The 288,358-nt window shown below is 46.2% G+C and overlaps 1 protein-coding gene across 6 annotated transcripts; it reads right to left on the minus strand.

Moving 5' to 3' along the window:
- Positions 1–14,363: 14,363 nt before the first annotated feature.
- Positions 14,364–190,840, minus strand: LOC138265897 (tumor necrosis factor receptor superfamily member 10B-like). Of its 6 annotated transcripts, none has more exons than XM_069214065.1 (11): positions 185,722–186,097; positions 151,967–152,090; positions 149,220–149,351; positions 146,827–146,941; positions 142,620–142,717; positions 140,870–140,962; positions 137,211–137,251; positions 130,504–130,647; positions 120,515–120,557; positions 25,762–25,821; positions 14,371–15,720 (listed from the first exon to the last, which is right to left on the minus strand). In XM_069214065.1, the coding sequence occupies exons 1-11, from the start codon at positions 185,788–185,790 to the stop codon at positions 15,551–15,553; spliced, it is 1,089 nt and encodes a 362-aa protein (XP_069070166.1). In that variant the 5' UTR covers positions 185,791–186,097; the 3' UTR covers positions 14,371–15,550. The 6 variants fall into 6 exon arrangements, with proteins under 6 accessions (XP_069070169.1, XP_069070166.1, XP_069070168.1 ...); XM_069214067.1 differs by lacking the exons at positions 14,371–15,720; positions 25,762–25,821; positions 185,722–186,097 and adding exons at positions 109,637–117,700; positions 163,260–163,285; positions 190,317–190,840; XM_069214068.1 differs by lacking the exon at positions 130,504–130,647 and having other exon boundaries at positions 14,364–15,720; positions 185,722–186,107.
- Between the last annotated feature and the right edge of the window lie 97,518 nt (positions 190,841–288,358).

Consider the following 288,358-nt stretch of genomic DNA (forward strand, 5'->3'; position numbering starts at 1 on the left):
TGTCATCACCGCTAACTCTGGGTGAGGAAGGAAGGGTGACCTGCTGCTGGTCAGGTTGGCATCCACCAGACTTATCAATAAATCTTGCACCATACCCTTTGAGTTATGATTAGAGTCAGAGAGGCAACCCTTTTGCTGGGCCCATTGGTACTGGAGGTTTCACTTGATTGTCTGCATGTGCCACCTGGCATTTGGAGTGAGAAGGACAAGGCCAGGAGACTAAAATGCCTCAGAGCAACCCTCACCACTGCTCAAGGCTGACCCCTAATCTTCTGGATCATGTCCTGTACTCATTGTGGCAGAGGGAAGTTCCTTAGCCTTAACTCCACTGCGTCTAAAATCACTCAAAATAATGGAAGCCTCTGCATGGAACTTAGGTGGGATTTCAGTTCACAGATGGTAAAATCCAATGAAGTCAGGAGCTTAGCTGTTGTCAACTTAGCTAAACAAGCCCACCTTTAGCAGTCAACATTGAGGTAGGGGAATATATTTAAACCTGACATCTGAAGATGGGCAGCATCCCCCACCATCACTTTGTGAACACCTGGGGGGCTGAGGTAAGACAAGACAGAACAGAGGGAATTGAAACTGTTCTCTGCCACCTTGAGCTGCGATGATACTGTGGGACTGCAGTACTGGTATCTTGAAATATGCATCTTGCAAGTCTAAGGAGGCAATCCAGTCTCCAAGGCCTACAGCTGGCAGGGTCAGAACTAGAGTGAGCATTTTAAACCTACCCTTCCTTAGATATTCAGGAGGCAGAGGTCCAAAACTTGTCATAGTTATCTGTACTTCATAAAGATGAAGTATAGTGAATAGGGTCCTTTTCCCTTCTCTGAGTCCAGTAACCACTCAATGGCATTTTTGTGCAACAGAAGGTTGACTTTATGCATCAGAATTGTGGAGTCATTCGCTGCTAAACGCACCAAAGTGGGAGTGATACTGGGCGGGGAGATGAATGGTAGGGCATAGCCCCTTTGAACAATTTATAAGACCCACCTTTCTGAATTGATGGATCTACATCTGTCCAGTTGAAGGGGAAATTCTATATTCTGCCTCATACCAGGCAGCATGAGGCTGCAAGGGTAAAACCTAAGCTGACTGGTAGCTGCTACATCACAAGAAGAGGAATTGAGGGAATGCTGTCTTTGATGGTTGGAACAGTGTATACCCCTGCCACCTCCACATTTGCAGCCTCGAAGGATTGGGCTGGTTGTTGTAGTACAAGCAGTGAGGGCTCAAGTTGTCTGTTAGCTAGTCCACTGGAATAGCCTCTCAATTTCCTATATTGATAGGGACCTTGCTTACCTAGTGTCAATAGCCACAAAACTGGTCCTGGGGCTTGACTATCCATAAATCATTTTATTGCTGCATCCAGGTTCTCCGATGGTGTGGGACTTCCACCTCCAGTCTGCAGTGCTGCCTTTCGGTTGCTGGCCAGTTTCTCCTTAGTCCTGCACTGGCAATCGTGCCAGCGCTTCTTGCAATCAGTGGTAGTCCTCTTCATTTCTGCCATGCTGTTGACTTTGTCTACTATTGCCTGCCAAATTAAGTCTCTCCTACCTACTGGCAATTTGGAGGTGACAAAGAGCTGGTGTTGGTGCTCTGTCACCAGACAACCTCAGGGCGGCACTACCCCAAACTATACAGGTTGGTCAGGATGCAGCGAAGCCTGTGCTCTGAGATGGCCTATAAACTGGCTTGTGTTAACTACTGGACTCAGGAGGCATGCTTGGATGTGCTTAACTGGGTTTTCTGTGCAAGCATCCTTAATGGACATGCCTTTCGATGGCTTCAAGCTACTTGGAGAGGAGCTGCAAAAATGCCTGTGTTGGTGCAGGGAGAACAAATCTGTGCAGGTGCAGGGGAAATAGCAGGGATGTACCGTATTCTAGTAAACATGGCACATTGATGCATTTCTAAACTGGTGCAGTGTCGTGCAACACTTATTGCTGCTGCACTGAGCTGTGCCATTTGAGAAACAATCTGCCCTAAAGTGTGCAACCTGTGGAACACACCCACACAGGGTGAACCCACAACAACTGATACACAACTCTATTCACCATATGGGAATGGCCACAAAATAAAACACATACAACACATGGTGCATGCCTGTGAAAATCATGTGTGCAGCTGTATTAGTAGCTGCAATCTTACTATCTGACAAGATACAGTGTCTTGTGTGAAAGGTTGGTCTACTGTTTATTGACACATTCAATATGCATGATAACTGGCACAAGTGGCATCGGTGTAACACTACCGGCACAATGTCACTAGTCTGTATTGCAACTGTATTATCATTCAAATAATAGCCCATGTGGAACCACGCTGCTCATTTCGCTAGTACCACAACTACTAAGTCACAAAATGCATACAATGATCCACATTCAACATCCTTACACCAACACATGCCTGTTGCTGATATTTTGCAAGGAAATGTTACAAATATAGGGAGGGACATTCTAATGTGGCAGACAATCCATAATGGTTGCACTGTCACCTCCAATTAGCACTTGTGTGGGGCCTGCTACAGGCAGTAAAGAATATAACCAAAACATTGTATGCAATGGACCTACCTGTGCTATGCTGCGCTAGTCTCATCATTCATGTTGTCAATGCATCATTGCACCAAAAGAGTGACAGCACACTATTGTGACAATGTCCACCATGGTGAATAGGAAGGCTATTAATAATAGGAATATTTGTAATAAGAAATGATGGTGTTCACTGCTACCCCAAATGTGGCAATGTTCTGCACCGTCATTTTCAAAATGTACTGATGGCCAGTATTCACTAGAATATGGGGCACCCCTGTGTCACTCCCTGTGCCGGGGCTAAATTAGCTGACCTGGGCATGTGCAGCAAGTCTTGCACCATAGTGCAAGGATGGCTGCGTTGAAGGGAGATTGTTTTTTGTGCAGGAAGGAACAACTTGCTGCACGAAAACATCCTTAAAAGGCCATTAGCTCTGTACATGTGTGTTGCTAAATGCAGCACACTTAGAACACGTTCAAAATGAGGAGAAAATATGTCATTTTACAACATTGCACCATGCCAATGTCACCCCTGGGGTGGTATGTGGTATGTTGGCAAGGACTCTGGTTTACAAAAACTTGTAAATCTGAGGCACTGCCACAAAACAATGAGTGTTGCTGTAGCATGCCCACGCCAACACCTATTGCACGTCCCTACCACACAAAGTGCTGCATGTGAAGGGGCCCTCTTACAAGATGGCCATAAGCAACAATAAGTCACTTAGCTCCACCTTGCAAAACGGTCACAGGGCATTGCGCCACTCAAGCGTCACTACTGACACAGCCCTGGACTCTGAGGACCCAGAGATTACCTTTCAGAGGATAGTGGTAGGAGTCCAGTGGGAGCTGGCCAAGCAGGTACGGGAGGGGATGGAGACCATGGCAGGCAGCCTAGAGGGAGTGCAGAGGTGCCTCAGTCCAATTAAGGATAACTCAGCTGCAATCAGAGGCACCCACTTCCTGCTATGTGGACTCCAGCAGTCCCTGGCCAACATAGCTGCTGTCATGAAGAAGAGACTTCAACAATTGCCCTCCAACACTGCCAGCAGCATGACACACAACAGGCTGGGGGCTAGGCAGAATACCCCGGAGACAATACAGCGGGAAGTGGCCTCCCTCAGGGAAAACATGGCTGCCTACCAATGTGATGTTGCTGCAGTGTTGAAAAATCAGCAGTTCCTCCTTGCTTCAGTGATGCCTTCTGTGTTTCCACAAATTGCAGCTGCTGGGACCTTTGATTCCACATCTCTATCCCCTTATGTGTGTGTGGTCCCCTCAACAACAGCACCAGCCATGGCGCAGGAGGCACCACACACATCAGAGGATGAAGATGTGGATAGAATAACATTCACAAGGAAAACCATCCAGTAGCACCAGCCTTTGCCACATGGACAGTATCTCCTTTGTTCTGGGCTTAAGATCATGCTAGTGTTGTGACAGCAGGAAATGTGCCCTTTTCACTCAACCACTGTTGACTTGTCTGCTATATACTGTCATTGTCTCCATTCTTACCTATTGGCAATTTGAAACCTCCTCACTAACGCACACTTCTCAAAACCATGTCTCACAACATGTCCCTCACCCCTGGACTCTGATTGTGCTACAAATGGCTTAGGTTCATTCATGGGGTCTGTGAACTGGACATTGTATAGCATTTGAAAATACACTTGCACCTGTAAATAAAGCACCTTGTTTACATGTAACATTTCTACATTTACTGTGATCTATCTACTCAGCTAAATGATTGCATTGTGTAAATCCATGTCAATGAGTAGAGAACATTATTACAGAATGCATTACTGTCAGACACAAAGCCAAACCCTAGGATCCTAACATGAGAAAGGTGAATTATGGTGTTGTTGGCTACAACCAACCTACTGAGTATTCTATAAAAATATTGAATAGATATCCTTGGAAGTTGACATACGCCATGTATGGGTCAGAACCAAGTCAATGGTAATTTACTCAGATGGGAGTACCAGTACAACTAATTTGTGTGGTACCGAAGAGGCTAACCTTATCAGTGATGGACACCTGTCAGTGTTGCAGGATACAGTTCAAAATGTGCCTGTTGTCATAAGTGCCACACTTGCCAACAATGAAACTGAAAGACCCCACCAATGACAGTTGAAGTTCCATTGTTACCTGTTCAAGATAAAGGGGGTCATTCTGACCTCGGCGGTAAAAGGCGCTTACCGCCGGTCAGAAGACCGCCATAACACCGCCGCGGTCACGGTAAACCGCCACGGTCATTCTGACCCGCTACCTGAAAACCTCCAAAAACCCGACAACCACAAAAGTCCGCCACAGCAAAGGTCAGCGAAAAAATGGCGATGACCAAACCTCCACCGCCACGCCAACAGAAATACGCCCATGCCATTACGACCCACGAATCCACGCGGCGGTCTTACAACTGCGGTATTCCATTGGCGGTACACACCGCCGCGGTCAAAATACACACACCCTTCCAAAACACAACCACATTGGACAATTTGAAATACACACACCTGAGACACATATACACACCACTCCCACACACCCAATACAATATAAAACACACACCCACATCACACACAAACACCTACGACCACGATTGCGAATCAAGGACAGAGAGAGACAGCACTGCTTAGAGTAGACCATCACACAGAGGCAAATCACAACATCACCCACACAATTACCACGCACAAAACACCACACACCACCACACACATCACACTCCACAACACATACAACTTCCCTCACCTCATCCACACCACCCCATGGCACTCCAGACACCCCAGTTTCTCTGACGCAGAACTCAGGGTCATGGTGGAGGAAATAGTACGTGTAGAGCCCCAGCTATTCGGGGCACAGGTGCAGCACACCACAATTGCTAGGAAGATGGAGCTATGGCAAAGGATAGTCGACAGGGTCAACGCGGTGGGACAGCATCCACGCAACCGGGAGGACATCAGGAAGCGGTGGAACGACCTACGGGGGAAGGTGCGTTCCATGGTATCAAGGCACAACATTGCGGTGCAGAAGACTGGCGGCGGACCCCCACCTACTCCCCCAGAATTTACAGCATGGGAGGAGGAAGTCTTGCACATCCTGCATCCTGAGGGCCTCGCAGGAGTATCTGGAGGAATGGACTCTGGTAAGTCAATTTTAACTACTACTTCCCACCCCCACCCCACCTGCATGCCAGCACATACCCCCACCCTCACCCCCACCCCCATCACACCAACTCCTTGCAAATGTCCCACCATCACAACCCACCCATCCCAACACCAAGCCCTGCATGCGACCACAAAGCATGGACACCCATCACCAAAGCATGCCCACTGCACACACACATCACCCCCACAAGCCACCCTCACAAAAGCCACCACAAGGGAATGCCTGCACTTGGGTACACGGACACCCACCCATCACACGAAATGCCACACACAGAAGCAATAACCATACCCTTATACCCCTGCAGGACCCGAACGCCACCACACCGCCACGGAGGGTACAGAGATGTCCATCCCACCCCCAGAAGAGACCCCCAGCGATGACAGCAGCTCTGTCTCCCTGGACCCAGATGACCAGCCCGGCCCATCGGGGACCTCTGGATAGTCGGTTCCCCACACACAGCCACAGGCTACAGCAGACCTAACCCCCTCTGGGAACACCAGCACAGCTCCCACCCAGTGGGCCCATGCCTCTGTCTTCAGGACACGTCAATCAGCGGTGTGTCCGCCACTACAGGGCACCCAGGTTGACCCACCACCCCAACAACAACAGGGACCTGGGGGCAGTGGTAGTGGGCACACCGTCCAGGGGACGGAGGCCCAGGGAAACAGGGGAACTGGGAGGGCTGCTGTGCAACAGGGGGGGGACAGGCCCAGGGAACCCACTCTCCAAGAGGCCCTCACCACCATCATGGGAGCATACCACCACTCCCAGGAGACGATGGCGACTGTACTGGCCAGGTTCCAGGAGATCCAGGCACAGCAGAAGGAACGGTACATGGGGTTCAGAGAGGAACTGAGGAACATTGGTTCCGCAATGGGGACCATAGTCCTGGCCCTTAACCAGATAGTCACCACATTGCGGGACCATGTGGCACCCCAAAGGGCCCCTGTCACTAGCCTGGACCAGGAACAGCCTACCACGTCCGCCGGCGCTAGTGGACAGGAGGCCCCCACACAACGACAGGCCACCAGAACCCCACCTCCTGCTGAAGAACAACCACCCCGCAAGCGGAACCTGAGATCTCACAAGAAGACAGAGTAGGATTGCAAGACCCCCGCCAGCATAAGATACCCCCTGATGTCATCCCACTGTCCCACATTGTCACCTTGTCCAACCTTAAACTGCCCCTGCCCCATCCTTCCACAGGCATATGGACAATGCACCTGTGAAACTGAGAACTGGACTCTGCCATGGACATTACTCCACCCCCACCCATCACCGTTTTACTATGATGTACCTATATGAAGTACTTGAAATAAATCACTTATTGCACTTACAATAACAGGAGTCTGCTTGTATTTTTCACAAATGTATTACCCATAACGGAGCAATAATGTCCAGTTACATTGTGATGACAACATACCAATGTCAATAAGCTTTAGTACATGGGCAAACAAAGCAGAAGTCACGCAGTGGGTCATACAGCTCTGAAAAGGGAAGGGAAAGTCACAAATCAGTTAAAAGGAACTGGGGGGAAACACAGACAGTAGAGACGCAGGAGGCCTTAAGTAAATGTGAAATGGCGTGGGTGATTCATACCTGTGTGCTACTGAAAATATTGTTGTATGACTGTATCCCTGTTGTCCGTGTCGTCCCCGTCGTCTTCCTCCTCTTCACTCTCCACAGGCTCCACAGCTGCTACAACACCACCATCTGGACCATCCTCCTGCAGGAAAGGCACCTGGCGTCGCAAAGCAAGATTGTGAAGCATACAGCAGGCCACGATGATATGGCACACCTTCTTTGGTGAGTACATTAGGGATCCACCTGTCATATGCAGGCACCTAAACCTGGCCTTCAAGAGGCCGAAGGTCCGCTCAATCACCCTCCTAGTACGCCCATGGGCCTCATTGTACCGTTCCTCTGCCCTGGTCCTGGGATTCCTCACTGGAGTCAATAGCCAGGAGAGGTTGGGGTAACCAGAGTCACCTAATAACCACACACTGTGTCTCTGTAGCTGTTCCATCACATAAGGGATGCTGCTATTTCGCATAACATACGCGTCATGCACTGACCCAGGGAACTTGGCATTTACATGGGAGATGTACTGGTCAGCCAAACAGACCACCTGGACATTCATCGAATGAAAACTTTTTCTGTTTCTGTACACCTGCTCACTTCCTTTGGGGGGAACCAAAGGCACATGGGTCCCATCAATGGCACCAATGATGTTGGGGATATGTCCAAGGGCATAGAAATCACCCTTCACTGTAGCCAATTCGCCCACCTCAGGGAAAATAATGTAGCTCCGCATGTATTTCATCAGGGCAGACAACACTCTGGCCAAAACCTTAGAAAACATAGGCTGAGACATCCCTGATGACATGGCCACTGTTGTCTGAAAAGACCCACTTGCCAAAAAATGGAGTACTGACAGAACCTGCACCAGAGGGGAATCCCTGTGGGTTGGCGGATGGGGGACATCAGGTCTGGCTCCAGCTGGGCACACAGTTCATGTCTAGTGGCTCGGTCAAGCCTGTATCTAAGTATAATATGTCGTTCTTCCATTGTCGACAGGTCCACCAGCGGTCGGTACACAGGAGGATTAATCCTTCTCCTCGCAAGTCCCAGCGGACGGTGCCTAGGAAGGACAACATGGAGCACAGAGTCAAGCAAACCACAGGTTTGTTCACACAGCTTGCACAGTAAAAGATTTGCAATGCATAGAAAAGCTTGTATGAGTGGCAATGCACGGACTAGGCCTGTGTGACGCAGTTGAAATTATGCCATGTGGGCCCTTGAAATGGCGGCTGCCTGACCGGCGAAGTGTGACAGTGGGATGTGAGGTCAATGCGCTGGCGTGGCACACCGTGGCGGTAGGCGGTCGAAGACCGCAGTGCTAAGCCGCATTGGTTAACATTGAACCCTATGGGTTTCAGGAGCCAATGACGATGTGCGCTGGCGGTCGCGGTACGCACCGTCGCGGTACGCACCGCCGCGGTACGCACCGCCGCAGGCGTGACCGCCATTTTCTATCAGCTTAATCACTCGAGACCGGATCGTCCACAGGAGAGGACCTATACTGCAAGTGCTGCTGTGACCTCGGTCTGGGAGATACAATGGCTGCTGCGACTGGGGAAAGGGCCCCTGCCTTCACATCTGAGGAATTGGAGAAACTTGTTGATGGGGTCCTCCCCCTGTATGCGCTACTCTACGGTCCTCCAGACCAACAGGTAAGTACACTGGGAGCACGTAGTATGGGCTATGCCTGTGTTGAGTGGGGTGGATGTAAGGTGGTGGGGAGTGCAGCGAATGAGGAGTGCAACGCACGACAGTTGAGAGCATGTGCCACATGGCAAGGTTGGGGAGGGGGGGCCACTCACATCTACCATGCAGAAAAGTGATGATATTTCCTTTCCCTCCTTGTACATGTCACATAGGTCAGTGCCCATCAGAAGATCGAGATTTGGCGTGCCATCACCAAGGACGTCCGGGCCCTGGGGGTCCACAACAGACGGGGCACCCACTGCCGAAAGAGGTGGGAGGACATCCGCCGCGGGACCAGAAAGACCGCCGAGTCTCTGCTGGGGATGGCCTCCCAACGTAGGAGGGGTGCCAGCCGCCAATTGACCCCCTGATGTCCCGGATCCTGGCGGTGGCCTACCCCGATTTGGATGGGCGCGTGAGGACATCACAGCAGACACAAGGGGGTGAGTATCTGCACATTCTGCTATCTTTGCGCGCAGTGGAGGTGTCTGGGTTGGGGAGGAGGGCTGTGGGTAACTCTAGGCCAGGGCGCTTTCTGTAGGCTAGTCCCCTCCGTTAGGCATGGCCCTGTGCCCCCGCCCCCCACCTCTGTAGGGTGCCAAGTACAGCTATCCATGGTCCTGCATCACCCATGTGTGCATTTGTCGTCCATAGACCTGTAGGCCTAGTCACAACAACTGAGTAGTGTACCCCGATTGCGCAGCGTAGTGCGGGGGCTTCTGTGTCTGTCCTCTCCGACAACGGTGTTGCCAATGCATGCACTCAAACTGTCTTTATTTCTCCACCCCCCCATTTTCTTTGTCTTCCTGTGCATGTGTGCATTAGCATCATCAGGCGGAGGAGAAGTGGCATCGGCGCACGAGGGAGCTGCATCTCACATGGCCCCGGAGGGCCATGCAACCGACTCTGAGTTCACCAGTGAGACGGAGGGCGAGGGGAGCTCCACAACGGGGACCCGTGGAGACGACAGCGACACCGACACGTCCTCGGAAGGGAGCTCCCTTGCGGTGGTGGCAACATCCGTGCCCACTGCCACAACAGGTACAGCCGCCACCCAGCGCACCAGCCCCGCCCTCCCAGCAGCCCCTCAGCCTTCGCTCAGTGCCCGCTCGCCCAGGAAGGCGGGCATCTCCTTCACCCCAGGCACCTCAGGCCCTGCCCCAGTTACCCCTGCTGCCTTCAGTGAGGAGGTCATTGACCTCCTGAGGACCATCATTGTTGGGCAGTCTACCCTTTTGAATGCCATCCAGGGTGTAGAAAGGGAGGTGCATCGGAACGATGCATACCTGGAGGGCATTCATTCGGGTCAGGCTGCCCATCAGCGATCGTTTAACCTCTGGCCTCAGCACTGACGGCAGCCATTGTCCCTGTCTCCAGCCTCCCTCTTCTAACTCCCTCCACCCAGTCCCAGTCTCCTGTACCTCTGCCTATCCCATCCACACCATCAGACCAGCCTGCACACACCTCAACACCCAAGGGCAGCTCATCCAGACATAAGCACCACAGATCCCACAAGCATTCACCCAAGCAACATCCAGATGCAGACATGGCAACAGTCACTACCACCTCTGTGTCCCCCTCCTCCTCGTCTCCCTCCTCCCTCCCTGTGACGTCTCCACTCACACCTGCATGCACACCACCATCAGCCAGTACTTCCATCACCAGCACACCCTCCAGTACAGTCCGCACACGTGCAGTCACCACCCCCACTGCCATTTACACGTCCCCTGTGTCCTCTCCCACTGTGTCTGTCACCCCCTCTTCCAAACCACACAAACGCAGGCAGCCACCCACCCAACAGCCATCCACCTCACGACAGGCTCAGTCACAAGCACCTGCACCCAAAGACAGCACACTTGACTCTCCTACAACCACATCCTCTTCCTCCACTCCCATACCCACTACACCTACCCGTCCCTGTCTTTCTAAATTGCTTTTCCTTTCCAACCTTGACCTCTTTCCAACCACTGACCCACCCCCTCCATCTGGTAAGAGTCCAAAGAGCACCTCAGCCACCACCAGCCCTGCATCTAGTATGACCATAGTGCAGGGCTTTTGGAGTCCACCAGCTCCTAGGGCAGGGACATCGCCCAGCAGCAAGGGGACAGCCAGCCCACCCCCTGGGAAGAGGACCAAAAAAAATAAGGGCCGGCGCGAGAAGCCTGAGACGGCTGCCACCAAGGAGAGTGGCCTTGCCCCGTCACCTGCCACATCATCTAAGGGAGGCAAGGGCCAGAGAGCTGCAGCGAAGGAGGGCAAGGGCAGCAGGGCGGAGGAGACATGCAGCAGGCGAGCGCACCAGGAGGGCCCCACCAGCCCCATACCGGGTGTGACGGACGACACCCACGGGCCCAAGACTCCATCACAGGAGGGCCCCGCAACCGCAAGGACGGAGGGCAACTAAGCGGGGAGTCTTGGCCAGGTCTGGCTCCCTTGAAAGACAGGACAAGCACCGCTGAACAGGGCCCGCCAAGACAGGCACCGCTGAACAGGGCCCCGCCGTGAAGAGCACCGCTGAACAGGGTCCCGCCGTGAAGAGCACCGCTGAACAGGGCCCTGCAGTGAAGAGCACCGCTGAACAGGGCCCCGCCGTGAAGAGCACCGCTGAACAGGGCCCCGCCAAGACAGGCACCGCTGAACAGGGCCCCGCCAAGACAGGCACCGCTGAACAGGGCCCCGCCGTGAAGAGCACCGCTGAACAGGGCCCCGCCGTGAAGAGCACCGCTGAACAGGGCCCCGCCAAGACAGGCAACGCTAAACAGGGCGCGCCAAGACAGGCACCGCTGAACAGGGCCCCGCCGTGAAGAGCACCGCTGAACAGGGCCCCGCCGTGAAGAGCACCGCTGAACAGGGCCCCGCCAAGTCAGGCACCGCTGAACAGGGCCCCGCCAAGACAGGCACCGCTGAACAGGGCCCCGCCGTCTCAAGCACCGCTCCGCTGGGCCCGTCCTGTCAAGCACCGCTCTGCTGGGCACCGCCGTCTCAAGCACCGCTCCGCTGGGCCCTTCCTGTCAAGCACCGCTCCGCTGGGCCCTTCCTGTCAAGCACCGCTCCGCTGGGCAACGCCGTCTCAAGCACCGCTCTGCTGGGCCCTTCCTGTCAAGCACCGCTCCGCTGGGCACCGCCGTCTCAAGCACTGCTCCGCTGGGCCCTTCCTGTCAAGCACCGCTCCGCTGGGCCCTTCCTGTCAAGCACCGCTCCGCTGGGCCCTTCCTGTCAAGCACCGCTCCGCTGGGCACCGCCGTCTCAAGCACCGCTCCGCTGGGCCCTTCCTGTCAAGCACCGCTCCGCTGGGCAACGCCGTCTCAAGCACCGCTCCGCTGGGCCCTTCCTGTCAAGCACCGCTCCGCTGGGCCCTTCCTGTCAAGCACCGCTCCGCTGGGCCCTTCCTGTCAAGCACCGCTCCGCTGGGCACCGCCGTCTCAAGCACCGCTCCGCTGGGCCCTTCCTGTCAAGCACCGCTCCGCTGGGCCCTTCCTGTCAAGCACCGCTCCGCTGGGCCCTTCATCTCAAGCACCGCTCCGCTGGGCCCTTCCTGTCAAGCACCGCTCCGCTGGGCCCTTCCTGTCAAGCACCGCTCCGCTGGGCCCTTCCTGTCAAGCACCGCTCCGCTGGGCACCGCCGTCTCAAGCACCGTTGGTCCATTGACAGTGCTGGTTCTGTGTCGAGCAGGTGTTCACGAAGCACTCTGGGCACCATGCCTCCTCCAATACCAGTGGAGTCGGTTATCCATCTGATGGACTGTGGCTTTGCACTCCCCAGGATGGCACAGTGGCCAACCCTCCCACTGTAGAGACTTGAGAGACTGTGGCTTTGCACTCCCCAGGATGGCACAGTGGGCAAACCTCCCACTGTAGAGACTTGAGAGACTGTGGCTTTGCACTCCCCAGGATGGCACAGTGGGCAACCCTTCCACTGTAGAGACTTGAGAGACTGTGGCTTTGCACTCCCCAGGATGGCACAGTGGGCATGGAGGCCCCTCGTGGATCTGGCGTCGTGGACTCATGTGGCTGAGGTGCCCCCCTTTCCCTCCCCCCTGAGGTGCCTGTAGTTTTATCATCTGATGCCCCTGCAGTGTTCTCTCCAATGGTATCCGGTCTCCTGTGTGGGCTTTGCCCATGTGTTTGTACACATTGGCCCACGGACTATGGATATTTAACGGACTGTGCAGGACTTATTGACTATGTTTATACTTTGCACTATGTTCATTATTTCTTTTGTATATTTCATACAGCATATTTACCATGACTTCAATGCACCTATTTTATACATAAATTTTATAGTTCTTTTTAATGATGTCTTTGCATTCTTCTGGGGGGTTTGGGGGGTGTCACTCTGACTTGTTGCTCTGCATTGGTGTGTAGATAGTTGGGGGGTGGGTGGGGGGGTGGGTGTGTCGCGTATGTGTGTGGCCGTAAACTTTTCTCGTCGCCCCCCCCCCCTGTGTCGTAGGTGCAGTACTCTGTTGTCGTCTGCGCCGGCGTTCGTACTCGTGGTAGATGAGCAGGTAGACAATAGCTGGTAGGATGTTTAATTCGGGTTCCATGCTGTCCAGATTCCTCGTGGCGTGCATAGAGGTGAGCGTTTTCCCGTTCGTAGTCTGTTGCCGCCGTGTTTTTATCGGCGGGCCTCCCGCCCCGGAAAAGGTGGCGGATTGGTGAGTTGTGATAGGGTGGGCGGTACATTGTCTGCCGCCTGCCTGTTGGCGGTGACCGCCACGCTGTTTGTCTGTCCCGCCGTGGCGGTCGGAGTGTTAAAGTGGCGGGCTGTGTTGCCGGTTACCGCCAGGGTCAGAATACCATTTTTTTGACCGCCTGCCTGTTGGCGGGTTGGCCTCCGCTTTAGCACCGACCGCCAGGGTTGGAATGACCCCCAAAGTATACATACACTGTGAATGGCTGGAACAGTGGATAGCAAATGTATGGACTAGCTGATGTTATTTAGCAGCCAATCTAATAGCTCCTTGGTCATAGGGGATGCACATGGTAATCCATGGAAATCAAGACAGTAAGCATACGCTAGGCTAGTCCTCCAACTTGGCCAGTGCACACATGTGAACCCCCAGACACTCAATCAACATGGCAAAATAATAGTCTCATACAAACAGGATTTATTTTAAATGATTTAAAACTACATACCTAAAACTATCATAAAAACTATCCTACACTAAACTAACTTAACTTACAACTACACCTATCTAACCTGTTCTAAACTAATCTGAAACATAAAATGCCACACTCTAAACATTGTCACTGCACCCCCTTAAGAGACAAGATACAAGTACAACAACATAAGCTATGACTACACATGTACTAACTTAACCTAAGGCCTAAACAAATACATTTTTGTTTTGTATTTTGTTTAATTTTTTATTATTTTATTATTTTTTTACACATATGCTCCAACATGACCCCCCACCCAGCTCCCTAAATAAAAAAAATTTAAAACCCACCCCCAAGTATACTTAATCTAACCTATGCCTACCCTACACTACCATTAAACAAAAGGAGGGACTGGGAGAATAATGGTCCAGTGTACGTTCTCCCTAAGCATAGACCAATAAATGAAAAGAGTACACTGTTCCAGGAAAATGTGTCAAGAAAGGACGCCAAGTATCGGTATTGTGATAGGAGTGCCCTCATGCGTCAATGAAGACGCTAAGCATCATCATTGGGCTAACTCCACGTCAGACCGGCACTGCAATATCTGACGGGTCACCACTCATATGGTGGTGGCACTAAACCGAAAGTGATAATGCAGATTCATTGATATCTGCAGTACATGCTGACAGTAGAGAGGAAGGAGAGTAAAAAGTGAGTTAAAATTGGCTCTGTACACCCGGTATTTAAAGTTAATTACTCAAAGAAGCGGTCAGGCCAAGATTAAAAACATTAGAGGAGTACTTGGAGGGAATAATGGCCACCGATACTCCTACTTAAAGGGAAGGAAGAGGTATACTCTATCCTAACACTAAGGAGTCGACATGTTTCGCGCCCGTGCGGTCAATAAATGATCCAATGGCGCTTCATCAGGACCGTGTTTAGTAACTTCTCCTATGCAAAGGTGTAGTGAGTGCTATAAAGTCACTTACTATACGTAGACTAGTCGTCAAGGTCAGTCACACAGTAGGTCGCCCATCCCAGGTGGAAATCAGGCATCTTAGGGACGCGTAACCCTCAGACCAAAGGAGAATGCATTGATGTCTTCCTCAAGTCCTGCACTTCAACCTACCCGGGGTCGCGTGCCTGGAAAGTACCCTACCCTACTTCACATGCCTAACACTACCCATCTAAAAAACAATCTAAAATTATTAACAACAGTAAAAGGGAGAGGAAAGGAACTGGGAGGTTGTGCCTGTGCCACATCACAATTTTTCCAACTATCTTTTGCAGTACTTCAATATTTTTCTATTTTTTGCACTCTCCTGTCCAATCCGGCCATCCTGGCGGCCCTGTCCCATCTCATGTCACTTTCAAAGTTCGGGTTCAATACTGCAGCAGGTGGCTGCATGGGTGGTTGGCTTGTTACAGGTGCAGCAGAAGTGGATGGGGTCGGAGCCACAGAGGCCCCCTGGACCCCTGATGTTTTCCCTAATGTTGCCTGCTTTTTGGTGGCTGCTGCGGAGGTCTCTCATGTGCGAAAGCACGCCATGCCCCTGTGGCCTTTTTCTTCAGGTACCTGGCATTGACATCCAAAATGTGACGGTACTTGTCTCCCCTTTTGTGGAAAGCATGATGTTCGTCAGGTGTCATATTGGCAACTGAAAAATGAGGAGAATCAAGCATTAAATACAGCATTGGGTGAAGGTAGAACAGATATATAGGTGGTCATTCCAACCTCGGCGGTAAAAGGCGCTTACCGCCGTGCAGAAGACCGCCATAACACCGCCGCGGCCGCGGTAAACCGCCACGGCCATTCTGACCCACAACAGGCAAACCGCCAAAATACAGACATCCACAAAAGTCCGCCACACCAAAGGCCAGCGAGAAACTGGCGATGACCAAACCTCCACCGTCACGCCAACAGAAATACGCCCACACTATCACGACACACGAATCTTTCAACCGCGGTATTCCATTGGCGGTACACACCGCCGCGCTCAAAATACACACACACTTACAAAACACAGCCACATTGGACAATTCGAATTACACACACCTGATACACATACAAACAACACTCCCACACACCCAACACAATATAAAACACACACCCACATCACACACAAACCCCCACTCCTAGAGATTCGTGAACACGCACAGAGGAAAGAGACCCGAGCACCCAGCCGCGCAATTCACTGTCACCCAGCAATATTACCACGCACTTCAAACTACACACAAATACACATCACCACACTTAGCACCACACAATCCACCCCACACATCACCCACACCACCCCATGGCACCACAAAGACACCCCAGGTTTTCTGAGGCTGACCTCAGGGTCATGGTGGAGGAAATTGTACGGGTAGAGCCACAGCTCTTCGGGACACAGGTGCAGCACACCACCATTGCCAGGAAGATGGAGCTATGGAGAAGAATAGTGGACAGGGTCAATGCTGTGGGACAGCACCCACAAAATAGGGACGACATCAGGAAGCAGTGGAACGACCTACGGGGGAAGGTGCGTTCAATGGTATCCAGGCACAACATCGCGGTGCAGCGGGCTGGCGGCGGACCCTCACCTCCTCCCCCAGAATTTACAACATGGGAGGAGCAGGTCTTGGCGATCCTGCATCCTGAGGGCCTCGCAGGAGTATCTGGAGGAATGGACTCTGGTAAGTCAAATCTTAACTACTTCATCCCCCCCACACCACCAGCATGCCAACTCATACCCCCACCCTCACCCCCACCCTCATCACACCTACTCCTTGCAAATGTCTCACCATCACAACCCACCCATCCCAACACCAAGCCCTGCATGCGACCACAAAGCATGGACACCCATCACCTAAGCATGCCCACTGCACATACCCATCCCCCCCCCAAACCACCGTCACAAAAGCCCCCACACAGGAATGCAAGCACAGGGGTACATGGGCACCCACCCATTGCACGCTATGGCACACACAGAAGCAATAACCATACTTTTATACCCCTGCAGGACCCGAACGCCACGTCACCGCGCAGGAGGGTCCACAAATGTCCACTCCACCCCCAGAAGAGGCCCACAGTGATGACAGCAGCTCTGTCTCCCTGAATCTAGATGACCAGCCCGGCCCATCGGGGACCTCGGGACAGTCGGTTCCCCACACCCAGTCACAGGCCACAGCAGACCTTCCCCCCTCTGGGAACACCAGCAAAGCACCCACCCAGCGGGCCCATATCTCTGTCCCCAGGACACGTCAATCAGCGGTGTGTCCACCACTACAGGGCACCCAGGTTAACCCACCACCCCAACAACAACAGGGACCTGGGGGCAGTGGTAGTGGGCACACGGTCCAGGGGACAGAGGCCCAGGAACACAGGGGAACTCGGAGGGCTGCTGTGCAACAGGGGGGGGACAGGCCCAGGGAACCCACTCTCCACGAGGCCCTCTCCTCCATCATGGGAGCATACCACCACTCCCAGGAGACGATGGCGACCGTCCTGGCCAGGTTTCAGGAGATCCAGCTTCTGCAGGAGCAACAGTATATGGGGTTCAGGGAAGAACTAAGAAACATCAGTTCCGCCATGGGCACCATCGTAGTGGCTCTGAATCAGGTAGTCACCACATTGCGGGACACTGTGGCACCACAAAGGGACCCTGTCACTAGCATGGACCAAGAACTGCCTACCACCTCCGCCGGCGCTAGTGGACAGGAGGCCCCGACACAAGACCAACAGGCCACCAGAACCCCACCCCCTGCAGAAGGAGAACCACCCCGCAAGCGGGCCCTTAGATCCAGGAAGAAGACAGAGTAAGATGCCAAGACCCCAGCCAGGAAAGGATACCTCCCTGATTGTCATCCCACTGTCCCACATTGACACCCTGTCCAACCTTAAACTGCCCCTGCTCATCTTTCCACAGGCATCTGGACAATGCACTTGTGATACTGATAGTCTGGACTCTGCCATGGACAATCCTCCACCATCACCCCTCTACGATTTGCAACCACCCACCAATTTAGAGCACTGTAATAAACACACTTATTGCATAAAACAATCTGGAGTCTGGCTGTGATTTTGTACAAATGTATTAGACATTACCGTGCCAAATGGCATATTCACATTGTGATGCCAACATACCACTGTCACACAGCTGTAGTCCATGGGGAAACAAAGCAGATGTCACGCAGTGGGGCCCACATCTCTGAAATCGGAAGGGAAAGTCACAACTCAGTTACCATACACTGGGGGAAAAGGTCAGACAGTAGAGAGGTAGTAGGGGTTAAGTATATGTAATATGCCGGTGTGGATTCTTACCTATGTGTCATTGGAAATACTGCTGTATTACTGTGTTCCTGTTCTCTATGTCGTCTTCTTCGCCTTCCTCCTCTTCACTCTCCACAGGCTCCACAGCTTCTACAACACCACCATCTGGACCATCCTCCTGCAGAAAAGGCACCTGGCGTCGCAAAGCCAGGTTGTGAAGCATACAGCAGGCCACGATGATCTGGCACACCTTCTTTGGTGAGTACATTAGGGATCCACCAGTCATATGGAGGCACCTAAACCTGGCCTTCAGGAGGCCGAAGGTCCGCTCGATCACCCTCCTAGTACGGCCATGGGCCTCATTGTACCGTTCCTCTGCCCTTGTCCTGGGATTCCTCACTGGGGTCAGTAGCCATGACAGGTTGGGGTAACCAGAGTCACCAATTAGCCACACACGGTGCCTCTGGAGTTGACCCATCACGTAAGGGATGCTGCTATTCCGCATGATGTACATGTCATGCACTGACCCAGGGAACTTGCATTAACATGGGAGATGTACTGGTCAGCCAAACAGACCATCTGGACATTCATGGAATGATAACTCTTCCTGTTCCTGTACACCTGTTCACTCCTGCTGGGGGGGACCAAAGCAACATGTGTCCCATCAATGTCACCAATGATGTTGGGTATATGTTCAAGGGCATAGAAATCACCCTTCACTGTAGCCAAATCCCCCACCTCAGGGAAGACAATGTAGCTCCGCATGTGTTTGAGCAGGGCAGACAACACTCTGGACAACACCTTGGAAAACATGGGCTGGGACATCCCTGATGATATGGCCACTGTTGTTTGAAATGACCCACTTGCTAGGAAATGGAGTACTGACAGCACCTGCACTAGAGGGGGGAATCCCTGTGGGTTGGCGGATTGGTGACATCAGGTCTGGCTCCAGCTGGGCACACAGTTCCTGTATAGTGGCTCGGTCAAGCCTGTATGTCAGTATGACATGTCTTTCCTCCATTGTCGACAGGTCCACCAGCTGTCTGTACACGGGAAGATTTCTCCATCTCCTCGCATGTCCCAGCGGACGGTGCCTATGGAGGACTACAGCGAGCACAGAGTCAATCAACCCACAGGTACGTTCCCACAGCTTGCACATAACACGATTCCCAATGCATTGTATGGCTTGTATGAGTGTCGATGCAAGGCCTAGGTATGTGTGACGCAGTAGAAATGAAGCCATGTGGGCACTTGAAATGGCGGCTGCCTGACCTGTGAAGTGTGACAATGGGATGTGAGGTCAATGCGCTGGCGTGGCACACCGTGGCGGTAGGCGGTCGAAGACCGCGGCGCAAAGCAGCATTGGTTAACATTGAACCCTATGGGTCTCAGGAGCCAATGACGATGTGCGCCGGCGGGCGCGGTACGCACTGTCGCGGTACGCACCGCCGCGGGCGTGACCGCCATTTTCTATCTGCTTAATAACTCGATACCTGATCTTCGACAGGAGAGAACCTACACTGCAAGTGCTGCTGTGACCTCGGTCTGGAAGAGACAATGGCTCATGCAACTGGGGAAAGGGCCCCTGCCTTCACTGCTCAGGAATTGGAGAAACTCGTGGATGGGGTCCTCCCCCAGTATGCGCTACTCTACGGTCCTCTAGACCAACAGGTAAGTACACTGGGACCATGCTTTGTGGCCAATGCCTGTGTTGAGTCGGGTGGATGAAAGATGGTGGGGAGGGGAGCGAATGAGGCATGCATAAAACGACGGATGACAGGATGTGCCACATGGCAAGGGTAGGGATGGGGGGCCACTCACATTGAGGGTGCAGATGGTGATGACTTTTTTTCTCCCCCTGTACATTTCACATAGGTCAGCACCCACCAGAAGATAGACATTTGGCGTGCCATCGCCAAGGATGTCCGGGCCCTGGGGGTCCACCACAGACGGGGCACTCACTGCCGGAAGAGATGGGAGGACATCCGACGCTGGAGCAGGAAGACGGCGGAGGCTCAGCTGGGGATGGCCTCCCAACGTGGGAGGGGTGCCAGTCGGACTTTGACCCCCTGATGTCCCGGATCCTGGCGGTGGCCTACCCCGATTTGGATGGGCACGTGAGGACTTCACAGCAGACACAAAGGGGTGAGTACACTCAAATCCTGGTGACTTTGCGCGCAGTGGAGGTGTCTGGGTGGGGAGGAGGGCTGTGGGTATCCCTATCTGTAGGCTAGGTCCCTCCGTAAGGCATGGCCCTGTGCCCCCCACCTCTGTAGGGTGCCAAGTACAGCTATTCATTGCCCTGTGTCATGTATGTGTGCAGATGTCGCCCATAGGCTTGTAGGCCATGTCCCACGGATTGCGTAGTCGACCCCAAGTGCGCGGCGTAGTGCAGGGGGCTTCTGTGTCTGTCCTGTCCGCCAACGGTGTCGCCAATGCATGCACTCAACATTTCTTTATTTTTCCACACCCCCCTTTTTTGTTGTCTTCCTGTTCATTTGTGCATTAGCATCATCAGGCGGAGGAGAAGTGGCATCGGAGCACGAGGGAGCGGCATCTCACATGGCCATGGCGGGCCATGCAACGGAATCGGAATTCACCAGTGAGACGGAGGGCGAGGGGAGCTCCACAGCGGGGACTCGTGCTGATGTCAGTGACAGCGACTCGTCCTCTGAAGGAAGCTCCCTTGTCGTGGCGGCAACATCTGTACCTCCCGCAACAACAGGTACAGCCGCCACCCAGCGCACCAGCACCGCCCTCCCAGCAGCCCTTCAGCGTTTGCCCCGGGCCCGCTCACCCAGGAAGGTGGGCATCTCCTTCGCCCCAGGCACCTCAGGCCCTGCCCCTGTCACCCCTGCTGCCCTCAGTGAGGAGGTCATTGACCTCCTGAGGACGCTCATTGTTGGGCAGTCTACCCTTTTGAATGCCATCCAGGGTGTAGAAAGGGAGGCGCACCAGAGTAATGCATACCTGGAGGGCATTCATTCTGGTCAGGCTGCCCATCAGCGATCGTTCAACACTCTGGCCTCAGCACTGATGGCAGCTATTGTCCCTTGTCTCTAGCCTCCCCCCTCCAACTTCCTCCACCCATACCCAATCCCCTGTACCTCTGCCTATCCCAGACACACCATCAGACCAGCCTGCACACACCTCAACACCCAAGGAAAGCTCATCCAGACATAAGCGCCACACATCACATAAGCATTCACACAAGCAACATCCACATGCAAATATACCAACATCCACTGCCTCCACTGTGTCCCCCTCCTCCTCGTCTCCCTCCTCCCTCCCTGTGACGTCTCCACTCACACCTGCATGCACAACATCTTCAGCCACTACGTCCATCACCAGCACACCCACCAGAACCCTCCGCACACATGCAGTCACCACCCCCACTACCATTCACACGTCCCCTGTGTCCTCTCCCAGTGTGTCTGTCACCCCCTCTTCCAAGCTACACAAACGCAGGCAGCCACCCACCCAACAGCCATTCACCTCACGACAGCCTCCAGCCCAAGCACCTGCACCCAAAGACACCAGACTTAAGACTCCTACAACCACAACCTCTTCCTCCACTCCCATAGCCACTGCACCTACCCGTCCCTCTCTTCCTAAAATTCTTTTCCTATCAAAACTTGACCTCTTTCCTACAACTCCCCCACCCCGTCCATCTCATAGGACTCCAGTAAGCACCTCAGCCACCACAAAAGCGGGCCCTGTGAAGACAGTCTGCCATGGACTGTGGAGTCCCCCACCCTCAAGGGCAGCCAGTTCAGTAGGGAGCCAAGGCACGGCCAGCCCACCCCCGCAAAAACATGCGAAGATTGTCAGTGGCTGGCGCGAGAGGCCTAAAACACCAGGGACCAAAATCCCTACCATGGCTCTGGCAGGGAGTGTGGTGCCAGCTGGCACACCGCCAAAGGTGGGGAAGGGCCACAGGCGAACAGGGAAGGCTGGGAAGGGCAGCACGCCCAACAAGACCGCCAGCAGCCCAGCTGTTCAGGACCGCCCCGCAAGCCCCATCCCAGGTGGGCAGGAGGACACCAACAGGCCCGGTACTGCAGCCCAGGAGGGCCCCACCAGCCCCATCCCAGGTGGGCAGGAAGGCGCAGCCAGCCACAGGTCAGGTGGCGAATGACCTCCACGCCATGGGCGGATCCGCTGAACTGGTAACTCATCCGAAGCACCGCTGAACAGGGCACCGCCGTCTCAAGCACCGCTGAACTGGGCCCTTCATCTCAAGCACCGCTGAACACGGCACCGCCGCCTCAAGCACCACTGAACAGGGCACCGGCGTCTCAAGCACCGCTGAACAGGGCACCGCCGTCTCAAGCACCGCTGAACTGTGCCCTTCATCTCAAGCACCGCTGACAGGGCACCGCCGTCTCAAGCACCGCTGAACAGGGCACCGCCGTCTCAAGCACCGCTGAACTGGGCCCTTCATCTCAAGCACCGCTGAACAGGGCACCGCCGTCTCAAGCACCGCTGAACTGTGCCCTTCATCTCAAGCAACGCTGAACAGGGCACCGCCGTCTCAAACACCGCTGAACAGGGCACCGCCGTCTCAAGCACCGCTGAACTGGGCCCTTCATCTCAAGCACCGCTGAACAGGGCACCGCCGTCTCAAGCACCGCTGAACAGGGCACCGCCGTCTCAAGCACCGCTGAACTGGGCCCTTCATCTCAAACACCGCTGAACAGGGCACCGCCGTCTCAAGCACCGGTGAACTGTGCCCTTCATCTCAAGCACCGCTGAACAGGGCACCGCCGTCTCAAGCACCGCTGAACAGGGCACTGCCGTCTCAAGCACCGCTGAACTGTGCCCTTCATCTCAAGCACCGCTGAACAGGGCACCGCTGTCTCAAGCACCGCTGAACAGGGCACCGCCGTCTCAAGCACCGCTGAACTGGGCCCTTCATCTCAAGCACCGCTGGCCCATTGGCGGAAGGGGCAGGCCCGCATCTGTGTGGGGCAGGGCTGCACGAAGCACTCTGGGCACCAGTCCCCCTCCAGTACCAGTGGAGACTGTTATCCACTTGTGAGACTGTGGCTTTGCACTCCCCAGGATGGTGCAGTGGGCAACCCACCCACTGTAGAGACTTGAGAGACTGTGGCTTTGCACTCCCCAGGATGTAACAGTGGGCAAGCCACCCACTGTAGAGACTTGAGAGACTGTGGCTTTGCACTCCCCAGGATTGAACAGTGGCCATGGAGGCCCCTCGTGGATCTGGCGTTGTGGACTCATCTGGCTGAGGTGCCCCCCATTCCCTTCCCCCTGAGGTGCCTGTAGTTTTGCTATCTGATGCCCCTGCAGTGTTCTCTCCGTTGGAGTCAGGTATCCTGTGTGGGCTTTGCCCATGTGATTTGGGCCCAGTGGTCCACGGACAATGCCTGATACAAATATCGGACTAGACAATTTATGTATATAAAAGTTTGTGATGTGTGATATATTTTAAAGCAAGTAATACAATATATTCCAATGTTTATAATCATTTCCTTTTGTCTTTGCATTCTTCCAGGGGGTTTGGGGGGGTAACTGTGATGTATTGCTATGCATTGATGTGTGTGTTGTTGTGGGTGAGGGTGGGTGTGTCGCGTATGTGTGTCCCCGTAATTTTTTGCCTCCCCCCTCCCCTGTGTCGTAGGTGCAGTACTCACCGTTGCCTTCTGCGCCGGCGTTCGTGCTCCTGGTAGAGGAGCAGGAAGACAATCGCTGGGAGGATGTGGAGTTCGGGTTCCATGCTGTCCAAATTCCTCGTGGGGTGTATGGAGGTGAGCGTTTTCCGTTTGAAATGGCTGTTTCCGCCGTGTTTTTATCGGCGGGGCTACCGCCCCGGAAAAGGTGGCGGATTGGTGGGTTGTGATAGGGTGGGCGGTACATTGACTCCCGCCTGTCTGTTGGCGGTGACCGCCGCGCTGTTTGTTTGTGCCGCCGTGGCGGGCGGTGTGTTGAAGTGGCGGTCTCTGTTGGCGGTTTCCGCCAGGGTCGGAATTCCATTTATTTTACAGCTAGCCTGTTAGCGGTTTTGCTGCCGCTTTAACACCGACCGCCAGGGTTGGAATGACCCCCATAATGTACACTGAATCCGCAGATGACACATGCAGTCCACCACACATTCCTCACAATGACTTACTCCTAATCTATGACTATTTCCTACCAGCCATCTATGGTATTATGTACATGTCACTGGGATGATGGCTATCCATTTTTCACCATCAGGCCCCAGAGGTGAGTGGACCAATGCGTCCTTGCTCAACATATGTGTTAACAAACTTGTGAGGATCACATGTCCTAACAAGGCTAGATTTCCTGTGTCCTTGTCAATATGGGGTGCTTTGTACGCAATCCACCACTTTGGCACGCCTTGGTGCTACATCAAGGCTTCCTCAGGCATCATGGATTCAAGGTGAGGCTCATCAGATATGGGTGCTGGAAGCTTACTACCGGCTATTCTAAGGTTTTGTAAAGTTTCATTTATGTGTCCTGATTTAAGACCTGGTCTGAGCATACGTTACAAGGGTGCACACCATTGCTCATGATGTGCCCACATGTACACATAATGCTATGTCCCCATAAAGTTTGGCCAAAGCATGACCAACACATCAAAGTTGTCTACAGATTGAGTAACTAATGCCCCCTACCCTGTGCTATGTTGTGCTAAATGTGTAAAGCGGCACACACATGGTGGCTGTATGGGTGATCTTAGGGCCACAGTGAGTAGGCACTGCACTGGTTGTTGCTAGAGTATTCTTATATATTGAATATCATGTGCATATGCATGTCAGACATCACAAAGTACCAGGTATGCACTCAGCATTCACATCATATGCACATGTGATGTGACCAAGATCACTCACAAATATCATAATGGCAGGACCATGTTGGTAATTCTGCTGAGATCTAGCTTGGGACAATCCATAGACATTTCCCACAAACATCTGGAGCTGAGTTGTCTACTAATTGTGTACTCTACTGACTGTTGTCCAGCACAATATGGCTCCTTGCACTACTGTGGCCTCAATTTATATCTGAAGGGTACAAAGACACCAGTGGTGCAAGTGTCTCCTACATAAGCCCCCTGGAGGCATCTATACATTTCCTTCATACGTACCATTTGTGAGTAAGTGTAAGCTATATGTCGCACACAGTGCTGTCAAAAGTGCTGTGACAAAGTTGTTGTCAACAGGCATCCTAATTACATGAACAGCTGCTCATTCATGATAGACATCAATGTATAGGTGGCCATGCATTCCATTTCCTAACACCCACAATTCCATACTAGCACACGTTGCCACTTGTGCAACAAACAAGCCATGATGTCAGCATCCTAACTCCAATGATATCATAGCATTGGTCACGCAAAACTTTTATTCAGTGCATTGCACACATCAGACTGACTCACACCAAGCCCTGGATTTTCACACATGACGCACAAGGTGACACTTACTGGCAGCACTGGGGTCTTCTAATCTGGTGCCCTCTCCAACGGTGTAGGGTGGATGACCACCTGCAAAACATGAAAGGAAAACATAGCTTTGTGATATTTGGACATTTCTGTGAATGTACAACAGTGTTTCAAATCAACTTGTTAAGCTGAGTGATGAAGTCAACCTAGTGGTAAATCAGACCAACTGTCAAACATCTATGATTAGTCAATCACACATAGTCTCAGATAATGGGGACCCTTGAACCTACAAACCATCACTTTTCCAGAGTCTCCTGTGGTGCCTTTCACTGCACCATATGTACATGGCATTGTCATGCAGGTGTTTTTAGCTTTACACCTCCATGACCATATGGGACTGCTTGTCAAGGTATATTGCACCTGAGGGGCATGCGATGATTGTTGCAGTGGCTGTCCTATTGTGACACCCATAGCTTTTGAGCCTGCCCCATATTTTTAAGACATCTACCTCATTGTCACTGTTAACTGACAAACAACTGCCCAGAGGTTGTGTGAGTATTGTATGAGTATTCCAAAGTGTTGAGGAATGCTTTGATACATCCTTGTTTCTAGTTATTAATATGTGTGTGCCATTACAAGGCACACACACTTGAGCAATAATACCATGGGAGTTTAATTATGTTCATTTAGTTGTACCTACCTGCACACTAACTGATTAAAATTACAGATGTCTTGCCAATACTGTGTGGCCAGCCATTGTTGGCATGATGTTCCATTATTTGTCCAGGAAGGGATAAGAACATGTGCATAGACATATGCCTCAACACAGTCACACTTGCTCTGTGGTCCAAGGATGCATGTGTTGGTGCAGGTTTCCGAGTAATCTGCCAGTGATGGTGCAGATGCAGGGCAGCCCCATACTGTCAGTAAGATGCGGCAGGCCTGTGGTACTGAATCAGCACATGTGTGTGTGGGGTAATAGATAAAGTTTGTGGTGTATGTGATATACAATGTACACAAAGAGGAAAGTGCTAGTAGTCTGGACCCAGTGCATAGTCAAGCTCACTTAGATGGCCTTGGCCAATGACACAAAGGGGCAGATTGAAGGAAAGTGGGCTGCACCAAGTGCATCACTACAGTCATTGTGGCCATTATTGCACCCTTTTCCCCCACCATGTGTGTGCCTAATGCGAAATAAGGCACAGTATGGTGCAGGTGTGGTCCAACTGCATCTATTTATATGGAGGTAAATGATGTACTCAGCAGAAGTAGCAACAGAACAGATCATCACGACTTCTGCTGAGTACATAGGGACCCATGAAATACAGTTATATGCCCCATTATAACACCTGCTCTCAGCAGCCATTCAAAGTGCAGGAAACTTGGCATTAAGTAATTTCTCATATTTCCAGGAGGCATGTACTTTTGTCACCCAAACAGGTATTGAGCCTTCCTCCCATACATGATGCCTGGCGCAGGCCTCATGTTGTGCTAGTCCAACCAGAGTGGTGCTATGCATGCATCACAACACATTGTTATGATTGTTCAGGGAAGATGGCAGTTCTACCCTGCCTCTGCTTCATAATTGTATATTACAATGGCAGCCCTAAGGTGGTGCTGGGGCTCTTAATACAGGCGGCATACTGCATGTCCACATCCTCAGACAAAACATGCTGCATTCAACGATACCAGCGCCTGTCATGCACATGCAAATAATCGTGTTGCTATGGAAATGGGATATTTACCAACTGCTCCACCAATGGTGGTCATTGTGTCTGGTGCCAAATACTCAAGTCAGGTGGCGGAGCCCCTTGCCCCACAACAGCTTCCTGGCCTCTGTGAAGTAGCCCTGGATTACATGACCACCCAGTACAAGCATTATATGGAGGTAATGCTCCACAAACCAAATGAAGGCCCCTAGCTCTTTTGCCAACATCTTGGCCATCCTCCCTTTCTCTCATATCAAGCAGTTGCAGGAAAAAAATAAAATGTAAAACTACCCCAACTACCCAACAAACTATCCTACCCCTAGACAAACACCCCACAATAGAATGACAGACACAGTACAAAATACGCTACAAAAGACTGATTAAAAGACAAAAAAGACACAACAGCTACAGGACAAAGCACAAAAACACTCCAAAAACACCAATCCACCAACAACACTAACTCCAGACACCCTCACACAGTCACATACAATAAGACTGTGAAGTGAAAGTGAACTCACTGTACCACGTGTGCAGGATGTCCTGTTTCATCACTTCCTGGGCCTGTGCATCACGTTTTCAGTTATGAGTTGTTGTTTATTACGCATGACGGTTATGCGTCGATTTGGTACCATTGTGGGTGAGAAGGCCTGTGGACTTGCAATAGACGCTCAGGGTCCGGGCGCCTTTTTGTTTCATAGAGATGTATGGTTTAGGCATTTGTGTATACATTTTGGACCATGCCGGTCATGCGTCAGATTTGTTGCATTGTGCATGAAAAAGGCCTGTGGACGTGCGATAGACGCTCATGGCCAGGTGTCTTTTTGCTCCAAAGAAAAGTATGACGTTTAGGCGTTTGCCTCTACATTTTTGAAGCATGACGGTCATGCGTCGATTTTGTCCCATTGTGAGTGAAAAAGACTTGTGATAGACGCTCAGGGGCCAGGCATAATTTTTCTGGCGTTCCGGGGTATGAAATTGAGCTGTTTGTGTCATACATTTTAGACGCATGACGGGAATGTGTGGACATTTGCTATGGAGGCCTAGAGTGCACCCAGATTCACATACCATGTCACATGGGCTGTGCAATAATGTTGTCATTATGGAATGGCTACATGTGTGCGCCTATCCATTCATATCTTGACAGTGACATTGGTATGTTCAACCTATATGCTTGTTTATGTGTTTGATGCATGCAATGACTTATACCTTCTGCATATGTGCATGTGTAGCTACATACATGTTAGCACATGCGTACTATGAGTGTACATATGTGTTCGAACACTTATTTGTGGGTGTACCACATTGTTATGTCTGATATATGAATGTACAATTACCAACAACACAATAGATATGATGACCTATGTCCAATACATGGCAAGGCATGTGACAGCCATGACAATTTCATGTTACCCCTGGCAATTTGTGTGTGCATGTGTGTGCTCTCTGTGGTGTGTTGTTGGTTTAGCCTTCATGATGCTCTGCTACACGTGTGACATATAGTTCCCCATGTATCTTAGTTGCAGGAGATGGTAGAAACACATGTGTCAGTGAAGGCTACCATATGCTGTGTGTGTAAAGATATGTGTAGTGTAATTTCAGTAACATATGACCACAGTGATGTATTCATGGGTTATGAAACCTCACATTTCTATCTTCTTGCATTGACACATGTTGGACTTTGATAAATGCCTGTGTAGTCATATCACTGCCATCTATGTTTTCGTATGTCAGAACACATGTGAAGGTAACTTATTTATGTCAATGATCTTGTGATGCATATGCAATTACATTTGAGGTAAGTTGCCTTTTGTTCAGACTCCAAAAGACATTACCATGCCTGAGACCTTTAACCCCTTAGCTGCTGGGCCTTTTCCCCCCCAGTGCTGAGCCCTTTTTTTGGCTATTTGGGGTAGTTCGCGCTTAGGGCTTCATAACTTTTTGTCCACATAAGCTAACCACGCCAAATTTGCGTCCTTTTTTTCCAACATCCTAGGGATTCTAATGGTACCCAGAGTTGGTGGTTTCCCCTGGAGGAGACCAAGAAAATAGCCAAAATACAGTGAAAATTTTGTTTTTTCCAAAAAAATGGGAAAAAAGGGCTGCCGAAGAAGGCTTGTGGTTTTTTCCCTGAAAATGCCATCAACAAAGGGTTTCTGGTGCTGAAATCACTATCTTCCCACCTTTCAGGAACGGGCAGACTTGAATCAGAAAACCAAATTTTTCAACACAAATTTGGCATTTTACTGGGACATACCCCATTTCTACTATATTTGGTGCTTTCAGCCTCCTTCCAGTTAGTGACAGGAATGGGTGTGAAACCAATGCTGGATCCCGGAATGCTAAACATTTCTGAAAACTAGACAAAATTCTGAATTCAGCAAGGGGTCATTTGTGTAGATCCTACAAGGTTTTCCTACAGAAAATAACAGCTGAAATAAAAAAATATTGAAATTGAGCTGAAAACAACAGCCATTTTTCTTTATGTTTTACTCTGTAACTTTTTCCTGCGATGTCAGATTTCTGAAAGCAATATACCGTTTTGTCTGCTGGACTCTTCTGGTTGCGGGGATATAAAGGGCTTGTAGGTTCATCAAGAACCCTAGGTACCCAGAGCCAATAAATGAGCTGCACCCTGCAGTTGGTTTTCATTCTATACTGGGTATACAGCAATTCATTTGCTGAAATATGAAGAGCGAAAAAGAGGTATCAAGAAAACCTTTGCATTTCCAAAATGGGATCAAGATAAGGTTTTGAGGAGCAGTGGTTATTTGCACATCGCTGAATTCCGAGGTGCCCATACTAGCATGTGAATTGCAGGGCATTTCTCAAACAGACGTCTTTTTTACACACTCTCTTATATTTGGAAGGAAAGAATTTAGAGAAAGATAAGGGGCAATAACACTTGTTTTGCTATTCTATGTTCCCCCAAGTCTCCCGATAAAAATGATACCTCACTTGTGTGGGTAGGCCTAGTGCCCGCGACAGGAAATGCCCCAAAACACAACATGGACACATCCTATTTTTTTGATAGAAAACACAGCTGTTTTTTCCAAAGTGCCTACCTGTAGATTTTGGCCTCTAGCTCAGCCGGCACATAGGGAAACCTACCAAACCTGTGCATTTCTGAAAACTAGAGACCTAGGGGAATCCAAGGAGGAGTGACTTGCGGGGCTCGGACCAGGTTCTGTTACCCAGAATCCTTTGCAAACCTCAAAAAGTGGCTAAAAAAACAAGTTTTCCTAACATTTCGGTGACAGAAAGTTCTGGAATCTGAGAGGATCCTCAAATTTCCTTCCACCCAGCGTTCCCCCAAGTCTCCCGATAAAAATGATACCTCACTTGTGTGGGTAGGCCCAGCGCCCGCAACAGGAAACGCACCAAAGCACAACGTTGACACATCCAAATTTTTTGAAGAAAACAGAGGTGTTTTTTGCGAAGTGCCTACCTGTAGATTTTGGCCTCTAGCTCAGCCGGCACCTAGGGAAACCTACCAAACCTGTGCATTTCTGAAAACTAGAGACCTAGGGGAATCCAAGGAGGGGTGACTTGCGGGGCTCGGACCAGGTTCTGTTACCCAGAATCATTTGCAAACCTCAAAAAGTGGCTAAAAAAACAAGTTTTCCTCACATTTCGGTGACAGAAAGTTCTGGAATCTGAGAGGATCCTCAAATTTCCTTCCACCCAGCGTTCCCCCAAGTCTCCCGATAAAACTGATACCTCACTTGTGTGGGTAGGCCTAGCGCCTGCAACAGGAAACGCCCCAAAACACAACATGGACACATCCTATTTTTTTTATAGAAAACACAGCTGTTTTTTCCAAAGTGCCTACCTGTAGATTTTGGCCTCTAGCTCAGCCGGCACATAGGGAAACCTACCAAACCTGTGCATCTCTGAAAACTAGAGACCTAGGGGAATCCAAGGAGGAGTGACTTGCGGGGCTCGGACCAGGTTCTGTTACCCAGAATCCTTTGCAAACCTCAAAAAGTGGCTAAAAAGACAAGTTTCCTAACATTTCGGTGACAGAAAGTTCTGGAATCTGAGAGGATCCTCAAATTTCCTTCCACCCAGCGTTCCCCCAAGTCTCCCGATAAAAATGATACCTCACTTGTGTGGGTAGGCCCAGCGCCCGCGACAGGAAACGCACCAAAGCGCAACGTTGACACATCCAAATTTTTTGAAGAAAACAGAGGCGTTTTTTGCTAAGTGCCTACCTGTAGATTTTGGCCTCTAGCTCAGCCGGCACCTAGGGAAACCTACCAAACCTGTGCATTTCTGAAAACTAGAGACCTAGGGGAATCCAAGGAGGGGTGACTTGCGGGGCTCGGACCAGGTTCTGTTACCCAGAATCCTTTGCAAACCTCAAAAAGTGGCTAAAAAAACAAGTTTTCCTCACATTTCGGTGACAGAAAGTTCTGGAATCTGAGAGGATCCTCAAATTTCCTTCCACCCAGCGTTCCCCCAAGTCTCCCGATAAAAATGATACCTCACTTGTGTGGGTAGGCCTAGCGCCCGCGACAGGAAACGCCCCAAAGCGCAATGTTGACACATCCAAATTTTTTGAAGAAAACAGAGGTGTTTTTTGCGAAGTGCCTACCTGTAGATTTTGGCCTCTAGCTCAGCCGGCACCTAGGGAAACCTACCAAACCTGTACATTTCTGAAAACTAGAGACCTAGGGGAATCCAAGGAGGGGTGACTTGCGGGGCTCGGACCAGGTTCTTTTACCCAGAATCCTTTGCAAACCTCAAAAAGTGGCTAAAAAAACAAGTTTTCCTCACATTTCGGTGACAGAAAGTTCTGGAATCTGAGAGGATCCTCAAATTTCCTTCCACCCAGCGTTCCCCCAAGTCTCCCGATAAAAATGATACCTCACTTGTGTGGGTAGGCCTAGCGCCTGCAACAGGAAACGCCCCAAAGCGCAACGTGGACACATCCAAATGTTTGGAAGAAAACAGAGGTGTTTTTTGAGAAGTGCCTACCTGTAGATTTTGCCCTCTAGCTCAGCCGGCACCTAGGGAAACCTACCAAACCTGTGCATTTCTGAAAACTAGAGACCTAGGGGAATCCAAGGAGGGGTGACTTGCGGGGCTCGGACAAGGTTCTGTTACCCAGAATCCTTTGCAAACCTCAAAAAGTGGCTAAAAAAACAAGTTTTCCTCACATTTCGGTGACAGAAAGTTCTGGAATCTGAGAGGATCCTCAAATTTCCTTCCACCCAGCGTTCCCCCAAGTCTCCCGATAAAAATTATACCTCACTTGTGTGGGTAGGCCTAGCGCCTGCGACAGGAAACGCCCCAAAGCGCAACGTGGACACATCCAAATTTTTGGAAGAAAACAGAGGTGTTTTTTGCGAAGTGCCTACCTGTAGATTCTGGCCTCTAGCTCAGCCGGCACCTAGGGAAACCTACCAAACCTGTGCATTTCTGAAAACTAGAGACCTAGGGGAATCCAAGGAGGGGTGACTTGCGGGGCTCGGACAAGGTTCTGTTACCCAGAATCCTTTGCAAACCTCAAAAAGTGGCTAAAAAAACAAGTTTTCCTCACATTTCGGTGACAGAAAGTTCTGGAATCTCAGAGGATCCTCAAATTTCCTTCCACCCAGCGTTCCCCCAAGTCTCCCGATAAAAATGATACCTCACTTGTGTGGGTAGGCCTAGCGCCTGCAACAGGAAACGCCCCAAAGCGCAACGTGGACACATCCAAATTTTTGGAAGAAAACAGAGGTGTTTTTTGAGAAGTGCCTACCTGTAGATTTTGCCCTCTAGCTCAGCCGGCACCTAGGGAAACCTACCAAACCTGTGCATTTCTGAAAACTAGAGACCTAGGGGAATCCAAGGAGGGGTGACTTGCGGGGCTCGGACCAGGTTCTGTTACCCAGAATCCTTTGCAAACCTCAAAAAGTGGCTAAAAAAACAAGTTTTCCTCACATTTCGGTGACAGAAAGTTCTGGAATCTGAGAGGATCCTCAAATTTCCTTCCACCCAGCGTTCCCCCAAGTCTCCCGATAAAAATGATACCTCACTTGTGTGGGTAGGCCCAGCGCCCGCGACAGGAAACGCACCAAAGCGCAACGTTGACACATCCAAATTTTTTGAAGAAAACAGAGCCGTTTTTTGCGAAGTGCCTACCTGTAGATTTTGGCCTCTAGCTCAGCCGGCACCTAGGGAAACCTACCAAACCTGTGCATTTCTGAAAACTAGAGACCTAGGGGAATCCAAGGAGGGGTGACTTGCGGGGCTCGGACCAGGTTCTGTTACCCAGAATCCTTTGCAAACCTCAAAAAGTGGCTAAAAAAACAAGTTTTACTCACATTTCGGTGACAGAAAGTTCTGGAATCTGAGAGGATCCTCAAATTTCCTTCCACCCAGCGTTCCCCCAAGTCTCCCGATAAAAATGATACCTCACTTGTGTGGGTAGGCCTAGCGCCCGCGACAGGAAACGCCCCAAAGCGCAATGTTGACACATCCAAATTTTTTGAAGAAAACAGAGGTGTTTTTTGCGAAGTGCCTACCTGTAGATTTTGGCCTCTAGCTCAGCCGGCACCTAGGGAAACCTACCAAACCTGTACATTTCTGAAAACTAGAGACCTAGGGGAATCCAAGGAGGGGTGACTTGCGGGGCTCGGACCAGGTTCTTTTACCCAGAATCCTTTGCAAACCTCAAAAAGTGGCTAAAAAAACAAGTTTTCCTCACATTTCGGTGACAGAAAGTTCTGGAATCAGAGAGGATCCTCAAATTTCCTTCCACCCAGCGTTCCCCCAAGTCTCCCGATAAAAATGATACCTCACTTGTGTGGGTAGGCCTAGCGCCTGCGACAGGAAACGCCCCAAAGCGCAACGTGGACTCATCCAAATTTTTGGAAGAAAACAGAGGTGTTTTTTGCGAAGTGCCTACCTGTAGATTTTGGCCTCTAGCTCAGCCGGCACCTAGGGAAACCTACCAAACCTGTGCATTTCTGAAAACTAGAGACCTAGGGGAATCCAAGGAGGGGTGACTTGCGGGGCTCGGACAAGGTTCTGTTACCCAGAATCCTTTGCAAACCTCAAAAAGTGGCTAAAAAAACAAGTTTTCCTCACATTTCGGTGACAGAAAGTTCTGGAATCTCAGAGGATCCTCAAATTTCCTTCCACCCATCGTTCCCCCAAGTCTCCCGATAAAAATGATACCTCACTTGTGTGGGTAGGCCTAGCGCCTGCAACAGGAAACGCCCCAAAGCGCAACGTGGACACATCCAAATTTTTGGAAGAAAACAGAGGTGTTTTTTGAGAAGTGCCTACCTGTAGATTTTGCCCTCTAGCTCAGCCGGCACCTAGGGAAACCTACCAAACCTGTGCATTTCTGAAAACTAGAGACCTAGGGGAATCCAAGGAGGGGTGACTTGCGGGGCTCGGACCAGGTTCTGTTACCCAGAATCATTTGCAAACCTCAAAAAGTGGCTAAAAAAACAAGTTTTCCTCACATTTCGGTGACAGAAAGTTCTGGAATCTCAGAGGATCCTCAAATTTCCTTCCACCCAGCGTTCCCCCAAGTCTCCCGATAAAAATGATACCTCACTTGTGTGGGTAGGCCTAGCGCCTGCAACAGGAAACGCCCCAAAGCGCAACGTGGACACATCCAAATTTTTGGAAGAAAACAGAGGTGTTTTTTGAGAAGTGCCTACCTGTAGATTTTGCCCTCTAGCTCAGCCGGCACCTAGGGAAACCTACCAAACATGTGCATTTCTGAAAACTAGAGACCTAGGGGAATCCAAGGAGGGGTGACTTGCGGGGCTCGGACCAGGTTCTGTTACCCAGAATCCTTTGCAAACCTCAAAAAGTGGCTAAAAAAACAAGTTTTCCTCACATTTCGGTGACAGAAAGTTCTGGAATCTGAGAGGATCCTCAAATTTCCTTCCACCCAGCGTTCCCCCAAGTCTCCCGATAAAAATGATACCTCACTTGTGTGGGTAGGCCCAGCGCCCGCGACAGGAAACGCACCAAAGCGCAACGTTGACACATCCAAATTTTTTGAAGAAAACAGAGGCGTTTTTTGCGAAGTGCCTACCTGTAGATTTTGGCCTCTAGCTCAGCCGGCACCTAGGGAAACCTACCAAACCTGTGCATTTCTGAAAACTAGAGACCTAGGGGAATCCAAGGAGGGGTGACTTGCGGGGCTCGGACCAGGTTCTGTTACCCAGAATCCTTTGCAAACCTCAAAAAGTGGCTAAAAAAACAAGTTTTCCTCACATTTCGGTGACAGAAAGTTCTGGAATCTGAGAGGATCCTCAAATTTCCTTCCACCCAGCGTTCCCCCAAGTCTCCCGATAAAAATGATACCTCACTTGTGTGGGTAGGCCTAGCGCCCGCGACAGGAAACGCCCCAAAGCGCAATGTTGACACATCCAAATTTTTTGAAGAAAACAGAGGTGTTTTTTGCGAAGTGCCTACCTGTAGATTTTGGCCTCTAGCTCAGCCGGCACCTAGGGAAACCTACCAAACCTGTACATTTCTGAAAACTAGAGACCTAGGGGAATCCAAGGAGGGGTGACTTGCGGGGCTCGGACCAGGTTCTTTTACCCAGAATCCTTTGCAAACCTCAAAAAGTGGCTAAAAAAACAAGTTTTCCTCACATTTCGGTGACAGAAAGTTCTGGAATCTGAGAGGATCCTCAAATTTCCTTCCACCCAGCGTTCCCCCAAGTCTCCCGATAAAAATGATACCTCACTTGTGTGGGTAGGCCTAGCGCCTGCGACAGGAAACGCCCCAAAGCGCAACGTGGACACATCCAAATTTTTGGAAGAAAACAGAGGTGTTTTTTGCGAAGTGCCTACCTGTAGATTTTGGCCTCTAGCTCAGCCGGCACCTAGGGAAACCTACCAAACCTGTGCATTTCTGAAAACTAGAGACCTAGGGGAATCCAAGGAGGGGTGACTTGCGGGGCTCGGACAAGGTTCTGTTACCCAGAATCCTTTGCAAACCTCAAAAAGTGGCTAAAAAAACAAGTTTTCCTCACATTTCGGTGACAGAAAGTTCTGGAATCTCAGAGGATCCTCAAATTTCCTTCCACCCATCGTTCCCCCAAGTCTCCCGATAAAAATGATACCTCACTTGTGTGGGTAGGCCTAGCGCCTGCAACAGGAAACGCCCCAAAGCGCAACGTGGACACATCCAAATTTTTGGAAGAAAACAGAGGTGTTTTTTGAGAAGTGCCTACCTGTAGATTTTGCCCTCTAGCTCAGCCGGCACCTAGGGAAACCTACCAAACCTGTGCATTTCTGAAAACTAGAGACCTAGGGGAATCCAAGGAGGGGTGACTTGCGGGGCTCGGACCAGGTTCTGTTACCCAGAATCCTTTGCAAACCTCAAAAAGTGGCTAAAAAAACAAGTTTTCCTCACATTTCGGTGACAGAAAGTTCTGGAATCTGAGAGGATCCTCAAATTTCCTTCCACCCAGCGTTCCCCCAAGTCTCCCGATAAAAATGATACCTCACTTGTGTGGGTAGGCCTAGCGCCTGCAACAGGAAACGCCCCAAAGCGCAACGTGGACACATCCAAATTTTTGGAAGAAAACAGAGGTGTTTTTTGAGAAGTGCCTACCTGTAGATTTTGCCCTCTAGCTCAGCCGGCACCTAGGGAAACCTACCAAACCTGTGCATTTCTGAAAACTAGAGACCTAGGGGAATCCAAGGAGGGGTGACTTGCGGGGCGCGGACAAGGTTCTGTTACCCAGAATCCTTTGCAAACCTCAAAAAGGGGCTAAAAAAACAAGTTTTCCTCACATTTCGGTGACAGAAAGTTCTGGAATCTGAGAGGATCCTCAATTTCCTTCCACTCAGCGTTCCCCCAAGTCTCCCGATAAAAATGATACCTCACTTGTGTGGGTAGGCCTAGTGCCTGCAACAGGAAACGCCCCAAAGCGCAACGTGGACACATCCAAATTTTTGGAAGAAAACAGAGGTGTTTTTTGAGAAGTGCCTACCTGTAGATTTTGCCCTCTAGCTCAGCCGGCACCTAGGGAAACCTACCAAACCTGTGCATTTCTGAAAACTAGAGACCTAGGGGAATCCAAGGAGGGGTGACTTGCTGGGCTCGGACCAGGTTCTGTTACCCAGAATCCTTTGCAAACCTCAAAAAGTGGCTAAAAAGACAAGTTTTCCTAACATTTCGGTGACAGAAAGTTCTGGAATCTGGGAGGATCCTCAAATTTCCTTCCACCCAGCGTTCCCCCAAGTCTCCCGATAAAAATGATACCTCACTTGTGTGGGTAGGCCCAGCGCCCGCGACAGGAAACGCACCAAAGCGCAACGTTGACACATCCAAATTTTTTGAAGAAAACAGAGGCGTTTTTTGCGAAGTGCCTACCTGTAGATTTTGGCCTCTAGCTCAGCCGGCACCTAGGGAAACCTACCAAACCTGTGCATTTCTGAAAACTAGAGACCTAGGGGAATCCAAGGAGGGGTGACTTGCGGGGCTCGGACCAGGTTCTGTTACCCAGAATCCTTTGCAAACCTCAAAAAGTGGCTAAAAAAACAAGTTTTCCTCACATTTCGGTGACAGAAAGTTCTGGAATCTGAGAGGATCCTCAAATTTCCTTCCACCCAGCGTTCCCCCAAGTCTCCCGATAAAAATGATACCTCACTTGTGTGGGTAGGCCTAGCGCCCGCGACAGGAAACGCCCCAAAGCGCAATGTTTACACATCCAAATTTTTTGAAGAAAACAGAGGTGTTTTTTGCGAAGTGCCTACCTGTAGATTTTGGCCTCTAGCTCAGCCGGCACCTAGGGAAACCTACCAAACCTGTACATTTCTGAAAACTAGAGACCTAGGGGAATCCAAGGAGGGGTGACTTGCGGGGCTCGGACCAGGTTCTTTTACCCAGAATCCTTTGCAAACCTCAAAAAGTGGCTAAAAAAACAAGTTTTCCTCACATTTCGGTGACAGAAAGTTCTGGAATCTGAGAGGATCCTCAAATTTCCTTCCACCCAGCGTTCCCCCAAGTCTCCCGATAAAAATGATACCTCACTTGTGTGGGTAGGCCTAGCGCCTGCAACAGGAAACGCCCCAAAGCGCAACGTGGACACATCCAAATGTTTGGAAGAAAACAGAGGTGTTTTTTGAGAAGTGCCTACCTGTAGATTTTGCCCTCTAGCTCAGCCGGCACCTAGGGAAACCTACCAAACCTGTGCATTTCTGAAAACTAGAGACCTAGGGGAATCCAAGGAGGGGTGACTTGCGGGGCTCGGACAAGGTTCTGTTACCCAGAATCCTTTGCAAACCTCAAAAAGTGGCTAAAAAAACAAGTTTTCCTCACATTTCGGTGACAGAAAGTTCTGGAATCTCAGAGGATCCTCAAATTTCCTTCCACCCAGCGTTCCCCCAAGTCTCCCGATAAAAATGATACCTCACTTGTGTGGGTAGGCCTAGCGCCTGCAACAGGAAACGCCCCAAAGCGCAACGTGGACACATCCAAATTTTTGGAAGAAAACAGAGGTGTTTTTTGAGAAGTGCCTACCTGTAGATTTTGCCCTCTAGCTCAGCCGGCACCTAGGGAAACCTACCAAACCTGTGCATTTCTGAAAACTAGAGACCTAGGGGAATCCAAGGAGGGGTGACTTGCTGGGCTCGGACCAGGTTCTGTTACCCAGAATCCTTTGCAAACCTCAAAAAGTGGCTAAAAAAACAAGTTTTCCTCACATTTCGGTGACAGAAAGTTCTGGAATCTGAGAGGATCCTCAAATTTCCTTCCACCCAGCGTTCCCCCAAGTCTCCCGATAAAAATGATACCTCACTTGTGTGGGTAGGCCTAGCGCCTGCAACAGGAAACGCCCCAAAGCGCAACGTGGACACATCCAAATGTTTGGAAGAAAACAGAGGTGTTTTTTGAGAAGTGCCTACCTGTAGATTTTGCCCTCTAGCTCAGCCGGCACCTAGGGAAACCTACCAAACCTGTGCACTTCTGAAAACTAGAGACCTAGGGGAATCCAAGGAGGGGTGACTTGCGGGGCTCGGACAAGGTTCTGTTACCCAGAATCCTTTGCAAACCTCAAAAAGTGGCTAAAAAAACAAGTTTTCCTCACATTTCGGTGACAGAAAGTTCTGGAATCTGAGAGGATCCTCAAATTTCCTTCCACCCAGCGTTCCCCCAAGTCTCCCGATAAAAATGATACCTCACTTGTGTGGGTAGGCCTAGCGCCTGCGACAGGAAACGCCCCAAAGCGCAACGTGGACACATCCAAATTTTTGGAAGAAAACAGAGGTGTTTTTTGCGAAGTGCCTACCTGTAGATTTTGGCCTCTAGCTCAGCCGGCACCTAGGGAAACCTACCAAACCTGTGCATTTCTGAAAACTAGAGACCTAGGGGAATCCAAGGAGGGGTGACTTGCGGGGCTCGGACAAGGTTCTGTTACCCAGAATCCTTTGCAAACCTCAAAAAGTGGCTAAAAAAACAAGTTTTCCTCACATTTCGGTGACAGAAAGTTCTGGAATCTGAGAGGATCCTCAAATTTCCTTCCACCCAGCGTTCCCCCAAGTCTCCCGATAAAAATGATACCTCACTTGTGTGGGTAGGCCTAGCGCCTGCAACAGGAAACGCCCCAAAGCGCAACGTGGACACATCCAAATTTTTGGAAGAAAACAGAGGTGTTTTTTGAGAAGTGCCTACCTGTAGATTTTGCCCTCTAGCTCAGCCGGCACCTAGGGAAACCTACCAAACCTGTGCATTTCTGAAAACTAGAGACCTAGGGGAATCCAAGGAGGGGTGACTTGCGGGGCTCGGACCAGGTTCTGTTACCCAGAATCCTTTGCAAACCTCAAAAAGTGGCTAAAAGAACAAGTTTTCCTCACATTTCGGTGACAGAAAGTTCTGGAATCTGAGAGGATCCTCAAATTTCCTTCCACCCAGCGTTCCCCCAAGTCTCCCGATAAAAATGATACCTCACTTGTGTGGGTAGGCCTAGCGCCTGCAACAGGAAACGCCCCAAAGCGCAACGTGGACACATCCAAATTTTTGGAAGAAAACAGAGGTGTTTTTTGAGAAGTGCCTACCTGTAGATTTTGCCCTCTAGCTCAGCCGGCCCCTAGGGAAACCTACCAAACCTGTGCATTTCTGAAAACTAGAGACCTAGGGGAATCCAAGGAGGGGTGACTTGCGGGGCTCGGACCAGGTTCTGTTACCCAGAATCCTTTGCAAACCTCAAAAAGTGGCTAAAAGAACAAGTTTTCCTCACATTTCGGTGACAGAAAGTTCTGGAATCTGAGAGGATCCTCAAATTTCCTTCCACCCAGCGTTCCCCCAAGTCTCCCGATAAAAATGATACCTCACTTGTGTGGGTAGGCCTAGCGCCTGCAACAGGAAACGCCCCAAAGCGCAACGTGGACACATCCAAATTTTTGGAAGAAAACAGAGGTGTTTTTTGAGAAGTGCCTACCTGTAGATTTTGCCCTCTAGCTCAGCCGGCCCCTAGGGAAACCTACCAAACCTGTGCATTTCTGAAAACTAGAGACCTAGGGGAATCCAAGGAGGGGTGACTTGCGGGGCTCGGACCAGGTTCTGTTACCCAGAATCCTTTGCAAACCTCAAAAAGTGGCTAAAAAAACAAGTTTTCCTCACATTTCGGTGACAGAAAGTTCTGGAATCTGAGAGGATCCTCAAATTTCCTTCCACCCAGCGTTCCCCCAAGTCTCCCGATAAAAATGATACCTCACTTGTGTGGGTAGGCCTAGCGCCTGCAACAGGAAACGCCCCAAAACACAACATGGACACATCCTATTTTTTTTATAGAAAACACAGCTGTTTTTTCCAAAGTGCCTACCTGTAGATTTTGGCCTCTAGCTCAGCCGGCACATAGGGAAACCTACCAAACCTGTGCATCTCTGAAAACTAGAGACCTAGGGGAATCCAAGGAGGAGTGACTTGCGGGGCTCGGACCAGGTTCTGTTACCCAGAATCCTTTGCAAACCTCAAAAAGTGGCTAAAAAGACAAGTTTTCCTCACATTTCGGTGACAGAAAGTTCTGGAATCTGAGAGGATCCTCAAATTTCCTTCCACCCAGCGTTCCCCCAAGTCTCCCGATAAAAATGATACCTCACTTGTGTGGGTAGGCCTAGCGCCCGCGACAGGAAACGCCCCAAAGCGCAATGTTCACACATCCAAATTTTTTGAAGAAAACAGAGGTGTTTTTTGCGAAGTGCCTACCTGTAGATTTAGGCCTCTAGCTCAGCCGGCACCTAGGGAAACCTACCAAACCTGTACATTTCTGAAAACTAGAGACCTAGGGGAATCCAAGGAGGGGTGACTTGCGGGGCTCGGACCAGGTTCTTTTACCCAGAATCCTTTGCAAACCTCAAAAAGTGGCTAAAAAAACAAGTTTTCCTCACATTTCGGTGACAGAAAGTTCTGGAATCTGAGAGGATCCTCAAATTTCCTTCCACCCAGCGTTCCCCCAAGTCTCCCGATAAAAATGATACCTCACTTGTGTGGGTAGGCCTAGCGCCTGCAACAGGAAACGCCCCAAAGCGCAACGTGGACACATCCAAATGTTTGGAAGAAAACAGAGGTGTTTTTTGAGAAGTGCCTACCTGTAGATTTTGCCCTCTAGCTCAGCCGGCACCTAGGGAAACCTACCAAACCTGTGCACTTCTGAAAACTAGAGACCTAGGGGAATCCAAGGAGGGGTGACTTGCGGGGCTCGGACAAGGTTCTGTTACCCAGAATCCTTTGCAAACCTCAAAAAGTGGCTAAAAAAACAAGTTTTCCTCACATTTCGGTGACAGAAAGTTCTGGAATCTGAGAGGATCCTCAAATTTCCTTCCACCCAGCGTTCCCCCAAGTCTCCCGATAAAAATGATACCTCACTTGTGTGGGTAGGCCTAGCGCCTGCGACAGGAAACGCCCCAAAGCGCAACGTGGACACATCCAAATTTTTGGAAGAAAACAGAGGTGTTTTTTGCGAAGTGCCTACCTGTAGATTTTGGCCTCTAGCTCAGCCGGCACCTAGGGAAACCTACCAAACCTGTGCATTTCTGAAAACTAGAGACCTAGGGGAATCCAAGGAGGGGTGACTTGCGGGGCTCGGACAAGGTTCTGTTACCCAGAATCCTTTGCAAACCTCAAAAAGTGGCTAAAAAACAAGTTTTCCTCACATTTCGGTGACAGAAAGTTCTGGAATCTGAGAGGATCCTCAAATTTCCTTCCACCCAGCGTTCCCCCAAGTCTCCCGATAAAAATGATACCTCACTTGTGTGGGTAGGCCTAGCGCCTGCAACAGGAAACGCCCCAAAGCGCAACGTGGACACATCCAAATTTTTGGAAGAAAACAGAGGTGTTTTTTGAGAAGTGCCTACCTGTAGATTTTGCCCTCTAGCTCAGCCGGCACCTAGGGAAACCTACCAAACCTGTGCATTTCTGAAAACTAGAGACCTAGGGGAATCCAAGGAGGGGTGACTTGCGGGGCTCGGACCAGGTTCTGTTACCCAGAATCCTTTGCAAACCTCAAAAAGTGGCTAAAAAAACAAGTTTTCCTCACATTTCGGTGACAGAAAGTTCTGGAATCTGAGAGGATCCTCAAATTTCCTTCCACCCAGCGTTCCCCCAAGTCTCCCGATAAAAATGATACCTCACTTGTGTGGGTAGGCCTAGCGCCTGCAACAGGAAACGCCCCAAAGCGCAACGTGGACACATCCAAATTTTTGGAAGAAAACAGAGGTGTTTTTTGAGAAGTGCCTACCTGTAGATTTTGCCCTCTAGCTCAGCCGGCACCTAGGGAAACCTACCAAACCTGTGCATTTCTGAAAACTAGAGACCTAGGGGAATCCAAGGAGGGGTGACTTGCGGGGCTCGGACAAGGTTCTGTTACCCAGAATCCTTTGCAAACCTCAAAAAGTGGCTAAAAAAACAAGTTTTCCTCACATTTCGGTGACAGAAAGTTCTGGAATCTGAGAGGATCCTCAAATTTCCTTCCACTCAGCGTTCCCCCAAGTCTCCCGATAAAAATGATACCTCACTTGTGTGGGTAGGCCTAGCGCCTGCAACAGGAAACGCCCCAAAGCGCAACGTGGACACATCCAAATTTTTGGAAGAAAACAGAGGTGTTTTTTGAGAAGTGCCTACCTGTAGATTTTGCCCTCTAGCTCAGCCGGCACCTAGGGAAACCTACCAAACCTGTGCATTTCTGAAAACTAGAGACCTAGGGGAATCCAAGAAGGGGTGACATACGTGGGGGTCGGACCAGGTTCTGTTACCCAGAATCCTTTGCAAACCTCAAAAAGTGGCTAAAAAAACAAGTTTTCCTCACATTTCGGTGACAGAAAGTTCTGTAATCCGAGAGGATCCTCAAATTTCCTTCCACCCAGAGTTCCCCCAAGTCTCCCGATAAAAATGATACCTCACTTGTGTGGGTAGGCCTAGCGCCTGCAACAGGAAACGCCCCAAAACACAACATGGACACATCCTATTTTTTTTATAAAAAACACAGCTGTTTTTTCCAAAGTGCCTACCTGTAGATTTTGGCCTCTAGCTCAGCCGGCACATAGGGAAACCTACCAAACCTGTGCATTTCTGAAAACTAGAGACCTAGGGGAATCCAAGGAGGAGTGACTTGCGGGGCTCGGACCAGGTTCTGTTACCCAGAATCCTTTGCAAACCTCAAAAAGTGGCTAAAAAGACAAGTTTTCCTAACATTTCGGTGACAGAAAGTTCTGGAATCTCAGAGGATCCTCAAATTTCCTTCCACCCAGCGTTCCCCCAAGTCTCCCGATAAAAATGATACCTCACTTGTGTGGGTAGGCCCAGCGCCCGCGACAGGAAAGCACCAAAGCGCAACGTTGACACATCCACATTTTTTGAAGAAAACAGAGGCGTTTTTTGCGAAGTGCCTACCTGTAGATTTTGGCCTCTAGCTCAGCCGGCACCTAGGGAAACCTACCAAACCTGTGTATTTCTGAAAACTAGAGACCTAGAGGAATCCAAGGAGGGGGGACTTGCGGGGCTCGGACCAGGTTCTGTTACCCAGAATCCTTTGCAAACCTCAAAAAGTGGCTAAAAAAACAAGTTTTCCTCACATTTCGGTGACAGAAAGTTCTGGAATCTGAGAGGATCCTCAAATTTCCTTCCACCCAGCGTTCCCCCAAGTCTCCCGATAAAAATGATACCTCACTTGTGTGGGTAGGCCTAGCGCCCGCGACAGGAAACGCCCCAAAGCGCAATGTTGACACATCCAAATTTTTTGAAGAAAACAGAGGTGTTTTTTGCGAAGTGCCTACCTGTAGATTTTGGCCTCTAGCTCAGCCGGCACCTAGGGAAACCTACCAAACCTGTACATTTCTGAAAACTAGAGACCTAGGGGAATCCAAGGAGGGGTGACTTGCGGGGCTCGGACCAGGTTCTTTTACCCAGAATCCTTTGCAAACCTCAAAAAGTGGCTAAAAAAACAAGTTTTCCTCACATTTCGGTGACAGAAAGTTCTGGAATCTGAGAGGATCCTCAAATTTCCTTCCACCCAGCGTTCCCCCAAGTCTCCCGATAAAAATGATACCTCACTTGTGTGGGTAGGCCTAGCGCCTGCAACAGGAAACGCCCCAAAGCCCAACGTGGACACATCCAAATGTTTGGAAGAAAACAGAGGTGTTTTTTGAGAAGTGCCTACCTGTAGATTTTGCCCTCTAGCTCAGCCGGCACCTAGGGAAACCTACCAAACCTGTGCATTTCTGAAAACTAGAGACCTAGGGGAATCCAAGGAGGGGTGACTTGCGGGGCTCGGACAAGGTTCTGTTATCCAGAATCCTTTGCAAACCTCAAAAAGTGGCTAAAAAAACAAGTTTTCCTCACATTTCGGTGACAGAAAGTTCTGGAATCTGAGAGGATCCTCAAATTTCCTTCCACCCAGCGTTCCCCCAAGTCTCCCGATAAAAATGATACCTCACTTGTGTGGGTAGGCCTAGCGCCTGCGACAGGAAACGCCCCAAAGCGCAACGTGGACACATCCAAATTTTTGGAAGAAAACAGAGGTGTTTTTTGCGAAGTGCCTACCTGTAGATTTTGGCCTCTAGCTCAGCCGGCACCTAGGGAAACCTACCAAACCTGTGCATTTCTGAAAACTAGAGACCTAGGGGAATCCAAGGAGGGGTGACTTGCGGGGCTCGGACAAGGTTCTGTTACCCAGAATCCTTTGCAAACCTCAAAAAGTGGCTAAAAAAACAAGTTTTCCTCACATTTCGGTGACAGAAAGTTCTGGAATCTCAGAGGATCCTCAAATTTCCTTCCACCCAGCGTTCCCCCAAGTCTCCCGATAAAAATGATACCTCACTTGTGTGGGTAGGCCTAGCGCCTGCAACAGGAAACGCCCCAAAGCGCAACGTGGACACATCCAAATTTTTGGAAGAAAACAGAGGTGTTTTTTGAGAAGTGCCTACCTGTAGATTTTGCCCTCTAGCTCAGCCGGTACCTAGGGAAACCTACCAAACCTGTGCATTTCTGAAAACTAGAGACCTAGGGGAATCCAAGGAGGGGTGACTTGCGGGGCTCGGACCAGGTTCTGTTACCCAGAATCCTTTGCAAACCTCAAAAAGTGGCTAAAAAAACAAGTTTTCCTCACATTTCGGTGACAGAAAGTTCTGGAATCTGAGAGGATCCTCAAATTTCCTTCCACCCAGCGTTCCCCCAAGTCTCCCGATAAAAATGATACCTCACTTGTGTGGGTAGGCCTAGCGCCTGCAACAGGAAACGCCCCAAAGCGCAACGTGGACACATCCAAATGTTTGGAAGAAAACAGAGGTGTTTTTTGAGAAGTGCCTACCTGTAGATTTTGCCCTCTAGCTCAGCCGGCACCTAGGGAAACCTACCAAACCTGTGCACTTCTGAAAACTAGAGACCTAGGGGAATCCAAGGAGGGGTGACTTGCGGGGCTCGGACAAGGTTCTGTTACCCAGAATCCTTTGCAAACCTCAAAAAGTGGCTAAAAAAACAAGTTTTCCTCACATTTCGGTGACAGAAAGTTCTGGAATCTGAGAGGATCCTCAAATTTCCTTCCACCCAGCGTTCCCCCAAGTCTCCCGATAAAAATGATACCTCACTTGTGTGGGTAGGCCTAGCGCCTGCGACAGGAAACGCCCCAAAGCGCAACGTGGACATATCCAAATATTTGGAAGAAAACAGAGGTGTTTTTTGCGAAGTGCCTACCTGTAGATTTTGGCCTCTAGCTCAGCCGGCACCTAGGGAAACCTACCACACCTGTGCATTTCTGAAAACTAGAGACCTAGGGGAATCCAAGGAGGGGTGACTTGCGGGGCTCGGACAAGGTTCTGTTACCCAGAATCCTTTGCAAACCTCAAAAAGTGGCTAAAAAAACAAGTTTTCCTCACATTTCAGTGACAGAAAGTTCTGGAATCTGAGAGGATCCTCAAATTTCCTTCCACCCAGCGTTCCCCCAAGTCTCCCGATAAAAATGATACCTCACTTGTGTGGGTAGGCCTAGCGCCTGCAACAGGAAACGCCCCAAAGCGCAACGTGGACACATCCAAATTTTTGGAAGAAAACAGAGGTGTTTTTTGAGAAGTGCCTACCTGTAGATTTTGCCCTCTAGCTCAGCCGGCACCTAGGGAAACCTACCAAACCTGTGCCTTTCTGAAAACTAGAGACCTAGGGGAATCCAAGGAGGGGTGACTTGCGGGGCTCGGACCAGGTTCTGTTACCCAGAATCCTTTGCAAACCTCAAAAAGTGGCTAAAAAAACAAGTTTTCCTCACATTTCGGTGACAGAAAGTTCTGGAATCTGAGAGGATCCTCAATTTCCTTCCACCCAGCGTTCCCCCAAGTCTCCCGATAAAAATGATACCTCACTTGTGTGGGTAGGCCTAGCGCCTGCAACAGGAAACGCCCCAAAGCGCAACGTGGACACATCCAAATGTTTGGAAGAAAACAGAGGTGTTTTTTGAGAAGTGCCTACCTGTAGATTTTGGCCTCTAGCTCAGCCGGCACCTAGGGAAACCTACCAAACCTGTGCATTTCTGAAAACTAGAGACCTAGGGGAATCCAAGGAGGGGTGACTTGCGGGGCTCGGACCAGGTTCTGTTACCCAGAATCCTTTGCAAACCTCAAAAAGTGGCTAAAAAAAAAAGTTTTCCTCACATTTCGGTGACAGAAAGTTCTGGAATCTGAGAGGAGCCACAAATTTCCTTCCACCCGGCGTTCCCCCAAGTCTCCCGATAAAAATGATACCTCAGTTGTGTGGGTAGGCCTAGCGCCTGCGACAGGAAACGCCCCAAAGAGCAACGTGGACACATCCAAATTTTTGGAAGAAAACAGAGGTGTTTTTTGAGAAGTGCCTACCTGTAGATTTTGGCCTCTAGCTCAGCCGGCACCTAGGGAAACCTACCAAACCTGTGCATTTCTGAAAACTAGAGACCTAGGGGAATCCAAGGAGGGGTGACTTGCGGGGCTCGGACCAGGTTCTGTTACCCAGAATCCTTTGCAAACCTCAAAAAGTGGCTAAAAAAACAAGTTTTCCTCACATTTCGGTGACAGAAAGTTCTGGAATCTGAGAGGAGCCACAAATTTCCTTCCACCCTGAGTTCCCCCAAGTCTCCCGATAAAAATGATACCTCACTTGTGTGGGTAGGCCTAGCGCCTGCGACAGGAAACGCCCCAAAGCGCAACGTGGACACATCCAAATTTTTGGAAGAAAACAGAGGTGTTTTTTGAGAAGTGCCTACCTGTAGATTTTGGCCTCTAGCTCAGCCGGCACGCAGGGAAACCTACCAAACCTGTGCATTTCTGAAAACTAGAGACCTAGGGGAATCCAAGGAGGGGTGACTTTCGGGGCTCGGACCAGGTTCTGTTACCCAGAATCCTTTGCAAACCTGAAAAAGTGGCTAAAAAAACAAGTTTTCCTCACATTTCGGTGACAGAAAGTTCTGGAATCTGAGAGGAGCCACAAATTTCCTTCCACCCGGCGTTCCCCCAAGTCTCCCGATAAAAATGATACCTCACTTGTGTGGGTAAGCCTAGCGCCCGCGACAGGAAATGCCCCAAAACAGAACGTGGACACATCACATTTTTTCATAGAAAACAGTGCCTACCTGTGGATTTTGGCCTCTAGCTCAGCCGGCACCTGTGGAAACCTAGCAAACCAGCACATTTTTGAAAAGTAGAAACCCAGGGGAATCCAAGATGAGGTGACTTGTGGGGCTCGGACCAGGTTCTGTTACCCAGAATCCTTTGGAAACCTCAAAATGTGGCTAAAATAACACGTTTTCCTCACATTTCGGTGACAGAAAGTTCTGGAATCTGAGAGGAGCCACAAATTTCCTTCCACCCAGCGTTCCCCCAAGTCTCCCGATAAATATGATACCTCACTTGTGTGGTTAGGCCTGGTGCCTGCGAGAGGAATAGATCACACAACGGTCAATGTTGGTCCTTACGTGAGGCAGCTGTTGACCCTGGGGTGATCCATTCCTGACACAGGCACTAGGTGTAGGCACTCAAGTGGGGTAGTGTTTTTATCAGGACAGGTGAGGAGTCACTGGGTGGTAGGAATGTTGTGGATCCCAGCATATTCCTGTAGTTAGTGTGACAGAAATGCGAGAAAAATAGAGTTTTTTTTCAACATTTGAGCTTTGCAGGGTATTCTGGGTAAGAAAACTTTGGGGAATCCACACAAGTCACACCTCTGTGGACTCCCCCGAATGTCTAGTTTCCAGAAATGTTTGGGTTTAGTGTGTTTCTCTATATGGCCGCCGAATCCAGGACCAAAAACACAGGTGCCTGCCTTACAAAACCAGTTTGTTTTGCCATAGACAATTTTGATGTCTCCACAATATGATTTGGGTGGTGGAATTTGGGGCTGAACTAAATTGGTGAGCTCCCAAGAGAGCACTCTCTCTCTGCTTGCCGCCGCATTCACCTGCTCTCTGGGTTGGCCTAACCCACTATTACCCAGTTGCACGAACAGCTTGCGAAGGGACAGCAGGACTGTCCTCATCACCTCCCTCATAATGTACTGGAAGAGGAGTTTTCGAATGGGACTCCTCTGACTGAAAAATCACTCCCAGAGTCTGCGCCATTATCCTATCCCTCAGATGATGTCTCAGTGTCTGATGTCTCAGTCTCTGATCCTATGTCATAGCGGTCCTCTATAACCCGAGTGCAGGCAGCAGTCATCCATCAAGATGCCATCTCTGCTATTGGCTAAACTGTTGCTCTAAAACACTAGCCTACGTAGACAGTCACAAAATCGATGGTGTGTGTGAGATACGTGCAACAGTAGAGGCCACCTTACCTGCGCTTCTTCCCTCAATCAGCACGTACTTTCAAGACACTCAAAAAACACCTTGTCACATACCATTCGTCACAGTCTTTAGCACCTCCTGCGCCCAGTCCAACAATCATTATTGGTGCTCCCACTCCCTCCTCCTCGGATTCCCTCATTACCACCCAGCAAAAGTGCCCTTCATCTCTGCATAGACTTTACTAATGTACTCAGCTATTTACATAAAATACAGATGTGCTCTTTGCAGTAGGCATATAAACCTTCTGCGCTTCTTTATGGCACTAAAACTGCCACTAGACAAGTCGGACCCTTTTACCCCCAGGGAAACCACACACATATTGACAAAAGTGATATATATATGACAGCCAACCACCTGAAACTCAACTCAAGCAAAACCGAAATAATCCTCTTTGGCCCACACAAAAACACCTGGGACCCCCCATGGTGTCCCACCACGCTAGGCCCTGCACCCACCCCCGCCAACCACGCACGCAACCTCAGCATCATCCTAGACTCCTCCCTCTCGATGACCCAACAAATCAACGCTCTTACCTCCTCATGCTTCAACAAACTCCGTATACTGAAAAACATTCAAATGGATCCCCACAGAGACCAGAAAAACTGTCACTCACCAGCAGCAGGCTTGATTACGGAAACGCCCTCTACGCCGGCACCACTCTAAAACTCAAGCGCAAACTACACGCATCCAGAACTCAGCAGCACGACTCATCCTCGACCTCCGCCGACACAAACACATCTCTCCACACCTCAAATCCCTCCACTGGCTCCCCATTGACAAAAGGATCACCTTCAAGATCCTCATCCTCGCACACAAATCACTCCACAACACAGGCCCTGCCTACCTCAATGAGAGTCACCTTCCACACCCCCACACGAAACGTCCGCTCAGCTGACCTCTCTCTCGCCTCTGTCCCCCGCATCAAACACACCACCACATGGGGCAGATCCTTCTCCTACCTTGCACCCAAAACCTGGAACGCACTCACAACCCACCTTCGCAAGACCCAAAACCTACTTCTTTTCAGGAAGGGCCTCAAAACCTGGCTTTTTGAACAGTGAACCTCCCAGCCCCTTTCCCTCCCCCCGCCCCCCACCCCCCCCCAGCGCCTTGAGACCCTCACAGGTGAGTAGCGCGCTTTATAAATCTCTTTGATACAGATCTACCTCTCTCTCTCTCTCTCTCTATATATATATATATATATATATATATATATATATATATATATCTACATAGATATATCTATAGATATATCCATGTACCTAGATATATCTATCTACATAGATATATATAGATATATACATATATTTTTTTTTAGTTGTTGTATGGTTTCCTTGGGGGCCAAAATGGCCCCCAGGGGAACCCTACAACATCTAAAAAAAAAAATGCCCCCACAGGGGGTCACCCTGCCCACGGGCGACCCCCTGTCATTTCATTTTTTTTAAAATTATTATTATTTATTTATTTTTTTTAAACCCCTGGGGGGGGCGCGATTGCGCCCCCCCCCCCCCCCCCAGGGGGCCCCTACCTTTTTTTTCAAAAAAAAATATGCCGGGGGGGGGGCCCGTTTTCCGGGGGGGGCCGCCCCCCAAAAGTGAAATCCCTGGTGTCTAGTGGGGTTTCCTGGCCCCCGATCGCAGCTGTGCTGCGATCGGGGGCCAGGAAACCGTTTCAGAAGGCCTCGTAAGAAAGGGGAGAGTCTCCCCTTTCTTACGAGGCCTTTTCAAAGTGTTTCCTGGCCCCCCCGATCGCAGCTGTGCTGCGATCGGGGGGGCCAGGAAACCTGAAAGTGTTTCCTCGCCCCCGATCGCAGCACAGCTGCGATTGGGGGCCAGGAAACACTTTCAGGAAGGCCTCGTAAGAAAGGGGAGACTCTCCCCTTTCTTACGAGGCCTTCCCGAACGTGTAAAAGGCCGTTTTCCCCCATCAAAGCAGGAAGCGGCCGCAAGGCTGCTTCCTGCTTTGATGGGGAAAACACCTTTGCGACGTCACAAAGGGGCGGGTGGGGGGCGGGGGGAGACACAGTAGCTTCCGTGTCTCCCCAGGGAAGTAAAAAAAAAAAAAAGAAATCCTCGGGTGCAACGCACCCGAGGATTTATTAATGTCCTTCCTGGTGTCAGCCACTGGTCGTGACCCGCACCAGGGAGGGTGGCCGACGCCCGCACCAAAGCGGTTAAGTGGTACATGTGTGCGGAGATATCTGGTATATGTGTACATGCCACCAACTAGGCACTCACATTCATCCACATCATGTTTGTTATGACTGTCACATACAATGGCATACCACTGTGTAACAGTGTTGCAGTTTGGCAAAGATGGCAGCCTACTCTTCATCACTACTGTGGGAGTTTATATGCCAACACAAACCCATGGTTGCATGTGAAGGGGCAAGTTTGTGGAGCTCAAGATTCCTCAGTCCACTGTGCACTTGCATCGGTCCACTGACAATGTCAAAAGTTTATGTAGCCAGAGCCGTGGTGTTAGGTGTTTTGAGCGGGGATCTAGCCTCTTCATGTTTGCTAATCAGCAGAGCAATGCCCTGTCCCCTGTAGACAGACACATGCACAATTGTGATCAAAAAGACTGGGATATAACTTTTTACTCTGGGGTACTTGATGTCATCCTTCCCCTATCATGTACTGAAGACTGGCTATTTGCACATGTTGGACATGCCTCATCATTCAATGTCCTTATTAGTTTCCATGGGCAGCTTGGTTAGGGGTTTTATCTCTGTTGTGAATTCTATTTTGGGAACGTGCCAGGGGACAGATGGAGTTATCTGTCACTGTCTCCTGTCATGTTGTCATATGATGTGCAACTACCAAGTTATAGTAGTGGCAAACATGACTGGGTTACGTACTGTCCTAGCCACCATCTCTGTACATATGTTTGGGTGATCACATGTAGACATTGATATGTTGCACAGTCATTATTGGTCTATGTGTGAGCCTTCTCCACGTTTCACCGCATTACTTGTAAGGAATATTTTGTGTCCTACATTGCTGCCATTCCTTAGACTGCTTACACCTTGTACACATTTTCTACAGCAACATTGCCTGGTCATACATGGACAGGATGCAATGTGTGACTTGTGTAAATTGTAGATGAACACATCTACTACTGGCTACATGATAGTTACTGTCCCTTTGCTGGTATTTGTGAGATTTAATGAATGCCACACACATATGACATTACACCTGCCACAGCACTTGTGTTGTCTCCAAGTGACCTACCATGTTGTATTTCCAAATATCTGTGGGTATTTCTCAGCTGTCCATCCACATCATCCATTGAACTTGGGTATGCATTTATTCCTGCATTACACAACCTTTGTAACTCTTACCATGACTGTATGATGTTTATGTGTGAAATTTTCTTCGTGCTGCTTTTTTCATTAGCCAAATGTGACATATATGTCTACTTTTACTCCCATTCATTTTTTGAATGGGTCTCTGACATGTTTGTTGGACAAAGCTAGACATAGTTTTACACCCCACACCTGATTGCCATGTTGGAGACCAAAACATATTTGGGATAATGTGTAACTGTTGGTACCTTGCTCTTGGTCTGGCATGTGAGTGACAAAGAGTGGTGTGTATTGCTATGTACTGTTTGATGATGTTGTACAGAGCATACTAAATAACCATGCTGACACAGGTCAACCATTGTTGGTACTTGCAAACCCTTTGCTACCTAGGACATACACTTGTACATTAGCCTTCACATGTATATCTGGAATTGCTGTAGGTATGTGTCAAGGCAGCAGAATTGTGTGACAAGTGTGTATCTAATGTACATAAGGAGTGGAACACACTCTGCCTACATTCCACCCAGACAATAATTTGGTGGTGCATTGTCCCGTTTTATTCTTAGATCCTGACAATGGGTCAAAGGTTTGGATAGTGATTCAGCACTCACTGCTGCTCCATTTGTCTGACAACCCATAGCACACTCCACAGCCAACGCATATGTGCCATAAGTGAGGTACAACCCACCATGTGTCAGGGTTCTGCCCAATGGCAGTGCCAGGACATAATCCCATGGATACACAGTGCAAGGTCTGCTTCTAAAATTGGTTAGAAACTCTGTACGGTTACTGAAGGTCCATAGTTACCAATGATGTCTCCCCCTTTGTCACAGATGCAGAGTGCAGGTGAAGCAGCAATCCCCCTGAGATGTGACACTGTTCAGTTCCTACATTACCTAAACACTATTTGATAGCACCCCTACCTTATGTATGCCTCCCTTGCATTCATCCTAGAAAGCGTGGTGATGATGTGGGGAAAGGGCTAGGAATTAGCACACTGCCCACTTGACGGCACATTTTAGGTTGTGGTGCATGGATCTAGGCCTTCAAGAGTCACATGCCCGTGAGTTATGTGTCACTGATATGTGACAAAGAGGCACTAGACCCTCTTACATCACAAACTATGTTGCTACCATACTTGTAACTATTCTGTTTCTTTCCTGCTCTCAGAGGTTTGAGTTACATTCCAATGGTATTTGTAGCGGAGAATGAGTAAACAAAAGAGATTCAGGTGCAAAGTATTTTATTGGTGCTATTTGCAAAGTGATAATGATTGTACTGTCACTATGTGTATACATTCTGTACAATTTGTAGTCTCCTGTGAACTCCTGCAGCAGTGTTATATAGTGCCCCCTCCAAATGTGCTGCAACATTGTCATCCTCCTACTAGTTGGGAACATCTACCTGTTCATCCCAGGGAACATTTGTCATATATACTTATATTATGCGAGATTGCATAAACCGATATGATCTTAAATACCAGTGGTGGAACATACAACAGGCTTCCTCCTGTAAGGGCCAGGCAAATGAACCTTGATTTCAGAGGCCCAAATGCCCTCTCCACCATATTGCGTGTTCTTCTGTGCCCTTCATTATATGCACGCTCTTCCACCATTGTGATATTGGCAAATGGAATCATGACCCATGGCTGTACGCCATAACCTTGATCGGCTGCAAAGGAATGAGAGAAGATGTGTTGGTAAAGCTTGATAGTGGTTTGGTATTTACCATGGCAGTTGTTAGTTTTAGGTGGAGTGGTGACTCTGACTTGCTTCTGGTATAGTGTATGTTCATGTTTTTGTGAAATGGTGTAATAAGTCCATTTCGATAGACATGACAATCTTGGGTTGTGGCTCAGGGACCTAGGGATTGTCAAATTAAATCCAAACTGATGGTTCAACCATTGAAAGTATGTGTTGTGTTGTCTATATTTGAGGCAGTGTCCTATTGTTGGTGGAACCTACCACCTCCTTGCACCACAGTGGTGTGATACATAGAGACACCATGGTAGCCCTACAAAGCCAAACTCAGGCCTCCATGTTACCATGTGACACTATACATGCAGTGCGACACTTAGGTGGTCATTACAACCCTGGCGGACGGTGTTAAAGGTGCGGTAATACCGCAAACAGGCCGGCGGACAAAAAAAGGGAATTATGACCCTGGCGGAAACCGCCAACAAAGACAGCCACTTTAACACACCGCCCGCCACAGCGGTACAGACAAGCAGCGCGGCGGTCACCGCCAACAGACAGGCGGAAGACAATGTACCGCCCAAAGTATCACAACCCGCCAATCCGCCACCTTTTCCGGGGCGGATTCACCGTGGATAAAAACACGGCGGAAACAGCTTTTGCAATGGGAAAACGCTCACCTGAACACATCCCACGAGGAACGAGGACTCCATGGAGCCCGAACTCCAAATACTCCCTGCACTTGTCTTTCTGCTCCTCCAAGACCACCATCTACGTAGGCGCCGAAGACAACGGTGAGTACTGCACCTACGACATAGGGGAGGAGGGAGGCAAAAGTTAGGGGGACACCTACCAAACACCCCCACCATCGCATATCACAACTTACACACCAATGCATCCACAAAAATCACAGTAACAACCCACAATCCCCCCGGAAGAATGAAAAGACAAAGCGAAATCCATTTAAACATTGTAATGTTGCAATATACATGTCTTGCAATAATATACAGATATAATCGAAATTCAGGCAGAAATATATACATGACGAGAAGTAGTGCAGATATGTACATAACAATGTCCGTGCACCAACACTCCAAAAATGCATAGGCAAGGCCCACCAAATATACCTGACCACAATCGGAGAGAACACTGCTGGGGCATCAGATAGAAATACTACAGGCACCTCAGGGGGAAGGGAAGGGGGGGCACCTCAGCCGGAGGAGTGCAAAGCCAGATCCACGACGGGGCTCCATGCCCACTGTGCCATCCTGACGAGTGCTAAGCCACAGTCTCCCAAGTCTCTAGAGTGGGTGGCTTGCCCACTGTGCCATCCTGGGGAGTGCAAAGCCACAGTCTCTCAAGTCTATACAGCGGGTGGGTTGCCCACTGTTCAATCCTGGGGAGTGCAAAGCCACAGTCTCTCAAGTCTCTACAGTGGGTGGCTTGCCCACTGCCATATCCTGGGGAGTGCAAAGCCACAGTCTCTCAAGTCGATAACATTCTCCACTGGTTCTGGAGGGGGACTCGTGCCCAGACTGGATTAGTCTCCCCGTAAAGGTTCCTGTCCTGTCACTGTCTCAGCTGCACATGGGATAACAATGCTTGATGTGGCGGTCTATTCATGCAAACCCAGTGCATGCCCTGTTCAGCGGTGCTTTGCCATGGCGGTTCTGGCCTGTTCAGCGGTGCTTTGCCATGGCGGTCTTTGCCCTGTTCAGCGGTGCTTTGCCATGGCGGTCTTTGCCCTGTTCAGCGGTGCTTTGCCATGGCGGTTCTGGCCTGTTCAGCGGTGCTTTGCCATGGCGGTCTTTGCCCTGTTCAGTGGTGCTTTGCCATGGCAGTCTTTGCCCTGTTCAGCGGTGCTTTGCCATGGCGGTTCTGGTACTGACATTGGTGTGTGGCATGACGTTCCCTACACTGGGCATTGGTGTGTGGCATGATGTTCCCTAGACTGGGCATTGGTGTGTGGCATGACGTTCCCTCATAGCCCACCTGGGCTGTGGCAGCCGGGGCCCTCCTGGGCTGTGACTCCGGCAGTGGCGGTGGTCTCCTGACCAGTGACGATACTTGGGCCCTCCTGGGCTGTGACTCTGGCGGTGGTCTCCTGACCAGTGACGATACTTGGGCCCTCCTGGGCTGTGACTCCGGCGGTGGCGGTGGTCTCCTGACCAGTGACGATACTTGGGCCCTCCTGGGCTGTGACTCTGGCGGTGGTCTCCTGACCAGTGACGATACTTGGGCCCTCCTGGGCTGTGACTCCGGCGGTGGTCTCCTGACCAGTGACGATACTTGGGCCCTCCTGGGCTGTGACTCCGGCGGTGGTCTCCTTACCAGTGACGATACTTGGGCCCTCCTGGGCTGTGACTCCGACGGTGGTCTCCTGACCAGTGACGATACTTGGGCCCTCCTGGGCTGTGACTCCGGCGGTGGTCTCCTGACCAGTGACGATACTTGGGCCCTCCTGGGCTATGACTCTGGCGGTGGTCTCCTGACCAGTGACGAGGGTGCTGGCGGTTGTGTCTCGCCCGCCGGGAATGATGCCGCCCTTCTCCACCGTGACACTCACAACAGGCTGGGCAGACTTCCTCTGGCCCTTCCCCACTTTTGGTGAAGTCACAGCTGACTCTCCAATCTCTTTGGAACCCATGTCAGTTGTTTTCCACCAGGAGTCTTCACACAGTCCCGTCGTCCACTCTCCAATTTCAGAGCCTTGACAGGGGGTGGGCTGCCAGTGCCTTGGCTCCGGGTCACACTGCGTGCCCTGGTGGCCGGTGCACTCCAGAAACCTTGAACAGGCACCACTGGTATTGGAGGCTTTTTGGCTGAGGCGCTACAACGGGACTGATGAATTGGAGGGGGAGGTGGGGGCAAAAAGGTCAACTTTACAGAGGGACAGTTTCTGACGAACACTGGGATGGGTAGTTGGAGGGGGTCTGGGAGTGGAGGAAAAGGAGGTGGTTGTAGGAGGTGTCACTTTAGGTGTTTTGGGTGCAGGTGCAGGTACTGGAGGCTGTCGTGAGGTGGATGGATGTTGGGTGAGTGATTGCCTGAGTTTGTGTACTTTGGGAGGGGGCGTCACAGACTCACTGGGAGAGGACACAGGGGACGTGTAAATGGCAGTGGAGGTGGTGAGTGCAGGTGAGCGGCTTGGGGTGCTGGGTGACCTTGTGTGATTCATGGTGCCTGTAGATGTGGTGCATGCAGGTGTGTGTGTAGACGAGACTGGGAGGGAGGAGGGAGAAGAGGAGGAGGGGGACACGGTGGAGGCAGTGGATGTTGCTGTGTCTGTACGTGGGTGAGGCTTGCGTGAGTGCCTGTGGTGTGTGTGGTGCCTATGTTTGCTTGTGCGTATTTGTGTGTTTTGACTTGTGGTCTGTAGGTGTGCTTGGGAAGGGTTGGGGTACAGGGGATTGGGTCTGGGTGGAGGTGGTTAGAGGGGGGAGGCTAGACACAGGGAAGGACAGCCTGACCAGAATGAATGCCCTCCAGGAATGCATTACCGTGTTGCAACTCTCGTTCTACACACTGGATGGCATTCACAATGGTAGACTGCCCAACAGTGAGTGACCTGAGGAGGTCAATGGCCTCCTCACTGAGGGCAGCAGGGGTGACTGGGGCAGGGCCTGAGGTGCCTGGGGCGAAGGTGATGCCCACCCTCCAGGGTGAGCAGGCACGGGGCGAACGCTGAGGGGCTGCTGGGAGGGCGGTGCTGGTAGGGGAGGTGGCGGCTGTACCTGTAAAAGTGGGGCGCACAGATGGTGCCGCTACCACAAGGGAGCCCCCATCGCGTACGAGTCTGTGTCGCTGCTTGGTGATCCGGTGGCCGACGTGAAGCTCCCCTCACCCTCCGTCCCACTGGTGTATTTAGAGTCTGTGGTGTGGCCCTCCATGGCCATGTGGGATGTAGCTCCCTCGTGCTCCGGTGCCACTGTACCTCCGCCTGATGATGCTGATGTACAAAAGAACAGGGAGAGCACAAAAAGGGGGGGGGGGGGAGACAGAAGAAGAACAGGTTGAGTGCATGGCATATGGCTACAGTTGGCGGACAAGACAGACACAGCAGCCCCCTGCATTACGCCATGCTCCTGCCCTCTGCAGATGCAATTTCTGGGATATGGCCTACATGGCAATGGTGGACATCTGCACACATGGATGGCACAGGGGCAACTATACCTTGACTTGGCACTCTACTGAGGTGGGGTAGAGTGCCACATGGGCTGCATTACAGAGGGGCCTAGTCTTCGTGTTACTGGCTGGCCTAGGTACATCTACAGGCCTCCTCCCCCACCCAGACCCCTCTACTGCGCGCAAAGTCCGCAGAATGAGGTTGTACTCACCCCCTTGTGGCTGCTGTGATGCCCTCAAGCGCCCATCCAACTCCGGGTAGGCCACCGCCAGGATCCGGAACATCAGGGGGGTCATGGTGCGAGGCACCCCTCCCACGTTGGGAGGCCATCCCCAGCTGAGCCTCCGCCATCTTCTTGCTGCAGCGGCGAATGTCCTCCCATCTTTTCCGGCAGTGGGTGCCCCGTCTCTGGTGGGCCCCCAGGGTCTGGACCTCCTTGGCGATGGCACGCCAGATGTCCCTCTTCTGGTGGGCGCTGATCTACATGACATGCACAAGGGAAGAGGAACAGTCATTACCCACTGCACCGTCCATGTGAGTGGCCCCCTCCCTACTCTGGCCATGTGGCCCATTCATTCACATGCATTAATGTTTTATGAACTCTGCCCCCTTCCCTCTTCCAACCAGCCCTCTCCACCCAGGCCTAGCCCATACAACGTGCTCCCTCTGTACTAACCTGTTGGTTTGGAGGACCGTAGAGTAGCGTTTACTGGGGGAGGACCCCATCTACCAGTTTCTCCAACTCCTGAGCAGTGAAGGCAGGGGCCCTTTTCCCAGACGCAGCAACCATCGTCGCTTCCAGACCGAGGTCACAGCAGCACTTGCAGTGTAGGTCCTCTCCTGTCGAAGGTCAGGTATCTAGTGATGGAACAGATAGAAAATGGTGGTAACGTCCGCGGCGGTGACGTGTGCGGCGGTGCGCATCATCACCGCCGGCGCACCTGTTCATTGGCTCCCTGGACCCATAGGGTCCAATGTTAACCAATGCAGCATTGCGCAGTGGTCTACGACCGCCTACCGCGACGGTGTGCAACGCCAGCGCAGTTACCCCACAATCCCATAGTCCCAGTTTAGAGGTCAGGCAGCCGCCATTTCAGGGGTCCACATGGCTATATTTACCTCTGCGACACACATAGCTAGGCCTACACTCAACACACATACAGGAAGGGTTTTGTGAGTGGTGTAGTCTTGTGTGTAAGTGTGGGTACATACCTGGATGAGAAACGACTGATTCTTCGCTGTTGTCCTTCGTAGGCACCATCAGCTGGGACATGTGAGAAGATGGCGGAATCCTCCGGTGTACCGACCGCTGGTGGACCTGTTGACAATGGAAGAGCGACATGTCATCGTCACCTACAGGTTTGACCGTGCCACAATCCAGGAACTATGTACCAAGTTGGAGCCAAACCTGATGTCACCAATCCGCCATCCGACTGGAATCCCCCCTGACGTGCAGGTGCTGTCAGTGCTCCATTTCCTTGCTAGTGGGTCTTTTCAGACAACAGTGGCCATGGCATCAGGGATGTCCCAGCCTATGTTTTCCAACGTTTTGTCCAGAGTGTTGTCTGCCCTGCTGAAACACGTAAGGAGATACATCATTTTCCCTGAGGTGGAAGATTTGCCTACAGTTAAAGGTGACTTCTATGCCCTTGGACATATCCCCAACGTCATAGGTGCCATTGATGGGACCCATGTGGCTTTGGTCCCCCCCCACAGGAGTGAACAGGTGTACAGGAACAGGAAGAGTTATCATTCTATGAATGTTCAGATGGTCTGTTTGGCAGACCAGTACATCTCCCAGGTTAATGCTATGTTCCCTGGCTCAGTGCATGACGCCTACATCCTGCGGAATAGCAGCATCCCTGATATGATGGCTCATCTCCAAAGGCACCGTGTATGGCTATTGGGGGACTCTGGTTACCCCAACCTTTCCTGGCTATTGACCCCAGTGAGGAATCCCAGGACCAGGGCAGAGGAACGGTACAATGAGGCCCATGGGCGGACTAGGAGGGTGATCGAACGCACCTTCGGCCTCCTGAAGACCAGGTTCAGGTGCCTCCATATGACAGGTGGTTCCCTATTCTACTCACCAAAGAAGGTGTGCGAGATCATCATCGCCTGCTCGATGCTTCACAATCTTGCTTTGCGATGCCAGGTGCCTTTTCTGCAGGAGGATGGTCCAGATGACGGTGTTGTGGCAGCTGTGGAGCCTGTGGACAGTGATGAGGAGGAAGCTGAGGAAGAAGACAACGACAACAGGGAGTCAGTCATACAGCAATATTTCCAGTGTGACACAGGTGAGAACATTTACATTTTTACCATTACATTAACTTTCACACGTCTACCTCTATCCTGTCTGTTGATTTCAACCAGTATTTGGTAACCATTACGGTTTCACAGGTGTGGTTACCAATGTATCATCTGCTTGCATCCTTAAAGGACTTGTGATGTGTGACATAGGTATGTTGGCTTTACAATAGGAAACCCATTATGACACTGTCATTGATAATACATATTTACAAAATCACAGACTGACTCCAGATTGTTTTGTGTTTCAAGGGGGTTGTAAAATGAGGATGGGTGATGGCGGAGGAATGTCCATGGCAGAGTCCAGTCTATTAGTCTCACAGGTGCACTGCCCATCTGGGCATAGGAAGTGGAGCTGGTGCAGTTCAAGTATGGACAGGGTAACAAAGTAGGACAGTGGGGGGACAATCAGGGTGGTCTCATTTCCTGGCGGGGGTCTTGCCATCTTGCTCTGTCCTGTTCCTGGCTCTCAGGGACCGCTTGCGTGGTGGTTGTCCGTCTGCAGGGGGTGGGGTGCTGGTGTGGTGGTCCTGTGGCGTGGCGTCCTGTCCACTAGCGCCGGCGGAGGTGGTGGGCTGTTCATCGTCCTGGCTAGTGTCAGGGGCCCCTTGGAGTGCCACGGTGTCCCTCAGGGTCTGCTGTATGTCCTTCAGCACCCCTACGATGGTGCCCAGGGCGGAGCCGATGGTCCTGAGCTCCACCCTGAACCCCAAATACTGTTCCTCCTGCAGGCGCAGGGTCTCCTGCAACTTGTCCAGGACCGTCGCCATCGTCTCCTGGGAGTGGTGGTATGCTCCCATGATGGAGGATAGGGCCTCGTGGAGAGTGGGTTCCCTTGGCCTGTCCGCCCCCTGTCGCACAGCAGCCCTCCCAGTTCCCCTGTGTTCCTGTGCCTCCGTCCCCTGGACCGTGTGCCCACTACCACTGCCCCCAGGTCCCTGTTGTTGTTGGGGTGGTGGGTTAGCCTGGGTTCCCTGTAGTGGTGGACACACCGCTGACTGACCTGTTCTGGTTACGGAGGTATGGGCCCGCTGGGTGGGTGCTGTGCTGGCGTTACCAGAGGGTGGAAGGTCAGTGTTGGGCTGTGCCTGTGCAAGGGGAACTGACTGTCCCGAGGCCCACGATGGTCCGGGCTGGTCATCAGGATCCAGTAGGGCAGAGCTGCTAACGTCACTGTGGGCCTCTTCTGGGGGTGGAGTGGTGTTGTCTGGACCCTCTGGTGTGGTGACGGTCCTTCGGGTTCCTGCAGGGGCATAATAGCATGATTAATGCATTTGTGTGTGTGATGGTGTGCAATGGGTGGGTGTCTGTGTACCCCAGTGCAGGCATTCCTGTGTGGGGGCTTGTGTGATGATGATTGGGGGGTGTTCTGGGTATGTGCAGTGGGCATGCTTTAGTGCTGGGCATCCATGATTAGTTGTGTCATGCAGGGCTTGGTGTTGGTATGGTGGTTTGTGTTATTAGTACATTAGTGAGGATTTGGAGTGATAGGTGAGGGGGTGAGGGTGGGAGTGTGTGATAGCATGCAGGAAGGGTGGGGGATATGTTAGTTAAGATTTGACTTACCAGTGTCCCATCCTCCACCGACTCCTCCGAGGCCCTCTGGATGCATGATGGTCAAGACTTGCTCCTCCCATGTTGTTAGTTGTGGGGGAGGAGGTGGGGGTCCGCTGCCAATCCGCTGAACCCCGATGTTGTTCCTGGAGACCGTTGAACGCACCTTACCCCGTAGGTCGTTCCACCTCTTCCTGATGTCCTCCCTATTTCTTGAGTGCTGTCCCACGGCGTTGACCCTGTCCACTATTCTGCGCCATAGCTCCATCTTGCTGGCTATGGAGGTGTGCTGTACCTGTGAGCCAAATAGCTGTGGCTCTACCCAGAGGATTTCCTCTACCATGACCCTGAGCTCCTCCTCGGAGAAGCGGGGGTGTCTTTGGCGTGACATGGGGTGGTGTGTGTGATGTGTGGGGCGGTGTGAGTGTTGATGTGTGTGGTGTTTTGTGCGTGGATGTGGTGTGGGTGATGGTGTTGTGTGCCTCTGTGTAGTGGGAGTCTCTAATCTGTGCTATCTCTCTGGCCTTCGTCTCGGATTTTTGGTCGTAGGGGTTTGTGGGTGATGTGGGTGTGTGTTTTATATGGTATTGATTGTGTGGGAGTGGTGTTTGTATGTGTATCAGGTGTGTGTATTTTGAATTGTCCAATGTGGCGGTGTTTTGGAGATGTGTGTGTATTTTGAGCGCGGAGGTGTGTACTGCCAATGGAATACCGCGGTTGAAAGACCGCCGCGTGGATTCGTGGGTCGTAATAGCATGGGCGTGTTTCTGTTGGCGTGGAGGAGGAGGATTTGTTTCCGCCACTTTATCACTGACCTTTGGTGTGGCGGTGTTGTGTGGGTGTCTGAATTTCGGCGGATTCCGAGATGTGTGTCATAATAGCTGTGGTGGACTGCCGCAGCGGTGTATTGGTGGTCTTCTGCACGGTGGTAAGCGCCTTTTACCGCCAATGTTGTAATGACCCCCTTAGTGACCCTTTGTGGCAGATGATGGCTGTACCAGCCATCAAGTGTACTAGGGTGCAAATCACACAATTGGAGGATGAGCAAAACTGGAGCAGTGGAATCTCCTAGGTTCCTATACATGATTCATCACAGATACTTTCAACACATGAACAGTGCAGGCATTGGGAGGGGGCACACCATTGTTTTTCATGGGTCACAATGTACGGTGTATGAAAGGTCAGCTATGTCCTCTATACTCCTACAGAGTCCTACTATGGCATCCATTATATTTACAGTATGGCACAAACTCTGCAACATCGTGGACCATTTACTGTATACGGCACACACATGGTGGTGTTAGAGGGTGCTAAGGGGCACATGTGAGGTGGCACTGGAGTAGGTGCTGCACCGTTTCTTATTATTCTGCCCCATGGTCTTTCATGGCAGGAAATGTTGTGTACCTATGTGTGCGACAATGCAGCTGACAGGTGAATGTGCACACTACAGGTATGTCAGGTATGTGTAGGTGATATGTAGTTGGGAATCGCACCACTTGGGTATTATTTGATATTGGTGCTGCCACAGGCTTAAACACCATGATTAATGTGGGGCTGTGCCCATGTGTGACTTTCCTTACATTGACATGGCCTATGTCATTCACATAGGTGAGCTATTCATTGTTTGGTGTAATGTGTGTGGGATCTGTATTTAGTTGTCGACCTGTGGACACTTGTAGTGGTTTGGGCCCAGCTTCTGTATGCAAAGGGGACATAGTTCTACCTGTCCTCACGTGGTGTGCCAGTCATGTTGTGGCTGTTTTATGTACATGTTGGTGTGTGTGTGCAATGATTGATGTGTTAGGTGTCATGTGTGTTGTTGTCTATACTTCTGTATTCCCCTGCCCATGTGTGTTTAGTATGGTGTATGTCTTGTTTGTCCTACAAGGTTGGGGTGTTGTCTGTGTAAAATGACGCTAAGGTGGTGCTAAAGTGCCACTAGGCCATCTTAAATCAGGGCCTAATTGTTAAAAAAAGAAACTACACATCCCAGAATGCAAGACGATGCAGTTCACATAGTCAGGAATGACAGAAGCTGTTACACATAGCATGGGGGTATTTGGTGTTCCAGAATATCAACATAATTGCAGCACTTTTCCATGCAAACATGCAAGGGATCTAGACAAACTTTGTTCAGCATGTTGAAACAATAAAAATAAATAAAAATAGAATAAAAAATAGAACATTGGGAGAATTATCTAGAATTTAGAGGTTTACCAGTACAAAATGTACCACGTTGTCACCACCTTCAATAACGTCTTGGTACAGACGCTCTGCCCACGACACCACTAAGGAGTGGGAATGCCAGATTCCTCCCTGTTACAGAGGCCAAACGTTTGTAAATTGTATCTTTTATTTAACATCCTATTTAACTCTCAGATTTATTGTAGTTGGTTAATTTAAATTGAACCACATTTTCGTGGGGTATCTGGTTACTATTGCTTAGAAAAGAAGATTCTATGACCAGAAATATGCTCTCCACATTGGAACAGTGCCATTAGCAATGAGTGGGAACAAAACAGGGCCATCATGGCGTCTTGTAGCTTGTAACATGCTGGCCAACATTGTCGTTGATTTGACTCAACTCCCATTGTGGGCAGAAGCTTCTGTCGTGCGGCACCAAGCTAATATTTTCCTTGGTCTTTTAGCAAGGCCCTTTTTTGGCGACTCTTGCCAGGAATTTACTGCCCGAAATGTAAACCACAAGATATGGCTCATTCCTGTCCTTTCCCCCTGTGCTGGCATACAATGGGCTACCATTCGCCAACGCAGGCACCCTTGCACCATGGTGCAAGGCAGTAGCGTAACAAAACTTCAGAGGGCCCCTCTGCAAAGTGTATGGAGGGGGCCTTCTTTTTCAGCCCACCACCCACCCCTTTTGGTGAGGGGGGCCCCCGGAGCTTGTGGCCCCCCATACCAAGGGGGCTGCGAGGGCTTATGTTATGCCACTGGTGAAAGGGTGTCTGCTTTGTAGGGGTGTTTGTATTTGTGCAGGAGGGGACACCTTCCTGCACAAAAACAATCAATGCAGGTGATTTCCTCTTTCTATGTGTGCTACAGAATGCAGCACACATAATAATAAGAAAAAACAAGGAGAAATAATGTTATTTCTCCTCGTTACACCTCTCCTCGTGAGGTGTTGGATTTGACACATTCCCAGGTTTACGAAATCTGGGACTGTGTCAAATGGCATGGGTGCTATGTGGGAACAACCACCGTAACGCCTATGACACGCCTCCCCATTGCAGTGTGAGGCACGCAGTGACTTGCGCTGCGTAGTCTCACTCCATATCTACAAGAAAATGTAAAGCCATGCGGGGTGGCTTTGCGTGGACTTGTAGATATGGATCCGCAGTGTACGCCACAGGACCGTCATAAAAGTGGTATTCTGGCAGAACAGTGGTTTTTGTAAATGAGTCTCTGGGGGCCTCATTAACAATCTTTTGGCACAGGGCAGAGTTGCAAGCCTTCTTGCAGCACTGCCCTACATCAAAAGAAAAGGGCAGGAATGTGCCATATCTATGACACAGTACATTCCTCTCCTTTCCCCCTGCGCTGGGGCACAATGGGCTGCCATGCACCAATGCAGGCACCCTTGCACCATGGTGCAAGGATGTCTGCATTGTAGGGGTGATTGTTTTTGTGCAGGAAAGGAAAACATTCAGTTTTTTGTGCAGGAAAGGAAACCATCCTGCACAAAAACAATTAAATAATAAATATTGTATTGCACATTTGTATAGTACTTTACTACCCCTTTGTGTGGCACTGAAGCCCGTACTTACATGAGCAGCAACCTACGCCATGTAAGTTGGTATGTGGTTGGAAGAGTGTTGTCTTTCTTTTGAGATACTATGCGGGAAGTATTTACATGTTTTGCGTAATGACCACTGAGGTGCGGTTATCGTTATGAGACAGAGCGTGAAGCAGTGTGGTAGTTGCTGAGGTGCAAGAGACAGACGCGCAGTTTATGGTTTTTCAGTACGCTGGAGGCTCTGAACAGCTCTGCAGGTCCCTTTTTGGTATTTCATATGATTATAGTATGCTTAGCTGGGTACTGCACTGGGTTGTCCCATCAGAAATTTTGGGACAGATTTACTTACATTTCACGCCAGCCAATGCAGCAAGGCAACTTGCTGTGCTGAGTTGCATGAAAGGCATACAGCAGAAATACGCCCTATTTACAAAGATATGGCACATTTCTGCTGTCTCCTAGTGCTGACGCATAGTGTGCTGCCTAGCACCAACATTCCATGGTGCAAGGATGTCAACGTTACGGGAAGATTGTTTTTGTGCAGAAAGGGGTAGCTTTCTGCTCAAGAAATTCTTAGAGGCATATTCCTGTGAGTATGTGTGGTGCAGAATGCAGCACACATAGAGTGAGGAGAAATAAATATTTTTCTCCTCGTTATGCCTTTTCATTTAGGGATGGTTGGTTTATTGGCTGCACATTACTTGTGATGGGCAACGCTCGTAGCATATATACCTTAGTTGAAGGTGAGAAGTGTAAGCTACTGTTGGCTGTGGACTGCTGAATGTTATGGTATTAGTAATGGAGTGGGCCAAAAATTTTATGTATGAACTTCCATAACTATATAAATCATGGCGAAGAATAGGCCAGCTCTCTGTATCTTACCTGCTTATCAAAAGTAGCAAGCTTGTTGGGTTGTTTCCAATCTGTGGATTTCAAGCTAAAGATTGAGCTTAAGTGCGTGACTGTCTTTCCAGGTTCTGTTGCCGGGATGTGTGGTGGTGTAGCAGTCTTGGAAATAGCCATGTTTTCAACTGTCTTCTGAACTGTATATGCTCCTGCAAGTAAATATTTTCTACTTCTAGTAAACAAAGCAGGCTTCCATGCTTTCTACATTCACCACTCAGAAAAGTGCATACTCGTCCAACCAATATTAGCCACATAGAGGAAGCCACCTTTAAAGTGTTGTGGAATCTACTGCAGGTGAAAGAGTAAAGAATGTCCATAATTCTGGAAGTGGATGACTCTGTAGCATCTAAATGCGAGGTACCATGCAAGCAGCATAAAAGAATGATGTTAATAAAGAGCAGGATCCTAGATGCTAAGTGTGAAAACCACCACTCAAAGCATTACAGCCAGTGCTGCTGCCTGCCCATCTATGGCTACTCTAACTGGAGAATGAACTAGTTTTCTCAACCAGGCCATGGGCCCTAATTGGACCCATCCCAGGCAGACACAATCAACCTTCTTTTACCATGCCTATCTGTCTTGCTAGTCAACGTCTAATGAAGCTGTTCTTTTGTACTACACCTTTTGCACAAACTACCTATAACTAAGAGGGGTGTATGCAAATGTCTGAGATTGCTTCAAATCCATGTATTTTTGGTGCTTTTGATGATATGTAATTTAACTATCCATCTTTTGTCACAACCTTATAATGAAATTAATTGTGGGACATTACAAACTTCTCCTGTAAAATTACATTTCAACTCTATTTAGTTTTCACTATTGTTGCATCCCTAAAATGTGTAAAACTCATTGCTCGCCACAAATTTCCTGAAACGTTCTTGATGGATATGCTCCAAGCTCTCTTTAAAGTTATATTAAAGTAGTGATGAGTTATATTATAGTTGGTCTGAATTAGAAAGCTCATCACTTTATGAAGCAGGGGATGTTTTCTAATTTACGTGAGATAAGGTTTAGCCTTTGGGGCCTTCCAGGTGTGATGATTTCCTGATGCAGAATGCTCCACATAGGACATCCTCCAGCATCTAAATTTTGAGCGTGGGGGTTGGACATCCACCACCTGAGGTAAATGTGTTGGAAGGAGGGCTCTGAGCTGAGGCCAGCTTTTTTTTAAAGAACTTGGTAAGCTTTGTTTTGCCCAAAGCTTGAACAGTTTAGAAAATACACAAAGTTACAAGTCAGCCTACTTTGCAATTTTACACCCTTCTATTTTAACCCCTTGGGTGCCATGGACGTAATGGTTATGTCCAGGCTGCAGCGCTCAGGCGCCATGGACGTAACCATTACGTTCTAGTACTGACCCTCAAGGGAAGCACTAGCGCTCCCCTCAAGGGCCGGACCCCCACCCCCCCCATGGCAGGGCTGGAAGGAGAATCACTTCCTCTTCCACCCCGACTCCCCTGCTCCCCCCCAGTGACATTTGATGATGTCAGCATGCAATCACATGCTGACCTCATCAGAGGTCACCTCCCATTGTGCTGAAAGCATGTTTCCATTGCGATGCGGAAGAGAAATGCTCAGCATTTCTCTTCCGCTCGGGAGGAGGTGGCAGGCAGAGGCATGAAAGAAAAGGAAAGGCCTTTCCTTTCCTTTATTGTCTCTGCAAGCATTTCTGCTGCCCGATCGCAAAGCGAATGGGCAGCAGAAATGCCCACCAGACACCAGGGGTTTTTTTTTTAATACTTAAGCATAAGGGGAGCGGCTGCTTGCGCAAGGTCCGCTCCCCAGGGGGACAAAATATTTTTAGGTCTTTTCTGCCCGCCTATTTCTATTAGGCCAATCTGACCCCAAGGGGGGCAGAAACCACCAGACAACAGGGAATTTTTATTTTATTTATATTTATACAAAAGGGGAGCGGCCCCTTGGGCAAGGGCCACTCCCCAGGGGGCAAAATATTTTTAGGCCTTTTCTGCCCTCCGTGGGGGCAGATCGGCCTATTATGTCCAGGCTGCAGCGCTCAGGCGCCATGGACGTAACCATTACGTTCTAGTACTGACCCTCAAGGGAAGCACTAGCGCTCCCCTCAAGGGCCGGACCCCCACCCCCCCCATGGCAGGGCTGGAAGGAGAATCACTTCCTCTTCCACCCCGACTCCCCTGCTCCCCCCCAGTGACATTTGATGATGTCAGCACGCAATCACATGCTGACCTCATCCGAGGTCACCTCCCATTGTGCTGAAAGCATGTTTCCATTGCGATGCGGAAGAGAAATGCTCAGCATTTCTCTTCCGCTCGGGAGGAGGTGGCAGGCAGAGGCATGAAAGAAAAGGAAAGGCCTTTCCTTTCCTTTATTGTCTCTGCAAGCATTTCTGCTGCCCGATCGCAAAGCAAATGGGCAGCAGAAATGCCCACCAGACACCAGGGTTTTTTTTTTTAATACTTAAGCATAAGGGGAGCGGCTGCTTGCGCAAGGTCCGCTCCCCAGGGGGACAAAATATTTTTAGGTCTTTTCTGCCCGCCTATTTCTATTAGGCCAATCTGACCCCAAGGGGGGCAGAAACCACCAGACAACAGGGAATTTTTATTTTATTTATATTTATACAAAAGGGGAGCGGCCCCTTGGGCAAGGGCCACTCCCCAGGGGGCAAAATATTTTTAGGCCTTTTCTGCCCTCCGTGGGGGCAGATCGGCCTATTATAATTAGGCCAATCTGCCCCCGGGCGGCAGAAACCCCTAGACCCCAGGGATATATATTTTTTTGTTTACTTTATTTTTTTATATGTGGGGAGCAACCCCTTAGGCAAGGGTTGCTCCCCTGGGGGGACAAATCATATTAAGGCCATTTCTGCAGATCAGCTTATTTTTATTAGGCTAATCTGCCCCCGCGGGGAGCAGAAACCTCTAGGCACTGAGGATTTTTTTTTTGTGCCAATTTCACGCAAGAGGAGTGACCCGTTAGGCAAGGGTTGCTCTCCTGGGGGGACAAATTTAATTTAGGCCATTTCTTCTCCCCTTGGGGGCAGATCGGCCTATTTCTATTAGGCCACTGCAATTTCTGATTATTTGCAAAATAAACAGACTAAATCCCTATTTATGATACCAGTAATTAAAGCATTCATGGAATGTCTAAAACAAATCATACCTCCAAGAACTCCACCAGTACCCTCGTGGAATCTTAATATTGTACTTACACAACTCATGGGCCCACCATTTGAACCCATGCACTCTTGTCAGATCCAATTCTTAACTCAGAAAGTAGCATTTCTAGTGGCAATCACTTCATTAGAAGAGTTAGTGAAATACAAGCTTTCACTATTCAAGAACCATTTATACAGGAACACAAGCATAAAGTTGTACTACGCACAAATCCAAAATTTCTACCAAAAGTCATCTCACCATTTCATTTAAACCAAACAGTGGATCTCCCAGTCTTCTTCCCACAGCCAGACTCAGTGGCAGAAAGAGCAATGCATACACGAGATATAAAAAGAGCTCTAATGTATTACATCAAAAGAACAAAGGCATTTCGTAAAACCAAACAGTTGTTCGTCACATTCCAAAAAACCCATACTGGTAACCCTATATCCAAACAAGGCATAGCCAGATGGATAGTGAAATGTATACAAACCTGTTACCTGAAAGCTAAAACACAACTACTCATTACACCAAAGGCACACTCCACTAGAAAGAAAGGAGCAACATGGGCCTTTCTGGGAAACATACCAATGACAGAGATGAACTAGTTACTTACCTTCGGTAACGCCTTTTCTGGTGGACACACTAGCTACCTGTGGATTCCTCACTCATTGAATTTTCCCCATGCGCCAGCTTTCAACGGAAATTTTCTTCCTAGCTTCTGCACGTCGACAAGGACGTCACAATTGCCCACGCGACGCCGTCTGATGTCATACAGGAAATAAGAGGTCCTCGCCGGCGTGCTGACGTGAGTACCAACATTTTTTACGTGCCTCTGAGACAAACAGGCAAATAAAAAAAAAATTTAACAAATGCCTCAAATAAAATCTTATATCATAACATTTAATTAAACCAAATAGAGAAAACATCAGCATAAATATGTAAATACGCAAAAATATATATACACATAAACTATATGTAGCTACATCATCACGAATCTCTTCTCTTTTTTTTTTTTAAATATATACATACATTAATATATATATATACACAAATACATATAAAAACAACATATTACCAACAGGAGCTCACCCCAGGATAACTTGGTAAGACCAGACAGGCAATGGGGAGGGACCGTGAGGAATCCACAGGTAGCTAGTGTATCCACCAGAAAAGGCGTTACCGAAGGTAAGTAACTCGTTCTTCTGATGGATACAACTACCTGTGGATTCCTCACTCATTGAATAGAGTCCCAAAGCAGTACCACACTCGGTGGAGGGTGCCTGAATGGTCAAACCAAGAAATCCTGCAGCACCGACCGTGCAAAATGGCTATCCCTCCTAACCTCCGAATCCAAGCAATAATGCTTTGCAAAAGTGTGGAGGGATAACCAGGTTGCGGCCTTGCAGATGTCAACCACAGGAACACCCCTAGCCAAGGCCGAAGAAGCCGACTTAGCTCTGGTGGAATGAGCTCTTATTCCATCAGGGGGTTCCTTCTTTGCCAGAGAGTAACACAGCTTAATGCAAAGAATGACCCATCTGGACAGTGTTCTCTTGTGGACTGCCCTTCCTCTCCTCTTTCCCACGTACCCGATGAAGAGTTGATCTTCCAAACGATGCAGTCTTTCTTCCTCTTTAGAAGGATGAGGAGGAGGATAAAAAGAGGAGAGCATAATAGACTGACCCATATGGATAGGTGAAACAACCTTCGGCAAGAAAGCAGCCTTGGTCCTCAACACCACCTTATCCCCAAAGAAGGATGTATACAGGGGCTTAACAGAAAGAGCCTGTAGCTCACTTACTCTTCTAGCTGAAGTGATAGCCACAAGGAAAACAGTCTTTAGAACCAAAAGCCTCAAGGGGCAAGAATGCATTGGTTCAAACGGTGAGCCCATAAGAAACGTTAAAACTAGGTTCAAATCCCACTGAGGCATAATGAAAGGAGCGGGAGGATATCTATTAGTGAGGCCTTTTAAAAACCTCAATACTAAAGGAGATTTAAATAAAGAAGGCTGGTCAGGCAGACACATAAAGGCTGACAGAGCCGACAAGTAGCCCTTAACTGTCGCAACTGCACAACCCCTCTGTGCCAGGGACAACGCAAAAGACAAGATATCCGATAAGTGGGCACGTAAGGGATCAATTTGCTTCTCTCCACACCAATTCACAAATTTAGCCCACCTGCTAGCATAGATAGTTTTAGTGGAGTGTCGCCTGGCCGATAAAATAACATCCACTACCTCAGGTGGGAGAGAAAAGGAACTCAGGTTGCCCCGTTCAATCTCCAGGCATGAACGTGCAGGCTCTGGAGGTGGGGTGTAGAACCTGCCCCTGCGATTGCGAGAGGAGGTCTGCCCTGTAAGGGAGACGGAGCGGGGGCACAGAGAGAGTTGGAGAAGATCTGAATACCATACCCTCCTCAGCCAATCCGGAGCTATTAAGATGACTTGGGCCCGGTCTTGGCGAATTTTCCTCAGAACCCGAGGAATCAAAGATATGGGGGTAAACGTGTAAAGCAACTGGTCGCACCAGGACATCTGAAACGCGTCCCCCAACGTTCCTTGCACCAGATACTGGAGGCTGCAGAACAACGGGCAGTGCGTGTTCTCCCGAGTGGCAAAAAGATCTACCAGAGGGAATCCCCACCTCTGGAAGATATACAGGGCTAGATCTGGATGAAGACGCCACTTGTGATCGGTCGAGAAGTGCCGACTGAGACTGCCCGCACACACGTTCAAGACTCCGGACAGATGGTTTGCTACCAAGCAAATCCGATGGTCCCTTGCCCAGGACCATAGCCGCAGAGCTTCTCTGCAGAGAAGGTACGACCCTACTCCCCCCTGCTTGTGGAAGTACCACATCGCGGTAGTGTTGTCCATCAGGACTTGAACTGACTGACCGCGAAGGGAAGGGAGGGAGGCCTTGAGAGCCAGACGTATCACCCGCAATTCCAACAGATTTATGTGAAACATCTGCTCCACTGGAGAACAATGACCTTTGACCTCCAGGTCCCCCAGATGAGCTCCCCACCCTAGAGTGGAAGCATCCGTTATCACTGTGGCCACTGAAGGAGGCAGCGAGAGCAACCTTCCTTGGTAAAGGTTGCCGTCCGCAGCCCACCATTGAAGATCCTCTGCAGCGTCCCTGGAAATCTTTACCGATCCCTCGAGATCCCCTTTGTGCTGAGACCACTGGTTTCGGAGGCACCACTGAAGAGCCCTCAAGTGCCAGCGAGCATGAGTGACCAACAGAATGCAAGAAGCGAACAGACCGAGCAGACGAAGGACCTTGAGGACTGGAATGACCGCTCTACTTTGAAACATTGGAACCAACGCCTGAATGTCCTGAATCCGCTGAGGCGGAGGAAAGGCACGATTCAATGTTGTGTCCAGTACTGCCCCTATGAACAGAAGGCGCTGAGAGGGCTCCAGGTGAGATTTGGGCACGTTCACCGAAAAGCCCAGGTCGAACAACAACTGGGTTGTCGACTGCAGGTGACGCAACACGAGCTCCGGAGACTTGGTTTTCATCAACCAATTGTCTAGGTAAGGAAATACCGCTATCCCCTTCCTTCTGAGCTCTGCTGCAACCACCGCCATCACCTTCGTGAAGACTCGAGGTGCTGAAGTAAGACCAAACGGAAGGACCGCAAACTGATAGTGCTGCGATCCCACCACAAACCGGAGACACTTCCTCTGCGACTTGAGTATTGGGATATGAAAGTAAGCATCCTGCAAGTCGACAGACACCATCCAATCTCCTTCGTTCAACGCCAAAAGCACCTGAGCTAGGGTCAGCATCTTGAACTTTTCCTGTTTGAGGAACCAATTCAAAATCCCCAGGTCCAGGATTAGTCTCAACCGACCATCCTTCTTGGGGATCAGGAAATACCTTGAATAACAACTCTGACCCCTCTCCTGCTCTGGAACCAACTCCACTGCACCCTTTGAAAGGAGGGCCAGAACCTCCTGTTCTAGTAACAGGAGATGTTCTTCTGAACAGAAGAATGGACGGGGCGGGATGGGGGGTGGAAACTCCCAAAAGGGAAGGGCATAGCCTTTCCCCACAATACTGGTGACCCAGGAGTCCGATGTTATTGCCTCCCACATGTGGAGAAAGTTCATTAACCTCCCCCTACAGGAGTGATATGCAAAGGAATTGGTGGATGACTAAGGCTGCTTCCCATGCTGCACCCCTCCAGAGGAAGAGGAAGAGGCAGAGTGCTGCTGGGTGGCTCCTCTGGTTCAGACTCTACCCCTCCCCCTTTATGATCTATAGGGGAGGGCAGTGGCGGCCTGATGCTGAAATCTGCCCCGAAGGGAGGAGGAGGAGCCACAACCAAACCCCCTAAATCTTCTGAAGAACGTAGAAGAAGCAGAAGAGGAGGCTGCAAGCTTAACAATTTTGCAGTGGCTCTACTGTCTTTATATCTTTCAAGGGCAGAGTCCGCCTTTGATCCAAAAAGTGTATCTCCATCAAAGGGAAGATCCAGCAGGGCTGACTGAACATCGGATGAAAACCCAGAAGAACGAAGCCAGGCCTGTCTCCTCGTAGCAACAGTAGTGCCCATAGCTCTGGCCACAGAGTCAGTCATGTCCAGCCCTGACTGGATTACTTGGGTCGCCGCAGCCTGAGCATCAGAAACAAGGTTCAACACCTCCTGAGGCACTTCCGAATGAGACGACTTTATCTCCTCCATAAGGGCGTAGATGTACCTGCCCAAAATGCATGTGGCATTGGTGGACTTGAGAGCCATACTACAAGATGAAAATGCCTTCTTGGAAGACTGGTCCATTTTTTTAGAGTCCCTGTCCGAAGGCACACCCGGAAAAGATCCTGGAGCAGTGCGAGATGAACAAGAAGCTTGTACAACAACGGCTTTCTGGAGTCGGGTTCCTCGACAAAAAGCTCGGATCCGCAGGAACCACACGATACCTGCACGCCACTGACCTATTAACAGCCGTAGATGAAACTGGCTTCTTCCAGATCTCTAGAATCAGATCCAGGAGAGCCTCATTAAATGGCAGAAGTGGCTCTGCGACTGCTGATGCCGGATGCAGCACCTCCGTTAACAAGTTGGGTTTTTATTTAGCCACTGGAAGAGGAAGGTCCAAAAAGTCAGCTGCTTTCCTTATAACAGAGTGGAAAGAAGCAGCCTCCTCTGTATATTCTCCAGGAGATGTTAAGTCCCACTCTGGAGAAGTGTCTAAGCCACTTGCAGTGTCCAAACCCTGGAGATCTCCGAGAGGTTCTTCAATCTCTCCCTCCTCCAAGGCCTGCTTTCAATATTCCTGCTCTTCAAGGAGGCGAAGAGCCAGCCTCCATGAATGAAGCCTGGCCTTGATCCTTGGCGTCGACAGGGCGTCCGCCGACGTCGATGCCTGACGCTGATCCTCCGATCCATCCGACGCCAGATCTATCGGTGCCGTGGTCTTCTTCGGCGCCGACCGAGGTAAAGGATGTGCAGGTGAAGAACTCTCCGACACCGGAACAGCAGATCTCATCGGCGTCGCAGGCTGTGTGGGTGACGCCAAGGGAACCGGCGCCGAACCAGCACCACCCATAGGAAGGAAGGGCATGAAAGGTGCCAGATCAAAGGAGCCGGAGCACCCATATTAAAGGCCAATGGCCCCGAAGGACCAGCCGGTACACCACCTGCAGCCTGCTGCTGAAAAATGGCAAACATCGCATTCAGAAATGCGGAACTATCTGCCCCTGGAGCCGGAAAAGCCAGATACTGCGGAGCCTGAGCTCGAGGTGATTACGGCGCCGGCCCCAGCGCCTCTGAAGCAGGTGAGAACTCCTGTTCCTGCTGAGGTACCTCGAAGACAGATGGTGGAGTCGTAGGCGAAGTTGGTGATGCGGGAGGCGTCTGCGGCTGAGGAGTGATGGTGGGACTAACCTCCCATGTCTTTCGGCGCCGAACCGGAGGCGACCTCGAGCGTGAACGCTCTCTACTTGACCGGCTCCGAGATTCACGACGGCGCCGGGAGTCACGGTGACTCCGGTGAGATTTAGGCGATGATGAGCTGCGCCGATGCCGCTTCTCCTTCTTTTTCGACTTTGCCAAAAACAACTTTGCATCCCGTTCCTTCAACGCCTTCGGATTCATGTGTTGACAGGAATCACATTTCTCCACGCCATGGTCGGAGCTGAGACACCACAAGCAATCCACATGTGGGTCTGTCACCGACTTTCGCTGAGACATCTCGAAAAAAGAAACTGTAACTACGCAGAGTAGAAACAGTTGCTCCCTCGAAGAATAACCGTCGCTTGGAGGCACGGAAAAAAGGGAACTGACGTCAGCACGCCGGCGAGGACCTCTTATTGCCTGTATGACGTCGAACGGCGTCGCGTGGGCAATTGTGACGTCCTCGTCGACGTGCAGAAGCTAGGAAGAAAATTTCCGTCGAAAGCTGGCGCATGGGGAAAATTCAATGAGTGAGGAATCCACAGGTAGTTGTATCCATCAGAACTGTAAGGCAGCCACTTGGTCCACACCTCATACTTTTACCAAGCATTACTGTGTAGATGTGTTAGCAAGACAAGCCACAGTAGGACAGGCTGTACTAAGAACGTTATTTCAGACAACTTCAACTCCTACAGGCTGACCACCACTTTGGGGAGGATTACTGCTTTGTAGCCTATGCATAGCATGTGTATCTGCAGCTACACATGCCACCGAACGGAAAATGTCACTTACCCAGTGTACATCTGTTCGTGGCATGTTCCACTGCAGATTCACATGCACCCTACCTCCTCCCCGGGAGCCTGTAGCCGTTTAAGTTATAATTAAAATGTGTACATATGTATATAAACATTCCTTTATTTAAAACTTTGCGCATACATCTCTATTCCACTGCATGGACATCTTTCTATTTTCACTCTATCACTCCTACCTTACCCTCTGCGGGAAAACAATCTAAGATGGAGTCGATGCCCATGCGCAATGGAGCCGAAAAGGAGGAGTCAGTCGGTCCCGTGACTCGAAAAGACTTCTTTGAAGAAAAACAACTTGTAACACTCCGAGCCCAACACTAGATGGCAGGACCTGTGCATAGCATGTGTATCTGCAGCTGCACATGCCACCGAACATAAATATATATCTTCAAGGTATGTAGGGTCAACATTAGGAATAATAAATCTATACTTCCCTATATGCACTTACCTTTCAATATTCCGTCTTCTTTATCCTTAGGTTGTTTATTTAGTGGTACAAACAGTATCTTGGAAAGAATGCACCTATGGAGCACAGTTTTAATGTGTGTTCATAGCTGAGGGCCATGCAGCCCTAAAAATATTCTTCTGGCAATGGGCCTCATTAAAATGCCTGCTAAATGATTAAGATTTAAGAGGAGTGATAACTGATGATTATGAATATTTTTGAAGTGTTCGGAATTGGATTGCTGTACTGGTACTTTTAGATAGCTCTTACTAACCCTGATGAAGTGCTGAAGCACTTTTCAAATGGATATCACACTACTCCCAGAGTAATCTCAGTGTTACTGATTTATTCAAGCTTAATGATTACAGTTAATCATGATGTTTGCATTCCGTGTTATACACATTTTAGTAATTCTTTCTATGCAAATGTTGACCAGTTCCATATTTTCCAAGTTCCAGACTTTTATTTCAGGTATTCCAGTTAAGTCTGCTTCACTCTATTCACGGCATTGTAATGCATATGTATACTAGTTAACATGCTGCTTGTGATCTAGTTGGTATTCCTTCATGCCATTATTTGTGAGGATTGATATTGCTATATAGGAACACTGACCGTGAGGAGTGTTCTCAGGAGTAAGAGTGGAGCAACCCATTGGAGGCAAAGTTAAAGTGCAAAAGAGAAATATATGGCATCTACCCAGGATAAAGAGAGGGGCAACAGATAAACAACTCATTGGAGGCACTGTTAATACATGAAGGAGAAATATACAGCGTGCCCAGTAGCAACAGGTATGCAACTAATTTTAGGTGCTGTTAACCCGCAAAGGAGAATTATACAGAGTTGTTCCAGGAGCAACCAATGAGCAACCCATTGGAGGCTGTGTTAACCCACAAAGGAGTATTATATCAAGTCTACCCATGAGCAAGAAAGGACCAACAGGTAAGCAACCCACTGGAGGCATTGTAACCCCAGAAAGGAAAAAATATACCAAGTCCACCAGAGACTCAGGTACAACAGAGGAGAAACAGAAAAGCAACCCACTGGAGGTGCTATTAATCCACAAAGGATAATTATCCAAAGTCTACCCAGGAGAACGAGACGAGCAACTCCAAAGTTACACAGTAGAGGCACTGTAAACCTACAAAAAGGAACATTATATCGAGCTCACCAGGAAATCCGGAGCAACAGAAAAGGAACCCATTGGAGGCACTGTTAACCCACAAAGGAAAATTATACCGAGTCTACCCAGCAGTAACGGTGAAGTAACACAAAAGCAAACTATTGGAGGTGCTGTTAACCAACAAAATTGAGATATATACAAAGTCTACCAGAGACATTGGTGCAATAGAAGAGCAACAGAAAAGCAACCCATTAGAGGTACTGTTATGCCACTAAGGAGAATTGTACCAAGTCTACCCAGAAGCAAGAAAGAAGCAACAGAAAAGGAACCCATTTGTGTTAAATCACAAAGGAGAATTGTACCAAGTCTACCCAGAAGCAAGAAAGGAGCAACAGAAAATAAACCTATTGGAGAAACTGTTAAACCACAAAGGAAAATTATACTGAATGTAGTCAGGAGCAAGAAATGAGCAACACGTAAGCAACCCATTGGAAACGTTTTAAACTAATAAAAGAGAATTATACCTAGCCTATCCAGAAGCAATAAAAGAGCAACAGAAAAGCAACCCATTGGAAATGCTGTTAAACAACAAGGCGTAGTATATCGAGTCTACCAGAGACTCAGGAGCAAGAAAGGAGCAACATAAAAGCAATTCTTTGGAGGCTGGCAAACCAGAGAGGAGTCTTACACTGATTCTATCCAGAAGCAAGAGATGAGCAACACAAAAGCAACCCATTGGAGGCATTGTTAACTCAAAAAAAGGAGAATTATACCGAGCCTGCCACAGACTCCAGAGCGAGAGAGGAGCAACAGAAAAGCAACCCATTTGAGACGCTGTTAACCCACAAAGGAGAATTATATCAAGTTTGCCAATGAGCAAGACAGAGGCAACAGAAAACAGTTGGAGGCTCTGTTAAACCACAAAGGAAAATTATACCAAGTCTACCCAGGAGCAAGAGAGGAGCAACAGAAAAGCAAATGATTGGAGATGCTGTTAAAGCACCAGGGAAGATTATATGGTGTCTATCCGGGAGCAAAAATAGAGCAATCCATTGGAGTCACTGTTAATACACCAATGAGTATTGTATGGAATCTACTCTGGAGCGAGAGAGGTGCAACACATTGGAGACACTAATAAACCAACATAGGATTTATGTACAGGATTGGGTGTGGAGGGCTCAGGGAGGGACAGGAGAGAGGATGAGACGGGGCCGTGGACCAAGGCACAATTAATCCTACCTGCTTCAATTGGCCCAAAATGGGATGACGCCACAGGAAGATGCTCTCAACTTTCCATGCCCTACTAGCTGACTCTATCTAGAACTCCTCATTGGGAGGATTAAATAGGTGGAGGAAGAAGAGGTGTGTAAAGGATAAGGAAGAGTCAGAAGGGAGAGGGGTGGTCCTGTCCCCTACAATGGAGAAAGGACTCTGTTTCCCTTTCATTTGCTCTTTTTGTCTTGTTTCCCTCCCAGTCTCTCCCTATCGTACCCCCTCTCTTTTCACCTTTCCTCCGCACAAATAAAAGCAAATGAAAGGGGGGAAGGAAGAAGGCTCAATAAAAGAAGGGACCGAAAGAGAGAGAAAGAAAATAGTGAAATATAAGAAATATAACACAGATATGAATATTCTTAAAAATGTTGTATGTTACCAACTCCTTTCCGGGAAGCAGATGTGGTTATGTTAGCCCCCTTGGAATGTTGTCACTTCCGCACACTGCCTGGGATCCCACAGTCCCTTGAGGTGCTGGAGCGAGGTACGGTGGAGGTACATAGACATAGCTTGCCAGCATTGTGAGTATGTGTATTTATGGGAGGAGACTAGGCGTGGTGTGGGTAGAATCTGCAACCCGCTTGAATCTTAGACCAAGGAACCTATATCTGCAGCTCCCAAACAAAAGACACTAAGACATGTGGCTCGTTGGTTCAGTATAGCCAGTATTCACACAGACGGGGTAGTGGGGGATACAGAATCAGCAAATCTACAAACGGGATAATATACTATCCAGGTTTCACATACATATCCGTTACGGGACGATTGTGCACTCAGTATGTTTGTAGTGGCCTTTCAACTGTCCTGTAGTTAAGTTCTTCTAAATCATACAGAAGAAGGTGGTTATGCTATCAGGTTTGCACATCCCAAGTGTCCATATAGTAGCTGAGGAAAATGATATCCAGATTACCATAAAAAATGTTCCGGGGTGCCACACTAGTGTTTACACCCAACCACCGAGGGTGTATGTTGTGTTGACTGGGTGTGGTCAAGTATGTCAATGAAAGTCTCAAGCACGTCTTGTAATTTCTTAATGTTTATTCTTTCCAAGGCATGAAACATTCAAGAAAGTAGCCGACACGCGTTTTGTCATCCAGACTTTCTCAAGGCATATATTGTCGAGGATAACGTCAAAGTCTAATAACAAAAATCTCGTATCAGAAATATTCCATAAGCGTGTGTTCAAATGCTGAGTAAATTCAAAGGAGTTTGCAGAGAAAATGGCCATGATAAGTCTCTTATGTTGATGCAGCAAGTGGTGAAATTTCTGTCAGTATTAATAGTAGTTAGTTAAGTATGCAGAATCTGCATATCTACAAAGGGGATAATATAATATCCAGGTTTCACATACATATCCATTACAGGACGATTGTGCACTCAGTATGTTTGTAGTGGTCTTTAAACTGTCCTGTAATTAATTTCTTCTACCCGGTATTTGGGTGACGTTCCACCCTCGCTGGGGTGGTGGGGGTTTGTCTTCCTAGTTGAAATATAGGGAGTTTGGTTTGCTCAGCTTTCTTGGATTGGTAAGAAAATATGTAGCGAGATCCACTCAGACTTCTCAGCTGGTGCGAGGGTCCAAATCTCCTGTACATAACACACGTCCGCAGAATGGCTCAGGCACCGCCGCACTTACAGTTTGGAACTATGGGATCGAATAGGCCTGAGAGATAGGTCAAAGTTAGGACTTACCCCTGTTCTTGTAGTGAAATCAAGTGCATTGTCTTACACTTACAGGCGATTCACAAAAGCATTCATGAATACTAGAAGTAGTACTGCAGGAGTACTCTGACACACTTATACATCCTCTTTGAATCCACAAAACGCCCAATTTGTCTTTCTGTTTGTACTAAATGTATAGGTATATTCCCCGAACATTACCATTTTGGATGTTTTGAGGCCAATTCACAAAGGCATGTAGAAGTATGTTAAAGAGTACTGCACGGAAATGACTGTGGGTCGATTTACGACCCCGCAAACCGGATATGCGCCGTTTTTTTATGCAATAGCGTCAAAAAACCCTGCCAACGCTGCCATTTCACCAGAGGAGAGCCAAAATGGATCCCAGATGCCACTACAGACCCCAGGAAGATGACAACAGACCAGGAACCAGCCAGGAGGACCCACACAAGAACCAGGACACTTATGAGAAGAAAAGAAAGTGTTGCTTCAGTGCAGAGGAGCAGGAAATTCTGGCTAAAGAGGTGACGGAACATCAGCACCAACTGTTTGTCACCTCAAAATTGCCAATTAGTAGGAGAGTGGCTATATGGCAACAAATTGTTGACAAGATCAACAGTGTGGCAGAAGTACGCAGAACAGTCATCGAGTGCAAGAAACGCTGGCATGACTGCAAGCGCAGGACCAACGAAAAGATGGCCAGGAACAGGAAGGCAGCACTGCAGACTGGAGGTGGGAGTCCAGCACACCAGGAGGCCCTGGACCACATAGAGGAGATGGTTGCAGCCATCATCCCTGAGGAGATCGTCACAGGGATTCAAGGACAGGACAGCGCAAACTACCAGGAGACAACGCACATGCAGGGTAAGTCGCATGGGGAATTAAAATGCACTAATGTCAGCTGCAACCGGGGGGGAATACCTACTACACATTGCATGTAAGTCATCATATACATGAAGTGGCATGGGTAAAGGGGCATGACATGGGGGCATGGCCTGCACAGACAGAAGCTGGGGCACACCATTACACTACACCAACAGCAGTCCCATGGGGGCATGCTGCCATGCCAACGATGGAGCAAAGGGAAAGCCACGCCAAGAGGGAAGGGCACAACGTCAAACTGACATCCCGGCACACGTCAGCGACCATACCCCCCACATTAACTAGGGCCCTATTAACAACCTCTAGCCATACCGACAACTGGAATGTAACTGCGACAACAGTTGCCACTACCACCTCCGCTCTGTGTGCAGCTCAAGTAGCCAATGGCAGTAGCCTCCCCATGGATCATACATACCTAAATTAGAGGGTTGAGGATGACAACTTCAACAATCCCCTGAAAAAAAGACAAAGGCCCCAGTACTGTCAAATGTCAATATCCATAGTTGTTGCAAACATCAGCCAATGTCAACACCAATAGGAGCTACACAGCACTAAGGACATACCCATGCTGCATATGTCAGGGTCCATCCTGTGCCTGGGTCACAATGTAACATCCCAAATGTCATACTGCTCAGACAACAGCATTGAGGGGGAGGACACATGTAACTGGTCACTGACATACACCTGCACAGTCAGAGGAGGAAATAGGACACTGATACGATTATCAGGGCAATCCAATGTACCACACATTCCCAACATCAGCTGTACACATTACCAGTGCCAACATTCATATTGTGCCATTACATTGCTATGCATAGGATATGCTACATGTCAACTACATTTAAGTGGATGTGAAAGATCAGAGACTGGGGCAGGTCCAGATTGTTAAGTGTGCTGCCAGTGCCATCAGAACACCCACAGCCAGTGAAAGGTCTCACCATGAGAATGGATGTAGACGAAGGGTTGAGTAGGACAAGAAGGTGGCAATTCACTATTTGGCCAAAACCAACACCTAGAAGAGATGATGCCGACAAGTCTAATAACTTAGAAAAAACACCAAGGCACATCCCAAGAAGCTGTAATGTTCAGTTTTATTCCTCGTATTGTCTTTGAATAATAACAATGGCCTGTGGCCTAAACTGACATCTTGGAACCAGAATCAAAGATGGAAAAATGAATCCTTGTTCAAGTATACAAGTCCAAATAATATATAGCAGCCGTGGACAGCAGTCCAAATGGTATACAAACAGCCAAGTCCAAATAATATATAACAGCCGTGGACAGCAGTCCAAATGGTGTACAAACAGCCGACACGTGTTTCGTCTGGATAGACTTTATCAAGGCTATAGTAAGGACAATATCTCGAAATTCCAAATTGTTAGAAACAAATTAATGTCGTATATGATGAAAAAAACGATTGAAGAAGGTAAAATACGAGGACCATGATAAGCCTCGAATATCTTCAAGCGTTTCCCTCTACGTCATGTTGGCGGCGCTACAAATAAAAATTATTATTTGTAGCGCCGCCAACATGACGTAGAGGGAACATGCCAGTCTTACAACAACTCTACTTAATGACTGTTCTGCTTACCACTGTATATCTTGTCAGCCTGCCCAGTGATTGTCTCTCTCTTACTCATTGGCAAATCCTGTCCCTCTGCACTGTCTGAAACATCACCCCAGCATGTCAAAAGCATTTCCGTAACCCCTTGTGTAGGATCACAATGTAAGATGCCACTATAATGGACTCACAATCATGGCCAATGTACATATAGCACTACAGCACTTTTCAATAAATAGCACTTACACAACAAATCTGTCTCTGGGTGATGTGACATATCAACTTTGCAGTAGATAACTGAAATGTGCCTACTGTCAAATTACGTAGCTTGTCAAAACAACTGTCCTGATATTATGTAGTCAGATAATTCTGCACAGAGCCCATGATTGCATCATACTCTGCCCATCCCGAGGGACATATCTGATGAAGTGAGAAACCATACACCATCATGCTGTGTTGGACAGAATAATGCTTCCTCAAGGGATATCTAAGTCATCAAATAGTGGCAGCAAAATGTTGTCACCATGCAATACTAACACATATAACAGTGCACACAAATCTAAGCAAACACTATAAAAACTGCATGAATGAATCTGTCTGAGTTTACATACAAATAGGTACTCATGCTGAACTGTGTCACAAATGACGTATGTGAGTCATGAAGACAAGAATACAAGAGTGCCTAGGAGAACTCATCTTATAAGGGTGTCCTTGATCATCACACTGCAGTCAGACCTAAAACTGTTCCCCCAATACCTGGAAGCACTGTTTGTGACGTGGAAAACCCACTTATCAACAGAAACACATTGTGATCCTTATTAACTGTGATTGGTGGTTGCAACGAATGGTGGAAACTTTGCAAGGTAGCTCTGGGGTAGCTGCCAATCTTACAGCTCAGTTGGGATTTGTTTGTAGCATAGGACACAAATGTAATAGAACAACATTCATGTACACTGATTCCAAGCCCAGGATCAAGTAGCATTTAACACATACTGTTCAGGGTCAACTTTATATTTATTAAATGCTAATCACAGAAGAGGATACTGAGGAAAAAGTCTTACCTACCCTAATTTACCCTGACTACTCATTACCCACAACTGCCCCTAACTAACCTAAGCTACACGTACTTATCACATGTAACGAAATGTTTTAGACATCCACCCCCCACCCCCCTTATGAGACGGGACTCATAGAGGACAACACATACTAACCTAAACACATACTATCTTATACTAAACAAATGTATATTTTTTTGTAATTTTTTTTTTCAATATATATATATTTTTTAAACACACAAGAACCCCAACATAATACCCCCCCATCCCGCCAAGACACGTAATAAGTACAAATAGAAGGAATCAGGACCCCCCACCCACTAACACTAACTAAACTAACAGCCTATACTAACCTAACACTAAGCCCCCTAAGCCCACTAAGTATAAGAACAAGGAAAGAGGAGGGAGGGGAGGGAATCATGTCCATATAAAAAAAGTCTAGAGGTTGGCCCTCCGGAGGGTCCTCTTGATGGACTTCACACGCCGTTTTAATGTGGCGAACATCCCAGCTCAGATGGCTTAATTTGCACAACACATGGTCCATCTTCCGTTCCATGTTGTGGAATGCTGCAGGGTCAACAGATGGAGTTGTGGGCAGTATGGGTACCGGAGGAGGAGGTCTGTGTGTGTGTGGAGCCAAGGCCAGTGGGCTGTCCTGCACCTGTACCAATGCTGGGGCCTGGAAGTCCGGCAGATGTAGGGACAACAGTCCCAGCTGTGGGTGGGGCCGCCTGGCTTGATGTGGTGGTTGTGCTGGTGGTGGCTGTGGTGGGCAAAGTAGGGCCACCCTGTGGGAAGGCCCTCCATGCCCCGGAGGCCCGTTCATGGGGATATCGACTGGCCATCCTCCTGAACCCCGACTCCACTAGCTGGATGTGCTGGTATTTACTGGCCCGCCGCTGGAACTCACGGACCTGGTCTGGAGTCATGTTTGCAGCTGTGAAGAGAAATGCAAATAATCTACATTAGGAACTGCATTGTGTGAAATGGCACAAGAAGCCAATCAGACAATACAGCTACTGTACTTGTAACAGCTCATATCACAATACAGATCATTGAATGTCCCTGAGGAAGTACATGGCAGGCCAGCCTACAAATGTCACATCACACATTCAAAACCTACAAGATGGGTAACAACTAGCATTGACTTGCCATCTGAGTTCTGCCAGTTATCAGCTAACAATCATGCTGCATATCCTCCGCCAGTACCTGGGCTACAAATGTCAGTGTATGGAATGCAAAACTAAAGCCACGTGGTCTGCAAGTTGTAACAGGACTTGCCAGTATAGTACCCATGTGCCACACCTGAGTGTGTATACTAGGTTCCAACCCAACAGTCACTTTTTCATATGTATGTGTAACATACTGGTAGCATCAGTCCTCGGTACCCTATTCACAAACCCATGCCTGTGTTTGAGGGTGGGGGTGTGGATAAACAACTATCAATTCCAAACAACATGGACAACGAGGAGTGTATAGAAAACTCCACACGAGTTTGGCTCTACACACAAACCACAGGTATGGTCTATCAACAATTAGGAGTCTGCAAACCCTTGAACAATCATAGCGCCACACATGTCAGGAAATGCAGAGCTTGGTACACAACAGATACTTCCAGTAAGGCATGACTTACATCAGACACAGAGTTGCAAGAACACCCATGATCATGATTAGCATGCACACCTAGGCCATCGCACTCAAGTTTCACATACTTGTAGCACTACATGTGGAAATACATGCTGCTAGGAAGTTCTACCTACAGTTTAATAAGTACCTTGGTAAATAGGGAAGCAGAAGTCTTTTGGAAAGCAATTTGTTGTACCAATCTTGGAGAATGTGGGTCTGACAGGCTGACTGAATCTGAGCTGACTTCCAGTGCGACTCTTGTTGATACACGTGTCAGCCACATGACTCACCCCAGTACTCACTGTGGTGCCTACAGGAATTGCCTGCAATCCCTAGATAATACCATAGGATACGCATTGGCCAACTCAAAACATTTGAGAACCTGAAATCCCACTCATGGAACAAGACAAATGATTACCCAACGCATCACACCTTGCTATGCGTTCAACACACAGGAGTCCATAACCAGCAAACACAACACATAAAAGACATATCAACACTTACTGGAGTGGTCGGGGTCCTCAAATGTAGCCACCTCTCCCACAGTGTAGGATGCCGGTCCACCTGTAAGACATGGAAGGAAGAAATGTGCTCAAAATCTGTGTACTGACCAACAATTTCATAAACATATACAATGTGTAGGCTGAATAAGGAAATGGCAGCCATTCAGACATGATGATACTGCATCTGATATATCACGGCCAACTTGTACATAGCATGGGTCTCCTGTGACAGTTACACACATATCTGCACACATGCAGTGGCCCTAACTATCATGTGGTGGCAAACATGCCCCGTCATTAGTGACCAGAAAAAAATATGGAGTGTAATCGTCTCATCATGTGCATCCAAGAGAGACATCCAAAGCCTGGTTACTTGAGGACTGCATTACCAGTCAAACAGCCTATGTGGCCATGACACATTTATTACACATAGGTACAATGTAAAGAGGGACAGGGACTTTTGAAAGTCCTCATGTTGTTACAGTTTCTTCATTTGATGTGGCCCAGCTATGGTGATTTGCACCAACCATGAAGATGTGAAACCATGTGCATACCTTTGGACTGCCATCCCTAAATGAAATGTGGCACTACTAACTCCAACAACCATTCTAAGATGTTAGCTGAGGGCACCATACACCTTTTCACGATGTTTTCAAATCCAGATCTGACATGTATCCAAAAAGATAAAGGACCACAATAATCCCTAACATTCATAGAACTTCTGTGAACGCTTTCCTTACACACTCACCAGACTCACATGAGACATATGTCCGGGCCACTTTGCTATCATCAATTGACGTGAAGCCAGCACTAATTTTCTGCATCATGTAGTGATTCTGAAGTCAGTCTAGCTATTGAGACAACAAAGTTAGCCAATATGTTGGTACATCTTTACTTCTCTGGCAAATGTGACCTATATAGACATGATTGGCTCTTATTTTGTTTGGTTGTCTGACACAAAGGCAGCACCAATTTACTTCACGGAAAAGTATCCTGTAAGTTTGCTGAGCACGTGCTACCTGACAGCTAGCAATTGTGATCCTTCCCATAGTGCATCAATTATCCCAGTATGTTTCCCCAGCATTACACACAGTCAGCAACTTAGCTGGCAGACATTGTACAAATCATCTGATGTCACTACAGAGCATTTAATCGTGCACATTTACATGATTAGTACTCACCAACAGAGCCACCAATCACGATGCCCAGGTGGTCCAAGAGATCCTGCTCCCTGGTGATGAGGTCAGCCCACCAGTGCTTCAGCTGCTGGTCACTCCTCTGGCTGGCATACACATGCTGCAGGTGATGCAGCACCTTTCCCCACCGGATTCTGCGCGCCTCAGTGTGACACCCCTGTATCACCCTGCCCCCTGCCTCGATCATCAGTGGCAAGATATGGCACACAAGCCATATGAAGCCCCCCAACTCCTCTTTACCCATCCTGCCAAGATGTGGCCTACCAGACATTGTAGAAATGTGAAAGGGAATAGGGGTTAAAGAAATAGAAAGGGGAAAAGGAGGAAAGTAGGGGTACAAATACAGAAGAAAAGTAAACTTAACCACTAAAAGAGCCCAACTATCCCCAAACTACCACTACCCACAACAGACTCCCACAAACAACAATAACACCAGATAAATGGACAAATGTACACAAAACACAGTAGGACAGTATACACCAACAATATTTATTTCACAAATTGACAATAGAGACAGCACACAGGACACAAAAGCACAAAATCAATGGACACCACTCTCTACACAGCTACACAGTCTAGAAGAATCATAGACTGCAAAGTGAAAGTGAAAGTAAACCCACTGTACATGATCTGTAAACAGGATATCCTATGACATCACTTCCTGAATAAAATGTCCGCCCTTTTTCACATTATGCGTCATAAAGGTTTTTCATGCATAAAGTTTGTGCGTCATTTTTTTTTACGCACAGGAGTCAAAATTAGCCTGCATCCAAATAATAGTAAATAGCCTGTACAATTATCTGGATGCAGCCTAATTGTCACTCCTGTGCGTAAAAAAAAATTACGCAAATTCTGTATTGGTGCACAAAAAATGACGCATAATGCTAGCAACGTCAAAATTTCAGTGCATGAACTGGTTCTGGGCTTTTTTTCTGTTTTTCTGTTATGATACATTTGGGACACATCAGAGATAGCCTGATGGCACCCACTATGGTGTTGATGGTGTATGTTCACATGTGTGACATCATACTGCAGCGGACCATGATCGGCTACTTCCTTCACAGTATTTTGATGGTTGGATGACGCACTAGATGGCCATATGTGTGGCCTACATATATGTATTGCACAAATTGGGCATGTTTGGCATCAGGAGAGGATAGCAATGTGACGCACATATGTACAATACCTAAATGCCTTTGGCTCAATGTGTGTGCTGTGGCAAATAATGTATTTGTTGACCAAGTGTGTGTGTATCACATGATGCATTATTGCACGTATGCATGTATGAATGTGACGTCCATGTGTCCAAACCTTAGATGCAAGTCATTGTGGAAATGAGAGAGGACATGTGTTAGTCATACATGTAGCAACATCTGTAATGTGGACTTCCAAGATTTAGGGTAACGTAGACACCACATATGACAACGCATGCACTGTAGGAAAGTACCATCTTGCCTGGCATGTTACCCCCATTTTTCACTGTATATATGTTGTTTTAGTTGTATGTGTCATTGGGACCCTGTTCTCCAGGGCCCCAGTGCTCATAAGTGTGCCTGAATGTGTTACCTGTGTAGTGACTAACTGTCTCACTGAGGCTCTGCTAATCAGAACCTCAGTGGTTATGCTCTCTCATTTCTTTCAAATTGTCACTAACAGGCTAGTGACCAATTTAACCAATTTACATTGGCTACTGGAACACCCTTATAATTCCCTAGTATATGGTACTGAGGTACCCAGGGTATTGGGGTTCCAGGAGATCCCTATGGGCTGCAGCATTTCTTTTGCCACCCATAGGGAGCTCTGACAATTCTTACACAGGCCTGCCACTGCAGCCTGAGTGAAATAACGTCCACGTTATTTCACAGCCATTTTACACTGCACTTAAGTAACTTATAAGTCACCTATATGTCTAACCTTTACCTGGTAAAGGTTAGGTGCAAAGTTACTTAGTGTGAGGGCACCCTGGCACTAGCCAAGGTGCCCCCACATTGTTCAGGGCCAATTCCCCGGACTTTGTGAGTGCGGGGACACCATTACACGCGTGCACTACATATAGGTCACTACCTATATGTAGCTTCACAATGGTAACTCCGAATATGGCCATGTAACATGTCTATGATCATGGAATTGCCCCCTCTATGCCATCCTGGCATAGTTGGCACAATCCCATGATCCCAGTGGTCTGTAGCACAGACCCTGGTACTGCCAAACTGCCTTTCCTGGGGCTTCACTGCAGCTGCTGCTGCTGCCAACCCCTCAGACAGGTTTCTGCCCTCCTGGGGTCAAGCCAGGCTTGTCCCAGGATGGCAGAACAAAGGACGTCCTCTGAGAGAGGGTGTTACACCCTCTCCCTTTGGAAAATGGTGTGAAGGCAGGGGAGGAGTAGCCTCCCCCAGCCTCTGGAAATGCTTTCTTGGGCACAGATGTGCCCAATTCTGCATAAGCCAGTCTACACCGGTTCAGGGGACCCCTTAGCCCTGCTCTGGTGCGAAACTGGACAAAGGAAAGGGGAATGACCACTCCCCTGACCTGCACCTCCCCTCGGAGGTGTCCAGAGCTCCTCCAGTGTGCTCCAGACCTCTGCCATCTTGGAAACAGAGGTGCTGCTGGCACACTGGACTGCTCTGAGTGGCCAGTGCCACCAGGTGACGTCAGAGACTCCTTCTGATAGGCTCCTTCAGGTGTTAGTAGCCTATCCTCTCTCCTAGGTAGCCAAACCCTCTTTTCTGGCTATTTAGGGTCTCTGTCTCTGGGGAAACTTTAGATAACGAATGCAAGAGCTCATCAGAGTTCCTCTGCATCTCTCTCTTCACCTTCTGCCAAGGAATCGACTGCTGACCGCGCTGGAAGCCTGCAAAACTGCAACATAGTAGCAAAGACAACTACTGCAACTCTGTAACGCTGATCCTGCCGCCTTCTCGACTGTTTTCCTGGTGGTGCATGCTGTGGGGGTAGTCTGCCTCCTCTCTGCACTAGAAGCTCCGAAGAAATCTCCCGTGGGTCGACGGAATCTTCCCCCTGCAACCGCAGGCACCAAAAAGCTGCATTACCGGTCCCTTGGGTCTCCTCTCAGCACGACGAGCGAGGTCCCTCGAATCCAGCAACTCTGTCCAAGTGACTCCCACAGTCCAGTGACTCTTCAGTCCAAGTTTGGTGGAGGTAAGTCCTTGCCTCACCTCGCTAGACTGCATTGCTGGGAACCGCGACTTTTGCAGCTACTCCGGCCCCTGTGCACTTCCGGCGGAAATCCTTTGTGCACAGCCAAGCCTGGGTCCACGGCACTCTAACCTGCATTGCACGACTTTCTAAGTTGGTATCCGACTACGTGGGACTCCTTTGTGTAACTTCGGGTGAGCACCGTTTCACGCATCCTTGTAGTGCCTGTTTCTGGCACTTCTCCGGGTGCTACCTGCTGCTGAGAGGGCTCCTTGTCTTGCTCGACGTCCCCTCTCTCTCCTGACGCAATTTGCGACATCCTGGTCCTTCCTGGGCCGCAGCAGCATCCAAAAATGCTTACCGCACGATTTGCAGCTAGCAAGGCTTGTTGGCGGTCTTTTGGCGGGAAAACACTTCTGCACGAATCTCCACGGCGAGAGGGATCCGTCCTCCAAAGGGGAAGTCTCTAGCCCTTTTCGTTCCTGCAGAAACCTCAGCTTCTTCTGTCCAGTAGAAGCTTCTTTGCACCCACAGCTGGCATTTCCTGGGCATATGCCCATCTCCGACTTGCTTGTGACTTTTGGACTTGGTCCCCTTGTTCCACAGGTACCCTAGATTGGAAATCCATCGTTGTTGCATTGTTGGTTTGTGTCTTTCCTGCATTATTCCCCTATCACGACTTCTTTGTCCTTTGGGGAACTTTAGTGCACTTTGCACTCACTTTTCAGGGTCTTGGGGAGGGTTATTTTTCTAACTCTCACTATTTTCTAATAGTCCCAGCGACCCTCTACAAGGTCACATAGGTTTGGGGTCCATTCGTGGTTCGCATTCCACTTTTGGAGTATATGGTTTGTGTTGCCCCTATCCCTATGTGTTCCCATTGCATCCTATCGTAACTATACATTGTTTGCACTGTTTTCTAAGACTATACTGCATATTTTTGGTATTGTGTACATATATCTTGTGTATATTTCCTATCCTTTCACTGAGGGTACACTCTAAGATACTTTGGCATCTTGTCATAAAAATAAAGTACCTTTATTTTTAGTATAACTGTGTATTGTGTTTTCTTATGATATTGTGCAAGTGACACTTGTGGTACTGTAGTAGCTTCACACGTCTCCTAGTTCAGCCTAAGCTGCTCTGCTAAGCTACCATTATCTATCAGCCTATGCTGCTAGACACCCTATACACTAATAAGGGATAACTGGGCCTGGTGCAAGGTGCAAGTACCCCTTGGTACTCACTACAAGCAACCCAGCCTCCTACATGCACCAGATAGATGGCAGACGCTTGTTCATGTCAATGGTCCACATTTTCAACATCCTATGTCCTAGAGTTTTGGTAACAGCTTCCTAGGCACTAGTTGGTGAATCCCACAGTGAGTCATACACATGCATTGAGGAAGTGGGTACCATGTTGTTTGCCCAGACAGACAAAGGTGAATCACAAATGTATGATGACACCACAGTTGAGGTCATATAACTGAGCCACAACTCTCAAGTGGCTGTGGTGGACCAGCAGACGAGGCAGCACGTGTCCACATATTTCCAGTGATCAATTGCACATAGGCGTCTTGTTCATGTGTGTGGTCCTATGTTGATCCTGTATATTTTTTGGGGTGTAATTTGTCACAGTTCGGTCCAGGACTCATCATGAGTCAGTGACAGCTATTCCTGTATCTACTGAGTATCCTTTGTTGATCAATGTGAGTAAAGTGGATGTGGACATGAGAACCTACATGGGAATGGTCCCACCCTGCCACTAAAGACATGTAATGAGACAGTCAACAGGGTAACCTTGGTGTGCTGAGTTAGATAATGTCTCAGGTGTCATGTTCCGGCAGGTGTCATTACAACATTTGTACACAGGTTAGCCTCTGCAATTCCCACTGCATCTGGGAACATCATAGTCTCTGTGCTGATTATTCTCGCAGCTATTCACCACACACAATATGTTGTGAGCAATGTAATTCTGTGTGTGAACTGTCATGGTCCTGACATGTGTGGATTTTTCATGGACATTATCAGAGGTTGCTGGTTCTGCTGAAGACCCCGTACCCAGTCCCTGCAGACGGCCCTGGGACACTGTCACACTTTGTCATTCATGCATAAATGAGACCCAGACAAGGGATGGGCCATGAATTTTGGTTTTCACAGAGAATTTAACTCATATGGTACAGTTAAAAGGCAGATGATGCTATACAATGTATTTGGGTATGCATTGAAGAAGCACATGCCCAAATACCCCCTGATAAATGAGAGGTTTGCTAACGCAAGTGTGGTACATATGTAGACACAGGGATACTTTAGTGTGACGCACAGACAGATGCCAGTCAGGCTGACAGAATGCAGGGTGAATCAGGATCCAGCAATTTGACAAGTTACATAATCAGTGATCTGACTAAGACTGTTTGGAGGATGAACTAGACAGTTGACATGTCAAACTGTGTATGTCCTATGTTTTTGAAGGTGACAAATGAACCCAAGGGCTGTGTTACACGGCTTAATTAGTATCAATGCTTAACAGTGTATTTGACAAAATTGCAACTCCTGTGCTGTTCCAGGCATCAGCAGGGGCAATGCTTGTTGAAATGGGTGGTGTGCATGGAGGTGATCACAGGTGTGGGCTGCATCTGTTTCTCACAAGTCCTGTAGGTGAGATTTGCATTCTAATGGCCAACAGACATTTTCACACAGGAAGCAATCTACAGGTGCTAACAGGGCTTGGAAACTAGAAGCCAGTGTATTAATAGACCTGAGGTCCATGCAGTCAGATGTTCTATGACAATGGCATACCATAGGAAAGGGTGTAGCACACTGGATTGCTATTGACAAGCTGTGTGTGTATAGGAGGGAATATCAGGGTACACATCTTAGTGTTCCAGGGACCTCTTCAGACAGTCGGATTGTGACCAGGTGCATGGGTGTGTCAGGAGTTAGGAAATGGGCTGACATGTACATGGAATGTCATGAGCGCAATGCTGCTCATACGTGTGGCACTTGTGCTGTCTATGTACTGCTTCTTTGGAACTCTGGTCACAGTTAGTCCTTGCAAATATTGGATGCAGTTGGACTTACTGCTGTCAAGGGTCTGGTCAGACATTCCTGTTACTGATGCAAAAGCACATCAACTGCCTCGTGTATGAGGCTTGTTTTCCCCTTATTGAGTGATGGTGTCTTAGTTGTGTGCCATATGCTGCGTTGGACCTTGATTTCAACATGTATGTGTGAAATAGGTGTTGTCCTCTGCTATTGGCCTTCAAAGGAGAAATGTACATGATATATGTAATTTACAGTGTGTGTGTATGTGACGATTGTATGTTACGCATCACATTACCTCTGGGATTTTCAGTGTCCTAATCAGTATATCAGCAATGCTCCATGAGGCAACACTCTTATTCTGATAGTTAGAGATGAAGGTGTGCAAAAATGAATAGCTAAACGATGATATGGTGATTATTATAGGTGTTTATTTAAATTAGTTCATAAAGTGGTGATGGTGATTATAGTTAAAAGAAATTGTTCACAATATGTTGCCGCCTGTGTAAACCAGCGGCCGTGTTCTGTAGTTCCCCTTCATGTTGCAGGCCACCATCCTCCTCTTCCTCCTCTTCCTCCTCTTCAGGCATGTGTGGCTCGGGTTCCAGGAGGGGAATGTTCCTTTTTATGCAAATGCTGTGCAGAATAGCACATGTTAGGATGATCTTACAGACCATCGCCGGGGAATATAGGAGGCTACCACCAGTGATGTTGAGGCACCGGAACCTTGACTTGAGGATGCCGAAGGTCCTCTCGACTATGGTGCGTGTCCTTCTATGTGCGTCATTGTTGGCACGCTCTGCTGCAGTACTCCAGTTGCCAATAGGTGTAATTATCCATGGCTGGATGCCATACCCCTGATCAGCTGCAAGAGAAAATGAAGGGGATCATGTTGATGTAGCCAGCCCTATTGAAATGACCATTCATGGTAGTAGTTGTCTTGTGTTGTCTCTGACTCTTTTGTGTTATTATGTCGCATCCTAGGCTTGTAGGATGTACCATCTTCATTGTGTTGTTTCCTTGGCTGAACGAGTGTTGGGCTGCTGACCGGTTGTCAGCAGTATGTTTTGGGATTTGCAGTACAGTGTGCCCTCCCTAGCATTGTGACTTGTGATACAGGTGTCCGTGTGTCTTCACTTGGGGTGAGATGATAGTTCCATACACAGATTCATTTTGACAGTGTTGTTAACACGTTCATATCAATGTACCCTGGACATCCCATACCTTTAGATGTATGCAATGGATTAATGTAAACGTCATTGGGACTCTTACAATTTGCAGGTTACATTTAGGCAACCCACTCCACACGTTGTGATCTTTGACGTCTTAACATTAGACTGTACACTAATTTTAGATGTGTGACAGGTTCAATGGTGACCTAAGAAACATGCCTAGCGGTGTCATGACCTCAGTGTGTTCCTGTCGACATGTTGCTGTTGTGGAGAATGTGTTGTGTGTCCTAGAGGGTTGCTGTGCAGTGTGTATATAAGTAGGTTTTTGTACTTACCAACAAGTAGACCATTGCCATACAGTCCATCCTGGAAGTGTTCATTGATGGTGCAGTGACAGAAGATGAATGAGTCATGGACACTCCCAGGATATTTAGCCACGATGTTGGTGATCAATCCTTGGTGATCGACAATGGCCTGCACATTGATGGAATGTGTGTGCTTCCTGTTGAGGTAGAGGTGTTCCGTTGCAGCAGGTGGCACAAGGCGTACATGTGTGCAGTCGATTGCACAAAGGACCTGTGGGAAGCCACTAATGAGGTAGAATCCCTGTTTTGTTTCCTGCTGCTTCTGCAGTGTGTTAGGGAAGCAGATGTGGCAGGGTGTAAGTCCAATGATGGCATCCAGTACTTTGGGCAAAAAGGCAGAGAATGATAGTAGTGATATTCCGGCAACCAGGGCACCAGTTGTTTGAAAAGAGCCACTTGCCAGCATGTGAAGTACGGCAAGCAGCTTAGTTTCTGTTGAGATGGTGCGGGGTGTCAGCAAAGTGGGTTCCAACTGCGGCTCAATGTTTCGCAGCAGCTGCTGAATGGCCTGCCAGTTCAACCTGTACCTCTGGATGATGTGTTCCCTGATGTCATGAAGGGTTGTTCTGGGGTGGAATATCCTCTCCTGCCTTCTGCGTTGCCTTTGGGGTCCCTGCTGGTGTTGTGGTAGCTGCTGTTGTAGCTGCTGGGCTCTGCGTCTGCGTGCACGCTGGATAAGAATCACCTCCAGGTCTCCCTTTTGCTGCTGTTGCTTCTGTGTGTTCTGAATAAATACAGGTGTGTTTGCCCCATTTTAACGCCTGCCCTGACCCAGGTGTTAGATTTTGACGCAAATCAGGCTGTCCATCATTTTCCGGCTCCGCTTCCCAGCCGTGCGTCATTTTTGCCCGAAAGCATAAATACGTGCACAGCCGTGTAAGTCATTTTTGGGATGGGAACACCTACCTTGCATATGATTAACGCAAGGCGGGTTGCCGCATCCAAAAAATGACGCACACGGCGGCCTTTTGTCGTCCGTGGGCGTGAAAGTTTAAATACAGGGCAACATTTGTGCTGAATGTGCGTCAATATTTTTGACGCACATTCGACGCAGACGGAGTATAAATATGCCCCTTAGGTCCAAATTTAAGAAGGGCCTAGCGGAAACTATTGCCACATTAATGTCAATTTCTTTACGCTAGTGTGGCAATAGTGTGGCAAAAACACCACATCATATTTACAAAGTGGTGGAATGTATGCATTGCACCACTTTGTAAACCCTTGCACCACATTATGCCTGTGCCAGGCATAATGTATGCAAGGGGGACGTTCCCCCATTAAGGGGCCAGCAAAAATGGCACAGTGGAATCTATGAGATTCCACTGCACCATTTTTAGCAGCATTTTTAATGCCTGAACAGAGCATGTGCTAAAAGGAGGCACATCTTTATTTTTAATGGGCCTCTATGTACTTTGCAGGATTAGCACCAACATTTTTGGTGCTAATCTGAAAAGTACAACAATAGCATCACAAATTGTGATGCTATTGTCCCTAACCTGCACCATGGTGCTACGTATGTTAAATACGGCGCACACATGGTGCCATTAGGGGGGTGCAATGGGCGGCAAGAAAAGTGGTGCTTCATATCATGAAGCGCCACTTTTCTTAAATCAGGGACATACTGCTCTCAGGGGCAAATACTTCCATGCAGCCGAGCTACCACTAGAACCTGGCCATTCATGTTTCGAGGGTCGCCTTGGAGGATAGGAAGCAGGCAGGGAGTATTGCTACCTAGGCGGTAGCTTCAGTTGGGTGCATGGGGTGGACAGAGGCGTAGCTTGGTCAGTAAGATGGGGGGGTGACTGTCAGATTTTCCGACAATCACGTTGACATATCATTTAAAAATACATAACATGACAGGCAGGGCGCATGAGGGGGAATTAAGGGGCAGTTGAAAGGGAGAGGAACACGGGTTGGTAGTAATATTAAGGGGCTGATTTAAGGGTCCCCAGCTCCTCCTTTCGCCACATTAGCATAATTTTTTAGGGTCGAGACTGCGTTGCATGTGCTTGCGCATGCGTATAGCAGGGAGACTCTTTTGTATTTAGAAAAGGGCTCGGAGCCCTGTCAACTTCACGTCAGTGTTTTTTATTGGTTCGTGGGCTTCCCTAATAAAATCTGCTTGCTTTCATTAGTCGAAGGCACTCATATGTCATGCCTTTTCCGGTGGCTAGCCCTCCTCGAGTGCAGCGACCAAGTACAGAAAACATGCGAGGCTCGCTGTTTTCCATCGGGCTCGTGGACTTCTTTTTCTCTAATTTACGAGCCCGATCTCGCTTGGCAGAAGTCTAGCGCTTTACATACTTGATTTCACTTTTTTGGGTTGTGTACATAAATGCACTTTTGCTCGATAGGTGAAAAGTCGGGTTAGGAGTTTACAACGCGATCAGCTCTAACATGAGCAAACGCGAGACCCGTTGCATTGTAAATGCTTGTTATTTTTAACTAATGTGGCCAAATGAGGCCAAAAACGCTGCGCCAGATTTACAAAGTGGCACAACGCATGCATTGCGCCACCTTGTAACCCTTTGCGCTACATTATGCCTGTGCCAGGCGTAATGTATGCAAAGGGAGTTTTACCCCGTTAGTGGGGCTGAAAAAGAGATTTCTTTGCATCATTTTTTTGGCACTTTTAACACCTTCTCAGAGCAGGTGCTAAAGGGAGGCACATCATTGTTTTCAATGGGCCTCAATGTGCCTTGCAGGATTAGTGCAATAAATGTTGACGCTAGTACTGCAAAGTTCTGAACTAGCACCAAAAATTGCCATACCTTGGATAGGACGCACACATGTTGGCGTTAGGGGGGTGATAAGGGGTGCAAGGAAAATGGCGCTGCACTGGGTGCAGCACCATTTTCCTTAAATCAGGCCCTAAGTGAGAGAAAAAACAATATTTTGTAAAATAACAATTTTGAAGGCTTTCAAGAAAGAGAGCGGGATAGAGTATGTGTGCCTTTTTCTCTGTGCGTATGTAAAAATTTGTGGTGAATTCCGAAAGACATCTCACCATGCCCGACTGAAAGCCCCTGTGCTCAACTATTTACCACAAAAATATATTTACTAGGGGGTGTAACACCCGTACTGAAGCTACGTGACTGGGGGTGGAACACCTCCCCAACATCTTCACGGTCGGATCTAACGCCTTCGGTGGTGGGTAAAAGAGGGGTGTTTGTCTAGCTGCTGGCTGCTGAAAGGTGTTGTCACCCTCACACTGCGGAGCTTGTCATGCAAAGGCAGGGGTCGCCAGGTGTCCGACTTAGAAGTGTATTCTGGCTCGGCCTTTTACACCACTGCCCCTCTGACCCAGTGACCTCACGCAACGGACCTCTGAGCTGGCTGGCAGTGTGTGCAGCTCTGGCAGCCAGTGAGTCTTCCTGCAAGCACTCGGGTCTCCATATGGCCAAAACACCATCACTTACCTCTCTCCTCAGAGTGTTGTTGTTTGTGGTTGTGTGGTCACCTGTCTGTCCAAGAACAGTCGGCCGCAGAGACTTAGGGTTCCGCAAGGGCTACACATTGAAGCACAGTATTCATGCCAAGCCCTCTGAGACAGGTATGTTTATTTTAACCAGGGGCTGGAGGCATGTGATAAACATGAGTTGTGCTATGTTAGCACTTTGTCTCTCTGAGTGTTCTTACAGCGTTTTAAAAATCGGTGTTTCAGCCTGCAATGGTGAATTAACTGCTGAATGAACTTATTGGAAACTTCTTTGTGTAGTCATCGGTCACAAGTTTCAAGCCTCATAAAATAGTGCTTGGAAGGGGGTGGAGTGTGTGTGTGTGGGAAGGGGAGAGAGAAAGATGGCAAAATGGCAAAGGTCAGTAGTCAGCTAACTGGTCTTCAGGGTTAAGTACTTGGCAAAGCTAGATGTTTCGCATTGCAGTGTAGATACCTATGGTTGGAATTAGGTGTGTGTTTGTGTGCCAGGAAAGGCTGTTGAAAAAGCTCTCAGTTAGTCACTCAGGTGTGGCTGGCATGGAGTAGCAATCAAGTGTGTGTCCGTAAATGTGTATCAAGCACTGGAATAGCACTGACTAGAGGTCAAGACTGATTGCATTATGAAACCTTTGTCATTTAACTGTGTGTGTGTGTGTGTTAGTTTTGATTGCATTATGAAAGCTCTGACATTTAAAACTGTGTGTGTGTTGACTGCATTATGAAAGCTATGTTTGAACCTTAACGTTGTGTGTGTGTAGGCACACAACAATTGGATGTACATGCAATAAGGCATGTTTTTAAAGGGGTGCTGTAGGAAAGGACTCAGTTGTCATGGTAAATATGTGTGTTACTTCATTAAACAGCAGGGGGCATGTGAGGGGAGTATGACTATGGAGCTGTGTGTATATCAGTCTGGAAATGGAAGGTGTGTAAGGGTCAGTGAGTATGCTTGAGTAAGGGTGGACATGCCACAGCAACACCCAGTGCATTTTGACAGTGCCCCATATTTTGTAAACCTTAAGCAGCGCCAAAATCTAACGCCACCCCAGGGGTGGCATTAGCATGGTGCAATAAGAAATGCTTTCATTTCTCGTCATTTTTTGCTCTTTGGGTGCTGCAATCTGCAGCACACCTAGAAAGAGCAAATCGCCATTAAAGATTGTTTTTGTCAAAAACAACCACCCCCCCCACCAACGCAGCCATTCTTTTACCGTAGCACAACAGTGGCTGTGTTGGCGTTAGGCAGCAAATCTAGTGCCAGTGCAGGAGGAAACAGGTGTGCGCTGTATTCTTGTTAATACAGCGCATCCCTGCGTTTCCAAATTGTTGCAGCACTTACAATTTATTGTAAATGAGGCACTAGGAGGAAGCAATGACTGTCAGAACTAAAGATTATCAGCAAAGCTATGTGTGACTAGACTGCACACCACGGAGTGCTGAAAGTCAGCAGTGTCGTTTATTGTATATGTGGTGAAGTGTCACAAACCCGCAACACCTATGTGGTCTCGATGTCAGGAACGAGATGCACTTTCAGATACATGTTAGAGCAGTCTTGCATTAATTTAAGTCCCATAACTTCTTGCATAATCTCTCGCACTGACGGTGAATTTCAGACTGGCTCTTGCATTGGGTGCAATTTTCATACTTTGGAGATGAGTTTAATTCACTGGGTGTGCATTTCACTTCTAGAAGTAACGCATGATTGACTCTTTGCGAGTAACAATTTTTGGAGTACCATGTCACTCACTTGATGTAAGTTCCACAATCTAAAGCTTTACAAAATAAATGAGTTTATCAGTTCTCAGTTACAACATATTACTGATTATCTACTTGTACCATTTTAACACCATCTTCTCAAAATGTAACCTGCAACCATTACAGACAGGAGATTGTCAGGCTTGGTTACCGCAACATGGAAAAACTGGACACATTCACAGGTGCCCTTTCTGAGCCTGTGATGTCACAGCAACGTTAGGTGTAAACTGGGCCTTCGAATGTACTGTTTTACCCCCTTTTTACATGTTGTCCTCTGGGATCAGGATGGGAGAACAGTCCTTAAGGAAGTTTGTCTTGACAGATTAACTGTTTCCCCCTACCACTTACAAAGATCACTAGCTGCCAAAGCGGGTTGCATTACATTATTCTGTGTTATCCCTAGAGTTTTGGATGCCTCATATTGGTACTTGATGCTAGGTGTGTGAAAGCTTTTCCTGATGTTTCCCATGTTTTCACCTAGCAGAATTTGTATTTTGTGTTCCTCATTTAGCCTTTGGTAGTTCTTCCTGTACTTCCCACCCCGGCCTTCAAACTTGTCTGCTACTGCTGCTGAGCCTGGTCTTAAAGTCCACAGGCCTGCTCTTCAGCTGTGCTTCTGCTTTTAAGCAGGTTTCTGCTCTCCTTGACTAGCCAGATCTGCTGATGTTAGGTCTGGGCTAAATCCAGACCTATTCTTCCTGGCCTCCATGTCTTACTGTGCTGTGTGGAAAACCTGGACAGGAGTGGACAACATTGTCCATCATCTAAATTATCACTCAAGGGACCCTTGCTAGATTCCAGGCCTACAGTTTAACTGGAGAAGGCGGGCTGCCCAAAACAGAGTAACCAAAGGTGAGAAACAGCCAGTTGTCTACTCTACAAGTGATCCTGTGACTGATATCAAGTAAAACTTAAATTCACAGCTCAGCATCTAGCTCGTTGTTGTGTAGGTGACCTTGTAATGGGTATTTTTTAAACCGGGCCATATAGATAAGCATCTTTTTCTTCTATAAAAAACATAATTCAGTGATCCAAACCGTGCACACAACATAGTGCCAAATTCTCACAGTGCCATACCTTGTGTGCATAGATACTACTGCACACCTGGTGACTTTGGCATTGTATTGTGCCACTTTTTAAACAAGATACTGTGACACATGCTGGGCTTATAGTATGTATGGTTTAATACAACTTAGCCACATGCCATGTGCTCGGGCAGGGGTGCAAGAAGGTTTGCTCTCTCCAACTTATTGATCTGCGCGCACAAACATGCAACCAAGAATGTTCTTTACTTTGCTTATTAGCCTTCCCATCAGCCTGCCCAGGGCGCCCCTGTCTTGTTTAGTTGGGGGCATCCAATTGCTTGTTGGGAATCCTCAGGCTCCACTCCCCTAATATCATCGCCTATGCTACGCCACCGTTGCTTCCGGCACATACTATTTGATGCCGGGTGCCCTCCATTCAGTATGACTATCTGTAACCCGCTGGCTTTGCATTTAAGAATGCCACGGTGTTTCCAAGTACCCCGAAGCTACCACGAGCACCAGGTAAGTAATAAATATAAAACCTGACAAACTTAAATAGCGGAAGTTGGACTGATTTGATGGAAGATTTGAAGATTGATGCTAGTTATTTATTAAGATGGCAATTGCCCCTGGGTATATAACTGAAATAAGAGCATTTTGAGAGCCTAATAATTTATATAATTTCTGTGGCACAGTACACCGTGGCTCTCGACGTCAGTTATGGTTATATGAAGAGTTGTGGAATAGCTCACATGATTCATAACCTTGTTCTGGAGCAACATTGAGTATGCTTCGAAAATGAGGTTACTTTTTTTTATTAGGGTAGTGTATGGGAGAGCAATTCGTGCAAAGTGTGACGCTGAATCGATGTGATATTAGCAAAAAGTTACTTCTTCATGCCAGGGATATTGTCATAGAATGGCCAGTTGAGAACACAATGCTACTCTTCACGGACGTTTGTCTGAATCAGAGGGACTCATTTATAGTTTTTACAGGCGGAATCCTTCTGTGGACAGTTTCTCCCCCAGAAAGACTCCCTTTATGTATGGTGTGAGTCTCTCTGAGTAAAGAAAAAATGACTGAAGATCTGCCGTGTAAGCACAGCATTTCCGAAGACAGACGCACACGGGGAGGGGGTGGGGGGAGTGGGGGGGCTGAATCCATCTTCAGTCAGATTGGGAATGTGGGCAGTCAGGCATTGGGTGATGGGTAGGTGCCTTGCTAGAGGCCAGGTGTTGTCACCTCAGGCCCAGTGTCTTTAAGGCCTCAGTGGAGGGATCCAGGAGTGCTCACACAAGCCTCACTGTGAGGCCACCTTTCCCAGAGGAAACAAAACCATATGATGTATGGTTATGGTCTCAGAGCTTCTGACATAAACTGGGGAAGTACGTTTGATGTCTTGCATCAATCAGCTCGACATCTGGTGATTCTGGACAACTCACTTAATCTCCCTACCTAAGGTAAGAATTAATGTGATGCTGTGCAATGCAGCTGGTGCTCATGGTAATTGCTCCTACGCCTTTGGGGGTGAGTTCACAATCCAACAAAAAAATAACAATTTGGGAATGGAGGCCACTTTTTTGGAAGTGCCCAGGCCTAACTGCGACCCCAATCCAGCACCGAATAACATAACAAATGACCAGCACGAACTGGAAGATTTCTCCCGGGCTGTGGGTCACATTTCTGTGTTTTTCTCTTTAAAACAAGATTGTTGGTATGGCAGACCAGGAGATAAATTACACTGGCTGGAAAGTCTTTTTTTTGGCCGCCATAAATGGGGTGGCCACTCTGAAGGCATTCCACTGTCCTCAGGCCCGCCGCAGAGGTTTGTGAGCAGTAGCTAGGCCATTCAGAAAACAGAAACTGCTTTCTACTGCACTGTAAATGAGGCAGGAAAACTAAGGGAAGGGTAGACGGTACATGCGCCTTTTTCTGGCGGTTGTCCCATTATCACCTTCCTATAAATGTAGCACAAGCAGGCAGAAATATGGTGACTGGGCCATCCTTGGTTGGACTGGCAGTTAGGGCAGTGGCAGATGGGCTGGCCTGATATGTCAGTGCGTGAACTGCTTTTTGGCTGTTTGTGGGCCTGTTTATGGTCGGCTGGGCAGGTTTTTACTATTGATTTCACTGACATTAAAACACACATTTCCTGCAGCACGATCAAATCCATGTAGTCTTACATGCCTTGCAAAACACCTATACAGCGTGTAGCTACACGTTCAAAACTGTCCCAATTTTCAAATGTAGACGCCTTTTTTAGCTAATAGGGAGGCATTTTCATTTTGTTTGTTGGACCTATATTCTTTCCCAGTCCGCCGCTGGCACTGCCTCTAAATTATCCAGAATTAACTTGTTCCCCGTTTGCTGCTCAAGATGCACAATGCTGTGTCTTGAGTCGGTATTAAGTCAAAATATCAACTACAGAAATATGAACCTGCAAATATATTGACTCCAAAATATTTACTACCACTGTATCATCAAAGTAAGCATGCGTAGGTATGTACGATTTACTACCCTTACTGCATATCTACTTACCTTTCGCAATGTATTGCAAGTCAATATATGCGCAGATTGATATTTAAAACTGTTTTGAGAGAGAACTCCCTGTATTCGTGTTATGGTTCTGTCCTGAATTACTGCAATTCTGTGGACACAAAAATATTTGGCGATAATATTCTGTTACCGAAAATTATTATTGAGAAAAAAGAACTGGTCGTACATAGTACTATTCGCTCTTAAAAAGACTTCACTTTGTTGTATGTCGAAATATCTGTAACAAAAATATCATATTACAAAATTTTATGGCCCAAAATGTTATGGTCCAATTTCGTTAAAAATATTTCTATGCTAGGTGTAGGTCTTCTATCATTAACTCCCATAGGCAATATTTTTATAAACAATATTTTTGACAGAATATTTTTGACAGACCAGTTAGACTTGGTATTCTGGGACCATACCATTCTCTTACACCCATGCACTCTGTAATGAATATATTTCAGATCAATGCCAACCCGACAACGCGGATAATCGCTAGGAATAATGCAAACAATTAATTTGGAGGCTATAAAAGCTCTATATTGTATGGTGTCACATAAGGATTAAAATTTGAGGGTTCCTGGGCAGGAGCAGCACAATTTTCACTTCAATTCTATTTCACTTTCTTACATATTTGTTTTTATGAGTATAAGCTTAGATAAGATTTACTCTTTGCCTATTACCCATGACACTCATGAAAACGGAGCCTCCAAATCAGCCGTATACAATGGTGCTGAAGACATTCTTGGTGCTGCCAACTGGCAGCTCTGGATGTGGTCTTTGCATATCTAAGGTGGCTGTAACTTGGTTGAACTGGCTGTGAGGCTGATCCACTGAATTTAAGAACAAGACAATCGGCCTGTTCAATGGTGCACCTGCGTCCACCTTAAAGGATATGTCCTCCAGGATGCTTTCCAACTCTTGCCTTAAATGTGCCATGCATGTTGTGCCTTTTTACAACGCCCCCACCAACCCCTTGAAGTGTGTTTCTTTGTCATCCACCTTCATTACTATTACAGAGACGACAGACAACTATAAGAGACTGATTAGCCTTGTGACTTATTTCATGTCTACTGAAAACATGCTTTGTTATTTAAGGACAGTACAGACCCAAGTGTCTGCTAGCATCTATCAGGATGAAAATCCATGCCCACACTAGAGGCCAGTAAAGGGGGGTTGATTCCAGACACTGATTACCCAATCTCTAGAACAGGATCTGGGCACCATCCACATGGCAGAAAGCCTTAAATTCTTGCAACGTGATTGTAGAAGAAATATTAGTACCTTCAGGCTCTCTGCGTATTAGACTCGACGTACATGCTGATGATGAGTACACTGCCACTAAATGAGGACGTATTTTATACAGGCCCACAAGGCGTTAACTCTACAACAACGGGGGATGGAGAGGCAAAACTATACACAATATATGCCCTCCCAAGGTATAGTCATTCCTAAACGATGTTGGGTAAACAAGAATAAATTGTCAAACTAGCACAGGCCTATCTTTTTATGTCCGGAGATCTCCACACTTGGCTCACCTACACAACTGAGGTATCATTTTTACCAGGAGACTGAGGGGAACGTTAGGTGGTAGGACATTTTTCCCTGGTGCAGTGATCCCGCACAGAAATTGGGGAAAATTTGATTATTTAGCTAAATTTGAGCTTTGCTGAGGATTCTGGGTAAGAAAACACTGGGGGATCCACACAAGTCACCCCTCCCTGGACTCCCTCAGGTGTCTAGTTTTCAGAAATGTCTGGGTTTGGTAGGTTTCCCTGTATGGCTGCTAAGCCCAGGACCAAAAACGCAGGTGTCCCCCGCAAAAAAAGGTTGTTTTGTATTGGATCATTTTGATGTGTCCACATAGTGTTCTGGGGCATTTCCTGATGCAAGCACTAGGTACCATTTTTATGGGGAGACTTGGGGGAGAATTGCGGCTCCTCTCAGATTCCAGAACTTTCTGTCACCGAAATGTGAGGAAAAAGTGTTTTTTTAGCCAACTTTTGAGGTTTGCAAAGGCTTCTGGGTAACAGAACCTGGTGAGATCCCCACAAGTCACCCCATCCTGGATTCTCCTAGGTGTCTAGTTTTCAAAAATGCACAGGTTTGGTAGGTTTCCCTAGGTGCTGGCTGAGCTAGACGCCAAAATCCACAGCTAGGCACTTTCCAAAAAACAGCTCTATTTTCTTTGGGAAAATGTGATGTGTCCACGTTGTGTTTTGGGGCATTTCCTGTTGCGGGCGTTAGGCCTACCCACACAAGTGAGGTACCATTTTCATCGGGAGACTTGGGGGAACGTTGGGTGGAAGGAAATGTGTGGCTCCTCTCAGATTCCAGAACTTTCTGTCACCAAAATGTGAGGAAAAGGTGTTTTTCTGGCCAAATTTTGAGGTTTGCAAAGGATTCTGGGTAACAGAACCTGGTGCGAGCCCCACAAGTCACCCCATCTTGGATTCCCCTAGATGTCTAGTTTTCAGAAATGCGCAGGTTTAGTGGGTTTCCCTAGGTGCCACCTGAGCTAGAGGCCACAGTCTACAGCTAGGGACTTTGCAAAAAACACGTCCGATTTCAATGTAAAATTGTGATGTTTCCATGTTGCGTTTCCTGTCGCTAGCATTAGGACTACCCACGCAAGTGAGGTACCATTTTTATCGGGAGACTTGGGGGAACACAGAATAGCAAAACAAGTGTTATTGCCCCTTGTCTTTCTCCACATTTTTTCGTTCCAAATGTAAGACAGTGTGTAAAAAAGACGTCTATTTGAGAAATGCCTTGTAATTCACATACTAGTATGGGCACCCCGGAATTCAGCGATTTGCTAATAACCACTGCTTATCAACACCTTATCTTGTGCCCATTGTAAAAATACAAAGGTTTTCTTGATACCTATTTTTCACTCTTTATATTTCATCAAATTAATTGCTGTATACCCGGTATAGAATGAGAACCCATTGCAAGGTGCAGCTCATTTATTGGCTCTGGGTACCTAGGGTTCTTGATAAACCTACAAGCCCTATATATCCCTGCAGCCAGAAGAGTCCAGAAGACATAACAGTATATTGCTTTCAAAAATCTGACAATGCAGGAAAAAGTTAGGAGTAAAACGTGGAGAAAAATGGCTATTTTTTTCACCTCAATTTCAATATTTTTTTAATTCAGCTGTTATGTTCTGTAGGAAACCCTTATAAGATCTACACAAATTACCCCTTGCTGAATTCAGAATTTTGTCTACTTTTCAGAAATGTTTAGCTTTCTGGGATCCAGCATTGTTTGCACACCCATTTCTGTCACTAACTGGAAGGAGGCTGAAAGCACAAAAAATAGTAAAAATGGGGTATGCCCCAGTAAAATGCCAAAATTGTGTTTTCTGATTCAAGTCTGCCTGTTCTTGAAAGTTGGGAAGATGGTGATTATAGCACCACAAACCCTTTGTTGATGCCATTTTCAGGGGAAAAACCACAAGCCCTTTTTCCCATTTAAAAAACAAAAACGAAATGTTTGCTGTATTTTGGCTACTTTCTGGGTCCCCTTCAGGGGAACCCACAAAGTCTGGGTGCCTATAAAATCCCTAGGATGTTGGAAAAAAAGGACACAAATTTGGCGTGGTTAGCTTATGTGGACAAAAAGTTATGAGGGCCTAAGCGCGAACAGCCCCAAACAGCCAAAAAAAGGCTTGGCACCTGAGTAGGAAAAGGCCTGGCAGCGAAGGGGTTAAACAAAATGTTGCCCTCCTACTGTAACTGCTATCCCCAACCCTTCAAGACATACCCTCCACCCTAAATCTAACGCTCTACCCAGCAACTGGATGTAACTAGGAGCACCCCTCCCCTGCTGAATGTTGTACCTCCTTTCTCGGGCTTGTTGCTTGGGGAGGAGAAAACACATGACAATGTCACAAGCAGAGTTCCTACACTTGTAACGTAAAGCAACACGGCGGAGTCCTCAGATTCTGGGGAAGCAGGCAGAAATATAGCTTGGCCTGGGGCAGCCCCGCTAGTGCCCCAGCCTTCCCAGGCCCCTGCTCCCTGCCCCCAGGGGCTATGGCCTTCAATGGGGGAGGGCTGTGTAGAGGTAAGCAGTATGTAATCGAAACGTCTAATCGATGGTGGAAAGCTGTGAACAAGTAAGCAGTGCCCACTGCAAACACCAAGTCAACGGGGGACTGTTGTGAACAGGGAAGCAGCCTGAACTGCAAGCATCTTATCAGTGGAGTAGTGTTTTGTTGAATTCAAACACTGTGCACAACAAGGACCCAATCAACTGAGGGGTGATGAGTACAGGTCGACTAGGAGTCTCCTGCTGTTACAGTCAGTAAGTAAGAGTGCTGGGAAGAAATGGAAGGGTGGCCATTCTATTATGCGTATTTCATATTTCGCTTTGAAGAAAAACATGTTGTATTATTCCAAACCCAACACTAGATAGCAGGAGAACTTGTAGCATATTTTCTACAACTTATGCCAAACAGTCAGTCCCTCTCCGAGGAACTGCTCATGGTTTGAGTATACTTTTCTTAAAGCGAATAGGAATAAGGTGTTAGAACTTAGCCTGAAAGAAAGGTTTGAAGGACGAAAAGGGGCCAGCAACAGAGAGAAAAGATGGTGAAATAAAACACAACACCTCCAAGTTCCAAACTATAAAATATATTTGTTCGTTTTTAATCGTCAGCAGTTCTTGATCGTCACAAATTACAAATAAAATGAAATAAATATAATTAAAGGTTTGCATGTACAAAAAGCAGATCGTTGTCCCTTGTTCTACAGGGCTCAATTCACATGACTGGATAATTAAGAGACAGGCCAGCGCTTCTAAAAGAGACCAACACAATATGTCACTGACTTGAAGGAGAAATATGAGACCCGCTCCATTTGGTCATTGGCTGTGGCCAGGCCCTTCTCAAATTCTCTTATGCTGTTTTGCTAGTGTGTCCCTTTGTTACGTGCAAGGAATGGGAAAGCAGGACCAAATAATCACACATAGCTGAGTGCGTTATCAAGCTCAAGAGCACTCAACTCTGCATCTTCCACCAGCATCAAATCCCTGCTCTACAGGCCTCATTTACAAACTTTTGGTGCAGAGCAGCGTTGCAAGCCCTATGCTAAGATGCCCTGCGTCAAAACAAAAGGGGAGGAATGTGCTGTATCTACAAGATATGGCACATACTTGTCCTTGTCCCCTGCACTGGCACACAAATGGCTGCCATGTGCCAACGCAGGCACCCTTGCACTACCGTGCAAGGATACCTGCGTTGCAGGGATGATTGTTTTTAGACAGGAAGGTGTCTTTGCGTGGCCTTGCAAATATGGCCCTGCAGCCTGCACTGCTGGTGCAACAAAAAAAGTGACGCACTGGTGGTGCAGGCTGGTTGTAAATAAGGCCCTAAGGCCAATATTTATTCTTTTTTAGCGCCACATATGCACCAGTTTTTGACGCACAATTGGCGCAAACTTACAAAATACAATTGCATTTTGTAATTTTGCGTCTCTTTTGCGTCACAAAAATGACGCAAATGCGACGGGAAAAAAATATAAATATGGGCCTAAATTCTCCCAAACTAGTGAAAACTCTAGCAGAAGCTTGACTGAAAATTCCTTGGGTCACAGGAGAATAGCACAAATTAGCTTGGGAAGAGAGTACATCATAGCAGCATGTGAGGGATCATTCAAACGTCTAACGTAAACTAATGTTGAGGCTTAAAGTAAATAAATATATTATAAATAGGCAAGAAACTGAGAAAAAGCACAAACAACATCTTTAACTGAAATACTGTTCTGAACATAATGATCCACAAGTAACATCGGCCATACAAGTGAAAAAGCAATGGCAGTCGTCTATCTACTAAGGGTCCTGAAATGTTCCTGTGGTGTCCCGCTGCAGCACATAAAATAAAAACACTTAAAAAGCTCAAACTTCATATTTCTAAAAAGTTGGCGGTTTTAAAAAAAGCATGAAATATGGAGGAAAGTGTGGAAGAAACGTCCTCCAGGAAAAGGGAAGTAATGGTAAACTGTACACAACAGAATTGCCACAAAACGTTCAATCCCACATGGTCTTTGGCAATGGCCCAAGTATAAGACATTTAGAGCCACAACTACTTGGCAGAAGCATCAGCGACCCTCTTGAACATAGGTTCAAGCTTGGAAATAAATACCCCTCACCTGCTCAGCCCCCATACACCTGTAAACTACAAGGTTAGAACCAACTGCGGTCTCTCTCCGTCAGTGCGTCCTCACTGAAAATGATGTCAATTGGTTGAGGTAGTCATGCATCGCAGGTGGACCTATCCTTAAGACCGGAGTGTTGGCTGTGATCCCATTTACATACAATTGATCCTATCTTTAGAAATAGGCTCTTTTGGATCTGAACTTAATTAAAAAAAATGCTTCACCAATATCATCTGTTGGATGGAAAATAACCACTTCAAATGCAATACCGCTGGAACCAAAATCCAAACCTGTTCTCCCCCATGCAGTGGTGGCCTAACTCCGTCCCTCAACCCCAGCCACAGTTGAGGTGGCAAAAAATCTGGATATCAAATGTGACACCGCCCTTTCTTTCGACCCAGAAGCTCTGGCAGTGACAGGAATATGCTTCAACTTGATTAAATCTCTTAAATATTTTTTTGAATTTGAATTCCTCCATCTGGCCGCCAGGAAACCAGTTGCCTTTGCTTTAATAACCTCTAGGCTTGACTACTGTCATATTCTCTACGCAGGAAGCTCCAAAGCAGTTGCTTCACAAACATCAGAAGGTACAATATGCTTCTGCTAGGTTGATGCTCAAACTTTCTAAACAGAGTTCAGCATCTGAAGCGCTACACTGGCTACCTATCCATAAAAAGGCCCTGTCAAGATCCTCATTTTGACGTATAGAGCCTTCAATTCCACCAGACCTAACTAGCTCAGTGCCCGGTTCTGCCATCATAGGACCCAGAGGATGCAGAGAACCTCCAATGCCAAACTTTAAAGCACCCACCCTTTAGACTCTAGTCCCGGGGCGGGAAGTCTTTTATGGTGCTAGGTGCTAAAGCATGGAACCAACTTCCCAGCGCGCTTCGATTTATAGACACGAAAGATAGATTTAAAGACCTGGCTTTTTCTTGCCCCTGACTCTCTCTGCCATTCTTTAATGTAGTTCAACTTCCTATTTTTCTTCCGGGTGTCATCACGTACAGGTTAAATCAAGCTCGATCTCAGCACCAGGATGCTCTCTAGTGAGTGACAGTGCGCTAATCAAATACATCATTCATTCATTCATAGTGTGCCCTGAGTGACTGTGTGGAGACACAGGTTTTGTCGCAGGGTGGAGAGGACGGTTCCAGCTGTTTGCCCATTATTAGGGGGTAGTCCAGTTGCATTCATACTTTCACATTATATAAATGGTCCCACGAACACTCTGAGGCGAAACAAACTGAAACAAGTGAGCCAGGGAGTATGCAGTGCTCTGTAAACCCCACCAACTGCACGCAAACACCCCAGACATTTTTAAAACGAAGAATAATTAACAACAGGCCCCAACACTGGTATCTGTATCTTTAAAGGATTCACATCCTTTAGCGTTTTCTTAGTTGTAATGCTGGGACGACACTGTATAGTAAGATCATAGATGTAAATATACCATTCACTTTAGTAACCATTCCACTTCATTTAGGTCACTTTGCACCCTGCCAATCAGTGGGTGGATGCTAAGCTCATAACTTAAGGCATGCGCCAGTTTCTTAAATAAAGGGGGAGTATGCACTGAAAAATGTTTAGCATTCTGTCTGGAGAGCAGGGTGGGTTTAACAGGAAGCCATGACAATTACCACTCTAGAGAATTCTAGCACTAGATGTTTCAGAGATTCACGAAATTTGCAATAGGAAAACTGAATTGTGATGTGATGTTTTCAATTTTAAAAAATCGTAGAGACAGCCTCTATTAACAATGTTGCTATTCTAGCATTAGTAAGTACAGCATTAAGGTGTGCAGAGGTCTTCGTATTGCTGTCCTGTGGATATACCACTACTGTACACTGTCAGACAGAGGCATGCTAGTTATTGTTCCGTGGAATGAGTTATAACCAGGGCTACTGGAATTATGCACGTTTAATGCTACTGTGTTTTCTGCATAATTATGGATTTGCTGCATTTGCCCCATAATGCATCATCTGCTACACGATCTGAAGGGTTTTTACAAAAAAATTGTTTCTAGCTCAAACTAAAGACATTTTTAAGCCATGGGAATAGTGGACAATTGCCCAGGGCCACCACCTTCTAAGGGGCCCCATGGGAAAGGGAACTTTATCTCTTGCTCACTTGTGTATCTCAAACGTCAACATCTAGTCCAATATTGTTAGGCAACATAAGGCTTGAATTAGCAGAAAATGGGTAATGAAATTCAAAGGTGCACCAAACAGAGGCCCTCAAAATATTTCTTGCCTGGGCCCTCAAAATCCTTAAAATGACACTGGCCTCAACAGATTAAAAGTTACTAAGCATGCAGCAGTTTGTGTTGTTGTGCAGTGGAAGGCCCTTCACAAAGGTTGACTGCTGTTCTTTGTGCTTCTTAATGCTGTATTTGGGTGTCACACTGGTACAAATTAGGGGAAACCTTTTACCAGACTGTTTTAACATGCGTAAAAATGACAACATAATGAGATAATACTATCACAAAATGTGCAGCATTTTGCCTTATAATTTGCCTTTTTGTCACATAATTTAGTCCTGCTTTGTAATTTAGTCTTCCCCTAATTCATAATTCCAGTGGCCCTGGTTATAATTCTTTTGAGCCAGTGTACTATGCCTTGAGGTAATAGTTTTATATATGCCACTCTCCATCTCACAATGTCTTGTCTGATCAGGAGTTAGTTGAGGGCAACTGTGTAAAAGATAACAATTAATTTTATATAAATATTAACTGGTAGGTTCTTCCCTGCGAACACAATACCCTCTTGACTGACGTTGAAAGGTTTGGAATAAAGACAGGAAGTGACACAGGCTGCCATGACTAGCACTAGTGTACTCAGGAAAGATGGAAAGCGAATGTCTGTGGCAACTTTAGAAATAAACCTCAGATGTGTTTTGAAAAACACTATTATATTGCCCGGGTTATATCACATTACCAAAATATTGCATCTACTACATTGAACTAACTACTACATCGCAAGGTAAGTCTTGGTGCGTAGATGAATAGGTAAGAGTAGAAATTACATACTTCCCATGACAATGCAGTGGGTGTGATTTTTCTGTCAGTATTATCGACCTTGATAGAGTGTCATACAACCTCTCGAGTACGACAGGACACACATGGATTAAACGTTAAGTCGACACAGGATAGGCAATATATTTCCAACTTTCTGGCACAAGTCCCAGGGCCAAAATGTCTCTGGCCTTCACAGAACTATCAAATAATGAGCCTGAGAGTCCAGATGTCTGCATTATAAAACTCTGGAGTCAGGTTGCTAAGTTCAGAGGTCCTGGTCATCACGATGAAGAACTTTTCCTTTGTTCTTGGACAACAGATGAGGATGCACCTGCATCTTGATGCATGGATGGAGCCACTGCCAGAAGATCCAGATAGCAGATCTATCTCACCTTTGTCACAACTAAGTCAAACAACCAACAGATGGGTGTCTGAGCTTGCTGAGAACTTGCTCCAATTGGGGGACATATTTAGCTAAATCAACTGGACCAGAGACTCGAAAATGTTTCCCACAGAGGCTTTTGTCCTAAGGAAGTTTGCACTTTTCCCTTATCTCTTTGGTTTCCCTCAATACTGGAAGATCTGTTAAAGTTTTAGTGAAAGAAGTTGCCATTCGTCGCATGGCTTTGCAGAAGGGAGCACCTGCCACAATTTTGTTTTACTCCAAGATGCTGGGATGACAGATTAAAAACACATAACTACATTTGCTGAGATACTCTGGAAAGCAAGCAAGATCTCATCCCTTCTTGCTTCCAAATATATATCAGGTTTTCCTGGAATGATGAGAAGAATAACCCCAGGCGAATACAACTGCTGTTTCAATGTAGTACTTTTTCGTTACATGACTATGGCTCTTTTGCAGTTTAATCTTGAAGGTAGATTTCCATCTGGAGAAGAAAGCCTGCATGCATCACAATAGTCACCTGGGGGGTTTTAGTTGAGCAAAATGACAACATGTCTGGAAACAATTAAATTCTGTGTAAAAGGAGAGGTCAGCTAGATCATTCCATCCCAAAAACCTTTCTCTAACTTTGTGAAGAGGGCTGCCTCTGCAAAGTTTCTGAGCCACGTGTAACTTTGTGTCAATATTGCTTTGTCATTCGGGCCTAGCTGAGATTCAAACTTTTAGGCTTTTGAGGAGCCTTGTGCTGACAACGCTGTCCTGCTAGTAGAAGGAGCAAGCAGTAAGCTAGCATTGCTGGTATCCTGCTTAAAATCTAGTGCATTTGAAGACATCTTTCTTGCGCCATCGAATAGGCTGAAAGGGTTTCTTTTTAAAAGAATGGTGATGGTCTGGGTAATTTCCATGCTTTCTAGGATGAATTAACCACCCTCGTTTTTCCTAAAGAGATATGACTTATCAAAGCGCATGCTCAATATTTTCATCTGAATTCCAGGTTGAACTGGGTTGACCTTATCCAGCCTTTGTTTCTATGTACTGCCTGCCAGCCATGGACTAGAGCCTGCTAATTGAAATTTCTTGACGGTCTTAATGATTGGTGTCTGCTGTCTTTATTGACGGAAGAAGCTGCTTTCTGTTTACTTCTGTAAGCAATATGCCTTCCTCTTCTACCACATGGGTATATTCACACCATTATAAAAGACCTGGCAACTCCTGATGTCACTGTTGAGGCCAGTGGCAGGAGGGCCCAGAGTCCGGAGAGGCAGACCGGCAGCTCCCAAGGGAATCAGATTCTGTCTGTTCAGACAACCCAGACTTGCTTGGGGGTGGGGTTCCAGAAAAATATGATCAGAGCTGGCTCTTTCACAGTTGTAATCCTTTAGAGGGCTAATGCACCATTAGAGGGTGCCTTCTTACATATATAGGTGGCAGATTCATGAGGGTGACTCCTAAACGTGAGGAAGGAGAAAACATACTTTCTGCTTTCACGCCTAGATCAACTATTTAAAAGTACAGACGTCTATATTTGCGGTTCTTGAAAGGTATCTTCTACAAGATCTACTTATATGTAGTAGACGAAAACCTGCGGCACTTTAAATTGCTGTATTTCTCAGAGGATTAGGGCATGCTTAGGATGGTTCCATATGGAACACAGGCAACACATTTACTGCAGCAGTCTTTTTGAATGCGCAGGCGCAGGAACCTATACAAACCTTTCAAAAATGACAACCTTCAAGGCCTGAATGATGTGCATCCTGATGCATATATCTTTGGACGAACAAAACATTACTTTAATTTGGAAAACAGCAGGAGCTTCACTGAGGGATCAACCACTTTCCATAAGGTAAAAGGTTCTCACAGGCTGTTTGGAGAAGAACTTAGGATCCACTCACCTTCTGGCTGTGACCAATGTGATCCAAGTGGTGTGGACGGGCTGCTAAAGTGAATGTTTTAGGTACTACTTTGAAATTAATTTACTGAAGATTTCCAGCCTTAGGATGAGGAATCTTGCAAAGCATTTGATTCTGAATCAATAAAAAACGCAATGTTGGAGAACAAATTATTTCCTGGCCCTTGAGAAATATGTACTTCCTGTACACAGTGCTAACTCCAGGTAGCTTTGGGTCACGCCACAGAAAATCTTCAAATAAAATACAATAGCATAAATAGAAATCCTTTATGACCACCACTGCTGAGTGTCTGCTTTTGTTCAGTTCTCTATAATCTTATTATGATGCACATATGGGCAAGTGGTGGAACACTAGGAGTAGCATATGTACCTTCCCAAAATCTACCCCAAGGGGATACCTGATCAAGGTTCAGCTGAAGTCTGAAGGCAATTGCAATTGCCCATGTAAACTGAGGAGTAAACAATCTCAGTGTCTGGTTGGGGAAAAAAGTAATGGGAAAAAACTGTAAAGTACAATCTCCATTTTCATCTAGGTTCACAGTATACAAACACTTTACACACTGTCTGGGCCCAACGCCCAGTAAAGCAAAGAACACATGACATGATGTGGCCAATTCAGGACCTTGATGCACTTCTGGTATGCCAGTCAAGAGTTGCAGTAAAGCCCATGCCGTGGCATTTGAATCTGATGCTCTGTATTTGCTCCAGTTGCAACTGGTGGTTGAATGTGAATTCTAGCAGTATACATCCTTGGCTGGTTCAAGCCTCATGTTTGTGTGGAGATCCCAGTTACCATGACACAGTTGCTGCCTCAGCCAAAGGAGTAAGCTGCGTGCTGGCAAAGAACCTGGTGCCTAGTTTCTGTTACATGTCGGCGCCCATGTCCTTGTGCAAAGTATTGACTCAGCTCTCAGGCCGCACCATGTAGATGTTTCTTTTCAGCAGTAGATCCTGGATAAGGTCGGCCTCCTTCGTGAGCCTACCAGTACGCATAGCCTCCAGGAGGGTGTTTACAGTCACAGAGTGCCCCATTTTCTTATGCCACGTGAGCAACATCTGGTAGTTCTGCTCCTTGACACCATAGTAGTCACACCTGGCAGCCTGGATCTCGTTTTCCACTAAGTTGATTTTTCGCATTAAATATTCCCAGTCTTTGATAGCTACCTCTTCTATGAAGACATCAAAGGCTGTCTGGAGTGCTAAGGGACAAAACAAAGTTTCAATGGGTACAGAGAACTAGGAAAGACGGACAGAGAACCAGGGAAAAAAGAGAATCATGTGTTAGGAGCATCCGAGAACTACGCATGAGGGGCACAGACAACCAGAAAACTGGGGCATGGGAACAAGCAATAAGGAACTTAGAGAAAAGAAAGGGAAGACACCATGGACAGGGCAGCACAGGGAACCAAGGAGAAAGAACCAAAGTAATTAGCACAGAGGACCAGGTCTGAAGGGAAACAGAAGAAGGGAGAAACACGAATCATGGAATCAGTTGCTCAACATTCAGAAATGCAGAACACAAATAACCAACATGTGGAGGGGAGAAAACACCAGGCTGAAGTTCACAGGTAAACAGGCATGAGGGGAAGAGGGCTTTAGGGGCATAAAGAGAGGTGGTGTGAGGGGCTCAGTCAGGGCCGGCTTTAGCACTGGTGGCCCCCTGTGCGACAGTCTTTTTTTGGCACCCACACCCCATGACCACCTCCTGATTCCCTCACTACTACCCGGTAAATGTGCCCCATATCTCTCCATAGCCCCCCCTTTCACATACGTTTATTTGTTTTAAAGCGCTTGTAAAGGCTAGCTTTACTAATCCACAAAACTATCCACATACAATATAGTTCTTTTTCTTCACAACAGGCTGTTAACCCACTATGCTACTTTATGGTAAGTCAAAGCTGCTGCTAGACAAAATCCCCATCTCTCTCCCTAGCAGGAACTTTAATCACAAGACGTATCTTGACATTTTAATTGCTCCCTGAAGGCTGGACGCACAATGAACTTTTCAGCAGGTGCTTTTAAATTGCAAGTTTCTAATCTAAGTTATTGCTAAACACAACGCCTCCTGAGGTCAGCACCCGGTGCGGCCGCACCTAAAACCAGCCCTGGGCTCAGTGAGCGGAGCATGGGAAGTAGAGAGAACCAGAAGTGATGGGTGCAAAGATTCACCACTGAAGGGAAGACAGAGCCAAGTGTGAGGGATACTGAGAAGCAAAGGAGAGACTCAGAGATATAAGCATGAGGCACTTAGACCAATGTATGAGGTAGAGAGAGATCAAGGTGTGGGAGGCAGAGGGCACCAGCTGTGAATGGCAGGGAGAGATCCTAGTGCTGTCTACGAGAAACAGATGTTAGAAGCTGTGAGAATCTGGAGTGGGATGCTACAGAAGCAAGAGGAGCATCCAGACTTCTTCATGCTAGAGATGAAAGAAGCAGTAAGTGATGTAGAAATATCCACATAAAAGACGCAGCACATGCAGAAGCACGGCTACCCTCAGTCACCAACATGTACTGCATGGGTGCTAGGAACCCCTGTGTGATGTTAGATAGAAGCTTGTATCGCTGCTGCTATATTTACCCTGCCTGATGGAAGCGTCTATAGCTACTGCCTGTGCTCAGAGCTGGCCTTTGCTCAGATAGCACCCTGGGCGAAATAAAATCTGGCACCCCTCCTCCCACTTGGCAATTTTAATTGTCAGTGTGTTGGGAAAATGAGGGAGAGGTAGGTGAAAGGTGAGGGAGGAAACGAGAAAGAAATAACACAGACTTCAGAACACTGTTCCTACAGTTTTCCTTTGAGCCTGGTTGGATGAAAGCTGATGCTGTACCCCTCTGCAGGTCCATGCCCCGAGAGTGGGCCCATCATGCCCATGCTAAAGGCTGGCCCTGCCTATGCTGTTCCGGTTCCCTTTTCAATTACTTCATTTTTGTTTTTTCTGCCCATGCTGTTCTTGTCCTCTGAGTGTGAGGGTGGCATGCATCCATGCTTTCTCTGCTGTACATGTTCTGTTTGCGAAGTAAGCATGCTCTGCTACTGCCACCACCACACGTGCTCTGAATGTGAAATGTGTGGATGCCCTCTGCCTGTGCTGTATCTTTTCTATGTCTGAAGACATCTTGCACAGCTGCTTTCTGTGCGTCATCCTTTCATTGTCGAATAGCAGAGCCTGTACTTCCGTTGCCTGCCCAATCCCCATTCAGTGCCTGTCTGAGGGACACAACAGCTTCTGTCACATAGAACAGGTTCAGCAAGGCAGTAAAACTAAACAAAACTAGGGGCCGGATTTAAGAAGGCCCTAGTGCCAACTTGCCCCACATTAGCGTCATTTTGTTTACACTAGTGTGGCGTTAGGTTGGCAAACACATTGCCCCGTACTGACAAAGTGGCGCAAAACACACATTACACCACTTTGTAAACCCTTGTTCGATATTATGCATGATGAGATGATGCACCACTTTCCATAAATATGCCCCTAAATCTTTACCTCACATAGCCAGCACAGGCCCCAGGGCAGCAAGATTTAAACACAGAATAAGACTAGCAGTGCAGCAGCAGTACAAAGTCTTCTACACAGAACAGATACAGCATCGTTAGCTAATGAACAAACGTCCCTCACAGAAGTGACAGTCTTCAGTAGTGTAAGGAATTCTCACAGAGAAAGGCAAAAAAGAGTACAACACAAGCAGCAACACAGGACACTGCACATGTGTATCACATCCCCAAAGCAGGTCCTGCAAGGGCACCAGTAATACAAGCTTTTATCTCACCCACACAGCATAACACACACACACACCAAAAGCAGGCAAAGCACAAGAAGCAACATTGCACACCCTGTCGAGGACACCAACCATACAAGCTTCTGTCTCCCCCACCCAGCATAACACACACCAACACATCTCACCAAAGCAGGTAAATCATAAAAAGCAGAACAGCAAGCTTCCCCCACCCAGCCAAAATGTAGAGTATGAACAGCTTAAGTACGAGCATCATGCAAAGAGTTCACAAATCTTACTTTCTTGTTCTGTTTGATCCACTGGAATCAAAGTAGGAAAAACCTGCAAAAACAGAAAAAAGAACGATCTAAGCTCAGATATGCATGGGTCACACAATAACTTCAACAATTAAGACCATTGTGGGAATAAGTGCATGGTGTGCGTTCTGGGTGGGTTCCATTGAACCAGAAAATGAGGAATAGAATCTAAGCATGTCTTGAAATTGGAGGTCTAGAGGATCAAGTGGATCTGATTGCACTGTGACTGTGAACTCAGAATGATAGAAAAAAACAAATTACTTACCTGTAACAACAGTTTTGGAGGTAGATATCATATATTTGAATGCAGTGAATCACAGTGCTTGGTCGCGAACTGAAGGTTGTTTTGTCACTGGTGAGCAAAGTGTATTGACCTGTGTTTCTCGAGTGCACTATTATTTGTCATCAAATGCTAAAGAAAAATGTTACATATTGCTCTGCTACCTTCTTCTTGTGTATGTCCTATGCTTAAGAATCAAGGTGCGTGCTGTTTACCTCTTGAAACTTCTGCAAACCCACATGGCAGGACTACAAGTTAATCAACAAAGATAGCAAGCCGCAAAACTATTGTTACTGGTCAAGTAACCTGTGTTGATCTTTCAATAAACTTAAACACAACACCTCATTGGGGTCATTCATAAGAAAAATGCATTTACTTGTGAATACCATGCACAGTTGCTTTTTTCTGACACATGAACATAATACCCACTATGACTCCAAGGTTCTACAGTATCACCAAAACAGAGTGGAAGCCTGACCAGAGCACAGCCCATCACACTAAACTGGTCTATTCCATTATAATAAGCACGATAGGTGCCTCTCTCTTTAACAAACTGCCAGGAAGCACTTGGTATGTATCTCACTTCAAAGGGTAGCAATTTGAATCATTAGTGTCTCTGACTGACTGTGAATCAGGTGTTGTTCTTGGCACAGATAAAGCAGTACATGGAAGTAACCATCATACTGGTTTCAAGTGCCTTTCATATTTGGTAACAGGACGCATGACCAGTAGTCACCATATTCTCTCTCATTTTGGCACTGCTTTGATTAGCCACATATGATACAGGGCTTCCTTTTGCAATGGAAAAAGTGGCTCTTTGACACCTCTGTTCTCTGGCTGTATATTTTGTAAAGTATTGTCAAAATATGTGCCATAGCCAGTGAATATTATTGTCCTTAGCTCAATTTGATCCTCCAATGTTGGGCAAAGGACCCCATTCTACAACTTAGAAGAGAACGGTGGTTGGGAGGGCTATGATACTTCTTCCAGTATCATCTTTTGCCCTGCTCTTTTTGAGGTGTGATGGTAATCTCTTTTAGGAGTCTGCCACTGGTGTTCTTGGCTACATTATTGTGTTGTAGTTTGTCACCAGAATACATGAAAGAATTGCCTTTGCTTCTCGGTTGAGTTGTTACCCTACGAAATGCCATGCATAACTGCATGGCACTCCTAAAGGTGGCCCCAGAAGGCTTATTTTAAACCTTCAGAGTGTCACGTCTCTAAACTTCCCAAATAACATTTGTCCAATGAAGAATGAAGTGATGTTTAAGACTCTACTGCATAAACCCAGTTGAAGGCTGGGAATAATAGTCTACTGGTAAGAGCTGAAGGAAGATGATCAGATGATAACGCTGCAATTCGAGCTTTGCAAGGGGCCTTTAAATAACTCCTCTGTAACAAGTAGATAAAGCTCAGACCTCCCCAACAAGAACATCGAGCAGTACTCTATAAATCTGTTCAAAGATCTATAAAGTGCAGATCCTGTGGACTTACACAGTGCAGTGATGCACCCAATTTAATTTCTCTAGAACACAGCAGAGTGGCAAAATGAACAGCAAAGCAGTGAGCAAGAGTGAAGGTGAAGCTGATTTCTTTAACTCCAGACCTGAAACATACAAAAGAAGAAATTCGTGGAACACTCCCAAAGAAGTACAAACAGGTAACGGATTTTGTTCAAGTCAACAACTCTCAACACTGGTTTTAATACCAGAATAAATTAAATGGCATCGAGATCAGTCAAGAGGGTGTAGAAGAAGCTTAAAGCTGTTTTGCCAATAAATGCTAAGAAAGAGAGAATTCTAAGCAAAACAGAAAAGAGAAAAGAATATCTTCAAAAATGCCTACAATGAGACTCCTGAATCTCCCCAAATGACTGCAGAATTCTGGAGTAGAACTGTTGGAGAATCTATGGGAAAGGAGGTGCATCTACAAATACCTGGGAAGTCTGGCTACAATTTGGGATGGTTATCTGATCCAGGCCAAGGAGAAAATGCAAGTTGACTTTAATGAAATGGAGCAATCTAGCCAAAGTTTAATAATGAAGGCATATGGACTACCAATAAAAGGGCAAGTGGAACCAACAGAAGCAGCTGAACAACTATACTGGTGCTGCAAACGCTGCAGCCCTCAGCGAATATTGTGATTGTCATTCACAAAGAAGAGAGGTGATGGACGTTAGAGGAGGTTAATACAAACGTTTGTTGTTCCCCGATGTGCGCAACGCACCTCCGATGAGAAGGCCTTAGTGATATTAAGAAAAGACATGCTGGACCTTAAACTATTCCATGACCCTGTTAAATTGAATTTGGTAAAAATTGGAAACGTTTTTATCTGTACCTAGGATATTGCTGCACACCTTTTCTGACAAGCAGCCCACAACAATTGGTGGAAAAGCTAGACACAGAGAGATAGACTGTTACGGCTGAAATTGTTTGGGGTGTTAGGGTGATATTGGGCCAGAGGCAGATGGAACTGGTTGAATCATCTAAAGGGGAGAGGAGAACATGCAGCAACATAGTGAGTGCAGAAGTACATCCACAAGCTGTATTTATGCTTTAGAGTCTGCTCCTCTGTCCTCCGTCATCAGGTCTTCTAGATTTGTGGAAACTAAGGCACAGGCAACAAGTGAAACTTTTCACTCCATATGAAAGTGATCGTTTATGCACAGGACTTCACAGTCGCAAATAAGAAAATTGGAGTGTCTATGAATGAAATTTCATTTCACGTTTTTGTATGGTGTCCCACGGGTGTTGATAGTAATGAAAACTAAATAATGAAAATGTCACTTACCCAGTGTACATCTGTTCGTGGCATCAGTCGCAGTAGATTCGCATGTTCTGCAATAGCTCGCCATCTGGTGTTGGGCCGGAGTGTTACAAGTTGTTTTTCTTCGAAGAAGTCTTTCGAGTCACGGGACCGAGTGACTCCTCCTTTTGTCTCCATTGCGCATGGGCGTCGACTCCATCTTCGATTGTTTTTCCCCCGCAGAGGGTGAGGTAGGAGTTGAATTGTAGTAATAGTGCCCATGCAATGGAGTGACTAAGTATGCACGTATTTAAGGTTGAGATGATACATATATAAATAATTGAAGGTAACTTCCAAACTGCTACAGGCTCCCGGGGAGGCGGGTGGGCACATGCGAATCTACTGCGACTGATGCCACGAACAGATGTACACTGGGTAAGTGACATTTTCAGTTCGATGGCATCTGTCGCTGTAGATACGCATGTTCTGCATAGACTAGTAAGCAGTTATTTCCCCAAAAGCGGTGGATCAGCCTGTAGGAGTGGAAGTAGTCTGAAATAATGTCCTTAATACGGCTTGACCTACTGTGGCTTGTTGTGCGGATAACACGTCTACACAGTAGTGCTTGGTGAATGTGTGAGGCGTAGACCATGTGGCTGCCTTACATATTTCTTGCATTGGGATGTTTCCTAGAAAGGCCATGGTAGCACCTTTCTTTCTGGTTGAGTGTGCCCTTGGTGTAATGGGCAGCTGTCGTTTAGCTTTAAGGTAGCAGATTTGGATGCATTTAACTATCCATCTGGCTATACCTTGTTTTGAAATTGGGTTTCCTGCATGAGGTTTTTGAAATGCAATAAAGAGTTGTTTAGTCTTTCTGATGTTTTTTGTTCTGTCAATGTAATACATCAATGCTCTTTTGACATCTAATGTATGTAGTGCCCTTTCAGCTACGGTATCTGGCTGTGGAAAGAACACTTGAAGTTCCACTGTTTGATTTAGATGGAACGGTGAAATAACCTTTGGCAAAAATTTAGGATTGGTCCTTAGGACGACTTTATTTTTGTGTAGTTGTATAAAAGGTTCCTGTATTGTAAAGGCCTGAATCTCGCTTACTCTTCTTAGGGAAGTAATGGCGATGAGAAATGCCACCTTCCAGGTTAGGAACTGTATGTCGCAGGAGTGCATGGGTTCAAAAGGTGGACCCATAAGTCTAGTTAGGACAACATTTAGGTTCCATGAAGGAACAGGTAGTGTTCTTGGTGGTATAATTCTCCTAAGGCCCTCCATGAATGCTTTAATGACTGGTATCTTATATAGGGAAGTTGAATAGGTAGTCTGCAGGTATGCAGATATTGCTGCGAGGTGAATCTTAATGGAAGAGAAAGCTAGGTTAGATTTTTGTAAGTGAAGCAAGTAACCCACTACATGTTCTGGAGTTGTGTGTAATGGTTGTATTTGATTAATATGGCAGTAGCAAACAAACCTCTTCCATTTACTTGCATAGCAGTGCCTGGTGGATGGCCTTCTGGCTTGTTTTATGACTTCCATACATTCTTGGGTAAGTTGTAAGTGCCCGAATTCTAGGATTTCAGGAGCCAGATTGCTAGATTCAGCGATGCTGGATCTGGGTGTCTGATCTTTTGGTTGTGCTGTGTCAACAGATCTGGCCTGTTGGGCAATTTGATGCAGGGTACCACTGATAGGTCTAGCAGCGTTGTGTACCAGGGTTGCCTTGCCCAAGTTGGTGCTATTAAGATGAGTTTGAGTTTGCTTTGACTGAGTTTGTTTACCAGGTAAGGAAGGAGAGGGAGAGGAGGAAAAGCGTAAGCAAATATCCCTGACCAGTTCATCCATAGGGCATTGCCTTGGGATTGTTTGTGTGGGTATCTGGATGCGAAGTTTTGGCATTTTGCGTTCTCCCTTGTCGCAAACAAGTCTATCTGAGGTGTTCCCCAGAGTTTGAAATAAGTGTTCAGAATTTGGGGGTGAATTTCCCATTCGTGGACCTGTTGGTGATCTCGAGAGAGATTGTCTGCGAGTTGATTTTGGATCCCTGGTATAAACTGTGCAATTAGGCGAATTTGGTTGTGAATTGCCCAATGCCAAATTTTTTGTGCTAGCAGGCTTAACTGCGTGGAGTGCGTCCCCCCCTGCTTGTTTAGATAATACATTGTTGTCATGTTGTCTGTTTTGACGAGAATGTATTTGTGAACTATTATTGGTTGGAAAGCTTTTAGTGCTTGAAAAACTGCTAGAAGTTCTAGGTGATTGATATGCAGTTTTGTTTGATGTACGTTCCATTGTCCTTGTATGCTGTGTTGATCGAGGTGTGCTCCCCACCCTGTCATGGAAGCATCTGTTGTTATTACGTATTGTGGCACTGGGTCTTGGAAAGGCCGCCCCTTGTTTAAATTTATGTTGTTCCACCACAGAAGCGAGAGGTAAGTTTGGCGGTCTATTAACACCAGATCTAGAAGGTGACCCTGTGCTTGAGACCACTGTGATGCTAGGCATTGTTGTAAGGGCCTCATGTGCAGTCTTGCGTTTGGGACAATGGCTATGCATGATGACATCATGCCTAGGAGTTGTAATACCATCTTTGCCTGTATCTTTTGTGTTGGATACATGCGTTGTATGATGGTGTTGAAATTTAGAATTCTTTGTGGACTTGGAGTGGCTACTCCCTTTGATGTGTCTATTATGGCTCCTAGGTATTGTTGTACCTTGCGCGGCAGAATGTTGGATTTTGTAAAGTTGACGGTGAACCCGAGTTTGAAGAGGGTTTGTATGATCTGATTTGTGTGATTTGAGCACTGTATGAACGAATGGGCCTTGATTAGCCAGTCGTCCAAATATGGGAACACATGTATTTGCTGCCTTCTTATGTGTGCAGCGACTACCGCTAGACATTTGGTAAAGACTCTTGGTGCGGTTGTTAATCCGAAAGGCAGTACCTTGAATTGGTAATGTATTCCTTTGAATACAAACCTTAGGTATTTCCTGTGCGATGGGTGTATTGGTATATGGAAATAAGCATCCTTGAGGTCTAAAGTTGCCATGTAGTCGTGTAGTTTTAGCAATGGCAATACTTCTTGTAGTGTGACCATGTGGAAGTGGTCTGATTTGATGAAAGTGTTCACTACTCTGAGGTCTAGGATTGGTCTCAGTGTTTTGTCCTTCTTTGGTATCAGAAAGTACAGTGAGTAAACTCCTGTGTTTATTTGTGTGTTTGGCACTAATTCGATTGCATTCTTTTGCAATAGTGCCTGCACTTCTATCTCCAGGAGATTGGAATGGTGTGTTGTTAAATTTTGTGCTTTTGGTGGTATGTTTGGAGGGAATTGTAGAAATTCTATGCAATAACCATGTTGGATAATTGCTAGAACCCAAGTGTCTGTAGTGATTTCCTCCCATGCTTTGTAATAATGACCTATTCTTCCCCCCACTGGTGTTGTGTGGAGGGGGTGAGTGACCTGTGAGTCACTGTTTAGTAGTAGGGGCTTTGGGGCTTTGAAATCTTCCTCTATTTCTAGGGAATTGCCCTCCTCTATATTGTCCCCGAAAACCTCCTCTATACTGTCCCTGGTAACTGGACGGTGTGGCTTGTGAGGTGCTGGCTTGTGTGCTTTGACCCCGAAACCCCCCTCGAAAGGGCGTTTTACGGAATGTGCTGTAATTCCCTCTGCTCTGCGGGGAGTAGAGTGCGCCCATGGCTTTGGCAGTGTCCGTATCTTTTTTGAGTTTCTCAATCGCTGTGTCCACTTCTGGACCGAACAGTTCTTTTTCATTAAAAGGCATATTGAGAACTGCTTGTTGAATCTCTGGTTTAAATCCAGACGTTCGGAGCCATGCATGCCTTCTGATAGTTACAGATGTATTAATTGTCCGTGCAGCTGTATCTGCAGCGTCCATGGAGGAGCGTATCTGGTTGTTGGAGATGGTCTGTCCCTCCTCAACCACTTGTTTTGCCCTATTTTGTAAGTCCTTGGGCAGATGTTCAATGAGATGTTGCATCTCGTCCCAGTGGGCTCTGTCATAGCGCGCAAGTAGTGCCTGGGAGTTCGCGATGCGCCACTGGTTTGCAGCTTGTGCTGCGACTCTTTTACCAGCTGCATCGAACTTGCGGCTTTCTTTATCTGGGGGTGGTGCATCTCCAGATGTGTGAGAGTTGGCCCTTTTCCTAGCTGCTCCTACAACGACAGAGTCTGGTGGCAGCTGTGTAGTGATGAAAGCCGGGTCTGTAGGAGGCGCCTTATACTTTTTTTCCACCCTTGGTGTGATTGCCCTACTTTTGACCGGCTCCTTAAAGATGTCTTTTGCGTGCCGGAGCATACCAGGGAGCATAGGCAGGCTTTGGTAGGAGCTGTGGGTGGAGGAGAGTGTGTTGAATAAGAAATCATCCTCGACCTGTTCTGAGTGGAGGCTTACGTTGTGAAATTGTGCTGCTCTAGCCACCACTTGAGAATACGCGGTGCTGTCTTCTGGTGGAGATGGCTTTGTAGGGTATGCCTCCGGACTGTTATCTGACACTGGGGCGTCGTATAGGTCCCATGCGTCCTGATCTTGGTCACCCTGGCTCATGGTGGTGTGAGCTGGGGAGTGTGATGGAGTTTGTGCTGGTGAGACGTTAATCACGGGCGGAGGAGAGGGTGGTGGGGTAACTCTTTTCACCACTTTTGGTTGTGGTGTCTGTTCCGTCTGGAACTCCAACCTTCTCTTTCTCCTAATGGGGGGAAGGGTGCTTATTTTTCCTGTCCCCTGCTGTATGAAGATACGCTTTTGCGTATGGTCCACATCAGTTGCTTGTAGCTCTTCCTCAAACCTATGCTTCTGCATTTGGGAGGTTAGCGAGTGCTCTTCTGTATAAGAGCCTGAAGCTGGGTCGCTTGCAGTTTGTTTCGGCATCGAAACCCTGTCTGCGTGTTTTTTCGGCTCCGAGGTGACTCTTTTCTTTTTCGGGGCCGAAACCTCTCGGCGTCGATCTGTTTCGGTGCCGCTGTCTCGGCGTCGAGCCGTGTCCACACCGGCATCTCGGTGTCGAGGCTTGTCTCCAGCACTTTCTCGGTCCCGAGAAGGCTGCGTGCCGGTGTCTCGACCGGAGTCGGACGATCTCGGCACTGTTTGGGCCTTTTTCGGTGCCGACGGTCGGTCACCGAATTTATGGGTCGAGCCATGGCCTGGTGGCAGTGGCGTCCCCTGGGCCTTGTAAATGTTCTTCTGAGTGGATTTCGACGTCTTACTCACGGTTTGTGTATCGTCGAATCCTTCGGAGTCTGAGTCTTGGATCGAGAAGGTACCTTCCTCTTCCTGTTCCTCGAACTCTCGTTGGGCTGTCGGTGCGGACGCCATCTGAAGTCTTCTGGCTCGACGGTCTCGGAGTGTTTTTCGGGACCGGAACGCACGACAGGCCTCGCAGGTGTCTTCGCTGTGCTCAGGTGACAGGCACAGGTTGCAGACCAAGTGTTGGTCTGTGTAGGGGTATTTATTGTGGCATTTGGGGCAGAAACGGAACGGGGTCCGTTCCATCGGCGTTCTTCAGCACGCGGTCGGGCCGACCAGGCCCCGACGGAGGATCGAAAAACTACCCCGAAGGGCACCGGAGCTCTTCGATCTTCGATGCGGTGTGGAATCTAAGTACGCCGATCCCGAACGCAACAATACCGACGAAAATCTTCCGAAATTAGCTAATTTTCCGTTCCGAAACTCGGAGCGACAGGAACACGTCCGAACCCGATGGCGGAAAAAAAACAATCGAAGATGGAGTCGACGCCCATGCGCAATGGAGACAAAAGGAGGAGTCACTCGGTCCCGTGACTCGAAAGACTTCTTCGAAGAAAAACAACTTGTAACACTCCGGCCCAACACCAGATGGCGAGCTATTGCAGAACATGCGTATCTACAGCGACAGATGCCATCGAACATATATTTAACTAAATATTGATGACATATACAAGGAAACGGTCTAAAACACACGAATGGACACTATTTCTTGAAAAATATGTTCAATATTTCCCTACTTGGAAAACAGTTTTATGCACTCAGTGGTGTCCTGTTACACATACTCATGGTGTGTTACACTGAAATACATCATCAGGATGCTCTCAGTGAAAGCACAGGTAATTATAATTTGAATTAAGATTCGGTGAACCTTGTGACTTAGTCAATCACAGCTAGAAAGGGGCAGCAGCTATGATATTACACTTATTGTGTCTGAAAAATGCCCTGTCATGTGTCAACAGCAGAAAGTAACAGATGAAAGTTCAGAATACAGAGAAAGCCTCAGACAATGGGAGCAAACTAACAAGCAGGCATGAACAAAGAAGAGCATTTCCTGATACTCTGGTCAATAAATGCTACTGGCACCTGGCATGGACCGCTGCATGCAGGACAGCCAGCCCGAATACTCCTCTGAGGGCCGCCCCAAAAACATGCTGTGGCTTCCAGCTCCCTTGTTCCTCAAGTGCGTATTTGGGCTCGTCTCAGTTCTACCTCACCATTGGTTTGCCTTGGTGAAGAAAGGTGCATTGAAATAGGCTTTTCTGCTCAGCTGACGGTCCTCTGCTTGTATTTCGGTGGTGCTAGAGCTCGTGTAAACGCTGCTCTCTAACCCAGGCTCCAGCTCCTGCGAAAGCAAGCAGGATGAGCGACGCTGAATAGAAAAGCTGCTTCCCGCGTGCTCTCCACTATGTAATTAGAACGTTGGAATAATGACTGCGTCACTAAGGACACTAGCGCGCCACAGGGTCAATACGGCTGTATTAATTTGCAATTCACACATGAATAGCCCAACCTAAGAAGTGAGGATATTAGGAGAGGGGCACCACCGCACAGGGGGGCTCTGAAAGGTCACTTCAGGCTTATTTATGTCAGACATTGGCATGTGACCTTTTCAATTCAAGCGTCCTTTTTCGGAATTCAACCTGTTAATTGTGAACGGTGGACTCACCGTAGGTGTGCTGCGTGGCCTGGAGGGGGTACTTTCTTCCGGGGGCAGGATAGGCTCGGCTGCTGGGTCATTTCTGCTGTTGAGTTCGTTTTCTCTAACCTCCTGGTTGCTGGAGGTGAAGGAATATTTCAAAACTTTTCTCACCTTAGAAACAAAAGAATCGCACGTTAGGAGTCTGGCCACCGCATAGCATTCTGGGCCTGGTTTGTTCACTTGCACCCTAGAACCCCTATGCGAACATTTCATTTATTTTGGTTAGTGGCTTTTAACCTCTTTATTTCGGGCACCCCTTTTTACGTCGGCCTCACTACGTGAGACTTCTGTGACATGACGTATATGTAAATTCTGCTATTTTAGGATGCGGAGAGCTCAGGGGTCAGTCTATCTAAATTCTGCTTTTACTCATTATTCTATAAAAACTCTCTATAACGTCGCTCCAGAAGAATAATGCAACTTGTGAAGACTGATGTGGGTGCATACATGTAGGGTTATAGGCTGAATTCAGGTGTGTAATGTGAGCCTCCAAGCATCTGTAATGCCTAGAGGGTGCAGGCAGCTACTCGCCCCACACAGCTGAGAGTGAGTCAGGTCCACAGAGTAGCGTCTCTGCTAATGGATGGTATGTCCTACCTCTTCTCTCTTCTAATTAGCCTTTCCATAACATCTACTCAGTGATGGCTTCCTGAGCTCGTGGTCAGATGCTCTTCCTCTTTTATTTTAAAAAACAAAAAAACATATTGTATTAATACTAAGGATTAACGTAACATACTTGCATAGTTTTTTCAAGGTATGTCTTTGATAAGACACAATTTGACAAAGTTGAACTCTAATAAACTTTTCAGTAATGTGTTGCAGCCAGTGTGTCTCTCCACGTTGTCTAATAGACTATACTCACCATATCACTCACAGACCAACACCAACCTCATAGATGCCTTCCTGACCTTTCCCCTGCTTAATCTATGACAACCCTTGTAATTCCACCCAGATGCCTTACATTTTATCAAACGTTTACAGGCATCCACTCTGAGTATAAACCGCCCTATCCTCGGCCATTCAGCAGTCCATGTTGTGTTTCCATTCAGTGACCTTTGTAGGAGGTGGGATACCCTTGGGTCGCTTTCCCCCATTTTTGCCACAATTCAAACAAAACTGACAAATAATTCCTGATATTTAACTATGGTTTGGTCCCACCCACATTCCCATGCTAGCTTCATTCCTACCACTGTATCCACTTCCTTCATACTTGTGTGCAGTACTTTGTTGTAATCGGGCATTTCAACAGTGTGGATAAGCCTTGAAGCCGCATCCTCTCAAGCAAGTATCTCTTTCGGCCCTCCTAGAGTTATGCAGCTGATCCCTAGTGTAGTATATTCTATAGAAATTTCTGAGCTGTATCAAGCAAAATTCAGATTTCAAGGAGCCTTCCCTCGGATGCTCAAAAGCCTCTTTCCGCCTGCCTATTTCAGTTTCCAAGCGCAGCTTCAAAATCTCTATTTCTTTGGGTGCTATTCGTTACTGTTCTATAAATGAAGGAAACTGGTTTCTTGGGCAATCTGGTACCCAGTAGCCCGCCTTTTAAAGAACTAATTTGGAACGACCTTTACCATTTTAACTCTGAGCCTTAATGTGTGTTTAAGTTGTAGATATTTAAATATCTGGGCTTTTGTCAGTCCAAATTCAGTTGGTAGTTGATTGAATGTTTTGATGTCTGTATTGTTCAAACTTCTTCCAGTGGGACTATCCCTGTATCGTCCCAACCCATACATTTACCAACAGTATTCAACTATGTCAGTTTGGTACCAGTAGGCAGGTTTTGAGCACAAGACTTCCTTTTCACCCCTTATCTTAAGTGATTTTCTACCAAATGTTTATTGCAACTTTTGTTGCTGGTGGCATAGTGCCTCCCATATTACCTCCATATAATGCATTTATATATTACTTTGTACCAAGGATGTGACTGTCTACACTGAACACCATTTTTGAGGGTGGAAAGCACAGCTGTTGACCACAAGGAGCTGTGCAGCCCCATAGTATCACTACACAAGGAGCACAGATAATACTATTTCATCTAGCTTTTTGGGGAACAGGTTTGGAACCTTACTGGTGAATTTTGCAATATATATATGGGAAGCAGGGAGATCCATCTGCATGACATCTACGTACATATTGTATAGTGACGATGTCAGGTTGGGGGGAGGGTAGGGTATGGATTGTTTGCCTTAGCTCAAAAACTGCATTGACTGTATTTAAAAAAACACAAATGTCAGTCCGACTCGATTTCCTTCACTCATTCACACATATATTTGTAACTGAGTTAAGCATCTGTTTTCACCGATATGTGGTTTATGGCAGGGGCAATGCTCCGCCAACCGCTACCACATGGTAGTACATGTTTATATATGAAAATGCAATAATGTTTGTGTTCAAAATATATAGGAAGCAGGGAAATGTAAGGGTTTTTGTACAATGTGTGCCTGCAGGCGACTGAAAGAGGGAGTTTTCTGCAGCAGAACTACTCTGCAAATAAACTACTCACCATGGGAGTTATTTGTCGCCATAGAATGCCGCTCATCTGCCAAAATCCATATGCCCAAGTACGTAAAGTGAATCTAATATTCTCAGTGGCATCATCAGAAACACAGACAGAAAACAGCTGTTCAGCTGGAGCGTCAATGACCTTCTCTAGCTAATAGGAAGTTCAGAATATCTTCCAAATATTTTATATATTGTCCCTAGTTTATCTAGTGATTCCTGTGGATCTGATACATATAACAGGATACCATCTGCATATAATGATATTTGCTTGCCTCGTTCACTGCTCCATTTCCAAGCTCTGATTAGGGCGCCCTGACATATTCTTTCAGTGGGGGAGTGGAGGGTGGAGGGGTTTATTGCTAGAGTGAACAGTTTCAGACAAAGAGGGCATCCCTGCCTAGTTCCTCTCTGTGTTCGGAATGCGCTAGATAGACTTAGATGGACCCTCATCTTGGCTAACGGGGTACCCTATAGCAATTTTATCCCGGAACGAAAGCACAGCCCAATTCTAAACGTTTCTAGTATTAGGACTGGGAAGGGCCGCTCAACAGTCAAAGGCTTGATTTACAATTAATGCTGTTAGGACAATTGGCACTGGGTCTTTTGACTGATTGGACCAATCCAACTCCATCATTCACCTTAGATAGGCTAGGTGTTCTGGGCTGCGTTTGTCAGAAATGCACTGTAGCCTGTACTCTTTATCTGCAATCTCTTCGCTAGGTGAGTGATAGGGTTCTGTTCATGTATCACCTCAATATCTACTATCTCCTGTTCGATGTCTTTGCATCTTTATTCCTTTCTCTGTCAGTGCCAATAGTGTTCCAGCTCGGCTGGCCGCATATCACAGCTTTATATGCCTTTAGCAATGTCACTATGCTGAAACTCATAAAAGGCCTTATGAAATCTATGGTTGTTTGGGGTAATTGTGACCAAATTATCTGTTCTTGGTTATTAATTGTGTGCCCCAGAAGAAAAGGTGAAGATCCTCTGTACGTTAGGACAGTACTTTCCCCTGTTTCTAGCCTTCTTTCACAGCTTCTTCCTACCAGAAGCATGATTTGGACTGCAGTGAGTTATCCAGGATGCTTTACCATGACTCCGTTCATTTCCAATGCCTTTAGTCCACCAACTTCTCTGGCTCTAAAGAAGGTGAAGAGAAGTAACAGAATGTGCTGCATACAAACTGGCCAACATTGACATAGTCAGAAATGTCTTGGTACCTTATCCAAGTAAAGGAGTGCAAAAACCCCTACTTGAATCTGAAAAAACAGGCTAAATACACACTGGGAGAACATGCTTCAGACAGCGTGTATAATCAGAGCTGGAAGCATAGCTAGGTTTCCAAGGGTCCTCTCTACTGTGATTATACGTAACAAAAAGCTACTTTCCTGAAACAACAGCTCTCCAGCGACATGACAGCGGAAAATAACTCAAGAATGGCAGTCTATGAAAGATTCAATGCTGGTGAAACAACCTCTGTGCAGAACCATCTTCCTTAAGAACCTCTCTCTGACTATCCTAGTATGAAACAATAGACGCTAATGCCTGACTTCCTGTTTACCCACTTGCTACACTGCGCGTTCAATATCCTGGTATCTACCTTCCTTCATAGAAGATAGTTTGATTTAGTATAGATTAATATTTTCACAAAACCACCTCCTGAATAAACTTCTCTCCACAGTGCACTAGCATTTTTAAGTTGACCTGTAATCAGCAAGAAGTTTTGTGCAGTCGAGCGTCAGGATAGTTTTGTATACAGCTGTGAAGGAAATTAAACTATGGGAAGTTTTGACTCCTAAGTAAGACCAGAGAGAGGTCACAGGCTGAATCATTCACATCAGTCGCCCCTTGTCAAGTTTCTATCGAGTCGGATTTTCCCGTAGATACGTTACCAGGGGTTTTCCTCTATCCATTCCTTAATTCCTTTAGCTCCCAACAGGAGAAAATTGAAAAAAATAAAAATCGGACAGTGTCAGGATGAAGGGCGGCTTCATTTCTCAAAGGACAGGAATTATGATGACAATACATTAAAGTATGGCTGCCTCTAGGCCTAAGAATCAAGACAGTCCGTCCAAATGGCGGCAGGCTTTGATTAAGTCATAACACTTGCAGAGCAAGATGGGATTCTCTCTGGAAGTCTGGCTTGAAGAGTATCTTCCAACCACAGTCCCCAATCTACCTTGAGAAGCTATTAAGCATGTGCGAAGCCCACTTAGGTACACTGGGATTCTCAACAAAGTACAAAGCCGCAAGTAATTATGATTCTTAATCCGTCAAAATCTCCAAATAACCCGTTGAGATTAAGGTGTACTCTTCAAATATGCCTGTTATGTTATACAGTCTGTTATAAAGTCACGTTACTAATCAGGAGCACTGGGGAGGTAAAACAATGACTGTATTTACTGGTCAATTACTTGGCAGTTTGGCTTATAGCAGAGTTAGTTTCATTTAAGGTTTTGGCATAATATATGTTGATTTATGCGTGCTGTCCTGTGCAGTGGCAAGGAGGCCAGTGCCTACTGTTTCGTCATGACACATCTGATACTTTTAATTTAGTCTATCCCGTACAGTGCATTGGTGTCTGTTCGTGGCAAACAATCACCTCTTTAGTAGGGTCAAGCTTTTGTTTCTGGACATTGTTGCTAAACCATTTACTTTATGCATTGTCTTAGGATGCTGCTAAAAATGACAGATAGGTCCCAATAAGGCTCTATTTAGGCTGTTACCAGACCAGAAGTAGCTATCTTTTGAAGCACAGCTGGTAGACAGTGCTTGCAAGCAAAGGTTAATATTAGTTGTGGAGTCAATGAGAGGGACACGGGGTGATTATAACTAACCCAAGGCATGGGGATGCCTGCCTGATCAAGAGACAGATCAGGGATGAGTAGGAACATTCAGCTTAGGTAATATAGTCATCTAAAAAGACGTCTAAGTCGCCAGCAGCCCTGCCTCCTTTACTGGTTGTTCTGGAGCTTCCGTTGCTTCCACTGATTAGCCACGCACCATTGTAGCAGGGACTAGTCAAATAAATGACAAATGTGCGGGCACCTAACCTAGGCACCCTACAAGAGGTCAACAGTGAATTACCAACTAGTCATGAGGCTTACAAGCCGACAGTTTACATAGGACAATTGTATGGGTGCTTGCTGGGGCGAATGCCCAACGGTGTTTTGCAAGACGGTATAACTTCCCTGAATCCTAAAAGAATGTACTATGCCTTAAATCTAACCTTCAAAGAATCTAAAATCTCTTTACTTCCCTTTATTGCTACTCTTCTCAGCACCCTAAAAACTCTTACTACCCCTTAACGTTACCTTTCCCTTGATCACTAAAAACCTCTTTTACGCTATCCATTCCCGAAAATCAAAAACCCTGAAGCACCCTTTAATACTGCTCTTCCATAAACCTGAAAAACCCTTATAGTCCAATGGACCTCTGTTATCAACACCGATATCCTGCCAGCACCAACTACTCCCCAGAAAAAACATGATCCCTTCTGACTCCTCAGACCGAGACACAACGAATGTCACTATTATTGCCGCCTACAGTACAGAATTCCGACACTGGACCACTGAAGTCATGGAAACAATTTGGTAAGGTGGGTATATTGTTATTTTGCTCAGAAACACACGGATGCGAATTAAGAATAAGCCAAGGTGGGAAAGGTTAGCTATCAAGCCAAAGAAAGTCTGGGTGGAGAACAATTTTACAAACTGAACCCAAGGTTTACACAGTAAGTGCATATGCCAGTGCTGTGGCCCGTAGAGCACCGCGCTCTAGGAGTAGCCTTTTCTCTTGCTTACATATGACATCTGTACTTCGTTAGATTACGCCACCTCCGAATGTTTAAAACATGTCACTCAGTTCATGCAGATTAAGTCAAACAGGAAAGACATGAAGTAAGACTTGAAAGGCGCCTGATCGCTGATCACAGGATATGGCACAGTAAAAAGGGAGTGCAGAGAGAGTGCATCCTCGCAGGCCTCAACTAGAACAGAGGACCCAAAAGGACCCAGTACTAATAAAATGTCTTGTGTGAAAGAAATGTCCTGCAAATTTACAAGCGTGCTGCTACTGAGCTTGTCTTCACACACACAGTTCAAATCGCCATGCAGGAAGGAACACCTTCCTGCACATAAACAATCACTCCTTGGGCTCTCCTCCATCCTTACCAGAGAAACGCCAGCCTTTGACGTGGAACTAGAACTTCCACCTGTAAGAAAAGAGAAGAATATTACAGATGTACATGTGACCAATAGAGCAACGTAAGAGGCACTAAGAAGCATATTTATAGGCCCCTAGCGCCACTGTGCGCCACATTAACGTAATTTATTTTGACGTTAACGTGGCCCAACGAGGCCAAAGTCTCTGTGCCGTATTTACAGAGGGGCGCAATGCATCCATTGCGCCACTCTGTAAACCTTTGTGCTACATTATGCCTGCGCCAGGCATAATGTGTGCAAAGGGGGCGTTCCCCCGTTAGGGAGCTGGAAAAATGGCGTAAGGAAATCTATGAGATTTCTTTGCGCCATTTTTTACGGCACTTTTAATGCCTGCTCAAGAGCAGACGTTAAAAGGGGCCTTACATTCTTTATAATAGGACTCTGCAGGAGTAGCACCAATATTTTGGCACTACTCATGCAGAGTACATCAACAGCGTCATGAAGAATGATGCTATTGCCCCCTACCCTGCGCCATGGTGCACTGCATTTTAAATACGGCTCATACATGGTGACAGTGGGGGGGTGCTAAGGGGTGCAGGGAAAATGGCACTGCACTCGCTGCAGCGCCACTTTCCATTAATCCGCCCCTCTGTACACATGCAAACAAAGCAATGATTGAGCGACAAAATATTCCTGAGCCCAGTCAGAACAATGCATAATGTATGAACTACATGCATAACTAATCAAAACAATGCATTCAGTATGAACAAGGGCGAGCAGTCAGAACAACATACTATGCCTACGATGGATGGTAAAAAAACGTTATTTTAGAGAAGGTTTTTGTACCCAGCCACGTGATGGACGAACAATCCACAGACATGAGTCTAGAATGGCTCATTTTATAAAAATGAGGAGTATACCCAATTATGACCAATACGAGCAATGCGGACCTGGGTGAGTGAGATTGTGTGGAGTTCCCATCCAGTTTCTTTGGGCAAAAGGTGTGATTTTCTTTTGGGTATTACTGGAGCAGCCATTGCAGACTGCCATTTTCTCATTGCTTCTGATGTGAGCAGGTGGGTGCTACAGAGGGTGTATGGCATGGCAAGTATTTGATCTCGATTTCTGACCATGAGGTGTGGGCATAAGCAGAATGCAGTATGTGAAGGTTTCGGTTGGGCATCACTAGCAGGCCAGTTGGGGAGTTCCTTGCAGAGCAGCAGATTGTGCGCCGTGACACAGGCTGCTGGGAGCGCAGTGAGAAAGCAAGGTATCTGGCATGGGAGTGTACCGGAGACGGAGACGAGGATGGCTGTGAGTGAGGATACAGAAGCAGCACTGATTAGCTAAATGAGATCAGCTGAACGGAGTAAACTCACACATGGCAGTTCGGACAGGCAAACATCTGCCACTGTTTCTTTCTCATGGGTGCAGAGGTCAAGTTAAGGGGCTCAGGGAAATTACTTGTGGGAATGTGAGGTGGCTAGGCTGCTGGGAAAACACTAACCCCACAACATACTAACTGCAGAGAAGGCAGTAAATTAAAGGCAAAATCCTTGTTTTGGGAAAAGAAATGATTTGGGAGGTGGCATGGCTGGATGAAGGAAGCAGTGGTAGACGATGGCAGCTAAAGGAGAAAGACAGCTGAATATGGCAGCAGAAGATGGGCAAGGATGGATGAGTGTTCTGCCACAGGGATGGCATGCCCTTGATAGCATAAAAGCGCTGTGGTGGTGTTCAGAAAATGTTTAGGTCAGAGGTTGTTAACATGGTCCACAGACCCATGGGAGTGTGCGACTATATAGAAATTTAAATAATATTAGCAGATTAATAAAGTGTACATAAAGAAATAAAATGTAAAATAGAAAATTTGAAAAAAGTTCTGTAAATGTGAAGGAGGCTAAAAATGAAGTTGGTATCTGCAGCTTTATTCGTTGGAGCAGCACAAGCACAGCAAACACTGAATACAGTAGTATGGATGATGAACGGCGTCAATTGAAGCACCAACAAAACAAAGCACGAATTAGGAGCCAAAAAGACTAGAGTTTAGCATATTGTCCTTCTTTTAGAATCACAAAACAAATTAGAAAAGCGTCTACCTTCCCATTAAAATTTAAATCTCTATTTTTTATATTTGTTTGTGAATTAAATACAATATGTAAATATTTGTGTATTTGTTGATGTATATTTGTTTCTGTATTTGTGCGTACTGTTTCGAAGTTATAATGGTTTAAAGTTCTCATGCAGGGGTCCACGGCTTCCAATAAAGAGTCAGTGGGGGTCCCTGGATTCCATTCATGATATAGTGAGAGTCCACAGAAAATAAAAGGTTACTAACCACTGGTTTAGGTTTTTCAATTTGCCGGACAGAAATATAGGATACATGCTCTGAAGATAGTGGCAGCGATGGGAGTGGTGAGGCTGGGACTGGGCTCCGGGAGATTAAAGGAATTATGCAGCTGGAGCCAAGACTGATCCAAGAGTGCACAAAGAACACAGCAGTGGCAGAATACTGATCTCTAAAATCCACTTTTAATTAAAAAAAATTACCCAAACGGGTGATGTGTTTGGAAGTGCTGTTGCTTGCTCATTAAAAAGCCGAACATTTGACAGTGCTGAATTTGGGAAAGATGCAGTGGAGATGTTACGAAAGGGTAAAGGCGGAATGTGGAAGAGGCCCTGGATGCAAAAGCCTTCTGCTTTGTAAGAGTACAGGGGGTGTCAGTGTGCGGCTCAACCAGAGGAGATTACTTTAGTGCAGGATCTGGGTTTGGATTTGCTGAAGGATAAGAATAGGGGTTCCGGAGAAAAGAAGGCACCCTGCGGGTGATTTGGTGGTGGTCACTTTTCAGAGTGCAATTTTTTTCTCTTACTTTTTTCTTGTTAAGTGTTTGTTGTTATATGTCTGAGCAGATGATGTCACATGATTGAATTAATGTGCTGCGTTTAATGCGATTGCTGGGTTAGTTCGACCAGGTTTGAATGTACCAGAGAGCAGGAAGTTTTTGTTCACTGAGACGAAAAGCGGGTGCATTAGTTGAAGATCAGTTTAGAAGATGGGGGGGGTGTAAGTATCCTGGCCTGCCATGTATGGAACAAAGGTTCCTGGGCTGAAGAAACGGTGAGCTGGTGGCCTCTGCAGGATCTGGAAGGTTAGAGGAGAATTGGGAAGATGCGGAGATTGAAGTCATACATGTATGTCTAGGAAGAAGTTCACAAAGACAGAATGGAGTGGTAGACAGTTACACAAACTTGTGCAAGACCTTTAAGTCTAGGGTAGGGCTCCAAGAATAAGAAGGACTTTCGAGGCTAGGTTCTTGAAAAGTCAGAAATTAAGGACTAATAGGTACTTGGGGTAGCTGGTGAGTCCAAGTGGGTGGACCACAGGATCCCTAGTAATTAGGGGAGGTAGATTTGAAGTCTGTATAAGTAGGCAGCCTATAAGGTGATGAAGCCAGAACCAACAGCTACGTAAAGGCAGCTATGTTCATTAGTGGCCTTTTCCAACACACCACTGTGTCTATTGTTGATTGTGCCTTTTGACCTGGTGCCTAGAATTTGATGTGCAATGTATTCTGTGTAGAATGCACCCCAGATCAAAGATGCAGGCATAACACTAAAGACTCACCCACAACAAGGATGGGATACCCATCTCTCCCACTGCTCACCTGTGGAATCCTGGCTCCTTTTCTTCCATAGGCAATAAGCAACAATGACAATACAGATGGAAAACAGGATAATGACAATCAAAACGACCCATCCTAGGGAAAGAGAGAGAGAGAGTGCATTACACTACACGTGCTACTCATATGTGAACTTAGAGACATTTTTTCACACTGGCTTTCACAAACTCACTAAAGGGGCTTTGACCTCTGACCCAGTTCCACTATACTTACACAAAATACCCTTGCCTCAAACACAAGAGCAGCTCCCATTTGTTTCACCACTCCTGTTCATGAATCAAGATCTCACACACCAGGGCAGTTCCCAATACTGTCTCCCACCTCACCACTCATACAGAATACCTAATACTACCCATTAGGATTTCTGTAAATGTCCTGTATGATACTAACATGAAATACCCATACATTGCCAAGAAGGGGGACTTCTCCCAATTGTGCCTCCTTTGACCCGTACTTGCACAGTTTATCTACAGCAGCCACAGAAGAGATTTCCAATTATGTCTCAGGTACTCATGCAGAATAACCTACCTCACATTCATGGGCAGGTGATACTGTACTCACACAGAATAGCCCACTCCACTGATGGGCCTTATACTACCTCGAACGGATCTACCCACACCAGTTTCATATCTCACGCACTCACAGAATACATAGGCCCAAAATATAAGAAAAGTGGCGCTGCATTATACGCAGCGCTGATTTTCTCGCAGCCTTTAGTGCCCCCCTAATGCCACCTTGTGTGCACTGTCATTAACATACGGCGCACCATGGCATAGGCTAGGGGCAACAGTGTCATTTTTACGCTATTGTAGTACATTGCAGGATTGGCACCAAAACAGTTGGTGCTATTCCTGCAAAGTACGTAGGGGCCCATTAAAAATAATGGTGTGCCCCTTTTAACGCATGCTCTGTGCAGGCTTTATAAAAAGCCGCTAAAAATGGAGCAGTGGAATCTTATAAATTCCACTGTGCCATTTTTGCGGTCCACCTCATGTGCGTGACTTTTAGCCCATCCTGCTTTTTCCAGTCAACAGCACTAAGGCCCAGATTTAAGAGGGCCTAGCGCCATCTAACGAAATTTTAGCATAAGTGTTTTTAATGCTAATGTGGTATTAGATGGTCAAAAACGCTGCGCCATATTTACAAAGTGGCGCAATGCATGCATTGCGCCACTCTGTAACCCTTTGCACCACAGTATGCCTGTACCAGGCATAATGTATGCAAGGAGGGGGGTGAAAAAATGGTGCATTTTTAATGCCTGCTCACAGAGGGCGTTAAGAGGGGCACACCATTATTTATAATGGGCCCCTATGTACTATTCAAGGTTAGCGCCAAACTTTTGGTGCTAATCCTGAACAGTACATCAATAGCATAAAAAATGTCGACGCTACTGCCCCCTACCCTGCGCACTGGTGCGCCGTATTTTAAATATGGCACACATATGGTGGTGGTAGGGGGGCGCTAAGGGGTGCAAGGAAAGTGGCGCTGCACTGGTTGCAGCATCACTTTTCTTAAATATGCCCCTACGTGGCTAGGACTTGTAGGCCCATACTTAAAAGTGGGGAAAATGCAAATACAAGTCTCAGCATGCTTAGTGTTTATAGCTAGATACAGCCAGGAATCTATCTTCAAAACATGGGGCTATTTAATAGTTTAACTTTAGTTGTGGCTCCTCAAACATAGGCAGGTTTCAGCTCATCCGAAAGGTATTCCACGGTATGGGTAGAACACTTACCAACATAGCCCTGTGTAGCAGGGGGTCCAGTGGGGCGCATGCAGAGGTTATCAGCAGTGGCATTGCAGGAGCTGATTAGTTCTTCCCCTTCTGGGCAACTTGGGAGAGAACAGAGAGGAGAGATGCAATGAGGACCCACTGTGAACATGCAAAACAGAACCAAGTAAAGCACAGATCAGAGACTACTGCAAAATCAGCCTGGTGCCTCCTTCTCTGCAAGGCAATGCCTAATTTGAGCCAGGGGTTGCAGGCGGGGCCCAGCTGCACTCATATTTGGGGGCCGGCACTTATTTTTCCTCAACAGACTTTGACCCACAGCAAGAGTCAGAAAAACACATAAGGGGTAAAGAAGGAAAAGAAAGATGGAAAAACAGTGACAAAGGGAAAAGGGTGAGATAAAATAGAAACTGCTAGAGTGAGAAAAGGAGACGGAGTATCTGGTGGTGGATTAAAGAAGCAAGAGGCATGAGGTGAAATCAAGACTAAGTAGCCTTCATATTTGTCACACCAACCTTCTATTGTGCCGGCCACAGGCGTCTGAACAAGATTTTGGGTCCCAGAACTTACTCTTTTCCAAATTAAGCACTGCTACAGGACCACTACAGGGAAAAAAGTGTCACAGGTCTCGCTGGTGCCTCTGACTGGTCATTAGAGCTGTAACAGTGGCAGCCAAGGTCACCTCTTTCAGCTACAATACTTAGGAAATAGGCAAACAAGATAAGCTTGGAGGACTTACCTACTCTTAATGTGTGTGTGTGTGTGTGTATGTATTATTAATGCTAGTATGTAAACATGCATGATTTGGGTTATTTCTAAAGTGCCAAAGAGGCACAACTGATCTCCACACGGCAAAAGAGTAGTACAAGCGAATCAGGTTGGTGTGTAAATAATATATATATATATATATATATATATATATATATATATATATATATATATATATATATATATATATATATATATATATATAAAATGTCACTTACCCAGTGTACATCTGTTTGTGGCATGAGACGCTGCAGATTCACATGCTGTGCACATCCCGCCATCTAGTGTTGGGCTCGGAGTGTTACAAGTTGTTTTTCTTCGAAGAAGTCTTTTCGAGTCACGAGATCGAGGGACTCCTCCCCTTTCGGCTCCATTGCGCATGGGTGTCCACTCCATCTTAGATTGTTTTCCCCGCAGAGGGTGAGGTAGGAGTTGTGTATTATAGTAATAGTGCCCATGCAATGGAGTAAATATGTATGTACATAATGTGGTTTAAAGTGATATATTTACAAATTTACAAATGTTCAAGATGAACTTCGAAACGGCTACAGGCTCCCGGGGAGGCGGGTGGGCGCATGTGAATCTGCAGCGTCTCATGCCACGAACAGATGTACACTGGGTAAGTGACATTTTCCGTTCAATGGCATGTGTAGCTGCAGATACACATGCTGTGCATAGACTAGTAAGCAGTTATCTCCCCAAAAGCGGTGGTTCAGCCTGTAGGAGTTGAAGTTGTTTGAAATAAAGTTCGTAGTACTGCTTGTCCTACTGTGGAGTGTTGTGTTGTTAACACATCTACGCAGTAATGTTTGGTAAACGTATGAGGCATAGACCATGTGGCTGCCTTACATATTTCAGTCATAGGAATATTTCCTAGAAAGGCCATGGTAGCACCTTTCTTTCTAGTCGAGTGTGCCTTTGGTGTAATAGGCAGTTCTCTTTTTGCTTTGAGATAGCAAGTTTGAATGCATTTAACTATCCATCTAGCAATGCCTTGTTTGGAAATTGGATTTCCAGCATGAGGTTTTTGGAAAGCAACAAATAATTGTTTTGTTTTCCGAATTTGTTTTGTTCTGTCAATGTAGTACATTAACGCTCTTTTGATGTCTAATGTATGTAGTGCTCTTTCAGCTACAGAATCTGGCTGTGGGAAGAACACTGGTAAATCTACTGTTTGATTCAAGTGGAACGGTGATATGATTTTTGGTAAAAATTTAGGATTTGTCCGTAGAACTACTTTATGCTTGTGTATTTGAATAAAGGGTTCTTGTATGGTAAATGCCTGTGTTTCACTTACTCTTCTTAGAGACGTGATGGCAATGAGAAACGCAACTTTCCACGTTAAATATTGTATCTTGCATGAGTGCATGGGTTCAAACGGTGGACCCATGATTCGTGTTAAGACAATGTTGAGGTTCCATGAAGGAACTGGTGGTGTTCTTGGTGGTATAATTCTTTTTAGGCCCTCCATAAAAGCCTTTATGACTGGGATCCTAAAGAGTGAAGTCAAATGCTTAATTTGCAGATAAGCTGAAATTGCGGTGAGATGTATTTTAATGGATGAAAAAGCTAGCTTTGACTTTTGTAAGTGCAGTAAGTAGCTTACGATGTCTTTTGCAGATGCATGTAAGGGTTGAATTTGATTATTATGGCAGTAATAAACAAATCGTTTCCATTTATTTGCATAGCAATGTCTTGTTGTAGGTTTTCTAGCTTGTTTTATGACCTCCATACATTCATGTGAAAGGTCTAGATGTCCGAATTCTAAGATTTCAGGAGCCAAATTGCTAGATTCAGTGATGCAGGATTTGGGTGTCTGATCTGTTGTTTGTGTTGAGTTAACAGATCTGGTTTGTTTGGCAGTTTGACATGAGGCACTACTGAAAGGTCTAGTAGTGTTATGTACCGGGGTTGTCTTGCCCAAGTTAGTGCTATTAGTATGAGTTTGAGTTTGTTTTGACTCAATTTGTTTACTAGATATGGAAGGAGTGGGAGAGGGGGAAAAGCGTATGCAAATATCCCTGACCAACTCATCCATAACGCATTGCCCAGAGACTGATCCTTTTCCGAGATTCTAACTAACTTTCCAACCCGAAACACGGAGCGAAAAGGAACACGTCCGAACCCGATGGCGGAAAAAAACAATCTAAGATGGAGTCGACACCCATGCGCAATGGAGCCGAAAGGGGAGGAGTCCCTCGATCTTGTGACTCGAAAAGACTTCTTCAAAGAAAAACAACTTGTAACACTCCGAGCCCAACACTAGATGGCGGGATGTGCACAGCATGTGTATCTGCAGCTACACATGCCATCAAACATATATATATATATATATATATACACACACACACACACATATGTAGTGCGAGCAGTTTTGTGTTTTGAACTTGAACAACAACTCTTCCTATCAGGTAATATGTAAGTTATGGTTCCGGAAAAACACATAAAACAACTGAAATGTACCAGCTATGTTTATCAACATACTCCATACTGCGCCACCTACTACGTGGTTATCTTCATATCTGTTTTAGCAGTGGGCAGCTGGAGTTGGGCGTAAACATCTCTGTGCAGCACGGTCCCTGTGGAATGTAGATGGCAATGTTCCTGAGCTGATGGAAAGAGTTAACTATATGGAAGAAAAGGCGAGGCCTTGTAGTGTGGTGTGTAATGAATGCATGTGACATTGGGGGTTCATGAAGTTTACAAGATCATCGATGACAAAGGTGTAGAATGAGTGCTTGGTGGGGATGTGATAGGGCTGTATCATTGGCTTAGTTGTTAGTAAGACCAATGATACTGATCTTTGAGCATAGTATTGATTCATATTTGTGATTACAATATTGAATGTAGGATTGAGGAAGTTGTGAGAGGAGTAATCGAGAGCCTTGGAGAGAGCCTTACAATCCTTGTTAGCTTGTGCAATGATGTTTTGGAAGAATTCAGATTTAAACTTGGTGAAGCAACACTTGCCTGTCTTTCAGGCTATTTTTAGTGTGGAAAGAGTTTCGAGTGATTATGTTTATCGTCATTGTTTTCCAATCCAAGGATTCTCTCGTTCGTGTTTGGTTCCTTGTGTTGAGTTGAGTGTTTAGATCTGCTCTTATGGGATGGGTTTATAGTAGTGAATCCCTGTTATGCAATGACACGGCCCTGAGTCACACGGCGTGATGTGGGTGGATTGGGAAGGTTGTGAATGACATGTTAGTAACCTGGTGACTGTGTAAAGCTGGGTGGAGAGAGATGCTAAAAAGAACTGCATGTCAACAATTATAGGGTGCATAATGGCTTACTTGGGATGTTATATAAAGGGTTATGTTCAACTACTTGAGTGCTTTTATGCTTATTTATGTTGTTTTCTACATAATTACGTATGTTTGCTTATGCACATGCATGTCTTTGTACGTGTGTGAGTATATCTACGTTCATACACAGGAACACTTACTCAGTCTTGCATCGCACACAAACTTCACAGGGTTGATCCGGGGGACAAAATGTACCCGCCTTACAGCGACACTTTGTGTTCCGGGTGGGGCTGCACCTGCTCACCTCTTCCTGACCTAGAAGGTAAGAGAAAGTTGACAGCTAGGGCAAAAGACGCTTGATCAAACAGATATTTTTAAAGTAATGTCCGAGCAGATAATCCCAAAAGAGTAGCTAACTTTTTCCTGACTCCTATGATCAATTTCGGGTTTATTGGAAAAGGGCACACATTCGCATCCGATTAGCATCTCTGACAACTATAGACTAATCACCCCCACCCAGAGTCCTCCCAAACACAATTGAAAACAAACTCAAAGAGGTTTACCAGCTGTAGAGTATCTAAGGCCAAAATGGGCTTACTGCTCCTTAATTCGATGTAGAGGCTGGGACCAGAAGCTAGGTTGTGAACTTTGAGGGATCTTTCGAGAGGGAGAGGCTCTGCTGATGTACTTCATGAGGCACCTGCCAAGAAGCCTCTAGGGGGCCTTGGGAAAACACGACCTTGCAGGAACTGTGGAGGCATGTCTGCCATGGGACTCCCTTCTCCCCAGAAGCCTTCCTTTAAGGTATACTCCATGCTACAGGAACATGTTGTCTTGGGTGTGTACCTTGCTTCTTGCAGTTTATTCGGGTAGAGAAACTGTAATAGCCCATGTGTTCCATCCTCTTTGCCAGTGAGGACTTTAAGTTGGACCGTCTCGTTCAATGGGACCAGGAGAGACCGTCCACCTGGAGTGACCCCAATGCTGGGCTGAAATGAGGCTCAGAATTATGTTTATTTGGATGGTTAACTGCATCATAGCGCTCTTTTGCTTCTTTGCTTTTCCCCAACTCCTGCTGACTTGGCCAGCAGACTCTCGCCACAGACAGACCAGTTGCCAGCCTGACCATTTTACAGGTTCTTGGTCTGTCAACGCTTCCTATTGAACGGTCACGCTGAGGTGGCGCACAGAATGCTTCATCTACCACCAACAACCTCAGTTTAGCACTATCACATATAATGTTTGTTCCCTGCCGGATCTCACTCGTCCTGATGCCAGTTCAACTATTGGCCGTAATTTTGCATTTCAACAAGCCGGCTGAGAGGAGTTCACAGATGGGCTGGACTGAAACAAGGATGTTTTTCGGGGCCTAGGTGACAGTGTACCTATTTATGCTAGCCTATTAACCAGTTTACCCAGATGGTGGGAATGAACCAGTTTCAGTGTGTAACCCTGGCTGAGACTGTGTACAGTGAAACACATTGTTCATGATACTGCATGTAGGCCAGGGTTGTGTCTTTCATTTCATCAACTGCTGCATAAGATTTCATTGCATCTACTTGTGCATTCCCGTGAAGCACAGTCAGTCATACTCAACCTCAAATCAGGGTGTGGCACTCAGTACAAACTCTAGGAGACACGCTTGAGCAACTACATTCAGGAGGCCTAACTCTGACTGACCCTGTTGCATACATGGAAGAGGAGAAACAGGGCACCTCTGTTGCCACTCTACTTTCTCATGTAGGACAAACTACCCACTGCAACCTGATTGGTTGATTCTCGTGTGAGAACCGTGTACATTTTCAAATCTTAACTCCAGCTCTGCTCCATAAAAAAACGTAATGCTATTCACAAAAAGATTGAATAATTCATGGTCTTTGAGGTTTAAACTGCAAAAGACCTAGGGACATATGTACGAACACATTTTCCCACAGACACAGAATGGGTAAAACCCTTTAATACATCTGGCCCCTAATTTCCAGACACTACTAAGCTAAAGGAGAGGGCTGAATCTTAAAAGATTGCTCGTGAGAGTCTCATTCCGTGTATGGTCTCAGGCTAGAGATTATAAGTGCTACAACTCTGAGGGAACAACGTTAGACTGAAACTACAATCACCACGTGTAGATCTTTTAGTAGTGTATGCACTTTTCTCCCAAAGTGTAAGTGTTAGCGTGTTCTAATTACATTTATTAATGACATCAGCTAAGCAGGTAGTGTTTGCTGAATGTTGGCATCAACTTCTGCTGTTTGCTTGCGTTTGGGGCTCAGTTGCTGGGACACAAAGTAATGAGTCTGTTGAAATGTTTATTTGCCACTGGAGGGTGAGTTCAGACAGCTACTAGCCTTACGTCCCAAATGCCGTGAACCATTAAGAGCCATTGTCATAGCCCCCTTTTAAACACGCCTCGTCGGCCGTCTCCAGTCTATTAATGGAAAATGGGAAATTAGCAGCAGCTAACACTCTCTGCTGAGGGTGTTACCTACTGTTAACAACCTTGCTGAAAGCAATAACCAGTTAACTGACTCTTCACAAACCCCAGCCTGCTGTTCCAATGTTTGGCTTCTGTGTACGACTACAGGGGTCCGCATACCTTCTTTGCATCTTGTGCAGGACAGGCACGAGCGTAGGCTGTTCTGGTACTCTGTGTAATCCTTGCCATCTGTACAGGGGGTGCACATGTTCCTGGTACCCAGATTCTCATCGGGAGCCTCCTGGTGCATGCCTGTGTGAAAACAAGGGGTGGGGTGAGAGAAGGAGAAAGAGCAGGTGAGATGAGACGAACAAGGGCATTTATGTTAGAAAAGGCCTCGTCTATATATCCAGAACACAACTGAAAGGCTGACAGAGGTGAAGACTGAGGCCCTCCTTATATCAACAGGGAGGTGTCCTGACAGTGCAGTGGGGCATATCTCAAGCACCAGGGGAGGCCTATAGAGGGCCCCATTGCTCAACATACATCATGCAGAAGGAAACGGATAGAAAACTGCACACTGCACCTCTCCATATGTCCTGGGCAGGAGTACGTGGGACCTTAGGGCCAGATGTAGCAAACTGTTTGCGAGTCGCAAACGGCGAAAATCGCCGTTTGCGAGTCGCAAACGTGTGTTTGCTATGCAGAAATGCATTTTGCGAGTCGGAACCGACTCGTAAAATGCATCTCCGACTCGCAAATAGGAAGGGGTGTTCCCTTCCTATTTGCGAGTCGCAGTGGTATGCAATTCCATTTGCGACCGCGTACGCGGTCACAAATGGAGTCGCAGTTACCATCCACTTGAAGTGGATGGTAACCCACTCGCAAACTGGAAGGGGTCCCCATGGGACCCCTTCCCCTTTGTGAGTGGACCCAAAAATATTTTTTCAGGGCAGGCAGTGGTCCAAGGGACCACTACCTGCCCTGAAAAAATCCGAAACAAAAGTTTTTTGTTTTTTTTTCTAAGTGCAGCTCGTTTTCCTTTAAGGAAAACGGGCTACACTTGGGGAAAAAAAAACTGCTTTATTTAAAAGCAGTCACGGACATGGAGGTCTGCTGTTCCCAGCAGGCCTCCATCCCCGTGAGTGCCCAGAGTCGCTATGGGGTCGCAAATTGCGACCCACCTCATTAATATTAATGAGGTGGGTCTTTGCAACCCCATAGCGACTCGCAGAAGGTGTCTGAGACATCTTTCTGCATACCAATTTGTGAGTTGCAAATTGCGAGTCGGAAGAACTCGCAAATTGGTTTCTTCCTACATCTGGCCCTTAGTTCTCTAAACATCTCCACCAAAAAGAAGATGCCTGCAGTTTTCTGGTTGAAGGTCTTCAAAGAAGGAGACACTGGCAAGGTCAGTGGCTGTAGCTCACACGTACCGCCAGCACAAGGAAAGTATTGCAGTGCTGCAGGCTGCAGGACTCTCAGTGGAACCCTCCAACAAAAAGAGACTGCAGGCCTGATTTAGAGTGTGGTGACATTAGGACAGCCCCCAGACTCACGCATATCCAAAGGTGAAATTTCCCCGCCTACAACGATAAGTGGAGGAAATTCTGCTTATTGATTCCACTCCACATTTAACATCACCCCCAGATATCCGAGAGCTTTGTGTCACCACCCTTATTATATTTCCAGAAAGACTTGAAGACTTTCCTCTTCAGAAGACACCTCCAAGACTAGCGGACTCAGCTCTTCACCTCTGTGGTTAACGTTCGCAGCACGTAATCTAAGATATTTGTTCATGTTGTAATAGCTATTATTAAAGCACTCTGTTGTGCATGTGACTAGTTTCGTGCTATAGAAATTGCACTGATAAATAACTAAATACCTCCAGATCAGGACTCTGCAGTGCTAGGGACAGCAGATAACCTCTATCCTCTGCACAAGGATAGGCAAACAGTAGCAGTGACTAAAGCAATCCTATACCCTATGTACCCACCCAGTAGGAATTGCAGTGCTGGCAATCTCAGCTCTTACTAATCCCTCACAAAGTTGAGGCCTGACTGGGCTGAAAAGTGAAGGCCTATGTTTATCCCCGGGGAGGATCATAGTTCTGGGGCCTGAACACAGTGAACCTCAATATCATCAGGCATGTCTGTGGGGTGTTAATACTGCATCCAGAAAATGTGGATACCTCCTGGAGCAGTATTTACAAGGTGTGGAATTACCACCGCATTTATTTATTCTGAATAGCATATCGCATAGTAATACCATGTGCTACAAAATTCAGATTGTGAGACATTAATTTCAGCAGATTTAACCAGGTGAAATTTGTGTGGAAAAATGTACTATTACCTCATATGTTGTAATCTGTATACAGGCACCAAATTCTATTTGCACCTGAGCAACAATCAGAAAGAGAGCCTCTGTACACTAATCATTAGACAGGGATAGAAGGAGGGATGCTTTAATTGGGAAATGAAGTTCACTGTAAATTCCTAATGGAATCTCTGCTCTGCTACCCACTTCGACCAAGTTTGTACTTAATACAGTGCTTAATTTGTAAATATAAAATGTACTGGTGTGCAGAGCTCTCCTGTGAAACACGCTGCTGCTGCAATTAAAAGTGCGAGCACGGAATACTGAGGCAGCGTAATCCTGAAACCATCTCGGGCCTCTTTAATCCATTTACAGCCACTCCCTGCCACTTCAGCTAACTCTTGTAGCTTTCTCCGTTTATGTTGTTTTTCTGTCTTCCTCTTCCTCTGTCTTTCCCATATATGTCTTTTGCTCGCCGTAATTATCTGATGCACAAAAAATAAGTGCCAACCCCAAAAATAAGTGCGGGGGCCCCACCTGCTCAAATTAAGCACTGAGTTTTTATAAAGCAATGCAAAGTAAACGTAAATGAAGGATACAACTGGTTTTACCTGCAGGGCATATGCCCCATGAAGCCAGGTCATGGTAGTCGAGGGAGTCTTTGCGAATGCCGCGAGCACTTCTTGCGCTTAGGTGTCGGTGCTCAGGAATGAAGCGTCCTTGGCTCACCTGGGCCTGCACAAGGAAAGGACAATGTAAAAAAAACTTTCATCTCAGATGGTATTCAGTTTCAAACAGACATAGATAGGTATATGAGGCAAACATACAAAACAAAACACATAAAGACAACTATGGATAACAAAACACCTATAGGCAGAGGAACACACAAACATACAGTACACAGCTACATCACATGCAACATACACCAACGCCAACACAGTAGAAACATACACCACATACGCAATGCACCATACACAGCACCCCAGATATAAGTGACGAGAGTACTGTCATCCAACAGAAACATACACAATCCTCACAGCACAAGCATACACAACATTCTGCACCACAAACGCAGGAACAGATAACCCGCAGACCGAAGCAGACAACAAGCACACCTAGGTAAAGTATAACAAAAAAACTGAAAAAGCCAAGTAAAAATAACCTAAAAAGAAAACTAACTGATGTTATCAACATGCCTTTCATTGCTTATTTTTTATTGGGAGATGAGTTTAAATTTAGCTTTTTCTTACTGGGTGTTAAGGGGACAGTAGCCCCCTCCCAGGGCCTCTACTCGCACACCTCTCACTGTTCAGTCTTTTAATCTAGAAATGTATCACACGTTCTGATTCATTCGTTCTTCCGGGGTTCCATTCCCATGCATTTTTTTCTAGTGATAAAATTACTGAATCCGGTGCTAGATAATTCAAGCAGCTCGCTTGATACGTCAAATAGTACACATCAATGTCAAATCTACACTGACGTTAAAAATGTAAAGTCTGAAAGCCAGAAATTTTAAGCAGAAAAAACATAGTTCGAAAATGAAGGTAATTTATTCAGCTGTGAATTATTTTAGAATTAAAAGTTAAAAAATGTTTAATAAAAAAAAATCAGAGGTACACACGCTGTCAACAACCCTAATACTAACACCAACAATCATAACACTCAATTGTTAGATTCAGTGTAATTCGCCATTTTAGGCAAAATGGTGTTTGTACCACTAATCCTTTTAGGTTCTGGAGTAGGTGCTACTCGCCGAAAAGCACTTCGACGCCTCCTCAAGGGTAATAAGCGCTATATAAATACAACTACAATTACCTCTGCTGTTAATCCCTTAAACACTTAGAATCCTTCACTGATCCTTATCATACCATTTATCCCTCCATAACGCTGCCTTTTTTTATGTAAAACTAAACATACTAACAAGCTAAAAAGTAAATGTCTTACAACCTCGATTTTTTGTGTGTTTACACTAATGCTTTTTCAAACTTTGCAATTCAAAATTGTTGTCTACCTACTTTCGTGATCGAAGGTCACATCAATGTCACTATTCTGACTTACTTTAGAGGAGTTTTACTCCTTCACCAAGGCTGTGCAGGGGACAGTTTTACTGTGCACAATATATTGACTGAGAGATGTACTTGTGTTGTTAGCTGTCTCTGCCCAGTGAATTGCCTCTTCGCAGGGAGACAGTCTGTCCTGAGATCTCTCTCTCTCCCGGGCAGACTCAGTCGGAAGAGGTGGTCTGTGTTTTGAACAGGGTAGCCCCGGTGGAAGCCGGTCTGTGTTTAATAGGGTCTTTGTACTCTGTTCTAGGTGCAAGAGGCGTGGGGGAGGAGCAGTAACAGGCTCTGTCGGAAGTGACGGCACTAGGCCAGAGCACCATGTTCAGACACCAATCCTCTGCTCCAGCCTCCGATTCGCTAATATGAGGAGGTGATTTGACAGTGTACCTCTGTGATCTACAGGGATATAAAGGCAACAGCATCTAGACACGTTTTAGGGTATGGGCAAGGAGAGCATCTGCCCTGGGGCCCCCACCTTCCAAGGTCCCCCCTGGGAAACTGAACTTTCTCTCAAGGTCAGTTTTGTGTTTTCTGTATTTCAACTTTCGACATATAATTCAATAATATGAGGCAAAAAGAGCATGAATTAGCAGAAAATGGGTAATAAAATTTAAAGTTGTGCCAAACTGGGACCCTTAAAATATTGCTCCATGCACAAAGGTACTGAGTGACCTAGATGAAATTCTGTGTCAAGCCTCTTCATGGTAGAGAAATACCCAGGGCCTCATTTACAAGGCCTTAACAGGGCACTGTGCCACCGAAGCGCCATCTCTTTTACACTCCGGGGGCACAGTGTGCTGGTCCATATTTACAAGGCCACGCAAAGCCACTGTGCATGGCTTTTCATGGCCTTGTAAATTTGGACCCCTTTCACGTATTAACACTGCGTGAAAGGGGCGTTCCATGGGTGTTGCTGTGGGTGTTCCGTCAGAAACACCTTTGGAATACAACGTAATCTGACCCATTCCCAGGTTTACAAGTCTGGGAATGTGTCAGATCCCTGTGCCATCTCAGGGACGGCCTTAAAGTGGCGCAACGGGGAGGAATAACATTACTTCTCCCCGTTTTTAGGGTCGAGCCTGCAAGTGCATACGTTAGCGCATGTGCCTCGCTTGCGAGACTCTGCTGTGTTCAGTACAGGGCTTGGAGCCCGCCTGTTGCTCACCATTTGTTGGTTTGCGTGGCACTCTTCTTTACAGCTTCGTAATTCATCAAGGCACACCTGGCATTACTTCTGTTTCTCTGTGTGGAGCAGGGTCAAGCACTGATTGATGCAACTTAATTAGTGCCTGTTCGCTGTTCCCGAAGTGATTGAGGTACTATTTGTTATTTTTAACTTTGAGTGCCCCGCAAACAGAAGGGACTTATGACTGGCAAAAACGTGCCCAGCAAGCACAAAATTGCAAAGTTTATTTTTTAAGCTTTTGTTTTTGCTCAATGCCTGTTGTCAAAGGATGACAATTAACTTGTTCAAAATCTGCAAGACCTATTGCATTGCAAATGCTTATTTCCTCTATGTGTGCTGCATTCTACAGCACACATAGAAAGATGAAAACACCATTAATTATTGTTTATGTGCAAGAAGGGGAACCCATGAGGAAAGACTAGGACAAATCAGTAGTATTCGGAAAAGCGTAGCAAGGATAAGAAGCACCTCTACTAGCACTTAAGACCAAGAACAACAAGGGGATTTGAGATGCAAGGTCAGAGTATAAGACTGCAATGTTGAAAGAACAGAGGGAGCTGGAGGATGCTAATTGGAAAGATCTAATTGCAGCAATGAAAAGGAAATATAGCAAAATGTTTTGGAAGATTGTAGCCCATGGTAGCAAAGACGCCTGTGTATATACTGACCACTATAGAGACCCTGAAACTTGGACCAGGCCCTTCTCTGACCTGTATGCATATGCAGACGAATTGGCTAGCGACATGTATGGAATAGATGACTACCTGGTGACAACAAAAGTCGATCAGGAAAGGTGTCTGGCCAGCAATGAATGGGGGAACCATAGGGGCTACTGGGTCTGGTCCCTTTTATCATAGAAGAAACAACGCTGGCAATAGAGGCAATTAAATTAGTAAGCACCTGGCCTTGACAAAATTCCAGGTGATTTGCTAAGGCATGCTAAAGAAATATGAGTGCCATAAGTTAACCGCCTCTGCAATGCTGGAGCTAAAATAGTTCCATTCCACAAAAAAGGTAACAAACCGGACCCTGCAAATTATAGAGCAATTAGTTTGATAGACATTTTACTGAAAATTTATGCTAAACAGATCTTAAACAGATTGACTCTCTGGATGGATGATTATAAAGTACTTACCCCGTGTCAGTCTGGGTTTAGGCTGCATGTAAGTACGATCGACCAAGTGTTCAGATTTTTGTGTTTGTTATGCAAGTATGTTAAGAAACAGGCATTTATATATCACTTTTATTGATCTCAAAACAGCATTTGACTTGGTGCCACTCTTGGCCCCATGGAAAACATTGAAAGTGCCAAAGGATCTTTTATAACAAATTATTAGGCAACACCAGGGCAATTATGCCAGAATATAATGGGGTCCCCAAGGAGAAGTAACTGATCCCAGAAGAGGGGTAAGACAGGGGTATGTGCTGGCTCCCACACCACGCTATTTTCACTGCATGTGAATGATGTGGCAGACCATCCTACTAAGTGTACACATTATTCACCAAAGTTATGCGGCTCCCCTGTGCCAGCACTATTATTCGCTGACGACACCATTCTAATATCGCAGACGCCAAAGGGTCCCCAAAAACCTTTAAACTCATTTAGGGGTTATTGCGAAAGCAAAGGTTTGATGATCAACATACAAGAAACTAAGTGCATGGCAATTAAACCCCATAGGGGCTTCAAATGGAACGTCACTGTTTATGACCACAAGTTGGAGTTTGTTGATAACTATTAACTTGGTATAACCTTGAACTCCAATATTTCCTGGTCTCCACAGATAAATAAATCTAAAGCGATATTGGTCCAGAATTCTAGGGGTGTTACAAAAAAACGATCAAACTTCATTGTGCAAAGCAATGTCTCCTGCCCTTGAGATATATCATTATAAAGCAGAAACAGCAGCCCTATATGGGGCCGAATTCTGGGGGTTCAATGGATTGGGCATTTTAAAAAGTGAAGAAAATAAATGCATGTTGTCCTTGCTACATCTCCCTAAAAGTACTGCATTGATTCCAGTTTTACAAGATCTGGCAATTAGGAGGGTAGACGATCTGGCCTCCCTAAGACCTTTACTTTTTTGGATAAGGAAGTCAGTGACTAAAGATTTAGTCCACTATAGAGAGGGTTTGGTGGAAGTGATGAAAATGGACAAATGCAGTTCACTACCGTGGTTGTGTTATTTGAAAAATTGGTTTGGTAAATTAGGCCCGAGTTCCTTTTGGGAAGAACCAGGCCTGATGACTACTCACTGTGAGGGTCTGCTCAAACAGACTTACTTGTCTTATTTGTTGTCAAGGCTTCATCAGAACCCAGGAGTAGGGAAACTGTTATAACGATTTTTGTCTGTCAGGCCCATTGCCTGTTTTGAACCATATCTAGATGAGGTGCAACCACCAATGGCTAAGACCTGGTTCATGAGATTTCGTTTCCACACTTTATTTATGAATATGTTTACATCAAAATGGGGAAGAGTGGGTCCTGTAGGTGGAGTAAATCACGCTAACTGCACTTTATGTGGCTACAATGCAATTGAGAATATTGCGTACATCATATTCTTTTGTCCAGCTTATACTGTCCTAGAGCAAAATGGATATAACCAAATTGCCGTAATTTAGGTGTTAGAAAACATGTAGAAGCTCTAGGGGTATTTCATAATGATCTATCCAAACCTGTTATATTTGGAGTCAGTAAATATTAGTACATGGTGTGGCTTATTAGGAAGACGAGATATCTGTTGTTTCAGGAACTGGACTAATGTATTTTATTGTATGGTGATTATTTTTCATTAGCTGGAGTATTGCATGATGTTTTTTTTTTTTATTGTTTTACATTGTGCATTTTTATATGTGCTTTTATGCTTTTTAACCGAAATAAAGCTTTACTTGACTTGATTGTAGGAGGCTGGCCCTCTATGAAGTGTGCAAAACCAAGCACATTGTGAAGAGAGTCCGGGGAGCCACACATTGATTTACAGAGGTAAAAACTAGACCACCTAATGCTCTAGTTTTCATGGTAGCTTGGATGAGCAGTTAGGCTAATCTTGAAGAAGTGCAAAGCATTTGCTGTACTCACAGAATCAATAAAGCGAGACACACACTCAAAAGAATAACTCGAGACCAATTTACAAAAATACTTCACATTATTATAAAACGTTTAAGACCAAGATCATCAAAATCGGGTACGTACTTTTTAAGTTATGAATTTATGTATGTAATTACGCACCATAGAAATCAAAGGAGAAATACTTTAAAAATGCATATAAAATCCGGCAATGCATTTACCAATGTTTCCTTTTGCAGATAGGTTGAGGTCATCTGTGGTCCCTGTGGACCAGCTGGAGGAGTTCGGACGGCTCCCGGTTTTGGTAGGAGCAGCTGCAGAAAGTTGTTGGAGATGGTGCAGGGCCACTGCGGGTGACCACTTGAAAAAGCACTGCACAGGTGGACTTCAAGGCGAGTCCGGTAGGTCCCCTTGGAGTGTCGAGGTCGCAAGGAGTGGGGAACCCTTAGAACATAGCTGGATCTTCAGTGCAGAGCACAGAGTGGCCGAGTGCAGAGCGAATCGGTGAGCCAAGAGCTGTGCGCAAAGGTGTCCCTGGAAGCAGGAGGTAGGTCACTTTGAGGGTTGCTTGCAGGTCAGCAGGGGCACTCTGGTGGGAGGTCCTGGTGTTTTCTGAAGTCCCTCAACTGGGGGCTCCTCCTGGTCCTTTTTCTGTCCTAAGTGTTCTGTCTTTCTGGGTATCTGACGTCAAGTGTCCAGTACCTGAGACTATTACAAGGCCCAGCCACTGGAGGTTGCCGTGCCACCAAACTGGGCACACTTGCAGATTTTGTCCTCACAGTAGGTCAGGTGAAATTTGGTCTGGCTACAGCGTCTGGTTCCTTAGTCGGCAGCTGAACAGTGAACTGAACTTCACTGGTCTTTTGGTCTTTGCTGTAGGAGAGTGATGTCTTCACTCTGGGGGGAGATCTTCGGTGATTTGTAGAAGAGTGAAGGTCCTCTGGGGGTTTGTAGAGTCTGTCTGATGTCCGAGCAACCCCTCAGCATTGATTGTTGAGTCCTGGTTGCAGCAGGCAGAGTTTGGTACCTTCTTTTTGGTGCGGCAGGACTTCAGTTTTCAAGCCTTGGGTCTTCATTGTTGCTGGCCTTCTTTTGTCCTTGGAATCTGAATCTCTGGTCTAGGGTGCCCAATAAATACTGTATTTAGTGGGCATTTAGGGGAGTACCAAGTGGTGGCCAAGGGGTCATCTACCTTAAGGTGACTACACCCACTAAGTGATCACTTCCTGTGGGTAGAGGTCACTTCCATATCCCTGATAGACTATTTTCCTACCATGCAAGATGGAGGAAAATTAAATAGAGGGGTCACCTCATATGCAACACCTTAGGAGTGGCGCAAGCTGGTGGTGGCCACTCCTCCTGTCCTTTGTGTGTTTTGCCGCCATTGCTCCTGCCAAAAGTGGGGGTTTGCAATGGAGGCGGCCATCTGATGCTAACAGCAGGCTTGGGGGTCGAGTTTCAAAGGTGGCAGGCCCTTTGAAGCTCGCTAGCATGGCAGTGCACATTCCTTAAGAAGAAGGTGTGACATCTCCACCCAGGAAGGGCTTTGTCTGGAACCCAGAGAGCAGGAGCTCTCACCCCGGGTTCCAGAATCTTGTCTGGTGGTGGCAGGCTAGTTGTGACTAGCCAGCGACCATGCCAGGGTGGTTAGCTTTTGCAGGGGGCAACTCTAATGTGATCCCTGGGTACATTTTGGAATACAAAAATAGTGGTACCAGTTTGGATTTATCATTCTAAGTTTTTTGATACCAAACAACCCAGGGTTCAGAGTAGCCATTATGTAGCTGTGAAACTCGTATTGACCAGTGTCCAGCACATGCAGGTAAAATGGCTGCTCTGTTCACTTACTATGTCTCTGGTTTGGCAAGAACACAGTAGGGGCATATTGCTCATGCATCTATGCCCACACATACAATATAGTGCACCCTGCCTTAGGGCCGGAAGGCCTGCCAGAGGGGTGACTTATATATATATATATATATGTATATATATATATATATATATATGTAAGTCACCCCTATATATATATATATATATATATATATATATATATATATATATATATATATATACAGTGTATAGTGGACAGGGCACACAGGCTGTGTGCCATGTCGAGTTTGCATTTTAGGATTGTACCAGGACACTCAGTCTGCAATGGCAGTGCTAGGTGCATGGCCCTAGAGAGTGACACAATCTGTGCTGCTGCCCTCAGGGGTCTACCCTTAGTACCCCATGCCTTCGGTACCTACGTACCATGTACTAGGGACTTATAGTGGCAGATAAAAGTGTTGCCAATTGTGCCAGTGCCTCACAACAGTTTTTGGAAAGAGATCTGGCCCAGGGACCCTGGTTAGCAGGGGCCCTGGGCACTAACAACTTTGAGGCTACATCAAATACCGGGCAAAAAAGTGGGGACTAACCATGACAAAGGAGGGCTTTTCTCACAACGATGACATTGCTGTTGGAAGACATGTTCCACAAAAGTAAGGTCACGGTCAAAGACATACAAGTGCTGTGAGGGCCTCTGAACTTCGCGTGCAGGGTGGTTTGGGCACGTAGAACATTCTGCAGGGGACTAGGTTTATCTTTGGCAGGACAGAGGTTGACCCACCACCATGTGTCTCTGGCGGCAGAGGTGAAGGAGAACTTGCACATGTGGCTCTGTTTTTTGGGATCCTTCAATGGGATTCCTTTGCAGGCCTAAAAAGGATCTGGAATGGGACGCACAAATCTTCTCGGATGCCGCAAGCGGCACAGGCTTTGGCATTTACTGGCAAGGCAGATGATGAGTGGAAGAGTGGCCCCTAGAATGGAAGTGGGGCAAGCATAGTATTGCCTTTTTGGAATTCTTTCCCCTGGTGGTAGCCATGATTGTTTGGGGTTTGGAGCTGGCACATAAAAGGGTGGATTTCAGGGCTGACAATTTGGCTGTAGTGCACATGGTCAACAGAGAGTCTGCCAGGGACCTTCAGGTGCTGCGGTTGCTGCAGGTATTTGTGTTGGGTAGGAGGAGCATGGCAAGTTGCCATGGTTCAGAGAAGTTTATGGTTGTTGAAAGTGGCAGTCCACCTCGATAAGGAACGGGTAGACATGAGCACGCTTGGCCAAGCCAGGAAGTTAAACGTTAGTTAGTATACTATGTTATTTACAGTTTCAGCTGTACCAAACTGAAAGGGAGTTTAAAGAGAGCAATCATTCAAATCAGCCTAAGGAAATATAGTATGGTGGGGGAAAGGTGGGGGGAGGCAATGTAGGGGAGGCGGTGAGTTACATTAGGTGAATTGTTTGCGTAGTGAGGCGGGTAGTTTTGTAAGGCAAAGGCCTAGGTTTGTGTTTGTAAGTGCACCTGTTTCAAATACAGCCACCTCTTCCACACAAGTCCTGTGTCAGTGGTTAGTAATGCTACGTCTTTCCCATGACAAAAAAAATTAAGTAATACTATCACAAAATGTGCTGCATTAATCCGCATAACGTGCCTTTTGGTTGCTCCATAATTTACTGAAACCCGACGCATAATTTGGTCCTCCCCTGCCACATAATTCCAGGGGCCACGCTTATAACAATGCTTATAATAAGGCCCTCCGTGTCAAAACAGGCGCTTTCACTAAGGCAGGAGTATTCGCTGCTTGATATTTCCAGGAAAGAAAAGGCTGCAAATTTCTAGTGGTAAAAAAGGGGGGAATGATTAAACCTTTGAAAAACAGCTTCCTTCAAACGTCAGTGATCCATTAAAAATATAGCTGGCCTGAGCTGTTAATTCACCCAGTAAATGTAACATAAAATATATGGCAGCCTGGGTGAGAGATGCCAGCAGTTAAAATAATGGTGCCCTGATGAGCTCCCACTTAGGCTATAAGGTCTCTGTCACAAAGATCGTTTTACCTGGCCAGGAACACACATTAGCTACGAAATTACCGCTGCACACTTTCGTGCCCCCCGCGCGACAGTGCGTAAAATGATTCAATTTCCAAAACAGCTTCGGGGAAAATTTCCTAATATTCATAAGGAGGGGCCCCTCCTCTCACTCAGCCTTTATAAATAGCGCTCACCCGACGTGACTCATTGCGGCTGGAAAAGATGACATCGCCTGTAGCCAATCAGGAGCCTCGCGGCGTGCATACGCCATAACCTCAACAACAGCAGCAGCGCACCCCTGGTAAACAGCTTGCAGGGAGAAGTTCACACATTAAGCGTCATAGAAAAACATCGCCTGCACAAAGTTGCAGAACTTGCAGTTATGCCCCATTCTAAAGAATGATGCAGTACTCCACCACAATCTTTCACAACGGTTTCAGTAATTCGGGGTGGGATATTACCTCGTCAATATTACCATGGCAGTCATAATGAGGGCCAAAATGTAAAACACATTGTAAGCAAAAAACTGCATGTAAAATACATTAAGCAATGGATATTTATAAAACACGCAGATGGATACATTTAAAAACAAAATACACGCACAGAATACATAGCATTCTGTTAAGTCAGCAATATACCTCGAAGTACGGGTGTACGTTTGTAGTGGTACATACCTGTGGCAGGAGGCAGACAGGCAAACAATATACAGCAACATGTTCAGTAAACAATGTGCCACAATATATCTATGTAGTCGTACTTGTATAACGCAAACCTAGCTGTGGCAGGAGGCAGGCAGACAGGTAATTTTTAGGTCTTGCCTGAGCGCGTGTGGGTTCGCTTGTGCAATATTCTGTTTACTTACAGGGGGCTTAGAGCCCACCTATTACTTGCCATTGGTTGCCATTGGTTGGCACTCTCATTGCCTTGCTTCTGCTTGGTCAGTGCATGCTGCTTCACTTCCTCTTTGTGTGTTTGTCCCTCCCCAAGGGCACAGCCCAAGTAGTGCTTTCTCACCTATTGTGTGTTTTTTCAGTGCTTTTCAGACTTCAGTGGTGCTTTTTTTCTTATAGGTGCAGCAGTGCATGCATTCGCAGACTTTCTTTGCTGTTGCTCACCAAGCTGTTGTTCCTTGCCCTGCTGTTGTGTCAGCGCTTGCCCCGCCATTGCTGTGTTGTTGCTTGCTTGCCCTGTCATTTCTTGCCCCGTCCCTCCCATGCTGTTGCTTTACTCCATCTTCCAGCAACTGTTGTTGGTTTGCCCCCTCCCCCGCATTGTTACTTTGCCCCTTCCCCCGACCACATCCAATCCCACAAGAAAAAAAGGGCTATGACACAGCTAGAGCTGGTCATGTCATACTACTTTTTTCTGTCAGACATGTTTCAATGCAGTGGCGTTGTTGTACAAAATGACTAAAACACATTGACAAAGCGAATAGCTGTAGCTTAGGTAAGGCATATTGGCTTTGCCAATGATTGTTATATGCTGGGACGTAAAGCTCCTTGAAGAGGTGAGTTTTCAGTTTCATCCTGAACTGCAAAAGGGTTGGAACGGCTCTGACATTAAACTCCAAATGCAGTACATGCAGTGTACCCATATTGTACACATTTCACATGCAACAGGTCATGCCACACAACACAAAAACACGTAATTACAACAGGTAATACACATCAAATGCAAGACTTGACAGACATAAGCAATCTACATGCAATACCAAATAATGAAAACACATAACTCACCAAAATAATTTCCAGCTAGTGAAAGGCTGTTTAAGAAAAGTCACCTGTCAGCGCTGTGCAACAATGCTTTCAACTTTCCAACATTTTTAAGCCAAACAAGCAGTGGTAAAGCAAATAAGTCTGGGCTATTTTAGTAGGATGAGCTGATTATTGTACGGGCTGTCCTTTATGCGATATGTGAAAGCACAAATGTGGCACGCACGCAGACAAAAGTGGATGTTACAAAAGAGGTCTCAAACTATAGCAGATTGTACCCAGGACATCTTCACCAACACATAGTAGTCCTATGCTGCAGACCTATCCCTTGTGGGTTAATTTAACTTAAATACAGACGCACTCCTCACACAGAAAAGCTATCTTCAGGTAATGCAGATGTCACAGGTGTCGACTCCTGCACAGCTGACTTCCAGGGCCCACACACTTCACTAATGAAGGCAACCCATCAGCAGCATAGTACACAGATGCCTCACCCACAGCGAGCAGAGATATAGCCTTGTTAGTGGAGGTGTGACATTCGCACAAAAAATGCTGCACATGTGGGGTTCATATTTTGTGTGGTAAGTGGGTGAGGTATGAAACTGATGATTTAAATGAGGGATGACAAAAGATGGTCCGTTAAATGTGTGGCCAGTTAGTTTTGTTTTGGCCTTAGGCTGCACTTGTGCCCTTCCCTGGTCTCTTTGTTCCCTCTGCGCCTGACTCATATAAGGTCTGCCTATCAGGTCCCTCCCCAAGAACCTTCTTTACTCCAGGCCTCTCATGCCCCACTGGGTAATGCCATTAATCTGTTATCTTCCCCTTGAGTTACCACCTTGGCCTTTGGTCCTTCCTATTCTGGATTACATCCCTGGGCCTCCCAGTGGTGTAACACAAGCACCTGCAACCCTTGCGGCACAGGAGAGCCTCCCACCCTTCAGGGGCTTCCCAAACCCCCGGGGTCCCACGTTCGACCCATGGTCAATTCTTATCTGAGATATAGGAAGCTCAGGAGCACCTTCTCACATTCTGCAGGGGCGTCATGATTTAGCGTTTCACCACTGGGGCATCCTCAAACGAGTCTGCTTATCAGGTCCAGTTCCCTGGACTTCTCACATGGACGTTGCTTAGTCAGTGAGTTTCGGGGGGTGCGAATCGCCACAGGAAAAATGTGTGAGGTAACCAAGGTTTGGGATGGACTGTTCAAATGAGGAGCAGCATCAGTACTGATTTGCATTTGGTGGGCCTCTGGGGCTGATTTAGAGCTTGGCAGATAAGTACTCTGTTGCAACAGTAACAGAGTATCCCTTCCCCAAATCTCAAGGTCTGTCTGTCAGATTTTGAGATGGGCGCACTGCAACTTTTACGCTGATGAAGTAAAATGTATCCTGTCACTGTAAAACTTCTTTTAATGTCCCTACACAGAGTAGGTGCAATCAGAAGTAAGCCATCTGGCCTTCCATCCTATTTATACTGAACGGTCAGATGTCTTTTTTTACTGTCCCTCTCCACCAGGTATATTGTGATGGTGAGGGACAGTTAAAAAAATGACCCTGAAGCCATGGGAGAAAACTGATGTGCAGGTCATTATTTTTCTTTATTTTTCATAAATAAGAACCCTTCTTTTGATGTTTGATTTTCAGTGGTATTCCTTGAAACCTGAGGTTGGTTTAGCTTTCCAAACCTATTTCTGCGCGTTATTGTGAATTCTAAAAAGTAGAACATTTGCATCCATTCAAGGAATGCTGCTATTGGTGCAGATTTGCTGCTTTTTGTCATAAACTAGTCACTAAGAGGCATATTTACAAAGAAGTGGCAAACATCAAAGGTAGAATATGGAAGAGTCACAATATTGTGACCAGAATATCGTGGGACAAAATATCAAAGAGGTAAGTGCACAGAAGGAGGTATGGATTTACTATTCGTAACTCCATGTCAACATAACTTAAAGATATATATATGTATATACAGGGAGTGCAGAATTATTAGGCAAGTTGTATTTTTGAGGATTAATTTTATTATTGAACAACAACCATGTTCTCAATGAACCCAAAAAACTCATTAATATCAAAGCTGAATATTTTTGGAAGTAGTTTTTAGTTTGTTTTTAGTTTTAGCTATGTTAGGGGGATATCTGTGTGTGCAGGTGACTATTACTGTGCATAATTATTAGGCAACTTAACAACAAAAAAAATATATACCCATTTCAATTATTTATTATTACCAGTGAAACCAATATAACATCTCAACATTCACAAATATACATTTCTGACATTCAAAAACAAAACAAAAACAAATCAGTGACCAATATAGCCACCTTTCTTTGCAAGGACACTCAAAAGCCTGCCATCCATGGATTCTGTCAGTGTTTTGATCTGTTCACCATCAACATTGCGTGCAGCAGCAACCACAGCCTCCCAGACACTGTTCAGAGAGGTGTACTGTTTTCCCTCCTTGTAAATCTCACATTTGATGATGGACCACAGGTTCTCAATGGGGTTCAGATCAGGTGAACAAGGAGGCCATGTCATTAGATTTCCTTCTTTTATACCCTTTCTTGCCAGCCACGCTGTGGAGTACTTGGACGCGTGTGATGAAGCATTGTCCTGCATGAAAATCATGTTTTTCTTGAAGGATGCAGACTTCTTCCTGTACCACTGCTTGAAGAAGGTGTCTTCCAGGAACTGGCAGTAGGACTGGGAGTTGAGCTTGACTCCATCCTCAACCCGAAAAGGCCCCACAAGCTCATCTTTGATGATACCAGCCCAAACCAGTACTCCACCTCCACCTTGCTGGCGTCTGAGTCGGATTGGAGCTCTCTGCCCTTTACCAATCCAGCCACGGGCCCATCCATCTGGCCCATCAAGACTCACTCTCATTTCATCAGTCCATAAAACCTTAGAAAAATCAGTCTTGAGATATTTATTGGCCCAGTCTTGACGTTTCAGCTTGTGTGTCTTGTTCAGTGGTGGTCGTCTTTCAGCATTTCTTACCTTGGCCATGTCTCTGAGTATTGCACACCTTGTGCTTTTGGGCACTCCAGTGATGTTGCAGCTCTGAAATATGGCCAAACTGGTGGCAAGTGGCATCGTGGCAGCTGCACGCTTGACTTTTCTCAGTTCATGGGCAGTTATTTTGCGCCTTGGTTTTTCCACACGCTTCTTGCGACCCTGTTGACTATTTTGAATGAAACGCTTGATTGTTCGATGATCACGCTTCAGAAGCTTTGCAATTTTAAGAGTGCTGCATCCCTCTGCAAGATATCTCACTATTTTTGACTTTTAGGAGCCTGTCAAGTCCTTCTTTTGACCCATTTTGCCAAAGGAAAGGAAGTTGCCTAATAATTATGCACACCTGATATAGGGTGTTGATGTCATTAGACCACACCCCTTCTCATTACAGAGATGCACATCACCTAAAATGCTTAATTGGTAGTAGGCTTTCGAGCCTATACAGCTTGGAGTAAGACAACATGCATAAAGAGGATGATGTGGTCAAAATACTCATTTGCCTAATAATTCTGCACTCCCTGTATATATATATATATATATATATATATATATATATATATAAACATACACGCACACACATCACCAAGGGAAGTATCTATGGAGTTAGGTATAGAAAATCTATAAAAACTTACCTTTCTGTATTGTGTCCCTCAAAATTGTGATCCTTTGATATTCTGTATTCTATATTCCTGACCCCCAGAAATTCCTTATCTAAGACCGTTTCCTTGATGGAATGCGCAACAGGGTTTACAACGCACTAACCCTATAGTAGGTTTATCATCAATATTCAGAAGCTGAGCACCAATCCAATCACCTTGTATTAATTCCACTGTGCCAGTGGCTGTGATGCTTACTGTACATTCTCACCCCATAGCTCTACACCCCTCCAGATATTTTCTCACCTTGCGTTCTTCTTCAGTAAATGTCCTAAAATCTCAATTCTATTCTATCTTTCTCTCTGTACTCTAATTTTCTTCTACATAGCCCCACCATACTTTCTTCAATCTGCCCCTGGTTTCTTAACCTACCCAAATCGTCACTCTTCAGTCATGCCACCCTACTCTTGAGATGTTCTTCCTGGACACAAGAATACACATCATGTCTGCACAGCACAAACTAAAATATATTTAGTAGCCCTAGTATACAGTCAGCCTCCCTAGTGTCACCACCCAGGACCTCACCATGCTCCAAACATCCATCAGATTCCACATCAATCCCAGCTGTGAAGATTCTTAATTGCTTGACAACAAGCATGGTCTTACTCAAAACTTTATTTATCAGGCCCCATTACATAATTTTTGCTCAGAGATTTGTTACGCCACCCACCTTTCGGGTGCTTCTTCTACAGTTCCAGATTAGTTTCATTCTTTCAAGAAATACCATTGTTGCTCTTCCAGGTTCTTGGAAGCTGACCCTTATACGTTAAGATTGCAGTCTTTGTTGTGAAACCACACTATGAACACATGATCTAGGTATCATTTCTTTACCAGTAATTGTAAGAAAATAGGGAGCAGGCATGTGTTCCCAGGGAACTGTGTGTGGATACCAAAACAAGGAAAGGGAAGGGGGATTCCTTCGGAGAGTTTCCTTTTGTTAGTTCAAACAGGTGCCTCAGTGTGAGCTGTTCAATATTGTGATACACTTAGGAACTAAGTCCATTAATTCACTTAGACGCAAAGTGTGCTTGATTTCAAGGTCACTACAAAGAAAAATGCAATTATTCATTACAATGGAATACATTGAAATCACTTCAGCAAAATAATGTATAAGTATTACAATAAATACATGTATCATCTACTGCATATGAAATACGATTGCCTCTCCTGCATCTCATGACCCAGTCTGAATGTTTGACACATGCAAGGGTTGACACTTCCTAGCAAAGGTAATTTGAATAAAGGATATTAATGTGTTCTCCACTGAGATGTATGGATGCCTCGCCGTCCATGCAGTGCAATATAAGCATTCCTTGCGTGGGCAGATTTCACCGCTTCACCCATGAAATGTCCTAAATTGTGTACCATCAAAATGTTCATGGCAGTTTTCTCAACCAATGGATGGTGAATCTATGCTGAAAACAGTCAATGGTTGAGTGAAGCTGACTTTTTGATGGTTTTCTAATTTTTAGGTCTCACCTGTGAAAGTGCAAGCGCTACATGCACTCTCACTCGCGAGAGCTATTGTATACAACAAGGTGCTTACAGCCGGCTCATTGCTTAGCATTCATTTTCTTCATTGTCACTTTTAGTTGCTGTCTCCAAAGTGGCCGGAGAATGTTGGCTTCACTTACTCCTCTTTTGGCTGGAGCATCGGCCAAGTACTGATTGCTTCAGCTTGATTGCTGTCCTTCCGCTAATCGTGGTGAGACTGTGGTACTACTTTTATTTTTATTTCTTCAACCATGTTGTCCTTGTTGAACCTCTTGCCATTTGTAGCTATGTTCTACTATTGCTCACACTTCAAATATGCGATTTTCTCCTCTGAAATGGATGTTTAGTGTGCCAACAGATGTTATCGGCTTTTATTGTGACATCAGATGTTATCTGCTTCCAAATGTATTTTCACTAAGACATGGGCATGGGCGCAATTGCTGTCTTTATGTCTTAGGATTTTTTTTGCCAAATGTCATATTTTATTCTTTTTCTTTTGTGGGGAGTTTCAATAATTTGCTCAAAATCACAGGGATGTTCTGCAGATACCTAGCAAGTATTGGCAAAGCCAACAGGTCTCCCCTTTGAGACCACAGGCTCTGCCATTGACTTTTGTTCATGCATACAGCATAGGCATTGCCCACTTTGGCAATGATCCGTAGCCATGCTGTATAACAGTGTGGCTGATGTGCGGCATGACAAAAAATAATAATAATAAATAACATAAAAAGACTATGATGCATCCAGCAGTAATTCACTTAAAAAACAAGCTTTTGCAATGCAATAGGTCTCACATTTGTGAGAGTTAGAGCTATTGGCACTTTAGATGACAATGTCTTTTACCTATGTGTTTTGGTTTGGAGTGTAGTGGGTGTATGCCAGGTGGCACAGCAAGCCTCCTAGGCCTGTCGCAAAAGGAAAGAGGCTGCAACAAGACCACTATCTTGGGATTGTTTTTGCCTTATTCTTACAGACTGGCTGTGATACCCTAGAGATGCAACCCTTTCTAGTGTGTTTACTTAAACTTGTATAGCACCACACAACCCACAAAGAGGCACCTTTGTGGCATTTAACCCAGAGAATGAGGGGATCAAAAGAGTTAGGAGCAAAGAAAAGGGTGCAGTCATATATGTTTGTGTTAAACTTTTAAAGGAATTATTCCTTTACATTGGCAATCCCAGCCTAACTTTTCAAAACACTGACTGTATACAAAGAGAATAACAGAAGAGGCAGCTTAACTGCAAATGAATTATAGCAATTTTGTTAAGAATGGCACCTGCTTTTCAGCACAACTAAGTTATTTCCAGACTGCCCCAACAAGCACCAGGCAAAGAAACCTAGGGAAGAGGATGTGGCGTAAGCACCAGAGATGCTGACTTTGGAACTGAGGAACATGGTTCGAGTCTCGGTGCCGCCTCAACAACCTGTAATTCTGGGCAAATCACTTAATCTGCTCTTGCTACCAAAAACAAATGTGTTCTTGTGTAATATGACCAGTGCTCATGTAAAGCATTGTAATACTTTTGTACTGATTTTGTGCTAACTGAACTCAATTTGAAGAGGCCCAATTTACATCCAAAGGCTAGATGTGTTTTGCTATCAAGGTTGAGGCTGTGAAGTGCTTGGGTCTGGAGGCAAGACTCCTTTTCCACCAACACCTTTCGCCATCTTCTTGCCTAGAACTAACCTATGTGCTTGGCTGGTTACCGTCCAGAGGCTATCAAGAGCACGTGCTATCGCCTAGTGTTAAGCTCTACTCAAGTCAGTTGGTTAATTAATGCAACCACTGCAAAGGTCTTGACAGAACAAGAGTGACACAGATACAAACCTAACATAGCTTTGTTACCTCTTCATCTCTGCAAGGTCGATGCAAATGAATTATACCGGTTTTGTTAAGAATGGCACCTGCTTTACAGCGCTATGAAATGGTAGAACCTGTATTACCAAGTGCTATATTAAAAAAACAAGTTTTTCTCAGACTGACCCAAAACGCACCAGGCAAAGAACCTAAGGGAGAGCATGTGGTGTAAGGGTCAGAGCTGCCAACTTTGAAGCTGGAGCACACGGTTCGAGTCGCGGAACCAGCTCAACATCCCGTGATTCTGGGCAAATCACTCAATCTCCTCTTGCTACCAAAAACAAATGTGTTCTTGTGTAATGTAAGTGGTGCTCATGTAAAGCGCTGTAATACCTTTGTGTCGAGTTGGCCCTATATGAAACTGCATAAATAAAGCACTCCAATACCTTTGTGTGGTGTTTGCGTTACATAAAACTGCAAAAAAAAAAAAACATTGCCTGGCATAGCATTTTCAACTTGTCGGCTCTGCAAGGTCAATGCAAATTAATTATAGCGATTTTGTCAAGAATGGCACCTGCTCTGCAGCGCTATTAAATGGCAAAACCTGTATTACCAAACGCTATATATAAAAAAAAGTTATTCCTACACTGCCCCAACATGCACCAGACAAAGAATGCTAGGGGAGAGGATGTGGCGTAAGGGCAGGAACTGCGGACTTTGTAGCTGGGGAACACGGTTTGAGTCTTGGTACTAGCTCAATGATCTGTGATTCTGGCCAAAACGCTTACTCTCCCCTTGCAGCCAAAAATGAATGTGCTCTTGTGTAATGTAACCAGTGCTCATGTCAATCACTGTAATAACTTTGTATCAAGTTCACGCTATATAAAACTGCAAAAACATTAACAAATAAAGCACTCTGATACCTTTGTGTCGAGTTTGCACTACATAAAACTGCCTGAAACCAAGGAAGATGAAGAAACAACATATCATCATGAGTGAAGCAGTGAGGTAAAAGAAAAAATAGTGAGTCGACACAAAGCTATCTGGCCAATCATGCAATAATCCATGTAATAAGGTCAGTCTCCAAGGTGGTAACAAAACAGCCTCAAGGTGGGACAATCGTAAAGCACTTACAAAGGACATCAAGCAATTTTTTAAAAGAATGAATAAAAGTGATGGGTGTGGTAAATCCCAAAGAACACACACCCATGCAGGAGCAAATCCCAGTACAAGCTATGGCATGAAGGTGAGAGGTCAAAGTGTACGCAATCTTCATTATCACTTAGCTTAATAAATGATAGGCCATCTGGGCTTTTTGACCGTTTGCCACATTCCAGAGGCCTGGTTCACCCTATTGACGTCAAAAGAATAAGTATCTTTCAGTTGGGTAATAAAATCTGCTTGTTACAGCATTAATAATCAAAAGTCAAATCCGGAAGACGATTACATTGTTATATAAAACCCTAATTATTATTCAGGTATGTGAACGTAAGTAGCACGTACATGCCAACCTTCGGTGACCTATTTTTATGTGAGTCATCCTATTTATTGCTTTTTTTCTTCCAAACTCTATTTGTCCCCTTGATAAAATTGTCCTTTGTAGGAAAGTACCATCTTGCCTGGCATGTTACCCCCATTTTTCACTGTATATATGTTGTTTTAGTTGTATGTGTCACTGGGACCCTGGTAACCCAGGGCCCCAGTGCTCATAAGTGTGCCTGAATGTGTTACCTGTGTAGTGACTAACTGTCTCACTGAGGCTCTGCTAATCAGAACCTCAGTGGTTATGCTCTCTCATTTCTTTCCAAATTGTCACTAACAGGCTAGTGACCATTTTTACCAATTTACATTGGCTTACTGGAACACCCTTATAATTCCCTAGTATATGGTACTGAGGTACCCAGGGTATTGGGGTTCCAGGAGATCCCTATGGGCTGCAGCATTTCTTTTGCCACCCATAGGGAGCTCTGACAATTCTTACACAGGCCTGCCACTGCAGCCTGAGTGAAATAACGTCCACGTTATTTCACAGCCATTTTACACTGCACTTAAGTAACTTATAAGTCACCTATATGTCTAACCTTTACCTGGTAAAGGTTAGGTGCAAAGTTACTTAGTGTGAGGGCACCCTGGCATTAGCCAAGGTGCCCCCACATTGTTCAGAGCCAATTCCCTGAACTTTGTGAGTGCGGGGACACCATTACACGCGTGCACTACATATAGGTCACTACCTATATGTAGCTTCACAATGGTAACTCCGAATATGGCCATGTAACATGTCTATGATCATGGAATTGCCCCCTCTATGCCATCCTGTCATAGTTGGCACAATCCCATGATCCCAGTGGTCTGTAGCACAGACCCTGGTACTGCCAAACTGCCCTTCCTGGGGTTTCACTGCAGCTGCTGCTGCTGCCAACCCCTCAGACAGGCATCTGCCCTCCTGGGGTCCAGCCAGGCCTGGCCCAGGATGGCAGAACAAAGAACTTCCTCTGAGAGAGGGTGCGACACCCTCTCCCTTTGGAAAATGGTGTGAAGGCAGGGGAGGAGTAGCCTCCCCCAGCCTCTGGAAATGCTTTGTTGGGCACAGATGTGCCCAATTCTGCATAAGCCAGTCTACACCGGTTCAGGGGACCCCTTAGCCCTGCTCTGGCGCGAAACTGGACAAAGGAAAGGGGAGTGACCACTCCCCTGACCTGCACCTCCCCTGGGAGGTGTCCAGAGCTCCTCCAGTGTGCTCCAGACCTCTGCCATCTTGGAAACAGAGGTGCTGCTGGCACACTGGACTGCTCTGAGTGGCCAGTGCCACCAGGTGACGTCAGAGACTCCTTGTGATAGGCTCCTTCAGGTGTTGCTAGCCTATCCTCTCTTCTAGGTAGCCAAACCCTCTTTTCTGGCTATTTAGGGTCTCTGTCTCTGGGGAAACTTTAGATAACGAATGCAAGAGCTCATCCGAGTTCCTCTGCATCTCTCTCTTCACCTTCTGCCAAGGAATCGACTTCTGACCGCGCTGGAAGCCTGCAAACCTGCAACATAGTAGCAAAGACGACTACTGCAACTCTGTAACGCTGATCCTGCCACCTTCTCGACTGTTTTCCTGTTTGTGCATGCTGTGGGGGTAGTCTGCCTCCTCTCTGCACCAGAAGCTCCGAAGAAATCTCCCGTGGGTCGACGGAATCTTCCCCCTGCAACCGCAGGCACCAAAAAGCTGCATTACCGGTCCCTTGGGTCTCCTCTCAGCACGACGAGCGAGGTCCCTCGAATCCAGCGACTCTGTCCAAGTGACCCCCACAGTCCAGTGACTCTTCAGTCCAAGTTTGGTGGAGGTAAGTCCTTGCCTCACCTCGCTGGGCTGCATTGCTGGGAACCGCGACTTTTGCAGCTACTCCGGCCCCTGTGCACTTCCGGCAGAAATCCTTTGTGCACAGCCACAACCTGCATTGCACGACTTTCTAAGTTGGTCTCCGGCGACGTGGGACTCCTTTGTGTAACTTCGGGTGAGCACCGTTTCACGCATCCTCGTAGTGCCTGTTTCTGGCACTTCTCCGGATGCTACCTGCTGCTAAGAGGGCTCCTTGTCTTGCTCGACGTCCCCTCTCTCTCCTGGTCCAATTTGCGACCTCCTGGTCCCTCCTGGGCCACAGCAGCGTCCAAAAACGCTAACCGCACGATTTGCAGCTAGCAAGGCTTGTTGGCGTTCTTTCGGCGGGAAAACACTTCTGCACGACTCTCCACGGGGAGAGGGATCCGTCCACCAAAGGGGAAGTTTCTAGCCCTTTTCGTTCCTGCAGAAACCTCAGCTTCTTCTGTCCAGTAGAAGCTTCTTTGCATCCACAGCTGGCATTTCCTGGGCATATGCCCATCTCCGACTTGCTTGTGACTTTTGGACTTGGTCCCCTTGTTCCACAGGTATCCTAGATTGGAAATCCACAGTTGTTGCATTGCTGGTTTGTGTCTTTCCTGCATTATTCCTCTAACACGACTTCTTTGTCCTTAGGGGAACTTTAGTGCACTTTGCACTCACTTTTCAGGGTCTTGGGGAGGGTTATTTTTCTAACTCTCACTATTTTCTAATAGTCCCAGCGACCCTCTACAAGGTCACATAGGTTTAGGGTCCATTCGTGGTTCGCATTCCACTTTTGGAGTATATGGTTTGTTTTGCCCCTATCCCTATGTTTCCCCATTGCATCCTATTGTAACTATACATTGTTTGCACTGTTTTCTAAGACTATACTGCATATTTTTGCTATTGTGTATATATATCTTGTGTATATTTCCTATCCTCTCACTGAGGGTACACTCTAAGATACTTTGGCATATTGTCATAAAAATAAAGTACCTTTATTTTTAGTATAACTGTGTATTGTGTTTTCTTATGATATTGTGCATATGACACTAAGTGGTACTGTAGTAGCTTCACACGTTTCCTAGTTCAGCCTAAGCTGCTCTGCTAAGCTGCCATTATCTATCAGCCTAAGCTGCTAGACACCCTATACACTAATAAGGGATAACTGGGCCTGGTGCAAGGTGCAAGTACCCCTTGGTACTCACTACAAGCCAGTCCAGCCTCCTACACCTTCTACAGTTCACACCAGTAGACAATGAAGACATCCTTTGATACCCCGACGATTCTCCGCACAAGAGGTCTGTTATAACTGAGAGTCTGTCCTAATGACCACACTGGACAACAAGCAACACTGAAGCCCTGCAGGCCCGTGGCACATTCAAGCTGCGTTAGCCTTGAAGGCCTAGTTTAGCCTACAAGCAGCAGAGAAGACTTGTGCGGCAAGGGTAGGCTCCAAGCATGACAGAAGCCTTACATAGTTCAGTGTAGCCTACAAGCAACACTCAGGATAGCTTGCAAGCTGCAATGGAGCTTTCCAGGGCCCAGGCTCTATGCCACAACCTACCCCCAGCACAGAAGCTTTCAATCCCCAGACAGCCTTACAAGCAGCTCAGGTACCCCAGGGGTCAGCAAAGAAGCTATCTGGACCATGTGCATACCAGCAGCACAGAGGCCTTTCTATGCCTTCCTGCTCAAGATATGTTTTTTTTGTAAATCTGTTTTTATTGTTTTACAGAAACAACAACAACTGCATAGACATGGGGAGAAGAGAGGGGAACTGAGAGAGAGAAAACCCTCCAAACTTGCAGGGTTAACAATCACATTACATGACTCAGGAACATCTGCATGTACATTACATGGTAGTGAACAAAGTTAATACATAGCGACCTGTTTTTGGAATGTACATATTCATTTTGTGGGGGTAGGAGGGGTAATGTTCTCGATACATGAGTGGGGAGGGACAGGTCACACATTTTGGTGATGGGGTAGTGAGACTGAACGTGGTTCGGAGTTCTAACAATGTCTACCTCAACTGTACATTGCCAGGATCAAACGTGTGTGGCTTGTGGAGTTCTTCAGGTGTTACCAGTGTATGAGTTCGTATAGCCAGGAGTCAGTGCATACATGACAGTACGTAGCTCCTTTAGGGTTCTTGGTCTCATTGTTCACCACAAACACATCCCAACACTTGTCACCCATACGGGCCAGTCCTTTGTCCCACAGGAAGCGCGACACTCTCACCTCCCCCCCGCCCACTGTAGTAATGTCTTGAGCCGTTTGGTGGTGTCCGGTGCTGTGGATGCCTTCCACTGCATTGCTCAAGACACAAGTTAGGGACTTGCAGCGTGCAGACACAGAGTGACCATCAGCACACAAGGGAAGTCTGCAGTATGGAAGACGGACTAACCACACACTCTTAGTGATAAGTAAGGCCAGGTACAAAGGTTTATATACTTTGGCATTTGGGGAGTGTGTGATAGGATTAGTATAAAATGCATTTATGCTTTTAGGGAAGATAGTGTATCTATGAAGAAATTGGACTTCGGTTTGTTGTTAGCAAAGGCTCATTCTCAATAGGGCAAACAATTGATTGACATGGATAGTGAAGTAGTTAATTAGTCACTAGAAGTGTTATTTTTCCAAAGAGAGGCCAAAGATTAAATGGGAAAATGTACCACAAGGAGTTCCCTGGTAAGATGGCCGTAGCTCAAGCAGGGAAAAGACTACTATAGAGGAAATCTAAGAAAAGAGCTACTGCTACTGACATGTGAAAAGAATATTCTTCAGGTCCCGTATCCTAATGGAAATTGATACCCATCAAGTTGTAAGTCAGGAAAAAATGACCATGCTTCATAGATAGACAATAAAATTATACATCAAATAAAGTGGCTGTATAAAACTTTTATGATCAAAAATGGATTTATTAGAAAATTATACAAAATACTAAGGACAAAAAACATATAGATATAATCAGGAAATAACAAGAGACTAGTCTCAACCACACCACACTCATACCGAACTGGAAATAACAAAGATACTCAATACAAAATACAAATAACAGAAATACCCTAATATTCTCAATACATAAAAATAACACAATAACACAATGGTAAAGCCTAACCACAAATGACAATCAATAACAGATCGATAACAAAAAAAAAATATATATATATATATATATATATATATATATATATATATATATATATATATATATATATATATATACAGATCGCGTGGTAAGACTATGACACGCTAGGATCAAATACTGAAATAGAAAATCGTGGCTGAGAAACAGCAATGATAAGATTACGATGTCTACCAAATAGTATCTTGATCTTTTACTGGTACATTCCTAACAGCCATATATCTTGATCATTCCTTGCGCCGTATTCTAAATATAGATCAGAAATATATGTAAACATAGTATCTAGTGCAATAATAACGCAATAAATAAATAGACACGTGCATAGAACAAAGAACAAATAAATAGTTCGGAAATTGGGGCCCAATAAAAGGCCGTCTAAGTCAGTCTCGCTACACTTCAAATTCGTCTTATTTTAGACGGTAGCGTCTAATAAGCTATGGACCCGAGGGCGTGTTTCTAATCGTCTTACCTGGCCTTTTATTGGGCCCCAATTTCCTTCCTTTATGCAGCATTTCTATCATCCAGCGTTCGTCGAGATTGGCATTCAGCCCGAAACACGACCACGGGGACACTCTAAGGACCGCGCAAGGGAATTCGCTCTTCCGCCCTATTAGTTGATGTCTAGGTGATCCCCAGCTTTTGAGTCTTAACAAACCAGATGTACGTTAATCATCTTTAAAAGTACTTCCGGTCGCAGTACAACGAAGCGACATTGCCTTTTAGGTTTTTAAATATCTTTCTACTTATAAAAAACTGTGTATCTTTATCTTCATTTCTTTCTTTCCATTAGAACTATAAATCAGCATTGATAATTGAAGACAGCCAGAAGCCTTTCTTCTAAATGGAATAGTTCTATCTTTATCACTGTTCCCGATTGGCCAGTCAGATACTAGAAAAATATAAAAGAATATGTATATCTCAGCACTATAATTAACCTCACTATTTGCATAAGTGTACACCTACGAGCCAGGCAATAAGAGTAGAAAATAAATTCGGGCTCCGATATCACTGCACAGTCTTTTTAATCTTTCTTATCTTCTTTAATGTTACTTTTTATGTCTATTTTCACTTCTTCGTTTTGCCTTTATCTTTTATGCCTTTATTAGCTATATGCGGCTTCTTTTTATTTCTATCTTATATCTTTCTACCATTTTGGTGTATGTTCAATTTCTTTCATTATGGCACCATTCTGACTGGAAAATTCACTCACTCACTCATGTCTGACAGGCTCCGAATGAGTATGTTGCATGATAGCTAAGTGATTTATCAATAGATGGTACATGCAACCAAGCACTTCCAATTCCTTAGGTATCTTTCCTGAAAAAAACTAGAAATTGAGATTTCCAAACTATTTATTTGTTCTTTGTTCTATGCACGTGTCTATTTATTTATTGCGTTATTATTGCACTAGATACTATGTTTACATATATTCCTGATCTATATTTAGAATATGGCGCAAGGAATGATCAAGATATATGGCTGTTAGGAATGTACCAGTAAAAGATCAAGCTACTGGGAACCGCCCTGAAGAAGGTGACCTCATTAGTCGAGGAACACCGAAACGCGCGTAGGCCTTTGGTTCCTACTGTATTTGGTAGAAATCATAATCTTATCATTGCTGTTTCTCAGCCACGATTTTCTATTTCAGTATTTGATCCTAGCGTGTTATATAGTCTTACCACGTGATCTGTATATATATATATATTTTTTTATAGATCTGTTATTGATTGTCATTTGTGGTTAGGCTTTACCATTGTGTTATTGTGTTATTTTTATGTATTGAGAATATTAGGGTATTTCTGTTATTTGTATTTTGTATCGAGTATCTCTGTTATTTCCAGTTCGGTATGAGTGTGGTGTGGTTGAGACTAGTCTCTTGTTATTTCCTGATTATAGCTATAGGTTTTTTGTCCTTAGTATTTTGTATAATTTTCTAATAAATCCATTTTTGATCATAAAAGTTTTATACAGCCACTTTATTTGATGTATAATTTTATTGTCTATCTATGAAGCATGGTCATTTTCTCCTGACTTACAACTTGATGGGTATCAATTTCCATTAGGATACGGGACCTGAAGAATATTATTTTCACAGGTCAATAGCAGTAGCTTTTTTCTTAGATTTCCCCAAAGATTAAATGGGCACTGATACTCCTTTGCTTTCGCTCACTTGAACAAACTTTCCTACGGCTATGCGCTAAGATTGCGCATGCATCCCGTCATAACAAATGATGCCTCTATTCGCGTAGTTCCTCTGTACATACCTCAATTCACTTGTTAGTCCCTTCCAGAGTCCTGCATGTCTGTTAGCGTGCATTAGTGCTTTTGTGTATGACGGATACATGAAAGCATGGATACCTGTATCTCTGGATACCCGTATCTCTGTTCTGCGCACCTGAATGCGTACGTGGCTCGTGTGTTTCTCCTGGCCTGTGCATTTGTGGCTATTTGCCTGTTGGTATGTGTGTACGGGGGATGCCTGTGTGTCTCGTGGTCTGTGTGCATCGGTACTTTTTAAGTGTGCGGATCTGCCTATCTGCTGGCTTGTGAGTCAGTGTCCTTAGGTGTGTTGGCCTATGCGTCAGTGGAACCCTGCAACTGCGTTGCAGCGTCCGCATGATCTGTATGTGAATGTATGTGCACAGGTTGTGTGTGTCTTCGTGTGTACATCCTAAAACTAATATTGAGCAAGTCGGAAGAGCAACTGTAAACTCAGCAGAGGCTGTGATCGTGCATAATGTACTTCTTGCTGGAAAAGCATGCGGGGCCAGACTGGTGCCAAGCCACGATTAGTTCAATTGGATCATGTGTTATTTGCCTAGAAACAAATGAATGAACCTCCGAAAACCCAGTGATAGGGTTATGACTCATGTTTACAAAGGGATGGACCCAGACATGCTGCAGTCTTCATATGAATGAAAGGAGTGAAAAGGCCTGTTAGGCTGAGTCATTTCTAGGATTACTGCACTTGCATAAAAGAATATAAGAGCAGCAGTCATAGGGCGACGCCTAGTGGCACCCAAAAAAATCGGAAAACTCCCTCCGTGTTAAACGCGACTAAAGCACAAAGGCTGTGATGACGAAGAACCCCGTGCTGCTAAGATCTGGAAATACAGAACTCGATCCTCATGCCCAAGTAAGGCTGCAAATCACTTCAAATTACGTCACTAGATAGCCTATATAGACTGAGAGAGAGAAGAGAGAATATATGCAATATTTCTAAGGAGAACCTTAGATTAGCTGGCTCATACCAGCCTTATGGTAGAATGAATGCACTCATCCCTGGGCTTTCAACTATCTGCAAGTCACAAGGTGAAGGCCCACTCTCTGAAATAGGTGAACGGGGGACCATTAAACTGGGAAACTGTAACAGCGGTTAATTACAACCCTTAAAATTGGGAAAGTGACGTATAAAATACAAGCTATTATTTGCCTTGGCTACATGCACAGCTCTGCACTAAAACGTTATCACCCTCCACGTGCTCCGAGTTTATTACTTAAAGGTCACCAAAGAGACCTCTACAGCCCTCGTTAAGAAATAGGAGCAAACAAAAGCGGAGGGTCTGGACGCCTGAAATTACATTTGCTGACTGATATCGCCACACATATTTACCATATTACGAGTTAAAGCCCTCGGAATGGGGGATAAACATAGAGTGCAGCATTCTGTGATGTACACCTTTCCCAAAAGGTTTAAAGAACACATTTACCATGCGACGGCGTCGGCCCGGGCCAGGGTTGGCACAGGAGAGGAGGAGAGGGGAAGAGGAGTTCTAGCAGGGGCAACCACTGAATGATCCCCCTTACCAGAGAAAATAGTCGGGGTGAAGCTGGAGACAAGGCTGGCCAACCTTAACAGCCAAAGCCTTGTGCGATTTTATCATCTGGAATTACAAGATGCTAAAATCGGCACTGATGTGGGGAGGTGGGACCACGGGGCCAGTCGTGATCAGGGCCAGCAGCATTACAAACAGGAATTCTGCTCCGCCTGACTCCTGATCAGGGCTTTTACAGTGTCAACGTGCAGTGGGAGTGATTCATATATTAGGCCTGTAATAATATTACATCAGGACTGACATCATGAAGAGCAATTTAAGATGAACTGTTGAGATAGATTTTCATAATTAAAACACATGATTTTCCATCACAAAGTATATTTTGTACAGCGGTGAAAACATGATTTTTCAAAATATAGTGTAAGCAAGAATAAGAGGAAGAAAGCAAGAGGAAATGAACTTTCAAGGTAGGTACTGAACTAAAGTGCCATATCCAAAACCCATTTGTGAATTATGTTTGAGGGCTGTCTGTATCTGATGAGCGACAGGCTTTTCTACCGAGGACAAGCTGGTCTTATTGCATCTGGTAACGAGAATGACTGTGGGGTACTTTTCTCGACTCTGTGGAGGGACAGTACGTTTTATAATAGGTTAATGGCACAACTTCTGGAGCCTCAAGCGAAGGATTTATCATTTGTTGTGGACTGAAGTAGGGGTTTTACGCCAGCCCCCTGCTGGTCGCCGGCTTGTCTCCTGAGAATGTATTTAAAAACTGAGCGTATTTCCGGGCCGAGGGATTATTACATGGCCGACGCTTAAATAATACAGTTTGTAGAAGAGGTGCCTGCGGCTGACGCTCAAGCAACAATAAGGTCATATGCAGTTGGGGCACTAAACCGACAGCGGGAGCTCGCTGGTAGGAAATGACGTAATAACAATGCCTGGGCCAATTAATTAGTCCTAAATGCTAGTTATTTAATTAGCTAATGTGCAAATTGAATTACATAAACATAGTTATTAAAATGTCACAAATACATAGGGTTTCCTCAGTACTACTCTTTACCAGAACTGGTCTCACATATACAATTGGCTGCACTATTCCTTTCAACAATTCTGAGTCCATCGAACTGTCCAGTTTCTTATCCCAACACTCCTAGTGGTTAAACCTGAGCAGATGCTGTTACTGGTTTTTCTGCTGGGTTGTGGTTAGGGAGGCCCTTGCTAGTTGGCAGGAGCTGGGAGAGACCAAGATCTTCACGAACAGGGCTAAAGGTGGGAGCATGTACTGTGCACCCATATACTGTAATGGAGGGGCTACTAAAGACTGGAAATATGCGTATTATATGATCGAGATTTAAGGTCGTTAAAAGCAGGTTAGCCTGTTTCAGAGCCATTATAAGACTGGGAGAGTGATAGGCAATTTTCGTTTCTGAAGAAGGGGTGACATAAAGTTTTAGGGCATGAGAGTGAGATTTGTCACATCTTCTAGAAAATGTTCACCTTACTGGTGGGAGAGAGGCGGAGATGGGCAATGTCAAACAGAAGGTTCTGTGAATGAATGCTCACATCAGGCAGTGTTGGTATTTTATTTAATTGATGGGGTGATCAAAGGAGGGCAGCTTGATTATTAATCAAATATGAGGGGATTAGTTAACTGTAAAAAGATTTCCTTTGTAGTAGGTATGTTTGGAGTGCGAGTGTACATAAGGGCCTGTGCTCCTTGTGAGCACACCAATGGATGATGGTAAGTCTTGAAAAACAGCAGCAGGACCACAGGTTCAATGCAGAAGCCGGACTGGTTGATGCATGAAGATGAAGGGGACCATCAGAACTAGAAGAAGACAACTGACAATGATGAAGGAGAACCATCTGATCCAAGATTCAAGGACTGGTTGGGCCATGATGATGGAAGAGGACCATCTGAGCCAGGAGACGAGGACTGGTAGGTCCATGATGATGGAGGAGGTTCATCTGATCCAGGAGACGAGGACTGGTGAGTCCATGATGATGAAGAATGAGGACCATCTGATCTAGGAGACGAGGACTGGTAAGTCTATGGTGATGGAGGAGGACCATAGAATCTAGAGAGGAGGACTGGTGGGAGTCAGCTATCTAATATTGGACACAAGGATTAGTGAGTCCATAATATTGGACGGCCGTCCGATCTAGGAGACGAGGACGGTTAAGTCCATGAAGATGGAGGAGGACTATCTGCTCTAGGAGACAAGGACTGGGAGAGGTCTATGATGATGGAGGAGGTTCATCTGATCCAAGAGACAAGGACTGGTGAGTCCATGATGATGAAGGATGAGGACTGTCTGATTTAGGAGACAACTGTTAAGTCCATGAAGACGGAGAAGGACTATCTGATCTAGGAGATGAGGACAGGGAGGGGTCCATGACGATGGAAGAGAAACATCTGATCCAAGAGACAAGGATTGGTAGGGTCATGATGATGGAGGAAGACCTTTGATCAAGGAGAGGAGGACTGCGAGTCTGGAAGTATTGACAAGTAAATAAAAGTTGTGGTTATGGGAAGGAAGGAAAACCTTGAAGTTATTCTGGACAATTATGTAAGCAGTGGGGTGGTGGGCTATTCTACGTATGTGTGTAGTTTTGACTGGTAGGATAATTTTGTAAGGAGATGTGTGAGGTGCATCTCTGTATGTAGGATTATACTTCATATTAATGTCATCTTCTATGCTACTTTGGTGTCTCTGGTCAACTGCACACGTAATTCGTAGCAGAAACCCCTCCACAGCACTCTTGAGGCCTGCCAGACAATAAAAAGAAGTTTCAAAGAACACGGAACCCCAATAGTCATCAGGGACCTTGGGTAAAAACTGTATGTACATCATTGTCACATTTCTTCTTTTGGTGGTGACGTATACACGTGCTGAGTTAGGGTCGGATAGGACCAGCTTACACTTTTGACGGCAAGATTTTGCAACTGTTCTTTCTTGTCCTGGGGAACTCTATTGGAGGACTTCACTGTGAAGATAGTAGATTTGCTGATGTTACGAACAGAATTAAAGCCTTGTTGGAGTGACTGGCTGCTACGTTTTGGTGATGTTTCTGGCCCTGAAGAAGTCCCATTTTAATGTGATGAAATGCGTTTGCTGTGTCCTTGTCCCTATAAACTATTGATCATGAAATAAAGAGTGATTTAAAGGATTGGATCTCCTTCTTGGACATTTGTACAGAATTGAAGCTGAAAATATGTGACTCTGGGACTAAATTTATGGAGGGATACTAATACTGCATTTCTTCTGTTGTTATTGTGTCTGGACTGCTGCTGTAAGTGCTTCTCCCCAACTTGTGCTAAAAGTAACTCTATACCTACCTATATATTTAGGTCCATGATACAATGGTAGTTGATATTCTGGCAACATTATTTTTGTAGGACGATATTTCTGCACATGACATTTTGATATATATCTTATCCCCCTCCTGAAAATGTTTAGGAAGCACTGAGTTATTGTACATTCCTACTGTTATGCCATATATAACGATTGCTGCGGTGTACCCAGTCAGAAAACGAAGGGATAAGACTTACTGTCCCTCAGTGAAAAAAATGCAGAAGGTACCCTAACCCAGAAAGAAATGGAATGAGGACGAGGAACTGACCCTCCGTCCCACACAAGGACACAGCATTGTTTATTCACAATGTGCGAAATTCCCCTTTATGGGTTTAACTGTCTCGTCTAGAGATGCTGATCAAAGTTCATCACTGAAGAGCCAGTGATTGCTTCGCAATCAATAAACAGGAGTTGACAATTCACATTCAGCAGCTGAATACTCTCTAGGTGACTCACATCTAGCTCATGGCGGCAAACTAGGTGTGGCAGCACATGATGCATGCTTGAGATACAGAACTCACAGAAACCACCTCCCTTCGTTTCCGTCAAATGGCAGCCTTGTTAGAGCCAGACTCCGTCTGCAGAATTCATGCTACCCGTAAGAAAAATCGGTATAAGTCTTGGGCAGACAGCAAGGCAAAGAGCTGGAAACTCAAAGGTTGAAGTGGGAGAGATCAGAGGGGCACGACAAGTGCTTAATTTGTAAATAAAAAGGTGCCCAAAGCCCTCCTCTTAAACATGGCGGCTGTTGCATTTAAATGTGTGAGCACGGAATACTGAGAGAGCGTAATCCTGATACCATCTTGGGCCTCTTCAATCCATTCAGAGCCACTCCCTAACCCTTCAGCTCACTCTTGCAGCTTTCTGCTTGCCATCTTTGCGACGCTTTTTCGTTTTTCTCTTCCTCTGTCTTTCCCATATGCGCCTTTTGCTCGCAGTAAATGCTTGAGACAGAAAATTAAGCACCAGCCCTCAAAAATAAGTGCCGGTGTTCCGCACCGGAAACAAAAAGCACAAATTAAGCACTGGACACAAAGTTCCCATTACTTTTTTGATTTATGGAAAAAGGTTCCTCTACTTTTTGTAAAAAGACAACCATCCCAGGACACTTAATTCCAGAGTTTAAACGCTTTAGATGAATTATCATTCACTGAGTTTCCTGTGCTGTGAAACTGAAGCAGGTCAGACAGCTGAACAAGCCTTCCTGCCAGGGTGCCTGCTTGCATGAAATAAATGCAAATGTGTGCTACGAGTTAATCTGCAAATGTAAAAGATGCTTGGAAGCAGATGCTGGTTTTAATTGATCGACCCACTGGAAGCTTTGTGATGAGAAAGATTTATTATTTTTCATTGGCAGTGCAAAGCGTTAACAACCGAGCTGTGAAGTGCCTCCTTTCAATTATAATTGTATTTATATAGTGCTTACTACCTCTGGAGGAGTTGAAGGGCAGTAATGTAAAAATATTTCCATTACAAACAGTCTGGGTACTACTGAAATCTATATTTTCGAAGCGCCATTTTATCTTAAAACTTTTGCGCACTTGTAGCAGTCTAATTCACAGTCCTTTCTGTCACAGGCTGTGACCTCGTAGCACTAAAAATACACAAATCACTACTCTCCACTGCACCAACCAGGATTTAATTCTGTGGCTTTCTGGTTACACACAGACCTCTGCAGTGCATTAACTTAGAGAGGTTTCTTAATGGACTATAGTGCATTTCCCACTATCAGCTTTTTTATTTATTTTTCATTTAGCTGCACGTTTTTATATGTAGCTACCTGGAGGCGAAATACCCCAAAAAAAATACAAAGAATATATTTTTGTACCCAAAACATTGACCCCTCCCGCACAGTCAGTGAGCCCGCCCTAATGCATGCAGCATCACAGTTTACATACTTTTTTTAACGGACTTCGACCGCTGTAAAAACTGCATCTGTTTCTCATCTGCACGTGAGCGCACACCATAAGGAGGGGTGCGCTGGGAACACGCAATCCGAAAGTGAGGTTACACGATTATCCCATGATCACATGTCGTGTGCATTAGGCACATGAAGTATGCCTCGTACTCGGAGCAGGCTGAGCCAGCCGACGCTTCCCGTCCAGTGCTGCTGCCCAGGACATGCCCGCACATGTCTGCAGGACAAGCGCCTGCTGCACGAGCATGGTGTCCCATCCGGTGCCTCGCGCGGGAAAATATGCGCAGGTGCTACTGTCCCCGAGCACATGGTTCCCACTGAGAAGTACGAGTACTCTCCGAATACAAATACTGCACCCATGGTAAAGGAGCGCAGGTACACACCATCGAAATTAAAGTGCAGGAAATCAGTACCTCTCCGTTTAAAGCAGTGCCAGTGACGTAATCTCGCTTTACATTCTACCTCCCAGGAGCGTAAAGCCAGGATATTGGTGGCCTTAGATTAAACGTGCTCGCTATCCCTGGGGAAAATCGGGTGGTTTCAGGTAACTGAACACCCTGGGGGGGATGGTCCCATGTCTACCAGTAACACTCATAATATGACAGACGTCTTCTACCTAGAATTAAAGGCATCTGCTTGCTGCTATACGCTTATCACCTTGGTCCACCGTCCCTAATCCCGCCCCTTTTCTGCGCCACCTACCATTTTCTCTCAGCCCCCCTTTTTCCTCCCTCATTCCGTCCTTTCTGTTCCTAAATCATTTTTACTTTCCGTACCATACCCGTCTTTCAGAGTTCCTACGTTTTCCTACGCCAATGAGTGATTAGCAAACCAAAGTACCAGGACACGTTTTAATTTGCATTGTGGGACTTGTAGTCCCGGTCGTAAAACGCGAGAAATAGGCATATAAAGATAGAACGGCAAAGAAAAATCATTGCTGGAATAAGTTACTCACACATGGATGTAGGAAACGTAGGAGCTCTGCTCTTCTTTGGGTCCTGTCTTTTCTTCTCACCCCCCCCCCCCCCCCCCCCCGCCGCACACTTCAGCCACCACTATTGATTTATATTCGGTTTTTGAGAAAGACTTCCAAACCTTTCCTGCAACTACAAAGGACACAGGAAGCCAAAGGAGACAGGGCTCGAGGACACCTGACTGGCTTAGTTAGGGTTTACGAACTAGCACCCAGAGGCCCCAGCACCACGTCCACCACTGGCATCTGCACTACAGGGAGGCACAACCCACCGAACAGACCCTGCACCGTGGGTATACTGGCACAAATGAGAGTCCAGGACAGAAACCCCAGAGCCACAAGACCACTTCAACGCGAGTGGTGATATATAAACTGAATAACATAACACGCCTTCCTTCCCCCTGCTTCCATGGATTCACTGAGGGCGCCACGGTCGAGCCTTATGATGTTTCAATCACAAACACAAGAAGCAACCTGTTTTTCATAGCCGGCCACCTTAAGTTTCCTGGCATGGATAGAAATCTGCTGGTATTCAGATTGTTTTTCTGCGTGAAGCGCTTGAATACTTGTCAGTGATCTAGCGCCATATAAGACGACTAAATTAATAAACATTATCTAAGAGGCCAGCATAAATAAAGTGAAATCACACAGACTGGGCTGATCCCTAAAATCGAAGCCGCATTCACGAATGCCTATTTTTACTCTTGGAAACAGAAGAAACCTCATAAACATTGATTTTCGGTTAAATGTGAAGACTGTACTTTGCAGCACTTTTCGATCTGGCCTACAGACAGCTTTAGCCGTATTCGTATCCCTAATTTAGTATAACAAAAAAACATACATTAAAAAATTCATACATCTATACATACACAGAGGGGCTTTGGTCAGCCCTCTTCATCCATTTATATATTCAGCTCTCATTCACGATTTTCTTCAACCCGTCACAGCATGGGGATGTAGGGCTCCCCACTTCCGTCACTGGCTCTCATTCACTGGGAGGGAAAGCATTTTCCTCATCACAAGCCCAAGTCCACCTGCCATGGCTGGTGAACTAATACTTTACTTTAGAAATGCCTTTCCTTCCATTATGTATCCTTTTTTAAATACTGGCTACAAACTGGTGTTATCGAAAGGGTACTATGAAGAGAGGAAAGTCCCTTGCAGCGCTTGCAATCTTCTAAAACTGCATGTAGTTTTCTAAAAGTTCCCAGCAGCCTGCATGGTGGAAGGACTGGACTCTAATAGTTTATCGGTGTAGCACACATCACACTGTGATCCATGCCTCCTGCAGCACAGTCCGGATTGTATTACCCGAGGGTCACTTCTCTAACATTGATCAAAGCTGGTTTACCTGATGGATTCAACATCAACACATTTTGTGTGACAATAGTTACTGCCGGTTATTGAATACTTCATAAATCAAAACGTTCCACCCTCTTGTTATTGATCCCAATGCACCCCAGGTTACAGCCCTGCTTCGGGTGGGAGGGGGGCTAGGATGTCAGGGTGGACCAGGGAAGGGGCCGGTCCCACTGCAATACATGCTGTACAATGAGGCTGTAAAAACACAAACACCACTCAGGATTCAGCAGCACTAAATCCCGAGAGGTACTAGCGTTGTCACAGCGACAATGTCCATGATTTCTTGCACACGTGAGAATGTGCCGTGTGCTTTTTTATTTTTTCTGATCCTGTTCAGCATCCCAGTAACCATTTTGTTGTGTTCTATGATGCTGAACATCACATAAACACTTTCCGTACCTGTTCTAAGCACACCTGGCCAGAGCTTAATTAGTAAAAGAATGAATTAAGCGCAGGGCCCCAGGTTTTACTCAGAATCTCATGGCTGGCACTACTGAATGTCCAGCCCAAGGCAGCAGTCTTGATCGATGTAATGCATTTTTAATCCACAACCACACTCCGTGCACCTATAGCTCACTTTTACAGGTCTATTCACCTCTCTATCTTCCTTTGTCACACCCGCTCGTGTGTTTTTCTCTCTCCTGATCGGGGTCAAAATCTTTGGAAATGTAAGTGCCTTTCCCCCAAAAAATTAAGGACTGCACCCCACTCCTAGGAAGCGCCCATCCTATGCTATTCAAATTATAAGCAATGGTTATTTGTTTTCCTTTAACATACCAATAATGGGCATATGGCTGCCACATTCAGGTGGCAGCGTGTTTTCTTTGTTCCTTCTTTTTCATGTATTACAACACGTCTGCTATGAAACATAAGAACGTTAAAAACTGCACCCGCTTGTGCTGTGTTCACCCTTGCTTCTCAGCCCGGCACCACGTAGCGGTCGAAGCAAATATCGAACAGCAGTGGCATGCGCTGCCCCCTCCTTAAAATGTGCACAGCCTGACCTCTAACCTCAGACACCCAGGTGAAAAGCAAACCCGTCATCGTGTTCAGATGACTTTCTTGCCAGGGCGTCTCTTTCAAAGACCACGTGATACCCGCCCCCCTCAAGGTTCCTATTAAGATGAACATACAGGCTCCCGCAGGAGTAAATCCATGTATGCTAATTCTATGAGCGGTTTGACTCTTCCGGGTGTGCTGTGCTTCTTGCATGTGTATGTCTGTTTAGGAAGAGCATACAACAGCCGTTTAGACTACTCTCACCCCCCTTTATGGTGACCACAATTTTACGGCAAAAAACAGGGGCCTCTCACAAAAACAGAAGGACTACAGTTTTACTTCAACCGAGCATTGCAGAAGAGGCACTAAGAATATAAAAAAATGCAATTTTTAAAGCCAGTATAATGCCTACTAATTAAATTGCTTTCGGACACCTGCTATCTCAGCTTTGTAAAACAAAAAGTCACCGCTTTCCGTTTTCAGGCAATCCTCTCTAAAAACCGGGACATGAGCTAAATTTCCCGAAACCAGAGGGTGGCAGGAGGTTAAACAACAGGACTGTCCCGGTATGTTCGGGACGCCTGGTCACCATACCCCTCCCCCCCCCCATTTAGTATATCACCTGTGGTGTACATGTTAGTATTAGTGAAAAAACTGTGTGCTGTTCCTCTAGCTGCTGCCATCCTTCCTTTACTTATTCTTTGGTTTTTGGAAATGCTGAGCAGCTACTGTCGATGCTGCATTTAATTTGAGCCGGTGGTTTCAGGTGGCTCCGCAGGAACTCACGTTTCCTCATCCAACTTAGATCCACAGCAAGTGAAAGGAAAGCAAACAAGGTGGAAAGAAACAGTAAGGCAAAGGCAGAAGAACAGCGACACGGGGAGAAAGTCGGGGTGAAAAGGAATCTGCAGTTGTGAGAGAACCGGGCAGAAAGTGGCTGGTGGTGGGTGAAAGGGGCAGCGTGAAGTGTTATCGGCACTACACAGCGCTGCAGTTGGCACACAGGCCACTTAGAACTGTACTAATCAAGCACTGTGCCCATGTTGTACCTTTATTTTTTTGCAAACCCTGGTACCAGACCTCGAAGTATAATGAACTTCTGGACTCCAGCCCTTCATCACCATTTCCAATCACCAGCCCAACACACCGAGCAATCCTCCACGCCACACTGTGTCCAAATACCAGCCACATTGTCTCCCGTCGCCTCGGGATCGTGATATCAAAAGTACAAAACCACCCACCGTAGCCGCCAGCAGGAGGAGCGCCAGCGGCATCCCGGGCATCATGGGCTGCGGAGTCCGGCACCTGCAGGCCCGTCAGTGCTGCTGCCAACTTCCCGGGGTCGCCGCCTGACCCGTGCCGTGCTGGGCGCCTCTGGGCTCCTTCTGAGGGGCTGTGGACGGAGATCCAGACAGGCCGACGAGCGCCGGGCCCTTCCTGAAGGCGCCTCCGCTTTCAATTCAGTGTCTGGCCGAATGAGCCGCCCTGAGACCCGGTGCGCCCGCTCCGAGGCCTCGACGGCCCTCTTGGGATTTCCTCGGGTTTCTGGCCCCCTCCGCTTCAAGTCACCTCACGGAGCTGCTGCCCTGTTGGCGGGATCCTTTACTTCACACGTACTGGCGGGGTAAATAGCGCTTGGCCCAGTGAGCGCGCACAGAAGCGGTTCTCCCGCTTCTATGCGCTGTATCCTCTCAGACGAGCCGCTGCGCTCTGGTCGACTGGAAGTGTCAGACTGGAATGAACCTGAGCCGCAGGGACCGCCGCCGCCCACACGCCCCTGTCCCCGCCTCTGCCCCAAAGTTTAGAGGCTCTGGCGTGATGCAATATCCATGGAATGCCCCTGAGCCGGTCTGTCCATAGAGCACTCCGGGCAGAGAAATGAATGACGATTATGAAACCGTGCAGGGGAGAATATATTTGGTTTAAAGCAAGCGCCATGTTAAACGTGTTTAAGTTTGAGAGAATGGGCTGTCTCTACAAAATAGACCTTCACTAGGAGGTTTCGGTAATGTATAAAACATACGTACATTCATAATTTTGTGCGACTATTTGGTGTTTTCTCAGGGAGCGAAATTTATTGTTCAACATACAATAGGATTATTGCGTTACATAAAACTGCACCGATCAAGAAATAACATGATGCAACTAGACGCTTGTTTCCTTCTGCATAAGAAATGTAAAGTGAAAAGTAAAGGACCCAACCTTCTTTTTTGTGAAAGTTTTCGCGGGCGCTAGCGAAATACAACGCAATTTAGGTCTGCGCCTATAGGCCTCTAAAATGAAAAGTACATTGACACTATATTTTGCGTGGAGCGGTCGGCACGTTACACTAGGGGCCCCCACATACAATAACTCTGTCGCCCACCGTGTTAAAGTACCTCAATCCTGAAATCCACACACAATATACAAGAAACCGTTTCAGAAACAAAATTCACTTCAAAATGATACACATGCTGTGGTGACAAAAGGTCCAAAATGTAATTTACAGAGCAGGCCACGCAAAAACATAATTCAATGTCTCTATTAAGAACAGCTTTTCAGGGTTTACTTTGTGAGTGTTATACAAATGCAAATAAAATACATAAAAACTAATTGACAGCTAAACTGTCCCTGTCACTGGCTTTGCCTATTCATTTAAAAACTGCTTCCTTGCTTTGGACGTGCATTTTTACGCAACAGTAGTTTACCTACTGTGTGCCACCTATGTGTTAGGGTACTTGCAGTAAATGTGCTTCCACGTGCTGCTTACATATTCAAGTGTTGCATAAAACATAATGTGCAATGAGTAAAACAGTCTCTTTTGGGTGCTGCTTAATTAAGACGGGAATGCAGAATGTGGTGCTGAAATATTTTTAGGCTACCTACCGTGTCAGAATCTATTGAGGATGCATGGCAGGGGCTGTAACACATTAAGATTATATTTCAGATCTTAAGGAATCAGTCAGAAGTGGTATCCCCCAGTTACACATATTGCCACACTTGTTGCTTGCACATTACCTCAGTGCAGCTTACTGCCTGCAAAATACTTCATTCCCACAGTGGGCTGCCCCCTTGCTGACAGCAGCGGACAGATCCACCAGTGTGGCGATAATTCACAACCCTCCCTGAAAATCACTACAGATCATGATATGCAACAACTAAAACATAGCTTGATGGCACAGCACCTACCTAAATCTGAACCCAACGAACACAGGATTCCTATCTTTCGACAACAGTAAACAACCACATATTCAAGCCAAGCCATCCAAAATCAGCTTTGAAAGCCTAATTTATGACCACCGACAATCTTAGAAAAACATGGATTCACCCTGAACACTTCCTCTCTAAAGTCCTCAAAGCCAAGAAAACCAAGCCATCTTGTTACCCGGTGTCGTTCCAGAAAGAAAGGAGACCCTTTTGTACCCGAAGCCTGGTTCATAGCAGCAGTCCAAGCTTTAGTCTGGTTTCACCTGGATGGAAGCAACACATTGCGTAACATTCTCCCGCCACAACACTGTCCGCCTGAAATTCAACGTGCAGACTTCTGCTTGTCTTGCGAAGTGCCTGAAAGTTTCCCCAATATTATAGGAATTACACTGGCACTACCGTTCCAGCACGCAGCGTCTGGAAGGCCAGCTGGCTGCTTTATAGCGCCACCTGAAATGGAAAGGCCGCACATCCAGCTGGGAAAATAACCCTCCTTCGATGGAAAACTTCACACCTGGAGACAGAACATCACCGAGGTGGGAACTCAGACATGCAAGAAAGAGAAAACCTGAGCACTGGCGTTCTCGACCTGTGCACCCAGGATTTAGAATTACATTCCCATTAACCTCAGAACTGCTTTTACTGTACTAGGATTCAGAAAGTAACTTATCACTGACCTATTCAGAAAACATTACCGCCTAACTAATACATACATTTCTTCTGCCCTGTGAATGCTCTTAAATCATCATGATGATATGTGGCCTCGTTCAGTGTTCCACTGCTTTCTGGGTAGATGTGCACTCTACAGATGCCTTCACATACGTAGATATATGGTTAGAAGTGTATCAAATACAGCAGTGAACAACAGTGGATTCTACGAGCTGTTGGAAAGTGCATTCCCAATGCACCGATATATCTTGTGACAGGGCCTTTCAGTCACTGCCATTTCTCACTTTCATCTTTCCAGCTGCCTCTCCTACTACCCATTAGCTTTATGCAGGCCTTTCACCATTTACAGCTCCCTGCTGCCTTTTAGCGAGGTTTGTGCGATAGATATACACTATACATTCACACACATTGATATTTCCAAGTTACCTCTCATTTGCCTTCAAGAAAGGGATGGAACAATCCCTGTTAAACAGTCCACTCGAAGCTGGATGGAATAATTCTATATACACACAATACATGCAAATCTTATTGTTTGTTATTTTGAAACCATGTAAGGTGCACCACCGTTGACAGTGACACGAGCCATACTTCATAAAACCTCGGATAAATCACAGATCTCTTCTTTGTTTTATTCAAGTGATGTGTGCAATTCACTGATCGTGCGAGCCAGAGCTACCTAGGAATAAGGTGCTTTTAGAAAATTGTACAATATTGCTTCATTTACATATTGCTTCCCACACTGGTGTGGGGCACCACAGTGCATTTTGGATGGGTGGCACAATACTCCGTGGGGTAGTGAGTGGTTGGCAGAGTACTGCAGTTACTGTGATCTGGTATGGGAAATATTGTAGTGCTGTGCATGAGTGACCAGAGAAGTGTTCTAACCTTACGCTGAGCCACAGTGTCTAAATGTGTGATGAAGATGTGAGAGATAGGCGCAAAAATTATAATTGCCATGAGAATTAAAATTTATAGGCAGATATACAGCAGCGACTTAGCCAGAGAGGTTGTGCGATGCAGTCTGCTTGTACTCAGGAAAAATGGGAGTCATCGGAGAAGCCCACTAAATGACATGGCAACATTAGAAAGGCAGAGACAATGTCAAATAAGCACAATGATGCCACATGAGGAAGAGCGGGCGTAGAGCATATGCCTTTTTTAAGGCAGGGATACTGCCTACAGCTGTACACTACATGAGCAAAAAATGAAGTGAAAGAGGAATAAAGGTTGGCAACCAAAGGAGAAACTGCATAATCTTTAAAAGGACCAGCGTTTAGTTACTCCTGCTAGGCTGAAGGTGGCAATTAGTTTGAGCAGGGGTTTGCGTCTGCTCGAAAGTCAGAGCCGAAAGATAGACAAGCACTAGCCAGGCACGCTCTAGTCAGGTTATGCTCAGACTGGTCATGCAAGGATGAGAGACCAAGCGTTTGATAGGTTGCTGTCCTTACCACACAAGAATTACTACACCCGCCCAATGTTACCCTGCTTCCTTTACCCCTCCTTTCAAGTCCAATAATTGTTCCTAGGACGCATTATCCCTTGCTCTTTCTAATTTTACATGATGAGGCATCACCCTGTCCTTCTAGAAAGGTCCTGTCAGACAACTTCTGCTTTCATTCTTAGCAGGGAATGGCAATTCAGCATAATGAATAGCCCTTTATTACTGGTCATTCATGGACTGACCTAATAGTTCTATACTACTGGAATAGATGGATCTTAGTCCTTATTGGATTGTATAATCCGTACTGAGGCGAGGACCTTTACCCTTTTAGTATTACAACTACTAGATCTTCTCAGAGCTTGCATAAAGCCACTGTGCAACCGCTCCTGTAGCTTTGCGTACTAGACAGATCAATGGATCTGCTACGTACTGACTTCATCAGCTACTTCACACTTACAGATCACATTTCTGGTGCTCTGGATATGTTCTTTAAAAATATAGATTTTTTTTGCTGTTGTAAATATGCAATTGCTTGTGAGTACTTTTAAGAAGTACCCTGGTATTTTGGCACTTTGAAACCACACTGAGACATATTAATACTGTAAGGGAAGGTATTTCACTAGGTTGACTTTGTTTTCCAATTCAGATTTGGAGAGGTGCGAATGAGCCTTAATATGTGGCATTGTGGATTGTGTGCTCGATTTCTGAAAGCTCCGCATTTTTTCAACTTATTTTACTCATGAAAATATCAAAAGGCTCTCCCTGACGAAGTGTGCACAAGGAATTACCTCAAGATTGTGGTAAATCTACAGTATTTGTAATCACGACAGCCGTGCAAATCCTCGTTGCTCTTGAAACTGGATCACAGGATCCTCAAAAAAAACCTTGAATGTATGTAGATGTATGTTCTCTAATGTATTCTCTATTGCCCACCATCACTCAGTTGGTGAAAACATTTTAAAAATATAGTTTTTTTGGGGAAAAAAATCACAACACAATTTCCCACAAAATGGTGTGTTTTTGTTTGCAGGCATTTTGCAGCTGGCAAGGTTTGGGGACTATAAAACGATGTAACATCATGAAAGTTTCAAAGCTAACTCCTTTCACATCATTCACTAGAGAATTTATAATTGTGACCCGTAGGGTGATTCCAGATAGAGTTGGTGAGACGCATAAACAGTGGCGCACAGGGCGAGAGTGTTGCGTGGTTTACATATTTATAACAAGGTCTGTTAGGTAGGAGAGTGATGCAGAAAGGGTGTGACCGGCGTATGCAATTAGTGAAAAATGTGACAAACAAAGGTTACAACTAAGGCAGAATCAAACTGACGTAATTTAAACGAGGCGGGGCGTGACAGGTGTAGAGTGTGCCTGGTGCTGACTGTGACACTTGTACAGTAATGTAGCAGATTATGGCTGATATAGAATGTGATCGACGACAAATGTGAGATTTTGTAAAAAAAAAAAAAAAAGTGCAGGTCCCCAAAGCTTTTCTTAGGTGGCCACCGCCCACTTTCTTCCCTGGTTTCACCCATTTTTCTCACTGGTGCTGCTACTCCCTCCATGTACAGTATCCAAAGTGGACTGCAGCAAGCTAACAAAGGAACCATCTATCTCAAAGGTGGATTCGATGGGGTTTCTCCCACTGAGAACTTTTTTGAAATAAATTGGCTCAAATGTTGCATTTTGCAGCATAAGCTTTTCCTAACTATGCACTCTAAAAGGGTATTCACAAAATATCGCAGTACTTTCAAGGGGTGCTTTGTCCGTAGTTTCAAATAAAAGCGAATAATATTAAATTCAAATAAAACATCTGACTTTCATATGCATAATGTGAAAAAGTGTAAAAACACATTATACAATTAAATTGAGCAAGACCAGTACTGCCCAAATACAGAGCATTCCTCTCTGATGGGTGTAAAGAGACTTGTTCTAGGCCCCACCCAGTAACCATTAGAAAGCATTATTAGGAAAGTGGCAGATCACTAGGCTGAAGTACGCATTCATTCCTGTTGCACTAATGCAATTTTACCCAACATTTACTCAGAAGGAATCAATACATGTTCGTCTTTCTTTCTACAATGCTTCTTCTTGCGATTTCAATCTTTCTTAATAATGTATTTGTCAATATATTTCGGGTCCAAAATTAGGTGATCAAAAAGAGGTGGGATTTGCCAAGTTTTTAAAACAATTAATTACCATAATAATATCATAGCATAACCCACTGGAAATCTTAAAAGGATACTTTTTGACTTGCTGGTTAATGCAGTGCTATGCAGCAAGTCCATTATACCATTTGCACTGTTTGAAAGGTGCCCACAGCTAACTTCTCTGGTGCAAGTGCATTAGCCATATGAGCTACCTCACTAGAATCATACCCAGAGGCTGCTTGGCATGAACAGATCTCTGCAACAGGTGCATTCAGATAGGGTGACCAGATGTCCCGGATTTCCCCGGACAAGCCCGGTTTTTAGAGGACTCTCCCAGTGTTCCGACGCTTTTCTTAATTTTAAGTAAATGTCCCGGTTTTTGGGACAAAGGCCAGATCATCTAGGGAAGCATAAGTTAAAGACGCCTACAAAGTATGAAATAATTAAACACATTTATCTGTTACTGTCAGGCAACACAGTTCCCATGCCTGCTCCCAGCAGAGGACAGAGTGGGGAGCAGAGAGAGGTGGGTGGGAGCAGGTTGATGGTGCAAGGTGGTAGGTCAAGCCATAACTAATTTTATATATGTAGTCTTGTAAATGTGTGTCTGTATATAAACACATGTATAGGCGCACATTCACAAAGCTACACAAAAGAACGGGACAGACCAGATATAAAAGTGAGAGTAAAGTCTTTAGTCCTTCTTTTATGTCTGACCTGTCCGTTTTTTGCTCCTTAAAATCTGGTCACCCTAATTCAGAGCGTGACTGGTGCTAATGGTATGTGCTGCATGGCCAGTGGTCTCCTAATTTACTGTTTTAAGAGGAAGATGCACTTCACTGCAATATCAGAATCAATATACTTTTGGTATGTTAATCGCTTCCTAGCATGAAAAGAGATTTGTGGCCCAGGCTTCATTACCTACTGAGTGTGTGTGTCATGCAGACATTATTACTGTGCGTTTGGCTGTAATTTGTATTTTTATTTGTATTCATAAAGCGCATTCCGGCCAAGGCATCGAAGCGCTCAGAAGGTGAAGTAAGGTGCCGAAACAGCAAGAAGATTTCAAAGGAAATTAACGCGGGAAGAGCCAGGTTTTAACCAGGCTCCTAAAGGCCAGAAAGTTTTGTTCCTCCCTAATGAACAGGGGGAGTGAATTCCAGCATTTGGCCGCAGCCACCGTAAATGCTTTATCACCCCATTTAGCTTTATAGGTGTGGGGAACGGGATGCTCCTATCAAACGAAGTTGGCGATTGGGTCTGTACCAGCATAACCGAGAAGACAAATATTTAGAGCCACTTCCATGTACTGCTTTATAGGTCAAATATAATGTCTTAAAGGTAATACGTTTAGCCACTCGTAGCCAGTGCAGTTGTTTTAGACTGCTGCTGGCCGAGGCTGAGTGAGGAAGTTTTAATATAGCCCGGGCAGTAGTGTTTTGAATCAGCTGAAGTTTCTTAAGTGATGTCTTATCCAAGTTAAGCATCAACGTATTGCAGTAAACCAAGCCCCCTCAAATTGTCAAGTCAAAAACACAGAGGCCCCCCGAACAGCAGAGGCCTTCCCTGAACATTTTGAACAGGTGCAGCACCAAAGCTGGGATTGCGCAGGGCTTGGTGCCTGCACATTCAAAGCATTTTTGAAAAGTTGGACTTTTCCAAATAACAATGACCTACTGATAACAGTTACTTCTCACTACGTGAGAAATCAAAGAATCAATACATACTCCAGTAACTTGCAAATGGCACCAAACCAACATATACTTCCAAGCTCCCAACTAAATATTCATAGGCCATCTTGAAATCATCACTGCATTGATTTAAGCCTATTTAAGCCCAATTTAGCAGGGCCACTGAAATTATGTGGTTATGCAGCTGCTGCGTTTTTCATATAAATATGGATTTGACACATTTAAACAAACCAATTGTTTCTAGCTCAAACGGATCAAAAGTTACTAAAAGCATGGCAACGCCTTTCCCCGCGTAGTGCAAAGCCCTTTGGAAAGGTCGACTGGGTATCTTTCAACTGCTTATTACTGTATTTGTGCTTTAAATTGATAGTAAAGTTGAACTGTTTGCTCAGGCCATTGTAACCATGTGTAAAAAGTACATAAAAATGAAGTAATACTATCGTAACCCGGCCACATATTTTGGTCCTCCCCAGCAGCATAATTCCAGTGGCCCTGCATTTTAGCAACTATTAAACGTATCTGGGCTAAGATGCACCATGTTAGTATCAGTTTAACACCCTAACACAGCTACAGCAACTGAAAGGTGACCAGTTAAACTTTGCAAAGGACCAGCCACAGCTCAGAATTACATACAGAGATTTATGTTTAACACCTTTTGATCCATTTCAATCAGAAAGAACCTTTCCTTTTTTGATGAAATATTCAAACTATGCAGACAATGGTACATTTGAAGGCAAAAGACCAAAATCTAGGATGATTGTAATTATAAATGGTATTTATTTAGCGTTTAATACCCCCAACGAGGCGTTTTGTGGCGAACACGCTAGTGGATTAGTAAAACATGATTTTTCGGGTTCACTGTAATTTAATTGTGGTTTAGTTTATTAAGTTAAGGCTCATAGAGATCTAATGCATTTACTGTATTGTTTTGAGAGGGATGGATTAATTGAAGTGGGTTAGTAAAGGGAAGATGTGAGTTGTTACTGAGAGTCGTGGACATGTCTGCCTTTTAGTTGGATGAACTGGATATACAGACATACACATACATTAAAATACACAGCAATATGTATACATACATAGAGGCATTACAATTATGAATTATTGTGTACAAGGCACAAATCCCAACGCCATATGTGCATACATGTAGTAATATTTACATGCTCAGACATTCCCGAACACACACACATCTAAATATATACATATCATTATTATACATATATACATGCACACACATATATGTACAATTAGTAGATCACCATATATCTAGACCCATATGTGCATAGGTATAATAATTTTACAATGTCAAACATATACGTGTATGCTGTGAATAATTAAATATAGGCAGTGAATTTTTTATATATCTAAACTATAATGTTATACCCTTACAGGTACCTTCCCTATGATCATATTTATATAATCAGACATATATGTATTATCATATAAAGGAGCACACATCCATATACTGACACTCATCTACACGTGTTATCAATATACAATGCATACTTATATCTTTAAAGCATATCTCCATAAAGGTGCCAATCTACATTGATGCACATACGCATAGCCAGACAGCACAATATATATATATATATATATATATATACATATATATATATATATATATATATAAATATATATATATAAATATATATATCTTTGTTTTTTAATTTAATCTACTTAAGTTTAATAATACATATTTGTTTATAGATTTATTGTCAGAGACATACAGAAATTTTGTGTTCATATACAGCACCGTTTTTCATGTTTTCAATTTATAGTTTTATGTCTTCTGCATGTTATTGCTGTACATTTTTTATTGAGAGTATTGTGGTCATGTAGAGCCAACTCTTGACTAATTTTCTGAAGCTGGGATGGTAGTTAGTAGATCTTGTGCTTGGGATAATGAATCCATAGTTTGGCTGCTTGGGTAGACAAAGATGTTCCACTCATGTTTTTTTTCTTGTATGCTGGGATTTTGAGATGAGTGCCAGTCTGAAGCAGATGTTCTTCGACATGTATTGCTTTGTGCATGATACAAAGCCACTTAAGGTGGATCTTCTTGCATTTGGTATCCAATGCCTGGCCCTCAAGGCTGGGGAGGTATGCACTCATGGCTTTACATGTAGAAATAGTCTGGCAGTAGAGTTTTGAAATCCCTATAATCTTCCCACAGCTGCAAGAGATAAGCTGTGATAACGGTCATTAGTGTAATCAAGTTTTGATCGCAGAGATAGTTGCTTGGACCTTGTGGGGGAAGCCTAGGTTTGGGAAGATGCGTTGCATGGTTTTCATTGTACGAAACCTTAATTTAACTAACTTATCCCCTTAGTCTTTTGTTGACAGTTTGGAGGACATTTTGATTCAAGGTTTCTTAACATCTTGGATATTTTCAGTGTTGGTCCCATATTGTCAGGTCAGGCACAGAAAGGGTCATAAGGTTTCCTGTAGCCACAAGTGAGTATTTCACTTTTGGACGCATTCAATCTGAGTTGGATCCATGTCATCCACTGCAGAATGGCTCGGAGGCAACTGAAGAGTTTTGAGTTTCCAAAGTCCTTGGGGCTTTCCAATTTAAGAAATGTAAAGATTTCATGTACATGTTGAAAAGCATGGATGAGGCGATAGCCATAAGGGACTCCTGCTTTGATGTTGTAGGGTTTGGATGAGAAAGGAGGAATATGGATGATATTTGTTTTATTTTGTAGGTAGGATAAGATCTGAGCAAGAGCTGTACACTGTATTCGAGCTTTGTCACGACCTTAGATGAGTGTGTCATCATTGACTGTGTCGAAGACAGCGGAAAGATCTAGGAGGAGTAGTGCAGCCACCCCCTCCAGTATTCTGTTTTAAGGTACCCCCAGATGGTGATTCAGTGCCTCTTCCTGGAAGGAATCCTGTGTGAATAGTCAGAAAGTAGGGGGTTATAGTCAGTGAATTTTGACACCTAGGCAAAGCCTGCTCTTTCAGTAAGTTACAGGAAAAGGCAATGGTAGTGTTGCATCTGACAAGGATGGTCTCACAGTCTTGTAAGGAAACATCCTAAGCTTTGTTGAAATTTGTTGTTTTCTTAAAATTGACAGTTAAACCTCCCCCTCTTTTGCCTATGCTTTTTGTTTGATAGCCTGGTGGGACAGCTTCATGTAATACTGGCAATGTCTTCCCCCAGCCATGATTCATTTATGCAGAGTAAGTCAGTTTCATGTCTGTCAATAGGGAGTGGAAGTGGTTGCTGTATTGGGAAATGGACTGAGGATTGACTAGTAAGCAGTTTAGAGAATGTGCTTGGGATGTGGTGTGATTTGTTTGCTGCAAGAGAGTGAGTATTGTCCTTTGAGTTCGTGTGATGTGCTATTGGTGATGGTGTTAACTGTACAAGGATAGGAAATCAGTGGTTTGTGGGTTTCATTATTCTCATCCAACAGGCTTTATAAGAAATTTTGTCAGGTCTATGTATGTTGATGGTGGAGAGAGAAGTTGAAGTTGAGGTGATGGGATGTGGAGAAGTTTTTGAAAGGTAGAATTGTTGTGTGATAGACAGCGGGGTACATGGTTATGAAGAGTGGTGTGGAGTTACTTCCTCTTGCATATGCTGAAGGTGTATGGGTGTGGGATGGTGGTGAGGTATAATGGTCAAGTGTTATGGCTCTGAATCCGGCAATGGATGATAGGTGGGTGAGTGAGTGTTGTTGTGTATTTGTGGAATGAGCAGTTGGTGTCTCTGTTGTCTGAATCCTGTAATGGACGATAGGTGGGTGAGTGAGCGTTGCTGCTGTTGTGCACTTGTAGAGTGAGCAGTTGGCATCTTTGTTGTTTGGAAAGTTTGAGGTGTGTGAGGTGGAGCTGACCCAGAATGTATTGCTGGCAAGAGAAGAAGAATGAATTTATGTTAACATTTTGGTACAGGTTGGAGTTTTTAATTGCATGAATATTTATATGGAAGAAGAGTGTGTGTGCTTACTTCTGTTATGGTGGGGTAGTGTATGATATGGCTGTAGTGACTTCATGTGTAGAATTTGACTATGAAGGACTGGCGAGGTGTGGATGTTGAAGGACAATTAGGGTGGGAATGTGTGTTAGAAGAGGGTCTCTGTGGAGTGTGGGAGGGGGTAAGCAGGGGTTAGGAAGGTAAGTGGTAGGCTGAGTGGGAGGAAAAGGTAGCCTTAGTAGGAGAAGGGAGTGTAGAAAGTGTATTGTTCTGTGTTTCGGGTGGAAAAAGAGGAGGTCCTATATGGTGATGGTATGATAGAGGCCTGAGTGGGCTGTGGGCTGGCATCAACAGTGTTTGGAGTAAGCAAATGGTAGTGGAAGGATGCTGTGTGAAAAAGGAAAGGGTGTTTGAGAGGCTTATGGATATGTGCAAGGTGGTTTAGTGGTGTATTGGTGATATGTGGTTCTGAATGTAGTTTACCATAGAGTTGTTGTTTGTGTTGGAGTTAAGGGGCCCTTATGTGGATGTAGGGGTAGACTGGTATGTAGGAGAGTTTTATACAAGTGGCTAGTGGTTGGTGGAATGATTTTGCATGCTGTGAGTGATAGGTTTGTGTTTTATGTGAGTATGCTTGAATGTTCTATGGATGTGGTTGGAGGTGTGTAGGTAGAATGAAGGGCAGTGTTTCTGGCCGTGGGCCCTAACAGGTCCAAACAGGCCAGTCACCCTTGTCCTCTCCGCATTTAGCCTTGATGCTGTAGCTAAGACGCCCTGGGGGAGGGCTTGTAACTGCTGGTAGCAAGGTCACACAACCCTCTCCTAGCCTTTTAGGTTCATCTGCATGCCCAGCCAAATGGATGCCCAGCAGGCACCAAATGTTGCACCTGGAAAGGGGTGTGTTCAGCTTTCTAATCCTCAAGCTGTGTCTGGGAGAGCAGGAAGGAAGAAGGAAAATTAAGGAGAGGAGGGAGGCAGGAAAAAAACGGGTCTTGCAGCAGTAATGTTTTGTTAATGGTGGGCAGAGTTGCACAAAACTCACAAACGTTTTCATTTACAGAAGCACAGTTTATCACCAAATATACTGGCCCAAAGCTCTAAAAATGTACTTTGATTACAGTCAAAGGATTGCACAGTTATTGGGCTGATTAGAAAACTCAGACAGTCAGGAGGGCCTGTGAGTAAAAAGCAGAGGGGGCAGAGAGAGAGCAAGAGGCAAAACAAAGGTAGCAGAGGCTGCAAAGAGGGAAAGCAGAGCAAAGAAAGGAGAGCTGAGCCAGGAAATGGAGATGGTGAGGAGGGCACTGTAGGGTTAGAGAGGAAAAGGGGGTTCAGAGTGGAGGATAAATAGAGGAAAACGAAGGCTGCAAAGAGAGAAAGCAGAAGAAAGAAAGGGGAACAGAGACATTAAATGAAGGGAAGCTGAGAGGGCAGTGTGGGATTAGAGAGGAAATGGGGTGCAGAGCAGAGGACAAAGAGAGAAAAACAGAGGCCGCAAGAAGAGAAGGGAAGGGGTTTTTACAGACTTCAGCAAACAAAAACAGTTTTTTCTTTGTGCGAAAATAGAACGCAAAACTAACAGGAGCAAAGTCCAAATGGACTAGTGATTTTTCCCAAAATCACACAGAAACAGGTATTAAACTATTTAATATTGTGCAAACAATCAGAATTGGGTTAAGGCCAGATTAAGAGAAGGAATAATGGTGTTTTACTTACCTGCAGGTTTCTCAAGGGATCGCAAGCCGAAACATTATGACAGCACTGCGCAACGAACTCTGTTAAGAAATAACAGATATAAGGGCATTCGATGAAAAACTTGGTACAGAGGTGCAACTAAAAGCATTCTCTGAGATGGACCAGTTAACTACTACTACAATCTGCCACATGGAGACAGAAATCAAATGGCTTGCTTCTATATGGGAAGACTTGGAAAATCTAACAATAAGAGATAATGTTTGCATCAAGAAGCTAGCAGAAGGTACAGAAGGAAGAAACATAATGAAGTACGTCTCAGGCCTGTTTCGAGCTGTTCTAGATCAGGATGTAAGTGATTCCATCGTCGTCGGCTATCAGAGATTGGGCAAAAGAGGGCTGAATCAGACACATGCCCAGGTAAAACTGGGCAGTTATCCACTAAAAGAAAAGATCATGGCCAAAGCAAGAGGGTGTAAACTGATTCAGCTGCCAGATAGTGAGGTGTTGCTGTTCTAGGACTCAGCAGCAGCCACGTTGTGATGTTGCAACAATTTCCGGTAAGTAACACTAGAGCTCACCAACAAGCAAACCCAATATCAATGGCTGTGTATGGAATCAATTTAAATAGAACGGCAGGTAGACTATGATCTCATCACCTACAGAGGGTATGAAGCTGCTCCGGCTGGGAGACGGAGGCTAGAAGACTTCAAGCCCTGGCGGGCCAAAATTAAGTCAGGAATACCCCAAGCTAGAACACGGGAAGCGCAGATTTCAAAGCTGCAGAGGCATAAAGTCTTCAAACAAGATATTAAAAGTAAACTGACACTGAAATTATGAGCAAGAACTATCCTGGAACTAGAACAAAATGGACTTTAGTGGACCTGCATGTCTAGAGCAAAGGTCATGCAGTAAAGGGACAATGATGGTCAGTGCACCGCTGCTCTGAGACAGTGCACTGATGGCCAGTAAGGAAGACTCGGTGATACTGAAGGGTGGGAGGACAAATAATAGTTTGAGATGACGAGGGCTGGGGCGAGAGGTAGTGGGGGGTAGGCTGGGACACAAGGGATGTAGACTGGAGTTCAGGATGAGCGATCCTAGAGCCCACACTGGGGTTAGCTCCCTGTGGCACAAGAAATACAGCCAAGGCCATTTACTAAGGAACTCTTGGGATTCAAAAACCTTTACACAAAGTTTACTTGTTTGTTCATTGTGTAATGGATTTCTTGTTACAGATTTTGTCACCTGAATCACACATCTCATGCACTACAAGGCTGACCAAGAGCACACATATGGTTCTTAAAGCTGCAAGCCCTTAAACATTCACGCTGTTGTCACTGAATTTCAGAGGCCTTAACTCCCAAATAAGGTGTGGAGGTAACTCAGATAGGTGGACTCACGCTGGTATAATCTTTCTCCAGGACACCCACCTTCTCACAGCTGAAACAAACTGTGTGGCCCTAGCACATTTCAAGAAGATTTTTTCATCTGCAGTTTTAAGGATTGTATTGGGCAGTCGATGGTACAATAATTTTCAGTGAAGATCTCCATGTAGTTTGGGACCCAGAGTTGGAGTGGTCAGCCTAAGGTTCAGTACATGTGAAAACTATGTTTAAGAAGTTGAAAGATTACTTTACTGAGCAGGGACTGAATGACGGTTGGAGGTTCGCACATTCTGTGCAGCCAAACTAGGCCTTCTAACTGTCAGTCCACAGGACTTACATTTGGATTGACTACCTATTAATTTCTAGGTATTTGCTGGAAAGACTGCTGAGGACACAGATGGAGGAAGGCACTATACTGGCCCATGCCAAACTAGAGATAGATTGGGAAGGTGGTAGGCCAGAGAGCAGGAGAGAGCCTGGTGAATGCAAATGTGTTATTTTAGTGATCCTGTTCGTAAGGACGATCCACAAATGGTATGCTTACTTATATGGTAGAGAATGACCCAAGCGACACAAACCTGCATACGTAGTGGGATGCCTTTAAGATAACCATTAGAGGGCTGGCCAGTGTGATAATTCAAAGAGTGCGTAGAGATGATATTTTGGCAAAAAACAAGTTGCTCAGCCAACTACTGGACCTGGAAAAACAACACAAAATCACAACCACACTTAAATTGTTCAGATACATTACTACACTGAGGGGGAGATTTACAAACTTTTTGCGCTGGGTGAGCGTCACAAAAGCTCAAAATGTTTTTTTTTCCTCATTTAGGGCCAGATGTAGGTAGGGAAAAATTAGTGAGTCAGAAATTGCGAGTCATTGCGACTCGCAATTTCCGACTCTCTAAATGTAATGCAAGTAGAAAAAGCGACGACAATTTGCAACTCGCAAATGAAGTCGCACCGCAGATAGCGAGTCCGCTGTTTGCGAGGTCGCATTTTGCGACCGCGCAAAAAACAGACACGCAATTTGCGAGTGGGTGTCGCAAATTGCGACTGTGCCGCAAATTGAATGCAGGTGCTGCAGAACACTCTGGAAAACACTTCCTGGCACATGATGATGACATCACAGCCAGGACGTTTACAAATACACCTGGGAGGAGGGAGGACCACACCCATTTCAACAGCAGAACTGCAAACAGACAGAACAGCGGCTACCATGGCAGAGACACCAAGGAAGCGAAAACTCAAGTTTGCAGAGAAAGAGCTGGAGGTGTTGACCGAGGAGTGTTGTCAGCACCATGACCAACTGTTTGGAAGGGCAGCCCTCACCGTGCCAGAGTTGGTGAAAAAAGGCCAATGGATGGACATCCAAGAAAAAGTGAACTCCCTGGGTGTCAGCCACCGGAGTATTGAAGAACTCAAGAAAAAGTGGTACGACCTGCGCTCCCGGACCAAGGAGAGAGTGGCAGACCGGCTCCGGGAGATTAGGGACACCGTCAACATTATCACCACCCACACCCCTGGAGGAAATGGTAGAGGAGACCCTTGAGCCTGAGGCAGTATGCGGGATGGGAGAGCTGGACACATCTGAGCCAGGATCATCAACCGGTGAGTACCATGAGACATGCTTGTACCCTCATTAATGCCATACCCCCACCCACCTTGTACACAGGAGCATGCACAATCAAAATAACTCCATTTCAGAGTAGCAATCACCAGAATGGTGCATTATAAGCAATGTAGTCAAGTAGGCAGTTTATAGGCAACAGTTTATTAGGAAGTTGATAACAGATAGTAGATACTGACAGTGTGTTCCCTATGTCCCACAGGTCTCCCACAAGACACCCCCACCAGCCAAAGCAGCCAGGGGCCACCAGTCAGCCAGCAGCCAACAGAGGGATCAGGACCAGCCACCACTGCAACCTGCACCACCAACATCCTGTCCCCTCACAAGACACCAGTTGGCATATTGGTGTGTGAGCCTGCACCAGGTCCCAGCCACAGTGCCAAGGTAGACGTCACAGAGCCTCCACTGCGTCGCAGGCGGCGTGGAAATTCAACATCACAGCGGCAGGCAGAGTCAGGGGATGCCTCCATTTCACGTACTGAGGCCGCACTCCTACGGGGTCAGCGCCTGCAGACACAAGAGATCAGGAGGATTACAGGGGCATTGCGGCGCATTGAACGCAATCAAGGCAACAGCATGCAGCTTGTACATACAGAGTTGCAACAAATAAATACACACATGGGCGACCTTGCACTCCCCATGCGTCAACTTGTGGCTGGACTGCTAACGCAGACAGAGTGCACGGCGTCGGGACAGGCAGCTACTGAACCGCCTGGACAGAATGTCATCATCCATTGTAAGGCTGGCCGTGAATACCACTGGTCTTTCTAGGCGCACGGTCAGCCTCCAAGTGGACATGGGCCACTTTGCCAGTGACGTGGCATGTGGACTGGGCTGTCTCAGCCACGCTGTTGACTTAATGGAGGCACGGCAGGTGGCCAGGGGCGCAGGAGACACGCCGCAAGATAGCGAGGAGGGCTCCACCGTCAGCAGTGTCTCTGCCGGTGACACCAGCGTGCTGCGCAGTGGAAGCGCAAGGCAGGGCACTGCTGACCCCCCAAGTACCAGCCATGCTGGCCGAGACTGGCGTAGGGTTTGAGCTCCACACAGTCCTGGGGTTGGGGCACATGAAGTCAATGTGTCCCATGCCAGGTGGACTTTTACAGCCCCTGAACTGTTCAAAATGTATATAGTTTTTTTTGTTTGCACTAATTAAATCACTTGTTCTTTCCACTTAACACATGGACTCTTTTAGTGTGACATTAGTGAGTATGGTAACAGTTAGCACGTACCTTCCAAAGTATTGGTTTGCAATGTGTTCCCGTCTCAGTCTGCCTTGATTTGCTATGTATCTATCCCCATGATGGCGACGTGGTAGCTCTTGCTCTTCATCCTCAGAATCAGGGTCCTCAGGGGTGAGAGGTAGCCCACGTCTGGAGGCAATGTTGTGCAGTATAGCGCATGCAACAACAATCTTGAAAGCTGTTATTGCATGCTGGAGGGCACCTCCAGTTCTGTGGAGGCATCTGAATCTTGCTTTCAGCAGTCCAAAGGTCCGTTCAATGATATTCCTGGTCCTCTCATGTGCACTGTTGTATCGCCTCTCTGTCTCATTGCTGGGTGTTAAGTACGGGGTAAGTATCCATGGTCGGTGTGCATATGCACTGTCACCTGTTTGGCAAAAAATGTACAATGTTAGCAGGGCATGGATGGTTGTTAGCAGGGCATGGATGGTTTCCACATTGACCTGTGTGTATGTCTTCAAGGTGTTTTCAGCTATACCTAGGAGGTATCCGTCTCCAAACTCCCCACGTTCTAGGCGTTGGTGTATCCCACTGTGCCTGAAAATGTAGGAGTCATGAGTACTCCCAGGAAATTTGGCAACCATGTCAGTGATGGCATAATGGGCGTCACATACCACCTGGATGTTGAGTGAGTGGGTACACTTCCTATTGCGGAACAGATATTCCAGATTTGCAGGAGGGCATATTTGTATATGTGTCCTGTCTACACACCCTATGACATGGGGGAAGTTGGCAATCCTGTAGAATTCCAACTTGGTGCTGTTGATTTCTGCCTCATTCCTGGGTAGGTTTATGTATCTGGAGATGTGAGTGAGTAAGGCATCTAGGAATGCCCTAAAGAACCGTGAGAGTGCACTTTGGGATACCCCACCTGCCACAGCAATGACTCCCTGATAGCTACCCGAGGCCAAGAGGTGCAGTGAGCATAGCACTTGCACATGCGTAGGAATGGCGCAGCCGCGCACAGTCTGGCGTTGTAGCTGTGGATTGAGTAAATCTATTAAATCTAGTATTGCTGCATTGCTGAGTCTATATTTGTCATAAATCTCCTCCTCAGTTTGTTGGAAAAGTGTCTGCCTGGTTCTGTATATCCTTTCCGTCTCTGGCTCCTCCTCCTCCTCTGCTGTGCTACGTGGGCTCTCCTCCTCATTCCTATCACATATATCTCCGCCATCTTGAGTAACCCAGAGGCCTTCTGGGTCTCCTTTTATACTTTGGTAATGGTTACCACCTGCTCTGAGTTAGTGATAAATTGGAAGTGCAAAATGGGCTTTTTGCGACTAGTCGCAATTTGTGAGTTGCTATTGCATATGGTTTGCGACTTGCAAATTGCGACTTGCTATTTGCGGGTCGCAAAATGGGGTCGCAAATTTTGCGAGTTGGTAATGGCTCGCGTCGCATTTTGCGAGTCGGAAATGGGATTTTGGCATCCCATTTCCGATTTTGCGGGGTCGCAAATTGCGATTCGGGCCATTTGCGACTCGCAATAGTTTCCTACATCTGGCCCTTACTTTCCAGCGCAAAAGTTATTTTGTGCTAAAAAAGTACCCTAAAAGTAACAAAAGCTAGCGTGAAGCACTGCTTTGCATTACTTAGCGCGTTTCATGGGAGGTACATGGGCATTCCCATGCACCAACCATGCCTTTTGATAAACTGTATCTACAAACAATCATAGACAGGGTTTTGCACCAAAAGTTAACGCCATTTGAAAGTAGACGTTAAAAGGAGAAATGTTTTCCTTTCTCCTACCTTTTTCGACTTTGCATGCGTGCTGCACTGCGCAGCACACTTACAAAGTAGGAAAAGTTTTAAAGTGTATCTAAGCATAGTATTTTGTACTGGAAGGGTCCCTTTCCAGTACAAACCTATGCTGGACTCATGCACACACCCTTGCACTATGGCGCAAAGGTGTGTGTGTGACGCACAGCAGCTGAAATCAGCGCAGGCGCTAGGGAGAAGGAAGGAGAGGGCCATATTTTTGTAGATATGGCGCTCTCCTGCTCCCTCCCTGTCACACAATGCAGCACAGCCTTTTTGGTTGCTGTGCTGCGTTCCGTGCATTGTCTGTAAATCTGGGCAGAGAGGAGAACCACAAATAATATGAACAAAAAAAGCAGAACGAGCCCTCCTTAGATGAAAAAAAACTTTCTATGAGAAGGGGAATAAGGTGGAAAGGTTTCCTGCCATGAGAATCCAACATCAAAGGGTTAAACCCTACTTAGCAAGGATTTGAATGGCAGGATTTAAACTAATGCATGATGAAAGCAAAAAAGACGTGTTTGCCAAATTCTGCCAATCCTTATATTCGGCTGAGCAAATTGACAGTTTTGAAATGTCTGCATTTTTAATTCAGACACTCAATCCAGAAATCCCACAATGGGAAAATGCATTGGATAAACCAATAGACACACAAGGCACAAGAGATCGTGGCAGCCATGCTATAATTAATGTACTGCTGCCTCTGTGGCTATGCTTTCAATGAGTGAAGCAGAAAATGCATGTATTCCTAAAACAGGGAAAGACCTTGTAGATTGCAACTCACACCACCCAATAGCAATATTAAATGAGAGTGTTAAATTATTCGCCAAAGTGCTGAGCTCAAGGCCGGAAAAAATTCTACCAGCCATAGGTGATGTACACCAAGTGGGATTTGTATAGGACAGCAGGGGTCTGACAATGTACCAAGGGTAGACCATCTGATAGAAAAAGTAAAACTCAAATGGATTCTAGCTGCACTGATTATGATGGACACAGAAAGGGTGCTTGGCAGGGAGACCTCGGAATTTCTGGGAAGTGTCTGAAATAGAACAGGGATGGGGCCCATGATGCAGAGATTGATTTTGGCCAAATACCACAATCTGAGAGCTGTGGTACAAGTTAAGAGCATTAGCTCTCAAGAAATTCATTTGCAAAGAGGGACCAGGTAAGGCTGTCCCTTATCGCCCTTGGCAAAATGCATACAAAAATCGCCAGGAATTAAGGGTACACCTTTTGGGCATACCGAGCAACAGATTGCCTTAAACAAGTTAATCCACTTAGATGGAACATACGGGACACATCTACTATGAGAACCTAGGCATTGCCATCTCAAATACAGTAACAAACTGAACTAGCCTAAATTAGCCCTCCTCTAAAGCACAAATTATGTTGCATCTGGCTAGAAGCGTGGGCTCTACATATCCTGCCTTGGGTGTGTAAATGTTATTAAAACAAATATATTGCCCTGCATTTGTACCTATATCAGACAATGCCCACTGTCATACCAATGCCCGAAATCTAATTTGTGCAAAAGACATTGATATTTTACTTTTGGGCTCAGGGGAGGGCTCGAATACTTAAAGAGGTATTGATGATGGGAGCATGCCCTTATATATTTAAATACAACTACACAGTGCACTTGCAGGTTATTGTTGAGTGGTCCCAACGAGAGACAGAGAAGCATTGGAAACACATGAACCAGGCGCTTTCAGGGAGACCCCAATGGGATACTCCATGGCTTCCTAAGGAACATTGATTGCTCACCCCACTTCCGCTCAACAGAATCCAAGCTTTGTCCCAACTCTGGATGGGAAATGGTTTGAAAGATGGCAGACGGTGATAGCTTTATGCTACGACAACATTCAGGGGTTCATGGCATGTAAACAAGTGTTTGGGGTAACAGAGCAGGACAGAATGCAAAATGCTCAATTACACCATTGGGTACTACACCCTTACAATAATATGGCAGCTACCAGACAAATGACTGCTTTTGAAGCATTTCTATCTAAATTTAAGTCCACCAAGGGTTTGGTCTAAAAAATATATGCCTATTTCAACATGGGGTATACAATGCAAAGTTCAACTACCAGTTGTAATGGGAACTACAAATGGGGAGAGAGTCAATCGAGGCTCAATGGAATGGGAGTTGTTAGGATATGCCGAAAGAGCTTTGGAGAACTGCACACAGGGAGACAGAATACAACATTAGAATAAGATGGCACCTCACACCACATAGACTATGTGTCATACACGCACACACATGAAACGCGAGCTGAAGATGTTGAATGGAGTGGGAACATGCCACACATATTTTGGAATTGCATACAAATTCTGATATGATGGAGAGAAGTGCTAAGTCACATAGATGAAATGGTAGGGCAGCCAACAGAGAGGGCCCCTGAGAAAGTGTTACTACGAGTTTACACGGATTCCGCAGAGCACAGACATATGATTAAATAGGGTCTACTCACTCATATGTTAGTGGTGGCTAAGAGGCTAATTGTAATATACTGGAAACACAGACTTCCTCTGCTGTTTCCTAATGGGTAGCAGACATCTGGCACGCCATAGCCCACTAAAAACATACACACAACATACAATAGACATTTAAGCTATCTCAGAAAACAAGGAATCTTTTGATATAGTACTTCACCTTAATGGCCCAGTGAGAGACTATCTGCCTAAATTAAGGGGGCTTGTTCAACAAGGACAGTGTATGCCCTACCCTCCTAACTTAGTGACTGGAGAGGGGAACGCCTCATGAATTAAGAGAGGGTAAATTAGGGTGGGGAGGTTAGGGTTGGCAAATAACTTGAGGTTCTTTCCGTGTTGCCAATATAAGCTGAATTTGTAAACAATCTGAGTATAACAGCACTGATTTTATTCTTGATGGCAAAAGCTTCGTATTCTCTTACCACAAAATAATGGCTCTAAGCATAGCTGTTGATGGCAATACTCGTTCAGAGACGTTTTAACGAATGGGCAAAGTGGGGAATTGCCAAGGGCCCCCACCTTCCAACCCCCCCACCCTTGAAAGGTACATTTTCTATTGATCTAGCTTGCCTAAGTGTATTTCAATATGTCAGCTTCTCTCTTTTCCGCCTACCCCTTAGTCTCAGTCACTTTGCCCAGTGGCATCGTGGGGATGTTTGGGTGCACTGGAAAGACATATTTCAACTGTTTTTGTGGTTTTAAAGTTGGTTTGATATCATGTGAGTTTCAGCTGGCAGAAAATGGGCAGCAAAATTATGAAAAGGGAACCTACTTAATACGTTTGATCGGGGCCCCAAAAATCTTTAAACGTCACTGTAATCGTTCAGTCCCTAAAAACAAACATGACGCAGTCTCAACTTAAAACTACCTACTTCTGAGTGAACGAAGCATATGCGCCCCTGCGCACCTAGGACTGGCCGTAAGAGACATTGAATCTTATGCTCAGAGGGCATTGGGTGAAATTTTAGTAAGCCTACAATGGGGGACACATGATGTCAATGGAGTGTAGCCCAATGGCACCCAGGTTCCACACACCCAATGGTGCTCATGAGAGACAACCACAGACTCTGTACTCCAGAAATGCTTGTGTAGAAACGGAGGCTGTTAAGGTGCATACCAGCCCAAACATTTCTGTGCACTTGGGAATGAGTAATACACATTCCACAAAATTTATGGGGATGTAAGAGAAGTGTTTTTTATATGGGAAATTATTTTGATAGTTGGGAAACAAAAAAAGTCACACTTCCACTGAATTTACACAGGCGGGATTGTACACCTTTTACAGTTCCACTTGAAAAAATATTTACTTACACATTTGAATATTCATTGAGGCCAACCACGTTTGTATATTCCCTTGATTACTCCTGAAATTCTTTGTAAATTCAAACAATTAAAGATTAGCTCTGAATGTGTGAGTATCCCTACTGGAGGAAGCACTGGCTGAAGTTGTGCTACCTTTAGAAAATGAGGCCCTACATGTCAGTGTTTTGATACATAGGAGCTGATGGGACACCCTATAATATGTCAGAGTCTTCCACAGAAATAATGTCTGGAAAGCCTCTGCTCGAGGATATTGGTTCAAAGAATCCCTCTAAGACTGTACTTGAAAGTCAAGACAAAATACTTACTAACTGACCCAGGCAGCAATAACCGATAAGCATATTTGTTCTTTAAGAGAGTGCCCACAGTGTGCTGGGGTAATGTTGTGAATATAAATTTCCCTTGTGGCACTCAAACCTAGGCATGTTTGGTATCAAACATGTCAGAATCATACCCCAATACTGTTGCCAATATTGGAAGTATGATTCCATGCACTCTAGGGGCTCTTTAGAGGACTCTCAGCATTGCTCCTACCAGCCTTCTGGGGTTTTCCGGGCAGCCCAAACTGCTGCCACACCTTAGACAGATTTCTGCCCTCCAGCTGCTTCAACAGCTCAAGCCCAGGAAGGCAGAACAAGGGATTTCCTTTGGGAGAGGGGGGTAACACCTTCTTCCTTTGGAAATAGGTGTTACATAGCTTGGGAAGGGTAGCCTCCCCAAGCCACTGGTATGCTTCGAAGGGCACATTTGTGCCATCCCTGCATAAACCAGTCTACACCGGTTCAGGGACCTCGAGTCCCTGCTCTGGCACAAACCTGGACAATGGAAAGGGGAGTGACCACTCCCCTGTCCATCAAAACCCCAGGGGTGGTGCCCAAAGATCCTCCAGAGGGTTCCTGGGTTCTGACATCTTGAATCCAAGGTCGGAAGGACCCTTTGGAAGCATCTGAGTTGCCAGGTCAGGCAGGTAACGTTAGAGACTCCTTCTCATAGGTGGTCACCGGGCTAGGTGACCAATCCCCATTTCAGGACTATTTAGGGTCTCTCTCTTGGGTGGGTCCTCAGATTCGGCTTGCAAGACTCCAACAGGACTTCTCTGCAACCTCTGCTTCGACTTCTAGCAACTGGAGCCGCGACTGGACCCTCCAGGAACCAGCAATCTACAACCATGACAAAGACTCTGCTTGCAACATTGGTTCTACTGCTCCTTCCAGCTTCTGCAACATTTCCTAGGCTATGCATCCTATGAGGGCAGCAAGTCTTCAGTATGCACAAAAAGGAAGAAGGAATCTCCCTTGAAGTGAAGGAGTCACCCCCCTGCATCCACAGGCACCTACTGCAACGACAACTGGCTGCATATATCTCCTCTCATCCTAAGCTGTGTGGATCCCGCAACACTTTTTATGCCTATTACTGATAACTAGTGTACATATTTAGTGTGTTTACCTACCTCCTTTTGCAGGGTTGCCTCTCTAGTACTTTTTGGTAATGAGGTCACTAAAATAAAGTACCTTTGGTTTCGTAACACTGAGTGTTTTCTTTCATGTGTGTAAGTGCTGTGTGACTACAGTGGTATTGCATGAGCTTTGCATGTCTCCTAGATAAGCCTTAACTGCTCATCCACAGCTACCTCTAGAGAGCCTGGCATCTAGACACTACACTACACTAATAGGGGATACCTGGACCTAGTATAGGGTGTAAGTACCTCAGGCACCCACCACACACCAGGCCAGCTACCTACAATGGCTAAGGCAGGAAAAAGCCAACTTTATGAAAGTGGCATTTTCAAAATTGTAATTTAATATTTGACTTTACTATAAGAGAGGATTTTTAATTACAATTCCAGATAAAGCAAACACGGACTGGGTAACTGTTCCCATTTGGAAGCTATAGCTTATTAAATGTAATAATGTAACTCCAATGTTATCCTATGGGAGGCGTAGGCCTTGCAGTACTGAAAAACAAATTTAGAAGTTTGTTGCTAACCAAGAACTTAAAAGTACCTGTCCAGCTTTTAACACTGCACCCTGCCCCCGGGGCTGTCCAGGGCCTACACTAGGAGTGAATTAATTGTATTCAAATGGAAGGTTTGGGTAGTTGAAATGGCAGTTTAAAACAGCACACACAGGCAGTGGCAGATCTGAGGCATGTTTAAAGGGCCACTTAAGTGGGTGGCACAATCAGTGCTGCAGGTCCACTAATATCAGGTAATTCACAGCCACGGGACACAGGTGGTGCCAATTTACTACGGACATAAAAGTAAATTAAATATACCAATTGGGTATAAGCCAATTCTACCATGTTTTTAAGGAGAGATCACAATCACTTTAGCACTGATTAGTAGTGATAAAGTGTGTAGAGTCCTAAAGCCAGCAAAAACAAAATCAGCAAAATAAGAGGGTTGAAGCCAAATCGTTTGGGTGGAAACCATGCCAAGGATGCCAGGTATAATATCACTGTTATTTTCTAATAGTTTTTTCTGCAAAAAAGTACATAAAAAAAAATAATTAACGAACAAATCAGATCTGACAATTTTTATAGAGTGTTTACATTTTTTATTTCTATAATACTTACACTAAGGCCATCTTGTTGAACCTGGCAGTCTGAAGACCGCCAGGGCTGCGGTGGCAGTCTCACCGCCGACGGGCCAGCAGTGAAGACTGCCACATCCCCACCGGTACCCCCAGGTCGATAGGACAACTGGGCTGGAGGACAGCACCTCTGGGCCAGCTGTCCACCAAAGACCGCCGGCGGTATTAGGAGTCGGCTTTCCGCCAGTGTTTCTGCAGCGTTAGTGCCTCCACAAAAACCCTGGTGGAAAGGCTGCCGGCAACAGGAAATTCCTTTTCTTTTGTCGACAGAGCACTCCCTCTACCCCCCTTCCAAGACAGCACACCCCTCCCCACACCCTCTCTTCCAAGACAGCACCCTCTTCCCACCCACCCTTCCAAGGCAGCACCCCCCTCCTCCCACCACCCTCCAAGAAAGCAACCCCTTCCTCACATACACACACACACACACACACCCACACGCCCCACATACACGCATTCACCAACACCATACATACACTCGCACCAATAGACACGCATTCACACAAACATACCAACACACACTCACTTTAACAATCACACATGCATACACACTTACATTCACACACACATACACACTTAAATTCACACACTTACATTCAAACATGCATACACAACACCCCCGCCCCCTCCCACCCCACCTGTCGGACGATCGACTTACCTTGTCCAGCGAGGAGATCATCCACCACGGAACGGGACACAGTGCTTCCACCGCTGGCAGCGCCCCACCATCAGGACACCATCATGTCGTATTCCAGCTCGTAATACGGTGGGTGGAGTCCTTGTGGTGTGGCGGCGACGGTTGCAGAACCGCCTCTGCACCGCCGACCGCCAGCCCGACTGTTGAAGGATTTCCGCCCAAATTGTAGCAGAAATCCTTCAGTACTCGTAACATGGCAGTCTTTTGGTGCCCACGGCTTCGGCGGTCTTCGGTAAAGACCGTCGAAGTCAAAATGACCACCTAAGTATTTAAATTTTTATAAGGTTTGTTTTGTGTGAGAACTGCATTTCCAACATGAATTCTCTAACCAAGGCATGATTTTAAGAGCATGACCTTGTTTTGAGATAGCCTTCTACAACAAGGATTTCAGCCATCTTGAAATGACAAACAACCTATGGGAAAATAATGGTTTAAAAACACAAAAGTGGGATTTTTATGCAAATGAGTATGTAATTGCACTATAAAAGCTGTTCTTAACCTGTGGTCCGAAGATCCCTGGGGGTCTGCAAAGCCTACTCAGGGGTCCACAACTGCTTTGCAAAATTAAATAATATTACAATAAATACATTGAAATTAATAAAGTTCACACAAATGAAGAAACAAAATTGAAAATGTGAAAATCTTTTCCATTTTTTTATGAGTACTTTTTATTGATTTTGCATTTAAAAGTTCCAACATGGCCATTACGCCTATAATGTAAGTGAACATTACAGTCAAATAAACAATATAACCAAAATATACCTGCCCTTCCAAACCCTCTTCACCTCCCACCACCCTCACAGCCCCTGCCATACATAAATGCAACCCAAGTAACAACTTGGTCATCTCATCCCTATTCAGTCTCTTCACCTCCCTGGAAGCATGGATGTCTTCATCGCTTAAGTGGTGTATTGGACAGACCAGTTCTAGTTTTATTCCCCTATATTCTGCCCATCATTTCCATATTTTGGGATTTTTGGGGGCAGACCCTTGCCTTGTATATCGCTATCTCCAATCCCATGCAATGGTCCATCTCACTCTTCCACACCGCCAACGACGTGGGGTGTCGTTTTCCACTCTCTAGCAATTTCTCATTTGGTTATTGTCAGTACCAGGTATAATAAGGACAATTTATGCCTAGCTCCACCAAGGTAATCTATAAGGTAGAGAAGGAGCAGTCTCGGGTATCACTGTACCTCCCATGACAGGACCTGGCTCAGGCATGTTGTAAGGAAATGCCTCCTTGGCATGGTTGCCCCCTGACTTTTTGCCTTTGCTGATGCTATGTTTACAATTGAAAGTGTGCTGAGGCCTGCTAACCAGGCCCCAGCACCAGTGTTCTTTCCCTAACCTGTACTTTTGTATCCACAATTGGCAGACCCTGGCATCCAGATAAGTCCCTTGTAACTGGTACTTCTAGTACCAAGGGCCCTGATGCCAAGGAAGGTCTCTAAGGGCTGCAGCATGTCTTATGCCACCCTGGAGACCTCTCACTCAGCACAGACACACTGCTTGCCAGCTTGTGTGTGCTAGTGAGGACAAAACGAGTAAGTCGACATGGCACTCCCCTCAGGGTGCCATGCCAGCCTCTCACTGCCTATGCAGTATAGGTAAGACACCCCTCTAGCAGGCCTTACAGCCCTAAGGCAGGGTGCACTATACCATAGGTGAGGGTACCAGTGCATGAGCATGGTACCCCTACAGTGTCTAAACAAAATCTTAGATATTGTAAGTGCAGGGTAGCCATAAGAGTATATGGTCTGGGAGTTTGTCAAACACGAACTCCACAGCCCCATAATGGCTACACTGAAAACTGGGAAGTTTGGTATCAAACTTCTCAGCACAATAAATGCACACTGATGCCAGTGTACATTTTATTGTAAAATACACCACAGAGGGCACCTTAGAGGTACCCCCTGAAACTTAACCGACTATCTGTGTAGGCTGACTAGTTTTAGCAGCCTGCCACAAACCGAGACATGTTGCTGGCCCCATGGGGAGAGTGCCTTTGTCACTCTGAGGCCAGTAACAAAGCCTGCACTGGGTGGAGATGCTAACACCTCCCCCAGGCAGGAATTGTCACACCTGGCGGTGAGCCTCAAAGGCTCACCTCCTTTGTGCCAACCCAGCAGGACACTTCAGCTAGTGGAGTTGCCCGCCCCCTCCGGCCAGGCCCCACTTTTGGCGGCAAGGCCGGAGAAAATAATGAGAAAAACAAGGAGGAGTCACTGGCCAGTCAGGACAGCCCCTAAGGTGTCCTGAGCTGAAGTGACTCTAACTTTTAGAAATCCTCCATCTTGCAGATGGAGGATTCCCCCAATAGGGTTAGGATTGTGACCCCCTCCCCTTGGGAGGAGGCACAAAGAGGGTGTACCCACCCTCAGGGCTAGTAGCCATTGGCTACTAACCCCCCAGACCTAAACACGCCCTTAAATTTAGTATTTAAGGGCTACCCTGAACCCTAGAAAATTAGATTCCTGCAACTACAAGAAGAAGGACTGCCTAGCTGAAAACCCCTGCAGAGGAAGACCAGAAGACGACAACTGCCTTGGCTCCAGAAACTCACCGGCCTGTCTCCTGCCTTCCAAAGATCCTGCTCCAGCGACGCCTTCCAAAGGGACCAGCGACCTCGACATCCTCTGAGGACTGCCCCTGCTTCGAAAAGACAAGAAACTCCCGAGGACAGCGGACCTGCTCCAAGAAAAGCTGCAACTTTGTTTCCAGCAGCTTTAAAGAACCCTGCAAGCTCCCCGCAAGAAGCGTGAGACTTGCAACACTGCACCCGGCGACCCCGACTCGGCTGGTGGCGATCCAACACCTCAGGAGGGACCCCAGGACTACTCTAAGACTGTGAGTACAAAAACCTGTCCCCCCTGAGCCCCCACAGCGCCGCCTGCAGAGGGAATCCCGAGGCTTCCCCTGACCGCGACTCTTTGAACCTAAAGTCCCGACGCCTGGGAGAGACCCTGCACCCGCAGCCCCCAGGACCTGAAGGACCGGACTTTCACTGGAGAAGTGACCCCCAGGAGTCCCTCTCCCTTGCCCAAGTGGAGGTTTCCCCGAGGAACCCCCCCCTTGCCTGCCTGCAGCGCTGAAGAGATCCCGAGATCTCTCATAGACTAACATTGCGAACCCGACGCTTGTTTCTACACTGCACCCGGCCGCCCCCGCGCTGCTGAGGGTGAAATTTCTGTGTGGGCTGGTGTCCCCCCCGGTGCCCTACAAAACCCCCCTGGTCTGCCCTCCGAAGACGCGGGTACTTACCTGCAAGCAGACCGGAACCGGGGCACCCCCTTCTCTCCATTCTAGCCTATGTGTTTTGGGCACCACTTTGAACTCTGCACCTGACCGGCCCTGAGCTGCTGGTGTGGTGACTTTGGGGTTGCTCTGAACCCCCAACGGTGGGCTACCTTGGACCAAGAACTGAACCCTGTAAGTGGCTTACTTACCTGGTAAAACTAACAAAAACTTACCTCCCCCAGGAACTGTGAAAATTGCACTAAGTGTCCACTTTTAAAACAGCTATTTGTCAATAACTTGTAAAGTATACATGCAATTTTTATGATTTGAAGTTCCTAAAGTACTTACCTGCAATACCTTTCAAATGAGATATTACATGTAGAATTGGAACCTGTGGTTCTTAAAATAAACTAAGAAAAGATATTTTTCTATACAAAAACCTATTGGCTGGATTTGTCTCTGAGTGTGTGTACCTCATTTATTGTCTATGTGTATGTACAACAAATGCTTAACACTACTCCTTGGATAAGCCTACTGCTCGACCACACTACCACAAAATAGAGCATTAGTATTATCTCTTTTTGCCACTATCTTACCTCTAAGGGGAACCCTTGGACTCTGTGCATGCTATTCCTTACTTTGAAATAGCACATACAGAGCCAACTTCCTACATTGGTGGATCAGCGGTGGGGTACAAGACTTTGCATTTGCTGGACTACTCAGCCAATACCTGATCACACGACAAATTCCAAAATTGTCATTAGAAATTGATTTTTGCAATTGGAAAAGTTTTCTAAATTCTTAAAAGACCTGCTAGGGCCTTGTGTTAGATCCTGTTTAGCATTTCTTTTAGAGTTTAAAAGTTTGTAAAAGTTTGAATTAGATTCTAGAACCAGTTGTAGATTCTTAAAAAGTATTCCAACTTTTAGAAGCAAAATGTCTAGCACAGATGTGACTGTGGTGGAACTCGACACCACACCTTACCTCCATCTTAAGATGAGGGAGCTAAGGTCACTCTGTAAAATAAAGAAAATAACAATGGGCCCCAAACCTACCAAAATACAGCTCCAGGAGCTTTTGGCAGAGTTTGAAAAGGCCAACCCCTCTGAGGGTGGCAACTCAGAGGAAGAGGATAGTGACTTGGAGGACAATTCCCCCCTACCAGTCCTATCTAGGGAGAACAGGGTCCCTCAAACCCTGACTCCAAAAATAATAGTCAGAGATGCTGGTTCCCTCACAGGAGAGACCAACACCTCTGAAATCACTGAGGATAACCCCAGTGAAGAGGACATCCAGTTAGCCAGGATGGCCAAAAGATTGGCTTTGGAAAGACAGATCCTAGCCATAGAGAGGGGAAGACAAGAGATGGGCCTAGGACCCATCAATGGTGGCAGCAACATAAATAGGGTCAGAGATTCTCCTGACATGTTGAAAATCCCTAAAGGGATTGTAACTAAATATGAAGATGGTGATGACATCACCAAATGGTTCACAGCTTTTGAGAGGGCTTGTGTAACCAGAAAAGTGAACAGATCTCACTGGGGTGCTCTCCTTTGGGAAATGTTCACAGGAAAGTGTAGGGATAGACTCCTCACACTCTCTGGACAAGATGCAGAATCTTATGACCTCATGAAGGGTACCCTGATTGAGGGCTTTGGATTCTCCACTGAGGAGTACAGGATTAGGTTCAGGGGGGCTCAAAAATCCTCGAGCCAGACCTGGGTTGACTTTGTTGACTACTCAGTGAAAACACTAGATGGTTGGATTCAAGGCAGTGGTGTAAGTAATTATGATGGGCTGTACAATTTATTTGTGAAAGAACACCTGTTAAGTAATTGTTTCAATGATAAACTGCATCAGCATCTGGTAGACCTAGGACCAATTTCTCCCCAAGAATTGGGAAAGAAGGCGGACCATTGGGTCAAGACAAGGGTGTCCAAGACTTCAACAGGGGGTGACCAAAAGAAAGGGGTCACAAAGACTCCCCAGGGGAAGGGTGATGAGACAACCAAAACTAAAAATAGTAAAGAGTCTTCTACAGGCCCCCAAAAACCTGCACAGGAGGGTGGGCCCAGAGCCTCTTCACAAAACAATGGGTACAAGGGTAAAAACTTTGATCCCAAAAAGGCCTGGTGTCATAGCTGTAAACAGCATGGACACCAAACTGGAGACAAGGCCTGTCCCAAGAAAGGTTCCACTCCAAACTCCCATCCAGGTAACACTGGTATGGCTAGTCTCCAAGTGGGATCAACAGTGTGCCCAGAGCAAATCAGGGTCCACACTGAAGCTACTCTAGTTTCTGAGGGTGGGGTGGATTTAGCCACACTAGCTGTCTGGCCGCCTAACATGCAAAAATACAGACAGCAACTCTTAATTAATGGGACTAGAATAGAGGGCCTGAGGGATACAGGTGCCAGTGTCACCATGGTGACAGAGAAACTGGTTTCCCCTGGCCAATACCTGACTGGAAAAACTTACACAGTCACCAACGCTGACAATCAGAGAAAAGTACATCCCATGGCAATGGTTACTTTAGAATGGGGAGGGGTCAATGGCCTGAAACAGGTGGTGGTCTCCTCAAATATCCCAGTGGACTGTCTGCTTGGAAATGACCTGGAGTCCTCAGCATGGGCTGAGGTAGAACTAAAAACCCATGCAGCAATGCTGGGTATCCCTGAACTGGTGTGTGTGAAAACAAGAGCACAATGCAAGGCACAGGGTGAACAAGTAGAGCTGGAGTCTGGAAGAATGGCCCAGCCTACCAAGAGAACAGGAAAGTCAGTTGGGAAACCAACTGCAACACAGCAAAAGAAAGGGAACCTCTCTTCTCAGGAAGAAGTTCTGCCCTCTGAGGGAACTGAGCCTTTGGAGCTTGAACCTTATCAGGTTGAGCTCTTAGGCCCAGGGGGACCCTCAAGGGAGGAGCTGTGTAAGGGACAAGAAACCTGTCCCTCTCTTGAAGGCCTTAGGCAGCAAGCTGCTGAAGAGTCCAAAGGCAAGAAAAATGGAACGCATAGGGTCTATTGGGAAGATGGACTCCTGTACACTGAGGCCAGAGACCCCAAACCTGGTGCCACTAGGAGAGTGGTAGTGCCTCAGCTGTTCAGAGAGTTCATCCTAACATTGGCCCATGACATTCCCCTTGCTGGACATTTGGGACAAACCAAGACGTGGGAGAGGTTAGTCAACCACTTCTACTGGCCCAATATGTCCAACATGGTTAAGGAGTTTTGCCTCTCCTGCCCCACCTGTCAAGCCAGTGGTAAGACAGGTGGACATCCAAAGGCCCCCCTCATTCCACTTCCAGTGGTGGGGGTTCCCTTTGAAAGAGTGGGTGTGGACATAGTTGGTCCACTAGAACCTCCCACAGCCTCAGGAAATATGTATATCCTGGTAGTAGTGGATCATGCTACCAGGTATCCTGAAGCTATTCCCCTTAGGTCGACTACTGCCCCTGCAGTAGCCAAGGCCCTCATTGGTATCTTTACCAGAGTGGGTTTCCCTAAGGAGGTGGTGTCTGACAGAGGTACCAACTTCATGTCAGCATACCTAAAGCACATGTGGAATGAGTGTGGAGTGACTTATAAATTCACTACCCCATACCATCCACAAACTAATGGCTTGGTTGAGAGATTCAACAAGACATTAAAAGGCATGATCATGGGGCTCCCAGAAAAACTCAAAAGGAGATGGGATGTCCTCTTGCCATGTCTGCTTTTCGCTTACAGAGAGGTGCCACAGAAGGGAGTAGGATTCTCACCCTTTGAACTTCTGTTTGGTCATCCTGTAAGGGGACCACTTGCCCTTGTTAAAGAAGGCTGGGAGAGACCTCTCCATGAGCCTAAACAGGACATAGTGGACTATGTACTTGGCCTTCGCTCTAGAATGGCAGAGTACATGGAAAAGGCAACCAAAAACCTTGAGGCCAGCCAACAGCTCCAGAAGTTTTGGTATGACCAAAAGGCTGCACTGGTTGAGTTCCAACCAGGGCAGAAAGTCTGGGTTCTGGAGCCTGTGGCTCCCAGGGCACTCCAGGACAAATGGAGTGGCCCTTACCCAGTACTAGAAAGGAAGAGTCAGGTCACCTACCTGGTGGACCTGGGCACAAGCAGGAGCCCCAAGAGGGTGATCCATGTGAACCGCCTTAAGCTCTTCCATGACAGGGCTGATGTGAATCTGTTGATGGTAACAGATGAGGATCAGGAGGCAGAGAGTGAACCTCTCCCTGATCTTCTGTCATCAGACCCAAAAGATGGCACAGTAGATGGAGTGATCTACTCAGACACCCTCTCTGGCCAACAGCAAGCTGATTGTAGGAGAGTCCTACAACAGTTTCCTGAACTCTTCTCCTTAACCCCTGGTCAGACACACCTGTGTACCCATGATGTGGACACAGGAGACAGCATGCCTGTCAAGAACAAAATCTTTAGACAGTCTGACCATGTTAAGGAGAGCATCAAGGTGGAAGTCCACAAGATGCTGGAATTGGGAGTGATTGAGCGCTCTGACAGCCCCTGGGCTAGCCCAGTGGTCTTGGTCCCCAAACCTCACACCAAAGATGGAAAGAAAGAGATGAGGTTTTGTGTGGACTACAGAGGGCTCAATTCTGTCACCAAGACAGATGCTCATCCAATTCCAAGAGCTGATGAGCTCATAGACAAATTAGGTGCTGCCAAATTCCTAAGTACCTTTGACTTGACAGCAGGGTACTGGCAAATAAAAATGGCACCTGGAGCAAAAGAGAAAACAGCATTCTCCACACCTGATGGGCATTATCAGTTTACTGTTATGCCCTTTGGTTTAAAGAATGCCCCTGCCACCTTCCAAAGGTTGGTGAATCAAGTCCTTGCTGGCTTGGAGTCCTTTAGCACAGCTTATCTTGATGATATTGCTGTCTTTAGCTCCACCTGGCAGGATCACCTGGTCCACCTGAGGAAGGTTTTGAAGGCTCTGCAATCTGCAGGCCTCTCTATCAAGGCATCCAAATGCCAGATAGGGCAGGGAACTGTGGTTTACTTGGGCCACCTTGTAGGTGGAGGCCAAGTTCAGCCACTCCAACCCAAGATCCAGACTATTCTGGACTGGGTAGCTCCAAAAACCCAGACTCAAGTCAGGGCATTCCTTGGCTTGACTGGGTATTACAGGAGGTTTGTGAAGGGATATGGATCCATTGTGACAGCCCTCACTGAACTCACCTCCAAGAAAATGCCCAAGAAAGTAAACTGGACTGTGGAATGCCAACAGGCCTTTGACACCCTGAAACAGGCAATGTGCTCAGCACCAGTTCTCAAAGCTCCAGATTATTCTAGGCAGTTCATTGTGCAGACTGATGCCTCTGAACATGGGATAGGGGCAGTTTTGTCCCAAACAAATGATGATGGCCTTGACCAGCCTGTTGCTTTCATTAGCAGGAGGTTACTCCCCAGGGAGCAGCGTTGGAGTGCCATTGAGAGGGAGGCCTTTGCTGTGGTTTGGTCCCTGAAGAAGCTGAGACCATACCTCTTTGGGACTCACTTCCTAGTTCAAACTGACCACAGACCTCTCAAATGGCTGATGCAAATGAAAGGTGAAAATCCTAAACTGTTGAGGTGGTCCATCTCCCTACAGGGAATGGACTTTATAGTGGAACACAGACCTGGGACTGCCCATGCCAATGCAGATGGCCTTTCCAGGTTCTTCCACTTAGAAAATGAAGACTCTCTTGGGAAAGGTTAGTCTCATCCTCTTTCGTTTGGGGGGGGGTTGTGTAAGGAAATGCCTCCTTGGCATGGTTGCCCCCTGACTTTTTGCCTTTGCTGATGCTATGTTTACAATTGAAAGTGTGCTGAGGCCTGCTAACCAGGCCCCAGCACCAGTGTTCTTTCCCTAACCTGTACTTTTGTATCCACAATTGGCAGACCCTGGCATCCAGATAAGTCCCTTGTAACTGGTACTTCTAGTACCAAGGGCCCTGATGCCAAGGAAGGTCTCTAAGGGCTGCAGCATGTCTTATGCCACCCTGGAGACCTCTCACTCAGCACAGACACACTGCTTGCCAGCTTGTGTGTGCTAGTGAGGACAAAACGAGTAAGTCGACATGGCACTCCCCTCAGGGTGCCATGCCAGCCTCTCACTGCCTATGCAGTATAGGTAAGACACCCCTCTAGCAGGCCTTACAGCCCTAAGGCAGGGTGCACTATACCATAGGTGAGGGTACCAGTGCATGAGCATGGTACCCCTACAGTGTCTAAACAAAATCTTAGACATTGTAAGTGCAGGGTAGCCATAAGAGTATATGGTCTGGGAGTTTGTCAAACACGAACTCCACAGCCCCATAATGGCTACACTGAAAACTGGGAAGTTTGGTATCAAACTTCTCAGCACAATAAATGCACACTGATGCCAGTGTACATTTTATTGTAAAATACACCACAGAGGGCACCTTAGAGGTACCCCCTGAAACTTAACCGACTATCTGTGTAGGCTGACTAGTTTTAGCAGCCTGCCACAAACCGAGACATGTTGCTGGCCCCATGGGGAGAGTGCCTTTGTCACTCTGAGGCCAGTAACAAAGCCTGCACTGGGTGGAGATGCTAACACCTCCCCCAGGCAGGAATTGTCACACCTGGCGGTGAGCCTCAAAGGCTCACCTCCTTTGTGCCAACCCAGCAGGACACTCCAGCTAGTGGAGTTGCCCGCCCCCTCCGGCCAGGCCCCACTTTTGGCGGCAAGGCCGGAGAAAATAATGAGAAAAACAAGGAGGAGTCACTGGCCAGTCAGGACAGCCCCTAAGGTGTCCTGAGCTGAAGTGACTCTAACTTTTAGAAATCCTCCATCTTGCAGATGGAGGATTCCCCCAATAGGGTTAGGATTGTGACCCCCTCCCCTTGGGAGGAGGCACAAAGAGGGTGTACCCACCCTCAGGGCTAGTAGCCATTGGCTACTAACCCCCCAGACCTAAACACGCCCTTAAATTTAGTATTTAAGGGCTACCCTGAACCCTAGAAAATTAGATTCCTGCAACTACAAGAAGAAGGACTGCCTAGCTGAAAACCCCTGCAGAGGAAGACCAGAAGACGACAACTGCCTTGGCTCCAGAAACTCACCGGCCTGTCTCCTGCCTTCCAAAGATCCTGCTCCAGCGACGCCTTCCAAAGGGACCAGCGACCTCGACATCCTCTGAGGACTGCCCCTGCTTCGAAAAGACAAGAAACTCCCGAGGACAGCGGACCTGCTCCAAGAAAAGCTGCAACTTTGTTTCCAGCAGCTTTAAAGAACCCTGCAAGCTCCCCGCAAGAAGCGTGAGACTTGCAACACTGCACCCGGCGACCCCGACTCGGCTGGTGGCGATCCAACACCTCAGGAGGGACCCCAGGACTACTCTAAGACTGTGAGTACAAAAACCTGTCCCCCCTGAGCCCCCACAGCGCCGCCTGCAGAGGGAATCCCGAGGCTTCCCCTGACCGCGACTCTTTGAACCTAAAGTCCCGACGCCTGGGAGAGACCCTGCACCCGCAGCCCCCAGGACCTGAAGGACCGGACTTTCACTGGAGAAGTGACCCCCAGGAGTCCCTCTCCCTTGCCCAAGTGGAGGTTTCCCCGAGGAACCCCCCCCTTGCCTGCCTGCAGCGCTGAAGAGATCCCGAGATCTCTCATAGACTAACATTGCGAACCCGACGCTTGTTTCTACACTGCACCCGGCCGCCCCCGCGCTGCTGAGGGTGAAATTTCTGTGTGGGCTGGTGTCCCCCCCGGTGCCCTACAAAACCCCCCTGGTCTGCCCTCCGAAGACGCGGGTACTTACCTGCAAGCAGACCGGAACCGGGGCACCCCCTTCTCTCCATTCTAGCCTATGTGTTTTGGGCACCACTTTGAACTCTGCACCTGACCGGCCCTGAGCTGCTGGTGTGGTGACTTTGGGGTTGCTCTGAACCCCCAACGGTGGGCTACCTTGGACCAAGAACTGAACCCTGTAAGTGGCTTACTTACCTGGTAAAACTAACAAAAACTTACCTCCCCCAGGAACTGTGAAAATTGCACTAAGTGTCCACTTTTAAAACAGCTATTTGTCAATAACTTGTAAAGTATACATGCAATTTTTATGATTTGAAGTTCCTAAAGTACTTACCTGCAATACCTTTCAAATGAGATATTACATGTAGAATTGGAACCTGTGGTTCTTAAAATAAACTAAGAAAAGATATTTTTCTATACAAAAACCTATTGGCTGGATTTGTCTCTGAGTGTGTGTACCTCATTTATTGTCTATGTGTATGTACAACAAATGCTTAACACTACTCCTTGGATAAGCCTACTGCTCGACCACACTACCACAAAATAGAGCATTAGTATTATCTCTTTTTGCCACTATCTTACCTCTAAGGGGAACCCTTGGACTCTGTGCATGCTATTCCTTACTTTGAAATAGCACATACAGAGCCAACTTCCTACACATGTGATTACTCCTTGCCAGAATCTATCCAACCTGGGACAACCCCAAACTATATGAACAAATGTGTCCTCTCCTGCACCGCAGCAAAGAAAGTCTGAGGAGGCAGTTACCCCCATGGCCCAAGCCAATGACGCATGAGATAAAACTAATGAAGGTACTTGAATTGGATCAGCCGAAGCCTGGCTGCTATGGACACCTCCCTTGGCGTCCCCAGGATCTGCGTCATTTTCAAACACTCCAACATCAGTCTCCCATGCCGCACGAAGGGCATCGAACACCTCCGGTTGATTAGATATGAGTGTCTGATAAATGTTTGAAACATTGTGGTCACCCAGGTCGCACATAATAAGTTTTCTCGCTAAGGGATTGAATTTGGGGAGGTCTGACACGGCGGCTATATAAGGCGTCACTGCATGGCGGAGCTGAAGATATTTATGAAATTAACTGCAGTGAAGTTGAGATTTTGTTTGTAGAGAATAGAATGATTTGAGGACTGCACCTTGCATCACATCCTCTGAGGTGGATATCCCAATAAGGTCACAGCTCCAGAATCCATCAAAGGCAGAAACCTGTAGAATCAGTTTCCCCCACCACAGCGTAGTTGGCTCCATCAGTATGTTACACCATTTCATAGGTCTAAATGTTAAGTGCCATGTATTTAGTACAACTCAGGTTGTCCAAGGGGAGGTTTTTGCCTTTACTCATACCATACAGATATGTTATCAGTGGAGTAATGCCTATCGCCCATTTGTCTAATGCATATGCTAGATAACCCTGTGTGTATGCATATGTCGGGTAACCCTGTGTGTCATAACACCAACCGTGTATGATCAGGAGGTGAGCTGCAAAATCACATGACTCAACATCTGTTCTTCTTTCCCTCTTATCTCATAACCGAGCTTACAGAACCTCTCTGGAATGCACTTCTGAGTTTAAAGAAGACATTTATTGATATTAATTCCCCATCACGAGGTTCCTGAGAGAGGAAATTAGTAGATTGGAAGCACACGTTCAAAAGTAGTCGCAGCAATGAAAGCAAAATATATCAAAGTACTTCTCAGTTGCAATGTACACAGCAAATAGATGTGATTTTATTATGGCATAACTTCAAAGCAAAGCATAAAAGTCAAAATTCATCACCGTATGGGCTAGGCGGTAGGGCCTATATTCAGCTTCATCTTTCTGGGGTCTGCAAGTTGATGACTCCGGTCAACTGCGAGAAAGAGATTTTCTACCCAAACGGGAGACAGGCAACTGACGTCTAGCTCCTGTCTGAAGTCAAAGAAGATTCAATCTACCTCACAGTAGTCCAGAGTCATCCTTAAAAGCAAACTCAGTGTGAGAACCGAAGAAACTTGGAGAGTGGCCAATTCTCCTGAGCTCCCCGCTCTCAGACTGGATTGCGAGGTAAACACAAAATCTACGTGCTCTTATCAGCTAAGGTCTGGTGTGAAGAAAACAGCTTGGTCCATCTTGTGGAAAAACACAGCTTGGAAAAACACAGCTTCTCTGCAATGTCTCAACTGCAATGTCCAACCCCACATTAAAGCCAATAGGCAGCTAAACTGAATATCAAATGTAATGTCTAATGTCATGTCAAAGCCAATAGGCAGCTAAACTGAATACAGAATTTAATGGCTAATGCCATGTCAAAGCCAATAGGCAGCTAAACTGAATACAGAATGTAATGTCTAATACCATGTCAAAGCCAATAGGCAGCTAAACTGAATATCAAATGTAATGTCTAATGTCATGTCAAAGCCAATATGCAGCTAAACGGAATACAGAATGTAATGGCTAATGCCATGTCAAAGCCAATAGGCAGCTAAACTGAACAAAACATATAATGTGCTACTGGTGAACATTGAGCAACTAATATGCGCAGTGGTGAAACACAAAGTCATTGGTCAAACACAATCAATAGCATCACAACATCTGCTAGGGCTACGCCTCCACAATAGGGCTATGTGAGGAGTTCTACCATCCCATAAGAAGGTGTTACAAATGCAGTTCAGTTTCCGGAACCATTGCCATAATATGTCATATGGGAAGGTATGTAACTAGTAGAGAAATCTGGGTAGGGATACCATTTTGAAGACAGCTGACCATCCAGATCTTTAAGTCTTCTTTAAGGCGATCTACCACCAGTTCCACATTAGCATTCCAGGTCACTGTCTCATCTGGGGACACAAAGACACCTGAGTATTTACAGCTGTTGATGGCCACCTGCAGTCCGGATGCCCATTCAAGTCTTGGTGGGCCAGCACCCATCATGAATACTGTAGATTTTGATGTACTGATGTATAGGCCTGAGGTTTCCAGGAATATTTGCATGATCTGCAGCACCCAGGTCCCCGTTGTGTCTGGTGCTGTGAGAAAAAAGAGGACATCATTGGTGTACAACTCTATCCTGTCTGAGAGTACTTCCCCCCACTCAAAGGACCGCACCTCTGCATCCATCCTGACCCACACTTCACCAATGGCTCCATGGCCAGGGCAAACAGCAGTGGGGACTCGAAGTAGCCCTGCCGCGACCCCCACTGTACAGGGAATGTGTTCAACCTGGTCCCCAGCACCCTCACCTACGCCATCAAGTCTGTATATAACAATCTGAGATACTAAAAGAACCGTGCACCAAAATTGAGGTGCCGGAGGAGGAGAAACAAATACACAGAGTCAGATGCTTTGTCTATGTCTGCCAGGGGTATCACCACCGGTTCCCCAACCTATTCACCAGTGCCAATGCATTATGGACCTGCCAGATATTATGGCAGGTCACCTAGCGCAGCATAAATCCTAACTGATCAGGGTGACCAGGTCTGGAACATAATTTATCATCCTTTGCACCAGTGCATTTGCCAAGATCTTAAACTCTAGATTAGTAGGGATATCGGGCGATGCAATGTGGGGTCATCTGTCAAACAGCCTGGCTAAGGAAAACTACAATTTCTGCATGGTGCCAACCCAGCATCATGATGGTATTGGCTATAACGGACAGGATTGCTCTTTAGAGGTGGTCGAGGAGTGTGGGCATGTAAGCTTCAAAAAATTCACTGGGGAACCCATTGGGTCCAGGAGCCTTACCAGTGTTCAACTTAGCCACTGCTGATGAAAGTTCCTCCCCCTGTGAACTCGGCATCCAACGATTCACGGGCTGCTTTGGAGAAGGTCTGAAGGGGAAGTGCCCACACAAACACCTCTATCTGTGTCCTGGACAACAAATTCCTCCTGGCATATACTCTCTCGTAATGGGAAGCAAGACTATGGGGGTCATTCTGACCCTGGCGGCCGGTGACCGCCAGGGTCACCGACCACGGGAGCACCGCCAACAGGCTGGCGGTGCTCCCAAGGGCATTCTGACCGCGGCGGTTCAGCCGCGGTCAGAAAGGGTAAACCGGCGGTCTCCCGCCGGTTTACCGCTGCCCCATTGAATCCTCCATGGTGGCGGAGCGCGCTTCGCCGCCATGGGGATTCAGACACCCCCTACCGCCATCCTGTTCATGGCGGGAAACCCGCCATGAACAGGATGGCGGTAGGGGGTGCCACGGGGCCCCCATAAGAGGGCCCCACAAAGTATTTCAGTGTCTGCTTTGCAGACACTGAAATACGCGACGGGTGCAACTGCACCCGTCGCACCCCTGCAACTACGCCGGCTCAATTCTGAGCCGGCGTCCACGTTGCAGGGGCATTTCCGCTGGGCCGGCGGGCGCTCTTTTGGAGAGCGCCCGCCGGCCCAGCGGAAATGTTTGAATGGCCGCCGCGGTCTTTTGACCGCGGTGCGGTCATTTGTCGGCGGTACCTTGGCGGACGGCCTCCGCCGTCCGCCAAGGTCTGAATGACCCCCTATGTGCTATATCTCCAGGGTTTGTAAGCACTGCACCTGACTAATCCCTAAAAAGGGGAAAGGAGGTGTAGTTACTCTGACACAGTCTGTGAAGCATTTGAGTAACTTTTTTATATTTGATTGTGAATTGGACAAAGTATTTCAATATTGGAAAATTTGTACTGGTGCATACATGTTTTTGAATTTTTGTGTATTGTTTACAGTTGCAAATAATAGAATCTGGTTAGTCTGGGGGTCCTCGGCTTAATGTCTCAGTGGAGGTCCACAGACTCCAGTAATGATTCAGTTGGGTTTTGCGGAAGTCATAAGGTGAAGAACCGCTGCACTGTAATACGTTTCAGTCTTATTTTCCAAATAAAACAATTTGTATTTTTTTAATAAAAAAGCTACTTTAATAGAACCCTAAATTATTTTATTACAAAATAATATCTGTCAATTATTATATAAGACTTAGGGGGTACACTGCGGAGGCCTGCTGTAAGTATTTTAACTGATAATAGAGCAACTCTAATTATGCACTTAAGAATTATAAGTAATAATTGTAGTAAAGTGCCCCTTTAGGTATGTGCACCCCCCACGTTTTGCCACTATGCTTTAGTTTATGACACTGTTAGTGCGCTGGAAGCCTGCTAACCAGGCCCCAGTGTCCGTGCTCTCACCCTAAATTGTTATTTCGACAGGGTGAATCCTTGATTGCAAGACATTACCCCCTTATAAGGCACTAGTAGATGGTACCCAGGGTAAACAGGGCACAAGTGGTATAGGGATCTCCAGGGCTGCAGCGTGAGTTTGTGCCACCCTAGGTGACCCTGCTAAACTGCTGGTGCAAGCCTGCCATTGCAGATTGCCAGAGCGGTGCAAACTGCTCAAGTTCAACTGTGCCCTCACCATAAGTGGCACAGTCCCATGCACTGCCTTTCAAATATGTCAGCCCTCTTAAGAAATGCCTCTGCAACCCAGGAGGCAGGGTGCATTATATTTAAGCTGCAGACATATAAGCACAAGCTTTTATGTCTCTATAGCATTCTTTTCATTAAGGTACACTATAAGGGCAGGCCAGTCCATAGGATAACTTTGGACTTAAAGCCTGGCAGACCATGACTGCTAGCTCCATTATGGTACCATCTAGATATGTCGAGTTTAATGTCAAACAACTTGGTTTCTCTCCCCCAACACAAATCTGCTGTTGAGGGATGACTGGCATGCACCCAGGTGGCACACTAGAGGTTGCCCACCTGTCTGCCACTCTTTTTTGTGCTCGTGCTGAGCAGCCAATGCTTTTTCACGATTGCTGCTGCCAAGAAAGGTTTCTGACCTCCTGCCAGGCAGTCAGGGTGCTCCCAGGAGTCAGGAACAAAGGCTGCGGGAAAGTAGGTATCCTGGACTGTGCACACCCCCAGCAGGGTAACCACACCTCTAGGGTGAGCAGCCCCATCTGTGCATTGAATTTCAATTTCTGCCATCTTAGGAATGGATAACTAAAGGTGACCTGTCCCCCTGGATGTGGTCACCTCAGGGGCAGATTAGCTGTAGGAGCTAGCTGCCCATTGGGCCCTAACTCCCCTAAATCCAGAATTTAAGGGTTACCCCTGACACCAGAACCTCAGATCTGATCAACCACCTTCGAAGAAGACCCAGAGGAGATCTGCATCACCGACAACCAGACTCTGTCCACTGCATCAAGGAAAAAGTGGGAAGCTTTGTCCCTGAGGCAACAGACTGGGAACTGCACTTGTCTTTGGCTGAAACTCTTCACTTCCAACCAGAGGGACCCTGTAGAAGCCAGAAGCACTTCCAGTTTCTTTTGAACTAGTGGCACTAGTCCCCTGCAAACTGCAGGTAAAAACACCTGCAGATTCCAAATCTTCACCGGCCATCGGACGCACCATGCGATCGTCCAAAAGCAGGTGGTCAAGTGTCTTCTGGGAGTTGTAGTCCATCAAGCCTCTATGTTTCAGGCCGCTACAATGCTCCCTCGAACCCTGTTAAGTTCCTAAAGGATTTCTGCACCCTTATTGCTGCCAAGGCTTGTTGGTTGCCAGTCCCAAAACTAACCCCCACCACTCGACACTGCAGGTGTAGGTGCGGGAGACAGTGTGCAACTTGCATCCGACATCTGCAACCCAGCCTAAGCTAAGATTTTCCATCTTCTTGTTAGCACCGGTAAAATCAGCACCAGGGTGGGTCCCGTTGAGCACCACAGACAGCCAGGACAACTCTGCACCCCAACCCCACGGACCAGGTAGAAGTGAACTGAATGGTGTGGCAGAGTCTCAGGCCCTGCACATCCTTAACCCTGCAAGGGTTCCCCGCAGCATGACCTACAAGTGGTCGTTTGTCACCAGTGACTCCCTCCCATTGACTTCAATGTGAGTCGCCTTCAGCACCACGGACAGCCAGGACAACCCTGCACCCGGATACCACCGGCTAGATAAAACTGCACTGACTGTAGTGATCTGGTCGTAGGGCCTGCACAACCTTAACCCCAAAAGGGTTCCATGCAACTCGATTTCTGAATGTGTTTTTGCAACTAGTCACATTTCTCACATAGAGTTCAATGCAATGTATAAATGCCAGTTCTGCTGTGCTTTAATATTGATTCTAAAATCTATAACTCTGGTTATGCTCATCCAATTCTGTTCATTTTGGTGTCTGAATTTGTATAAAATAAGCTCTATTTTTTAAATTGGTGTCAGATTTCTTTTGAGTCATGTCAGTTACTTGTCCATGTTTGTGCTCTGAAATGCTTAACACATGTTACTCTAAGTCAAGGGTCTTCAAACTGGGGAGTGGGCTCCCCTAGGGAGGCCTCAAGTGATCCCGAGCATGGGGGTGTGGGGGGAGGCACCAGGCTCTGGTCAAAAGAAGCATTATGCTAGTAGCAGGGTTTTGTTTTAAGCTGAAAAAATGAGCAGCAATAAACCGCTCTGTAATGGGCCATCATTGACTATTTTGTCCTTTATGTCCAAACTGAGAGTATGTTTTCAAAGGAAAGGGACTCCAAATACTCCTTAAAACCCCCACCCTCTAATAAGCACCCTTTGAATACTTTTACACGTAAGCAAGGCCTGCCTGGCCAGAACAGTATGTTTGGCATCATGTATTTGATTGCATTTTTAAAACATTAACATAAGTTAACTGCAATGTTCAAATAAATGTAGACATATTTAATCATTGCCAATTTTTTCAAATAATTGTAAAAAATTTGGAGGGGGCTAGATGATTTTTTTTCTTCACTATGGTGAGTGGGGGTGAGGGTTGGGGAGGGGTATTAAAAAGTTTGAAAACTACTGCTTTACGTAAAGCCTGACTGCTCTTTGTCACAGTACCGGAATTGAGTTAAGGATTTACTAGTGTGAATCCAAGGACCATCTTTGGGGTACTTTGAGAGTATTACATGGTGAGGACTAACCCCTCACACCATATAGTACTCAACATTCCTACAATAACGTAATTCCAATCATGCACTAACTATTATAATTGCGACAATTACAAAACTACTAAGGCCATTCTTCTCATAATGCTGTATTATCTACTGTTTTCACTAGGACCAGTGCTCAGCTTAGTGTGCTGGCACCTTTGGAACCGTGATAACCATTTCTACTGTACACTTGCTGTGTCATAATGACTGCATTCATTACATATTCGTCCTGGTGCAATTCCTACACTATTATAATATTGGTAATTATTGCCATTTTATTAAATGTTCACTACTGCTGTCTGAGAAAGTTTAGTGTAACTTGCCTCCACAAAACTATATGCTCTTTTACCAATCAATGCAATCCCTTATACCACCATCCCTCAGTTCAGTGACCCATTCACACATTAAATACACTGTCTCACCTATCGAACCACTGACTCATAGCCACACTCAGGGATGTAGCTACCATTGGTGCAGCAGCACCGGGGTCCAAAGCCCTGAGGGACCCATTGAAATCTGACAATTGCTGTTTTTTAGTGCACTAACAGCAGTCAAAGGGGTAATTTTCATTGCTTGCACCAGGGCCCACAGCAGCCTTGCTATGCTACTGTCACATTCACAAATACGCAGAGTTCTCAATCAAAGCAAAACCGCCTATACGTATAAAGAAGCAAATCCTACTGATTTTGTCAGTGTTTGCTTGTACTGTGTCTGGGACAGTCAGGGCTGCGGAGCAGCATCTGAGCAAGTATCTGGCGCTAACTTCTGATGTCCCAGGGCCTGGGCACCAACTCTCCAGTCACCTGCACCCAAGTGCTCCAGATTAAGACTGGAGGGCTAAAAAAATCTGAATACTTTAAAACTAGGACTCACGGTTTTATGGTATTTATTTTTTAAACATTTGCGTCTGTATTTATTCATGTTTATTTTTTGGCACGCTCATTGGTATTTATCCATGTTTATTTTGTATATTTATATTGTATTTTGAGAATAAATGGAGTCACAACGTGTTATATTTTCACATATATTTAACTTATAAACATGAACTCATACTTTGATGCCTGTTGCGTTTTACAAGATTAAGCAGCCAAATAAAATAACAGACTACATCCATGTTAGCATTATATACTCACCAGATGATTGTGTTTGAGAAAATCTAATCCTCTTTAGTAGCTCTCCAAGCAGTCCATCTGCTGTGGCCCGGAATTCAGAAGGACAGCATGAAGAGTCGCTCACAAGAAACACAATTTCCTGTATTTTTCCACTTTTAAAAATAAATACAGACAGGAAACATGTTCTGTCTGTATTTATCTGTACAAATCAGCAAAAACGCAAAACCGGGAGCCATATTTATGACACAAGCCACAACATATTAATAAAGCCTAAAGTACAGACAAGGTTATAGCTTTAAAATGAATAGTTATGTATTTACAACAGGGCAACTGTACAACAATTAGTAAACAGATTTGAGGGTAAAAGGTCCTTCAGTGGGAGCAGTGGGGTAACACAACCACACCTCCCCACCCCGCCCCCACTTCACTATTCCCCCCTTGTCATGTGATGAACGATGGTGTTTTCTACCAGATAACTCACAGTGGGGCCCGGGGGTGGGGGGGACTGCCGATTGAAGAGAAGTCTCACCCAATGGGATTTTTGGTGAAGGTGGTATGGCGCAGGGCGACGTTTGGGCTGGTTTTCGGCTATGCGAGTAGGCTGCGGTGTAGGGTATATTAAGGGGACATTTTGGGTGCCACGCACCATTTTGTTATAGGTGACACAGTGGCTGGTCTTTAAGTGGGTAAAGTTTGTGGTTGGTATTTGGGTTGGCGCTTCTTGGTTTAAAAAAAATAATAATAATATTAATAATATTAGATATATTTAAATCGGCAAACACTTCTCATCTTTGAAGGGCGTCTCTTCAGGAACTCTGGTGGGGGGCGTGAGAGGGACCTTTTTCCTTCTCGCAGTCAAGTTGGAGGGCCAGGGCTGTCGGACATGGCTGACGACCGGGTGCAGCGGGCGCTGCTTCTGTTGCAGGAGGCCGGGCCCATGGACTTCATAAAAGCAGAGGCCCTGTCGGAGTTGCACCCAGCCAGGAAGGCGTCGTAAGGCGTCACCGCAGCGGTGTGGGCTTGTTTCCCAAAGCGACACGAAAGGAGTGTGGAGGCCCAGGTAAGGTGGGGGGCGACATGCAGCCTGTGCGGGGGTGGGACGGATTGCCAGGGGAGCGCGCAAGGGCTCCCTTCGGCTCGAAGACACGCTGAGGAAGACTCAACGTGTTGAGTTCACGGCATTGGAGGGTTTTACAGCAGGCAGCGTTTGGGTGGGAGACCCGAGCACAGCCTGCATGTCAGTGCGGAAAGGGAGGGGGAGGGGCCGAGTAAGCTGGGAAAGCCAGGTGCCTGCCAGCTGGCAGAGTGGAGTGCAGCTATGGGGGGAAGGGTGAGGGAGCTGCGCAAGACCCTCGGGGTGGGCTGTAAGGTCCAGGAAGATCCAAAGGATGGGGGGCGCCTCAGGACCTGTTGGGACAGGGTTTGGAGATGTCCCAGGTGGGGAGCAGGGCAGAAAAGGAGGGAGGGGTGGGTTCTGGGGGGGGTAGCAAATATGGTGGAGCATGAGGTGGGGAGCAAGATCCCAGTATCTAGGATGTGGACCACTATGTTGGTATGGAGCGATGGCGAAAGTGACGGGGGTGAGGAGGAGGGGGCCAACGAGAATGGGGATGACAGGCGCTCACCGCCTATGCAGTTAAGAGTCCCAGAGCGGGTATATGGTCCCTGGGAACAGGGGTTTTCGGGGGGCAGCGCGGGGAAGGTTAGGGTTTGTGAGGGGAAGGTCAGTCTCTGGCAGCGGGGGGTCGTACAGTGGTGGCAGGAGTGTGGGTACAGGATGTCACAGAGGGAACGATGGACAGGTTTAATACCAGCACATCAGACCTTTTTTGGCAGGATGCAGCAGGGCAGAGCAGCGACGACCCAGAAGGCATGGTGCGGCTCAACGACCCTGGGGAGAAGAGAAGGCGGGGCCACAGGCAGCCAGCTGGATGGCATCACCAGAGGAAGGAATGAGGCAAGAAAGGGCCACAGATGCTCCCCGGGAACTGTGTGACGATAGGGGTTGTGCGCCCACCGATGTCGCTTTCTCCGGGCCGCAGCGTCCTGGCACGTCAGGAGGTTATAGAGGGCTGAAAGCGGCCCCTGCAGGGAGGTCCAAGGATGGTGAGTCGAGTTAGCGGGTAAGCAAGGGGCTTGTGGCTTGGGGACAGGAGGTGGCAGGGGAGGATGACAGCTCATCAAGGGAGAATTCAGAGTTGGATTTTGGCGAGGAGAGTGTTGAGGAAGGGGAAATCTCGGAAGGTTTGGGGGAGGAGTAGCAGGATTGGTGGGGGGCCAGCAAGGAGGGGGGGGTACCGTTAACCCTGTTGGTCAGTCATTTCAGGAACCCTGGACAGGACAGGTGTGGTCAGACAGAGTCCTGCAGGAGAGAGCCCAGCTGGTTTAGTGGAAGGCACAGAAGCGGCCGCCGTCCTTGGCGCCAGGTAAGGGCTCGCACGGTGAGAAAAGCGCACATGGTTTCGGTGGCCATTGAGGCGAAGGATGGTGCGGGCCTAGGGGAGGCTCGGTTGGTCAAGGGTGTGTATGTAGCGGACGTGGGGGTGACGATGGACAGTGGGGCACCGGCTACGGACCAGGGAACAAAACTGGGTGACGGGACCACTAAGGTAGAGGAAACGATGGATCAGCAAGTGACGAAGCACAGCCAAGCCACTGTGGGCACACCTCATGCAGGCAACAAAGGACAAGATATGGAAGGGAGAATACATGGAAATTATTTAATTGCTACACCGAGAAGTTAGGTCGAAGGAGGGCTCTAAAGAAGAAGAGTATGAGCTCGCCAAGCGTCAGAAAGGGCCCGTCACCATTGAGAATTGGACACCAGCCTTTTTGATTTTTGCTAGCGTTTATTGCGAACGCTTCCCAGACAGGTCAGTGGTGCTTTTTAAATATAGGGACATCATCCGCAAAGCGCAGATAAATTATGGAGGGTACGCTTGGATGCAGTACGACGAGGAGTTCAGGGCTAGACTGGTAGCCGACCCGGAGGTTCAGTGGGGTGAGATAGACACCAGCCTTTGGCAGCATACCATGGGCCTGGCAAAGTTTGGGGGGACCATTTTTACAGCGAGTGGACTCCCTATTACTCATCGTCCCTTTCAGGAGCGCCCCAACCAGGGGGTTGTAGTGCATGCAGTACCATGGTTAATACCAACTTCAATTACACTATGGCATGTAGGCGAAAAGGAAGAAGAAAGTGGAACAGTGCTTAATATGTAAAATATTAAGTGCCAGGACTCTCGTCAGCGGATCACTGCAGTTTGCACTACCCATTGCTCTTACGAGCATTGCCAAAAACAGTACTACCACAACTACTAACCACCACACACCTATCAGTGCGGGATTACAACAAAGGTATGTGCACTCGCGAGTACTGTAAATTCCGACACGAGTGCTCTAGGTGTGCGGGACGACATGCTCTCATACACTGCTACAGGCAGCACAACCCAGCTGTGCCGGGAGCGGCACAGGGACTGGCAAACCTGGGGGGACAGCAGGCAGAGCAGGGAGGACAGAGACTTAGACAGGGACCTGCAGGAAAAAGCACGTACTCCAATTAACATTGACAGACTTGCCTTTTGGTTGCATGGATACGACAGGAGACATGAAGCTGACCTGTAGATACAAGGCTTTACCCAAGGTTTCAGTCTGGGATGTACTGGACCGCAAGTGCGTAGGTGGGCTGAGAACCTCCAATCAGTGAGGGGTAGGGAGGAGGTCGTTAGGAAAAAGTTGGAAAAGGAGGTGGCGGAAGGTCACATTGCTGGCCCTTTCACAGCGTGGCGGAAGGTCACATGGCTGGCCCTTTCACAGTGTGGCTGATGCAGAACCCCATTGTGTCCCCTGTTGGGGTTGTGCCCAAGAAGGAGGCTGGACAATACAGGTTGATTCAGTATTTCTCCTGGCCGGAGGGATCCTCGGTTAATGATTTCATACCTGAGGAGCTGACAAAAGTGTCCTATGCGTCGGTCGACGTGGCTTTGATGGCAAAGACAGATATCAAGTCCGCTTTTTGACTGCTGCCGGTTCACCTGCAAGATTTTGAGTTGTTGGGTATTCAGATTCAGAGGCCAGTGGTATGTGGATAAGGCGCTGCCGATGGGTTGCTCCATTTCTTGCTCCCTTTTTGAATGCTTTAGTACATATCTGCAATGGATTTTCACCTCGTTCACTGGGCACAGATAGGTGACACATTACCCTGACGATTCTTTCTTTGCTGTGACAGCGGATTCTCTGAGGTGCGCAGAGGTTCTGCAGCAATTTCAGGACATTATGGTGGACCTATGTGTGCCCTGGCCCCTGAAAAGACAGTAGGGCCCTGTACGGCTTTTTTCGTTTCTGAGGATTGAGCTGGATACAGTGACTGGGACGGCAAGACTACTTGACGATAAGAGGGTTGCGATGCTGCGGTGATTCGGGGCATGTTGCGGAAGAGCAAGGTAACAGTGAGTGACGTACAGGCATTACTAGGGCGCCTTACCTTTGCTTGCAGGGTGGTAAGGGCAGGGAGGACGTTTTGTAGGTGTCTGGGGATGGCCTTTGTGGGACAGTCCCTGTCTCACCATCATGTGCGACTCAAGGCAGGTGTGCGGGAAGACTTGTGCATGAGATGCATATTCTTGGAGTCCTTTAACGGCATACCACTGCAGGGATGGCAGGATTGTGAGTGGGATGCGCAGATATTTTCGGACGCAGCAGGAGCATATGGACTTAGTATTTATTGGCAAGGCAGGTGGTGTGCTGAGGAATGGCCGGCCGAATGGAAGAACCGGGGCGCAGCATAGCGTTTCTTGAGTTGTTCCATTGATTGTGGCAGTTTTTTTGTGGGGACATTTGTTGCAGCACAAGCATGTAGTGTTTCAGGTGGACAATTTGGCAGTAGTGCAGGTGGTCACTAGGCAGTCGGCGAAAGAGGCACAAGTTTTGTAGTTACTCAGGGTGTTTGTGCTGCAGTGCTTACGACAGGACATTTTGTTTAGGGCGCGGCACGTTCCAGGAGTGAACAATAACATTGCGGATGCTTTGTCTCGTTCACAGTGGGAGAGATTCCATGGGTTAGTCATGGGCGAGGACCTGAGAAGGACAGAAATGCCAGACACGCTGTGGAGCATAGGCACAAGAGGATGCTTCGATTGGTGATGAATTAGTTGGCCCCATCCACGCAAAAAGCTTATGAGAGTGCATGGCAAGAGTTTTTGAGGTCTGGAGCATGTAGAAGGGATCTTCATGGTGTGAGAGTGGAAGATGTGGTTCAGTTTATAATGGGATTAATAGACCGAGGGCAGTCCCTGGTAACCATGGCAGGTAAGCTGTCAGCACTGGGTTTGATGGGAAAGCTTTTGTAGGGGTACCAGCCATCGGCTGGGGAGCTGGGTTAGCGGATTCTCGAAGTTTGGGCTAAGGACGGGGCAAGAGAGGGATGGAGAGACAGCTGTTGTCGCTGACCATGTTGAAGGACATATTGGGGGTCTTGGGGGACGTGTACGTGGATGCATGGGAAACAATGCTGTTTAGGACCCTTGTGGCTTGGATTTTTTTGGGGGCTTTCTGGGTCTCTGGACCACGGGCGGGCATTACATGGCGGGATGTTCATTTCTACGGGCACGGGATGACAATGCGGCTGCAGAGTTCCAAAACTGATCTGTTGGTGAGAGTAGTTGATGTTGTCCTACGGTGGTATCCGGTGTTTTCAATATGCCCCCAATCACTCGGGAGGCGGTGGCAGGCACACAGCAGGGCTCGGGAGGGGCTGGTATTCAAACATGATGATGGGTTGAGGGTCACATCATACCAGCTTTTACCTGTCATGAGGAAGGGCCTGACGGTGATAGGACAGGATGCTGGGCAATTCGGAACACAGTCCTTCAGGATTGGCATAGCTACCTAGGCAGGAAGGAGGGGATGGGGCAAGGAGGACTTAATGGGCTTGGGGAGGTGGAAGTGCGAAAGTTTTAGGAGGTATGTTAGACAGGGGGGAAACAAGGGTTTGGAGTTTGATATAATATTTTGTTTTTTCCCCGCAGGTGTGGTGCCAGGTCCGGAGGTGACTTTTCTTTCTATCTGGGTGTGGGACAGTCTTTCATGAAGAGGGGAACAGCGCCAAGCACGACAAACAGCTATTGGAGAAAACCTTGGGTTGGATGAGGCACGGTATCATGTGTGCTGGAACAGTAAAGTGGGTATGAAATGGCAGGAATTGTTACTTTGTTTACAGAGGTTGGTGGTGCAAGGATTTTGTCCAGACGTTTTGCTTTTGCATGTGGGAGAAAATGACTTGGTGGCAAAAACGGGACTGGATCTCATGAAGGACATGAAGAGGGATCTGCAGGAGATTCTTTGCCAGTGGCGAGGGTTCATTTGTCTTTCATGGGGATGAAGTTGTGTCTGCTACATATGAAAGAAACATTGAGGGAGATGCTGTGAGAATTTGAAGAAAAAAAAAGAAAGAAGAGAAATACACGTGACAGGGTGGGGGGCAAAAAAAGTCTGGGTAGCTGACTTTTTCTGGTGGCGGAGGCAGAAAGAGTTCACATGACAACCGAAATAGGTATGGATAGCAAACCTGGCAGGACACTTTCAGAAATTAAAGGGGGGGACAACAGCAGGACTGGACGGACAGGAAGGAAGCTTGGCATTAGCAGTTATGATTCTTTGAAAAGTCGATTGACAGGTTGCATTAGGACCTGGGTAAGGAGAACAAACAGGTTTGATGGGGAAAAAAGTATTAAAAACATGAATGGAGGAAGAGACAGCAGGGTAAGGTTAAAGGGAGGAGGGAGGACAGGGTAGGGGGGAGGATTTTGGAGGTGATTTGGATGTATAGTGAGTTTTTAGTTTTGTAAGGCGAAGGGCAAGGTGTTGTTAATTGTAAGTGCACCTGTTTCCAATAAAGCGGCCTTTTCCACACAACAAACGGTGTTGTGGCATTGTTCCTTCTTCCCCAAATACTCATAGCTTTTTTGAAGAAGGGGATGCCCCCGAAGGGTTGGGGCACACCTGTGGCGCAGGAGCCAGCACAGGGGCGTGGCTTGGCGGTATGATTGGGAGGGTGCTAGCTTCAGATTTCCCAACAGTAACGCTGGTACTAAGTGAGAGACAGCACATTATTTTGTGAAATAACCAACATTTTTTAAGTTCTTCCAAACAGAGAGAGGGAGGGAGTCTTAGTGTGTTTTCATCTGTGTGTGTAAACATTTCTGGAGAAATCCGACAGACACCTCACCATACCTGAGTGAAAGCACCAGCAGCCAACTATTTATCACAAAATACATTTATTCGGGGGGGTGTAACACCTCACACACCAACCCTCTGAAGTTACGCACCTGCCTGCGTTACGCCACCAAGGGCAGAGACAAAACTTAAAACAATAATCTGTATTTTAGGTGTTAAGCGTGTTTAACCTGCAGCAGGGTTCACGTGCGTGTCAACGTGGGTAGCAGCACTGTTCAGAGACAGTCGCTGATCAAGTGCAAGACGGGTAGCCTTAGACCTCTCTCTTCAAGGGGTTTCCCACAGCTATCAGCTAAAGGGTTACTGTCCTCAATGGGGGTGTGCTAGGATGAGCCCACCAGAAACCAGGAAGGAATCTGCATCAGCACTGATGGAAATACCTGGTCACCCGGTACCTTTCCAAAAACTCTCTGATTGAAATGGAATTTTAGAAGTGTAGGTACTCACTGGCCATGAGTACATGTGTGCAACTGAGAAGAGTACTCTTCCATTAAAAGTAGTATTGACCCTCCGCTGAAAAGTGCAGGTACTCTTCCGCTCAAATTAAAGAAGAGTAGGTACTCAGTACCTCCGAGTACTGGGCCATTTAAAGCACTGCATACACTACCTAGTCTGCATTCATAATGTCAAAATCCCCTAGTATGCTACTAACTACCTCGCCTGTCTGTCACTAACACACCTTTAGCTTGGGTAACTCCCCTTACTCTGGCATTACCCTTAGCTTAAAACATTCACCTGCTCAAACACCAACCAGAAACGTACCCTTACCCTAACACCAACCCTAAAGAATACACCCCTTCATTTATTTCAGTCTAGGAAATGGTATTGACAAGGAACTGGTGTTGAGGTACAGGTAATTGGCTAGGTTAAATTGCTGAGGTAATACCATCAGGTATAAGTCATGGAAACGGGATAATGGGTCACCAAATACATCTTTCTTCTATGTTTCTCATTTCTGAACTGCATGTCAGTATTTGGGACAAAGCAGGGGCAGGCCCAGGATCATTACCCACGTGTCACAATTTTTAAACCTCTAAGCATAAGCTCTATCAAGATTACTCCAATGGACAAGTTTCAACAGTCTAGTGTCATCATGAGGTCTCCACCAAAGTGAGGTAAAACTCAGGTGTTCCTCTGGGGGCGGGCGAACTGAGGTCACTACCCCAGTCTCTACATCAAAGACATGTGGCCTTTCAGCCACATAGTTGCATGTCCCGACAGCATCAAAAGCATAGCTGCCAATTTCAGCTCACTGAAGGGATGGTGCACGATAGGGCAGGTATAAGGACAGGGCTCTCCAAAAAGCTACATTTGTTAAGGTGCCTACTAGCTCATCCCTGGCATTTTCTCATAACATGGGAGTGTTGACGCTTTTGGTCTTGGGCAGCTTGATGGACAGGTTCATCTGGCAGAGTCTTTCTTCTCCACGAGTGTTACTCTTCCACAGCTGAGTCTCTGTTAGCTGACCTTCATCTCTTGCTATCCCTCAGTCAGCGGCCAGCTTCTCTCGACAGAAGGGTGATATAACTTCACTTTCCCTGCTTAATGGCACACCAGCTTAAATTTCTCCTCAGGTCCTTTTGACTTAGATCCAGTCAGTGAGCACTGTAGCAGGAGGTACCCTGGACGCGATATACCATTTTTCACAGCTTAGTACTGTGACTTCCTCTATAAATCAAACAAATACCGGATTATAAGGCCACCAATGTATTTATCCTCTTAAAGCCAAATGACTACCAAACCAGTAGAGATCCAGACAATTGCCCTCCTCTGGTAAGTAGCCAGGAACATTCAATAAGCTCTGTTTTTATTAAAATCGTGACTCTAGCCAACCAGTGCTGAGAATATTTTGTGGCTTCCTCCCCAACTTCCATCTCACTCCTTATGTGTGACAAGCAGGGGAACAATTTAAAAGGATTACTTTTCTATTCCTGCCACAGTCATACATAACACAGACATACAAAACTCACTACAAAGGAATAAGACATGAAAACTAAGTGGAAATACCAATCAAGGTAGGTGGGCGGCAAAGTAGTGGAGGGACAACATTATGATAAACTGACCAGATAGGCCATTTTCTCTGGGGCCAAAAAATATCAACTATCAGCCGTCTACATCCTAGCAGGGGATGCACTTCATGTGTACCTCCTTTTTAGCACAGTCCAGACTCAGCAAGGGATCCACAAAACAACATAATGAAGAGGTCTCGGATGTGAGGTGAAAGAGTAGGAAAAAGACAACGGGTGAGTATAACGGGACAGTACAGCTAGCTCCATGCCATGTCGGGCAGAATATCGACCAAACAGGAGAAGGTCCAACAGGCCCTTGATTGCACTGCCTACAAGTAGGTTCCTATACTAATGGGAGTATCTTCTGGAACTACAACAGTGGCCATCTGTTGAGCTGAGCAGGCTAGTCCTTGAATTGTTGGGGACTTTGATCAGTAGAAGTCAGAATCCATGTTGCAAGTGGGATGGGTGTTACTCACATAATTCGGTGTAGCGTAATCATGCAGAATTACCTAAGAATTCCGTAAGAATACACGTGAATTACCCAAGAGTAATTCTGCATTTACCCATATTTCATAGCCCAAAAATGCTTCCTCACGTCCAAAAAGGACGCACGGGTACGAGTAGGATTTTCCCCCAACTTTCTACCAGCATCTAGCACTATTTTCTTGGTGCAAAATGCACAGTTGCATCCAAAATGGACAAGAGGATGCATTTTGTGCTAAGAAATAGAGCTAAATATGTGCTCTAGCCGTTGGATTCTTTCTCCCATGTTACTGTTAATTATGTCAATGCCTTGTACACTACTTGAGTTGGAATTACTAATGAGGTTCAGCATCTGAGCACTAGAAACACTTTAAATCCAATGTAAAAATCATAAGCGAAGTTGTCTAGCCACACAGGCAGGATCTGGCCTTTTCTTGAGGTCTTGAGTCTGTCTTGGGCAGTTCTCAAGTGAATACTCATTAGACTCATTAACTAATGGTGTTATAGCACATATGTATTACATCACTGCTCGAAAGTCTTCTATCTGGGGTTTGCATCCAATTGGACGAGCCGGTCAGGAATTCAATGCATGAACTAGAATGAGGTTATGGGCGTGAGACTCAGATATAGGGCCTGATTACAACTTTGGAGGAGGTGTTAATCCGTCCCAAATGTGACGGATATACCACCAGCCGTATTACGAGTTCCATAGGATATAATGGACTCGTAATCCGGCTGGTGGTATATCCGTCACTTTACCGTCATTTTTGGGATGGATTAACACCTCCTCCAAAGTTGTAATCAGGCCCATAGTATGATATGACATAATCAAATGACATTCAATAAAGTGCATTGTCTAGCCAGTTCCCAATATCTGAACTCTCACCGGGGACTATATAATTTGTAGATTTTTACATAAACATGTTTTTTAATAGCTCATATGTATCAGAAGATATTTAAAAAGCGCCACACATATAGCTGCATAGGGCCTGATTATGAGTTGAGGTGTTATGTGCCTGACTAATCCAGATACCGTGGCACGCGTTATTTCTTAGGTGCAATATTTGAGGGGAATAACATGCAGATTTTGGTGTTTGACGTGCCAAAATCCGCATGATACAGTAATTGCTGTATGTTTTCCCCTGTTAAATGTTGTCAGGCTTGATCTGTCGAAATGTAATGAATATTGAAATATTTAACGCATCCAGTAATTATCGAGAGTGTTAAATAAAACTAAAATCGTAGTTTGCATCTGCAGACATAGCTGTTAATCTGGCCCACCGAGCAGCCACTGTCCGCTGGGGACTACAGATTTCTGATCTCACAGTTAGTTTTCATGCTTCGGGGTGACACAGGGCAGACGATCCTTCAATTCTGGCAAACTCCTTCCCGTCAAATCAAGTCACTTTCAGTTGTGCTTCAGAGCTCTTACCTGTTCCTGATCCACAAAGTCAAGGCAGGCCTCCTGTGCTCAGGGGTCTCCATCGTCTTTTCTTCCTTGAAGGGTACAGAAGATGGGATGATCAACGGTTCTAGATCTGGTCCTGGCATTGAAAGGTGCAACAACAGAGGGTCCCGCAGCTGATACACACCTTCCCAATGCAAGTGCACAGAGTTTCTTCAGAAGTCAAAGGGACACTAAACACGTGTTCAGGGGTGCCCAAGCTATGGAGGGAAAGCTAGTGCCCCAACTACAGGACTGTCAGCCTTGAAATCTAGGTGCCAGCTCAGTCAATTCAAAATGAATTTTCAGAGAAATGGCACACAGAAAACAAGGTTGTGGAATGAGAGGACCAAATAATTTTAGGATATTTACTTTTTTGGTACACATTTCTCAGAATGTCCTTTGCCAGGCTCCTACGGCTAGAGGTTTCTTCCTGCCGCTGATCATAATCACAGAAAGGCGGTAGGTAGAGTGGACACACAGCACTGTTTACACACCGCCTGTTTTATTGCTGGGCAGCCCTTGGACTTTATCAGAACAAAACTAAACAGAGATAAGCAATCCTAGGAGGGAAAAATAGGCCTGCAAGGTTACATGCATCAACAGCGCCAAGGCATGTTAAAAGACACAGCACACAAAACACATTCTACACACACCACAAACAAAACAAAAGCATTCGGAGGAAAGAGAAGTACCATGATAGACCGATCCGATTTTATCATGATGGCCAGTAGGTTCCTCGTCGAAGAGTAAATGAAAAGACACGTACGACCTGCACGTAAATATCAACTGCAGCCACCAACCTTCTGCCTTAGCCTAGTGAGGGTGCAAGGTCCTGCAAGGAACTGTCAGCTGTTCACGACATGACATAACTCAGCTGTTTGAATGTTCCCAGCAGCAGGATGCCCCCGGGGTGAAAGTGCGGTCGATAAGAATAAATCAGATTACATCCCTAGGAGGTACCTAAGGTCTAGCAGAACCTAGAAGTATTTTGAAGGAAGGAATCACAGAAAATATGTGTCACACTTTCCAGTGAGCTCAAGTTTCGATACTAAGAGAGTCGGAATGAATGCGGGTTGACAGAACGGCAGGGTTCACGGTGGCACTAAGGACGTTCGACTCAAATCCATTTTCTTGAATAAGTGCGAGCTGAGACGCCCCTCTTCGACAGCTCTGTAACTGGCAAGCACCAGGCATCCTCAGTCCGCCATCTTTGAACGGGGCCCAGTGGCCAAGCAGATGCTTATGCTTTGAAAATATAACTGAAGCAGCAGTGGCGTTCTTCTGTGCTTTACTATGCTCTGTGGGGTAAATACAAGTGTCTCTTTATCAGCTGGCACCGTGTTGCTTGGAGCTTCTTCAGTCAAATAATAAAATAGTTGAGCACGTCTCACATAGCTGTAGAGTTACATTAAATTTGATCTCACAATAATCCCATCACAGGATGATTCCTCCTTAGTGTTATTGAGAGAAAAAATAAAACATGTTGCATTTCATTCATTTATCCTGCGAATTAAGCTGGTATCTAATGAGTCCTGATCAATATACAACTGTTCATTCACCCTCCACCCTGCCTCTTCTAAAGAAGTACAATAATCACCTAATGCTATTAATGTATAACTCAGTATCATTTTCTTAACAAAATGACTGGTAAAATTAAGTAATTAGTGGACACCATATTCCACAATAAAATGTAAGGCATGCGAATTCAGCAGAGAGCACTGGTCAAGATGGCTGCCTGATAGGCTCCTTTCTGAGTCTGGAAACAAAACATTTTGAAAATTGAGGAGTGGGTCACATTCTGTCTAGGATGAATTAGAGACAGTTTTCGTTTGCAAGCACTGTTCCTAGATTACAAAATCAGTAGTTAAGATCTATGCAGTTGATGCCAACAAAGGAGCCTTGCAACATAACAGATGTTTCCTCTAGCATTGCAACATGGTAGCTGTCATAGCAGAGAAAGGATCCATGGTTGGGGCACCAATTTTTCTACCATATTTATGAAAATACTGTTGTTTTCATGCCTCTTCTTGCTTTGCCGTGAACTCATGAGCTGACCGTGAGTAGTCCAAGCTGTTCCACTAATGTGAAGGTAAGAAACAGTCAAATGGTTTGGGTACCCACTTGTCGGACAGTGTACTCACCACTCACAAGCTCCAACATTGGATAGCGAATGTTAGAAATGAAGCCAAGGCTTGACACTGACCAGCACTGTGCTTAAAGAAAAAAGGTCATTTGTGAAAAGCATTGAAAAGAAAATAAGTTTAAATTAGCCACCAGCGACCGGGATAGTGGAACACACCCCATCCTAGTAAAATAAAAACTAGGACCAAGTGGCAGCCATATTGGAAAGGTGTTGTATGTTTAAGTATAGTGGAAGGTTGAGGGGTGGAATGTAGAATGTGGGGAGATGGAACATGGGGGTTGGAGGTTGAGGCATTCTGATATGGGAGACGGTTGAGAAAGGATGTGTGGACCAGCTTGAGAAAATAAACTTAAGAAATACAAGATTACGTGTGTCCTCATCTTTACATTTTGGCGACGAGGGAAAGGAAGATTCAATGAAAGAAGTAGTGGACTTTTAAAGGTTTGACAGGATGTACTCCAGGCGCACACTACGGAAGAGGTGAAGGAGTAGTACTTCACGCAATTTCAACAGAAGGAAACACATGAATTGAACGAGTGCGCGATATGGAGGCACAGCAGTGAAGGTGGGCTTTCAGTTTTTATTTTATTTTAGTGCTTTCTGTTCCTCCTTCTTCGCTGCCTTTGCCTGCCAGTTTGAACTGCCGTTGTGGGTTTGGTCACGCGGCCTAATTTAAACAACGCGCCGCGCGACATCCTTTTCTGGATCCTAGAGCGTGCTGTACATTCTGTGCTCTACGCGCAGTAGCGAATCTTCGCATCGTACCGGATTGAAGTTAAGTGGAAGACTGCTGTGTTGAGGATTACATGAGGATTACATTAGCAATATACCTTGCTTGTTTGCGCAGCCCTGTGTTGGAGTACACCTGTTTCTTGCTGTTCCTGCCGTCTGTGCTGTTCTCTGCATATTGTTCTGGGCGGAGCCGGGACTTTGTCTTCTAGACATAAACAGAGGACTATCGGATGGTTTCTTCTATTATTGTCACTAAAGAAGGTCTTTAAAGGAAAAATGCGGAAAAGGAACATCTTTGTGACAAATATTCATTAACTTTATGAACAACTAAAGTCACTTACATAAATTTTTTTTTTTTTTTTTTTCATATTTTTTTTCTTCCCCCTTTTTATATATAAGTATACTTATTAAAAGGAAAAGGGAGAAAAGATGCAGTTTGAACCTCCTGCAAAGTTTTTACAGAACAAGGGAGAACCACCATTGCATTGGACTAGGTGGAAGGAAGAGTTTTTGACTTATATGAAAGCTATTGATGATGACGAAATGTCACAAGATAGGAAAAAAAATATTTTATTACATTGTTTAGGCTCTGAGGGGCAGATGGTTTTCAGAACTTTACCACCAGTACTGTTACCAGATCATACGGAGGGAGAAGTGGACGTTTTCAAGGAAGCGCTAATGAGATTGGAGAAGAGATTCAAACCTACTGCAAGTCTGGCATTAAATAGATTCAAGTTTTATACTAGGGCACAGCATTCTGATGAGACATTTGATGAGTTTTTAACAGCACTACGAGGATTATCTATACATTGCAATTTTGGTGATATGACTGATGAGATGATTCGGGATCAAATTGTAGTGCATGTGAAAAGCAGGAAGATCCAAGAACATCTGTGGGTTATGGGGGATCCTAAATTGCAAGATGTAATCTCTACTGCGAAAGCTCTAGAGCAATCTGAGAAGTGGATGAGATCTGTACAGGATGTCGATAAAGTTAATAATATAGAATCTGAGGTGGTGGGTGCAATGATGGGTAGTAATTCGAGTGGTAATCCTGGTTTCAAGAATACTGGTGTGGGTAAGAAATGGGTGAGACAAGATCGGATGGAGAAACTATCCTGTTTCCGTTGTGGTAGTATGAACCATCTTGCATCGTCGCCCCAATGTCCGGCAGTTGGAAAAGAATGTATGAAATGTGGAAGGTTGGGACATTTTGCTCGGGTATGTAAAGATTTCAAGAAAAGTAACTATGTAGCCAAAGGGAAGATGGCGTGTGTTAGTAGTGGTAAAGATGGTCATGATTGGCTGAAGGGTGATAATGAGCAAAAGGGCATGGTGTTGTCACTCAAGCATGGGGATGAAATACGGTGCGAACAGATAAAACGACCTAGATGTGAGGTACAAATCGCTGGGAGGAGGCTGGAGTTAATGGCAGACTAGGGGTCACCTTGGACAATTGTTACATAAGATTATTTTAAGCAAGTCTTTGAGGGAATTTGGGAATTGACCGATTTGAAGGAACCAGATATTATTGCTGAAAGTTTTGAAGGGAGGACTATTGATGTGACTGGTTTTGTTGAAACTGGAATCACTTTTAAAGAGAGACGTGCCAATATTAAATTGTATGTTGCAGTTAAGGGGGTTAATGTCCTAGGATGGAGGGACCAAGGAAAATTGGGTGTAATTTTGAATCCCCGGTGTAGTGAACCTGTATTAGTGATAGAGTCCAGGGAGGCAACAGAGTGGATTACTTCTAAGTTTCTACAAGTTTTCACTAGTAAATTGGGCAAATTGATCAACTACAGCCACAGAATTAAAGTCAAGGCTAATGCCAAACCTGTAATTCAGAAACTTAGGAATGTTCCCATTAGTGTCAGAGATGAATTAAAGAAGATCTTGTCAGATATGGTGAATGAGGGTGTGATAGAAGAGATTGAATCCTCTGAATGGGTTTCTCCGATCGTTTTAGCACGAAAATCTGACAATTCTTTGAGACTGTGTGTGGATTTGAGAGCTGTAAATGTTAACATCATTGTGAATTGCCATCCTTTACCCAAGATAAATGAGGTCATTAGTATGTTGGAGGGGGCGAATATTTTTTCCACATTGGATTTGAGATCGGCGTATCACCAAATTGAATTAACGGAAGATTCTAGACATCTCACGGCGTTTATCACCCCGCAAGGGTTATACCAATTTAAGAGGATGCCGTTTGGATTGGCGTCAGCAGCGTCAGTCTTCCAGAGAGCGATGTTTCATTTGTTTAAAGACATGGACAAATATGTGAAGTGTTTCCAGGATGATGTTTTAATTTTCTCAAAAGATGAAGTTGAACACAAACTGCATGTAGAAAATGTTTGTAAAGTGTTGAGTGTGAATGGTTTGACTTTAAGGGAGAAGAAGTGCAAATTCTTCTTGAAATCTGTTGAGTACCTAGGTCATACAATTTCGGGAGAAGGTGTTGTACCAAAACGATCCCTAGTGGAAGCAATAGTAAATGCTCCTGCTCCTGATGATCGTGAAAAATTATTATCATTCACTGGCTTGTGTGAGTATTATAGCAAATTTATTGAGAATTTTGCTACAAAAATGGAGCCTTTGAGGGAGCTTACGCGAAAAGGAGTCCAATATGTATGGACAGAAAAACAGAGTAATGCATTTGAGAGGATTAAGAAAGAGATAATACAGGCGCCTACTTTGAGACCTTTTTGTGTGGGGGCACAATGCATAGTTACTGTTGATGCAAGCATGTATGGGATTGGTGGGGTTTTATCTCAGAGATGTGGGAGAGACAAATGGAATGTTACGTTTGCTTCTCGCACATTGACGGATGCAGAAAGAAGGTATGCAGTAATTGAGAAGGAATTGCTAGCATGCATTTGGGCTGTGGAGCACTTTCGGGACTATATTTGGGGGTCCAATTTCATTCTGCAGACAGATCATAAGCCTTTAGTAGGTATTTTATCTCCTGGGGGAGGTTGGAATGCCACTGCCCGTATTGCCAGACTTGTTTCCAGGTTGCAAGAGTATTGTTTTAAAATGGAGTATGTGCCGGGTAGAAGTAATGCTGTAGCGGATTGTTTGTCGCGTCTTCCACAGGATGAAGGGAAAGGTGTGAGTATTGTGGAAAGGGATGTGGTATCTTCTGTGTCTGGATACATGTCTGCCGAGTTTGGTAGTATACATGAAGATGAGTGGATGAAGTGTGATGAGGAGGATTTAGTTTTCCAAGAGGTTAAGAGATATGTGAGGGACGGTTGGCCAGGAAGGAATTGTATAGCTGCTGAGTTAGAACCATATGGTAAAGTTAGGGATGAATTGCATATAGAGAGTGGCTTGTTGTTTAAGAATGGGAAGTGCATTCCACCCAAGGGTATGCAAGATGTGATTTTGAAACTGGCACATCGTGGTCATCCTAGAATGTCTTCTATGAAAAGATTGATACGCACTTGTTTTTGGTGGCCTGGTTTAGACAAAATGGCAGATCGGGTTGTGAGGGAGTGTTGTGTGTGTGTAAATGCGGAGAAAATGCTGAGAACAGTACCTGCTCCCCTTGAACCTATTCCCTGGCCGAATTGTCCGTGGCAGAAGTTAGGTTTTGATGTTTCTGGCCCATTTTTTTCTCTTCCAACAGATACACGTTATGCTTTGGTGTTAATTGACTATTTTTCCAAATGGCCAGAGGTGAAGTTGGTTGCTCAGGTGACATCTGCAACTATTATTGAGTTTTTCAAGGAGGTGTTTTCTAGGGAAGGATATCCGGAGGTGTTGATTTCGGATAATGGCGTCCAACTGACTTCTGGTGAAATGCAAAGTTTTTTTAAATATAGTAATATCAAACATGTTACTACACCTCTGTATGATCCTCAAGGGAATGGTCAAGTAGAGAGATTCAATCGAGTTCTTAAGGATAGTATTTGCTGGGCAAGAGGATTTGGGGGAATTTGGAAAGAGAAATTAAGGGAGAAGTTGTGGTATTATCGCATTACCCCGCAAAGTACCACGGAAGTGAGTCCATTCAAATTACTGAAAGGAAGACATCCTGTGTCTAAATTGTGTCCGTGGTGGTTTAAGAAGAAACTGAGTAAGGACTGGGAGGATATCTCAGTGGAGGAAGTTAGAGAAAGGGTGAGGGGGAAACAAGAGAAATTTAAGAAGAGATATGATGACAAGTGGAAGGTGAGGGAACCTAGTTTTTCGGTTGGTGATTGGGTAAAGGTGCGTGAGCCAGGTTTTGTGAGGAAAGGTGCATCTAAGTTTGGCAGGGCTTTGAAGGTTGTAAAAGTGTTCAAAAAAAGTGTTGTTACACAGGATGGTAAAGTGTGGAATGTGAGCAGATTGGCAAAATGTGCTGGTAATTTTGAGTATCATGACGGAAATTGTGGAACTGATCCGTTAGTGATGTTTGGAAGTGGGATGCAATCTGGTGTTTGTATAAAAAAAGGGGCAAGTTGTGAACAACAGGAAGTCATGGAGAATGGTTCTTGTGAAGGAGAGGCTAATATGGAGTTGGGTGACAGTAATGGTAATGTTACTATAGATGATCATTCTGTTGTGAATTATCATCCTGTGAATTATAATTCTGTTGCGTCACGTGTAAAGTCCTATGTCAGGACGAGACGACAGCCTGCAAAGCTCAAAGACTTTGTTTAGAAAAAAGTATGGTGTTTACATTATGTTTTGATTTACAATACATTTTCTGTATTCTGTTGTTATATGTATTTTAATGTTTATATTTCTTTTGTTAGTTTTGTTTAAGGAGGGAAAGTGTGTTGTATGTTTAAGTATAGTGGAAGGTTGAGGGGTGGAATGTAGAATGTGGGGAGATGGAACCTGGGGGTTGGAGGTTGAGGCATTCTGATATGGGAGACGGTTGAGAAAGGATGTGTGGACCAGCTTGAGAAAATAAACTTAAGAAATACAAGATTACGTGTGTCCTCATCTTTACAAAAGGGTTAAAATTAATCCACCAATGAGGGTCTGTAGAATAAAGGAAAACAAAACAAGGAATCAGGAAGTAAGTGGAAAATAACCTGTCCACTTACCTGGTATGAGGCTTTGGTATATGACCCTTACTCTTCATTTGCTACTCCATTTCTTTTAACTGCCACTGAGGCAGTTTCATTTGGTGCTATGTTATGTTATATGAATCTTAATATAGCGCATGACTCATCCCCAAGGGGGACATCCAGTGCTGTGCTGGGAAGATAGTTGATTTTTTAAAAGCAAATAACCAGGTTTTCCAGTGTTTCTGGAAGCCAGGTAGATTAGTGCATGCACAGATGTACAGAAGAAGCTTATTTCAATGATACGGTGCAAGGTAGGAAACGGCTCGGCCCCCATATTTGGCTGTGCAAATACACTGAGGACATAAAATCAATTGATTACTGGAGCTTAAATTCCTGTTTGCAAGGTACCAGGTAAGTCGGTCCTGAAGGTATCTTGGGCCTGAGCCTGCCAGAGCCATCAGTTTAAATAATGCTGTCTTGCTAATAGGGAGCCAGTGCAGAGCTCTGAGCATTGGAGCTGACAGTGTCTTTGGAGGTAGGTTGTTTACCATGCAGGAAGCGGTGTTTTGGACAACCTGCAATTTTGATAGAAGGGATTCCTTAGAAGCAAGGATCAGAGCATTGCCGTAGTCCAAACAACTGATTATTAATACCGGGGTAAGTGTCTTCCGGGAGCTCAACGGTAACCACCAAAAGATTTTTCTGAGTAGGCGCATTACCAAAGCAAGTACCACACACTGAGGTAATCTGGTCGCTCCTATGTGGTTTATCATCCAGGAGTATGCCCAAATTCCTAGCCTGACTACTCAGCAAAGGGACGGCACCGAGTTCTGCAAACCACCAAATTTCCGCCCAATAAAGCTGGGCTTTTTCGAACAGCAAAATCTCTGTTTTTCCTCCATTGAGTTGGAGACAATTGAGGGGCATTTTCAAATAGCAGTTTTTCTCATGCACGCAACAAATCACTGCTTAACATTCTCAGTGTTGTGCCCAAACAAGATGACCAGCTGAGTGTCGTCTGCATAAGAAAAGGTTTCAAATCCATAGGACTGATGGGAAGACAGAGACCATGTAGAGATTAAGGGCCATATCTATGACCCCAGCTGCATCGTGCTTGTAACTCACAATGTGATGCCTTCCGAGGGGAAGCATAATGGAGAGAAATATCTTTATTTCTCCTTATTACTTCCTATTTCTATGTGGGCTGAGTTCTGCAGCCCACACAGATAAAGGAGCATGCCTCAGGGAATCGTATTGGTGGAGGAAGGTGCCCCTTCCTACACATAAGCAGTCCTCCTTACAACGTAGGCAGCCTTGCACCATGGTGAAAATCAATCAATCAATCAATCAAACAATTTATAAAGCGCGCTACTCACCCGTTAGGGTCTCAAGGCGCTGGGGGCGAAGGGGGGAGCTATTGGTGGAATAGCCATGTCTTGAGGCGTTTTCTGAAGGCCAGGAGGTTTTGGGTCTGGCGCAGTTGGAGCGGTAGGGAGTTCCAGGTCTTGGCGGCGAGGTAAGAGAAGGATCTTCCTCCGGTGGTGGTGCGGTGAATGCGTGGGACGGAGGCGAGGGCGAGACTGGAGGAGCAGAGCTGGTGGCGGGGGTGTGGAATGTGAGTCTGTCGTTGAGGTAGGCTGGACCTGTGTTGTGGAGGGCTTTGTGTGCGTGGGTGAGTAGTTTGAAGGTGATCCTCTTCAATACGGGTAGCCAGTGTAGCTCTCTGAGATGGGCTGAGATGTGGTTGCGGCGTTGGACGTCAAGGATGAGTCGGACGGAGGCGTTGCATTTTCTTTTGTAGTTTGGCCGTGGTTCCTGCATAGAGTGCGTTGCCGAAGTCCAGTCGGCTGCTGACTAGGGCGTGGGTGACTGTTTTTCTGTTTTCGATGGGAATCCACTTGAATATCTTGCGGAGCATGCAGAGGGTGTTAAAGCAGGAAGAGGAGACTGCGTTGACCTGTTGAGACATGCTGAGTCAAGGATGATTCCCAGGTTCCGTACTTGGGTGGTGGGGGCGGTTCCGAGGGAGGTAGGCCACCAGGAGTGGTTCCAGGCAGAGAGGTTGCTCCCGAGGATGAGGACCTCTGTTTTGTCTGTGTTTAGCTTGAGGCGGCTTGATTCCATCCAGTCGACGATAGCGTGAAGTCCCTTGTGGAGGTTGTTTCTTGCTGTTGTGGGGTCTTTCGTGAGGGAGATGATCAGCTGTATGTCATCTGCGTAGGATACTATGTTGATGTTGTGGGATTGAGCAATGTTGGTGAGGGGAGCCATGTAAACATTGAAAAGTGTTGGGCTGAGGGAGGATCCTTGAGGGACGCCACATACGATTTTGGAGGATTTAGACAGGTAGGGTGGAAGGCGGACTGGGTTCTGTCGGAGAGGAAAGAGGAGATCCAGTCGAGGGCCTTGCCGCGGATCCCGGTGTTGTGGAGGCGTGTTCGAAGGGTGTGGTGACAGACGGTGTCGAAAGCGGTGGAAAGGTCCAGGAGGATGAGCGCTGCGGTTTCGCCTTTGTCGAGCATGGTCCTGATGTCATCTGTGGCAGCAATGAGTGCGGACTCTGTGCTGTGGTTCTTGCAAAATCCGGATTGGGAGGTATAGAGCGCTTTGCTGTCTTCCAGGTAGCGGGACAGTTGGCTGTTCACGTTTTTTTCGATGACCTTCGCTGGGAAGGGGAGAAGGGAGATAGGTCGGTAGTTAATGGGGTTCTCTCCATCTGCTTTGGGTTTCTTCAACAGGGCGTTGACGTCGGCGTGTTTCCATCTCTCCGGGAAAGTGTCTGTCTCGAAGGAGCTGTTGATGATTGCGCAGAGGTGGGGTGCGATGAAGTCACTGGCTTTGTTGAAGATCTGGTGCGGGCAGGGGTCCGAGGTGGAGCCGGAGTGGATGGAGGCCATCGTGTTGATGGTGTCTTCATTGTTAACGTGGGTCCAGGAGCATAGAGGGTTGGTGTTGTTTGGTGCGTCGGGTTCTTGATTGTATGTGGTTGGCTGGGGTTCGAAGCTGTTGTGGATGTCTTCGATCTTTCGACGGAAGTGAGTGGCGAGGGAGTTGCAGAGTTCCTGTGTTGGCGAGGGTTCGTGGGAGCAGGTCCTGGGGTTGGAGAGTTCTTTGATGATGCCGAAGAGCTCTTTGTTGTTGTGGGCGGTGGTGTCTATTCGGCTTTTGTAGTAGGTTCTTTTGGTAGTGCGGATCAGCTGGTGATGATTGTGGATGGCAGTCTTAAGGGGGGTGTGGTTGGATTCGGGGGGTGCAAGGCGCCAGGTCTTCTCTATTCTTCAACATTCCCATTTCTGCATTCCTGCGTTGGGGCTAGGCTACCAAAATAGCATCAGCATAGGGAGAAAGGCATGAATGCACCATATTCTTTAAAATACGTTGCATTCCTGCCCTTTACCTGTCACTCAGCACAGCATGACCATAAATATGGCTCTTTGTCTCTGACAATGTTCCTGCTCAGGACTGATTCACAGAGTCTCCTTGAAGTTCAGATGATGTACACATTTCTAACTTGAGGTGGCAAGAACAGAAAGCCAAAGCCAACTAAAGGGGTGCATTGTTCAATATTGTCTCCCAGTCATGTAGATATGCCCTTTTCCCTTTGAGTTCTCTTTTCCTGGAGTTCTGAAGAAGGAAATGCAAGATCAGACATGTTTCAAATGGTCAAGGTATGGATATTGACCTGAGCTAAGCCAACAAACGCCCAAGAGCAGGCTTGTAGTGCTAGACGATACTTAGAAACACGTGGGGTGGGCGGGTTACACTCTAGCAGAGACATTACACAAAGGAATGGAATTGAAGCATGAGACCCAGAATGGCGCTGGGGACAGGGTACTGAGCACCTCTCATGTCCACTATGGATGAAGGACAGGCTGCTGGGAGAACCCCATTGAATGTATACATGCATGCTGATTCTCAGATCAATGGCAACATTCACTAGGTTATTGGGAAAACACTTGTATAGACAACACACACTCTATCCACACACGTTGCATGAAGTAGGGTAGGCAAAGGACCTAGTAATCTGCAAATGGATGAAAATTTAACAGGAAGAGCCAGTAGGCAGGTCTCCCCAGGGATGTGCAGGAAAAAAGCCCTCAGCATCTGGACTACAGTTGCTTCCACAACTGTCATTTACCCCATTGCTTTGGATGAGAGGGCAATAGCCAATCTCATAGAGGGTAGGGGTTTACTTTGGAAAGCTGGCTTTTGCCAGCTGTTACTTTCCTTACAAGAGAATAAGCATATATAATATACATATAATTATTCATTGGTTTTTTGAGGTAAGGGAGGATTTTCAGGATATAACGGCCTTACATAGTGATAATGATTTTGCAACAAACATCTTGACTTTGGTGGCTTTCACTGGGAGATTGAATTGGAATTTGGAGACAACCTGATGGATAACTACCACGACAGCAAATGTAAAACCTGGCATATTGAACTTATCACTGAAGATAACTGAGGGCTATTGTGGCCCAGAGTCACCTATTATTGCAAACCTAGAGACACTGGAAGGGTAAAACTATTTACTGACAACCAAAGCATTTCAAACAGAAATGCTTAAATAAGGATATTGAAAGGACATTAGACAAAGGCAATTGTGTTGGTTGGCTTAGATCTCATAGTGATCAGATTCAACATGTATCAAAGGCAATGTTGCATGAGAGTTAACAGTGAAGGCAGACATTTGTCAAACATGTCGAAGGGACTCATTTAGAGTTTGGGAGACGGAATACTCCATCAAAACGTGTCAGATACCCTGTCTGATGTATTACAAGTGCCACAGGCTACAATGTTATTGTAATATGATGGATGGGACATATGTCACGTTTGTGACACAGCATCTCCTCCACCAAACTCTAAATAATGCCTAAAGTCTATTAAGATACACAGAAATATAATAGAATGACAGAGGGAAGTTGTAGGTGATATTCTCTTTCCTCTTTCAGATGACTCTCTAAAGTGTGGTGCAAGCTCTGATGTCAGATGGAAGTGATACTTAGTGGAATAGTGATAAGAGATTCCAAGAGAAGACCTAGATGCAAGTCAAGGAGGGTGGTGTTACACAAGGAGATTTTGATTTGTGGATCTTTGGTAACAGTTTTAAATCTAGGAGACTATGGAATCCTGAAGGTGATTTGGGAATATGTAATGGATAGTCTTAAACACTAGTGTCAGTAGTTTGTGGAGAACACTGTTTTGAGTAGAGAGCCAGTTAACGTGGTATCTGTTTAGTGAGGCAGGCATGCACTTTAGATGGTTGAGCAAATAAGTGTAGAAACATACGTTTGGTAATTGGACTGTTTATTGAGAAAAGAAAGGGCAATAAGTATCTTCCTTAAATTGTATATGCTAAAAAGCAATGTATGCGTTGGTGCTGGCCTCAAGAGTAAATGAGCTTTCACAGACTCACTAAAGCTTTGCCAACTTAATGATTAACCTCAAGTTCATTGAGAATTATATTAGCAAGCAAGCATACAGCATGTGATTTTTTCATCTGACCGATCACCTGAGTTGATCTGTCTGGAGGCCAATGTCTGTCTTTTTCGATACAAGCAGAAGATTGTGATTTCTGCATTGTGCTGAGACAATGTTGTTTATATGCATACTAGCCTTTTGGATATATGTCAGGATATCAATCAAATAATTATTATATAGTTCAAGATATGGCATTCTGTGACATATGCATTTGTGTTCAATTGATGATATTACTCACCAGTATGTTTGTATGCAAAACACAGTGAACAATATTTCAAGAAATGTGGGCATTTTTGGAGGGCCCCATTCAGAAATGCACAATCTAGATAAAATTGTGTATCACATTAAGGCCCAGATTTAAGAGGGCTTAGCGCCAGTCCAAGGCCACGCTAGCGTCATTATTTTTACGTTAATGTGGCATTGGAAGGTCAAAAACACTGTGCAATATTTACACAGTGGTGCAGTGCATCTTGCGCCATATTATGCCTGCGCCAGGCATAATGTATGCAAGGGGCGGGGGCATTCTGGTTCTATGGGGGCCGAAAAAATGACACAAAGAAATCTAAAAGATTTCTTTGTGTCATTTTTTCTGGGATTTTTAACACCTGCTCAGAGCAGGCGTTAAAAGGAGGCGCCCATTTGTTTTAATGGGCCTCTGGGTGCTTTGCAGGATTAGAGTCAAAATGTTTGACTCTAGTCCTGACTACCGCCATGGTGCGCCGTATTTTAAATATGGCGCAAACATGGTGGCATTAGGGGGGCGCTAAGGGGCGCAAGAAAGGTGGCGCTGCACTAGGTGAGGCGCCACTCTTCATAAATCTGCCCCTAAACATGTAATGTACTTTACATTTTAGGGCCTGATCTATAATTTAGCAGATTAAGTGGTGTTCTTTGGGATGGTGGAGCAGATTACCTCCGCCTTTCCAAAGGTGGCTCACCTGTCAAATTTATAAATGACCACCAGCCCTGTGGTCACCTCTGTACACTGAAAGGAATTGCAGCCCCAGCGGCTCCTTGCAATGTACTAAATGTACAACCACCGTTGGACGTACAAAACACTTGGTTGTACAACCACTATTGGATTTGACAGCAATCTGTCAAACTTTTGACTTTTTTCGTTTTTCAAAAACAAACTCCCAAAGTGGGAGTTTGTTTTTGAAAACGAAAACTAATAGTCCCCAGGTCCTAGGCACTTCCTCCTAGGGTGTGAGAGGCATTATTGTTCATTTCCTGTCCCTCACTGATGGACATGATAAAGGCATTACACCATCCACCCTAAATAGGACAGATAGTGTAATGTCCTTCCTCTGACAGCCTGATTCTGTTGAATTATTGGAGTAAGGTATTCCACCGATGGAGCCAACAGATCTCTGCTGACGGAATACTTAAGGTGTATCTGTCTTTAAGTGAAGCGGGTGGACTGACGATTTGGTAGGCGGAGCACTTCATCACATTTGAGACAGAGTACCCTGTCCACCAAACTCTAAATTGAGTCCTTAATTCTATGGAAGATAGATCACAAAGTCTCTAATATTCCACAGCACATTATGTACTACTTCTTGCTTTAACTAAAAATTCTAATACAACACTCATATTTATGTGGCAGGTAGGAAACCGGGGAACGATAGCTTTATCAGTTATGTATGTGTTATCCATCAACATGCCTATCACAGAGATTCATGACAAGGACCGAGAAGAAGTGATTAACATGTTTCTTGGTTTGGTGATACAGTTGCGGTTAAGGGTAGGACTGCTGCAGATTATAACACCCTTGCCCCTAAAAGTGGAAAAGATCACCTTTCACCCTAAAACTCTTTGATCCTTAAGGTAATTCAAATGCTTAGTGTGCACCATGATGTCTCCGAGAGGCATATTTGTTTTCTTTTATTCAGGTATGAAGGTTTCCAGTGACAGGCTATTGAACATGGCTTCAAAGATACTGCAATTGGTTTAAGTTGTTCTTGTTGACTAGTCAGACAATACGTTGTCTCATCCTAGAAGCTGTTATTACCTTGAAAATTACTCTTTGGCATTAAGTACGTGTGGCTGACCATTGTTCAACCAATTTCCCAGGCTCAATGCTTTCCATCTTGTATATGGTCTCTTAAAGCAGAATTTTGTTCATACAAATCCAAGTCCCTGACACACCAAGGGATAAGCTGCTTTAAATGCTAACCCGAGACTGCAAGGGAAAAAGAGGAAGTTATACCTTGTCAGGAGTGGCTGGGAAACTTGTTAGGCTCAACTACAACATGCATCCTAGATCAGACTGATTAATAGTCCTTAGGGGAGTGGTGCCAGGGGTACGGTACTTCGGAGGTGGCTGGTAGCTCAGTGCTGAGATATTCTACCCTGATTTTCACTACCAGTTCTGCACCATTCCTTTTGGCTGAGATTGGTGCCCCATTTCTTTACCAAGATCCGGGTTCCCATGGTATATATAATTGTGTGTATCTATGTTTGTATGTATGGATGTGACTTATAGAGAGCAAACCTAAACTGTAATTTAAATTGTATTTATATAGCGCTTACTACCCTTGACGAGGCGTTGAAGTGCTTTTCGGCGAGTAGCACGCTACTCTTAAACCCAAAAGGATTCGTGGTGGATTAGTATTGGGAAATATGAGTACAGTATTAGTATTAGTATTAGTATTAGTATTAGTATTAGTATTAGTATTAGTATTAGTATTAGTATAGGGAGGTATGATTTAATTTGAGCGGAGGACATGTGAGTCTGTTAGGTGGATTGAAAAGAATAATGGTGGGATAGAGGAGAGAAGAATCCAGAAGTGTTAATTGGGAGATCATAGCAGTAAGATGAGGTTTGGGATGAGTAAAGAAGAGATAGAGGAGGGAGGAGTCTGTAGAAAGGGATTAGGAAGATCATAGTAGTAAAAAGGGGTTTGGGACGAGTGTAAGGAGAGATAAATGATGGAGAGTTTAGTAGAGTTGTTTGGGAGATCGTAGTAGTAAACTGAGGTTTGGGATGGGCCAGGAGGAATAGAGGAGGGAAGAGGCTAGGGAGGGTTATTTTGGAGATCATAGTAGTAAAATGGGTTTGGGATGAGTCAGAGAGTGGAGATCTTTGGTACATAGCAGAACAATCTACATGGCCTTTTTCATGAATGCATTGTTGTGTTTCAAGCTTGCTGTGGGTGTTTGGGACCCACTGGACAAATCGATCTTGCTAGCCAAGTACTATGAGAAGCCTGACTGTACTACTCTGTAGATGTAGATGGAACAGCTTTTAAGCTCATGCAAAAGGGCGAAGAATGAGAGTGTGTGTGTGTGTATGCGAGAGAGAGTGCATTTCTTTGAACCTGTGAGTAAACCTGTCATATTTCAGTAGCAGGCTGGAGCATGGATGACAGACTGCAGAGGGTTATGTAAGAGTGCAGAACATAGGCTTGGAGGGTATTACCTACCTCTGAATGGAAAAAACAGAGCTTCAATAACAAAGCGGACGTCTGATTTTGAGAGAGTTGGTACCAGGCAATTACCATCTTGTTTGTAATATGGGTTATGAAACTCAGTTTGTTTGTCTATGGGGATGGGCAGGGATTTAGGGCTGTAACATTTTGAGGAATAAAGCAACTGGGATGCACCTCTGACTGCCAAATTTTCACTTGTTCCTTGCAATAATTTGCACAAATTCATTATTCAGAGGACTGAACTTGCAGTAGGTTTTTGACACCCAGGCATGAATCATGATGAGACAATCCCTGAGAGGGTCCATGTCAATGTAATTAAACAGAGAAGACCTACAGGTACATTATCTGCATATTGATGGATTTTGAGGTTTATGTCAACTAGAAGGAATTCAAGGAACGCCATTTAGAAGTTGAAGATCAGTACCAATAAAATGGAGCCTTCTGAGACATTGTGCGAAATAGAGATAGACTAGGACTTGTAGGCACTCATTTTAGCTAGTTGTAACCTTTTCTTTGTAGCCCGTTCTTGAGGACCGGTTATCGAGCAGGGCTTGGTGAACAGTGTTGAAGGCTGTAGAGAGGTCAAGCTGGGTTCAGTGCTGTCAGTAATCTAAAGTACATAATCACCAAGTTTAATATATGCCATCTCTATGCTGAGTGGCTGTCTGAATCCAGAGTTGAAAACTGATAGAAGTGCATTGCTATTGATTTTGTCATGCAGTGAATGCTTACCTCCCTTCAGATGCTATTTTCTAGAAATGGAGGTGTGTGACTGAATGGTAGGTTGTGAGGTTACCAGGATCCTGTTCAGTTTCTCCAGCACAGAATCTGAGGGAATGCATTACTTCTCCTTGGACAGAAGATGCAATGACACTATTTAGAAGATGTTTGAGAGCTTGAGAGTTTATCCATCACTGCACAATGCCATGTTTACAGGCAGTGGCCTCAGTGAGCATATTTCATTTGGGTTTGTTTTGTGATAGCACTGTGATGGTGATATCTAACATTGCAATGTTGTTGATATATTGTCAAATTCTATCAATCTTCTCTTTGAAAAAGGCATTCACAGTTCTGCAGTTTTCGTTGCACTGTTCTAGGGGCCAGTCAGATGTGGAAATGGCACAGTCATCAGTGGATTTCAAGAGCCCCTGAATCAGGTCAAACCTTGTAAGATGGTGGCTGTGGACTAGATAGCCTTGGGCCCTATTTTTGTTCCCTACTGATGCTGTGCAGGTTCATTAGGCTCATCAGGTTTTCTTTCAGCTGCAATGCTTCTAATCTTCTAATGGCATGCTTGCCATCAGTGAGGTGTTGGAGGTACTAAAGCATGGAGGACTTGACCTTTGAGTATCAGGACTTGAGTGTGGCACTGCAAGCTACCACTGTCTGAATGACGTGTTTTAAATAGGACAGCATGATCTCAATGTCGGCATGGAGTTGGATGAAGCTGTCAGGATGGTCCTGTCATTGTGGAGCATGGGGTAAGAAAGTTTCTGAATGATTGGGCCAACTGATTCAATTGCTTCTATGGGTTCACAGTGCTCATCAGGTGGAGGAGGCATCCTTTGTTATCTTGGTTGATGTGTCACCTGTGAAGTTACAGAGGAAGATGTTTTCATAGCTGCTCGTAGCTAATGCATTGAAGTTAGATGTCTTTGGGTTGGAGCATAGATTGGTGGATTACTGCTGCTTTGTTTGGTCAATGAATATGCTGAAAGGTGTAGTTTTGAGATACAATGGCACTGGGGATGTAAGTGGTAGATGGGAACAATCATATCTGTAATAAAGATGACATGAAGATTGTGTGGGGTTTTTACTTTGGCTGGGTCTTCTGAGTTTAAGACTGCGCACTATGTTGTAGTATAGTGCTTGTTCAGTGAATCTGCTGTGTTGTATGGTGGCTGGAATTCTGATAACAATGACTGAGTCACTGCAAGTGGGTGGAGTAAATTGTTGTACTGTTTGTAGGTGTCAGAGATGGTTCATGTAGAAGTGAGTGGGAGACACATGGTCTATGAATAGTGTTGTGTGCTCTGTGATGAGTTGTGTGATATGCTAGGGCCCTGGCACATCCCTCGCAGGCCAAACAGAAACTGCCTTTGCTGTGTACACCTTTAGTCAAGGATGCCCAAAAGATGAACACCCTAGAGGTTCAATAGATGAGGGATTGAGACAAATGATAAATGGATGCCAAATTCATATTGTGTAAAACAGGAATGTCTAGCTCAACAAAAGAGGGGTTGTCTTAATCTGTTTCCTTCACTCCAACAGTATCAATTTGTGGGGTCCTAACACATCATTAAATTGATGTAGGGTCCACACACAGGTAAATTAATATGGATCCTGACCTACCTTTAGATTTATTAGTAGGATCCTCACACACAAGAATCACCTGTGGCCTGCTTCATTATTGGATCCTCACCCACTGCACCTAGTGTAAGGTGGGCTCAACACAGTTTGTAAGCAGAGCTCTTATCTAAGAAGACGGATTAGGTGTGGATTAAAATTGCCTTCCAGATTCTAACCACGTTTTAATATTATTAATGTCCTTTGGCAGAGTTAGAAACAGAAAGATGTTGTTTATGGCCCTTACTATCCCAAAAATTAGTGCGGGTGAAGCCCACAGGCAGCCATCAGCTCAAATTAGGTACTAGGCCCAGACATGATTTTACAATTGCTCAGTTCTACATACTTTGTTCTCTTGGTTTGTTATATAGGTGCGTAACATGCCTTTGTTGTCTTCCCTTTTTGTTCCTTCTTATTCCTTTTGCCCCAGTTAGCCCCTGTCTCTATAAAAACATTTGATTGTGAGGTACACAATCCTTATACATCAAACATTTTGGAGGGGGCCATGCACAAACTCTGCTCCATGGACTATTTCAGCAGTTATCAATCTGTGCGCTGTGGCACCTCGGTGCATCGCAACAACTTGCCAACTTGTATCGCTCTCACATTTTCATGTTGGACGTGTGCTGGGCTCCCACAAAAGCTGCAGCTTTGAAGTTGTCAGGTCTGTGGCACTAGCTGCAACCTGGGGCCCTGAGGCAGTGCATATACAGCAGCTGGTGGGGGGGATCTTGACGGTGCTCGCATGCCATTTATGGACGAGTAGGATTCCAGGAAACAGGTGAGGGACCTTACGGTGCAGAGGAGGCCACGGCCTGTTGCGGATTAGGGTCTGAGCGGCTGGTTCCCGTGCACCATTCTGTATTTTTGGCCACAAGCGGGCTCATATATGCAGTGTTGAGGAATGAGCCATGCGCACTTAAGTTTTCAATGCTGGCTTTCCATGCCTCATTTAGCCTTTGGCGCTGTTAGTGATATTCGCACTACCTCTTCATAGTCTCAGTGAATGTGTACTTGCCTTGAAATACCACTTTTCTGTAGTGTTCTGCATCTCGACATAGACTAAATGATACCTCTTGGTTTGATGTCATGTGTGCTACTTTTCGCCAATTCAGGCTCTTGGTCAGCAGCACGCTGCAGGCAGATGCAGAATTGTGAACTGCTTTTGGTTAAATGTCTCTGTCTCGCACATTAAAGGGGCATATAAAAGAATCAAAGGACCGCTTTAAATGGAGTTTCTTGACTTTATATTCTAATCTTGCCGTTAGTTATAATTGGAGCGTCTGTGTAGTTCAGCAATGCACCTTACCTAAAAAGCTGCAGTTTATGCCCACTTTCCTATAGCCAACTTTCAGCCTAGGCCAAAGTTTGACATGTGAGGAATTACTCCATGCAGTGCAGTCTTTCTTGGTTTGTAGGCTTTCACCATTCAAAGATAAATGGTGTGACAGTAGCTTTACGAGGGATTTAATGCCATCTATTCAATTAAATGGGTATAAAGCTCAAAGGAAACCTTTGCATTGGTGCTTAGTGCTCGTTCCTAACTCAGCTGTTGAGTGCTTCAAAGTAAAAAACCCCTGCTACAATGCTCAGCAGTCATGCATATAAGAATGTGTGTGCGTATATATATATATATATATATATATATATATATAGTTGTTTATAGCATTCTATAGAATGTCAGGCAAAAAGACAATGTGACCTTATAGTTGATATTTTACACTTTTTGATTGATGCTGCAAGAAAGATATGAATGATGTGGAGTTTCACTATTGCATGACGTTAATGCGGTAGTTGCTATTTTTAAATGAGGGGCTACAATTAGTAATCTGTAGCTTTAAAGGGTCTATATTCTGATTAAAAAAAATGGAAATGGGGAAGCCCAAATAACTGGATAATACATATGTGGACCAGATGGGTTCATACATGCATACCGCAGTGCTGAATAGTTTCCATTGTATTGTTTCTGACTTGACCAATTAAAGTTTTTATTAAACAACTGTTATATTTTTATTTAGTTACATCTATGATTATAATACCTTCATCCCAATTATTTTCAGGGAGAAAAATGAAAGTACTGCCAAGTCTGGGCTAACATCCCTCCACCTGCCAAAAAATATTACCATAATAGGGAGCCACGGCCAACAGGTCAACGGATCTGCGAGTCCAAAATGTTTGGTAACCACTGGACTAATCTGCATTCACAACCCAGACCCCCTATGACCATTTGGCCCCAAGCTGTCATATAAAGGATGACATGTTGGAGACTTCTGTTTTCCCAGAATGCCCAGAAACCCCCAGATCCATGCTACAGGCAGTTTCTAAAGACTTTCCCAGACAAGCTGATTTTGAGACTAGGCCCCTCTCTGGGACCAGGGTAGACTCCCTTTTCATTTAGAACAAGAAGTGGTCCTGATAGAGTTCATCCTGAATCCCTCTTCTCCGTAACAATTGCTGCACTCTTTGGCTATCTGGAGGGAATATGAATAGGTTTAACAAGAGTTATTGAGTTTCTATGGAAAGGTAGAGCCTAGAGCTCCTCCAGGTGACCACTTGATTCTGCCATCTTGGAAACAAGATGTGCAGAGGCCCTTGGGAGCATCTGGTTGGTCAGGACAAGTGACTGATAGGTGGTCACCCTACAGAGTGACCAAGCTCCCTGTTAGGGCTATTTAGGGACTCCCTTGCGGGTGGGTCCCCAGATTTGGCATGCAAGACTCCACCAGAACTCTTCTGCATAGACCTCTTCTGCTTCTGGCCACGGGAAACGCTGCTGAACTTCACAGGAATCAAACAAGCATCCAACTCCTGAGACGACCTCACCTTGCAACATTGTTTCTCCGGCTCCTTCCGGCAATTGCACCATTTCCACCGCTGTTCATCCTCTGGGGTCAGCAAGCCTTCAGTTGCACCAAAGAAGCAAGAAGGTATCTCCCTTGGAGTGGAGGACTCACTCCCCTGCATCCACAGGCACCTAAGGCAGCTATGTCCGGCTGCTGGTATCTTCTGCCATCCGGCTCCAGGAAGAATCTCCAACATAGGTGGTGGTGTGGAGGGCTCCTCTGGGTCCTATCTACCTGCTGTCCAACTTGGGAGATGGTGAGCCCTTGCCTCTTCCTTCAGTTTGCACCGCGACTCTTGCAGCAACCAAAGCGTGTTGACTCCTGCCCTGAGGGATCTTTAGGCTCCAAGTAGCCCCGGCCTCCAGCACTTCATCCTTGCATGGACAGCCTCTCCTCTGCTGCTTCAGCGACGTGGGACTCCTCTCCTAGTGTGCTGACTGGGCCTCACTGCATCTTACTGTGCCTTCTGCCAGTGGGTTGCCTGTGGGGGTTGCAACTGCTTCTGCTGGCTCCCCGAATGCTGACAGTCATCCTGGCCTCCCAACTAAGGGTTGAGACCCTGGACCTTCTTGGTCCTCTTATTCTTTGCAAATCCTCTTCTGCTCAGATTTGCATGTGCCAAGGCTTGTTGGTGGTCCTCCTGACCACTGACCATCTGCGCCCCGGCGATCGGCGTGGGACATCTTCTGCACAACTCCAAGGACCTCTCTGAAGCTCCTGGGTTCCACAGCTGATCTTCATCTTCCCTCGTCGATCTTCTTTCACAGAAGGGTGGGTAGTGGCTCCTGCCCCATCTGGACACTCCTGTGTGGACTGGACTCTGTCCCCTTCTTTTGCAGATCCTCTTCATCTGGAATCCACCATTGGGTTCCACTGGACTGGTCCTAGTCTTGCAATCTTCCTTTTCCAAGTCCCCTTGTTAGTCTCTGGGAAGACCAGACAACTTACCTCTGCTCTCCTGGTCGCTGGAGGGTCATCTAAGTGCTCACTTCTTGGGGCCCTGAGATCTCCCTTCTAACTCCCACCACATTCTTGGGTGGGGGACCTAACTTTGCATTCCACTATTTTAGTACATGGTTTGGCACCCCAGAGGGCCCTAGCTATTTTCTGCTATTTCTTGCCAATGCTTGTTATTTTCCTATGCTAATTCCTAATACTTACTGTGTATATACAGTGTATACGTACCTCCAGTCAGGGTACTGCCATTAAGTAATCTAGTTCAGCGCTCCTGTAATAAAGTTCCTTTATTTTTGTAACACTGTGTGGTTTCTTTCATGTGAGATAAGTTGCTGTGTGACTGCTGTGATATTGCAAATGTTTACACTCCTCCTAGATAAGTCTTGGCTGCTCACCACAGCCACCACTAGAGAGCCCTGGCTTCCTAGACACTGTCTCACTAAGTAATAGGGGTTGCCTGGACCTGGTGTAAGGTGTAAACGCCATAGGTGCCCACCACACACCAGGCCAACTTCCTATACCATAGGCAGAGCAACCGTACTTAAAACCTTGGGACATGAGTAGTAAATTACTAAAACCAGCAAGATATAGCCCAAGACCCAGAGGGAAGGCCTGGGAACCAGTTGTGAGCTGCTATGTGGCTTAAGTCATAAGCAAGCTTCCTCTAGTGCAACACCAAACCAAGGAAGGTGTCTTCAGTTCACACAATTCACAAGATTGTCAGCATTCTTCACCTCATTCAAATCAAAGAATGCTTCTAAACTTTAACAGTACGCCTACAAAGGATATCCTCTGTAGCACTTCAGCCAAATTCTCAAAAATCCAGGACTAAAAATGGCAATGTCATCATGACCTGACAGAAAAGTATCACTTGCTTGCAAAATGCGCTCCACAGATACTGCAAGTTGGCTGTGCACTAAGTTGATAAGTAGTTGAAGTTGATAGGCAAACAATGGTATTCCTGTGCCATGTACCTTAGCAGCTCATGGTAGTAACCATAGGGATTTAAGATTGAATGCTTTCAATCTTAAATAATTTTCTAGGTAGAAATGTAGGTAATGTTAGTAACAATTATGAAACGTACAATTCTGCTCTAGAGGGCTAATTGAAACAGGTATCACTTCGGCCCTCATTAAGAGTGGCCTCTTTTTTTTAACAAGTATTTATATTGAGTGTAATAACAGATGACAATGGATATTTTTGATTAAGCATGTTGTACAGTGCAATAGTAAAAATTGTCCATTATACAGGGCTCACGTCGAGCTTGGAAGAAAAAGGAGACAAACCGGGAATGGGGGAGGGGCAGAGAGCAGAGCGGTGCTGGAGATGCAATGACAATGATTTTGAAGTGTAGGAGGGCTGAGGGGGGGCTGGAGTGCATGAATGTGGATGGGGGTGAGGGGGATATCATGGGCCCCATAGGAGTGGGGTGGGAGCACCGATGGAGTCCAGTCTGGAAGGAGGAAGGTGCAGCGAGGGGGGAAGCCATAGCGCATGACTCGTGGGGGCGGTGTATCATTCTTAGAGAGGGTGAGGAAATGTTCAAGAAGGATATCTCTTGCCAGGGAGATGGGGTGCCTATAGATGTATTGAACCTCTTCAAGGCGTAGTGTCTCATTTTCGGCTCGCCCCCACTGCCGCTCAGCCCTATGCCACAGTGCCAACTGGGGAGGCTGAGAGGAGCACCAGGTAAGCGTAATAACACACTTAGGTTCGCAAAACGTGCTCTGACAATCACACGCTTCCCATGCTTAAAGATGCCTAGGGCGCAAGCTTACCAAGTGGTGATGTCTGAAAGTACAGTTGCCTTGCGAAGTGCAGTGTGGTTGGCATGCTAGTACTGTGTGTGAGCACCAGAGCACATGTTGAAGATTAGCCGAGAAGTCCTGACAGCGCAGGCAGCCCAGATGAACCATGGGAAATAAACGATTTTAGTTGACCCAGTGTCAGGTATGCTCTGTGGAGTCTAGCAAACTGCATGTTTTGAAACTGGGCATTACAGGAGACTTTGTATGGCAATTCAAAGGCTCTAACCCATTCGGTCGTGGAGTACCAGACCAATATTCATATCCCATTTGTCTCAGAAGAAAGTAAGTTGGACTCCTGTGTGATCCCGTATATTAAGAGCGGCCTCTTAATTCCAATGGGCCATTTCCAGCAGTTATTGGCCTCATCAGTATTATTAGATCTGCAAGACCACCGCAGATCTTTTGGCTAAGAACCGCTGAAAGCTCTGGGGTCAAAATGAGGAAATCCAGAGGAATCAGACCCATAATAACTGATTAAACCTGGAATTTTCCTTTTCTTACTGAACCCTCAGGATCTCACTTGTAACTTGTGGATTCACCAACCCCGGAGTTACCATTAGCCCCAGTATTGTTAATGCAAGGGGTGGGGAAAATTGAGCCTTTTTTTACTGGGCCCTCATAAGTAGAGCTTTGGTGTGAAAAAAGGGCAAACTAGAAACTAATAACAAGTTTTAAAACATAACTTGGCTCTACAGAACAACAAGCATTGGCAAAGCCCACAGGTTTTGCCTGACAAGCTTGTGTAGTGTTTATTTTTTATTGCAAGCATATGACACAAATGTAAAATGTGTCTTCAATAAATATAACCATTGTATATAATTTTAACACAAACCAAGCATGTGTACTTAGAACAGGTACAAAACCATTTTTAGTTTTAATGCTAATCACAGGAAAATGCGATTCTTAGGGGCAGAAAGATAAGGTACTATTGGCTTTGCATTGCTGTAATGACGACATAATTTAAATACACAACGATGACTAAAAATAAAACAAAGGATAGTGAAAGAAAAGAAATTAAAATAAGAACTGGCTGTGTAAAACATTGATCCCCCCCGAATGTGACAAGAAAGAGTACTTCTCTTTAGGCGGATGTGTACTTGTGCTCTGACAAAAAAATGTCACATAGTGCTGACAAAACAATTGGTATAATTTGTATTTCCTTGGCACATTACAACCATGAAGCCAAAGGTGGGCCTCCGCTTCCGCATAATTCCAATAAAAAAATATATATATAGAGAGAGAGAGAGATAGAGAGCAAGAGAGAGAGAGAATACACCAAGGCACACGAATAAAAGTGTCCCTAACAGCCATCTAAAAGAGCAACTGGTGATTAGAAATTGGGCCAGTTTTGAACCTGTTAAGACTTGGAGTGTTTTCAAGGTATGGGAGACCGCCATGCATTTGAGATTGCTGCAGATAATGTTTATTTTAATAACAGGTTAATCAACAGTAAAACGCGACCTAGCAGACCATAAAACAGGCCAACACCAGCCCAAGCAACTGCCCACAAACTGACCTGTCGCAAGAAGTCCGACGCTGAATTATCCCTCTAATCAGCCTGTGCTGTCTTTTCAGTAACCTTTGACCCTGGGCACACATGCGCCTTGCTACGTGCGCTCGCCTTGCAGCGCAGAGTGACGCCGGTGTACTGCCTCTGGTAGCAGACAATCACAATTCATTCATGTTGCATTCTAGAGCCTGGACGTGAACTATTTACCGCGATCGCACAGTGGTGCCTTCCGAAAGCATTCTACGCAGACTATTCTTTCTTTCACAAATATTCCTGCTAGTTTTATAGCTATGGGAACTGACTCTAAAGCATTACTGTGAGCCCGTTTAGGAAGCACCCACTAGTGCTACCAGACTTGACACCTTGTGCTGAAATTTGGAAGGCCAATGGTAAAATCAACAGGCATGCCTATGCCACTGTACTGTGGGTGTGGTATCGGTAATGTCAAGATTCTTTATTTATTGAAGACCTTAGTTTCTAAATAAACTCAACTAGGGCTGATGCTAGGCTCTGCATCCCAAACAAGGAAAAATGAGTGTTGGATGCTCATGAGCTATGATGGTCTCCAGTTGTGAGGAATTACAATTTATCTTTTATATCATAAGTCATAGTTAACATAACATATGCATATACTACCCTAACAATGTGACTGTAAGTGATGTTCTGAAGAATTAATATCAATCCTGTAAGAAACTGGATTATTAAGTGGATGGTTGACCACCCACCTCAAAGAATAATCACAAATCTTGTCAGAGTGAAGCACTAAAGCCACTAAATAAACCTGAGCTCAACCTTCTGGTAGCACTGGCACAGAGCAGACAGCCTTAACTTAGAGCAATGTGTAAGTTATTTGTGCAGTATCAAAAGAGTAATAACGTAAAAATGCAAAAAAATAAAAATCCTAAACTGAATTAAAAAATAGATTAAAATGTAATAATCAAAATTACACTAAAATTACACAATCCAATAAGAGGAACAATTAAAAAAAAGTTATAACTGGAAAAAGTGCCAAGAAGGACAAAGTGCCAAGGATCTTAAATGGTCACAGTAGACCAGGACCTAGGTCAATTTGAGGCTGACTGCAATAGAGAATGGTTTATCCTGATTAAAGGTTTCAACTCTGATTTAGGGCCTGATCTGGAGTTTGGAGAGAGGGTACTCTGTTGCAAAGGTGACAGAGTACCCTCTCAGTCAAACTGAAGTTTTGCCTGCCTCATATAGAGATGGGTGGACCTTTAGTATGTTGATGGCAGGGACCGTCAACATATACCTCTGATGGCCTGACATAGTAAAGGGTGTGGGGAGGTGGGAGGTTTTGCCATTTTTTCACGTACCCTCTTTAGAGTGGGCAAATAAATGGCAGGTTTTGACTGTCTGTCACCACCAAGTAAAACCTGGTGGCAAGGGCCAGTGAAAACTACAAAATTCCCCCTATGCCATGGGAGAAAACTCCCACGGTGAGGAGGTTATTGCTTTTTTATTTTCAAAAACAAATTCCCACTTTGGAAAGCTGTTTTTGTAAATACAAAAAAATGTTGAAAATTTGACCTACAACTCCATTACTTTGATGGAGGCACCTGCCAAACTTTCAATGCATTTACAGGAACAGCCATGACAGCATTTCCTCGAAATGCAAGAGATGTCTGCTGTGACAGTACACCAAGAAGTACACTTCTAAAGCATCCCAGGACCTATGGGGAGGCACTGATAGTCTCACAGGGTGCAGTCCAGGTCCAGTTGCCACTGGTCAGCTCGGCAGGTGCAGGAAAAGCCTCTTGTAGCTTGTTGAATCCTTGTAGCCTGAGCAGGAAGTCAGCCTCATTACCTTTTAATCCACATATTTGCTGTCCTGGGTATAAGGGGGAGCAGATTCAATCCTTCAGAGCTTTTCTCAGGTCACAGACAGCAGGTCTGATTCTCCACAGGCCCAGGAAGTGTTCTAAAGTGGGTGCCTGGAACTGCCAGTTTTATGCATGGCACATGTTAGTGAATGGGAATGACTCCTGTGCATGCCCTTAACTATGGGGTAAAAGTTCACAGGGTCAACGCTACCCATTTTGAGCATTTGAAAGAAGGCTACACCAAACCTTGGCTCTAAGGGCTGTGTGTGTGTGTGTGAGGAGTGTACTATAGTGTTTATAGTGTCCTCACACATCGAACACTAAGATACAGTTTGGGGCAGCCACTCTACTCACAATAAACCCAGAAATAGAAGTCTAGTAGAACAAAAGTAGGAGTTTTCCAGCAACCTGAGAGTGATACACAATAACTGTTTTAGCATCTGGTTTTCCTTACTTTCAAGTGTGTCCCAGTTTTATATGTAAAACCTGAGACAGAGGTCTGGTAGACCAGTAGAGTTTTCCAGCAACCAGGCAGTGGGTTCGCAATACTTTTTTGCCATCCTGCTTCCTTTCCCTTCAAGGGTGCCCCAAAGCATTATGGGTAAACCCAGCAGACCTGGCAAGCAGGACTTGGCATTCAAATAGGATTTGACACTGCAATGTCATAAAGGATTTTCACAGCACCCAACCCTGCATATTCTAGGTATTCAGAGCAGTCATCTCTGCTCATTCATATCAGCCTATGATTTGCTCCTGGGCGGCATTTCACAACTTTTTCATACCTATTCAAATGCTATCAGTGGCTCTGAGAAGTATGAGAGCAATGTAGATTAGCCTCCAGGAACGCTCAGCAGAGAAGAGTTAACTTTCTAAAAGTTACTTTTCCTTACTAGTTATTAGAAATCTGACGTAATGATTGAATTATATCTTTATTAGCTAAAATCAGCTGTTTCATTATTTTTCTAGCTAGCCCCATCCCCAAGATATAGAGGGTCATTCTGACCCTGGCGGCCGGCCACCGACCACGGGAGCACCGCCAACAGGCTGGCGGTGCTCCAACGAGCATTCTGACCGCAGCGGTTTAGCTGCGGTCAGAAGCGGAAAGTCAGCGGTCTCCCGCTGACTTTCCGCTGCTCGTTTGAATCCTCCATGGCTGCGGAGCGCGCTCCGCAGCCATGAGGATTCTGACCCCCCCTACCGCCATCCTGTTCATGGCGGGAAAGCCGCCATGAACAGGATGGCGGTAGGGGGGGTCGCGGGGCCCCTGGGGGCCCCTGCCGTGCCCATGCCAATGGCATGGGCACGGCACGGGCCCCCGTAAGAGGGCCCCGCAAAGTATTTCAGTGTCTGCCTTGCAGACACTGAAATACGCGACGGGTGCCACTGCACCCGTCGCACCTTCCCACTCCGCCGGCTCGATTACGAGCCGGCATCCTCGTGGGAAGGTCGTTTTCCCCTGGGCTGGCGGGCGGTTTTTCAGCAACCGCCCGCCAGCCCAGGGGAAAACTCGTAATACCCGCCGCGGTCTTTTGACCGCGGCGCGGTATTTTGGAGGGTGGCATCCTGGCGGGCGGCCTCCGCCGCCCGCCAGGGTCATAATGAGGCCCATAGTATTTAGATTTTTAATCTGTACTCTGGCGTTCTACATAGGTCAGCAAGGCCTGCCACAGTAAAAAATAGTTTTTGCGTGCTAGTCACTGTAATGACATGTTCACATTACATTTTCACAGGTCCTAATTTCTTATTCACATCGTCTTGAAGATTCCAGTCAATTAGTGGCATTCTGGATAAGTAATGGATGTTCTTGCAATTTGGACTTGTGCCTGACCAACTTCACAGAGGCTCTGTTGGAACAACTATTTCCCAGCGTCTAAATCAGGGGCATGTGGTCTGTAAAAAATCCAAGGCATGTGGTTCACACATAAGTACTAAATTTCTCAGTGGCCCATGTGCAAGCAAAGGACTTCCACTCAATTGCACTGCAGTTAATTTCTGATGCACTGAATGTCCTGGAAGCAAACATTACTGTTTGTTCCTTCCCTTCAATAATTTGAGTCAGAACAGCACCCAAATTATGCCCAACCGGACACCTCAGATGCATACTTCTCAACACCAGCTCCCTCGTCAAACATGCAGTAGAAGAATGAGACCTCCTCAACTCAATCGCTCCTGATGTCACATTCCGCAGGGAGACCTGGATAACCCCCACCTCAGCTCCGGACATTGCCACCGCCATCCCAGATGGCTACAAAATTGTCCACAAAGACCGTGTCAACTGACCAGGAGGAGGCTTCACCACTATCTACAGGAACACACTCCACTTTACCACCATCACCGAGGCCCAGACCTAGACAACTGCTGCCGCCAAACACCTACACTTCCAAATCCAGACTGACCCTAACACCTCTCTCCGCGGAACCCTGGTCTACAGACCTCCCAGACTCCACCCACAGTTCAGCGAAGCCATTGCCGACCTCATGGCCCCCCACACCCTCACCTCTACCAACTACATCCTCCTTGGCGACCTCAACTTTCACCTCGAAAACCGCAATGACCCAAGCACCACATCCTTCTTGGACAACCTTGCCACCCTCGGACTCAAGCAACTGGTCAACCTCCCTACTCACTCAGCAGGACACACTTGTGACCCTGTCTCCCTCTCTCACACCTCTGAACACCTCTGGACTAACCACCACTGCATCCACTTCACATTCACCAAGACCACCATATGCCACTACGCTCCCCATCCCCCTGCAAAAACTGGAGCAAAGTCACAGGAGCCCAGCTCACCGATGCACTCACCCCCTCCCTTCCACCAGAGACCACGGAAGCAAACAACATGGCTCGCAACCTCCACCGCTGCATCGCTGACTTCGCAAACACCGTAGCCCCCCTAAGAAAACCCACCGGAAACCAGCACCACAAGAAACCCAGCTAATTCACAACCGATCTCCAAGATTCAAAACGCACCTGTAGATGACTCAAACAAAAATGGAGCAACAGCAAAAACATGGCAGACTGCGCAGCATACAAAGATGCAGTCACCGCGCACCAACAAAGCATCAGAGCCTCCAGAAAGACTACTATCCAAGAACGCATCAGCACCAGTGCACACAGCAGCGAGGAGCTTTTTAACATGGTCAAGGAATTTCCGAACCCCTGCACGAACACCAAAGACATCCCCACCTCTCAAGCCCTCTGCAACAACCTCACCACCTTTTTCCACCATAAAATCCAGGATATATCAAAGGGTTCGAGAGCTGAATCCCACCTCCACCTCTCACCAGCACTACCATGGACCTCAGCCCCCAGCCAGCACTGAGTCAATGGACTCCCATCTCCACCAAAGACACCCTATAGCCACTCAGGGACACCCTCTGACCCGTGCCCACACCACATCTTCAACCGAGCCAGCGCCACCATCGCCCTTGAGCTGTGCCGGACAATCAACCGCTCCATCAAAACCACCAACTTCCCGAATGACTTGAAGCATGCAGAGATGAACCCGGTACTAAAGAAACCCTCCGCCGATGCTAGAGATATGAAAAACTACAGACCCATCTCTCTTCTCACCTTCCCAGCCAAGGTAACCAAAAAGGCCATCCACATGCAGCTCACGGAATTCCTTGAGTCAAACCACATCCTGGACCCCTCCCAATCAGGTTTCAGGGTCAACCACAGCACCAAAACTGCTCTCCTCACAGCCACGGATGACATTTGCACCATACTGGACCACAGAGACATGGCTGTCCTCATCCTCCTCGACCTCTCCGCCGCTTTCAACACCGTATCCCACACCACCCTATGCATCCGAGGCAAGGCCTTGGAGTGGATCCGTTTCTTCCTCACTGAAAGGACCCAGAATGTCAGACTCCCGCCATTCTTCTTGGAATCAACAGACACCTGCTGGGAAGTACTCCAGGGCTCTTCCCTGAGGCCAACCCTCTTCAGTATCTACATTGCTCCACTCGCCAAAATCGTCAGACAGCACGGCCTCAACATAATCTACTACGCCGACAACACACAGCTAATTCTCTGCCTCACCAACCAACCATCAACAGCCAAGAGCAACTTCCACAACGGAATGAGAGCAGTCGCGGACTGGATGAAAAACAGCTGCTGCAAGCTCAACTCGGATAAGACAAAGATCCTCATCCTGGGGCCCACTACCCCCGCCTGGGACGACTCCTAGTGGCCAGCTACCCTTGGAAGCGCCTCCCCTACCCACTGACCACGCACGCAACCTAGGCATCATCCTGGAGTCCATGCTGTCCGTGACACACTAAGTCAACGCCTTCTCATCGTCATGCTTCCACACTCTTTGCCTTCTCCGGGAGATCTTCAAGTGGATCCCCACCGAGGCAAGAAGGATGGTCGCCCATGCACTTGTCAGCAGCAAACTTGATTACGGCAAAGCTCTCTATGCCGGCATCATGAAGAAGCTCCAAGTAAGACTTCAGAGAATTCAGAAAGCAGCAGTCAGACTCATCCTAGACATCCCCCGCCACAGCCACATCTCCGCCCACCTTAGAGACCTGCACTGGCTCCCCATCAACAAACGCATCACCTTCAAGCTCCTGACACACGCCTACAAGGCCCTGCACAATACTGGACCAGCCTATCTCGACCACTGCTTATCATTTTACATCCCCCCCCGACAACTCCAATTTTCTCAACTAGTCCTCGCCGCCACCCCTAGAATCAGGAAGAGCACAGTGGGAGGCAGATCCTTCTCCTACCTCGCAGAGCAGACCTGAAACATGCTACCAATCCACCTCAGGCAGGCCCCCTTGCTGAATCAGTTCAAGAAGGACCTCAAGACCTGGCTCTTCGACTGATTGGCACCTCCATGATAGCACTTTGAGACCCCATGGCTGATAAGCAGTGCTATACAAATTGCTGATTGATTGACTGAACCCAACATTACCGGTATCCACTGTTCATCTACATTTTTGGCCATACACAAATGGGGTAAGAGCAGTAGCCCCTACAATGATGTCTTTGACATTCAAAATGCATTCTTATCTTTCTTAGACCAAACAAACTGTGAACCTTTTTTAACAAATTTTTAAGTGGCTGCACTATTAAAGCATAGCCTCGCACAAAATGTGAATAGAACTCACTGATGCCCAGAAATGAGCAGTGTCCTTATCTTTAGGCTTAGGTACCACACCATGGGGGTCATTACGACCCCGGTGGTCGGCGTTAATGTGGCTGAAGCCAACCTGCCAATGTACCACTCCGACTGCCACGGCAGTAACAGCCGCCAGGCTGGAGATATCTATTGTGCCACCTGCGGGATTATGACCCCGCCTACTGCCATGGTTTCCGTGGCATTCGTAAAGCCACGAAAACCATGGTGGTAGGCCATATCAGTGACAGGTAATTCCTTCCCTGTCACTGAAAGGGGTCTCCCCCCCTTCCTCTCCAGTAACCCCCCATCTACCCCCACCGTTCCAACCCCCCACCTCCTCCACCCCCTACATTCACGACCCTTCACACGCACACACACACCCATTCCCACATGCTTACACGCATGCATACATCCATTCACACACACATCCGCACACACATTCAAACATACACGCAGACACGCATTCACATTACAGAACATACAAGCCCTCACACTTCCATACATGCCCACACGCATTAACGCACACACATACACACAGCAACCACAACGCCCTCCCCTGTCAGAGACCCGACTTACCTGGATCCAGGGGGTCCTCCAACAGGGGAGGGGGCGCTGCTACCGCCAGCAGCACCCGCCAGCAGAACACTGCCAGGCCATATTATTGGTCATAATATGGCTGACATTGGTCTACTGGCGGGGCGCTGCTGGTGGCAGCAACACCACCTTACCGCCATCCGCCGGCATGGCCACAGCCGGATTTCCGCCATTCTTGTGGTGGAAATCCAGCTATGGTCATAATATGGCAGACGACTTGAAGCCGCGGCGACGGTCTTTTGGCGGTCATTACCGCAGCGGTAGGCGGTTTTTACTGCCAATGTTAAAATGAGGGCCTATATGTCTCCACTGGACAAAACTGAGGTTTAATATGTTCATGAGTGGTAGTGTGAATAAGAGAGTCAATGTATGGTCTGAAGAATTTACATTTTTTTCACTGATAGTCATACATACCTCAGTTCTCAACTATGAACAACACTTTTTCAATTCTTGCATATTGCACCCTGGCTGTGTCAGAAAAATTCAAGATGTAATCCTAGAAGGCCTGAACACACTCCACCCCTGTAAACATGGCATTCATAACTTTCTGAAAAAAACTAGTGGCAGAAACAAGTTCAAAGGTAACCTACAAATATTAAAAAGATCCAAATGGAGTCACAAAAATGGTAAGATGTTGTGACCTTTCTGACACAGGCTGTGGTAAGCTGAACGTAAGTCAATAACTGAAAAGTATTGTGCAGTTCCCATGTTCACAAACATGTTGAAGATGACATCCTACTACAATGTTTTTATTTAATGTGTGTATGTTGGAATGCAAGCATATGTCCCCTAATGTTTAATCTATGCCAGAAATCTGATTAATGTACTGGTTGGATAATTACCTGTGAACATAATTTGTTCAATAACTTTTTTAGATCATTGCGTATGCTCTAGGGAACTGGCCTAACCTTTTGGTGCACAGCAGACACTTTCAATTTAATCTAATGTTCAAATCGTTTCACAGGGTCTATTCTGTCTTCAAACCCTTCCTTACACCTGCACTATGAAAATGTCAACATATCCTGTGAACTATCACTGGTACAGCTTTCATTGGAAACCAGCAACACATCTAAGGTTATGGGATTGTCTGCACCTGGTTTTATAACAATGCTCAAAAGAGCTTGATTGTACCACCCAAGAATGTCCCTTGCATTAATTGCAACATAGATTTTAGCTTCAATTAACCTATCCATAAACTTTAATTTGTCTTGAAAAAACCCTGATATCTCTATATTAGAACGCTTCTTGTTCCGTCTTATTACATTTCTTCTTGGTCCAAAATTTGTTAAACGAAATTCAGACAAGATTGTTAACCTAAGATTCTGAATCTGCTATTATCAATATCTGTACATGTCCAATATTTTCCAAACAAAGTGAACCTTTGGCTCTTTTCATACAATTAGTCACACAATCACCAATAGTTAAATCTAAATTACTGATTCTTTCAACGATTATATATTTTTTGTTTTCTGACATATTAACATTGCCAGTTGCACTTCTACAAACAGTCCTAAAATGACCAGGTTTTTTACATAATATTTTTCCCACATGTGTGGCATTTGATATAGTTTCCCACATGAAACTTTGAACTGCATATCTAGTAAAAATTCTTCTTGGGAATGTATTTTTGACTTCTCTCCTTGTACCTCAAAGCAGAGACTTAAAGATCACCCTTAACAATGCATACAGCTGAGCAGTTTCTTTCGTCTTCTTCATGCACGTTTGTGGATAATACTAATTGTTCAATACTCTTAGCAAAACCTAGTACCTCATTCAAGGAAGCATTATTACAACTGAGTAAGCACTATTGAATGTTTTTAGAATTACATTTAAACACAAACTGATCTCTCGGGTATGTATGTACATGTTGTCCTAATTTGCAAGTAGCTGAAAATGTGTGCAATTTTGCCTTGTATTCAATGGGTACATTTGGACCCTGATTGCTTTTGAAACATTTATGTCTTTCTAGCACGATGGATGGTTCAACTGAATAGAAAATGTACGGGTGGCAAATCTTGAGTCCAGTCAATAAACTGGAATATCAACTGTCAACTGTGAGCCTGTGAGGTATCTAATCATGCGGGATAGCCTATGCAGAAACCAAGATTGTCATTATATTTGGACACATGCGTAGCGCGTCGGGGGTGCAGCCCTAGGGGCGCCTGCCGCATCAACTGCATGAGAGGGGGGAGGTCTCTTGCTCGATATCCAGTGCATTGCCTGCCAGCCTTTCCAGCATATCCTTCTACTCTTTCAAATCACTCTCAGCCTTATCATTGTTGCACACCCTATGCAGTCTACTTTCCTCAGCCGCTGCCCACTGCATGCAGTCCACTTTCCATCTGTCCAATCTCGGCCTTTCAGAGCTGGCCCAGTGTATAGCTATGCGTCATCGTGCAAGCACCAGTCCCAGCTGCGCAAATCTATATCAATTTTTTTCCCTTTTTGGGTAAAGGTAGTAGGCTCAGGATGCAGTGTTGGACTGAAGATTACCCCTGTATGCCGTTACTCTATCAATTTCCAGTCTTACTTCTTTCCAAAATCGTTTGACTGGTGCACACTCCCATGCCACATGTCCGAAACCAGCCAGTGTTTTGCTGCATCTGGCACAACAGGCCGGGCGCGACGGGTATGCTTTATGTAAGCGCTGCGAGGTAAGGTAACCCTTATCCATGAAGTAGAATTGCACAAGGTTAAAACGGGCACTACTGGCCACTTCTCAAACCTGCATGTGCGTTCTGGGCAATTCTCCATCTCTGAGGGGGTCTCTAGCATGTCATCCCAGACTGCACGGTTATGAGTAAGGCTAGTTTGTCTATTGCTCTTCAGGGCCTTGTTTAGGCGGGAAGTGATCCCCAGGTTGTGCCGGGGTCTAGAAGCAATTGTAGTACTGAGGATTGTCTCGGCTCATCCGGATATAAGGTCCATTTCTCTCGCACAGTGCGGGATATACTCCAATACTTTGAAACTGGCATTTATGACATACCTGATAATGGAGTTCAACCTCTGCTGACAACATGAAGGCACTGTTAAGTTACAGGTCGCCTGCATTATGGCAGCCTCCCTTCATCCACGGAGTAAAGTCCATGTCCTCCCGAAGGCAGCGAAAAGGGAGTAGCCAGCTGAGAGGAAGGAGTATAGCAGAGGCATGCCGAAGGACAATGCGAACTAGCTTCACCCAAACTTGGGTCACCTGTTTAACTATCAGCGGTACCTGCGTATGGCAGCCGTTTCCACTCATCAAGAGTTGAGGCAGCTACTGTGCTCCAATGGACCCAGACAGTAAGCCTTTCTCCCAACTGGAATTGTCATCGCAACATAGTGAGGCATATTGCAGTCGCCCTGCAAAGTAATACAACTGCAGATCAGGGAGGCCAAGGCCCCCCTGTTCCATATCTATCTTTAGGATTTCAAGATGATCTCTGTTCTGTTTGCCCACCCAGACCAATTTTACCAATATTTCATCTATTTGCTTAAACACTGATACAGGCAGAGTTCAAAACGGATTTTGCATAATATAAAGACAGCGCGGTAGCAGGACCACCTTACTCAGAGCTACCCTGCACATAAGAGACAGCAACAGCCCCGTCAAGAACCAGACTGATTCGTGTAAGCCTGCCACCACACTACCCATATTAAGGTCATATTGCATGTGTGGTTCATGCGCTATCTACAGGCAGAGGTAGCAAAGAATCTGTAACTCTATGGGAGGCCCACTTCCGGAAGGTTCTCAACAGTGGTCCCAGCCAATGCGGCCAAAAGGAACAATATAGTTTTGCGGCGGTTAACCATGAGCCCAGACACCCTACAGTCCTCCATTACTCGTAATAGTTGTGGCACCGATTGCTCAGGGTCCCTCACATATACTAATGTATCGTCAGCATTCATAGATACGGTGTGGGTCTGGTCCCCCACCCATATCCCCCACTCTCTCAACTGCTCCCTAAGGTATATCACCAATGATTCCATTGCTAGGGCAAATAGGAGTGGGGAGAATGGGCAGCCCTGTTTTGTGTCACGTTCGATATGGAGGATCTCCGAAACCTCCATTCCTACTTGCACCCGTGCCATCGGCATGTGATATAGCAGCTGCACCCAGGCCATGAAACCCTCGTCGAGTCCCATCCATTGGAGTACCTCCCACAAATAAGACGAGGAGAGGTTGTCAAAGGCCTTTTCAATATCTAAGGCCAAGAGGGCAGCCCTTAGGGCTGTGGGGCGTGTGGCATGCAGAACATGCGGCAGACGTCCTAAATTTATGTGTGCACCCCGCCCTGGGATGAACCCATATTGATCAGTTGGGACTAATCTTCTGATGACCTTATTCAATAGAAGGACCAACATCTTAGCCAATACCTTTATGTCCACATTAGCACTGATAATAGCCTGTACGACCCCAGGGTAAGTGGGGACCCTCTCCGGTTTTGGGAGCATGATTATAATAGTTTCCCTCATGTGGGGGGAGCATGCCCACTTCTTTTGCCTCCAATATTGTCTTGAGCAGGGAAGGGAGTAGGCGTGCAACATACCGCTGATATTATTCTACTGGGAGACCATCTGCCCAGACTCTTGCCATGGGCCATATCCTTGAGGGCTTCCCCTAGTTCTTCCAGCGTTGGATTAACGGCCAGCACTGCCACTTGTTCCCATGTTGGCCGCGGGAGTTGCCGCTGTGCTAAGAATCTCATCATTTCAGCTGTGCTGACATCGCCAGGGGCAGAATAAACCTGAACCATATGGTCGCGCAGCAGTGTCGTTATAGCCCTTTGTCCAAGTACCTGGGTTCCATTAGGGCCATTAAGGGCTAGTATAAGGGGTGGCGGATGCTCTCTTTTAAGTAGTCAGGCTAACATAAGGCCCAACCTATTTCCCTCTCTATGCAGTTTCTGTAGGGTGTATTTCCAGACGTAGCAATACAATCTATCCCAAATGTCTGCCACCTTTCCATGGAGGTCTGGAAGTGCTTCATTCCCACTCTCAGTACACCTAAGCTCACCCTGTATTGCTGCAAGTAACCCCTCTGCCGTTCCCAACTCCTTTTCAAGTTCCTTTTGGATACCATATGTTTTACTGATGCTGACTCGTTCCACCAACTTGAAAGCCCCCTCTCTGCGTCCCTCGAGCCTGCTGTGTTCTAATTTATATCAAAGTACCCGCAGAGAGCCTCCCTGATGTCCAAATCATATACAGTGTGATCTAGCACCCTGCGTGTAGCCTCCATAATGGGATATGTGGTCTATCGCCCCGTAGTGTACATTCCAACAAGACAGGGGCATGGTCAGAAAGAAAGCGGACCTGGTAGCTTGCAGTCATCGTTTATGATTCCCTCATTAGTGAGTAGGAAACAATCTAAGCAGCTATGTGTTCCATGAGTGGGAGAATAGCATGAGTATGATTGAAGTCTGGGGTGCAGTTCCCTCCACACATCCATTAGCTGTAATTTAGACATAGTTTAGTGCAACCCCACCATCATGCGGGTTTTCGACCATCTAAGATGCAATTGAAATCACCCACCCATATCGTAGGTAGCCCCATGTATGGTATTAATTCAGTTGACAGTGGCGTGAAAAATTCCCCGTCATCCATATGGGAAGCATACACATTTAGCAGGCATATTTCCACACCATCCAGCAATCCACGCAACAACACATATCTCCCAGTGACATTAAGCACATGTCCCGGCAGCTGAAAAGGGGTACCCAGAGCCACCCACATAGACACTCACCGAGCATATGAGGAATAGGTAGAGGCATAAAGTTGTCACCCACATTGTTTTTGAGTTTTTGGGCCTTAGTCTCTAGCAGGTGTGTTTCTTGAAGAAACACTATATTGACACCTGATCTCCTAAGGTATGTGTGAGTTCGATATCTTTTTACAAATGTATTCAGGCCTCTCATATTCCAAGTGATCAATCAATATGTATTAGCCATAACTCAAGTGGTACCATACATTCCTCCATCCATGGGGCTCCTGTGCCTGCCTAGCCACCTCCATCCATGTGGCGTAATTTTGTTCCTCCTGTGAACGTATTTTTTCAAAAATATCAGCATAACAAACCCCCACAACCCCGGGTAAACATTCTGAAAGATAACTGGTGTTTGTCAAACCATCAGTAGAGCTCAACCCTAATAAACAGCAAAACTAAACTTCTCCATTCCAGCTACTTACAGCAGGGTCCACAAGGAGTAGGCTCCCTGGATTGTGTAACTACAAGGGAAAGAGGTGGTTCAACACTAGTGCAGCCCACACCTCCTCCCTTCTGAACCAGTGCACTCTTAGGGTTCCCACTGCATATCCCACACCCTAGGGAAGAACAAAGGATACTGGGAAGAGTTAGACTGGATAATAATAGTTGC

Source organism: Pleurodeles waltl, chromosome 11 (assembly GCF_031143425.1).
Source record: "Pleurodeles waltl isolate 20211129_DDA chromosome 11, aPleWal1.hap1.20221129, whole genome shotgun sequence".
Classification (NCBI taxonomy): Eukaryota; Metazoa; Chordata; class Amphibia; order Caudata; family Salamandridae; genus Pleurodeles; species Pleurodeles waltl.

Excerpts from the sequence above, each read along its gene's own strand:
- LOC138265897 (XM_069214063.1), bottom strand. The coding sequence starts at position 185,790 with ATGGTGTGCGCTCACGTGCAGATGAGAAACAGATGCAGTTTTTACAGC. Across the intron at positions 146,942-149,219 it reads CTGCACAAGATGCAAAGAAG|GTCAGGAAGAGGTGAGCAGG; the intron begins GTATGCGGACCC and ends CTTACCTTCTAG. Across the intron at positions 140,963-142,619 it reads TGCTACACAGGGCTATGTTG|GATGGGTCGTTTTGATTGTC; the intron begins GTAAGTGTTCTA and ends CTCTTTCCCTAG.